Source organism: Peromyscus leucopus, chromosome 3 (genome assembly GCF_004664715.2).
Source record: "Peromyscus leucopus breed LL Stock chromosome 3, UCI_PerLeu_2.1, whole genome shotgun sequence".
In the NCBI taxonomy this organism is placed as follows: Eukaryota; Metazoa; Chordata; class Mammalia; order Rodentia; family Cricetidae; genus Peromyscus; species Peromyscus leucopus.
This window is the reverse complement of record NC_051065.1, coordinates 73462221-73750578: the sequence shown is the minus strand read 5'-3', so window position 1 is coordinate 73750578 and position 288358 is coordinate 73462221. Positions and strand designations below refer to the sequence as shown.

General features: G+C 48.3%; 4 protein-coding genes and 1 non-coding gene across 15 annotated transcripts in view; 3 read left to right on the top strand and 2 right to left on the bottom strand.

The window, feature by feature from the left end:
* Mindy4 (MINDY lysine 48 deubiquitinase 4) overlaps nt 1-90163 on the bottom strand; it is a 112401-nt gene extending 22238 nt beyond the window's left edge. The window contains exons 1-14 of one of the 3 annotated variants that reach the window (XM_037203775.1): nt 89941-90163; nt 86815-86934; nt 81789-82021; nt 78432-78678; nt 73346-73752; nt 39765-39820; nt 34636-34742; nt 31988-32104; nt 30988-31076; nt 22840-22941; nt 21354-21417; nt 20355-20420; nt 14473-14540; nt 1914-1977 (exon numbers count right to left, since the gene is read on the bottom strand). In XM_037203775.1, coding sequence (XP_037059670.1) covers nt 1914-1977; nt 14473-14540; nt 20355-20420; nt 21354-21417; nt 22840-22941; nt 30988-31076; nt 31988-32104; nt 34636-34742; nt 39765-39820; nt 73346-73752; nt 78432-78678; nt 81789-82021; nt 86815-86934; nt 89941-90003 — 1803 coding nt within the window. In that variant the 5' untranslated portion in view covers nt 90004-90163. Of the gene's footprint in view, nt 1-1913; nt 1978-14472; nt 14541-20354; nt 20421-21353; nt 21418-22839; nt 22942-30987; nt 31077-31987; nt 32105-34635; nt 34743-39764; nt 39821-73345; nt 73753-78431; nt 78679-81788; nt 82022-86814; nt 86935-87162; nt 87268-89940 lie in introns of those variants that run through there. The other 2 variants (XM_028864101.2, XM_028864102.2) reach the window with 2 other exon arrangements.
* Nucleotides 90164-122288: 32125 nt separating this feature from the next.
* Inmt (indolethylamine N-methyltransferase) lies at nt 122289-127831 on the top strand. The gene is made up of 3 exons (XM_028864105.2): nt 122289-122793; nt 124016-124223; nt 127187-127831. The coding sequence occupies exons 1-3, from the start codon at nt 122646-122648 to the stop codon at nt 127608-127610; spliced, it is 780 nt and encodes a 259-aa protein (XP_028719938.1). The 5' UTR covers nt 122289-122645; the 3' UTR covers nt 127611-127831.
* Nucleotides 127832-170302: 42471 nt separating this feature from the next.
* Nucleotides 170303-215090, top strand: Crhr2 (corticotropin releasing hormone receptor 2). Of its 9 annotated transcripts, XM_028864111.2 has the most exons (14): nt 170459-170539; nt 179230-179323; nt 185960-186085; nt 198436-198473; nt 198546-198631; nt 200766-200875; nt 201172-201289; nt 203456-203609; nt 204144-204204; nt 205192-205264; nt 211687-211772; nt 211969-212104; nt 212499-212540; nt 213636-215090. In XM_028864111.2, exons 8-14 carry the CDS (start codon nt 203516-203518, stop codon nt 213774-213776), a joined length of 633 nt encoding a protein of 210 aa, XP_028719944.1. In that variant the 5' UTR covers nt 170459-170539; nt 179230-179323; nt 185960-186085; nt 198436-198473; nt 198546-198631; nt 200766-200875; nt 201172-201289; nt 203456-203515; the 3' UTR covers nt 213777-215090. The 9 variants fall into 9 exon arrangements, with proteins under 9 accessions (XP_028719940.1, XP_028719939.1, XP_037059669.1 ...); XM_028864107.2 differs by lacking the exon at nt 198436-198473 and having other exon boundaries at nt 170303-170539; nt 200769-200875; XM_028864106.2 differs by lacking the exon at nt 198436-198473 and having other exon boundaries at nt 170303-170539.
* Nucleotides 215091-223997: 8907 nt separating this feature from the next.
* On the bottom strand, nt 223998-264826 carry Gars1 (glycyl-tRNA synthetase 1). Its single transcript, XM_028864112.2, has 17 exons — nt 264585-264826; nt 257559-257660; nt 255856-255958; nt 253996-254137; nt 252605-252693; nt 252070-252146; nt 248975-249120; nt 243809-243958; nt 241039-241201; nt 238266-238430; nt 236155-236262; nt 234621-234766; nt 231105-231190; nt 228887-228996; nt 226228-226321; nt 225507-225697; nt 223998-224278 (listed from the first exon to the last, which is right to left on the bottom strand). The coding sequence occupies exons 1-17, from the start codon at nt 264774-264776 to the stop codon at nt 224153-224155; spliced, it is 2190 nt and encodes a 729-aa protein (XP_028719945.1). The 5' UTR covers nt 264777-264826; the 3' UTR covers nt 223998-224152.
* A 17887-nt stretch (nt 264827-282713) lies between these two features.
* On the top strand, nt 282714-282796 carry Trnal-cag. Its single transcript has one exon. It is a non-coding gene; the product is annotated as a tRNA-Leu (tRNA).
* The last annotated feature ends 5562 nt before the right edge of the window (nt 282797-288358 follow it).

The following is a 288358-nucleotide window of genomic DNA, read 5'->3' as shown; positions in this document are numbered from 1 at the left end:
TCGCTCTGTGTCACCCTCCCTCAGCAGGGCTGGCATCGCCAGTGAGACAAGCAAGCTCACAGCTGTCTCCTAGCCCATAGGAAGGGCCATGCCACCCTGACCCAATCTATGATCTGCAGGGCAGAGTTGACAGAAGTATTTTCCCTTGAATTCTGAAATTGATGTTCCGGGTAGGGTACATAAACCTTCCATTGGTACTAACACCCCTGCCCCAGTGACAGTTAGGATTCTATTGATGGCCACCAAGGGGCCCCCATTGGAAGGCAACAGTGAAGGGCCTCATTGTGTCCCTGCAGCGGAAATGATAAAAGAATTCAGAGGAAATAACTGCTCTGGGATACTGTACCTCATGTCCAGAGGCTACCAAGAAAGGTGCAGGATTTTCTTTTTTTTTATTTTGTTTTTAAGCGGAAAGTTTTTCCATCTGGTTTGCAATAAGAATAAAGGCCCCTGCTCTTCCATCTGGGAAGTGTTCAAAACATTCCTCCCAGCAGGAAGTGTTCTTGAGAGAGCAGGAGGACCTCCTGCCCACATACCTCCTGCCCTTGGTGTAAAAAACCCAAAGTAGCAAAGCTTAGCCACCATCCAGTCCATCGCTACTCCAAGTGTGTGCCACAGACTTTCCTCCTGGGGGAGCTTTTAGAAACTCGGCACCCATGGAGATTACAAGACGCTGTAATCTCAGCCCTAAAGAGACTGAGACAGGAGGATCTGGAATTCAAGACCAGCCAGGGCTATAGAGCAAGACATAATCTCAAAACAACGAAAAGAAAATAATGAAGAAATTCCCTAGCCCCAGCCCAGCATGAGTCAGAACCTGCTTTTCAACATGACCCACAGGGACTGGTGTGCAAATCAAAGCTAAGCAGCCATGGACTGGGGCAAATGCCTCTTCCACATGGGAGGAAAGTGGAGTTCTGGAAGCTGGGAAGATGCCTCAGCTCCCTCCGTGAGTGTAGCAGAGAACAGGCTTGAATCCAGCCCGGGATGATGCTGGTCCAGCCTCCTCTGCTTCCTAGTTTGATTTCCCCTGCCTGGGCAGCTCCATTCTCCACCGCCACAAGAGGAGGCTCCCTTGGAGCAAAGAGGAAAAGCATCCAGGAGAGCAAGGCCACCAGGCAGCCAAAAGAGAGGACATTCTCCATGGCCTCTTTCCAGGGAGGGGCAGAAGTCATCCCCACACCCCTCTGTGGGTGTCTATTATACCACAGACCTCAAACTTGCCCTTGCAAAAAGGACCAAGGTAGCTTCCCAGGGTTAGGCACAGGTGAGTCAAAAATCCCAGAACAGCTAGTTAGTTCCTAGCTCATCAGAAGACTGTGAGTTCTGGAACCTGCATACAGAGAGGGTAACACATCAGTATGATCCACATGGCCATTCTCAGAGGCCTTGTGTGCTAAGGAAGGTGTGTATGGAAGATCCATGCACACTAGAGAGGACCTTGAACGGGTGTCTTTAGTGGCATTACCTAACAGGGAGTACAAATGACAAGAGAGGTCGTGGTCTCTCCTGTCGCTAACAGGGCTTTGTTCGAAAAGACGCAGAGGGAAGAGCGGTTGTGAAGGCAGTGCCCTCTGCAAGTGTAACCAGTGCATGCGGGACCCAGGTTTACCAGCCATGCTGGGGCATGTTCTGACGGCCAGGGCCCTGTGCAGTTCAGCACCTAAGTGGATCAGTGGTCCACCTCCTCTACATCCCCATGACTCCAAGAATACCAGTCAGCAGGTAGAAAGCATGCTACACGTGAAAAACAAACTGAGCTTTCCTCCCGGGTCTCCCAGACCGTGAAGCCCAGAAGAGGCGGACTCCTGAGAGCAGCATGGAGGCTGTTTGGTGATGAAGAACAGAGAACGAAACTCAAGGAGAGGACGGGCTACCTGGCTTCCCCTCTGTGGGCCCCATTGTCTCCTGACCTGTGTGCAGTATCCGTGAGCTCCAATCAGATGGCTGGTGGGGACATCGAAGTCCTGGCGGACACTAGGAAGCACAAAGGGAGAGGCGTTAGCATGGCTGTGCCTTACTGGGGCGCCAGGTGCTCTCTCTAGGCCTCGGCTACAGATCCGGGTTTGCTACGAACCTAAGGAACCTAAGCATCCTGCACTGTGACCCTGTGGAGGTGCTACCACAAACGGCCTCCATTTGGGCCGCACCTAAATGTGGTGAGCAAAATGTAACAGGCCCTTGGGCTGGGAATCCAATGCCCAAAATTCATACCACAATTACCACTCCTAATGGTGAGGATGGAATGTCTGCCACAGGCCTTAGGACCACTCCTGATGGTGAGGATGGAGTGTCTGCCACGGGCCTCAGGACCACTCCTGATGGTGAGGATGGAGTGTCTGCCACAGGCCTTAGGACCACTCCTAATGGTGAGGATGGAGTGTCTGCCACAGGCCTTAGGACCACTCCTGATGGTGAGGATGGAGTGTCTGCCACGGGCCTCAGGACCACTCCTGATGGTGAGGATGGAGTGTCTGCCACGGGCCTCAGGACCACTCCTGATGGTGAGGATGGAGTGTCTGCCACGGGCCTCAGGACCACTCCTGATGGTGAGGATGGAGTGTCTGCCACGGGCCTCAGGACCACTCCTGATGGTGAGGATGGAGTGTCTGCCACGGGCCTCAGGACCACTCCTGATGGTGAGGATGGAGTGTCTGCCACGGGCCTCAGGACCACTCCTGATGGTGAGTATGGAGTGTCTGCCACGGGCCTCAGGACCACTCCTGATGGTGAGGATGGAGTGTCTGCCATGGGCCTCAGGACCACTCCTGATGGTGAGGATGGAGTGTCTGCCACGGGCCTCAGGCAGCCAGTCTGTTCAACAGGAGGCGTTAGCTGGAATGAACTCTAATGACCTAGTGACTCTGCTGTGGTTCCAATGTGGTTTGAGCATGTCTCTCCAGGGATCGAGTGCTAAAATGTAACTCCCACTGTGAGGTAGCAAGGGGGTAAGAAGTTGTGTGCACACATGTGTGCTTGTGGAGACCACAGGCTGACATCAGATAGCCTCCTCTATAACTCTCCACCTTATTGTTTCTAGATTTAGTGTGTGTGTGTGTGTGTGTGTGTGTGTGTGTGTGTGTGTGTGTGTGTGTGCAGGTGTGTATACATGCACACACACACACATACATGTACAGGCATGCAATGCCACAGCAAATCAGAGGACTACTTTCAACCAACAAGAGTTCGTTTTTTTTCCTTCTTCCCTGGGGGCTCCGGGGATTGAACTCAGGTCACTCGGCATGGTGGCAAGCATGCTTTTCCACTGAGCCATCTTGACAGCGTATCTTTTTAAACATTTCCTTTGAGAATTTCACATGCTTAGACAATGAAATATGACATATAGCCCCCCTCTAGCCACACCCCCTGGTCCCCCAATCACACCCTCACCAACCTCATGCCTTTTTTGTTATTATGTGGCCTGGGACCGTTTGGCCAGCATACATGCTTCCCTTTGGGAATGCCACAGCGTGGCCACTGACTACAAGAGCAAAGAAGGACTTCCTACATCTGTTTTTATAGATGTGGAAAAACGCTCAGGCAGGTGGGCACTGGGGACAGGTAGAGTGAGAGCCTGATTTCTAGGCCTCCAGAGCTACACACAGACCTGGATACATACTGCCCAGGGCCTGGTGTGCTTCCTGCATTCATACCCCAAAAAGAGCACTGAGCTGGGGCTGAGGGTAGGAAGGGCTCTGTGATTAAACATTTGTTTTTCCTTTTAATGGAAGAGGAGAACCTGGTCTCAATAGATGCTTTAAATTCAAGATCCCCACACACTCAAAAACTCAAAACACACACTCCAATCCTCTGCTCTTCCAAGATAACCTCGGAAACTCAAACTCTACCATCCTTGCCAGGAAACTGTGTGTGTGTGTGTGTGTGTGTGTGTGTGTGTGTGTGTGTGTGTGTGTGTGTGTAGTTTCTAACGGAGGGTCAAATGGGGAAGGAGTTCTCAGGAGATGGGCCTCGGGTAGCATCACAGAAACACGTAAAGAACCGCAAAGACCCAGGGTACTCTGGGAAGGCCACCAGAAGCCGACCATCGTGCCTGGGAGAGAGCCAGCGAGGGATGACTCATGGCCAGCACAGTGCTGGGCCGGCGCTAGCTGAGGCAGAAGAATTGATGGAAACGTTCTCTGTGGCATATACAACATCTTCTGATGAGGAGAAAATAACCTCAAAGCAGCCCTGGGGGGACTGATAAGCATCGCTGGCCGCGGGCCACCTGTGGCTTTCAGAAGCAGTCCGATCTTCATAAGCTCTGGGCCGCGTGTTCACCCAGCGGGCTAGAAAGCCTGCGTCAGCTGGGAGAAAAGGGACCAGCAGAACGGACAATGGCAGGAAATGGTAATTGCATCCTTAGGTGCAAACACGATGGGAAATTCAGAAGCTGCTCGGATCTTAAAAGGGAGGGACATGTGTATTTCACATTAGGGCACTCGGGAGACGCCAAGGAGCAGCTTATGGCTTAGGAGATTTACAACTTTGGCAAATAGCAAAGCCCAGTCCTCCTCCCCTGGGGAGCTCTGACAGAGCGCACGTGTGAGGAGTCCTGGGGCAGAGGCCATCCTCCTCTGCTTGGGCTGTACAGGAGATCAGTTTACACAGAAGCCTGACCCAGCCCTAAGTTCTAGCTCCTGCCCACTCACTGTGGAATTGCTAGTCTTTCTTCCCTGGGCCTCAGCCTCCTGTTCTGGAGCAAAACGGTCTTGGTCTGAATTCTGTCTCTCCAAATCCACACATTGAACCCACCTGAAGACGAGCCTGCCTAAACAACCCCAGTTACTCAGGGGGCCGGGGCAGAGGGACTGAAGGTCCAATTAGCCTGGCGTGGGGATGCACACCTTTCATCCCAGCACTTGTAGAGGCGGGCAGATCTCTGAATTCGAGGCCAGAGTGGTCTGCAAAACTAGTTACAGGACAGCCAGGCATACACTGAGAAACCCAGTCTTGAAAAAAACAAACGGAGGAGGAGGAGGAAGAGGAGGAGGAGGAGGAGGAGAAATAATAAGAAAATCAAAGTCAGCCTGAGTTAGAGCAAAACTGTTTCAAATTTTAAAATGAGAAAAGAATTTGTTCAACAAATGTGAGGTTCTCAGTTCAATCCTCAGTATAGTGGGGGGGGAGGGCACGCGCGCGTGTGCGCAGGGATTCACTCTCAAACTCCAACCCACCCCAAGGCCCTCAGAATATGCATTTAGGGAAAGTGGGGGCCTTTAAATGGGTGCTGATATTAAAATGAAGCCAGCAGGGTGGGTCCTGATCCAGCCCAGCCTGCAGAGTTGTAGAAGAAGATTCTGTCCAAGTGCTCCTGGCCTTGTTAGCACCAGCCTCGGATACTAGGACAAATGACATCCAATGTCCTCGTAGGCTCAAAGCTCTCTTTCCATGAATCTGTGCAGAAGCCCACTTTACAGAAGCCGAGGGCAGAGCTTCCACGGTGAAGGCAGAGATGGGCTTGCTCCCTAATCTCACTAGGATACGGAGCCATAAACGCTAGGAGGCCAGGGTCCAGCTGACCATGCCACAGAAGCCGTCCTGGGTGTGCTCCAGTCCCTCCAGCAAACTGCGCTTTCCTGCACTGCAAAGCCAATAGGCACAGAGAGGGAAAGCCTGTGTGAACTTGACCATGGGAGGAGGGACTCAGTAACAGATGCTCTGCTCGCAACTCTTCAGCATCTGGGAGTAACGGGCCAGGACCAAGAGACCTGACCTGTGGGTGTCTGGGTCACTCTGTGATAAGAGGCAACGGAAAGCTCTTCTTGGGGGGGCAGCAAGGACCAAGCCCCTCAGACCTTCTTACCATCCGGAGGTCCCTGGGCCACCGTGCTGTGCCAAGGAATAGAACAAGAAAACCTCAGGCTGGGAGAGCCCTCAGGGCTTAGAAAATGCAGGCTCTGGGAGTGGCCTGGTTCAAGCTAGTGGTGTGTGCCACCCAAGATTCAAGCCAGTTAGCGCTGCTGCCGTGGAGCAAGCTGGCAACACAGGAGCTTCACACCTGCAGTTTCGGGTCCTTCCAAACGCATTCTTCTCTCAGAGCTTTCAGAGGTGAGGAGGGCAAGACCCTCATCTCTCACTGACAGGGAAGCTGAGGTCCCAAGAAAAGACTAGACTTTGTACTCGTGTGGTCACACCATGAGCAGGGCCAGTGTTCTCCGCGGCCTGGGACACAGCCAGACGTTAGCCTGATCAGGCAGCTCCAGGCAGGCCAAACCCCTGAAGCCCCACCCAGGTTCCACCGACCCTGGCTCCAGCCCACTTGTCCCTTCACCCAAAAGTCTCCCATGTGAACATGGCATTTGGCACAGAAACTTCTGAATAGAATGGAAAATAATGGGCTCGTGTAGCCTAGAGATGTGGCCCCATCTGTAGTCACAACCATTTACCTGAACAGGGTGGCTCTAATAAAGTGAGCAACACCCCCCCCCCACCCCAGCCTGAATCCACACTGACAGAATAAGAGACCAGGGAATGGTTAGTGTGCTCTGGGAACTTCTGGGATGGGAAGAAGGGTGTTTGGTCCCTGACTCTGATCTCTGAAACACTAAGCCTTGTGTGGACAGCAATCAGCCATTCCTTTTCCACCTGACCATTAGTACTTGGGCTCTGCAGAACTAGGTCCCCTGGGTGAGCACCTGTGACCCCTCTGATGGCTGCATTCCTTCTGCACCCCCAGCCTACTTCAAGGTGGCGAGTTTCTTGGTAGGAAGGGCAGCCGTGATATAACAGAGAACCTGGGCTCTAAGTTGGGGGTGCCTAGGTTCAAGCCCAAGTGCTGCCATTTAAAACTTGTCCCTTCTTGGGAGTCTGTTTCCCCAAAGGCTGTACGAGCATGGTGATGTCTCCTTCTATTATGGGTTACTGTGAGAACAGAGTGAGATAAACTATATAAAGCCTCTGGCATGTGGTAAATGTCACTTCCTTTTTCCTACGATCACAACAATTAAAAACAGGAAAACAATGACTGAGAGGTCATGATTCCTGAAACCTCAACCATTCATGTCACAGCCAAGAGCCGATGGTAAACCCAGGCCTCCAAGAGCTTGAAATATAGCCGAGGACATCTACAAAGGATTTGGAGAGACGGTTTTTTTCCAGGAAGGCCCAGAGAAAAGGGACAGTGGTCGGATACTTGGATGTCAAGCCTCTTCTTCCTCCTATTCTGTGTCCCCTGGGATAACAATAGTTACCCTACTGGGTTGTTACAAGGAGGAACCAGACCATGGACAAGCCTTGCATATTGCAAGAGAGCACCGTGCAGGAGGTCTAGGCCCTTCCCATTCCCAAGCAGTGAGAAGAAATAGAGAATACTTGGTGTAAGGAAGACTCCGAAGAGTGGAGAAAGGCCTTCCTGAAGGGAGAAAAAGAAAGCACAGGAACCCATGGCCTTCACTACTGCCCAGGGCATCCCCTAAGGAAACCATGGCCTTCACTACTGCCCAGAGTACTCCCTAAGGAACTCATGGCCTTCACTACTGCCCAGGGCATCCTCTAAGGAACTCATGGCCTTTGCTACTGCCCAGAGTACCTCCCAAGCTGCCTGTAGTTCACAACTCATGATCTCTCCCTGGCTTTGGTACCGTTCTCCCCAGGCAGACCCCAAGCAGCTGATTTTTCTACCTGACAAGCCTGAATTGCCAATCCTCAGAGCGGTGCAAAGTGTTCCCTCCTCCACAGAGAGAGCCCTCTTTAGCCCAGGGACAGAAATACCCCATCTCTCCTCTCCTTCCATCCCATCTCCAGGGCCCATACCCACTGTTCTCATATGACCACTTTGCCCCTCTAGGCAGGAAGGGCTTTTAGGACCATGTGATGTCCCGTTGGGTCCTCACTGCCCAGAACTGGGCTCCAGACCCTGTGGACGCATAGCAGGTACCTGAGGTGCCAACCCCATTGTGGGAGAAGCTGTGAGCAAGGGAAGCCCTGATAACACCGAGATTCTGGGTGGCAAGCACAGGAAGGGATAACTAAGCACCCCACCCTGGGTCCCGGTTGCCCTTCTAGAAGGTTGAGTGCATTACCCTCCTCTTCTCCTACTGAGGCCTGTCTTCTTCCTCTGGATACCGGAGCCCTCAATGGAAGAGGTAGGGAACTAAAACACACACACGGGCCTGGGGGCAGGAGGGCCTTCCATTCAGCTGTCAACCACACTGGACTTCGGACCAGAGTGGGCCCCTCTCATGCATGCCCAGGCCCAGAGCCCACTGGCAGAGTGACTGCCCGCAGCTAGCCCCAGTGGGCACTCCCCAGCGACAACTTGCCAACTCTGTAGCCTGGAGACCTAGCTCAGAGCCTAGCCGCTGAACTTGGAAGTACAGAAGGCCGTCAAGCTCCTGGGCTAGTGTGAGCCTATCTGAAACCTCGCGTTCCACTCACTCTAAGTCTTCAAGCACACCTGAGCAGCACTCGTCACCCTCCCGCACGGAAGAAGACCTGTGCACGGCCTATTGAACGTGGAGACACAAGACAAGTGACGCTGCCAGCCGTGCCACTGACTTATCCTTCACTTCCCAGTGATCCCTGAGAAGTGGGGCGGGTGGTCCCAGGCCTATGCTCTATTCCTGGGGTTGCCACAAGATCACAAAAACCCAAGGTAGCAGCAACGGCCCCCCTCCTTTTCTCCTCTACTTCTGGCTAAATTGCCTCCAGATTGCACATTCTGTGCCGGCTAGATCTAGGTCAGCTTGACCCAAACTGTAGTCATCTGAGAGGAGGGAACCTCAACTGAGAAAATGCCTCCATAAGATTGACCTGTGAGCCAGCCTGTGGAGCAGCGGTTCTCAACCTTCCGAAAGTTGTGACCCTGTAATATAGTTCCTTGTGTTGTGGTGACCCCCCACCATAAAATTATCTATGTTGCTTCTTTATAACTGTAGTTTTGCTACTGTTATGAATAATAATGTAAATATTTTTGGAGACAGAGGTTTGCCAAAGGGGTCTTGACCCACAGGTTGAGAACCAGTGCTGTAGAGCATTTTTCTTAATTAGTGATTGATGGGGAAGGGCCCAGCCCATCGTGGGTGGAGCCACCCCTGGGTTGGCAGTCCTGGGTTCTATAAGAAAGCAGGCTAAGCAAGCCCTGAGGAGCAAGCCAGTAAGCAGCACTCCTCCACGGTCTCTGCATCAGCTCCTGCCTCCAGGTTCCTGCCTTATTTGAGTTCCTGTCCTGGCTTCCTTCAGTGATAAACTATGATGTGGAAGTGTAAGCCAAAGAAACCCTTCTCTCCCCAACTTGCTTTTTGGTCATGGTGTTTCATCACAGCAATAGAAACCCTAACTAAGACTCATTCCTTAAGGGGAGAGGATGGAAGACCCTGGCCATGTACTTACAGGGCAGTAGAAAGGATGACCCAGCATAAGGGAGTCTGGGTGAGGCATCTGCTAAGACATGGGGATTCCCAGGACTTGGGTCTCCAGCAGTTTAGCTGGAAATGTTTGTTAGTGTCATCTCTTGTGAGAAGTACTATTGGAATTCACTGAGGGACTTTTCCCATCTGCCAGCTGCAGTATAGAGATCTTAATGGGTCCAGTACAAGGGCCCTTCCCCATCCTGGGCAGCCTTGCACATTATGGAGGAGCCCCAGGAAGGAGATGGCTGGAGATCTCTCCAACAACATGGAGCCTATAGTTGTCTATGGAGATGACAGCCCATCTGGTCTTGGTGGCTTTAGTTTCTCATTGTCCAGGGCTGAGAAAGCTTGGGAACTCTGAGGACACTGCCTGCCAAGCACTGTGCACACAATGTAGGTTCCCCACAAGAGCTTCTCCGCTCTTGGCATCACTGCACATGTCTCTGGTCTCCCAGCTCCCCTCTGGGGGTCTGCAATTGGCCAGTCTTGTGCTTGCCTTTATCTGTTTCTGAGAGGCCATCCCTAAACTGACCTTGGCTCTCCTAGTCTCCTATGTACCCCATGCCTCTACTTCCTGACCCAAGTCAAAGCATCCTACTTCACTCTGAAAGGTTCCCCAACCAACGGGGTGAACCTCTGGGCTGTGACTGTCTTCCTGGGGGCACACCAGGTTCCACACACTCTATGTCCAGTGCAGCCTGGGCTGGCCACACCATACGAGGCCTGGGAGCCTGACACCTAGCAGGGTACAAACTGCAGGAATCTGCTTTTTCTTGGACACACAGCTGGTATATAAGAGAGGGGTGAAGATACAGAGGGGACACCCAAGTCCCAAAGACAGCATTTGTTCCCAGGTGTCTTCCTCCTACACCCGGGCTTTTACAGGAATGAGTTAAGCTTTGGCTTCTGCTTCCTGTGGCTGGGACTGACCTTTTGCCACCTGCCTTCTAGCCAGCATTCATGGCTGACTTTCATTTCAGGGCTCTTTTCTCAAGGAAAGAAATGGTCCGGCTGCCACTGCTGTTTTTAATCTCAAGAGTTTCGAGAACAAGAGTCACACAGTGGGATGCCATGTGGCCAGGCCCTGGCCCCCAATGCCTGGCTGCGCTGCCCAACATTGTTTTTTGAACTTTCAAGATTGCCCTTCAGCTGCCAAAGATGCTGCCGTAATGAGTACTGATGGTCTACTGGACAGAAATTTCTGTTCAGGCTGCTGGCACAACCTCTTGCCACTGACCGGCACTGCCCCCACTGTGAGCCGGGCTGTGCTCCCCACAGCACCCTCCCTCTCCTCTCCCCACCCCCAGCCCCGGGTCACCCAGGCCTGACTTGGAGAGTCCCCTGACTTCAGGGCTCTGAGCATCCCGGGGAGTTGGCAAGAACTCCCTGGGGAAATCTCTAGCCACACAGCTTTATCATTAGCTGACTGGAAGCCTGTATGGAAGCCAGGCGAGCATGAGATGTAACATGGGCTTTACTGTATGTAACTGCAGATCTTAAGGAAGAATGTGAACAGCTTGGCATCATGAGGAGAAAAGAATAACCTACACGAGCTCAGCCTCCACTGGGGGAAGCGAGGCTCAGAGGCCTGCTTCTGCCTGCTCCTTGGAGCAGCTGGGCTGCGCATGCTGCTGGGTTTGCATCTGCCCACAGCTCCACTCTGGCTTAGAAATGACATGTGAGTGATACGGGCAACCTCTAGGCTGGAGAGAGAACCCTGCCAGGAAGGGGAGAGTGTGTGACCCTTCTGTCGCACACTCACATCACACATGTCATCATGCTATCCTCTGCACAATCTCAGAACAACAATATCCACCTCACTGCCCACCTGGCCCCCATCCTCCCCCCACACACAGTGTTTGGAAGGAACTAGGGAGGCCTTCCCAGCTCAGTACTCTCATGGCTACGCAGCGTTTGATATTAGAGACTCTCTGGGCTCCTAGAACCTGTTTCTAACTACCACCCAAAGTAGTAACAGACCATCCAGAACAGCATCAAAGGATTCTGCAAGCTGACTCGGAACCCAGAGCAGGAAGGCCCTCGGCTATAGTCTGCTCCCTACGTTTTTAAGCAGAGCTGGGATTTCTCCAAGGAAGAGGCATGCCAGATGTTGAGGAGGGGCAGACAGAAGACTTGCATTCCCCACCACCAGGCACCTGACTGCATCTGCTTTACTCCGTGAGCTTTGAAATGGTGTGTGTGTGTGTGTGTGTGTGTGTGTGTGTGTGTGTGTCTTTTTGTGTTTTTGAGAAACAAATGAGATTTAGTTTCATTTCAATGAAAGTTTAAACAGTACGATCTAGCTCCAGTCAGCTAATGATAAAGAACTGAAGACACACTGGCTAGCAAGGGCTGTGGGTAGCTGAGTCAGGGAGGATCCAAGTGCCCTTGATCTACAATGAAGCTGTCAAAGGTTTGCATTTGTGGTTTCCCCGGCGGGCCGCCTGGTGCCTGAGCTGGGTGACATCTCTACTTCTGTGTCCAGATGTTTCTATGTCCAGATGTCTATGAAGAAAGACCTTTGAGGACTGCTGACCCCTAAGGTAGTAGACAGGAAGTGGGTTCTCCCAGTTCTAGGGCCACTACCCAGCAGAGCCAATCAGCAGCAGAGCTGTCCCTCCAAAACTGGGGGCTGAGGGCTGTGAGGTCACTTCAACGTCACTCTCAGAATCTGGGCAGGATTGGGGCTGCATGGGCTGCTCTTGCCCTCACCGTGGCCCCATCTTTCCTCCAGATTTCACGAAACCCCTGGATCACAGGTGGGGCAGGCAAGGTTAGCTCTGCTGGGATGTTCCCACCTCAAGCAGCCTTCTGGGAGTCCATGCAGACGTCACCCAGGCTACACCGATCTGCCCTGGCTCTCGATGAAGCCTTCAGTCTACATGCCTCATCGTACTTGATCAGATCCGAAGTAATTGATGTCACCTCAAGTTTACTTCACACTGGACACCCCCGGCCAGTGACTGGTCTTCCCACCAGGCCCACCTCAGGCCCCGTGGTGCTCAGTCTTGGCAGGAAGCACATACTGGAGGCTAGCACTCAGCATGAACACAGCCCGTCTTTCATGCTCCCAGAGGGTTGCCCAAGGTGGGAGGATCCAAGCAGAGGTGATCTTGCCCTACCTGTGTTCCAGGGGCTTCCTGTAGAGGAAAACTGGGGCAAACCATGAGGGATAAGTAGCCCCGGAAGCTCCAGTTCTTAGTGGAAGAAACTCCAGCACAGAGGAGCAATCAGTCCAGACCCTAAATCTGTCTATCACCCAAAATTCACCTCTGTATACAGCAAACCAAAAAAGCTGGGTGGGGCGAGCCTGCTTGGTAGCCGGCTGCCAGCTTGCCTTGCTGTGTAGCCTGGGCAAACCATTCACCTCCTAAAGCCACAGTGACCACAGTGGACCCACCCAGTGGGGTGGGGTTGAGACTCCATGTGGTTCAGTATGACTGTCAAGGCAAAGAGTGGGACACACTGAAGCGGCAGATGCTGCAGATGCTGCAGATGCTGCAGATGCTGCAGATGCAGAAGCAGAACATGCTGGCTGTCATTATTCTCACTGTACATGGGTCTGTCCTCTAAAGAAAGGCGAGGAGAGAACACTGGGGTGAGACAAAGCCCAGCCCACAGCAGGTCCCTATTCAGCTCCTTGGGAAGGAAGAGGCCTGACCTAGACTAGCCTGCCTTGGGGACCCCAAGACACTGGCCTACAGGGCTCAAGAAAGGTGCCCAGAGGCCCTGGAGTCAGCTGGACCACACCTCTGTGTCCATGTTACATATGTGTAGATCCCTGTGCATGCCTATCTAGGAGTCAGTGTCTATGTGTCTGTGTGTACATCCGTGAGTGCGTGCGTGCGTGCGTGTGTGTGTGTGTGCGCGCGCGCGCGCGCGCGCGCGCTCACAAGCACACATGTATGCACATGCATGTGTTGCCAGAAATGTAACTGCTATCCCCACCCTGATGGATGCCCACAAGGGACACAGCCTGGATGGGGGCTGCTGACCTGCCTGGCCAGGTGGGATGGGTCAGTGAGAGGTGGCAGTCGCTCTCTGCTCGGCCAAATGGGAAGATCACTTGGATGCAGAGCCCTGAGTCCCTTCTGGAGGGAGAGGGCTACAGGCAGGAGCTTGCATGTGGCCAGGGTGCCTACTCACTTCAGACTGCTCCAGTGAGTGCAGCAGTCAGTGTGCCCATGGGCACCATAACCTGGACCCTGGGCCAGAAGCCCCTGCACAGATGGGAAGCTGAATGGAGAATTACCAGGCTTGGTCCCCAAGAGCAGAGCTCCCCTCAGTGAGGCTGAAAGCTCCCTAGGCCGCCCTCCCTCCATCCAGGGATTAACAAATCAAGCCTGGGAGAAGGTAGAAAGGCTTATGGTCTCCACGCACGTGAGCCCATACCAGGAATGAATCATATCATTATGGCAGGATTAGAAATAAAATGCCATTAGAAAGTGCTGTGCACACTCGGGTTTAATAAGGTCAGCAGCAGCAAGCAGCAGGAGGGCCAGTGCACGAGACTGCAAAGCCCCATGCCTCCCCCCACCCACAGCAGAGGCCCGGGGGACAGCACTAGGCCACCAGCCCAGCTGACACCAACAGGGGAACAAATGCTCTTTCTGCCAGGGCAACCCAGGCTCAACCCTTTCCCCAGACCTGCTAAGAGCCATTTCCCAAGTCCCCCTCACCAGGTACTCCTAACCAGACTCCCTCCCCCAGAGTTCCACACCCTAGACCTGCCTCTGCTTGGAAGGAATGGAGGATCGATCGATCGATCGATTGTACTGCACAGAAAATTCATGTGCTATTAATCCGCTGGGTTCCCTCGTGGCAATGCCCGGGTCTCTGCCTCCATTATCCACCCCTGCGCATGTGTCAGGGGAATCGTGCTGCGTGCTCAAGCCCACGGGCACTGCAGTTGCTTGGAAGCTCTTTGAGGGAGGGAGAGGCCTCCCCTGCTGTCCCTGGTACATATGGGAAGGACACAGAAGGTAGCCCCAGGAAGATGTGTATATAGATTGTGACTGCTCTTCTCCACCCCAGCCAGCTCTCCTTCCTGGCTGCTTCATCGACTGTGCTGTCCGGGGAGCAAGACCGACAATAAAGGGAGACAAAGGGAGATACTCACAGCTCCAGGGATCTGGACAGGATGGCAGACAAGGTGAGCAGGATGCAACCATAGGGTCCCACTTCGAACTGAGGGGGGAGGAAAGAGGAGCTGTCAAACACACACTGCCACCCCAAGCCAACTGTGCAGCCGTATCTAGGGGAAAGCCTGCCAGGGCCACGGCTTCATGGCCTCCAGCCCCGTCACAGAGGTTGGTGGGTAGCCATAGAGGATACATCCCATTCAGATCTTCCTAGCCAGGCCTTGTGAAGGACAGAGGAGCACAGAACTGAGCCCCCAAACCTGAGCAACACAAACACCATCATGGAGCCCATACATGACCTCAGAAGCACCAAAGCCCCAGAGCTAGCAGCAGTGACAGAACGTTCCATTCTGGGACCACTGTCACCTCTGACCCTGACCGAAGGGAGCTGAGTTCTGCTGTTATTGCCTCTACCAGAGAACGAGCTGCCCAGCCCCTGTGCAAGACCGTGGGGGTCTAAGAGGGTTCCGCTTGACACAACTCCTTATGCAGAAGACCTGGGTTACTCAGTCAGCAAGTAGACAGCAGCTGTGGAACAGGGCTGGAAGCTAGCAAGTTGCCCACTTTTGCTACAAAGCTGCCCTTTTAAAAGGGTTTTTTAAATATACAGTTTTGATTATCTGGTTATCTTGGGTTTGATTTGTCTGATACTAAAATGTTGCTGATGCCGCATCTGGCCTATTTTGCACCATAGTCTCCAGGCCACGGCTGCCTGGCTCTACCACTTGAGGCAGCCACGTGGCTGGAGAGGGGTTTCTGAACTTCCTGGTTCCTACCCACCTTGCTCCACTGTCAACTACAGGCAAAGGAGGCGTCTCTGCTTACAGCAAGTTGTAAAGCACTTAGAGCAGGTCCTGCCTGGCACCCACAGTAGCTATGGCACACTATGGTTTAGAGCAGGGCATGCCTGGCACCCACAGTAGCTATGGCACACTATGGTTTAGAGCAGGACATGCCTGGCACCCACAGTGGCTATGGCACACTATGGTTTAGAGCAGGTCCTGCCTGGCACTCACAGTGGCTATGGCACACTATGGTTTAGAACAGGTCCTGCCTGGCACCCACAGTGGCTATGGCACACTATGGTTTAGAGCAGGGCATGCCTGGCACCCACAATGGCTATGGCACACTATGGTACACTTCTAGCTCTGTACTACCTACCTGACTCATTAGCCCAGGGACCATAGCTGTGCTGGTTAGTTTTGTTCGTTGTTGTTATTACTGTTTTGTTTTAGTGTTTGGCAACTTGACACAAGCTACAGTCATCTGGTAAGAAAATGCTCAATTAGAAAATGCCTCCACCAGATTGCCTATACGTAGCAAGTCTGTAGGGCATTTTATTAACTGATGATTGATAATGTGTTGTTATTATTATTATTATTATTTCTTAAAAGCCTGTTCTTTTCTAATAAGAGACAGAAAGGGAGTGGATCCAGATGAGGGGGGAAGTGGGGAGGAACTGGGAGGAGTAGAGGGAGGGGAAACTGGAATTAGGATGCTATGTGAGAAAAGAATATTTTCAATAAGAGGGATAAAAGTAAAAATTAAAAATGTTTAAAAACAAAATAAAAAAGCAGGATGAGAAAGCCATGGGAGCAAGTCAGTACGAAGCATTCTACGGCCTGTGCCTCAATTCCTGCTCCGGGCTCCTGCCTTCAGATCCTTGCCTGATTCCCTCAGTGATAGAGTGTGACCTAAGAGTTGTAAACTGAAATAACCCGTTTCCTCCACAAATTGTATCAGTCACAGCATTTTATCAAAGCAATAGAAACCTAAGACAATGGTCTACTGAGATGGAGAATCAATAGCTCCCAGCTCCAAACCAGTAAGAAATTTGACTCCTCCCACTTGGGCATGACGAACTGTGTTTGAAGATGCAGTTATAATAGTACTCTTTGTATGTCAACAATAATTTTTGAACTTAAAGCTAAAAAGAGAAATGGCTATTTCAACATGAATGATGTAACTGAGAACATTTTCATTCCTTCCTTGGCTACCAAGAAACTCAGAATCAAATATGGTATTCCAGTTCGGAAACTATGATAGCTCAAAGCTCTAATAAAATTATCTTTCCTTCAAAGTACAGTCTTTGTTTTCACCCTGTAACTCAACTCGTCAGTTAACTGAGCATAAAAACATACTAATGGGTGAAGTTCCTGTACCAAGAGCATGTTCCCTCGATGCACAGCAGTGCACATCTGTGATCTCAGCCCTGGAAGGTGGAGGGTATTGCAAGCTCAGGCCCGTTGTGGGTTATAAATGACTGTACGGTCAACCCGGACTGTGCAGAGAGAACCCGTCTCAAAAGTAAACAATACACGAGGCTGGTCTCTACAAAAGGGGCTACCTAAGAAGCAGGTGGGCATGTGTCTGCTAGGTGCGGGTAACTCAGAAAGGAAAAGGAAAAGAAAAAAGAAAAAAACTTGGAAAGTGTGGAGAACGGTTCATTCAGAACAGGGTTACAAGCTCCTCTGAAAACACACGGGAAGGTGTCACACAAATCTGGGTGGAGAAGGAGTTTCAGAGCAGGCTTTCTGGAGGTGTGATGTCTAGCAGAAGTCCAGGAGACAGCAAGAAGAGAAGTGACCCCTGCTTCAGTCAAGGAAAGCGAGTGCAAAGGCCCAGAGGCTGGCCAGAGGGGACCAGAGAGCCTAGAAAACACCACCCATTTCATAAACATTCTCCACTCTGACTTTGGTAACAAACAAAATGAATGAATATCGCTCAACCTCATCTCAATCCCGTGACCTCAAACCAGACACTTGGTGCTGTGGCTTCTACAGTGAAAAACAAAGATGACTAAGACCCTGCCTTGCCGATTTCCTGGGTTATTTATGGTGCACATTCTCAAAGACAATTCCTGTGGATGGGACGGTTGCAAAGTCATGCTGCTGTCCCCACTCAGGTGACCTAAGCTCGGCAGGACTTGGATGGCAGATCCTGTGTGCAGCTTTGACACAACCTTGCAGTATCCTTAGGGAAGTCACCAAGCTCACCTCTGTCTCCCCTTCTGCTATGGCGTTACTCTTTGTCTAGGGGAAGCCTCAGATTTAGGATCTGTCTCCCTAGCCAAGCCTGAGGAGTATATCACCCTGTAGGGCTGCAGTATAGCTGAGGACAGGCCGTGCAAGCCACTGACGCTGAACTCACAATGCACAGTGAGAAGCTATTACTGTGAGTGTGGCATGGTCCCAGGCCTTAGGACTCCTCAGAGACTGCTTGCCTTGTTCCCCCAGCGGGTAGAGAACCCAGACCAACTTGGCCTTTTTGCCCTCTCAGGACACAACTGAATGGCGCCAATATTCCTTCTTGCTTTAAAAAAATATTTATTAAAATTATCTCATCAAATTCAAGCTGCCAAGACATGGGAGGCCTCGGGGCATCATGATGGCATGAAAGGCAACCTGGGCCGGAAACCATGGCTAAAGGTGGGAACAATGTCTGCTGCCACTTGGGAAGAAGGAACGGTTCTCTCAGCACAGCTCTGGCCCTGGAGAGACATGAGCCCACGGAGGTATTCCAATGGGCAGCTGGACAGAAGCCTCCCACACTGGCCTGGGGCCACCAGACACCTCTCAAGTGGTGCACAGCAATGAAAACAACATGGAGGCTGTTGATTTTGGGCCGTGGTGGCATGCATTCCCAAGCCTAGCACGAGGAGCTCTCTTAAGCACAGCCCATGAAAAATGGATTTGGTGTCCTCAGTGCTGAGGCAGCTCAACTGCTTCCAGAAAAAACAGAAATGAAGCTGTGGGGGAAAAGCACTGTTTCCAGAGGAATGGGGCCCAAGCATGGACTAGACAGGCTGCCCTGAGGAGCCACGGCCAGTAAAGAAACATGCCAAGAGCCCAAAGGTGGAACCGAGGGGCCTCAGCTGACAGCAGGCCCCTCTCTCTGAACTCCTTCCTGGTTTCTGTCATGCACAGGCTTCATGGAAACCCCAGGCTGAGGCACGAGAGCCCACTTGCAGGCGAGGATACATAGGCCCTAGTGCTGAGGGCCACCATCGCAGGGGCAGTGACCTGGCCAAAGAGCCTTTCATCGACTGCATTACGGCCCCTGGTTGGTCCTCGGTCACTTTCCTTCTCTGGCTAGAACAGCAACATGCTCCATCTGCCTAAGGGGACAACCTTCCATTGTCATCCCTTAGGCACACTGCTGTGCCCTCGGATACCTCCACTCACCAGGCAGCCCTGGTTCTGCTCAGAGCGCCTGCGCTTTGTGTAGAAAGCATTTTCCCACAGGTGCTCAAGGGTCTTCATGGACCCAGGAGCTATTCAACTGCTCCAGCTTCTCCAGCTTCCTCATCTCTAGATGAGGAAACAGGGCTTTCCCAAGGCCAAGGCCACACGTAACAGGAGGTCTCTTAGCCCTGTTCCAAGCTCTCTCATTGCTTTCAGGGCCATTGCCAGACGCCCTTTAGGGTTATTCTAAGAAAAAAAAAAATAGAGAGAACCAGGGATGGGGCAAGTGACAGACTGCTAGTTTAGGACCTTCCCTATATGCCAACCCCTCTGCCTAGACCCAGCTGGAAGCTGCCCTAACCGAGACAACTGTACAGGCCCCCAGCCCTCCTGGGCTGCCCCAGAATGGGAAGGGACAGCTCTAGGACGAAAGGTCTTCAGTGGGGCCAGTGCCCCTGGACCACGCCTGTCTTCAGTTATTCTTAGAGTGGGACTCTGTTTCCTTCCCAGGGAACATCTGGTGCCGTCAGGGTCAGGATGCTGCTGGGGCTGTGCCAAGACCCTCAGGACCTTCAGGGAAATGTGCTGAGAAAGGGCATCTAACAGGAGGAGCTTCAGGTTGAGTCCCACCTCCAGCCAATTCTCCCTGCTAGGCTCACCACTCAATGCCCCGCCCCCCCACCACCACCCCATCACCACCACCACCACCACCACCCCCACCTCACCACCACCACCACCACCACCACCATCCCCATCTCACCACCGCCGCCGCCGCCGCCGCCGCCGCCCCCTGCCCTGAGCCTTTCCTGACTCTCATGGAGCAGGACCATTTCAGAAAGGACTTCCTTCTTTATATATCTATGCCTATGCCACGAAGCTAGGGCTCCTACACAATTTGTGAGGCAGGCACAGCTGTTATCCAGGCATGACAGATGAAGTGACTGAGGTACAGAGAGCTTCAGGATGGTGCCCAAGTCTCCGAGCCACCCAGAGTCAAAAGCAAGATCCAAAGCCAGGCTGACTATGCCCATAAGTCAAGTCCTTTGCCCCTCGAATGTACGATCTGTCCTCCACACACTCGATAGTGCTTTATCCCACTGGGAATTACAAGACCCCTATGTTTCCCGTCCAACCTAGCCATAGCCATGAGCCAACCTGAGAACCAGCAGTGAAGTCCAGGTCTACTGGCACAAACCAGGCGCTGTGGGGTCCTGCATGGTTCAGCCCGCCTCCCCAGGTCACTGGCGAGGTCCTGTGCCAAGCAGGGTCCCCTGCAGCCTTCCCGCTGAGGAGGAAGATGCTTTCTTGTCACCTCCCAGCTTGTCCTAGAACCCTCTCTGCTGATTCAGAGTCTAGCCTTCCAGAGCAGCTGCTTACTTCAGCAGAGGGAAAGCCCTAGAAAGCCAAGCCTCAGCTGGGCTTCTACGCCCAGAGGCAGCCCAGTTGCCACAGCTCCCTGGGCCCCGTGACCACTACCAACCTGCAAGGATGTCACGGAAACTGTGTCTCCTACCCACAGTCGCGCTGCTCCAGCCCCCGTCAGCACTTTCTGCCCAGTCTCTCTGCCAACCCCGGGCTGGAGGTGACCAGAGCACTACTCTGCCTACCACCCTCTTCCATAAAGACATTCGGAAGCTTAGCAATGCTCACGCCCCCGAGGAAAGCGCTGCTCCTACCTGATGAATGCTCTGCTGGAGAAAAGTCACCAGGTCCTCAGAGCAGGTCAAACTATACAGGGAGAGCTGTGAAGAAACAGACGCAGGGTGAGCTACACATCCCCAGAAGCTGTGCCCAGTGCCGGGTCAGGCCCTGTAGCCCTGGCTTTACTACAAAAAATAAAGTGCTTTTTTCCACAGGGTCTTGTGAGTGATTCTGGACTGTTCAGCCACGCTGGGTGAGCTCGTGCAGGGTCCCCTGTACTCCCCTGTCATGGTACACAGGAATCCAGCTCCCCATCTTTCGAGGCTGGGACAATGAAGAGGAGGGGCAGGGAAAGAATCACTTCTCCTTGTCACCATGCTAGGCCAGGTCAAAACCCAACAGGCTGTTCTCAAGCAGGTCAGCAAAAAAACCCATGTCCACAACACATCTAATCTAGCAAGGCCCTGCATGAGGGTTCGGGGGTCACGTGTGCACATGGCTAAGTCACAGGAAACAAATCAGCTAAAATAAAAATAGTCAGTGACTGACGGGGTATAAAGTTCTGACTGCCTTCACTGTGTCTGCGTTCTCAGTGATATGTCTTTCCTACTTCTTCCCGGAGCCTTGCACTCAGGTTGGGCCTCTGACTGCTGCTCCATGCTTTCAATTACCCTCCCCCACTTCCTACATTCCAAAGCCTCTCCCCATCCATGAGAATCTTAGAAAAGACACTGGAGACACAGGGGGGCAGGAGGCCAGTGTAGCCAGGGGACACGGCACACAGGGACCTGAGGGCACACAGGGCACCCCACACCTGTGCACATGGAGGTGATAGGGAGACACTGGGCCTCCCAGCCAGTGAGCCAATCCCCAAAGCCACCCACCTCTCCCCCACCCCCAAAGGGCAGGATTCTGGGGGCCTGGGCTGCAGGGACGGCCAGCCAGCCCCAGCTGGGGGAGGATTTACTTATATGAAAGGAGATAGTCCCCAAACAAGGCCAAAGGTGGCACGATAGTTTTCCAGAAAGCCGTACTGTTTCTAAGACTCCATCTGCTTTGTATTTCCCTGTTGGACTGAAGTGTGGTGTTCCTGAAGCCCTAAAAAGGAAAAGAAGGTGCGTAAGTCCTCCACCAGATGAAAAGGCACGCCCTCCCGCCAGCAAGACCACATGGGCCACGAAATAAATGAGGACAGGAGAGACAGCTCCAGAGAGAAGAGCGCCAAGGGGTTCTCGTTTTTCCTGCCATGAACTCAGCCACGAGTCCAGGGCATGGAAAAAGCGAGTGGTGGGTGAGCTCGGAACAACCACGCCTATGTCTGGCAGGCAGAGACCTGACTCTCCCTTACAGTTGGCAAATACATCTGCCGAGGAAGGACAGCCGCCTTGCCGCTGTCTTCCCTCGGGGCCAGGATTCCAGCCATCCTCTTCGAAGCCTCCCCACCCACTGAGACAACCCCCAGCCACAACAGGGTGTGTAGCCCAGGGCAGTTCTGACTAAGAGAAGGATCTGGGTCGGGACCCACTTGTCAGCAGCTTCCATGTGGCCTGGGACACACCACCTTTCCTCTCTGGGCTTCTGTTCTATAAAGTCTTGACCCTCTGCCCTTAGAGCTGCCAAATAGACAGGAGCCAAGGTTAATAAGCTGCCTGGCATAAGGCAGGTAGCAGTAGCTGACGACCCTAACCACAACTGATGTGATAGATACTGCCCTAAGCACATCACATTTATTACCCACCATTATTATTTACAGTAATAAATGATTCATACTGGTAACATTATTAGATTTAATACATATCATTTATTTATGCTTATTCATTTAGTTCTCACAACCACTAAGTCACCATCATTATCACCCCCATTTTCTAGACAAGTCAACAAATGATAGGCGAGGTCAATTCCCAAGGTTACACATCCAACAAGCAACAGCTTGGAGAGTCTGCCCTAGAGAGCCCTCCTTCTTAAGCACTATGCGAAAGTAACCAAACTGGTCCCCAAACCACATCCTTCACCAAAGTTTAGCCACAGAGCTGGGCAAAGTGATGTTTCCACCCTGAGGGGCAAGGCTGAAGATCCAACAGACTACCTGAGGGACAGCAGGGCAGGATGGAGGTGCCGTCAAGGTAACAGAATCCAGGGCCTAGGTTGCAGCCTCTGCCACTCACCTCTCTACCTCATCCTCACTTGGAATGAGGTCCATGTGACACAGGCAGAGGTATGCCTTGGGGTCTTAGATGGTGGTACAGATTCATGATGTCACAGCTGAGTCAGCCTGTGGCCTCAGCATCAGGGAAACACTGAGGGGAACTGAGTGTCTGGGTTACAGGCTTTTTCCTGTGCTTCCTGGGTGGCAGGCAGGCAGGAGCACACTCTCCTTCATGAGTCTGAGGCTTGGACATCAGCAGAGCTCAGCTGCCCAGCACACAGACTCTCTGTCCTGGACTAGGACAGCCTTAGCCATCAGAGGGCCAGAACAAGTTGGGGGTTAAATGGGATACTACGATCCCCAGAACCACTTACAGAGCAACCACGGCTTGCTTTCTGCCTCCAGCTCGCCACAAGATGTCTGCCAGGGCCAGGGCAAGGCAGTGGGTCCTCTGGGAGTCTGAGGGCTGCAGCCTGCTGATGAGAAAGGGAACATGTTCAGGTTCATGAAAACACAAAGCAGAACAGGCGTGCCCTATCAGACACGTTTAGGTGGTCCCTCTGCACATGGCTCCTCTTTCCTTGCAGGCTAGGGATCCCTGGCTAAGCATCGGCGTCTGTAGGCTCTACAGATGAGGACCATAGGAGGAGCCTTGAGGGGAGCCCTTGAGGTTAGGGACAGGAATATTACCTACTGGAGCAAAGAAGACCTCAGAGGCTTGGCGGGGGCCTGGACATGAACTATTAGAGGATTTCTCATTCTGACGGGACCAAGAATATGCTGGCACTACTGCCACACTGCCCTGGCCTTGGCCAGTCCCAACAGCTAGGGGCGGATGAGACGACAAGTGTTCAGGAGCCAGCACCCTAAGTAGCTGACTGTGTAAATACAAGTTAAGGGTGAGGAAGTCAGACTCGGGGATGGCTGCCGGGGTGGGTGAGGAAGTCAGACTCGGGGATGGCTGCCGGGGTGGGTGAGGAGGCCAGACTCAGGGATGGCTGCCGGGGTGCCACCATGCTGCCAACTGAAACCGGTGTGTGACTGGCAGCAGCGGCCGTGTTGTGACGGGAGCTGCCACTCCCTCCTCAGACCCCCTGAGAAGCTGTGAGATTCATGGAAAGCAGAGGACAAAGTGGGCTGGCATAGATTCCCTAGATGAGAAGGGTGGCTAGGGTGGACCTCCGGGGCGTGGGGAAGGCACAGGAGAGGAAGGTCGGGGAGAGAGAGAGGGGGGCAGGACACGGAGCAGCAGCGCGTAGGCGCGGGGTAGTTTTAGGAAGCTCAGTCAGTCACCACATCTAAAGCCGTTGAGCCATCCTGCAATGAGAACGGTGACTAAGAGGTTCCTGGGACACAGCGAGAATAAGAGGGAGGAAGGCAGCGGCCAAATATAGCCGTTTCTTTCCACTTAGCATTTCCAGGCCTCCTCGTGCGATGCTCCTGGCTTCCCTCTGTGCTCTGTGGATCTCCCTACATTCTTGCAGAAGCTGGCTTAAATCTCTTCCTAACCAACAAGATGAAGACCTGCTGGGGGCAGGGCACAGGAATGCACACTGAAGAACTCCAGGTTTTCACTAACCAAAGAACGCCTGACCGCCACACCGAGATGCATGAGCGAGAGAGTGCTGGAATCCGCCCCTCCTGCCAGCGGAAGAGGAGAGAAACCAGGAGACCAGTAAACAGCTACCATGGTGGGACACAGAGCCATGTATCTACAGCCAGGCTGTTATTTAAAGTGAAAATCTACTTATTTTAAAATAAAAGATGACAAGACACGGTGGTGCCTCAGTTTCCCCATTTAGAAAGTGGCATCAACACTGAGCTCCCCTCAGGGTTGGGAGCATCCTGATGCATGGGGAGTTTTCAGTCTCTGGTTCCATCACTACTGTCACCACATGGGCCACATCCACAGACAGGGGTTGGGGGGGGGGGTCACCTGACACCTACTGACGACGTGGAGCTCCTGCACTTGCTAGGCTGTGGAGGCAACAAGATGAACAATGAGGCTCAGCCTGGAAGAAAAGAAGCCAGTGACCGCCTGATGCCTCCTCCAACTCAGGAAGCCTGCCATATTTCTCACAGGAAATGGGGACCATCTCATCGCCAAACCGGATGGCCTACGCTGTTAGGAGCACCGACCCAGGTCAGCACTCGCTAGGAAAATAACACTGAAAAAACATTTCTCTGGGTTTCAGCAGAGGCCATGCCAAGGACAAGGCAGCCTGGATGGCAGAGACGGGCAAACAACAGGCGAGAGGGTTGGCTGTTAATTCTTTGGATTCAGAAACTACAGACAGGCTTCACGGCTCTCCAAACGACGGCAATGGCTTACTCACTGCATGCCCGCATCTCATGCCCACCTTCTTCTGACGCGTGCTCCACTGAACGGGTACCGCCTTCCTCCCGCTGAGTTTCATTCTCTCCTCGACCACCTCCCGCCTCATAGTACACATGCACCAGCATGTTCGAGGTGGGACTTCTTCCCACAATGACCCCACCTCCACCCAGATTAAAACCCCCTCCGCGCAGGAGCTGTGTAAAAGCTTACCTGAACAGAAGCACACTGCCTGGTACACCCATGGCTGGGAAACCCAGAGTCTATGGATGGGGACCCCATCTGAATACTGCGCTTGAAGTGAAGGACTGAAACAAGCAATCCTGGCTTGGAAACCTTTCAGCGCAGTGACAGTCAAGATTTTCAGTCATGTACATTACTGTTTTATCTGCATTTATGTCTATGTGAGGGTGTCAGATCCCCTGGAACTGGAGTTACAGACAGTTGTGAGCTGTCACGTGGGTGTTGAGAATTGAACCTGGGCCCTCTGGAAGAGCAGCCAGTGCTCTTAACCACTGAGCCATCTCTCCAGCCCGTCATTTCAGATTTTTAAAAGCTAGCGCAGGAGTCCTTAGCAAGCGCCTGGCACTGATGATGAGCACTCTCTATGTATCACTTTATGAGCCTGTTAAAACAACCCCAGAGTTCAGAACTCTATCATCCTCTTGAAGGAGGAAGAACTACATCTTGAGGGTGAAGTGATTTATCCAAGTCACAGGGAGGAAAGGGAAGGAGAGTATGGGAAAGTCGAGCTAACCATGATGCCTTGCAGCCCATCTGTCAAGCATCTTGTGGCACACTCAAGACATCTTGTGCTCATGGTCCAGTGTCTCCCTGTTCTCACTGGCCTTGCCTGCAGCCTCTTGGACCTGGCCTGTTTCTAGAGTTTTCCCATTTGTGTCAGCTTCTAGTCAGCAGCTTCTACAGCTCCCACCTTATCCTGGCCTTCTCCATCTTTCTAAGGCATGGCTTCTTGAGACCTTGAGACCTCATTTTCTAGATAAGATAGTGGACCACAGAAAATGCAGTGACCAGCAGTCAAGAGGCCTGCGATCTATATCTGGCCCCCAGGCAGCAGGGAGCCCACACCCTCCTCAGTCCTGCTTTTCTGTCATTTAAGTTACCCAGAGTTGTCGGGGCTCTCTGGGACACACACACACACATACACACACACACACACACACACACACACACACACACACACACACACACACACACACCAAACATGCACTTATCCCAAAGGTGAAAACAAAGAGATGCGTCACCTGTAACTGCCTACACAGCCAGGTCTTGACCCTCACCAGTATCTAGACAATAGCTTCACTGGCAACCCCATAGTGATAGAGAAGGTCCTCCATTTCCTAGACATCAGATACGTATTTATCAACATTCCCACCAGGAATCTGGCCCCCAGCCAGGCTCTTACAGCAGAAGTTTCTTCAAGAGTCTAATTCCTCCAGAAGTGCAGGCTGAAGTGCCTAGGGAGGGCGGGGTGGGGAGCCTGTGTTTGCCCTAGTGTCTCAGAGAAAACAGGTGCTTTTACCTTAATTGTCTCAAGACAATTGTACCTGTCCCCAAAGATGTGCCCATGTGAACTAAGTCTATAGAAAGTTCTGGATAAAGCTGGAGAGTGTGTCCAGGCCATGGTTCCCTCATTTCTGCTCCTCTGAGGAAGAGCAGAAGGCTGGCTGGCTGGGGACCACAGGGACCAAGTATCTGGAGGTCCAAGGCAAGTGCTCCTGCTACGGTCTTCAAGTCCCATGATTTCAGAAAGGAGGTATGCTAAGAGGGCAACATCCCAGATCCCCTCTGCATTCCTGCCAGACTCTAAAGGGCTCTCCTGGGGCTTGTGGAGGGGATGAGCCAAGCTGCATAGCTCCTGTCCAGTGGAAAAACACCGCATCCTGCTGCCTGGCTTTGCAGGGCTAAGTGAGGCGAGGCAGCTGCCAGCCTGATGGGCTGAGTCGTAATGAGGCCAGACATCCATACAGAAAACACATGGCCTCGCCAAGCACCATTTATTTCTGCCTGGCTTCCCCGAAGGGGCCACCCACCCTCAGCCCTGCTCTCCTAGAGCCTTGTTCCTTTCTCAGGATCCTTCAGACCCGGTGTGCAAGAACCCAGCCCAGGAGCTGCTGCACGTGTGGAAGATCCTCGGGTTGGCGGAGCACCCTGAGAAGCATCACAGTCCCGAGGCCAAAGGAGGAGCTTATCCTTTTCCCCGCCCCAGACCTGCTCTTATTAAACTGGGCAGTTTCTAAAAAACGTAGAAATTTCAGAGTGAAAAGGGACCACTCAGGCCTCAAAGCCTCCGAGCATACACAGCCCAGGCGGGAACATGGATGGCTTTATCCACCAGTACTTGGCATGAAAGTCACTCAAACTGAAGATCTAAAACACACATAATTGCACTCACAACCCATCCCATCTGACTACAGAGTAGCTGTCTGTACTCTTCGGGGCAGAAGAGGTTCTGCTGAGAAGCCCGTTATACACAGAGAGCCTGAAGAGTACCGGAGCATCCATCAGCAGTTTCCAGCCCCAACAGCCTCATCCCTTCCTTCCGTCTCTGGTCCCCACTGCTTCTAGTGTGCAGCAACATGCCGTGACAGGCAAGATACCACAGGCCAATCTTGGCTCAGGAATGGTGCCAACTTAGACCCTGAGCTAGCATCTCTCCATCTGTGGGCCTCAGTTTCCCCATCTGTACTGTGATGGGCTGAGTTCAATGGACCTATTCACTTGCATGGTCCTGGAAGGTTTTTTAAAGGTTGTTTGCATTTTCTCAAGGACTGCAACTCGAGAGCGCACCCAGAGATGCGAGCCCTCGACCACCACTGTCACCCTGGTCCTGGCCAGCTCCTGTGCTCTCTGCCGCCTCACCCCCAGCACCCTGACTCCCTCCTCCCTCAGGACACACCACACCCGCTGGATAAGGATGCCTACTGTAGACTTCAACCTGCAGAACACTAGCAAGGCAGAGGCTCAAACTGCAAATGGAACACCCCCCACACACTCCTCCTGGCCCAGAAGAGTCCCCTGCTCAGTCCTTCTGACAGTGCTGGACTAAGCCCTGGGTCCCCAGTGCTTCTCCTCCCTGTCCCTGTCTGCCTAAGGTGGCAACACCACTCCTCTGATGGGAGACTGGGGAGTGCATCAGTGCCCTAACCTGGAGCCCTCTGGCCAGCAAGCGTTCATGCTAGTCAGCTCGGAGGGGGGCCTTAGGGACTCTTACAGATCACCCCTCCACCATTTCTCCCTAAGTTTCCTTGGACTTGAAAGGGAGCTGAGCCAAGTGCTCCTGCTTCCCTCTCACTGAGCATGAAGGAACACCCTGTGCACTTAGCCTGAGGACCACAGGGATGAGGGATGCAGAGGGATAATGAATGAGCAGCATCCAGAGCTACCAGGCCCAAAGAAAGGGAGCCTCATCATCTTCCACAGACAGATCCTACATCACATACTCACACAATACGAACCACACACAACAAAACTTATTCACACAATACAACCCTCACACAGCATAACCCACACATGCAACATCATCCACCCCACACAGAATGTAACCCACTGACCTAACACTACCCACATACAACCTCCTATAAACAGGACCCATTCAAATAACATAACCTACCCAAACACTCCAACACGACACAGCTTCCACACATAACACAGCCCCTATACAATCCAACCCTCACACCACATAACCCACATACAACACAACCTCCAATCACCCACAACACAGTCCCAAAGCACAATTCTCACACAACATAATTCACACACTACATACAACATACCTCACACACAAGATAAACCTCAGATACAACACAATCCCACATATAACACACCCTCTAAATAGAACACAGTTACCCCATAAAACAAAATTCACACACATACAATACAATCCCACAGATGATGCAACTGTTCTACATTACGTAACTCCCATGCAAATACAATCTCCACACAGCACAACCCTCCCAATGTAATACAACCCATACATAATACAACTCTCTCACACACAACACAGCTGCCCTCACAAAGTACAACCCACATGCAGCAATTCAAACATATAGCAAGTCCCACATACAACCCAACCTTCCCCCACACATGCCCCATACAGCACAATCCCCCAACATTAGAGCTCCCACACAGAACACAATCCTTATACATCACATAACCCCCAAAAGCAACTTCCTTCCCCTTCCTAGGTGTGCCCCCTCTGCCCCAGCACCCCGCATGACCCAGGTCCCACATACAAATACAGCAGGCTTGGCCTCTGGGTTTTGGTCCAGGTGAACTCACTTTCTTTCTCAGGTCAAGCACACAGGCGCTCTAAGCCAAGGCCACATTTCTCCCTGCTCCGCTCCCTAGCAGAGCCCTGGTACAGCTGCCCATGCAGTGGTGCACAGATTAGGCCTAGACAGCGCTTGACGGGTGCTAAACAATGTGAGGCCAGTGAAAGAGTATCACCTTCTACCACTTGGTAGGGTTTTCTTTTGACTCAGAATCACCTTAGGCTCCAACTTGAGGGGCCTCTGGCCTTCACAGCTCTGGCTCCCTTCCCCTGTGGGCTGTAAGAAACTATGACAGCTTGTATCCTGGGCGGTATCCCACTTCCAGAACGTCAACAAAGCCTTCCGACTACTGGGAAACCATCTAGGTAGGACTCCTCCAGAAGTCCAAAGCTAGGGATCTAAAGAGGCTCTGAGGGTGATTTGGGCTGACATGAGTCATGAGGCATCACTCCCAAGGGCCAGGGCCAAGGCTTACTCAAAGCTGCTGGTAGTCCTAAGAGTCCAGAGGCCCTCCTGGTTGCTTGGCCCAACCCCATCCCTCGCCACCTCAAGCAACCTCTGTTCTTCTCCATGCCCTAGGGCCTTTGCACATCTTGTTCTCTTTAGTGAAATACCACTCTGCCTGCCTCCCCTCCCTGTTTGTCTGGACAATTCATTCATTGCTCATACACTCATTCAACAAAAATCCTAAGGGCCTCTCCTGTGGACCGAGCAGCTCGGGGAAGTAAGTTCCTGTTCTCATGGGGCTTGTGTTCTTTGGGAAGAGGCAGATACAGACTCCTAACTGCACCGGTGAACAAGAGTATAGTGAGTGATGGCGTGACTGGAGGCAGGGCATGGGATTACCTTCCCTGGAGGTCAGGGAAGACCGTCCTTGACAGGGTCGTGAGAGGGGCCAGCAGACACCCCACTTGGGCACAAAGGGAAAGAATTGGAGGGTATAAGCTGAGAGGCAGGAAAATTTAGAGGAACTAAAGTATGACATGTATGTGTGATGGAGAATAAGGAGCTTCCTTCCTTCTGCAGACATCAGTAAGACGCAAATGTATCTGCAGGAAGCCTGCTCTCCCTCCCACCTTTGGTGGCCCGCATGACCCCGTCACCACCTGTCTGTTTGTCTGGCTCTCCTGCTCAATTCCAGCGGCCATGAGGGGAAGGGCATCACCACCACAGCTCTATGATTTACGGTCCAAGCTAAGAAGGGAAGTGGGCAAGGGTCCTGCTGAGGGTGGCAGGGACCCCAAACTCAGCAGGTACTGTCACATCAGGAGTGTCAAGTGCTTCTGGAGAGCAGAGACAGTGCTGGCCTCAGCAGAAATCAATGGCAAATCTCGAAGCTCTTGGTTGGCACCTCTGGTGGGAAGAGGGAGAGAAAGCACGGGCTTCCCTCACTGCACAGAGCTGTTCTAGGGGTGTTGACCACATGCGGGTGAGCAGGGGCGCCTAGGAACAAATACTCCATATGTAAAATGGAAAATACGAAGCCACAAAGGGGAGAAAGTCATGCACAGTGGAGATGGTTGGAATGCGCAGTTCTGGCTGTTGACAGAGAAGAGACGGGCAGGGAGGGAAGGAGGGAGCCTTGGACTTAGTCAGAGGGTCAGCAGGTACTTCTGGGTGCAGAAGGGGTCCGAGGAGGTGGGTAAAGTTGCAAAGCCATCTTCAGTCACTTGCTGTGTAGAACAAACCATGACTCACCCACCTTGCCTGCTCCTAGAAGCAGAAGTACCATGTCCGTGTAACCAGGTCAGCAGGACCCCCGCTAGCTAACTGTTTTTGCCCGTCTTGACCTCCAGGAGATGGGAACTATCAGGGAACACCCACACTTCCTTGCTTATTTATTCTGGACACTTGAAAGAAGCCTTAAGAAGGGAAGATGAGCACTGACTTACAGATTAGAGTTGGTTTTGCTATCTCCTTCAAACAGGAGTTTCTGCAGTACACAGCCTTGAACAGCCGCCAGAACCCCACAGGGACCACCCTGCAGAGAAAGACACATGTCACTACCAGTGAAAACGGCCCCATTCCACCCACCAGCCTCCAGCCCCAGTCACAGGGGATCTTCAGCAAGGTAATCTGCCTATATGTAGATTCCCAGGCTGCAAAGAAGAGGTCAGGTGTGAAGTTAGACACACCGCCACAGGTTTCCATCCCTCAGACAGCTCCCACCGTGTCCAAGGACTGTCAGAGCAATAGGTCAGGATACCCTGGAAAAGCTGTACTAAAAGAGGAGCTGAGCTTGGCCACATCACAGAGGGAGGCAGAATCTGGGAGTCTCAGGGCCCTCCCTCAGACAGCAGAGGCAGGGGAGGCTCCATGGCTGAGAAATGTGCCCAGTGGAGCTCTCCTGCAGCCCTCGGCCGCAGAGTGGGAACATCCTCGGTCCTTTCTTCAGACTATGCTGCTGAATATGTGCAGGGCAGGTACAAAGCGTCCCTCACCTAACTCTGGCTCTGTAACAACCACTGCACCTTCCCAACACCCGTTGTGCACACATGATGCCTTGGCATTTCCTGAAGCACGCCCCCTACCCTTGCTCTGGCTTCCATTTTCTGAAAGGGACCTTCTCCAGCTCTACCTGTGAAACCCCCAGCCTTTCCCAAGGTTTGGCCTTTCTCCAAACATGGCCAAGGCCACCTTCTGTTCTTTCACGTTGATATCCCGGTGTCAGAGGAAGTGAATTTGAGTAGAATGTCCCCAGCAAGGATCACAATGGCCCTTCTCACTCTAGTAACCATATCTTAACTGCCTGCACCAAGTGATAACCTAGGGATTGTAGGGTAGGCCAGATTATCCCCCTGATGCCCTCAGAGGTCACCATGTGATAGTGTTCCCACTTCATGTGGGACAACCCAGAAGGGTCCCTGGGGAGCCCAAGAGCAGCCAGCCTGCCTTGTTCTGTACAATGCCATATTTTAACGAGGCGGAGTCATTGAAGGAAAAGTTCTGAAGTTTCCATTCTTCACTGAAGCAGCAAAAGGTAGAGCCAAACAGAAGGGTCTTCAGCTCCTGGAAAGGAAAAGCATTCTGTGGGCTGTTTGTAAAATAAACAATAACAAGGCTTGCAGCACAGGCCCTGCAGGAGTTGGTCATGGGTTCTAGAAAGTGCATTTTCTCCCAGTGGTCTCTATTGTGCAAGCCCATTCTTCTCATACTTGAGGAAGATAAACCTGACCTTAAGGGCGTCCTTACCTCTGGAACATCTGTAAACCACACCAGCCCATGCTAACATGGGCCAAGATTTTCCTTACACAGACCTTGAAATGTAAAACGTTGGCCTCACCAGGGATCCTGGAGGGCCTCGGATCCTCCATCGGAAAGACTCTAAGTTTTCCAGCCTGACCTCACATTAAAATTATCTAGGGGCACTTAAAAATAATCCTGATGCGCAGGCCATGGGCCAGGTCAATTCAATCCACATTCCTGAGGATGAGAGGCCAGTATCCATAGGTTTGTTTGCTCTTTTAGTGTGCTAAGAATGAAAGCCATGGCTACCTGCCTTAGCCCCATTATCAGATTCTAAACTGCCCAAGTGATTCCACTTTGTAGCAAAGTTTCAGAGACACAATTCTGGCACAACGTTGGCAAACTATAGTCCATAAACTAAATCAGGCACCTATCCGGTTTTGTAAATAAAGTTTTATTAGCACACAACAGTGGGCATTGTTTGCATTTTGTCTATGGCTGCTTCTACAACAACACAGTAGCAGATATAAGTAGTTGCAACAGAGCCCTGAGCAAAATCAAAAGCATGTTCTCTAGCTCTCTGTAAGTAAAAAAAAAAAAAAAAAAAAAAAAAAAAAAAAAAAAAAAAGGCATTCCCTCTAAGATGCCACCTATAAGTCTATAAGTGACCTCCCTTTAAATCTTATGGAAAACCCCATCACCCAGAGGGCTTCCTGCCATCTCCCAAGGCCATGTCTCCATTCTTTAAGATCTCCACCATCTCTAGACTTAAGATAGTCAGTTTGTGGTTCATCTTCTAGTAACCCAAGTACTTCTGTCTGCTCTGCAATACCAATGCTTCATGTTCATGGGCCCTACCCTCTGCTACCCCATGATGGTGTATGGCTTTCCGTCACAGTTTTACAACCAAAGTGGGGTACTCTGAAGCCTCAAGAGGGCTCTAGGACCTGTAGGATGTTCTGCAGCCCCCACCCCCACCCCCAGCCTGCTCTCAAGGTCAGGCTCCTCCATGGACCTGGATCACTGTCCACTACAATCAATTCTTTCATTGCTTCCTTTAGTACAGGGAATCTCCATGACAAAGACATGTATCTGCATGTCATCATCAAATGTGGCTGACAGCACACTGGACAAATGAATTCATCCATCAGGGCTTGGTTCCCCTTCCATGCCAAGTGTAACCATGAGCATGCTTGGAAATGTACTTCCAACAGCCTGAAAACTACAGACTTGGGTCTTCTGGGGGGACCTTGTTGCCATCCTCTTAGCCAAAGAGTGACAGTTCCAGGACCCCGCAGTGTGTTTAACAACCCGGAAGCCTGAGTGAGCCCTGTCCTCTCCCATCTGCGAAACTCCTTCTCTGGGATTGGTTTCGGACAATTCTTGCTGGGCAGGCTCTGGGGGCCTCCCAGGGCTCGGCACCAAGCGGAAGTGCCTGTGCCAAGGACCACGGCCCTGTGGTTGTGACCACGTATGCATGGTCGGAGCATGGTGACCAGCTTTGGGCCCCTTCCATGTGTCTAGCCCTCCGTAGCTTCAAAAGCTGGAAGGGGAACAGAGAGGAACAAAAAAGGGAAAGGAAAACAAACCCTCTAGAAAAATCTTTTACATCAGGATCTATGTGCTTGTCACACAGTTAAGAGGGACAAGAAAGAAGCTGGCTGCATCTCTAGGAGCTTCTAGATTTTCCTCTGGAGCCTGGCTGAAAGGCTGGTGTGGGGCAGCAGGAACAACACTTCATCCTGCAGGAACCTCCAGACAAAGGGGGAGTGAGCCACCCTGGCAATTAAGGGCCCCGAGGAACACAGGGAACCTTTGCCAAGAAGGCCATAAGGCAGGGAACCTGTGTCCTGCTGTCATGGGTCCATCTAAAAAGCCACAGGTTCAAGGCTGGGTACGCTGATGAACTGCCAGCCCTCCCTGTCCTTCCAACTCTGTAGCTGCCCAGAGCCGGTCACACAGGACAACGACTTCATTACTGTCACACCACAGCACGTGAGGCAGCTCTGGGACATCAAAGAGCAGGGTCCCGCAGCATCTAGAAGAAGACACAGCCCTCCCTCCCACAGACCTTCCACAGTCCTGGGACTGTCACTCTCTGGCTAAGAGGATGGCCACAGGGTCTTCCCAGAAGACCCAAGTCTGTCTCGTGGAGGCAGGAGAGCAGTCAGGACTAAAACAGTCTTCCTGACCCTCGGTTCAGGCTTCTTATACATCACATCCCAGTTCCCACTTCAACAGTGTCCAGGAGATTATAATGAGAAAGAACCACTGAGCCAAAAACATCCAAGTTGTGCAGTTCGCGTCAGACGGTGTTTAACGTGGACTCCTTACACCTCGGCATCGACACCTACCTTCGCCAAGGAGAGGTCCATTGGCTTTGACACAGTTTGCAGCTTGAGCATCGATGGAGGTGGGGACAGGACAACATCTTCCTTTATCAGTTCATCCTCAACATCCTCTGGAAGAAAACATGGCCATGATGTGGTTCAGGGGAGATGGAACAGGAAGTCACTTACACAGCCACCACAGTGAGAACTCAGGAAAACCTGGAGAATGCCCCCAGCCTGAACAGCAGCCTCCACACCAGGCCCCAGGCCTCCCCCACCAGGAAAGAAGGCAAAGAGGGGCCCACTCCTGGCCACCACCCCTCCCTCGCTGCGCCACAGGTGGACAGAGTGAACCAGGGCCTTAGAACCGATAGCCAGTGAGCCAGGCCCAGCCAGGCCCAGCTCTGACCCATTCTTTACAAAAGGTGAGCAGGGGGCACACGTCTGTCGCCCCAAGGACCCACGAGAAGAGGCCAGCACAAAAGGAGTCACATTTCCGCAAAAACAAGAGTAGTCATCTTACTGTCCTCCGTGCTATTTATCGGGCATTTGAGTTGTGCTCCCCAACCCCAACTTGGCCTTTTGAAAGCTCAATTCCTACAGCCTCACTTACAACACAAACAAGAAGCGTAGGCAGTGATGTAGCTGTCCCAAGTTGGTCAGAGAGAAAATGGCAGAGACAGAACACAAACCAAGACGACTGGAAACCGCCTGGTACCCTGCCTCGCCCGGACCTCCAGCCAGAAGGGCCTCCGGAACATCTCTTAAGTCTATCCTCTCCCAGCTGTGATGACTGAGGGAGAGAGAGAATCCTGCCAGTCTTCAGCAGCACACGCCTGTGGCATCTCAGCTATCGAGACCCTCTGGGCCTCCCCCCTTCTGTGCGGCATACACTAGAATGCTCCGATAAAGGACCGCAAGAGAAGGTACCCCGAGGTAAGCATGCTGGCAAAGCTGGGCACATACTCCCCAGAGACCCTGCCAGGGTGGGCCTGGCATTGGGAGTGGGGGCGCAGAGGGGAATCTCAGGCCAGCTTCCCAATTGTATCTCCCTCGACAGCCTCCTTCCCCCATTGGGTAGAACCAGCCACCCCACAAGGGAAACTCACCCACTGGATAAGAAGATAAGACATGAAAACGGAGTGGGGGCCGTTAGGAGGGGGCAGAAGTGATGGCAAGGGGGGTGAGAACGACGAAAATTCATTCTGTACATGTATGAAACTGTCAAAGAATATTTTTTAAGGCTGAACTTTAAGTAAGAAGCTACATTTAAATGAGACCTTTCTTCGTTTGAATCTCTGGAAACGTTACCCTGTGACCACGGCCTTATAAAAATACCCAGAAATAGAAACCAGATGTTCCCAGCAACGTGAATGGATTTTAGAAACATGGTACTATGTAGAGAAAGGAAGAAATCAAATGAGATGGCAAATAAAGACACACGCATCCCAAGCAATGCCCAGACTCTGCGGGAACAGATGCAGCTCATGCCTAAGATAGGGAGGCTTGATGGGAAATAAGGACAGAGAGGAAGAAGGAGAACATGGCTGGCAGGCAGACTTCGTAAAGATACATGGTGAGAGCAGAGACCAGAAACATGTGGCTTATCTCACTGTGGGCACCAGAGGCCCCCGTCTACCCGGAAGAGCAACTCAAGTGATTGATTCTACCAGGCCTGAAGGGCTCCTTGCAATGCCTGGGGTCAGCCTGATTCCTGGGGGGTGAAAGGGACGGTGTTCAGGCTCATTTGGAGACCTCTGTTTGGTTTTGTGGGGGTGGAGGGGTCAGCAACATACTCTGCTCAGTCCCAGAAGTGAGTCTGGGATGGAGGCTGGGAGTCAGGGAGCAGGACTCATGACACATACGGGGTGGGGTGAGCAGCAGGGCAGGCAACCTCCCTTGGATTCCTCGGGGAGGAGCCGGCCCAGCACAGGGAGTTGATTCAGGACCACATAGCAGGCCTCAGGACCAGATGTGGCGAGACCGCCATGCAAGGGAAAAACAAAGCACTGAGGAATGACATGTTGGCCAGGACACCAAACTGTCGGCAAATGCCAGTGGTTTGAGAATGCTATTTTTAAGGCCGTCATCTGAATGCCTGATTGAACAGGAGCTAGGGGTTTGTTTTCCCATTTTATATACCCTTTGGAGGGAAAAGACATTGAGGGAGGAGGGGTATGTGGGTGGAGAGAGAGAGAAAAAGAATCACATTCCCCTTCAAGTGGGATCCAAAGAGAGCAAGAGACATGGTGCTGATGCTGAGTCCACAGGGAGATGGCCTTCGGGCTCTTTTCTATATGAACTACTCAGATAGCATCTCTATCAGTGAGCTGGTACTTCCTACTAACCCCAGGATATCCACTGGGAGGCCCCCATCACCAGACACTGACAGTTCTCCAAGACTTGGGTTTGATAAGGATGCCCTCCCCCTCCCCTAGTGTCCCAAGATGGAACCTCAGTCCTGTCCACCCACTGTGGCTTCAGTCTCTGGATTTTTCCCATCTTTCAAACATCTTATGTCTATACCTTCTCTCTCTACTGTCCAGGAAAGAGTGTTTTTCTATTTATTCAAAAGCACTTATTTGTTTATTTGTTTGCAGAACTGAGCATTGAACCCAGGGCCTCATCTGGCACTGCACCTTATTCCCAGCCTTCTCTGCTCTCTTTTTCACTTTTTATTTTGAGACAAGGTCTGACTAAGTCACCCTGACTTTGAACTCACTTTGTAACCCAAGCTGACCTCGAACTCATAGTAATCCTCTTGCCTTCAACTTCCAAATAACTGGAATTACAGGTCTGTATCACCGGGCCTGGTTTTATGGCATCCTCTATCAAATACCCATAGTTAATATACTAGAGACAGCATGAGACAGAGAGGCCCAGAACTGATGAAGGGACCATTCTGTTCTCCAAGAGATCCCAGCCGCCCAGAGAAAAAGACACAGTGCCCCAAACACAATGGTGAAATGTGCTGGAGGAGGAATCAGGGCAAAGGTTCAGGAACAAAGAGTAAGACAAGGAACTCTGCCATGAGAAGTCAGGGAAGCAGCCTGGTAAGGTGGCGTGTGAGGTCTTGAAACACTCTGAGACAGAAGAGCCTTATCACTCTGCTGTGACTCTCTCAAGAGCTCCTCACAAATCCCTTTCTGGGGATTTCTACATTGAAATCCATCCTATGCCAAGTCTACACAGCCCAGTGCACAGCCCTGATTGTCAGCAGCTCCTGGCGCCCAGTGATTTGGTCCAAACCTTAGCACAGCACTCAGAATCCTCTCTGCTAGCCTGCTCCAGCCCCTTCCTGACACCCACCTCCCTGTGGACCCCGCTCCTCTCCATAGCCTCTCTCACTTTCATCACTGCCTCTTCGTGAGCAGTTACTTCCATATATCCCTTGGGCAAGACCTGGCTCATCCTTTAAAGTCGAGCCTAAATGCCACCATTGTGGACCTTCCAGGGCCCATCACAGAACTTGTCTCCTGTATCTCTTGAAGCTCATGCATTTCTATGAAAGGACATTTCTCTCTCTCAGAGGCCATCCAGTTCTGCCCTCCAAGAATACAAGATAATCTCCACTCAGCAGCCTGCCTTCAGCAAAGCCTCACCTAGGTCTGCAGGGGGCTGCAAACGAAGGCTCCTAAACCAGACCAAAGGGAAACAGGAGAACATGGACCAGAATGCACTGCCTCTTTCCTGCAGCCCATATCCTTTGCTCCTCAACTCCCTCTGTTTCTCTCCCCTAACTCTGTTTTCATCCTTTACTTCCTTATCCTTGTCTGATTCATCCTCCAAGGCAGCAGAAGAGGGTCCCCTCCTTCCAGAAAGTACTTCAAATGGCCTCTAGGAACTGCCCAAAAGCTTCCCTTCCGAGGGGCGTTCCGAAGGCCGGGAACTGTGTCTAAACAGAGTCACTTTCATCTGAAAAGCTTCAAGAGCTGCACAACCCAGAGGCTCTGAGTGACGGAGCTTCTTGACTGCATCTTTTACTCTGCACAGCCATGGGCAGAAACCTGCCCTTCCTGGGCTGGGCCACATCATCCCCACCAGCGGTTCCTGGTGATTTCTGAGGCTCTGGTACCTCTGAAGTGTGTTACACACGGCATAAACAAGCCAGCCTCCATGATCAGAGCCCCGGCCTGTACTTTCAGCTAGATCAAAGCTCACTGTTGACTGCACGTCCAAGCCAGGAACTTCTAAGAGTACTCCTCTCCTCCTACAGCTTAAAAGGGAATGTTTGAAAGGGAGAAAGAGGCAAAGTGAGTGAATCGCTTCTATGTGCCAAGAAAGACCAGCAGGTAAAGGGCTGGCTTCCAGGAGAGCAGACTCAAGAGCACTCAAGCTCACTCTTTCATGGCCAACCCTGCCCTGTCATTGTCCACTCCAGAGTTCCTACCAGACTCTGTCTTCGAGGATTACAGACAGAAAGAAACTGCTTCAAAGCTAGAGTGGAAATAAAGGCTCCACTTTGATCTCAGAGTGCAGCGACAGAGATGCAGCCACTGTGTGAAAGGCATGGGGCTGAAGCGGAGCTCCTCACCCGTCCCTGTGCATTTTAGACCTCAATCACACCTATGAACCCTGTAAATGGACATGCCACCCCAGGCGGAGCCACCTCAGATTCTGGCCCGGAATTATCTTCCAGAAACATTCTAAATGGCCCCAAAGAGCTCCTGTGCCTGCAGCTGTGCAGTGCGGGCCCAGAGAGAAGCAACCGAGTCTCTGTGGGATGGTCTGGTTTGCTGTGGGGAAACAAGCTATTCGTTGGTTGGTTGGTTGGGTGGGTGGGTGGGTGGGTGGGTGGGTGGTTGGGTGGTTGGTTGAAGCTTGAAGCTTGAACATTGAAATCCATCCTATGCCAAGTCTACACAGCCCAATGCAGAGTCTTGCCACATGCCCCAGGCTGGCCTCCAACTTGGGATCCTCCTGCCTTAGCCTCCTGAGTGCTGGGGTTGCAAAGCATGTGTGACTACATCCACCTATATAACCAATCCCTCTTTTAAAGAATGAACCGTCCAGAGGAGAAAGGCAGGCAGTAGATGGAGACACTGAAGGAACAGAGCACCATGGCCCTGAGGTGGCTGGTGAGGAGTCTCCCACCAAGCCTGGAGGGAGCCCTGCCACTGCCTAGACACAGCAGAGGGATGAGCCTCACCTACCTAGCAACAGGGCATCTGGTTCATCACTGGCCTTTTCAGACATCAACTGATTTTCCCTGAAAAAGAAAAAAAAAAAAGAAAATGTCAGTGTGGAAGAGAATGCCAGAGGCACATAAACAGTACAGGTGACTGCAAGGACTACCTGGCCCTGATACCCAGAGAGTGCCTTGAGCAGGCTACATGCCAACGAAGCTCACTGGTCACTGGGATACACTGGGGACAGGCAAAGGGCAAGTCTTATCATCAATGTGTCTGCCCCATCACTCATGATTTCAAAGCTGAGTTTGCTTATTTATTTCTTCCCTCCCAGCTTCCCTGGAAATCCATATGCAGCTATTTAAAAGAGGCTTCTGGGATGTGCCACTGTATGTAAAGGACACTGGCCTTGTGGTTCTGATTTCTGATTTGTGTGAGTGTACGTGTGTGTGTGTGCACGTGTGCGTGTGCGTGTGCATGTGTGTGTGTGTGTATTCAAAGCCTCCACCCACGTAGTAAGCTCCACTTAGATTTGTTTCCCCCCATCATGCATCAATCTGAACTAAAGGAAATAGAACACATTGAGAGCAACACTCTTACATCATTCTCCAAAAACTCATTTACTATGTCGAAAATGACAGTTCTTTTGAACATGGCATTGAAATATATTTTCCTCCACCGTCTTTGCAGGCTAAGATATGACTGCAGGAACAATCATAGTCTCGCCACGGTGCCCTCCATTGAACTGGCTTCCTCCTAAAGATGTATGAAGGGTGTGAGTGAAGACAGTGTAGGACACACAGTTCTCAGACCCTGTGGGACTCTGAGTTTCTCTGCAGCTCCAAAACCTCCCTCCCAAGCAGACTGCTCTCCTCCTCCACACACCCCATGCCCATCCCATTCAGTGAAGCCACTGTATTTCATTCAAACCCAAAGAACCTCTGAGTCCGGTGCCACCAGGACCTGACAGGTGTTTGTGAGGACCATGGTGGAAGAATGCACTGGAAAGCTGGGGAGAGGAGTCTACAGAGGCAGAGCACCCCGGCAATACCATGAGGCAGAACTGAGCTGCACCACCATCCAAAGTCTCTTCCCACAGACTCTGCCCAGCTCATCTGCTCCACTGCAGGGGCTGAGGACCTGGGCACTGTGGTGAAGGGACAGGGAGCCCAGGAACTGGCAAGGAACATGAGGCCCAGGCACTGGCCAAAGATGGCTTCTATAGTCCTTGTGAAGCATTTCAGGTGGGGACAGCAAGGGCATCTCACAAGCACTCCAAGGCCACCAGGGCCTTCTTAAACCCACTTGGCTCTGCTCCTTCCTCTCTCATGGTATCTCAGCAGCCTCTTAGTGCCATCTTGACACCCAGAGTGGCTTGTCCACAGTCCCCACATCTTCCTATGACATGTGTGCAGAGGCCGGTCTGACATGAAAGGTCCCTGCTAACCCTCATCACCATCACCTACAGCAATTCCGTATTCACCAAAGTAACCACAGCATTAACAACAAATTCCCCCTGGTTCTTTGGATTATCCCAGGCACTAGACCATGTGTTTTGAAAACCTCCAAGGCTGTCTGTCTCTCAAAAGTGCCTTTTGAAGTAGTTATTTCCCTGAGTCTCAAGAGAGGTTCGGCAGTTTTCCGTGGTTTGGATCAAGCAAGTGGCAGCACAGGAATTTAACTGGAGTCACAACTCCAAAGTAAATGGCAGTAGCCATCTCACATAACTTCCTTCTAAAACAAGAAGCCGGCCTCTTAAAAGTGCTCTGCAAGGTTCTACGTGACCTGCCCACTTCTCCCCAGAGGCCTGCTGAGCCCCCACACTCCACCTGCCTTGCCCTGGACTGAGTATCTCGGGACAAGCCACTGGGCCTTCTCATACACTATGCCCTTTACACTGAATACCCTCTGGCAGATTCCTAGTGCCCTAAAGGCCAACTGCAGTGCCCCCCCCCACCGACAGCATGCCTTCACTCATTCATGCATTCACACCCCCAGCACAAATGAAGGGCTTCCTATTAGGCCTGTCTCCCAAGGGGGAAAAATGTATAAGATGGTGTAGCAGGCTAGCCCACCAAGATGTCCACATTCTAATCCCCAGGACCTGTAGCCCTTATCCCACAGTGAAAATGGGCATGTGAAGGATCTGAGATGGAGAATGATCCTGGGTCTCCAGGCAGAAACAGTGAGGTCACAAGCCAAAGGAGCCCTGACCCAGAAGAGCTGACAGAAGCTGAAACAGGGTTGGCACACTTTGCAGATGGGAGGCTGAGCCACAAGCAAAGGATAGGTGGGCCATGGAGGGTAGAAAGGCAAGGACACGGGTTCTCCCTCAGAGCCATGCCAACTCTTTGGCATTAGCCCAGTGAAACTGACTTCAGCCTTCAGAACCAGGAGCCATTAAATTCATGTTGTTTCCATGAAGTGGAAGCCTTAGTATGGCGTCCAGGAGGGAAAGAGGACTGGCAGTATCCTCTTGTCTCCCTGAGTCTCAGATGGACGCACAAGCCAGTGCTCCAGAGAGGAAGCTAAATGATGCAATAACCCTCACAGAAACCAGGTGACTTACACAAGGCCGTGCAATTTAGAACTGCCAACACCGGGCCCCAAACCCAGGCCCCTGGTTTCAAACACCTCACTCGGTTTACTCCTTTCATTGGCACACCCTGTCCCCGCCAGGGACCTCTATGGCATCCTAGGAATGGTGGGGCAGAGTCTCAAAGTTCCTGGTAGCTCATGAGAGGGTGGGACAGCATGTCCACTGAGCGGGGAACAGCAGGGCCTCCCCTGGTCATGGGACTTCCACCCAGAGGGCTATCCATCAGCTGCAGGAGGAGCTTTGTGCCCACGTCCCATAGATCTCCTCACCAAAGGGGACCTCGAGTGTGCTCACATGTGGAGAATGTGCTATTGTTCCTTTCATGTGGCCCTTTGTGGCTAAGCATTGCAGAGTTTAAAAGGGCAGTTTAAAAGTGTGTTCTCGCCTTTCAGTGAAAATGACTAGAAACAACAAAGACAAAAAGATAAATCAAGGCTTCAAAACGTTTTCTCCAAGTGCCACTGTGCAGACAACCCAGCAGCTGGAATCAAGGGCCAATGGCAGATAGGCATTTTGTCATACCTAGACGACCTCCACCCCATGTCTGTTCCTCATCACATTCCACAGAGGGAGTCAGGGCTATGTTCAGTACAGGACCAGGACTTAGTCCCCAAGGAACTGAATCCTTGTTTGGGTAGAAAGAGCCACTGAAACTTGCCCAGAGGGGTCCCATGGGAATCTTCCAAACAACCCAGGTTGCTGCCAAGATTATAATAAGATGCTCTCCCAAACTGACAGCAAGACTCCAGTGCTGAAGACACCGCCCACACAGCTCATTCACATGGAGAAGCTGAGCTGGTACCAACATAGAGCCTTTACCCTACATTCTAGTGTCTTTGGTATGGGAAGGTCCTCTGTAGACCACCAAAGGAAAAACATAAACACCAGCCCAGCCACAAACCCTCTGATCTACAATGCTGTCCTGCCTGCAAGATATGCTAGGGCAATGGTGGCACAAAGCTTGTGGGAGTCACCAACCAACATCTGATGTGACTTAAGGCCCATTCCACGAGACAGAACCCATACCCGACACTCTTGGGGTGATCAAGAACCAGAGACTAGATAGCCCAGGGACCTAGGGTAAAATGAAATTCTGCTGTTCTTTGATAATAACAGTAAGAAGTAGCAATAAAATGGCTCCTGATGACATTCTACTAGATTCATAGATCAGTGCCTTGCTCAGTCATCCTCAGAGAGGCTTCCTCCTGCAGCAGATGGAAACAAATACAGAGACCCACAGCCAGACACTATGCAGAGAGTGAGAGACCTTGGAACACTCATCCCTAATGGGATGTCACCATCAAATTCTTCCCCTCGGGGCTTAGGGAACGCTTCTGAAGAGGAGGCACAAAGAATGCAAGAGCCAGAGGGGACAGAGAGCACCAAGAAAACAAGACCTAAATCAACACGATCAACTCACATGAACTCACAGAGACTGAGGCAGCGTGCATAAGGCCTGCGTGAGTCTCTTAGGATATATTATGTGGGAAAAAAAAAAGTCTGTTTTCAATAAAAAGGAAAAAAGAATTATATTCAGTGTATATTTGGACAACTAGGTATTATGCCTAATTATGTTTCCTTCCCTCTACCCTCTACTCCTCCAAGTTCCTCCCTACTTTCCCTCCCATCGGGATCCACTCCCTTTCTGTCTCTCATTAGAAAACAAGCAAGCTTCTAAGGCCTAAGCAAATAATAGAAGTTGTTTTGTTTTGTTTTTAGTGCCACCGGGGGATCTGGGGCTTTATACCTGCCCTATCTAAATCCATACGACTGCAGGCAAGGTGCTTGCGCTTTAAGGAAACAAATTTCCTTGGGGGGGGGGGTGCTGAGTGTCTCTATTCACCATGTGGCAGTGAACAGACATGGGGCTATGAAGAACTGATGCATCCTGGTCTGAAAAAAATCTTTCCTGCCCTGGCATCCCAACACCTTCAGAAGCAGTTCATCAGTTCCTAGCACAATGCGGACAGACAGTGCCTCATTCTTCTATGTGGCCATTGACACTTGACCAGGTTAGTTATGCTTCAAGGAGAGGTGTCTCAGGAGAGCAAGGGCATCGATCCCTGACCCTTACCATCCTTAATGAAATACCACAACCCCGAGGCAGTGGAGTTCATTGGTCCCCATTCCCATGGCACAAGAATCTAAAATCTAAGAAATTAACATAAATTTTTCCCACATCAGTGATATCCCAGCACATCCAAAAGAGGTAATGTAAAAAAGGATTTTTTTCTAAGGCAAGGAGGGCAGGAAGCAATCTCTCAAACACTAAACTTCATGAGTGCATAGTGAAAGCCTACAGACACAAGCAGCATGCTCGGAGCCGAGACACCAGGGCAACCAAAGAAGCACTTTACACTGGAGAGTAGAGGGAGCGGCTCCTTAGAGGGACAGAAATCGTAAGAAAGAAGATACCACGGAAAAAGCAGCGAGCAGCTTTGAAGAAACCTATGCACACATGCAATACTGAAAAAGAGCCATGAGCCCGCTACGAGGGAACAGAACAGAGAGAACAGGATGGAAAAGTTCTCTATAGAACACTCAACAAATACGTGCAGGTGTATTGAAAAGAGAAAATCACCACTTTATAGCAATTTGGTTATGTACATAAGAAAATCATTACCAGATGCTAATACCACTGGATGAAAGACTTTTAAGAACAGGGTTATTTACATGGCCTGTAAGTGGATTGCTTATTAATACAAAAGGGAAAGTTATCTCCTTGGTAATAGAGTAATTGATACACATTGAAGTGTGCCCCAACTTAGTGTCACCCAAAATAAAAGAGTGACATTACATTAATGATGTGGGGTAAAGGGCAGGGTACATCTTAGTCACATCGTCTCTAAAATGAGAATGCTTAGCAGAACTACCCAGTATTGAAGCAAACCATCCAGAAAGGCTCCAAACCTGTTTGAGTTAATAGGGTAGGCATGTTAGTCAATGCAGTGAATAACACTTGAGGCAGACAGACTAAAGAAAGTAAAGCCTGAAAGAACAGTTTGGGGACATGTACGAAAATCTGATCAGGGTCTATGCAGATAAAAAGAGGTGCCTCCTTAGTTCAACAATTAGTAAATGGGACCTCATGAAACTAAAAAGTTTCTGTAAGGCAAAGGACACCATCATTTGGACAAAGCGTCAGTCTACAGAATAGGAAAAGATTTTTACCGACTCCACATCCAATGGAGGACTAATATCCAAAATATATAAAGAACTCAAGAAACTATATATCAAAAAAATAATACAGTTAGGGGTTGGGGATTTAGCTCAGTGGTAGAGCACTTGCCTAGCAAGTGCAAGGCCCTGGGTTCGGTCCTCAGCTCTGGAAAATAAAATAAAATAACAACAAAAAATCCAATTAAAAAATGGGGTACAGATATAAATAAAGACTTCTCAATAGAGGAAATTCGAATGGCAGAAAAACACTTAGAACTGTCTAGCCATCAGGGAAATACAAATCAAAACTACTTTGAGATTTCATCTCACACTTGTCAGAATGGCTAAGATCAATAACACAAGTGACAGCTCATGCTAGTAAGGATGTGGAGTAAGGGGAACACTCCTCCACTGCTGGTGGGAGAGCAAACTTGTACAGCCACTATGGAAATCAGTGTGGCAATTCCTCGGAAAGATGGGAATCAATCTACCTCAAGATCCAGCTATACCACTCTTGGACATGTCCCCAAAGAACACTCCATCCTACTACAAGGACACTTGGCTCAGGCGTGTTCACTGCTGCTCTATTCATAATATCCAGAAATTGGAAACAATCTAGATGTCCCTCAACAGAAGAATGGATAAAGAAAATGTATTATACAATGGAGTATTACTCAACTCTTTAAACAATGACATCATGCCAGACGGTGGTGGCACATGCCTTTAATCCCAGAACTCAGGAGGTAGAGCCAGGTGGATCTCTGTGAGTTCAAGGCCAGCCTGGTCTACAGAGCAAGATGCAGGACAGGCACCAAAACTACACAGAGAAACCCTGTCTCAAAATACCAAAAAAAAAAAAAAAAAAAAACATGAAATTTGCAGGCAAATGGATGGAACCAGAAAAAAAAAAATCATCCTGAGTGAGGTAACCCAGACCCAGAAAGATAAATATGATATGAGTTTGCTTATATATGGATATTAGTCATTAAATAATAAATCATATCATTATTTATTATTAGCCATTAAATAATAATAATAAATGATAACCAAGCTACAATCCATAGACCCAAAGAGGTTAGGCATAAAGGAAAGGGACTAGGAAGGACACATGGATCTTCCTGGGAGGGGGAAATAATAGGTTTTATGGGTGGACTGGAAAAGGGATGGAACTGAGATCAGGTGGGGAGGGGGAGGGGGCATGGGGTTGAGGGAAGGATTATGGGAAAAGACAGCTGTAATTGAGGGACCTTTGATGGGTGATATGGAAATCTAGTACAGTGGAAACTTCCTAAAATATATGAAGTAGATCCTAATGGAAGTCTCCAAATAATGAGGGAGAAGGAGTCCCAACTGGCCATCTCTTGTCACCAAACAAAGCTTCCAGGACTGAGACTGGGATACATCCAATTGAGTTGTTAGCCAAAGGGGTCCCATGGAAATTCCCACACAACCCAGGCTGTTGCCAAGACAATAGGTTGTTCTCCACTAACTGAGAGCAAGGCCCCATTGCTGAAGACAACACCCACACAACTCATTGAACTTGGAGAAGTCAAGCTGGTGCCTACAGAGAGCCTTCACCCCCATGTTCTAGTGTCTATGATATGGAAAGGTGCTCTGCAGGCCACCAAGGGAACACCAACCCAGACACAAAACCTTTGATGGACAATCTGTCCTGCCTGCAAACTATGCTAGGGCAATGGCGGCACAAACTTCGTGGGAGCAACCAACTGATGTGTGATTTGACAAGGCCCACTCCACAGATGGAACCCAACCCCGACACTGCTTGTGTGACCAAAAACCAGAGACTAGAGAGCCCAGTTCTCTAGGGGAGAAACAAATACTACTGGTCTAAAAAGATAAATAAATAAAACAACAATAAAATGACGCCTAATGATATTTTGCTATACTTATAGATCAGTGCCTTGTTCAGTCATCATCAGAGAAGCTTCCTCCTGCAGCAGATGGAAATAAATACAGAGACCCACAGCCGACATTGTGCAAAGGGTGAGAGACCTTGGAACACTCAGCCCTAAATGGGATGTCACCATCAAATCCCTCCCTTCAGAGCTCAGGGAAGCTCTGAAGAAGAGGAGGCAGAAACAGTGTAAGAGCCAGAGGGGATGGAGGACAGCAGGAGAACAAGGTCCTACAAGTCAACTGAGCAAAGCTCATATGAACTCACAGAGACTGAAGCAGCGTGTGCAGGGCTTGCACGGGCCTGCACCAGGTTCTCTTTGTATATACTATAGCTTTCAGTTTAGTAGTTTTATGGGACTCCTGAGTGTGTGAATGAGTGGGTCTCTGATTCTTGTGTCTTCTCTTGGGCTCTTTTCCTTCTGTTTGCCCTGTCCAAATTCAATATGATAATATGTTGTTGTTATATCTTACTATGTTTTATTTTGTTCTGTTTGGTTGCTATCTCTTAGAAGCCTGTTCTTTTTTAATGAGAGACAGAAAGGGAGTGGATCCGGATGGGATGGGAGGTGGGGAGGAACTGGGAGGAGTAGAGGGAAGGAAAACTGTAATCAGGATATATCGTATGAGAAAAGAATCTATTTTTAATAAAAGGGGAACAGAAAGAAAGAGGCGCCTCACTCTCCTACGTCCACCACTGAACACTTGGCCAGATTAGTTACAGGTTACAACAAAGGCTATAGATAATATTACTAGGTTTCTGTGACCTTCCCTGAGGGTGATAATGGCCCTGTGGCTGGGTAGAAAATGTTGCTGTCCTTAGGAAATTTGAGCTGAAATATCATGATACTGACTTTTATTCTCAGTAAAACAGTGCGTAAACAGAAACACATACGGACACATCAGTAAGAAGCACAGGACAGACAGATCCTGGCAACTGCTGGATTGAGGGGACAGGGACACAGGGGTTCATTTTCTTCAGCTTTACTGCAGGTTTGAGCTTTTTTATGGTAAGTGGGGAGAAACCTTGGTGAGTTTAAACAGCAGATGGGAAACGAGGAGGGGACATCAGGAGTTAGGGAAGGACAGTCCCCACTGGGACTCAGTCTGGACGAGAAGCTGCATGGAGGAGCAAGGAACAGACACGGAAGAGAAAATGCTGCAGTCCCAGGTACACTGAAGAGGAGCTTCTGAAGGAAAGAGAAGACAGAATGCAGGAAAGCACTGAAAAGAAAACCGCTAAGAACTTCCAGATACGAATCTTCACAGACATACAACAGCCTCAGTGAGACATGTAAACATAAATGCACATCCGGACACTTCATAACTGAGATGACCAGAATGCCACAGAGAACAAGAAAGCTCTAGGGAAAAGGTAGGATACCTAGAGACAACTCCAACAGAGGCTTCTCAAGAGCAGCAATGGAGGTGGAAGACACCTTCAGAGTGGACAGAAAAACAACCACCCGTTGGGAAATTTCCAGCTAAAATTAGCAAAGGTAAGCCGAAGACAGTCCTAGGCAAAGACTCTCAAGTTTATTCTCACAGACCTTCGCTGAGCAAATTACCGAAGGGCCAAACTTCAGGAAAAAGAGAAGAGAGCTATAAGAAACTGGAAAACATTGAAGTAAAACTAAATGATAATGGACAATAAAAGGCAATAAAAGTAGTATCAGCCACACCCACCGGGAACACTAAAAGCAAAGGGAAACGCAGCTGCAGACAAGAGACAGAGAAACAGTAGCAGAAAGCGATCGCCAGGCTCAATCTTCTCCTTCCTCAGGGGTAGATCAATCAGTCCTGAGCTGTCAAGCTGATCATGATAAAGATTTAAGAGTGGCTGCAGAGACTAGAAGAACAGGTTGTGTAATCTCCAAATCTAAGGAAACGTGCCATCAGAAAGCAGCTGGGCAGTTTCTTGCAGGTTTAGGCTGACCCTCTGACTCTGCAGTGGTAGTCCTAGGCACATGAGCCCAAAGAAGACAGGGATACCATGCACAGGAGTGGCCACACAGCATACTTACAGTAGCCCAAGGGCAGGAGCTCCCTAAATGCCCATCAGTAGGTAAGTAAAGATACAAGATACTATCGTGCTGCATAAAAGAACAGGATACTGAGCTAGCTACAATGCCAACGAGCCTCAAAGGAATCAGAGAGACACCGAAGGTCACATACCACACAGTCCCATTTGTGTGAAATACCACGCATTGCCCTGTGCCTGGAGCTAAGAGACAGGGGGACAGAGAGGAACTGCCAAAGGAATGAATAAGGAATCTTACTTGAAGGGAAGAAAATGTTTAGAACTGTAGAGTTGGTGGTTATATGACTGTACTAAATGTTTACAATAGTCAATTCAAAAAAACAAAAATAAAGAAAATGTAGGGAAATGAACGTACACAATATAACAAGACAAAGAAAAGCTATTACGTCAGTAACTAAGGAAAGCAAGCTGATTAAACTTGCAATGAAAACACAGACATTTGGGCTGAAGCGATGGCTAGAGGGTAAGAGCACTGGCTGCTCTTCCAGAGGGTTCAAATCCTAGCACCCACATGGTGGCTCACAACCCTCAAACATGCCCGTTCCAGGGGATGTCCAGCGCCCACTGCTGGCCTATGTGGGCACTGCATACATGTGCTACACATAATACTCATATTACTGCCCATACACATAAAATGAAAATAAATAAATCTTAAGACACTCAGACTGCATTTTTCTTGCTACTTGTGTGTTCTTTCAAGAGAAATGACATGATACAAAAGTTTAACAGCAAAACACAGGAAATATGCCACTTGTATACCAGCCATTCTAAAGTTCCAGAGACAAAAAATGTTATCAGAGGAAATAGATTTTGGAATTAAAACATTATTAGTGATAAACCTATTTATTACAGAATTAAAAAGTGAAAATGTAGCCACCATGAATCCCTCCTAACAGAAGTCCCAAAATATAGGATCAAGGCTTTGACAGAACAGAAAAAGAAAGTGTTCAACCTGTGAATCCAGTAGGAAATTTTAGCACACCTCTTTCAGCAAATAATACCTCAAATGGGAGGGAGCAACTAAGAAAAAGGAATACTTGAAAGTCAAAATAACATGCTTGATTTAACACAGCCAATTATTAAACAATATATATTCTTGGCAAGTCCTTAGGGCTTAATTTTAAAAGCTGAACACATGCAAGCTGAAAATCTCAAAATAGTCCAAGCTGTACTTCTGACTGCAAAGAATTTTTTTAATCCAATAATAAAGAATAGCTCCTCTACACTCCCCCCAAAGAATAATCCATGCATTAATAATTCTAAAGAAAAAATAGTAGAAAATAGAAACATTTCAAAGTGGTTAATACTAACAACTCAACTCTGGGGAGCAGGTAAGTGGTTAACAGCAAGAAGTGAGTGGCATGGGGAACCTGCTATTGTGAACAAGTGGACAGCAAAGAGCCAAGCCCCGAAGCAGCGGGGTCCCCAGAAGAGGCAGACCAGAGGAGGTAAGTACAGCTTAAAGGGAACAAAACGCCTGGTGTGGCAATCCCCAAGCTAGTTCTTTGGAGAGGCTAACAGAAACGCACCTTTGGAGTCCACACTATGCCAGCCCAGTTCATCAGAACTGACCAGGAGAAAGGATGGAGTAAATAACATTCAGAAGTCAAGGGGGTTAAAACTAAACCTTTTAAACAGAATGTCTTCAGTAAGAAGCAGATAAACAGGTTCAAACAAGGCATTTGAAAACTAACAAACTGGATCGTCTTCTAGAAAAATCCCCAAATTGGGCTGGTGAGACAGCTCGGCGTGTAAAGGACTTGCCATACAAGCCTGGTGACCAGAGCTCAGACCCCACAGAGAGCTGGAAAGAGAGAACTCAACCCACAAAGCTGACCTCTGAGCTTTGTGTGCACACACACACACACACACACACACACACACACACACACACACACACACACAATTTAAAAAGAAAAGTCACAAAATTGACTAAAGAATGAACAAAAAATCTGAAACTATAATCATAAAATTTTTTAAAAACTGCCACCAGGCAGGATGCCTCGTGCCCCTATCCCCAACAGGCACCCTCAGAGAGTGGAGGCCAGAGGGTCACTCAAGCCAGAATTCAAGAGCGGCCTGAGCAACATAGTGATGCCTGGATCTTGAAAATTAAATACCTGCTTAAAAATGTTTTAAAGTCATTTCTATTTTCCACCTTCACACACACACACACACACACACACACACACACACACACACACACACACACCAAGAGGTCTTGCTGATTTTGCCACCAAATTAACAGAACTCTGCCAGGTTCCACTCCAGTCTGACCCTGGGCCCCTCTTGGCCAGGAATGCAGAGCACCCCTGAAGCCCTGTGCGGGGAGGCAGATTTTTTTGCCTTCTTGTGCGTCACTTTTCTCATTGATAAAAATCTTCCCTCAAAGCAGGTTCTGCCAACTGAGTGACTGTGTCAAGTCCATACAGAGCACAGCCCCCCGCCCCCCCCCCACACACACACACAGCAGCTGCTGCGAGTTAGCTGAGGCGCGGGACGACACAAGGACAGCCTTGACTCCAAGAGACTCACACGTGGCCACGGAAGTGCAATCTAGGAAACAAACCCCTGGACAACAGCACTGGCCATGAGTCTGGGGAACGTTATGACCCCACAGGGATGCAAGAAATGAAGAGCAGAAAATTCAGTAATGTAATTCACACCAACACAAGAGAGATTTAAAATTACGAAATAACTCCAACCGATGCTGAAAGGCACTTGATAAGAACAGATACCCCCAGACAGTCCTAAAGACGACTCTGGGCAACTGGAGGGAGGGGCTGGCTTTCTGAACCCTGCGTTCACATCCACGGTACCAAGTGTCCCATTCAAGGTGCACTTGAGGCACGGAACAAGGGAATGGACCCTGACATCAAGAGCCAGAGAGGAATCTGGCCAAGCAGTCAAGGAGTGCACACACCAAAGAAGACTGACGTCACCGGCTGCATGCTAATTGAGTCATGCCGCCCCCATTTTACCTGAGGCACTCTAGGGATGCTAATCTGAGGCGTCTTTGAGGTACTCTAAAGATGCTAACATCTGGTGATGCTGGGCTTCAGCCCTTCAGGCACATCCTACCCCAGAGCCCTCAGAGGTGCCCTCTGAGCAGCTGGGTGCTATTTTCCTACATTTCCAGCAGAAACCTTGCACTTAAAGACTGCCCTGTAGAGAAGCCCCAGCCTCTGTGCATCCCATCCTCAGGCCAGCTGATAGGAAAGGCTTTCTTAAACCTCCGAGTGCTCCACAGTAGAGTTTCTGTTTCTTTTCACCTTGCTGTCCCCCATCCCTCTGGCTTCCTGTGTAGCCCCAGCTGAGGTCCCTAAGGGAAAGTGGAGGTGCAGTGCTGAAGTAAGAGGCAAGCGCAAGCGATGATGGGAAGCCACCTGTTGGAGTTCCTGCCAAGCTCGGGCAGGGAGAGGAGAGGAGGGAGTTACTGAGCGTCTCACCTCTGCTGGCCAGTGGGATGGATGGGAGGTGTCCAAGCCTATGGAGGGGCTTCTTCTGCCTCCCTCCACCACCAGAGCAGCAGACGTTTTTAAAATTAAGTCACAGGGAACACAAGTTCTCGGGAAGGACTGCAGGTTATCGAGAAGTCACTGTGTGCCCTAACCGTCACAATGTCTGGCCTTCACACTCTACTTGCCCGCTCCCCAAATGTCAGCCTTCAGAACAGAGAGAAAAATCCTTTGTCCTTCTTCTTCGATCCTTTCTCTTTTCTCTCACCATCTTTTTCCTTTCCTCTTGAGGATGTGGAAAACCTGACTATAATTGGCTGGTCTGATTATTTCCTGTAAGAAAGCGCTCTGCTTGGAACACTGTGAAAACAATCTGCCTTAACAATTCAACTCAAATAAATGATTTTCCTGCAAGTGGTGAAAATCCCTAATTGGGAATTGGGCCGCATACCCAGGTCTCTCTCATCCGGGTCCATGATGACGAAGGTTGGACAAAGATAGGCATCACCCGGTGATGACAGATTGGGGGTGGGGCACTGAAGGCCCTGCATCCTCCTGGAAAATCCATCGGCCCCCCGTATCTGGCTGGAGGGAACACACGTTGTACCCCGGCCTCCTGAACCATTGTTCTTGGGGGTGATAATTTCTCAGCTTAACTCTCTTTCCGTATGTGTCCCTCCTGAAATGCTTTGGCACACGCCCTTGACAAGAAGTATGCAGAGGCCGGGCAAGATCCAAGCTCACGTCCAACATTTCTCCTTCCTGTATATCTATTCCATGAGTCAAGTTGGATTCTGGAACATTCCAGGAACAAAGAAATTTACCCTAGTCTCACGTTCAGAGGGTTCCTTCAAGGGCACACAGCTTGCAAAACAAAACTGTACTATCTATGACCTTCCCTCAGTGTACTCCCATTCTTCCACTTTGGCTCAGGCCTTCAGCATACAGTTAGTATTGAGTGTTCCCACTGGGAGTGCTGGAGCTCTCACGGTTCACCTAGATGCAGCTCATTTGTCTGCAAAGTCAGAAAGCCATTCCAGACCTAGTCTAACCTAGACACCTTAGAGCAGTGGTTCTCAACCTTCCTAACGCTGCGACCCTTTAATACAGTTCCTCATGCTGTGGTGACCCCCAACCATAAAACAATTTTCACTGCTGCTTCATAACTGTAATTTTGCTACTACTATGAATTGTAATGTAACTATCTGATATATAGGATACCTGATAAGTGACCCCTATGAAAGGGCCATTCGACAGGCTGAGAACCACTGCCTTAGAGGAATTGAGTAGGGTGAGAGGGAGTACAGTGTTTTTCCCAAGACCCTGGGAGCAGGCAAGGCCAGGCACATAATCTTGGGCTGTAGACGCTCAGGTCCATTCATTTTCAAGTATCCCCTGCTGGAAGCTGGAGACCTTGCATGCATCTTCTTATTATTTAAGCCACACTTGGGCAGGTCGCCCTTCCTTCAGGGGATACCACTGGGCAAGGCTTTGTGGTCCTCATTCTCCTTACCCTTGCTCAGGGCTGAAGTTTCTAGGCGTGGCTGAGTTCAGCTCCACTAGGTAACTGATGCCGAGAGGCAGGAGTTCAATAAATAGTGAGAAGAGGCCGATGTGGTGGTGCACGCCTTCAATCCCAGCACACAGGAGAGAGATAGGCGGAGCTCTATGAGGTCACGGCCAGCCTAGTCTACATAGCGAGTTCCAGGATAGTCAGAGCTACATAGAGAGAGTCTGTCTCAAAAAAGAAAGAAAGGAAGGAAGGAAGGAAGGGAGGGAGGGAGGGAGGGAGGGGAAGAGAGAGAGAGAGAGAGAGAGAGAGAGAGAGAGAGAGAGAGAGAGAGAGAGAGAGAAAGAGAGAAAGAAAGAAAGAAAGAAAGAAAGAAAGAAAGAAAGAAAGAAAGAAAGAAAGAAAAAGAAAAATGTGTAGAGGAGAATCAGCATCTTCTTGAGGGAAAAGTGGTCACTATGGATTGCATCTCTGGACCATGGCCAAATTTATCAAAGCAACCAATCTTCTGCCTGAGACAGACAGTTCACAAAACACAATGATGCCAGTCCATGGTCCACTTTCACCATGGTCTGCCAATGCTCCTCTGTCCACTACCATGGGCTGCCAATTCAACCAAGCCCACTCAAGGTAAAAAACTGGAGGGGTCCAAGAATGCTGGAGAAGAGATGAGAAGCCTGGTCCATGCAGGAGCAGAGGTATTCCAGAGGTGATCAGGGCCCAGGCTACATCGCCAGCCAACACAACCACTGAGGTTACCTGTGACTAAGACTCCCCAACTCCTGGTCCACGCACCCCCCCTCCCCGAGGGGCATGAATATCCAATAGAAATGACCCAACAAAGCTTCCCAGCCAGGCCTGCCTCCCAGGATGGTATGAGAGCCTGATAGAAAGGATGTCTCCATAACCCTGGCCCTGCTACAAGGAGTCTAAGGTTCCAACAGGCTGCCTGGAAGGCATTGTATAAGTGGTGGGGTTTCCACAGTGGCTGGGAAGCTGTGTGGAGACGTTTGCCTAGCTGTGACTAGAAGCCACTTTGGGGCAGCAGTCCTACCCTTAATGTCGCAATAAAGGCCAACAAACATATCCAGGGAAGGAAGGGAGCCGTGCCAGAAAGGCCTGATTTCCCCTGGTCTCATCAATCATTCAATCGATTTAGCTCTGTTTGGTTAAGTATGCCAAAAAACAGTGTAAAACAACCATGACGTATTTTCATTTTGAACACACAGAACATCCTGGCTGGCCGTATCCCTTAAAGACCTGAGTGAGAGTGGCCGGTGAAACAGCGCTGTCTGGACCACAGCAAACAGAACAGCCGCTCGGAAAGGACAAGGGAGAAAGCAAAGCACTCCTGTGAAACGACACTTGTTTCTCCAGGTGGCCTCCAGATGATGTCCCCTGAACTGGGTCTGCTTTCCTGGGACAGTCTAGGTATTCTAAACGCCAGCTTGGCCTTTATGGTGGCCACTGTCTGCTTTCCCGGGCACCCGCAGAGCAGTCCTCCAGTTTAATCCTCACAAAGTCCTGTGCAGAGTACAGAGACTCTCAGCCTTGTTTTTACAAACGAGGACACTGAGGCTCAGACTTCAGCTGTCCCCCACAAATCCGTCCCTCGACCCATAGGTCCGTGGTGACACAGAGGAAAGGGGAAAGCCTATAGTAAAATGTTTCACAGAGTCTTGTCACTTGATAGGTGAACCCCTAACTTCAAAATGACCATTTATCTCAATTTCATCCAAAAATTTTAACAACTCCAAGAGGGTCTAGTTTATAATTAAGTGCACACAGCTCTAGGAACTCTTGTTTACAACGAGTTCTCAAAATGCATACATGCCATTTGTTATCTTTAGAAAATATGCAAAAGTGAGATTATTTTTATTCTTTCTCTTTAAAAATCCACCCCGCTAAGCCAAATGACCCAAGCTTGTAATCTCAACCTCTCGGTAGGCTGAGGCAAGAGGATCGCAAGTCCAAGGTATGCCAAGGCTACAGAATGAATACATCTGAATAAAGAAAAATAAAAGAGGGGCCAAGGAGATTTCTCAGTTGGTAAAGTGCTTGCCATACAACCATGAGGACATGAGTTCAATCCCCAGCAGCTAAGGACAAAGCTGGGCATGGAGCACACGCCTGTAATCTCAGAGCTAAAGAAGCAGACCAAAAGATTCTGGGGACTTGCTGGCTAGCCAGCCTCACCAAATCGACAAGCTCTAGGTCCAGCAAGAGACCCTGTCTCAAGAAATAGGGTAGAGAGCGAATAAAGAAGATATCCAGTGCTGACCTCTGGCTTCCATACATACATACTAGCACACATGTATACACAAACACACCGTGACATTTTCAAGTTGTCTTGAGAGACCACTTGGAAGCCCAGTGGTCAAGAGTCCACCCAGCAGGAATACAAGCATTTAGAAAGCTCAGTGATAGAGAACCCGCCCAGCATGTATAGAGCTGGGTTTAATAATCAGGAAAAAAAAAAAGTAAGAAAGAACTCTAGGGGCCACCCAGACAGACATGGGCAAGTCTTGGGCCCAGGAATTCTGAGTCTGTCTCTGAGACTGACCAGGGTCCAGGATTTGTTCGTGGTAGTGAGGATTGAAACTGTAACCTCAGGCATACTAGGCAAGAGCTTGGCCACAGGGCCACACCTTCAGGCCCTTCCCACTCCCACCCTTACCCCCTTTTTTGAGACAAGGTCTCACTACATTGTTCTGACTAATCGTGGACCTTGAATGTGTCTCTCAAGTAGCTGGAATTACAGGCCTTCCCCACAAGGCCTGACTCCAGTATCTTTTTAATTAATTTTTCCACTAATCCTTCAATCCCTGGAGTCACGACCCATTGTAGCAGGTGGATGACCAGCGGTCTCTCTGGGCACATAGGCCCTGGGAAGCCTCTCTCCTCCCCCAGTTTGGACAGGGAAAGGATACCAACAAAACTACCAAAACTAGCTCCTCCCGCTGCTCTCCCTTCCATCCCACACTGCCCGTTACGGGAAAAGAACCTCCAGGAAATTTTGACCTACTCTGACTGCACAAGGAACAAACTGTTTTCTGGATGTTTCTTAGAAGAAGAAGAGGGGAGATGCTGTCTCAAGTTCACTAACCTCGTAAGGCTGGGCATTACACTGCTTAACACATATAAACCAGAGAGAGCTGTGGAATTTTCATGAGTAAGTCAGCCCCAACTTAGAACCAGCTCAGCCGGGACTAAAATTAGATGTGTGTCCCTGAGCCAGCCAGGCTGCCTCCTGTGCCTCTCCTGGCAGCTATTTTCGCTAGAAATGAGGTGTGAATGTTCCTGAGCCCAAACCAAGGATCCCCTCCCTCTCTGCTCCTCCTGTCTCTAAGGAAAGTCCCCAGCTGTTGCCCGCAGGCAGCTCATGTGTGGGAAGCCGGGCAGGTGAGGTATTCACTGAGAACTCGGGACAGGGCTGAGAACTCGGCTGTTCAAGGTGGATCTGGGGAGTGGGCATCAGTGCTGAAACTTTCTCTGAGTCCCAAAGCTGGGAAGCGCACAACTGCCTCAAGAAGTCAGAACACGGGGATGTGAGATGTTAGCACAGGGCACGTTTCCCTTCCGGACCCTAAGCAGTCTACAATATTTCATGGGAGTTTGTAAGGGGACGGGGGACGTAAGCAACAGTCTCTTTTCACCTTAACCGGAAAATTTCTGCCAAAGCCTGGGGTGGTAGTGCATGCCTTTAACCTAGTACTTGGGAGGAAGGGGCAGGCTGATCTCATGATCTCAGTTCAAGGCCAGCCTGGTCTACATATGGTGGTGAGTTCCAGGGCAGCCAGAGCTACACTGTGGGACTGTCTAAAGCGCGCGCGCGCGCGCGCGCACACACACACACACACACACACACACACACAATATTAAGCAAAAGTAAAAACCTGTCATAGCAGAATGAAGCCCTTGCAACACTCTGGCCTTACTGGATTCTAAGGACTGAATCTAAGGAGACAGACCTGTATTTCCCAAACCCCCAAGTCCTTGCTTCGCTGGCCTCATCCCCTGCCATCATCCCCTCCCACAGCAGGCCACTGTCCAGAGGCACAGACTAGACTGCAGCCCCGGAATCATGTAGGCAAGAAATAGCCCCAATAACTCAGCCGGCAGGAAGAGCTTTGTTTGACCAATGGCATCTGGAGCTCTTTCCAGAATAAATATCAGTCTTTTTGAAGCAGCTAGGACCACGCCAAGCAGTCTGCTGTTGGAAATGTCACGTTGAACCTATGAGGTATGTCTAATCAAAGAGTCAGGGTTTTAAGAAAACATCCAGGGGGTCAGAAGTGGGTTCTGGGCCTTGCAGGATGGATGGGGGTGATGCGAAGGTGGGGGGGGAAGGGCAGAAGCCAGCTTCCCAGGACAACCCTGGGCAGGCTGCGGTCGGTGCCACTGGTGCAAGCTGCCAGCTCTGTGACAGCCACAGTTCCTAGGAGTCATCCCTGTGTGGCAAAGGGGTTGCTAGGCACCCGGTCATCAATCACGTCGGCATGTGCCCTCAATTTCTTGGCTAGCCCGTTTTATGCCATCACCTCATCCAGATCCCAACATTTAAGGATACACACTATGACCTCATTTTTTTTTTTTTTTGGTCTTTTCTCAGTGGTAAGAGATCTATCACATCTGCCACTCACTTTTCCCTACCTGTTCCATGTACTTTGAATTTGCCTTCACTGAAAAAAAAAAGTGACAGAATGCAACACATACCAGTGTAGCCTTCACTTATGATGACAAGTCACATTTGCTATGTTTTCTTTCGACATGTGCATGTAGATACATACACACATGCCACACCACAGCTAAGTACTTCAGCCTGCCTCTCCTAAAACAGCAACGCTCCCCCTGAGAGTTCTATGTGGCTTCATTTATATGATGACACTTCAGAGCCAGGATCCCTGTCTAAGCACTCTCAGACTCCCCCATTTAGGACCCGTTCCCTTTGGAGCCATTTCCTCTCAAAAGAAGAATAATAAAGCAGTTGTAATGTCTTTGCTGAATATTAAAGGAGCCGGCTGTGCTTCTGTTTTGATCTAAAATGGGGCATGTTCAACTTTTCTTCACTTAATTCGCTCCCAGAGCTTTTAAGGGTGGCTAATTGGTCACATCTAGGATGGAAAGTGACTTGAGACTTGTTGAGAAGCTTTGGTAAGGCACAGGGTGGCTTTGGGCTACAGTCTATGGTGTGGGTAGATTTCCTTAGCAGCTTTAGGGCTGGCTCCTGGACACCTATCACACGCCCTCCAGACAAGAGCTTCTATACTGCTTGGTGGAGGTGGGTGGGAAATACTGAACCTTGTCTCTAGACAAGGGGCAGAGTGCTTGACCTGGCTGCCATAGGTGACGCTCTTGGGGTACTCAGTGGCCTTCTCCCTTTTCACTGAAAGGAAATTTTATGTGGAGAGAGAGAATTTACATAAAGTGTCCCTGGGGCCATAGGGAGCCATACTGTCACTTATAGGAATGCTCCTGCTCCTAGAGTCTTTACACTTGCCTAAAGAAGCAGCAGAGGGGAGACAGGACCACAATCGTGTCGGCCCGGTAGGGGCAGCTCAACGTGTCCGCCCACAGTCCAGACCTAGGGAAGAACTGCCCGGAAGAAGTCAAGAGTCACACCCATACCAACCTCCAGAGCTTTCAGGGGGAGGGACCCCTTCCCCCTTGACCTTCATGACAGAGGGGGAAAAGCTTCACCACAAAGCAAGGCAACTGTCGTGAGTGACTGTCATCCAGCCGAGCAACCACCATCTTGGGGAGTTCATCTGTGCCCTCTTACAAAAGATCATCCCAGGTGGGCTTCTTGACTGCTTATACTCCCTCATGGAGGGGTGAAGGGGGTTTGAAGACCAGAACGGGGGTTCCATCTTTGCATCTACAGAGAAGCCCTCATCCCTGCTGGGTAAAGATTCCCAGATGCAGCTTTTTGGGGAGAAGAGCACCCACGCCCCTGTAAGCAGCCCTCGCCTATGTTCTATAAGGAAGCCCAAGGAGCTCACTGGTTCCCCAAAGTGAACTTTGGTGGAATCACGCCTCCACCTCCCACTGGGACCTTAGCAGGAAGGACAGACAGACACTGCCTGTGTCAACCCTTGGGAAGGAATTTTAGCAACGCCATTCATTCACAAACGCACCAGAGGAACTACTAACCTGACCCCTCAGGAGAGACTTGCCCAGAACAGAGAGACACAGGAATATAAGCTATCACCACCCTTGCCCACAGCCTTGCTCACCAGGACTCCGAACATTTCTCATTAGCCATCACAGTCCTGCATAATCTTGATGCCAACCTTACTTGTCATCCCATCTGTTTAGGAATACACCCATCTAAAAACGACCAACAGGGGTTGAAGATACAGTAAAGAACACTTGCAGAGGACCGTGTTCAGTTCCCAGTGCCTACAACTGTAACTGCAGTTTCAAGGGATCCAGAACCCTCTTCTGGACTCCGTGTGCATCAGGCACTCACATAGTGCACATACATATATGCAGGCAAAACACACACACACACACACACACACACACACACACACACACACACACAAAATAGAAATAAATAAATAATGTCTTCAAAAACAACAAAAAGTGTTTTGCCTAACCAAATGGAATGGGAAGATCGTTACTAAAGTAACTGTTAGGGAGCACATTTTTATGTGTGGTATTTTATTTCTTTGTAGCAACAGAACAATCCTACAAGAGTAAATATTATCTCACTTCAGATGAATAAACTCATCTACAAAGAAGTGGAAATACTGCCCAAGGTCACCCTGTTAGTTCGTGGCAGAGCTGTGATCTGTACCCAGATCTGTTCAACTCTAAATCCAAGGCTCTTTCTGCCTTGCTATGCTGAGAGCCACTGAGGATGGAGAGCTGGGTTTCAAGGTCCTGCAACACTATCAAGTGCAGCTTCCCAAGCGGCAGTCCAGTGCGCCACAAGTGGACTTTCCAAGGCTCTGCCAATTGAAAGCAAGTAGCTCACAAGCTCTGCTGAGCAGAATCGGCCCTTTCACTAGGGACTTAAAAGGCACTTTGGAAACTTGCAATGCCCGCTGGGGTCATCATGACAGACATCAGTTATCATCATGGAACATGGCAGAAAATGAATTGTGAGTACTGTCCCCCAGTAGACCCAACCCTAGCACACACCCAGACTCCTCCAGGCTCTGCGGATGATGTATTTCTGCTCTCTGCAGCTGGAACCCTGGCCTTGGTTTGCAAACATGCTCCCATCTTACCCAGCTTGAAAACAGTCCCCTACCCCTTAATTACCCACAACCTCCAACTGCCACCCATACCCTAGGCTTCTCTTCTTGTTGAAGGTCTTTTGAGCAGGACTCCTGGCTCTCTGGGTGTCCTTACCCCTGTTTATCAGCACCATGCAGCCCACTTTCTACCCCAGCCTTCTACCCAGAGCCCTCTCTCTGAAGCCACCGATGAGTCACTCCACTTATCCTGCTGCCAGATCAGCACCATCCCACCCTCCTCAAACTACCAGCCACTGCCTCCTGGGGATCATCTCTGCCTCACCAGAACTGGATCAGACTCCCCCGTCTCCCTTCTGTGCTGACCACTCCTTTCTCTTGCCCCATGCCAAGCATGTGGGTCTCCCGCTGCAAAATTCTGGCCTTAATGCTTTTTATCGGTCACTCTTGGCAATGTCCACCTTGCAAGCACTTCACCAGCCAGAGTCACGCCAGCACCACCCTAATGACCCTCTCTCCCCACGCCTCTTGGCAGACTTTGCACAGGATCTGTGTTCTGCTTGACTTGAAATATGGAAACAAAAGCTCCCCTGTAAGTGTCCAAAAACACCCTGATCCACACGGTCCTGTATCCTTGCAGCCCATCTTCCAGGCTCACAGCCTTCCTTGCATCCCACATCCTCAGACTTCTCCCTGGAAACTCAGCTCCTTGCCCCTCTGCCACTTTGTTCAGTACTGCACTGGACTAATTAAGCTTCCTATAGCATGGCTCTACCTGGTAAATGATCCAAGACTCCACCCACAAAGGATGAAGAGGTGGAAATGTCAATTACCCTGATTTGGTCAGTACATGTATGCATCAAAACATCACACTGCCGGGCGGTGTTGGTGCACGCCTTTAATCCCAGCACTTGGGAGGCAGAGGCAGGAGGATCTCTGTGAGTTTGAGGCCAGCCTGGGCTACAAAGTGAGTTCCAGGAAAGGCGCAAAGCTACACAGAGAAACCCTGTCTTGAAGAAAAAAAAAAAAAATCACACTGTAACCACACTATGCACAATTACTATGTACTAATCAAAAGGTGTTTAAAGTTTATGGGAACAGAAACACTATCTTTTTTTTGGGGGGGGGGGTGGTAATCAAGAGAGTCTCTCTGTGTAGCCCTGGCTGTCCTAGAACTTGCTCTGTACACCAGGCTGGCCTTGAACTCAAAGATCTGCATGCCTCTGCCTCCTGAGTGCTGGGATTAAAGGCATGCACCACCACTGCCCAGCCAGAAATGCTATCTTGATTCAGTCATTTCACAATACACACACACACACACACACACACACACACACACACACACACACACACACGTCAAATTACCACATTGTACTCCATGTATCTATATAACTAACAATCATTGATTTAAGAAACCACCAGACCACCCAAACTACTTGGGATTTATTTCTTTGTTGCCTAGAAAAGAAAGTCTGGCTTTCAACTCATCTGTCCACTCCACCAGTCCCCTCTCCTCCTGGTCCCACACACCCAGTGTCCCAGCTAAAACCACTGCCCCTATCTTCTGTTGATACCATCTCTTCAGCATGGAATCGCCCACTCTCTGGAAACCCTTGCAATATCAGCTCCTCAGAAAGCCTTCTTCCTTAGCCTGGCTTGGAGACAGTGAGAAAGGAAGACATGCTGACTAGTTCTATGTCAATTGGAGTCATTGGAGAGTGGAGAACTTATCTGAGAAAATGCCTCCATGAGATCAGGCTTTAGGCCAGCCTGTGGGGCATTTTCTTAATTAGTGACTGATGTGAGAGGGCCCAGCCTATTGTGGGTAGTTCCATCCCTGGGCTGAGGGTCCTGAGTTCTATAAGAAGGGAGGTTGCGCACGCCTTTAATCTCTGCACTCAGGAGGCACAGCCAGGCGGATCTCTGTGAGTTCAAGGCCAGCCTGGGCTACAGAGTGAGTTCCAGGAAAGGCACAAAGCTACACAGAGAAACACTGTCTTGAAAAAAAAAGAAGGGAGGCTGAGCAAGCCAGTAAGCAGCACCCCCTCTGTGGCCTCTGCATCAGCTCCTGCCTTCCAGGTTCCTGTCTGAATTCCTGCCCTGACTTCCTTTAGTGATGGACTATGATGTAGAAGTATAAGCCAATAAACCTTTTCCTCCCCAAGTTGTTTTTGGTCATGGTGTTTCCTCATAGCAATAGTAACCCTAAGACAGAGGCCCATGCAGGCTGCATATATAGATCCACACTGCTCGTCACTCTGCACCTCAATTTCCCCACCTGTAAAATGGATCCAATAGCCCTCCTAGTGTTGTTACCAGGATTAAATGAGGTGCTTCATCTAAAGCTCTTACAATGGGGCCTGTTAAATAATGAGTACGCAATAGTGTCACAGCTTCATTATCCTTGACACAGCCCAGACTCTCTGCTCAGCCTTCAGCTGTTCTTTCCACTTGTCTTTTGGAAGCCCCCCAGTCCTGTGGAACAGCTGTGAATGGGTGTCTCAGATCTTGAAGACAGGAACCCTCTTCAGCACACTCTCCTCCAACCACTGGAACAGCAAGAGACAGTGTGCAAATGCTTTGCCGAACTGAACGAAACTGACTACCAAGTATTTAGACTGAGATCAAAAATTGTTTACTCCACCAGGAAAGGGCTCCGCTGCTAAGGGACCTGTGGCTCTGAATCTGTCTTCAACAGGAAATGAAAGAAATCCCGCAGCTTTAGTAACTTCTTGTGGAATGAACAGAGAAAACAAAGTAGAATTTTCTGGAATGAGGTGCACACATGGAATCTGACTATACAGGAAGCTGTCCTGGCAGGCTATCACTTTGATTTGATGAACTCAGCTTCAAAGGCCATCTTTTCAAGGCGGGAGTGCCGTCCCTAAGAGGGTGGCACAGCAGAATTCTGCCACTCGGCTGCTATTTGGGGAAGTCAGCCAGGGAGTCGGTATGAAAGAACAGAATGGGACTGACTCAAGCTCTCTCCACCCCAGTTCCGGGGTTCTGGTAGCTGGGGACCTGTGGGAAGCTGGCTGGGAGACCACCCGACTGTAGTCTCAGAATCAGAAAAGGCACGGAGGAAAAGGAGCCCGGACAACCACCCCCGCTCTCCCACAAGCTTCTTCAGATTCTCTCTGAGCTCAAAGCTTCCTTCCATCAGACAGCAGCTACTTCATCTACAGGGGCCATCTTCCTGCCCGGCATACCAGGACTCAAGGCCACAACAGAGCCCGCAAGAGTCTACATGCAACCTGAGATGAGGACTCAGGACCCTGCTAATGTCCAGAGTTGGGCAAGAAGAGGAGATACACGAACAATTGCCTTCGGGGCACACTTTTTGGTCTTAAAAGAAATCTGCACCGTGGAAAGCCTCTTTCTCCTGAAGGATGCACAAGATCGATGACATGGGATCCTGACACTGCTGTACCGGGGGCTGCAGTGATGCCACCCCCTTCTTGGAGACAGAGTGGGGCCTGTGAAGTGCATCACAGCCACTTGGCCTTTGATTGCCAGTGCCTACTGTGGAGAGGCCAGCCCTGGGAGGAAAAAGAAACGGCGGTGGGCTAGGAGCAGAGTACACACACAAGGTCAGACGTGGCCCAGAATGAGACCTGGGGAGGTAGTGGACCACAGACCTCCAGAGCAGAATACGGAGGGGAACTGAGCTCCAACAGGCCACCTGGCTCTGTGGGCGGGACAGAAGGCAGGAGGACATCTGGGTGTGGTGTAGGTTTCAAAGGGCGGCCAAACTTGAGTCTCCAGAGTCTTACACACTGCCCAAACAATGCAGAGACGAGTTCAGATGGAAATTCAACCCACTGCTTGTCCTATGTGGTACACATGTTGTCAGACTCAGGATGCTCGGGCAAGGGGAACAATCAATAAACCGCAAACGCCACATCCTCCCCAAGTGTCCGCCAAGCCTCAGCTGGCACAAGTCCCTCCATCTCGGGATGTGGACCGGATCTGTGGGTCTGCAACCCCTGTTCCCGATCTGGGGGCTCCGGGGAGGGGCTGGGGGCGGGGAAGCTTGGAACTGAGAGAACAGTGGTGAGGGAGAGACAGAGTACTTAATGAGTGCTGCTAAATGTACACAAGTGGACAACCAGAAGTCCCAAAGATGGACAAGGTTGTGCTGCCACCTAGTGTCCATTCTGTAAAACCTGAAAGCTCTACGGAAGTCAGAGGAGCCAAGTCTCCTGAACCAACCACTGACCTGGACAAGGGCTGGGCAGAGGGGCTGAGGCATCTGAAGGAGCTGTTTCGACTCTGTGAAGGCCTCCAGTCAGCCTGGCCTGGGTCTGGGGACCAAACTCCCAGCCACTCCTTGCCTAGAGTGGCTGCTTCCTATGAAGCAGGTCCTCTGCACTGAGCAGACCTCTCTAGACCAGGCCCTCCTGCCCCGCCGCACCCCACCAGCTCCTCTTCACTGTCCCCTGCTCTCGGCCTCCTCGAAAGGGCTGCACTTGAGCATCCTCGGTGGGTTCTGGTCTACAGAAGGAGGCAGATGGTTCATCTTTCAGCACCTCTAGTGCCCGGCCCAGCTGGGGCACCAAAAAGGATTCAAGAGACTTGTCTAACGGGGAGAAGAGAATATGGCCACAGGGCCCGTGATGGGCTACCTGGATGTTCTTGGAAAGAAACCTCTGGTGCCTTGACAGGAGGGGCTAAGCTTGGACATGGCTCCTCCCAATGTCGCCTGCTGGAGTCTGCACTTTCCCTGAGAAAGAGCCCTGCTGGCCCGCTCTCACCAGGGCATCTATCCACGCCCAGGCTCTGCAGTGGTCACTGTATACATTAACACCCTGGGGGATCAGAGAGTCTGGGACTTGTAAGAACTGTTAGCCACAGTGCTCCCCCAAAATGCCTCCCTCAGGATACATCCACCCCATCTACTGTCCCCACCAGTCTCCAAGGACTCAGATTCTCTTTGGGAGAATCATTCTTTCTCAGATTCACCACGGAGGCTGCACACTGCCCAGCCCACCCTAGGACGGGCAGCCTATAGCCATGACTGACACAGATTCCAAAAGCTCATCCCTGGCTTCTTGTAAGTAGGACCAACCAAGGCAGAGTTCATGTTCCACATCTCTCTATGTGATCAGGCTAAGACTCCTCGTCCTTGCTGATCCATCCCCCCGCCCTGGTCACTTCCCACCTCACCCTGTCACAACAGCACCAGCACCTAAAGTAAGAACCCAACCACAGGACAACTCACGGCACATGCTAATGACTGGTCCCTGACCCTCAGGAAGCCCCCTGGAGGAAAGACGCAGGCTGACCTGGACATTTAGATGGTGGACAATATCCTGACCTAAACTGGCTTCATCCCATCTTCCTAGTTTCAGAAAAGACAACCCCTCCCTGGAGCTGAGGCTTGGGGCTTTCTTTCCCCCTCTTCTCTAACATAACATGTCTAATCCATGGGGAAATCCTCATCCCACTCCCATGGTTACCACGTTCACTGTCAACCACCCTGACTGAAGAAAGCCACCATTCACTCTCTTCTGGATTATAGCAAATACCTCCTAACTGGCCCCTTGCCTTCCATGCCAACAATCTTGAGTCTATTCTCAAGCCAGAAAACCCATCAAAACAGCCCAGACCACAGCACCCCTCAGCCCAGCCTGCAGGGACTCAGTGCGTCCTCAAGAAACGGAATTTTCAATGGCCTCCACAGCACTACAAGCAAGTCCCAGCTTCCGCTTCCTCCCATCTCCTGTCCACACTGGCTTCAATGCCGCCTGCCCTACAGGGCCTCATCTCCTCCTGTCTGCTCCCAGAGGTTTGCACAGACCTCCTTCCGGCATTCCCTGAGCCATCCCCTGGCTTCTCCTGGCTGTAGCTATTCCCTAACCCTCTTCCCTGTTTCTTTTTCTCAGAAACTGAGGATCTGAAATTAAGTCCACCTAAAATCCAGGGAAAGATCTCATAAAGAACAGGACAGAACAGGACAATATACCTGGATCACGGCAGCTGTGCTTGGGGAGGGGGTGACCACACACTCACAACACGTATGCAGCCTTAACTGCAAAGTGGAAATGCCCTAAGAGCCAAGAGCCACCTGCGCCTGGACAGGCTCTCCATTCACTGGGGTTATTTCCCAGCCCCATATGAAGGTCTTAAGTGTCCAAGGACCTTCTGACCCTGACAGTCCATTAAGCCAACAAGTTAAATGGGCTCTGAAGGAGCATCTATTACATCTATTACACTCTACCTCTCTAAATACCCGATCTCAAACCTTCAGGGAAAAATTCAACTAAATTAAACTCCTCTTCTGTGGAGACCTTAATACTCCCAGATTGCATTCAGAGAACATACCGACTTTTCTCCAGGTGAAATCCACTCATGTTGGTGACATTAACACGCTTCCTGAGCTCAGGAACCTGCCGTGGTCCCTAGGGATCAATGGCCGTAACCATTTGTTGCTTCCCTGCTCACACAAGGTGCAAATTTTCTTTTTTAAGAAAAAGGCCAACACAGGAAAATGCCAACTCCTGGAAGGTACAGACAGACAGACAGACTGAGGACAGAGGACAATCTTTAAAAACTGTAGTGAGGCCAAACAGAATTCTGAAATGCTACAAGAAAATGTTGCAAGTAATGACCCCTTCCTCTAAGAATGTTCCCACACTAACCCCAGGCCTGCTACACCAATGCCAGCCTATGCTGCAAGAACAAATTAAAGCTCTAAGTGGCTGCTGGTCACATGACCTCTGGTGCTGAGAGCAGCCTGGTTGTCCAGGAGGGCCCCATATCGTCACAGAATCCTTGCCTGGAGAAGACAGCCGCTGAGGAAAAAGCACAGAGGCGGCCACCTCCCACGGACTCAGCAAATGACTCAGCCAGCTTTAAAGATGGGGGAAGGGACCAGCAGCTAAGGACTGCCAGCAGCCACAGGAATGTGGAAAAGATAAGGAGACCCTTCCCCTCGGCCCCCAGAAGGCAACCAGTCCTGCCCACAGCTCAGCATTAGTGAGACTCGGCTTAGATCCCTGACCTCTGTGTGGTAAGATGCTGTGCTGTTACCACCTGGGATTTTGGCAATTCTTAAGCTTGCAATAGGAAATGAATGCAGGCCCACACTTGCCTACACCATCAGGCCATCCACACCCTACTCCTAACCAATGGTCTGTGTGAGTCTAGAAAGGTACCTGGTGCGTAGAAAACTCACTGCTCCCTCCTCATGGGCCTTCTCTTCTCCTCCATGCCTCCTTAGGGGAGGAGGAAGTGGGACTTGTCTAACAGCTAGACTTTGTATAAATGAAGGGACATACTACGCTCAACCCTTTCCTTCTGGGAGTGAGCGGTTCTTCCAAGGCTGGCCTCCACACCAGGTGACCACACCAGGAAACTTACCCTGCCTACAAAGAGCTAGAGGAGGCTATCTCCTTGGGATCACCACCACTCAAGCCTTCCTGATCTCTGCCTTTCACTTTAACAGTCACAAAGATGCTGTAGCTAGCTCTTGCTGCCAGTGGTTTTTGTTTTATAAATTTGTTGGGGGGGGGGGGAATATTATCTAATGGAAACCTCCTCCATTAAAAAAAAATCCAAAAATAATACGTGCCTCAATGGATTATTATGAAGAACAAATAAGAAAACGTGACGCATTTAAAATGGTACCCAGAAGAGAAGAGGGGGAAGGAAAGAGAGGAGGAGGAAGAGGGGGAAGAATGTACACACAGAAACGTACTGTTGATTGACTGATAGAAGTCAGCACTGTTAAATACACATTAAATACCCCTGACTGGTACTGGAGGACAGGGGTCCATGCAAACATTTTAACCCACCTCCTCTTCCTAGAAGATGAAGATCACACCAAGATTTAATAACTGATTGTGGTGGCGGATGTTAGAAAGGACACAGCTAGTGTGCCAACTCGGGTCATCAGATTCCAGAACCATACCGCCGAAGTGCTTAAGTGTAAACAGCAGGTACTCAGCAAATACCTGCTGATTCACACAGGAGCAGAATAACTGGAGAAAGGCTCTCTGGCCAGCAATATGTGTAAGCAAGGTGACTTTACAGCCAGAGGCACCAAAGCCCAGGGAGAAAGTGAGCAAGCCAGGGACAGTGGGTGAGGGCAACATGAAAACAGAGTGAGGACTGAAGACCTTGGGCCTCCCGCTCTACACATCAGAGCCACCCTCGAACACCACCACAGCCCGAGAAGGCCACTGACTGGCTCTTAGGCGTCTCCCTCTCTGGTACAAAGCTCCTCTGGCACTGGAGGAGAACACGAGAGGACACTGGATGAAACTAGAGTTTGGCTGACTGACTCGGCTTGAAAAGGATCTGACCGTCAGCAGCGTGCAGAGGCGCTGGACGACGGTGAGCCGCCATCCAAAGGCTGTGGAAAGGATTTGTCCTCGGGAACAGACTCAACACACTCATCCATGTGCTCAGCAGACTCTGCTCTGACACCCACTAGATGCGAAAATGTGGGCAAATAAACACCCCGGAGTGTGTTTCCTCGTCTGTGAGAGGGGGCTCATCCCCTCACAGACCTTTGATGATTACCCAGAATACTTAGAACAGTGCTTTCCACAACGTGGGTCCACATCAAAGGATTACTGACTTCTGCACGGACGCTGCTGTCGGCGGCAGTGATGGTTCCACTAAGCGGCCATTCATGGAGGATCCCTGCATACCAGGGACTGCCAGAAATGCAGGGGACACAGAGGTCCCCGCCTCTGTGAAAGACCATCTTCAGCAGAGGAGCCAGACAACAGACAAGTTAGAAAACCCAGGAAGCTCTGGTAACGATAAATGCTGTCAAAGAGAAAAGCATGGTCCAGCAGCCAGTCGAAGGGAAACGCTCAGCATGAACACGTGGCTAACAAGAGAGGGACAGCGTGAAATGATGGGGAACACGGCCTTACAGAAGGGGCCAGGCTGTCCCCTCCACAGGAACAAACGAACCCCGTGGAAAACGAAGACCTGAGAGCAGCTGTGAAGGAGAAGGACTGGCCCCAACGAGACACAGAGTTAGAACGGCAAGGGCACAGCAACCGGAAGTGTGGCTTCTGGGCAGAAGGAAGGCAGCAGACAGACAGGTAAGAGCACCGAAGGACAGAAGGACAGAGGGAAGAAGGGAGGGAGGGAGGAGAAGAGTGGAAGGACATTGGGAGGGAGGAAATCAGTTGGTGGGAGATCTAGAGAGCCCTGCCTGAACAAGACCTCAGTGAGGAGCAACGGTGGCGTCACAGGTCATTTCGGAAGAACAGATTACAGAGCAGACAGCTCAGAGAAAACCTTCTCTCTTTAAGACGAAAGTAAGAGGCTTTTTTTTTTTCACCCCAACAGGAAGGGACAAGTAAATACATAAAAAGGAAAGTGAAGCCCGTATGTAAACAGAAAAAAAGCACCAGGATACTGAAACATAAAATCAAGAAAGAATTAGTAAGCGTTTAAAATGAAAGGCTTAGACCAAACAAGATTATTACACAAAATTAAGGATTTTTATTCAAGAGAGGCACAATAAACAAAGTTGTTAGACAATAACAGAATTAGAGGAGGTATTTTGCAAAGTCTAAAAGCAACAAGAGACTAATATCCACTGAAAGGAAGTTAAATGGATCTTCCTTTGAATAAGATGCTGTGACGGCTCATCAGAAGAAGCAGCTTGCTGTCAAGACTGACCACCTGAATTCAACCCCCTGGACCCACGTGGTGGGAGGAGACGATGAACTCCGGAAAGTTCTTCTCGGACCTCCACACCTGCACTATGGCATTCTCTCTCAGTCAGGGCCAATGTGGTCATTCATACACAATGACCAGAGTCAGGTCAAATTACTAAAAATGCATGGAAATAGGACACAAGATAGAACTAAAATTCAATGGAAAACTAGACAACAGTCATGGGATGGGGACTTTAAAAACATGATGAAGCCTATGCTTGAAAATAAAGAGAATCTTAAAGAAACTGAAACCTATTTTTTAAGTGAATGAAAATTCTAAAATGTAAAAAATAAATAAGAAGTTACTTGATAAGTTTAATAGCACATTAGACATGACAAAAGAGAAGAAACATGAACCAAAAAATCTGTCAAAAGAAAATATCCAGATGGGGGCTGGGCTGATGGTGTGAGCTCCTACAGTCCCAGAACCCTGGGGAGCCAGGAGTTTTAAACTAGCCTGGGCAGTGAGACCTCACAGCAAAAAGGAAATAATCTCCAGATGGAAGTACAGAGAGAGAATGACAGGAAAAAAATAAGTAAAGATATTAAAAAGCCACACCACAAAACACGGTGAAAGACTATGTGTGTAAACAGAGTCTCAGATCCAAAAACCAGAATGAAATAGAGTGAAACAAAATCCGTATTTAAAGTGTTCACAGATGATGATTTTCCCAAACTGATGAAAAGCATCAACCCTCAGTTTCAGAAAGATTGATCTGCTCCCCAAAAAATCATCAATGAAAACCACACTTGGGTGCCGCATCCAAACTGCTGGAAGCCAAAGGAAGAAAAATGTCCTGAAAGGGACTGGAAGTGGGGGGAGCATCAGAAGTGCAAAGAAACCCTCACACTGTGGACTGACCCACCACCAGCCCGGAAGAAAACCTACAGAGACGGAAGGACCTGTGCAAAGAGACCACAGGAGAAGCAAGCTGAGACTCAAACATCAAAGATCCATGATGGTGAACTCGAAACAATCACAAATCAAACCAAAAGAAAGCAGAACAAACGGAATAATTCGAAGGGGCCCAAATTAATGAAAAAGCACACAAAAAGCCAAAGGGGTTCCTAGAAAATATGATAGACAAGGCGAATGGGGTGTGAGTGGACACACACACTCAAGTGCACAGGGGGTGATGGCAGATACTAATATTTTAATTACTACTAATTCATAATTTCAGGAGTGAAGCAGGGACATCACTACGGACCTTACAAACTTGAAAGTGAACAAACTATATTTTAACTGTGTGATCTGTACCAGTGATCTAAGTACAGATAAAAACTGTCAAAGTCCTTGAAAAACATAACTTGGCCAAACTGACAAAGAATAGAAATTTCTAACTGAAAGTATTTTGATTGAATATTTAACGTAAGACCCTTCCGAAGTCCTTCCCACTAATTCTACAGTGTCCTAAAGGAGACACAACATCAAACGTACACTTCGCTCTTCCAGAGAAGAGAAGGAGGCCAGCAGCCAATGAGGAAGCGGCAACAGGAAAATGCCACCAGCCGGCCTCCTCCATCAGTCTATGCACGAAAGTCCTAAATAAGTTAGTAGCAAATTAAATCCAGTCGTAGCACAGCCAAGAAGCTCGCTCATTCCAGGTGTAGGACTAGCTGAACATTCAAAAATCAATTACCTCAGAAACCCCCTGTGGCCTGTTATGAAAGACTGGAGGTAAAAATGGGGTCAAAGAAATAAAAGCAACACCCCCAAGAAGCTCTGGGGGCTGACTCATCATTGACTGCAGGGAACTCCTCTTAGCCACACCATCCAGGTGTGCTTGGGGGAACCTCAACTAAAGCCTTCTACAGCTCGGACAATGGGAAGGGCAGAGAAGGCCTCCCCCCAGAACGTCAGGAAGCATGACCTCCATTTTCTTCCTGGTTGACCATGATCCTCTGGCCTTGCAGGCTCGCAGTGAGGGCACAAGAAACCAAGAGAGCGCCATGAAAGTCATGAGGCTAGACCGTGTGCACCACCAGGTGGTGCTCGGTTTGGGAAAGCCTCCACCGTGGCTCTGCATGCTCACCTGAGAGATCGGGGCTGGCTGTCCTGCCGCTTGAAGGCTTTTTCCAGCTGCTCTTGGGTCACCCTGGAATTCCCACCAGGCAAGGACAGCTTCAAAGGTGCTGTGCTGGTTTCCGTGTGGCTGTACCCCAGTGGGCTGTCCTCTGAAACACTTCTTAGTCTGGGCCTGTCCCTGTGGGACAGCCCTTGGCTGCTGGAAGTGGCATTTGGCTTCTCCCTAGGCAATTCATTCAGCTGGCCCAGAGGGCTCCTGGAGACAGAGTCACTGAGGGAAGCAGGGACCTCCTGTGGACCCGGACAGGCTGGGGTGTGGACAAGAGGCTCGGACGGCTGCAGGCCTTCCTCAGGGGCCTGGAGCTTCCTGCTCAAGGCTGAGGACTGTCTCAGAGAGCGTCTGCGGAAAGAGTCCTGGAGGGGTAAGGAAAGAGACAGTGAACATCCTCGGCTAGGGGAGCTGGGAAAAATATGTTCTTTATTCTTTGTGACGTCCCTCCCCAGGAAGATCTGTCCCCACCCCAACTCCTTCCCTTATTTTTCTTTTATTGAAAATGACTTTTTTCATACAATATATTCTGATTACAGTTTCTCCTCACCCTCCTCCTCCCTGGTTCCTCCCAACTCGCTCTCATCCGGATCTACACCCTTTCTGTCTCTCCTTAGAAAACACAGGCACTAAGGAATAATAATAAAGTAAAATAAAAGGAAGAAACAAAACCAACAAATCAGAATAGAACAAAACAACCAAACAAACCAAGGAAGAAGCGCAACAAAGGCACAGAGATGCAGGGACACACACAGGCATCCCACAAAACACAAAGTAATATATATGAAAAGGATCTGTAAGGAAAACAAAGAAAGGGAGGGAGGGAGGGAGGGAGGGAGGGAGGGAGGGAGGGAGGGAGGGAGGGAGGGAGGGAGAGAAATAGAAAATGCCCTGACTTAACATGAAACAAAGAATTTGCAAAGATGCCATTGAGTGTGTTGTGTTGACCGTCTACTGCTGGGCATGGCACCTACCTTTAAGAGTGGTTTGTTTCCCAGGGAGACTCCCTTGGAGAAAATAAGTTTCATCATGGCTAAGTTTAGGAGATAGGGGCATGTATCCACTTCTCCTTTCAGCTCTAGGACCCCCTCTGGCATAGCCACACGCAGGCCCTGTGAGTGCTGCCTCGGTCTCTGTGAGTGCATATGGGCACCAGCCCGGCTGTGTTTAGAAGGCCTTGTTTCCTTGGTGTCCTCCATCCCCTCTGGCTTTTACACTCTAACTAACCACTGAGGCAGTGGATGGGGACTGCTACAGAGAAGCAAAATACACCTTGGTGGGGAAGCTTTTCCTTGGTTCAGACTGCAGAATCCCTAAGCATTTCCAGAAACAACTCGGAGGCCATTGGTAGGCCAGGCTGGAATAAGGAGAACTAATTTTGTAGTTTTCTGGCCTCATGGAAATGACTAGATACTATAAATCTGCTCCAAAGCTGTCCAGGGCATGGCTACATAGAAGGATGAAGACATTAGTCACCATTCCCAAGGAAACACATGTATAGCCTCTTACCTCATCCATGACTTACTAGTAAAAGTTGGTGAATACCCAGCAAGTCCTGAATCCTTTCTCTTGAACAACCAGCACACGTGGCCAAAATGCCAAAGACCTACCAGAAAACCTAGGAAATTCTACAGCAACCACCATTCAAGGTGTTCCACGGGATTCATATATCACAAGGGAAACCTCACTTGCCAGAACAATTACCAAACAAGTCTGCAGCGATGCCCTTACGAGAAGGTGGATCCATCACATCCTTCTCTCCTGCACACGCTGAAGGACTGAACCATCTCAACAGGAGCCACGGCCCTGGCTGTACCACTGGTTCTCAAAGTGCAGTCCGCTCAACTGTAGAGTCCGCTCACCAGACCCTTTGGGGAGTTCAAAACAAATCTTAAAGTAACTAGACACAGCTTGAGTGTGTCCCCCATGGTCCGTATGCTGTGAGCCTGGTTGAGATGTGTTAAGATGAAGGAAGCTGCAAACGGTAGGGCCCAGCCGAAGGTAACTGGGTCACACAGGCACCATCCTCTGACGGGATCAGTACTGATCTTATGGGACCAGACAAACTCCTACAAGAATGGCTTGTTGGAGAAGAACCTGCCACCTCCCCTCAGTCCCTTTTCATACACAGCCTGCCTCTCCCACATGCATCCTGCCATGATGGCACCTGTCGTGACATCAAGTGGACAAGAGACCAGAGTCTGAGCAGATAGGAAGGAGTCTTAAGTCTCTGAGCCTCCAAAACTATGACCTAAATGATCTGTTTATGTAATATCCATCCTCAGACACCTTGTTAGAGTGCCAGGCAACTGAGTGAAGCAGTACAAATAGGACTCAATTTGTCTTTTCACAGTGTGACTTCACGTGCATAGCAACTGTAGGAAAAACTGCTGGCTTTGTACATGGATCTAAACTTTAATGAACAGCTATACTGCTGATTTAGCTTAAGAACAAGCCCAACCGAAACTTTCATTATTAAGCATTCTTAACCCTATTCAGTCTAGAGTGCACAGCACACATCTTTTCAGTATCCCATGCAACCGAATGGGAGGTACTTACGCCCACTCGCCCAGTAAGGATAGTGGCTACGGCTTGTGTAACCATCTAACTGTGAGTGAAGTGAACTTGCTGTTATTGTCAAGGAGTGGCAGACAGACCATGGTGATTCAGACTTGGAATTTGGCAGGCATTTCTTGAAAATAAACTGAGCTTGTCACACCAAGGGAAACAAATGCTGTACTGTTTCCAGTGATAAATTACAAAGCTGCAGGGTAAAAATCAGACATTTCGGGAATCCTACATCAGCCATCGAGAGCTTGGGAGCTTGGAGGGACTTAAAATTCCTGCAATCTTTGGAGGTCACATCAATGAATGTGTTGTTTTTTAATTTTTCCATATAATAAAATGTATCCCCATTTAGAAGATCTGTATAACTCAGTAACCAATATATTTCAAATGACAGGTGCATCATGCATTAATCATACAGGCATAGAAGATTCGCCACGCATGAGAGGCCTATGGGAACTGATAAAGTACAAAGAGCACAATGATGTGGTTTAAGGTTCCACATTAAGGGATGGGGATGTAGCTCCGTTCGATAGTGTACTTGCTTAGCATACATGAAGCCCTGGGTTCGAGTCCAAATACCACATACACCAGATGTGGTGGCACACACTTATAATCCCAGCAATTGGGAGCTGGAAGCAGGAAGGTCAGAAGTTCAAGATCATCCTCAGCTAGACAGCAAGTCTGAGGCCAGCCTGGGCTACACGAGGCCAGAAGAAGGAGTCAGATCTCCTGGAGCTGGAGTTACAGGCAGTTATGAGCAACCCAAGATGGTGCTGGGAACTGAACTCAGGTCTTCTAGAAGAGCCAACAAGTATACTTAAGCACTGAGCTATCTCTCCAGACCCAAGTTTTAATTTCTAATATAACAAATATCAATGGATATCCCCCCATAAACAAAAGCTATAGGGATCCTCAGTGTTAAATGCACAGAGATCCTGAGACTAAAAGGTCTGAGAGCCACTGCTGAAGTCTAAACTCTCAATTAGATAGGCTCCCTTCTGCCGTGTCCCCAGCAGGGAGAGTGACATCTTGTCCCCACTGAGGTGGCTCTAAAGTACAATCCTCATACCAACTTCCAACCAGGGGTGTAGTAGTGTTCCCAGAGTCCTCAGGGGACTCAACACCACTCCACCCTGCAAAGGTCCATGAACAAACACCATGTGCCACACACAAATGTGACAGCCCTCAGGAGCCTCCGACTAAACCTAAGATGGCTAATAGAGTTCCTGTCATAATGCCAGCACATCACTCCACTGGTGGTGACCATTCATGGTACCCAGGGAGATCCAACAGAAAAACAAGGGCACTATGACTAGCTAGCAATGCCTGCCAGAGGAAGGCATTGTAAGATGGCACCAATGTCTGAAAGTCACATATTTGCCACCCTGGGACTAGGCCATTCTTCCTTCCACATTTGAAGAAATCTCTTACATTCTACCAATAAGAATTATCTTTTCAAGATTCAACACTTCCAAACACTAAGCTTTCTCCCAACTTCTCTCCAACCTAGCTAGCCACTTTCCTCTGGACAGGGTCCAGTTTATGGATTTCCTTCTTTGACAAGAGGCCTTGGGTGGGACACAGCACCAAGGTGTGGCATGGACCACACAGAGGGAAGCCGACTCTCACTCCTTCATCAATACACCAAGATGTGTGGCCATAAGAACAGAGAAATGCCAGAGGTGCTCAGGTGGTTTCAGATAGCCACCCAACATGAACCTCAGCCAAGAGAAATGAAAACCTTGATCAAAGGTGCCACGGGACTGGATGAGGCAGGGAGAGGATCCTGCCTCTTTGTCCTAACCCACAAGAGTTAAAAAATTAGTGCCAGCATCAACACACTCATCCAAGACACAGACACACAGCTACGTGACAGGAGAGGCAGCATTCCACAGACAACCAGTGTAGGTCTGCCCAGCCCCCTCACGTTACTAATACAGGGTGTGACGCTGCAATTTTCCATTTATTGTTTTGAAAACTTCTTCACACTGTCCTCTCATTCGGACCCTTCCACCTAATGAGACCATATCATGATCCCTCCTAAAAGGAAACCAGCAAGCAATGAGTGAAATTATTACAATTTGAAAGAAAAAAGAAAATGGAACAAAATAAACGATAGCTTTAGGACCAGGATTTCTACTCCCCTTTAACCACGATGGTGGTAAGCAACGATATTCTCTAGACTAAGGGAGTTATCCTACTCTAGAACTGCAAAGACAAAGCCAGGAATGTGTGTCTTCACTCGCAGTAAGAGGATGAAATCAGAGCACCCATTTTACTAACTCGGGTAGATAAACTAAGGGCAGGGAGGCAGGGAAGCCCACCGGGGATCCACAGGGTCACTGAAAGCGGAGCCAAAGAGAAAACAGACAGGCTTGCTTCCTGTCCCCACAGGCACGCCTTTCTCAGCCAGATGTGTCTGAAGCTCATCTCTCACTCCCCAGTCTACAGAAAACAGAAAGAGTGGTGGTCTCACCTGCGGGGAGCTGGCGACGGGCCCGGCCATCATGCCTCGGAAAATCAGGCCAGACTTTGGCCTGGTCCTCTCCACTGGCCTCTTCACATCTGTGCAAGGCTCTGATGAATGAAGATGCTCCACCTTCTCCCACGCAGGAACCACAGGGAGGCTGTCACCCAGGACCATGTGCGCAGGCTTACTTTTCTGTGGGCTTTTTTTGGATGACATGAAATTACCGAGCATATCCCCATCAAGATTGTCATGCCTGCAAAAACACAGTATTTCCATTAAAACAGAGCCTCCAGATGAATGATAATAATAAACCCCAAAGTCAGCCATGATTTATAAATATACAATTGGAAATGAGCCAAGGGTCTGTCAGGAGAGGTAAGGAACAGGAAGCACTTCTTCAGTATCAGGGCAAGTGCAGCAGTGTACAAGAAAAGTCAGAGATGATGATCCACAAGGGATCCTAAGTCCTAACAGCTGAAGGCTGAAGAGCATCTTGGTCCTTGCAGACTCAAACAATAAAGGATGGAACCTGCAGTGCATGCGGCCTTGCTGTACAGAGAACACACCTAGGACAACTTTGACATTTCCAGGTGTTCAGTAAAGCTGAAAACGTGTGTAGACATGCAGTTGTGTACGTGCAAGGCAGGAGGGGAGGGAACAGAAGCAAAAGAAAAAAGTGAGAAACAATAAAAAGGATCGAGAAGTGCTCTCTTTTGGTGGTGCCGCCTAGATGGTTGGCCATGTCTAGATGAAACGGAGTATCCACTTCCCAACCACTGGCTGTCAGAAACTCACTGAAGTAAATGAAGACAAACGCCATGCTTTCCATGAGAAGCACATGGCCACACACACACTGCTGCTAATGCCCTGGGTAAAGAATAGGAGTGTTACATCATCCCAATTAGTGGGAATGACAAACAAGGTTTTCCCATGAAGCAAGGTGCCTTGACCCAAGGCAGACTGCACCAACTGTTGAGAAAGGGCATTCTTGTTATAGACCAAGAACCGGAGAGAGGGAGCTTAAGTCTGTCCAGGAACACATGTTGATGCCAATCTGAGTGCTCTCAACTTGGCTATTGAAAAAGAAGAAGAGGAGGAGGAAGATGATGATGATGATTCCTAGACTGACTGACATATTCTACTGTGTCTCAGCAGTCAGGGCCCCTAAGAGCTAGCAGAATCCTAAAGCTTTTCAATCTCTTTAAAGAAGATGATGTCCTACAATATGGTGGGCATCACGCACAATAATAATGTTAAACAAAGTAAGAAGGCCGGGACCAAAGCACCTAAGATTCAGGACTCCACACGCAACACAGCTGCAGTTACTCCACGTGTCCTGCAACACAGATGCCAATGCATTGCTCTAAAGAAACAACACACTACGAAAAATGAGGAGGCGACAGAATATGCTAAACTTGTGGCCAAGAGCATGAAGAAAGCCAGAGATAAGGCTGGGACAGATCGCCAAGAGACGTAGGCTGGCCTCACTGAGCACTTCTACTTAAGTCTGAGTCCAGTCAAAAGTAAGTCTTTAAGAGTAAACAGACCTTGAATCTCAAAAGAAAAAAAAAAAAAAAAAAAAAAAAGCAAGAAGTGAGAAAGAACAGGACTGAGGTAAAGAGGAGCTTTGTCTGGGCTGCTCAGAGGCCTGCACTCCACTGATCCCAGATTTCTTCCCCTGGTCCCTGGTATATATGGTACTGATATCTACACTCTGTCACACCTCCCAGCAAGCCTTGGGTCACACATGAAAGCAGCAGTCGCTTGTGCCATTATCGGGGAATGTCAGGCAGAGGACAAGGCCAAGGAAGGCTGGGGTGATCTGGAGAGACCACCTGGAGAATTTCTGAAGCCTGAGCACACAGGTCTGGGAGGGAACTAGCTCAGGTGAACAGTGAGCACTGGGCTGGTAGAGACTTGCAAAGTTATCCTAAGGTACTTGGGGTTTCTCCTAAAAGCTACAGGGAGTGCCTCGTGACCTTCAAGGAAGGAGTGGCCTGTCCCAATGTGGACTGTGGAAGGCTTGCCCTGTCCAGGTCAGGGTGGAATCTGTGGATTTGTTGACCTCTGCATGGAGCCCAGGACAGCACTCATAAGAGTTACACAGGGAAAAAAGATGGACATATGAACAGAGGCCTTTGTCATCATGTCAGGAAGAGCAGCAGCTTTTAGCGTCACTGGGAACCAAGAGCTGAAAAGAAGGATGAGGAGGAGGAGGAGAAGGAAGGGGGAGGAGGAGGAGGAGGAGGAGGAGGAGGAGGAGGAGGAAGAGGAAGAGGAGGAGGAGAAGGAGAGGAGGAAAAGAGTCAAGGAAGTATAAAGGGTACCAAGGTGCATCAGGCTTGGGGAAATGGTAGGGTCAGGACCTGAAGGTTTCAACTACCTCATTGTTTGGTTTGATCTCAGAAATACTGACTTTCCCAAACAGGCAGCAAATGCCTTTGCAAAAGGGGCCACCTTATACCACCTCCTGATCTTTCATGTTTAAAGCCTCAGGTTACTTCTCTATAGCGGCCTCACGCTTTCTTGACTTGACGTTCATGCACTGAACTTTTCCAACCCTCAGGAAGAAATTCTTTTCTGCCAAGTGGAAGAAAAGACCCATTCCCCAGAAGCTATCCCCACTACTGGTGACTTCATACAGTATGTGACCGTGTGAGTCACACACACCATTGGAGAGCACGTGTGCCATAGGATAGCTGCAAACCGGTGGAACTACTCTCCAAATAATGGAGGCTCAGTTATGAATATCATGTACCTGTTTCAAAGAAAATCAAAGCAAGTCCCTGAACCTTAGGAATCATGGGATATAAAGTCAACCTTTTGAAACGTAAGTAAATACCATCATAAAAGGGTCCACTCTCCTGGCCTTTTGAAGAAAATAACATGGCTCTGTGAGAGAATTTGAAACATACAGTGTGGTAAACTCAACAGTGATACCCAAACACGTGCATGTCCAGATCCCTGAAACCCTAACTATGAGATCTGTGATGGTTAATTCTCATTGTCAACATGACTGGACTTACAATTGCCTAGGAGACTGGTGAGACACACCTCTGGGTGCACCTGTGAGAGCATTTCCAGCAAGGTTTAACTGAATAGGAGAAGACCCACCCTGATGTGAGCAGGACCATCCCATGGGCTGAGGAGAACAAAGGGGTCAACATGAATACACAGGCACCTAAGAACAGGCTGGGTGTTTCTGGGAAGGTAGTTTGTAAACATGACTGGCACTTAGACCCAGCTGACTTTAAAGAAGGCGGATATGGTTCTGTTTCCTGGCATCAACAAGTCACTGTGATTTGTTACAGCAGCAAAACAAGCTGCTAGGCAGGGTGAGGAGGAGGAGGAAGAGGCACATACCTGGCTTTGCCGGCTTCTGACCATGATATTCGTCTTCCTGTGTCTTCATCTGAAAGATCGTATATATTCACCAGTGTGGTCTCTGAACATCTTGACAGCAGTTTATTATTTTTCTTTGCAACTGGGAGTTCAGGGATTGGGGCTTCTTGACTTAAGTTGTCTGTGTTCCCAGAATGGTGCAGAAAGTATCTGGTTATGAGCTCAAGGTTTGTTTTTAGAGGCTTTTCCTTTGCCTATCATTGGGGAGGGAAAAAATATCATTAACTGAATATACAGAGTTAGGAGAAGAGTGGAAGGACAACCATCTCAATTCTTTGACATAAGTTTACCAGCTTTTCCGTCACACTACACACTTCCTTATTCTGTGTGCCAGGCACTGTACTGGGTAGGGATTTAGAGACAGAGACGACATCTCTACTCCAGAAAAACTAGCATCTTGTGCACTGTGATGTGAATCGAGGGCTGTCCAAAGCTAATCTCCTTTTGCATTCTTTCCCTATGGAATCAACTAGAAGAGACAGATCTTTTCATTTAAAAATACAGTTTTGATTTTGTATTACACTTCATTTATAGGGTGGGGGTGTGTGGCAATCAGAAGACCACTTAGAGTAGTCAGCTCTCTCCTTCCACCATCTCTCTGGCCTCTATGGAGCCAAGAAGCAGGTGAGGCCTGTGCAGACTATTTTAATGTGTGTTACCTTTGTTTATGTTGCATTTGTTTAACTCTGTGAAGCTGTGTTACTGCGCCTGTGTAAAATACCTAATGGCCTAATAAAGAACCGGCCAATAGCAAGGCGGGAGAAGGGATAGGTGAGGCTGGCAGACAAAGAGAATATATAGGAGAAATCTGGGAGGAGAGGGAGATCGAGAACATCCAGAGAAGGAAGAGGGCTCCGGGGCCAGCCACCCAGCTACACATCAAGCCATGAAGTAAGAATAAGATTCACAGGTGAGAGAACAGGGAAAGCCCAGAGGCAAAAGGGAGACGAGACAATTTAAGTTAAGAAAGTTGGCAAGAAAATAAGCCAAGCTAAGGCCAGGCTTTCATAATTAAGAATAAGCCTCCATGAATGATTTATTTAGGAGCTGGTTGGTGGGCCCCACAAAAGAGTAAAATACCAAAAACAACATTTTGGTGCCCAACATGGGACTAGAATTAAAAAAAAAAAAAAAACAAAAAAACAAAACAAAAAAAAAAAACAGCAGGCTTGAACATTTATTAGTGGGTGTTCTGGGATGTCCCCCACAGGCTCAGCTTGTGGCACTATTTGGAAGTCTGTGGGACCTTTAGGAGATGGGGACTGGCTGGCAGAAATAGATAATAAGGGGTAAGATTTTGAAGGTCATACCTGCCTCTGACTCCGGCCTCATGTTCTTTGTTTCTGGCCTACATCATGTTATAACCCACTCATATTCTAGCCACCCATCAGGATGGACCAAAATATCTAAAACCATGATCCCAGATAAACTTCCATCCTCTAAGTTGTTTCTGTTGGTATTTTGTCATAGCAAAGAAAAAGGTAAATAACATTTACCACTAGTGACTGCAGAACCTGAAGCAAGAGGTTAAAATGAAAAGAAAAAAGTCATCTGGGGCTGACTCAGGTCATACCCCAACGATTTAAAATAAAAATGTATGTAAAGAAACTCTTCAAGCAATAGTTTTTAGAATAAATGATATCAGTGTTTTCCAGTCTTGCCTGCATGCATATTTTCTTTAGAAGTTTTTGGATTTCTTTTTTTTTTTTTTTTTAAATACATGACCAACTGAGACTTACTAAACTCAAACAGCAAGAATTAGAGCTTTGATTTCTCGTGAACCCCCGCCCCCAAATAATCTGAACAGACACCTAGTTGTCCAAGCAGCGATCCACAGTCTGACTTAGGAATCTGGCCATGAATCAGTTCCACCCCAAGAACTGGGAGCTGGGAGCACTCGGTCCTGCTGAGCTGTGGCCAGACATGGGCTTTCATGAGGCGTATGCCAAGACAAGCAGCCAAGTGTCCGATGAAGGGCCTGGTGTGGAGCCCTCAGCACAGGCCACGTCCCTCCCCTCCTCCTCTCTGGCCAGGATCCATGCCCAGTGGACAACACTGAGTTCAACAGCCTTATCAGATAATTAAAGTCAGAAATAAAGTTTATTTACTTGGTTTTTATAAGACCAAAACATTTACTTTGTCTTGGTCTAAATTAAGATTCCAATGAAGCGAGTTGAAGAAAACAGGCAATTTATTTCAAAGGTTTTGCCTTTACTCTCAGTGAGGTGCCCTCGGGTCCTGGGCTGCCCACACTACACTTTTGTGAGTTTTTATAGCACTAAGTTCACAGTGAACACACAGCCTTGAAGTGAAGCTAATACCATTTCCCCAAGCCCCAGTCTTCTGTAGGTTTTCTCATCTATCACTTAACTGTCAGGAAAAACAAGGCAATGGGAGTATTCATACCGAGCTGCAGAGCTTCCCTGGGGTCAGGTGAGCTCTGGGCTCAGCAAACCTCAAAACTACTTGCAACAGATGACTTAGTATGTTTTTCTTTAAAATATAGGCTCCAATTCATTCTATCATGGCTAAAAACTACTGTTTATGTCAAATAATCAGGGATTTACCCAGGTCTGATGATACCTTAAGTTTTGAAGATAATAGCTACTTTAGAGAGACAATGGTGTGGTGGAAAAATAAAAATAACTTAAATAACAAGATACTCCTGCCGGGCGGTGGTGATGCAGGCCTTTAATCCCAGCACTTGGGAGGCAGAGCCAGGCAGATCTCTGGGAGTTTGAGGCCAGCCTGAGCTACCAAGTCAATTCCAGAAAAGGCGCAAACCTACACAGAGAAACCCTGTCTAGAAAAACCAAAAAAAAATTTTAAAAAAATTAAAAAAAAAAAAAAAAAAAAAGATACTCCTAAGAAATTAGGTGAACGTGTCAGGGGACCAGTATGGGTCTTTGGATTTCTGGGTAAAGGTCCTAGTCCCTGTGAAATATCTCCCTAACATGAACATCCCATGCCCTTACTTCCAAATTCAATAACTGAAGGGCACAGGCTGCTAGGTCAATGCATCCCTGACCCAGGACTGCACACATGCATGTATGGAGAACAAGAGGAGCTCATCCTGGCGTTGACCTCACTTGGTTGTCGGGGCTTAACCTCCTCAAAGGGATCACAAGGGCTCCTGCAGGCAGAGTTGCTATAAACTGAGGGCCAGTGGTTGGGGTCTGCACACCTGCCTGGAATACCACCTTGCACTTACACAGGGCAGCCTGACCCAACGTCGTCTTTGCCACACCCTAAACAGTGGGTTAGTTGTCAAGAGACCAGGAGATTTTTCTGCATATTCCAAATAGTCTTGTTTTCATTCCTACATACCCATTCGATCAGTTAGGATTTCATTTCATTTTATTTATTTTTATGTGTGGGAGGGGGTGATGTGTGTGTGTGTGTGTGTGTGTGTGTGTGTGTATGTGTGTGTATGTGTGTAGTACATACACGTAAGTGTGCAGGTGTGCACGGCAGTTCACAGGCATGTGGAAGTCAGAGGGGGATGTCAGGTGCCATCCTTTGTCATTGTCTGCCTTACTGCCTTGAGACAAGGTGTCTCACTGCACAGGAAGCTGGCTGGCCAGCAAATTCCTAGGATCTGCCTGTCTCTGCCCCTAGTGCTGGTGTAAGAGGAATGCACGGCTTTTTATGTGGTTGCTGGAGACTCAAACTCTGACCACCAAACCATCTCCCCACACCCAAGTCTTCTTTTGAAAATCAACCTCTAGCCCAATGCTGGGCCCGGTAGCACTTGTAATTCCAATACTCAGAAGACTGAAGCAGAATTGCCCAAGGTTTAAGGCTAGCCTGAGCTACGTAGAGAGTTTTGGCCCAGCCTTGGCTACAGAATAAGACTGTGCCTCAAGAAACAAAAAAAAGGAAAAAGGATCTCTACCCTCGTCCATAAATGACTGTCAGATGTCAAATAGCCACTTTGGGTCACAGCACTCCCCAGAGGGCAAATTCCCAACATACCAATGAGTTCAGAGCTTCCGTACTGTGCCCAGAGAAGCTGGCCCAGAAGGCCAAGGCAAGATGTCCTCACTTTACTCACCAAAGCATGGCTTCCCTTACATCTCACATGTGAGACTTCTGCATGAGACGTCACTTAATAGCCTTGCATTTTAAAGTATAACAAATGCAGAATTATATGACTCTTCATAACTATTCACTAGTTTCTCTCTAACTCTTATATCATGCCCAAGCATGAAGCAACATTTGCTGGAAAGGACTCTTTCTTCTAACAGAAAGAGAAATTAAGTCAGGATTATAGCTTTTTACATTCATGTATTGACTCTCCTAGACTCTCACTCATTTACTACACAGATACATATGGATTCTTCAATAAGTCACAAGACAATTCATCAAATATGGGGACACAATGTGAAAAAGACACACAGTCTCTGCCCATCGAGTAACTTCATGGGCACGAGGCAGGCAGACCCTACTGAAACAAAATGTTCTACTTCAAATACAGGGCACGGAAGAAAACTCCAGGACAGCATGACGGTAGCAGGTGGGATAGGGGTCTGGGACTAGGGGGCCTTCTATACCTCCAGAAAACATATTCCCTTGGCTTTCTCAACTCCCATATACCTGGGTGTGCTAAACCTAGCTTCCACCTCTGCCAACCTACATGTCACAAAAGATTTACAACCACAGAAGGGAAATATTATTTATATATATATATATATATATATATATATATATATATATATATATATATTGCATAATATATCCTTAAGCAGTCGTGCTAAAAATACCACTGTGTGTGGGGAAAGGGAAGCACAGAGAACAATGATCAAAGAACAGGCATGGCAGGCCCTGACTCAGTAAGACAAAGTGCCCTCAGACCCACCCGGGGACACTCCGGTCTGGTGGGGTGAACCTAGTTCACTCTGAGAGTTGTCATCTTGGCCAGTCCCCAAAACTCCTGCCGCAGCTGCCAGGCCCTGGGTGCAAGGACGCCGTCTCACAAGGTGCTCACCTTGTTCTCCCTGTAGAGAAACTCCAGATGGAGAACTTTGCGGAGATCATTTCTGCTGTTGATGCTGAGCTCACAGCGGGGGCGCTCCTGGTCCATGGTCACAGATGTCTTCTTCAAACCCTGAGGGGAGAAGTCTGAGTCACTGGTGGCCACTTGAAATGAAAACCTTCCTTTCTCTGACGCACGGTAAACAGAAAACTGCTGGGACTCATTAGGACTGGGCTCATCCTTGCAAGACCGCAGCAGGGGCCCAAGGCTGACTTCAGAATTCGTTCTCATGAAACCACTGGCCTTGATGGCTTGGCCAGTTTGGTTTGGGGTCAGCTGCGGCTGGGGTTGTGGACTCACTTTATAAATAACAATGAAATCCAGGTAACCAGCTTGCTGAGAGTCAGCTCCGGAGCTATGTGTCTGGCCTAGACGTGGGGCCATGAAAGACGAACCTTTCAAAATAAACGGAAGTTTAGAGGAAAAAAAAAAAAACACAGTCAAAAGGCCAACAATTGTTCTCTTAACTTTTCAGCAGAGGAAGCCAGGAGACATGTTTGAAGTCACATGATCCACATCAGTCTAGCCAGGAAGCCTGACTGGCACCCAGTCTCCTGCAGAGCACCTCATGAATGTCTGCCAAGTCACCAGCAAACCACTCACTACCCATCACCCACCCTAAACACACAGAGACCAAGGTCTAGTGACAGACAGTAAACTGGGAGAATCCTGCCCCCTGCCCTCAGGAGCTTGGCATCCTCATTGGAAATCAGCCACAAGAGCTACTTCCTCCCATCACAGGACACTATGACCACCCAATGCCTGCAGAAGATGTCTCAACCCCTTCCTGCAGGGCCAGGGATATCCTTTGCTCCTGATGGATCCCAGACTAGGTAGGCTTCAACTATTCCTTCAGTCTTTGTGCTCAAAACATTATAATGGCTCCAAATGCTGGAAAACAAAAACCTCACTCAGTGGTTGGGGAAAAGAAGGCTGGGTGAAGGAGGAGGCAGGCTCAGAAGCAGCCCCCAAATCAGAAGCAATAGGAAAAGTAATTACAACTGGACGTGGTGATGCGCAACTCGTAATTCCAAATACAGAAGTCAAAAGCAGGATACTCAAGAGTATGAATATAGCCTGAGCTACATAGAGAGTTTAAAGACAGCCTGGGCTACAGAGAGAGCTTGAAGAGAACCTGGGCAATATAAACATGACCCTGTCTCAAAACCACCCCAACCACCAACACCAAAAACACAAGCAATTGCCCTAGCCCATAGTTCTGGCTCTCTGTGATTTTATGAGTATCTTAGTTTGGATTTCTATTGCTGTGATGAAACACCAAGACCAAAGCAATTTGGAGGAAGGGGGTATTTGGCTTACACTTCCATTCACTGTTCATCATTGATAGAAGATGAGACAGGAACTCAAACTTGGAGGGCAAGAACATGGAGGCAGGAGTTTCCATGCAGACACCACGAAAGGATGCTGCTTACCGGTTTGTTCTGCACGGCTTGCTCAACTGCTTTCTTATAGAACCCAGGACCACCAGCCCAGGAATGGCCCTACCCATAATGGGCTGGGCCCTCCCTCATCAATCATTAATTAAGAAAATGCCCTATAGGCTTGCATACAGCCTGATCTCATAGAGGCATTTTCTTAACTGAGGTTCCCTCCTCTCAGATAACTTTAGCTTATGTCAAGTTGACATAAAACTATCCATCACATTTAGTAAATAAAGATACCTCTCTTATGCTTTTGATAAAACAAGGGGAGGAAGAGGAGGTCAGGCAGGTAGATGGTTTCTGAGGTGGTACCCAGTTGGGAGGTCAGCGTGTTGGCCCTGTCGAGGTGAGGCAAGCAGGTGTGACAGCTGTAATGGAAGTACCAATGAGCAAACAGTCAAGGTGAGCCCAGGACCAATCCTGATCAAATTCTGATCATGGGACCCGGGGTGTCAGGGAGGGCTCTGGATTGCACGCAAGAAATGAAGGCTTCTCTGACGCTTCCACATCTAGTGCCAGACTCAGCCACCAGCCTCTGAGCACATGTCACCGATGATCCAACTTTAACCCAAGACTCAGTAAGAGAAGGTCAAGGTAGACACAGCGAAGCCAGATGCATCATAATTTTTCAAAATAAACATAAATCATAAAAAAGCACACACACATTTGAAAACAGGCTCAATCAGAGCTGGGGAAGCAAGTATAAAGTTGATTAGCTATGTGCATGTTATACGTAAGTATCAGATATCATCACTAATCCTCACTATGCATTACACATGAGTGGAATTTCAAAGTTCCTGTTTATAGAAATGACGTAGTAATGTCGAATGTACATCGCAAACTAGTAACATATATCTAAACTTCCACTATCTGACCTCAAATCCTTCCCCTTTGTTCCGTGTGTGTGTGTGTGTGTGTGTGTGTGTGTGTGTGTGTGTGTGTGTATGTGTGTGTGTGTGTGTGTGTATGTGTGTTCCCATCTCAAATAAGTGACCCTTGGACCAGCTGAATATGACATCACATGGAAGCACAGATCCCTTAGAGCATAGCCCTCAGCCACTCCATGTAAAATACAAACCAATGCCCACCTCCTGGCCCCCATGAAGCACCCTCCTCTCCTAGACTCCATGGGGTGCCCAAGATGCTCCTAACTTACAAACATTTTGAAAACTCTTCTGGGATGAGACAATAAGAAAAATCACATAATTCTTCTACAAAAGTTCATGCAGGATCTGGAATTTCCACTTTTGATTAAAATGACCAAAAGAACTGACTGTCCAGAACTTTCCTTTGGGGAAGTTCTTTCCTAGAGACATGTCCTGTGCCCCAGGCTGGGAGAACATGCTCTGCCCTGGACACCTCTGCCAACCTGGCACCGCCGTGACCACTGGTGCCAGGGGAGGGCAGCAGACCAAGGGCCGGCCTGGCTCTGTGGAAGTACCCTCGGAAGGACTGGCTTCTGGGAAATGTAGTTTCCCTGTCTCAAGAAAGGGGCGCTCTTAGGGGGAATCTCTGAGGCTAACACAAGGGGTGGAATGCTCCCCCATCCCGGAAGGTGCAAAGATACTGACGGAAACCCCAGGCTGCCCCCCAACTTTAGAGCGGCCTCCTGGGCTTTGGAGTGTCCAGCCATTACCTTTCTGCTAAGAAACTCCCTGACCAGGGAGGCGGCCACCTCCTCCACGTACAGGCTGTCCATGCTGCTGGCGCTGACCCCGAGGCCACGCGGCCGCCTGCAGCCCCAGGCCGCCTAATCCGTTGGGCCCAGTAAAGCGGCGTTGCCCTGGCGACGGTGGCCTCGGCGCCAGGAAGAACTCCTCCCCTTCCTGGGGAACCAGCGTTCTAGGAGAGCGGGAGGGAAGAAGGGAGGAGCATCCTCCAAGCTGCTGGTCTTCGCAATTGAGGGCGGAGCATAGCCTGTGAGCTCTGAGAGCCGGACTGACTTCTCACCTCCTGTGGTGGATGTAAGTGCTCCAATCGGAAGGTTCCCTTTCTCCACACTTTACATGGGAAGCACGCCTACCCTGTGGTTCTTAAAGGTCTGAGCCGGCGGGAAAGCGTCGGCAACCATCCACCCTCAGGACTACAGTTGCCTCCCAGGTGCACTGACACAGACCTTAGTGGCCAGTCCTCTGTATAGCAAGGAGGCCAAGACTCCAATTCCTAGCATCTAGAAACTGGAAGGGATGAGAGACGGGAGAAGCCCAGGTCTTTGCCCGTCACTTTGGTATCACCTCAACCTTCTTCACGTCCGTACTTCCCTGATGTGTTGGTTTGGTGGGACCGCCATAATACAATGCCAGCATCTGTGGCTTCAATGGCAAAATTACTGTCCTGCAGTCTTGTAGCCTCCAAGTTTGTGATCAAGGTGTCCCCGGGGCTCTTCTTGCTTGAGGCCCCTCTCGTTGCCTCCATCTTCTTTCCATGTCTCTACAGAGCCTCCCTCTAAATGTGTCTGTGTGCTGGTCAACTCTTCTTAGAAGACACTGGTCCCAAAGAGTCAAATGTCCACTATAATGACCTTGTTTTTATCCACCCTTACTTTCAGATGAGTCACATTCTGGATACAAGGCATTAAGAATTAAAACTGTGAACTTTAGGGTCTCAACCCAGCACACAGCACCTATACTACTACTTTATATTATTTTCTTTAAACCAACATGCTTCTTATTTTTTCTTAAGAGTTCCCAGGCAGTAAGACCCACAAAAATCTTAAGCTTATATGAGTATTAAATTCTAATAAACATTAAAACATTTACAAAAGCAGAAAGGTATGTTTTTATCTAAGCTCGACACACGCACTGTAGTTGGGAGGCATCATGCTTCATCTCATGTCCTGATGACGTCACTGTATCAGGACAGTTCGAATTACAGTTTCCAGGTATCCTCACCTTCTAAGCCACCGAAGTTCTCTGCAAGGGTACTCTTGAGGCCTTGGGGCTGTGAGGCCTTGCACGCGGAGAGAGTGAGATGGTAGTAATGAACCTTACCAGGGAACCTCCTATTTCAGATGCAAAAACACACTAATAAACGTGTTATAATTTAAAAACACAAGGCAGACTTATTTACATATACAGGTAAGAGCTTGCATACCAAAAATGGTAATTGCTGTGGAATAATCCTCTTGCACACTGTAAAGATTTGTCACTCAAATTGGTTTAATAAAATGCCAGTAGCCAGGCAGGAAGTATAGGTGGGATAACCAAACTAAAGGATGATGGGAAGGAAAAGGGTAGAGTCAGGAGTCGCCAGCCAGACACAGAGGAAGCAAGATGAGAATGCTGTACTGAGAAAAGGTACCAAGCCACGTGGCTAAACATAGATAAAAATTATGGGTTAATTTAAGTGTAAGAGCTAGTTAGTAATAAGCCTGAGCTAATGACCAATCATTAATAAGTAATATTAAGCCTCTGAGTAATTATTCAGGAACTGGCAAGAGGGAGAGAACCGTCTGTTTACAGGTAATTGCTTGTCTTAGTTTTGTTTCCTGGTGCTGTGACAAAATACTGTGATCCACAGTTCCAGGTTATACCTCACCAAAGTCATAGCAGCAGGAACTTGAGGGAGTTGGCCATATCACATCCATAAACAAGAATAGAGTGTAATGAATATATTCGTGCCCAGCTAATCTCTGTCAGAACACAGTCAAAAGAATGACCTGTGGTGAACAATGCCTTGGGGAACTGTAAGAGAATCTCTAGGAAAAAAACACAGAGGGTCTTTGACCTCAGGTACACTTGGTTCCCTGGATTGTTCTTGGACATGATTCTACGCCTCCTGTGACAAACATTTACAATTAATTTATGATATGTTTATTCTTGTTGGATGTCAGCACAAAACTATAGAGCCCAATCTGATCAGTGGGCCCTGAATCTGGATCTGGCCTTCTGCCTAGCTTTCACGCTTTCTCAGATATAATTGATAGTACATGCCAGGCAATTGTATTTCAGCTGCTCTGCCCTAAGAAAATTCTAGGAAAGGACTTCTCTGTTAATATTTAGTGTGTACTTACTAACGTTTATTTACATGTTTTTCTGAACTCAAACAACCTTCATTGGTTTCTTTGTTACATTTGTGTATATAAAAGTACCCTGAAACTGAAGTAAGATTTTCTACAGCACTAGACTGTGGTCCAGCCCATTCTTTCAGGTCCTCAGATCCCAGGTCCAGCAGACATGATCTGCATAGGTCAGCTAAAAGGTTGACAAACCTCACTCCTTTTAAGATTTATTTATTTTTATTCTGTGTATGTGTAATGTTACTTGCATCCACGTATGGGTACCATGTACATTCGTGGTGCCCAGGGACTCAGAAGAGGATGTTGGGTCCTATGGTGATATTTTATTTGTACTGAAATGTGATTTTATTTGTATGTTAATAAATAAAGTTGCCTGGGGGTCAGAGCTAATAGCAAGCCATAGCAAGAGCCGGGTGGTGGTGGTGCACACCTTTAATCCAGATCACATGACAGACAGATCTCTATGTGTTCAAGGATACAGCCAGCATGGAGACACACGCCTTTAATCTCAATACCAACTATAGAAGACCTGGAGGTCTGTATAGACAGGCAGTGACGAGGAAGTCATGTGGTTGGGTTTATAACCAATGAGAAGGCAGAACAGAAAGTCAATAAAAAGACAGACACACAGGAAGTAGGTCTCTTGCTGAGGGGAAGGACGGCAGCGGCAGGAAGGGTAAGAAGGCAGTTTTAAGTCTCAGCTCTCAGCTACTGCTCTGACCTCTTGGGCTTTTAACTCTGCATTCGGCTCTGTGTTTCTTATTTAATAAGACTGTTCATCTACAGGGTCCCCTGGAGCTGGAGGTAACAGATGACTGGGGTCACTATGTAGGTGCTGGGCATTGAACCTGAATCCTCAGCAAGAGCAACAAGTATTCTACCACAGAGCAATCTCTCCAGCCCCACTCCTTCACTCTTACACAGTTCAAGATCTCCTGCCTACGGAATGGTACCACCCACAGTCTTCCCACCTCAATTACCATACTCAAAATTATCCCCCACAGCCAACCTAATCTAAATAATCCCAGAGACTTTCTCCCTAGGAAACTCTAGACTGTCAAGTTGACAACTAAAACCAACTGTCGCAGTGTTATGTAAAAAAAAAAAATCAAAAGATACTGGGTATGGTGGCACATGCCTTTGAATCCAGCACTCAGGAGGCAGAGACAGGTGGATTTCTGTGAGTTCCAGGACAGCCCAGGCTACCTAGCGATACTATTTCAAAAACCAAAGAAATAAAACTATTCCTCTGTGGAGGTCAAGATCAAGATCAAATTCCAGGTGTGATGGTTAATCTTGCTTGTCAACTTGACTGGATCTGTCTGGAATAAGCTGAAAAGGGCAAGCCACCGGGCACTCCTGTGAGAGATTTTCTTGGTATTATTTGAAGTGGGAAAACTTACCCTTAATGTGAGAAGCACCTTAAGTGGCAGCCCAGATACAAAAGAGATGGAAGAAGGAATCTTAGCTTTTCACCAGCTTGCTTCTTTTCTGGCCAGCAAGTTCCTCTATTCTGTGGCTGCTGCTACTGATTCCATTGCTGACATTAGAATCAGTTTCCTTCTGTTTTTTTGTTTTGTTTTGTTTTGGGTTTTTTTTTGGGGGGGGGGGTGTTGGTTTTGGTTTTTCCAGACAGAGTTTCTCTGCGTAGTTTTGGTGCCTGTCCTAGATCTCACTCTGCAGACCAGGCTAGTCTTGAACTCACAGAGATCCACCTGGCTCTGCCTCCCGAGTGCTGGGATTAAAGGCGTGTGCCGCCACCACCCAGCTAGAGTCAGTTTCTTTTGACTTCCAACATAGACTGAAGGCCAGCAGCTCTTCAGAATTCCTCCAGGCTATCGGCACTATATTGGGACAACTGCCACATCCAGCCTCACAAGACTGAGCAACTACTGAATTCTTGGCCTCCCCAGCACGAAATAGCCATTTTGGACTACCTAGACTACAGTGTATAAGCCCATCTAGTAAATCGCCTTTCAATATATATTCATTCTATTGGCTCTGTCCTGGAGAACCTTAACTAACTAATAAAGGGGCAAAGAAAAACACCGTGCATTTGTTCTTATTTATTCATTACTTATTCATTAATAAATACATATGGAGCCATGTCATATGCAGAGTATATGGTAATAATTTAACACTGTAAAATATGTCTTCATAGAGAAAAGAGAAATGGGGAAATGGCAGAGACAGACAAAAGGAAAAGAAAGTGAGCACATCAGATTTTTTAAGTCATAGACTTAAAGGAGAGAAAACACAGAAATATAAGAGGTCTTTGGGTAGGCAGAGGTTACACTTTTTTTAAAGTTCATCACAGGGTTGGAGAGTTACTTCGGTCAGTAAAGTGTTTAACATGCAGGAATGAGAACCTGGGTTTGATCCAGAGCACCACGTAGAAAGGAGACCAGCATGGTAGTGCACACTGGGAATCCTGGAGTGGGGAGATGGAGATAGGCAGATCTCTGGGGCTTGCTTACCAGGCAGCCTAGGCTAATCAGCAACCCCCAGATCCCTGTCACATAAAACAAGGTGAACAGTTCCTGAGGAACAACATCCAAGATTTGGCCTCCAGCCTCCATGCGTGCATGCGTGTTCACCAAGTAGGATCATACAATATTTCAGCCAAATCCTAAAGAAGAGAACACTTAAGTTCTGCAGAGACTTGGAGGAAGAGCACTCCAAGCAAAGAAACGCCAGTGCAAAAGGCCCTGAAATGGCCTGAATGCTTGGGAAACAGCAGAGGCCAGAGGGCAGAAAGAAAAGGAGGAAACGTGGTAGAATAGTCTGGGAAGAAACAATGATATAATAAAGAGTGACAGTGTGCCCCTCCCTTTGACTACCAGACTATTGAGACAATAGACTACAAGGAATTGGAATTTCCCCAGGAGTCTCATACTGGGCATGAAAAGGCTGGGGCCTTGGTGCCAGAGAGACAGAGAGCTTGTCTCCCTGGAAGAAATGGCACACAGTTCTGACAACTTGTTCGTCCACCTTTCAGGAGAGACATCAACAAGTGAATGCTGGGCAGAGCCAACCCTTGACCAGAACTGCTGAGCTATGCATATCTCTGACCCTCTATTTAAATCTGAATCTCATCTTGGGACACTGAAGATGATGGGCTCTCTCCTCACCCACGGGGAGTGTCACCGGACCTCATTATTTGCTCCTCTTCCAAATGTGGGCACACTGAACAAATCTGCTGCTTATTGAGGACAGATGATTGCGCCTAGTCTAGCCTCTAACAACCCTAAAACCCAAGAGCACAGCTGCATCGACCTGTGCCCATCAGCAGAATGTATGTTCTTAGTCAGAAGTGGGCACCCTTTGGAGAGTTAGGAGCAAAGGAGGGATGAGATCTAACTGGTTTTGACCGGGTTCTTTTGGCTCTGTTGTTCATGATGGACTATAGAGGAACAAGTCTGGAAGCAGGAAGACGAGGAAAGAGTTGTAACAGCCACCTGGGAAGGGTTTAGGGTGAGTATAGCAAGCGAAGGGAGAGAGAGGGAGAAAGAGCAAGGGAGGAAGAGAAAGATGGGGCAGGAGAGAGAGAGAAGGAGGGAGGGAGGGAGGGAGAGAGAGAGAGAGAGAGAGAGAGAGAGAGAGAGAGAGAGAGAATTTTTCTATAAAACATTCATATTCATACTCTGCAGTACTTCTGTCCAGGTGTGAGTCAATGGACTCCTGTGTTTGTTTGTATGTCTCTAGTCCAGGGATGGAGCCCCGCACTGTTCTGGCAGCAGGAAGCATCAGGTGTGATGCTTGGAACAAGGGTGTGAGGCCTGCACTACAGGGACAGGGGTTTTGTGAAAGCATTGTCTCCTTCACAATGCTGTAGGAGGGACACTAACTAACAGGACCCTTCCAGTTCAAGACTCGCAAGGACAGTGCAGATCTGGCTGTCTACCCCAGTGAGGGGGTTTTCAGAAGACAAGCAAGCACATTGTCCCCATCACCATGCCATGCCCAGAGCCAGGAGCGTGGATCTGATGAGGTCAACAAGCTGGCCCAGTTTAGTTAGCAGGACATTGTGAAAGTCTTCCTGAGGACTTGACTTTCAGAATTCCCCAGCCATTTAGTCCCTCCCTCCAGAGGTCAGTGGATCCTTCCAGGCAACCATCCAGGCAACATAAGAAATAGCTCATCCACACACTCCCTCATGGCCCTACCCTGGCAACCACATCCCAATCTCTGTCCCTGGGCTGTATCCCCATGGCCACCAACATGAGCCTTTGAGATCGTCACAAGCCCTATAAGCCCTAAGGGATGAGATATAGTCTTACACTCTACCCAGAGAAGCCCCCTTCCACATCCATAGGAGTCATGGGGACTAGTTGTCTGAGGGTCTGTGTGGGTCAGGATATAAAGACATGGAAGTTCATAGAGACACGAAGAGAAAGAGCCCCCTCTCCCAGGAATCTGAGAATCAGGGATCCCAACACAAATAATGCTTGATTAAGGCCTTTCTTTTTTCCAAGCTGTAAAAATCTACAATTTTCTAGTACTCTTACGAGATACCCCACTGACAATTTATGATGCCACCTAGGCTCGCTAGTACCTGCCTAGGTTCCTTGACACAGAACTAGCATTCTTCTTGAAGCACTATGCAGACCCTGCCTGTGCTGGCTGTTAGTAAATCTGGGGCCAGTCTGTTCTGAAACACCATCACTGAGCAGAGAACGTAGCTGTCTTTATATGACTTGTACCGAGTGCTCTCAACTGCTGCCTTCCACCCTGGGGACGTTCTCCTCTTTGGACTGAGATGACCTCCAGGGCCAAGTCCCAAACTGCCGAGAAGAAGGAGCGGTGAAACCAGCTCAGTTCACTTGGTTCTTGCTCGGGGTTAAATGTTAGTTTTTCTTCAAAATTTTGAGAAAGGGAGAGATGGACAGGGATACTTTGAAAGGATAAATCAGGTAGTAGATAAACTAGTGTGCAGAATCCTTACCCAGTAGTGGGGTAATACAAAAATATCTCAGTTCCCCAGAAAACATAGATGATAGAGGGTGGATCAAAACAAGGAGAGGAGCCAACATGGTGGCTGAGGAGAAAGCCAGCTGGTCAACACAATCAATCTCTCTGTCTCTCTCTGCCTCTCTCTCTGTCTGTCTGTCTCTGTCTCTCTCTGTCTCTCTCTCTCTCCTCTCTCATTTATTGTTATCTGGTGTGTGTGTGTGTGTGCATATGCACAAGTGTGACCGTGCTTGTCACGATCCATGTGTGGAGGGTTTCGGCAGCTGGTTCTCTCCTTTGCATCCCAAGGGTTTCACTCAGGCCGTTAGGCTTGGCAGTGTCCACGCTGCTGGCTCCTCTCTGTGTTTTCATCCTTCCTCTCTCACAAAAGGGGCTTGTGCTGGGACTAAGAGTCTACATGAGCCATAAAAACCTCTGGCGAGAATATGGTTGCTAGGATTACAGTATTTCTTTTTAATAATTAAATCTACTTCTTGACAATTTCATATATATAATTCATTCTGATTATACTCAACATCACTATCTCTTATCTCCCCCACCCCTCATTCTTGTCAAACTCGCTGGCTTCCTTGCAGGGCTTTCCTTCTGCTTTCTGGGGCCCTGTCATGTCTTCAAGACCGTATCACGTGGGAGACTGACATATTACCAAGCTCAGCTTGAGTTCTTTGTTTTGCAACCCAAAAGGGTGATGTCTTCAGCCATTGAGTCTTGCCATCCAGTTCTGGTGAGCAACCAAGCGCAATGTCGGTAGCCTGTGTTATTTTGGGGGTGGAGGAACTTTGTAACCAGCAGCTATTAGGGGAATACCACACACATGACACTCAGATTTTCATTTGATTACCTGTGACTTCTGGATTCAGCATTATTCATTCACGTAGAGTACTTCTGTTCAAATTCTTTTCAAAAGTGTTTTCTTGGTTAACTTAAAGAATATTAGACTTCTGTACGGCTTCTTCATGCATCTTTAATTTTGATCAGACAACCCCTCTCATCCTTCCTCTCTCCCGTACCCAACCCCTTCCTCCATTTAGACCTTGCCACTCCCAGTAATCTCCCTTCTTCTATCATTTCACATCTGTTCTGTCATCATCCTCTTCAAATCAGGCCTCCTCCCCCAACTACATGGCCCCTTTCTAATTTCCTGGTCTCTATGGACACTCCAAGTTAAACACACAGATGTAAAAATTCAAAGCTTTGATCTACAAATTAGAGAGAACGTGCAGTGTCTGTCTCCTTGGCCTGGGTTTAACTCATTTACTGTAATGTTTTCCATTTCCATCCATTTTCCTGTAAATTCCATGATTTCCTTTTGCTTTACAGCTGAGTAAAAATCCATTTTGTATATGCGCCACATTTTCATTGGCCATTCACCGGTGGATGGACATCTAAGTTGGTCCCATTTCCTTTCTATCATGCAGTGAACATGGATGTAAGAGTATTTCTGTGGTGTGATATGGAGTCCTCTGGGCAAATCCAGAGTGGAATATCCAGATCATGTCGTATATCTAACTTTTAGGTTTTTAAGAACACTCCATGGTGATTTCCAAAGAGGCTGCGCCTTGGTACCAACAGTGGATGAGGGTTCCTTTTCCTCACATCTTCTCCAGCTTTTGTTATTATTTGTTTTCTTCATGATAAAGACTGGATGATGGTGAGGTTGAGTCAAAGCAGTTTTAATCTGCATTCCTCTAATGGTTAAAGACATTGAACTTTTTTTTTTTATTTATTATGTGTACAGTGTTCTGCCTGCATGTTTGCCTGCAGGCCAGAAGAGGGCGCCGGATCACATTTTAGATGGTTGTGAGCCAGCATGTAGTTGCTGGGAATTGAACTCAGAACTTCTGGAAGAGCAACCCAGTGCCTTTAACCTGCAAGCCATCTCTCCAATCCGTACATTTTTTTTTCTTGATGTTTGTTTGCTATTTGTATTTCTCCTCTTGGGAATTCTATTCAGTTCTGTAGCTCATGTTTTCACTGAGATGTTCATTTTCTCAGTGTTTTAGTCTTTGTGCTTCTGTGTCTGTCTGTCATACACATGAGGATGTTCTCCCATTCTGTGGCTGCCTCTACAATCCACTGCTTCCTGTGCTGTACAGAGCTTTATAGTCTCATGAGGTCCCATTTGATGACTTATTCCCCCAGTGACTGGACTTCTGCTCAGAAAGTCCCTATTTGTGCCTACATCTTAAAGTGGACTCCCTACTTTTACCTCTGGCAACTTCAGAGTTTTAAGGCCTTTGATCATACCATGGTCATTTGAAGTTGGTTTTTGTACAAGGTGAGAGAGAGGAATCTAGTTTCATTCATCTACAAGTAGATATCCAGTTTTACCAGCATTAATTTTTGAAGATGCTATCATCTCTCCAATGTGAATTTTTGGCAACTTTGTCAAAATTCAGGTGGTAGTAGTTGTGTGGATTTACAGCTACATCCTCTAGTCTATTTCATTGATCTATGTGCCTGGGATTTGGCCAATAAAATAATGTTCTTATTACTATGGCTCCATAGCATAACTTGAGATCAGGTGTGGTGACACCTCTAACTCCATTCTTATTGCTTGGGATTGTCTTCACTAAACATGGTCTTTAGTGCTTCCATGTTGTCATTTGTTTTTTCTCTTTTGGGGGGCCCACCACCTAGCTCCCAAATAAATCACACACAGAGACTTGTTCTTAATTATGATTGCCCAACCTTAGCTTGGCTTGTTTTTTTGCCAGCTTTCCTTAACTGAAATTTATCCCATCTACCTTTGCCTCTGGGTGTTTCCCATTCTCTTCTGTAAATCTTACTCTTACTCCATGGCTTGCTGTGTACCTCGGTGGCTGGGCCCTGATGTCTTCCTTCTTCTCTAGCTCTTTCTCTCTCCTCCCAGATTTCTCCTTCTATATATTCTCTCTGCCTGCCAGCCCCACCTATTTCTCTCTCCTTCTTCGCTATTGGCCATTCAGCTCTTTATTAGACCATCAGGTGTTTTAGACAGTCACAGTAACGTATCTTCACAGAGTTAAACAAATGCAACATAAATAAAAGTAATATACCTTAAAATAATATTCTATAACACTTCCATGTGAACCTTAAAGATTATTTTTTCTGTCTGTGGAGAATGGTCCTGGTATTTTTATTAAGATTGCAATGGATTTATAGATTGCTTCTGGTAGAGTGAGCACATTCACAGTCTTCATTCTTCCAAGCCATGAGCAGGACAGGGTATTCCCATCTTCTCGTGTCTTCTTCAATTTCTTTCTTCAAAGTTCTAAAGTTTTCTTTCTTTCTTTCTTTCTTTCTTTCTTTCTTTCTTTATTTATTTATTTATTTATTTATTTATTTGTTTTTGTTTTGTTTTGTTTTGTTTCTGGGTTTTGGTGGGTTTTTTGTTTTTCGTTTTGTTTTGTTTTGTTTTTTGGTTTGGTTGTTTGGTTGTTTGGTTCGTTTTGTTTTGGTAGTGGCATTTTGTTTCTTTGGTTAAGTTTATTCCAAGCTATTTTTGTGACTATTATAAATGGGATTGATTCCCTGGTGTCTTTCTCAGTCTATTGGTGGCAGACTACAGGTTTTCATTGCTGGTATTGTGTCTTGTCATTTAACCAGAAGTGTTCATCAGCCTTAAGAGTTTTCTGGTGGAGTCCTTAAAAATCTCTTATATATTAAGACTTCTTTTCCTATAATACCCCTTTTATTTCCTTCTCTTGTTTTATTGCCGTGGTAGTTGGAATGTAACTGGCCCCCCGTAATCTCATAGGGAGTGGCACTATTAGAAGGTGTGGCTTTGCTGGAGTGGGTGTGGCCTTCTGGAGGAAGTGTGTGACTGTGGGGATGGGCTTTGAGGTTTCCTATGCTCAGGATACGGCCCAGAGTCTTAGTTGACTTCCTGTTGCCCACAAGATGTAGGGCTCTCAGCTATGTCTGCCTGCACACCACCATGCTCCCCACCATTATGATAATGGACTAAACCTCTGAAACTGTAATTGAGCCACCCCAATTAAATGTTTTCTTTATAGGAGTTGCCATGGTCATGGTGTCTCTTCACAGCAATAGAAACCTACCTAAGGCAGTGGTGTTGGTTTGAAAGGTTGTGATACCTTCAGGAGGTGGAAACTTGTAGAAAAAAAAGTGGGTCATTGTGAGCCTTGGGGTTTTATAGCCTGGTCCCCTCTCTGCCACTTGACAGCAAACACAATGTTCCAGCTGTCTCGTGCCCCTGCACTGTGCCTTCCCTACTATGATGAACTACATTCCTTCTTAAACCGTGAGCCGGAATAGACCCTTCCTCACTTCAGTTGCTTCTTGTCATGTGTTTGGTCCCAAGCAATGAGAAAAGTAATACAACAGGATTGAGTGAAGCGAGTCACCAGTTGCTAGAAGTTGACTTCAGGGAAGTTATAGAAGCAGTGCCAAAGAATGGTCATCAAGATGGTTGTATTTCCTGCTTTGGTTCACTATCTGATTCAGCAGATAGATGTCCCAGGTTGACCACACAATACTTTTCTTCTCAGTTAAGACTCAAAGGGAAACAATGTGAAGGTGAGAGAAAAGGCATATTTTATTAATATATCCATATCACGTTTTATCCACTCCCTACCAGTTGTCCCTTTTATTTATCCCAAGCTGCTGTATCGATTTTTGCATTTCCTAAGTGGCCCCTAACATAGGACGTGTCCTAAAGAGACGTCCACTTTTTCCAACTTTACATCTTGTGCCTCTTGCTCCTCCCAGGACCCAGCTCTCTGACCTCTTAGTCTCATGGTCTGGACAAATCTATGTGCCTTGTCCAGTGGTTCTACTGTGGCCATATTTCCCCCAGGGTGGACAAAATTCTTAAGATCCACATATCAAGCTGATGTTCATGGAGGTCTCTCCTTCCATCTCCTAAAATCTCCTAAAGGTTGTGATCTGTTCAAGCTTCAAGGAAGTGCCTGAGGATTATCATAGGATTTGTTTCCTTCCAGCTTTCCTTGCTGGAGCCATTTGTACAGACAATAGCAATGGGAACAGGCACAGATCCATACTCTGGTTGAAGGGTCATCACTTCACAAACTACCAATGCCTCTAGAAGGCAAAGGCTAGACCTCTGGGACCAGAGTTGAAGAAGACAGCCTAAGAGCCCTGGTCTTTTCTCAAGGCCTGGTTATACGGTCGAGCATTAAGTTTAAAAGTAATAGTGAAAGGACCAAGCAGACGCCATAACAGGCTGCTCAGTCTTCTCTCAACCATAAATTCAGTACATTCAGAAGTTACACACCCTCACCCAATCATATGACACAAAGGCTTGTACCACCCTGCTTGTTATTTTTCCCTTTAAAAAACCCGCATTCCGAGAGCTCAGGGCCATCCTTCTTCACACACTGCGTTGGAGTGCTGGAATACAGACCAAGCCTGGGCTTATAATCAATAAACCCCTGTGTGTTTTGCGTCAGATATCAGCTCTGTGGTGGTCTTGCTCGGGGGGGGGGGTCTCCAGACATGGGCACAACAATAGACATGCTGAATAAGAGAAACTTATTGAGGAAATATCCAAAAGCACTGCTTGTGCTAAAATGGCTCTTATTGGCCATATCTGTTCATCAAAGTCAATCAGGAGAGTGGTGAATCATTAGCCCACTGAAAAAACAGGAGTCTCTGAGTTCATATTTATACAAGATAATAAATGAAAGGGAAGGAACATTTGAAGGTCAGCCAGTAAGTGTTGAAAGGATGATATAACTGGTGAATCAACATTTGGCAACCATAATAATAATCATTCACTTGAATAGGAATAATCAATAAGTGCTAAAACTAGTAGATACGTAATGTCTACAGATCAGAGATATTTCTGTGTAAGATACCTCCGAACTACAAAGTGGAAAATATTTAACTCATGTTGGAGAAAGTCGACAGCATAAAGTTAGTCAGCACATTAAGCAGATGATTGACTCAACCATTGCCAATGTTTTAGTTTCTCTTGCACTTGCTGCGGGCTGCAAGTATATCAAATAGAGATTCAGCCATATATGATAAAGCTATACCTAGAAGGCTCAAGGAATTCTTCTAGAGGAAAGTCAAATATCAAGGAATATTCGATGTTATTTGGCTTTTAATATATCGGCTGTTTCCTACTATCAGTTTCTTGTGTGCCCATAACTCCTGGGCCATAACAGTAAACAGTATAAGCTTCTCAGACCTGCTATTGATCTGAACTAGGTAACACTCCCTATGAGTTGGGAGAAGAGGGCTGATGTGGGATGTTTGCGATGACTGTGTCTACAATGTGTTCCCTTTCTCAGGAAGGAGGCTGGGGGTGTCACCTATTAAGAGTACACAGCCGGGCGGTGGTGGCACATGCCTTTAATCCCAGCACTCAGCAGGCAGAGCCAGGTGGATCTCTATGAATTCGAGGCCAGCCTGGTCTACAGACCAAGATCCAGGATAGGCACCAAAACTACACAGAGAAACCCTGTCTTGGAAGAAGAAGAAGAAGAAGAAGAAGAAGAAGAAGAAGAAGAAGAAGAAGAAGAAGAAGAAGAAGAAGAAGAAGAAGAAGAAGAAGAAGAAGAAAGCTGCTACCACCTGTGAAGCCTGCCATGGTCCTGAGCTCTAGTCCCTCCTCCCTTTGCTGACCAGGTCCTACCAAGGTTCACTTAGAGCAACAGAATCTATCCCTGCAGAGTCCCTGCACAGTTCTCTTGCTTCTCCTGTACTGGCTGGTCCTTGAGCTTCCTCTCTGTTGAGGATGCAGAAGGTCCCAGGACCACATCCCACCACCATGCTAACACATCTTACCTGAAACTCTCTGACCCTAGAGCTAGGATAGTGGCAGCTTAGACTCCTTGGCCTTGTTTCCTCTGGAGATCAACTGGTCCTGTTAGGTTTCTGTAGATGTAACCAACTGTCTTTATTAAATAAGAAACACAGAACCAATGCAAAGAAGAAAGCCAAGAGGTCAGAGCTAAGAGCTAAAACCTTACCTACCCTTCCTCCTGCAGTGGTCCTACCTCTCTGAAAGAGAGCTGCTTCCTGTGTTAAAATCTTTATAAAGACTTTTGGTTCTGCCTTCTCATTGGTTGTAAACCCAACCACATGACCACCTCGTCACTGCCTGTCTGTACAGACCTCCAGGTCTTCTATGGTTGGTATTGAGATTAAAGGCATGTGTCTCCAATGCTGGCTGTATCCTTGACCACACAGAGATCTACCCAGTTCTGCCTACCAAGTTCTTGGATTAAAGGCATGTGCCACGAACGCCCAGCTCTGCTATGGCTTGCTATTAGCTCTGACCCCCAGGCAACTTTATTTATTAACATACAAATAAAATCACATTTCAGTACAAATAAAATATCACCATATTTCCCCTTTTCTATTTTAATAAAAAGATAAAAGGAAAAAGCTTATAACTAACATAAGAAAAACTATATACAAAAGTACAATTACTATATACAATATAAACAAGTAATAAATACCTAAACAATGTCTAGTCCATTTGTATTTGACAAATTCAGAGAAAATAATTCCATTATCTATCCTATTTTGATAAGTCCAAAATGTACCTAATTCACTTTCTATCCTAACTAGTCTTCAACTATAACTAACTAATGTTCAACTATAACAAACTAATCTTCAACTCCCTCAGAGACCCAAGAAGGAGATAATATTACCTAACAAAAATAAAAACAGGAAGTGCATGCAAGCAACTTCCAAAAATTTTGTGAGTTGACAGAAACAGCCAGCTGCCTGGACAGACACCTGAGGTTTCTCCACAAGGTTGGGGCATCATCTTCAGCCTATAGGCTTAGCGTATCTGACAGACTCATTTGTAAAGTAGAATGTACACAAGGTCAACAGTTCAACGTCACATTGGGTGAGAGCAGTCCATGTACCAGAAACACCTGAATTCCACTATTGTCATGTCATGATTCAGGATTTTAAATTCTGGAAATTGTTGATGGTTTTTTAATTCAGTTGTCCATTCTTCTTGGCTGTGTATATATGGCTTCATCTCATCATCCCGTTCTTCTCCACATCCCTCTATTAAATGCCAGTCTACTATTGAGAGGCGTGAGCTTAGTTACTCTTCAAGAATAACTGTTTCAGCTGTTGTTCCATTGCACATCAGAAGCCGTCGGCCCACTGCCTGTTCAGCTGCCTTCAAAGAAAAGGGTACTGTACCTTTTCTGGATTGCGAAGGCCACTTCAGAGATGGTGCCATATTGTCCTGGCCTCCGAAGATGCCTTTTGATAAAGCCATAACCACACTTGTTTTGGCAAGAATTAGTAGTCCTTTGTTTCCTGTCCTCTCTGTCCTGTTTGTCAGCAGTTGATTCGAGGATACTTTGTTGTCCAGTGGCTAACTTTTGCCACAATGAAAGTTAACTCCATATGCAGTTTCTTCAATGCCCATATTTTCTCTGAAGTAGATTGGTACTGCCAGGAGCCGACATGTCTCATAGCCATAAAAAAAGGAAAATTTTCTAAGTTATTAAAACATTTTAAATGCCATATTCTGTAGATCTCTGAAGGGCTTGAAGATGACCTGTCTATCTAAAATATATCTGCTCAATTTTTAAAACACATCTACTATGACTACAAGTTCTATTGTAATGCCTAACTACTAACTTTCATTTCTTTATATCCTAATAGTTGGTAATAATAACATTCAAGGATCAGAAAATTGCATTACATTGTTAAATGAACGGTATAAGTACAATTAGAAATATACATATAGCATTTTCTAACAATATCAATTTCAATATATATAATTTGTATACAATATAAAACAATACAATCCAATGTAAAGTATTTAAAACTAGTAATTGTCTTTTTCTTTTCTTTTCTTTTTTTCTTTTTTTTTAAAAAACAAGAACCTTAAATCTAATCTTCTTGGCTTAGCCTTTTTCCTAACCCTTGAAAACAACTTGTAACCAACCCCCCTAAACAATGAAAATTATCCCAGACCCAAAACCCATTAAAAAGACCAAAAAACCACCTGCCCCACACTTTTTCTTTGGGAATGTGGGTGTCGTATTCTTAAAATTGCTTCCTGCTGGGTATAGGCAAAGTTATCTTTATCCTGAAAGAAAATTTTTAGGTTAATTGTCAAATTCTAGGAAAGGTAACTATATCCTTCATTATCCAGTCTGTGTATAATGCCAAAGTTCAGGGTTTATCTCAAGTCCTTATTCAAGTAGTCTTTGAGACTGGATCATCTCAGCTAGCCCTTTCAAAATTGCTCTGAGCACTTTTTAGTTCAAAGCTGATCTGTAGATGATGTTTGTCAGCTTAGTGATATTATTATTGTCCACGTGGAATTGTTGTTTTTGTGGGGGCCCATCTTCTTCCTGGAGACTTCAATTGATGTTAGGCCTGGCCGTGATTTCTTGCAGAAAACTGATAAGAGACTCGAACACAAAGACATATATATGCAGCTAATTGAAGCCTTTTTTCTAGAATTAGTTAGTACTCTATATGACCATTCATATCTTAACAAAGTTCAATATATATATATATTAATCTTGTAAATTTTGATATAAAATTTATACTTTAAGAAAAGTTTAAAGGAGGTGGGAATGGAGGGTGGGCTGGGGGTAAGGGGAGGGTGTGGGAGGGGGGAGAATAGGGGAACCCATGGCTGATATGTAGAACTGAATGGTATTGTAAAATAAAAAATATATATCACAAAAAAAAAAAAGAAAAGTTTAAAGAATCAGAATAGAATCAAAGAGTTGAGATTAGTAATAGAGTAGTCCCTTAATTAATTTGGCTTTTCTCCTGTCCCATAGCAGAAGATGGCTCTTTTCTTCTGGCATGATACAGGGAGTTTGCATTTTCCTTTCAACAACATGTTTGAGTTTAAAGAAGGACAGAGCCATTCTCCAAATCCAAAGTCAGCTTTAAATTTTAATTGAACTGGGACTATTACAAGACCAATAGTGTTAGATCTTTAGAGAAGAGCAGAAACAAACATTTAGAAAGACATAAAATTTTTTAGATGATATACCCATACGCTATTTCACTCTGTTTCCTGGGATAGGTGATTTGTCCCTTTTCTTCATTTGTCTCATTTGTCCAATGTTCTTCAGATTCCTTAACCTTCATTCTCCTAAAAGACAAAAACAAAAACTTTTCCCCAAGACTAATTTTGGGGATGTTCCTTTTTGGCAAGTTATTATCTGATTAAATGAAAAGGGCATGTGTTACTGGTATAAGTTAGTTTAAATTGGATGTTCATGCTGGTTGATGAACTATCACCTCCTCTAATTAAGATGTCTCTCTTGTTCAAATTGAACCTTTATCAATTTTGATGGTACCCACAGCCTATCTTCTCCTGTAGAAACAAAAGCAAAACCTCATCCCCAACTTAACACATATCCTGGCTTCCATTCTGAGGTCAGCACATCCTTAAAGTATATAGGCTGATTTAATTCTGTAGTTTTTTTCTATTATCCAATGTCTCTCTGCAGCTGTTGTTCCTTTCTCATTGGCATTGAAAAAATTCAAAGTTAATAGAGCATTGTACAGTCTATTTCTGGGGGGGTTTGTTACCCCTTTCTGTTTATTTAGCATATCCTTTAGAGTTCTGTTTGATCTTTCTATAACTGCTTGACCTGTAGGAGTATGTGGTATGCCTGTAATATGCTTTATATTGTAATAAGCAAAAAACTGTTTCATTTTAACAGAGACATATGCTGGAGCATTGTGAGTTTTAATTTGTGCAGGTATGCCCATGGTGGCCATAACTTCTAGCAAATGAGTGATTACAGAATCAGCTTTTTCAGAACTCAAAGCAGTTGTCCATTGAAATCCTGAATAAGTATCAATGGTATGGTATACATATTTCAGTTTTCCAAATTCTGCAAAGTCAAACACATCAATCTGCCAGATTTCATTTTTCTGAGTACCCTTTGGGTTACATCCTACTGGTAATGGTGTTTGATTGTAGAAGGAACAAGCAGGACATTTCTTTACTATTTCTTTGCCTTGTTGCCAGGTTATAGAAAAATGCTTTTTTAAACCTTTACTATTGACATGATGTTTTTTATGAAATTCTAAGGCCTCCAACACATTTCCTATCAATAATTTATCAATCTCATCATTACCTTGCCCTAGAGGGCCTGGCAGACCAGTATGGGATCGAATGTGAGTTATATATAAAGGATGACTCATTTTCCTGATTGTATCTTGTAATTGAATAAATAGTGACAGTAATTCTGAAGCATGAGAGATAAATGCTGCAGTCTCAATATGTAATACTACTCTTTCAGCATACTGAGAGTCAGTTACTATGTTGAGAGGTTCTGAAAAATCCATTGATACCAACAGAATAGCATACAATTCTGATTTTTGAACTGAATTATAGGGACTTTGAACCACTTTACTTAAATTTTCTGATTTGTAACTTGCCTTTCCTTGTTTGTTGGCATCTGTATAAAATGTACCTAACTCCAGATATGGGTTTTTCCTGTACAATTCGAGGCAAGATCCAATCAGCTCTCTTTATAAGATCAATTATATCGCTTTTGGGATATTTGCTGTTAATTTCTCCCAAAAAATTACTGCAAGCTCTTTGCCAAGGTTCACTTTCTGTCCATAATTTTTCAATGTCCTCCTTAGTTAAAGGTACGACAATTTCTGCTGGGTCTATTCCTGCTAATTGATGGAAGTCTCAATTTTCCTTTCCAAATCAAGTCAGAGATTTTTTTTCCACATAAGTTTTCAATTTTTTTATTTTGTTTATTTGGTAACAATATCCATTCCAATATAATATCTCCCCTCTGCATTAGTATTCCTATAGGAGAATGCCTAGAAGGTAAAATAACCAAAGTGCAATCCAGCTTTGGATCAATACGATCCACATGCCCTTCATGTACTTTCTCTTCTACCAAAGCCAATTCTTTCTCAGCTTCAGGTGATAATTCTCCTGAACTATTTAAGTCCTTGTCACCTTCTAAGGTTTTGAATAAATTATTCAGTTCATCATTTTTTACCCCAACAACAGTTCATAGATGAGAAATGTCTCCTAATAATCTTTGAAAGTCATTAAGAGTCTGTAGTCTATCTCTCCTAATTTGCACCTTTTTGGGTCTAATTTTTTGTAGCTCTATTTTATATCCTAAATAATTAATATAATCTCTTCTTTGTATCTTTTCAGGAGCAATTTGTAATCCCCAGCAAGGCAAAATTTTCTTTACTTCTTCAAACATTCTTTCTAAAGTATCTGCATTTGAGTCAGCTAGTAAAATATCATCCATATAATGATAAATTATAGATTTAGGAAATGTTTTACGTATCACTTCCAATGGTGTTGTACAAAATATTGGCACAGAGTTGGACTATTCAACATTCCCTGTGGGAGGGCCCTCCATTGAAATCTTTTAACCGGTTGAGAATTATTATGAGTAGGTACTGTGAAATCAAATCTTTCTCTGTCTTTTTCTTGTAAGGGTATTGAAAAGAAACAGTCTTTTAAATCAATAACTATGAGAGGCCATTCTTTTGGTAACAGAGTAGGCAAAAGAATTCCAGATTGTAGAGAGCCCATTGGCTGAATTATTTTGTTAATTGCTCTAAGGTCTGTTACCATTCTCCATGTACCAGATTTCTTTTTAATAACAAATACAGGAGAATTCTAAGGGCTGGTTGATTCTTCAATATGCTGAGCATTTAACTGTTCTTCTACCAGCTCTTCTAAAGCCTGGACTTTCTCTGTTGTTAAAGGCCATTGCTGAACCCATACAGGCTTGTCTTTTAACCATTTTAAAGGTAGAGCTGTTGGTATCTTTGGAAGATCATCAGTTGTTGTGCCCTGTTCTTGTATAATATGGATGCCTGGCGACCACTCATTAGAATAATATCTTCTAATATTTCTCTCAGAAACATGTGCTAGTTTATGATTTGTTTCTGAGATTGGAGGGATGTTAATCTGAGTATTCCATTGTTGTAACAAGTCTTGACCCCACAGGTTTATAGCTATGTTAGCCACATATGGTTTTAATTTTCCTCTCTGTCCTTCTGGACCCATACATTCGAGCCATCTTGCACTCTGTTTCACTTGAGATAATGTCCCACTTCCTAACAGTTGAACATTTACCTCCTGAAGAGGCCAAGTTGGATGCCAAAATTCTGGTGCAATTATGGTAACATCTGCACCTGTGTCTACCAGACCAGACAACAAAACACCATTTATTTTTATCATTAATTTTGGTCTTTGTTCATTAATAGAAGTTTGCCAAAAAAATTCCTTTATGTTTTTTCCTGAATTTTCTATTCTCTCTGTTTTATCATCCCGACCAGCATGATTTATTCCAATAGGCATTTGGTTATTTAATTGCTCTGAGTAGGGGTTTCCTCTACGACTGCAGGAAAGGTTTGAACTGGATTTGCTATGGGGGCCTGCATGAGGCCCCTCTTGGAGTTTCCCGAAGACTGAGGCAAAGGATTACCTTGCCTATCCCTTGTTGATCTACATTAGTTGATCCAGTGTTTTCCCTTACCACAACTTCTGCATACTCGAGAAGGAAGGGGCATTCTGTTGCCATTGTTCCTTGAAGAAACATTGTTTCTAGGAATGACCTGTTTACAGTCCCTTTTCAAATGTCCTTGCTTTCCACATCCAAAACATCTAACATTCCTCAAACCTTTTGAAATTGCTTCTCATACCCACATATCATCATGCTCATGAGCCTCAACATTAACCGTGTCTCTAATCCAATCTCCCAAAGGTGCAGATCTTGCCTTTAATGGCCTAATTATTCTTTTGCATGCTGCATTTGCATTCTCAAAGGCCAAAGATTCAATTATTATCTGACTAGCTTCTGAATCCGGGACCATTCTCTTTACTGCTGAAGCCAGTCTTTGTAAAAAATCTGTGAAAGATTCTTTTGGGCCTTGTATAACCTTTGTAAATGACTCAGTTTTTTTTTCCTAGTTCCTCAACTCTGTCCCATGCATTCAAGGCTGCCGTTCGACATACAATTTGGGTTTGGACATCGTATAAACATTGTGTTTGTACTGAAGCATGTTGGCCTTCTCCAATAAGCTGATCCTGGAAGACTTGTATTCCTTTATCCCTCCATTGTTTTTTATGTTTTTAGCTTCATCCTTGAACCAAGTTAGAAATTAAGCCTCTGGCTGGGTTCCAGAACAGTTTGTGCCAACTTCTGCCAGTCCTGTGGTACAATCCTATTATATGTTGACCAAGAGTTTAACATTTGCTTTACATATGGGGGATGCATGCCATAAGATACTATTGCCTCCTTAGACCTTTTTAAATCCAACATTTCAATTGGAGCCCAAATATTTTATGTAGTCATTTGATCAGGCAACTGCTGTATGGTTACAGGATAAATTAAGGGTGACTGTGTGAAAACAGGCTTTCTTTCTGTAAACTTATGATACAAACTTGAAACAACTTCACTGTTAATTTCTTCTGTCTGAATTTGGATTTCTCTATAATTAATTTTTACAGGTTTAACAAGTTTTTCTAAAATTGTTATCCTGGCACTTAAATTGACTATCTTTTTAAATAGTAAAATGAGGATAAGCATAGTAATAAACTGCATAATTCAATCAACTCATATAGTTGTTCCATTGTCAGACTGCCTAAAATTTCAAACAAAGCCCAATTTTCTTCCAATGTACACATAAAACCCATTTTTTTAAATAAGGAAAAAAAATTCTCTTTTAAATAGTTTCCTTTAAAATATCTGATATGTTAAGTGACTTACCAAGTCTGCGTAGAACAGTAGAAATCCGAGGGAATTTCAAAACAGCCACCTAGTGTCTGAGGTGTGAATCCAGAGAGAGAGAGAGAGAGAGAGAGAGAGAGAACACAAGAAAGCTTAGCCACAAGTTCTGTCTAAAAGCTTAAATCCAGCCACGTGTTCCCTCTTGAGCCAAGTCAAGCCTTGGCTCTGGTTTCCTTAAGCTCTGACCATGTGCGTTGGCTTTACAGGCAGGGGCCCTGTTCGACAGGGCAGGCCTGAGTTGTTTGTAGCACTGGCTTTAAGCAAGTAGCTCCAGCTGCAGCTAACCGCTTGGGGCTACAGTCAGTCCAGTCTGAGGCCAAGCCAACCTGGGCCCGGGCTAGGGAGCCTCCTGCCCAGGCGGAAAACCAGACCTGCCGCCAAGCCATGTCAAGCAGTTTTTAATGGATTCTTGTCACATTGGGCACCAAATGTAGATGTAACCAACCGTCTTATTAAATAGGAAACACAGAACCAATGTAAAGAAGAAAGCCAAGAGATCAGAGCTAAGAGCCTTACCCGTCTGCTGCAGCTAGCCTCTTCAGCCAAGAGAGACCTACTTCCTGAGTTTTTGTCTTTAGATAGACTTTCTGTTCTGCCTTTTCATTGGTTGTAAACCCAACCACATGACCACCTCGTCACTGCCTGTCTGTACAGACCTCCAGATCTTCTATGGTTGGTATTGAGATTAAAGGCATGTGTCTCCAATGCTGGCTGTATCCTTGACCACACAGAGATCTACTTATCTCTGCCTACCAAGTGTTGGGATTAAAGGCATGCGCCACAAACGCCCAGCTCTGCTATGGCTTGCTATTAGCTCTGACCCCCACACAACTTTATTTATTAACATACAAATAAAATCACATTTCAGTACAAATAAAACATCACCATAGGTTTCAGACTGGGACAAACTGCTGAGGTGTCTATTTACATAGCAAAGTGAACCTGACCACCAGGTTCTCCCTGCACCCCTCAGCCCCTACCTGTTACAGGGCCTCCCAGGCTAGTGTACCCCAACCCCTACCCTGAACTCTCCAGCCCAGGGGGCTGGGTTGCCCTTCCCTATATAATCCAACCATTTTGGACATTTGGGCCTCCTGGCTGCTGTACTTGATTCTTGCATCCCCCTCTCCCCACAGCTCAGTCTGGACTTGTTCACTCCAGACACTCTCAGATGTCCCTGTCTCTGCCTCTGGCTATGCTCTCCCACATATCTACAATAAACCTTCTCTTCCATCATACCTAGGAACAGTCATTTCTCCTTCTTTTCTTTTTAATTTCTTTTTTTTTTCCATTCATTTGGTCCCAGAACTTAGATTCAACTCTTGTTTAGAAAAATAGATATTTTAAAAAAGCAACCATGTGGCTGTACTCTGTCTTGGCAGATAACCTCATCAAGATGTAAGCAAACACATGACTGGCAGCCATCTTTACTAAGGTGTAGATGTAACCAACCTTCTTATTAAATAAGAAACACAGAACCAATGCAAAGAAGAAAGCCAAGAGGTCAGAGCTAAGAGCTAAAACTTTACCCTTCCTCCTGCAGTGGTCCTACCTCTCTGAAAGAGAGCTGCTTCCTGTGTTAAAGTCTTAAAGACTTTTGGTTCTGCCTTCTCATTGGTTGTAAACCCAACCACATGACCACCTCGTCACTGCCTGTCTGTACAGACCTCCAGGTCTTCTATGGTTGGTATTGAGATTAAAGGCATATATCTCCAATGCTGGCTGTATCCCTGAACACACAGAGATCTACCTAGCTCTGCCTACCAAGTGCTGAGATTAAAGGCGTGCACCACCACTGCCCAGCTTTCCTATGGCTTGCTAATAGCTCTGACCCCCAGGCAACTTTATTTATTAACATACAAATAACATTTTAGTACAAAATAAAATATCACCATATTTCCCCTTTTCTATTTTAATAAAAAGATAAAAGGAAAAAGCTTATAACTAACATAAGAAAAACTATATACAAAAGTACAATAACTATATACAATATATACAAGTAATAAATACCTAAACAATGTCTAGTCCATTTGTATTTGACAAATTCAGAGAAAATAATTCCATTATCTATCCTATTTTGGTAAAATGTATCTAATTCACTTTCTATCCTAATTAATCTTCAACTATAACTAACTAATCTTCAACTCCCTCAGAGACCCAAGAAGGAAATAATATTACCTAATAAAAATAAAAACAGGAAGTACATGCAAGCAACTTTCAAAAAATTGTGAGTTGACAGAAACAGCCAGCTGCCTAGACAGTCATCTGAGGTTTCTCCGCAGTGTTGGGGCATCATCTTCACTAAGGTTTTAAGGTTTAGGGCACATGCCATGTGCTTTCACCATCTTAAGATGACCATATGGTATAAAGCAACAATTATAAAATGCTGTGGGACAATGCTCTTGTACGCTGTAAAGAGTTGTCACTCAATTTGGTTTAATAAAATGTTGATTGGCCAGGAGCCAGGTAGGAAGTATAGGCAAGGTGACCAGACTAGGAGAATTCTGGGAAGAGGAAGGGCAGAGCCAGGAGTCAACCAGCCAGATGCAGAGGAATTAAGATGAGAATGCCTTAGTGAGAAAAGGTAACAAGCCACGTGGCTAAACATAGATAAGAATTATGGGTTAATTTAAGTGTAAGAGCTAGCTAGTAATAAGCCTGAGCCACCAGCTGAGCATTTTTAATTAATATAAGCCTCTTTGTGGTTACTTGGAACTGGTGGGGTGGGCGGAAAGGAAATGTCCAACTAGAACAAAACTTCTCTGTGCTTCTGAACCCTCTATTTATCATTGTATCTCCCTCTATTTATCATTTTAGACTAAGGAAACAAGTCTCAAATATTTTGGATTGGTATAGATGATGATAAAAATTTGTTATATTTGCTACAACATACTATATATATCATATGTATAATTCAACTCTGGTTTAGAATCTACTATATATGACGATAAGATTTTAAGCTTATAAAAATCTACTCAGATTAACAAAAGCTGGGAACTTTTGATGCAAATTTAAGATGGGAACTACTTATGTTTGCTAACTGTTCAATACCAGAACACCAGGCTTCTAAAAGAATTTAGATAAGTAACAATATATGTTTGATAAATAAAGTAATCTAGGTTTAGAAATTCCTAGGATGTCGGAGTCCAGCTCTAACTTGTCGAAGGGTTCTTGGGGAGAGGAGAGAGGAATAAGAATGTATTAGATAGAAATATAGACACAGATGGAGAGAAAGACAGAGACACAGGATAGTTTCAGGAGGGCCCTAGGTCAATACTGGACCACCGCATCCTTTATTCTAATGGGCCTTTTAAACACTGCCAAGGGGAGAGGCAAAAGACCTCCCCCTTGCAAGATCAAAGCACAATGTACAGCCAAGTGTAGACACTTCAAAACACCTGGTAACCAGGTTCGTGGCCAAATCATCCCATTATGCAGTACTGCTGGGTAAAGCAAGCTCATGTTCTCTGATCTTGAATAAGGTCTTATTAGGGAGCCCCTGTGGTCCCCCACACTAGGGTCTACTCAGGTTCACACTAATATTTGTCTAGCTTCTTCATCTTTGCTCACTTTGACATGTTAAGTAGGCACTTCAGCTGTTTGTCCCAGTTTGAAACCTAACAGTACCTTCAGGAGCAACTGATGCCATGCTCCAGGTGCAGTTCTCTGTGGGTGACCTCCAAAGGTGCTGAAGCTTAATGCCCCATCTGCATGTGCTCTAAGGCCCCCAAACCACTCTCCTGGCCCTCAAGTATAATGTCCCCTTCTGGTCTCCTGCTGGTCACTGGGGTTTAATAGTTCTTTGCAGACCAGGCAGTAGGCCAAGATTAGAGTTGAGACCTAGGGACAGAGCTGGATGGCTGAGCCAGCAATACTATGCAGGCCACTGGATGGCCAGATCTCACCATACCATCTCCAAGAATGACTACTATAGAGATCTACCATAAACACCAACCACAGTCAAAGGAGCCTGACTTCCTGGCCACTGGCTTGCCCCAGACCCTGGCTAAGTCAACCCTGGACTTCAGTATCCTTCCCTTTAAAATGAGAGTGAGCTGTAAAAATCTCCCACAGTCAGAAAAAAATTGGCCTCCTTTAGCCAGGAAATGGCTCTGACTTGGCCACACATAGGGCAGAAATGCATCAGCCGTGTTAAGGTTCAGGCCTGCTGCCCTTGACGTGGGAAGGACAAGAATGTTTTGCTTGACTCTACATAAACAAACAGTTCTGACTCTGTAAAGTCCAACAGCCTGGGGCCTCCACAAAGGCAGGGTCACCCAGCAGTCACTCCTCCAGCTTCCAAGGAGCAGGACCAGGACTTCCCAGCAGGCAGGAAACTGTTATGCTCATGTTTCATAATTCTAGGGGAGTATTAATAAAAAAATTATGCTAGCTAATTCTATGTCAGCTTGACACAAGCTTAAGTCATTTGAGCGAAGAGAACCTCAATTGAAAAAAAAATACATAAGATCAGTCTTTAGATCCACAGATCCAGAGAGACTAAGAGAGTTCAAGGGTAGACACATGAATCTCCCTGGGAAGGGGAAATAGATTAGATTTCAAGGGTGGGCTGGGGGCAGGTGGGGATGGAAACAGGAGGGAGCAGGTGGGGAGGGGCGGGATGGAGGGAGAGAGATTACTAGAATGGGGGGGTGGCATTTAGGAGGTGATATGGAAACCTAGTGCAATGGAAACTACCTGGAATCTACAAGGATGTCCCTATCAAAGACTCCTAGTAATGGGGGATAAGGAGCCTGAATCGGCCATCTTCTGTAACCAGACAAGGCTTCTAGTGGTGGGACTGGCACATCAACCCAGCCACAAAACCTTCGACCTACAATTTAGTCTGCCTGCAAGATGTGCTGGGGTAATGGTGGTGCAGAATTTGGGGGAGTGGCCGACCAATGGCTGGTCCAACTTGAGGCTCAAGCCATGAGAGGGAGCCCATGCCTGGGACACTTCCTGGATGGCCAGGAACCAGAGGCTGGAGAGCCCTCAGACCTAGGATAGAAGCAAACATGACTGGCAATAAATAAATAAATAAATCTGCTATGCTCGTAGACCGGAGCCTAGCTCAATCATCATCATCAGAGAGGTTTCATCCAACAACTAATGGGAGCAGAAGCAGAGACCCAGAACCAAACATGAGGTGGAGCTAGGGGAACCCAGAGGAAGAGCCAGAGGGCTCAAGGACAACACAAGAACATGCCCATAGACTCAACTGAGCAGTGCTCATAGGGGCTCACAGAGACTGATGCAGCAATCATAGAGTCTGCATGGGTCTGACCTAAGTCCTTTGCATATATCTTTTCTTTAAAAAAAATTATTTATTTATTATGTATATAGTGTTCTGCCTGCATGTATGCCTGCAGGCCAGAAGAGGGCACCAGATCTCATTACAGATGGTTGTGAGGCACCATATGGTTGCTGGGAATTGAACTCAGGACCTCTGGAAGAACAGCCAGTGCTCTTAACCTCTGAGTCATCTCTCCAGCCACCACCATCACCCCACACACACACACACACACACACACACACATATCTTATGACTGTGTAGCTTGGTGTTCTTGTGGAACTCTTGACAGTGGAAGTGGGGGCTGTCTCTGACTCTTTTGCATGCACTTGGGACCCTTTTCCTCCTACTGGATTGCCTAGTCCAGCCTTGATATGAGGGTTTGTACCCAGTCTTATTGTACCTTGTTAGGCGTGCTCAGTTGATATCTCTAGGAAGTCTGCTCTTCTCTGAAGGGAAACAGAGGAGGAATACATATGGGGTAAGAGGGGAAGTGGTGGGTAAATACATACATACATGCATAAATACAATCAGGCTGTAGGTAAGCCTATGGGGCATTTTCTTAATTAGTGATTGTTGGGGGAGGCCCAGCCCATTGTGGCTAGCACCACTCCTGGACAGGTGGTCAAGCGACCATGAAGAGCAAGCCAGTAAGCAGCACTCCTCCATGGCTTCTGTATCAGTGCCTGCCTCCAGGTTCCTGCTCTGTTTGAGTTCCTGCTCTGCTGATAAATTGTGATGTGGAATCATAAGCAAAATAAACCCTTTCCTCCCCACATTGCTTTTAGTCATGGTGTTTCATCACAGTGCTAGAAACCCTAAGACTCAGATAGTACCAACCAGGGGCATTGACTGAAGTGTTGTGGTGTCTGTATTAGTCAGGGCTCTCTGGATGAATGAAGCGGAGAAGTGTATGTAGGAAGAGATTTGTTTTTAAGCTCTTAACTCCAAATATTCAGTGTGGAGCTGGCTAGGCAAGAGGCCATGTGCTGCAGAACTCTTCCTGCTTGGGGAAGGTGGTCTCCCATCCTATGCGTGCCTTCATCTGAAATTAGAAAAGTTTCCTGCTTCACCTAAAATCTGCCAATAAAAATTTAATCTCATCCAAAACACCATGGCCCAGCCAAGTTGACACATAAAATAAACATCCTGAAAATCAGGGCTAGTATCAAAGGGCCATTATCACCCTAGACTCGCATGGCTATATGGTGAGGTCTTGCAAAGCCAGCCTCGGAGGGCCAGAGGCCTGATGCTAGCCCTCCCTGGCCAGCCTGATGCTAGCTACCCAGCACCTCATCCCACTTGCATTTGCAGAACTGATGGATGTGACTACACTATCCAGAGCTTACACGATGGAAGGGACACCTTGGGGTCTGTGTTCATCCTCCCCAGAACAATCTACTCTACTTCCGCTCTTTCAGCCAGTCCACTGGCCCTCCAGAGGCCTCCCCACTAGCTTCCACCTGTCTCTCCACCACCTTTGCCCTCTTGGTCTCTATGGATACACTGATTCCAATCCAGCCAGGGGTCCTCACAGAAGCAGGGAAATCTGCTCAGGGTTGAGTCTCTTATGGAAATATTCTAAGAGTAGTGTTTTTTCCTCATCAGAACCACTGACATAACACTGCAGAATGGCCAGTAACCCTGACCTCTACCCCAAGATGCCAGTAGCCCCAGGTCCCCACCTGGGATAAACAAAAATGTCTCCAGACATTGCCAGTGGGTCCCTGATAGGCCAAACTGCTGCCTTCTGAGAATAGTCCCAAGGTTTCCATTACTACTGGGACAATTTCTGTCCCTTCTAAGAACATGGACATCATTTTAAACTTTTGTTTTGTTTTTTTGTTTTGTTTTGTTTGTGGGGTTTTTGTTTTGTTTTTGTTGTTGTTGTTTGTTTGTTTGTTTTTGGTTTGGTTTTTTTGAGACAGGGGAGCCCTGACTGACCTGGAAATTGCTCTGTAGACCAGGCTGGCCTCAAATTCATAGAGCTCTGCCTGTTTCTGCCTCCTGAGTGCTGGGATTAAAGGCATGCACTGCCACTGCCCCACAATGCAAATGGGCAAATTTCAAGCTACCTGTGCAGATATGGGGCCACCTGAAAATTCTAGGGAACTAGATAATCTCAGTGTCACATCATGTAGGAAAACACAATCCTCCACTGTGCTCCTGGGGCCAGCATTCCCGGCCTTCCCGCTCGGGACTGTGAAGAGAGAATCCCACCCAGGAGAGGGGACCTATGGGGAAATCCTGCCTTGCTAGCAAGCCCCACTTTGTGCCAAATCCCAAAATTCGTGTTCAACATCTTCTCACATACCACCAACACTGAACAGTTTCCCCAGCCCTAGCTGGAAGGGAGTCAGCCCAAAGAAAAAGGGAAAACTAATCTTTCTCATATTTTACCAGAGGGAAATTAAGCAGACACTTAGCCTAAAAATTTCAAAGTCAAATAGAAAATAACATGGCAAGTCTTTGACTAAATTATTTGTACTAAAAGTTTTCAAGTCTTGACTCAGCAATCACATGTGTAAAAAGCCAATCAAAAGCCAGACCAAAATCACAGATTCCATTCATCCCAGTAGCTGTTAGGATTTCGATTGTAGGACACCAGGGAACACAACTAACATATTCAGGTGGCCATCCCAGGCACACGTGGGGACAGGGAGGAAGGAAGGGATCTTTGCACAAGCACTCAGGTGCAAGTGTCAGATGTGAGAAACCCTACACAGATGTCACACCTTCAGTGTCCCCACTCACGTTAACACACTAGGATTTAGCTTCCCCGGATCTCAGCTTCAGTCCTTCTTAAATAAATTGAGTAGGCGACTAATTGTAGATTTTACAACTGGATGGGCAGCTGTGCAGCACCATTCTCTCGGAGAAGAAACACCAGAGACCAGGCTCTGTGAATTCCAGGAGAGTGGGGGGGGAGTGTGCTCCCCACAGTGAAAAGGGCAAGAATGGCAATGAAAGGTGGGCTCCAGTTCATCTTTGTGAGATGTTTTCCCAAGCTCTAGACAGCCTGAGAGAAAATGATCATCTTTCATTCTGGGTAGCAGGTCTCTTTCATCTGGCTTCAAGGATGGCGTCTAAGGGTGTGCTTGGAGATCCAGGGGTAGGGTTATATTACTGGGCCCCCAAGTGATTCCCTGAGCTCATAAGGCAGTGTGTGAGCAAATACATGAACCACACAGCTAAGGGCAGAGAGCATGAGGGAGGCCTCAGGGGGATGAACAGGGCGAGGCTCATCATTGGTCTGTGTTCCCGCTTTGGGCATAGAGCCTTGAACATGAATCTGGAGCCTCTGCTGCTGTCAGAGCAGCCTTGGACATCACACTACCCCCTTCCTTGTTGTTGAGGGGGCATCTATCTACCTTACAGGTTGTTGTGAAGATGACAGCAGACTCCTGTCACATAGTAGGAGACCAGTGTCACGAACTTTGCCTGTGCTGTGACACCCACATGCCATGCTTGCCCTCTGGCAATCCGCTCTGAAGTTTGCTGCCCAGAAGCTCTCACCCTTGGATGACTTTTGGAAAGAGAGAGAGCAAGCTTGTTTTGTTTTCATCTTGTGATCTTTGCAGAGTCCTCTGCAGTGGTGCGTGTTAGGGGAGTTCCTGCAGAATTCTGCAGCTGGTTTGATTCCTGGCATTGATCTGCCTTTTATAACTGCTACTACCTTTTGTGTCCAGTACCTTCTGTTGGAAGTATGTAAGTCTTATCTGAGAGTTTCCTAAGGGTTCAAAGCTTATGCAGAGCTTGGTTGCAGGAGAACTGGCAAACCAAGATGTCTCTGAACTGAGAATTTGTCTTGGCATTGTCTCTTTGGGGAGCTTAGATAAGAGGTACACAGAAACTGACTTGCTAAAGGTATGAAACATACAACAATAAAAAAGCCCTTTGCTAAGCTCCAAAGTCAGTTTGCCAAAGGCTGACACCATCCCCTACCCCCCACCCCACCCCACAGCTGGAAAGGCTAAAAAAAAAAATCATCCTTAGACTGCCTCTGTGTCTTCCTTGCATGGCGTGAACCCACACCCGATACAACAGATGCAAGGGTATATGCATCCTCTCTGTCAATTTTCCCTTTCCCTTTGTGGTAGCAGCTGTGCTGGTTAGTTTTTGCCAGCCTAACACAAACTAGTCACCTGGGGAAATGGGAATCTCAAGTGAGGAATGGCCTCCATCAAACTGGTCTGTGCAGTGTTTTCTTGGTTAATGATTGATAGGGGAGAGCCCTGGGCACTGTGGGTAGTGCCACCCCTCGGCCAGTAGTCCTGGGTTGCATAAGAAAGCAGGCTGAGCAAGCCGGTAAACAGGGGTCCTTCAAGGTCTTCCTCTGCTCCTGCTTAAGTTCCTGTCCTGACTTCCATCGATGATGGGCTGAGCAGGAAGTGTAAGTCAAATAAACCCTTTCCTCCCCAAGTTGTTTTTGGTCAAGGCATATACCATAGCCCTAGAAAGCATACTGGGGTGGCATCTTTCAAAACAACTAGACCAGACCACACCAGATCTATGCAAGCTAATGCTCCTGGGGGGGGGGGGGCAACACGCACATGTGCACAGCTGTGTGTGTGGATATGTGGAGCTCTACACAGCGCAATGATACCTTCTTGCGTATGTTAACACTTTTTCAATTGTTTGTCTAAACAGAGGCCTTGGCCAACACAGGCCTGATGATTGAGGGAAGTGCAGTCAAAGTTTACTCCTGAGCTAATAAAAGAGAAGCCATTAAACCAAGTGAGAAAACAAGATTAAAACCACCGAAGAATCATTAACTCAGTTAAAGACAAGCTGTTTACAAAGGCAAATTCACTGAGTGCAGGGGAGAAGTTCTGACAATCTCGGATCCTACTTCCCCATCCCAAGGAGCAATTCTGCTCCGATTCTTGTATTGTCTGCAGTAGCAGCGATGAAGCCCAGGGGGTTGAATGTGCTGACCAGGGGCCAGGCCCTGAGTCTCCACCCTCTACTCTCAACCCCAAGAGTGAAGCATCGCTGAGCAGCCCCTGGTCTCTCTGGTCTCTGTCTCTTTCTCTTTGTTCCTCTGTAATTCTCTGCCTCTCCCAATCTGAGCAGTACCACCTCCAAAGACACCACCCCGGGGGAACCAGGCATGAGTGCTTCCTCAGGACAGGACTCGGGGCACCCTAGCATTCTCATGCTTCATCACAAAAATCAAATCCAGCCAGGAATCTGACGCCAGCTCTCTGATGTCATCGGCAGGGACCCTAGCTCCACCCTGAGAAGGGAGGTCTACTCAAAGAGATTTTAAAAGGTGTAGTGGGGAGGAAGGAGCACTCTGCAGGGGTAAGAGGAGTACAGAGAGCCCTGACAGGCTGAGCAGAATGGAGGACAAGGTATACAAGGACTATGAAAAAGAATTCAGTCCCCGAGACTACCTGGACACCTTCTACAACTTCAACTCAGGCCCCGTGGCAGAGCGGGAAATCGTGAAGTTCAGCCTGCAGAACCTTTACCAGACCTTCTCTGTGGGTGAGTGGCTGAGGTCCCCCTGGGGAGGGGCTGGAGCGGTGCCAACGTGAAGAGCTCACTCTGTACGTACAGATGCTGCAGAGCTGACCGGTCTGGCGGCCCACAGGACCCACAGATGGCGACGCATGTGGGTCCCGTGGAGCCACGCCTCGAGAGCTTGCAGCCACAGTCAGCCTCGGTTGCTTCCCTTGTAAAATTCGAGGGGCACACCCAGATGTGTGGAGCTCGCAGGTCGCTGCTGCTGGGAGAAGTGACAGGGTGGGCATGAGGACCAAAGCTGCTCTACCCTCCTCCTCTGCCACAGGCCTTCCAGAGAGTTCTCCGGACTTTCTGGGACCTTGAATCTCTCTGAAAAGCTGATGAAAACTCTTACACACACAAGCATACATGCATACAAGCATCCACAATTTCTGCCCCCCCAAAAACATCTAAGTGGGGGCACTAAGGCTCGGCATTGTGGGCAGGGAAAGAAAGACAGCCAATAGGAGCACCAGCAAGAATAAAGCATGATAGTTCAGAGGGCCGAGCACCAGTGGGAAGAGTGTGTTCTGTGTGACCCTGGAGATTGCATAACCTCCCCACCTCCCCCTGCAAAAAAACCTTCTTAACCAGACATTCAGTGCCAAGGAAGGGGTATCAAGGAGCTCCCTCAGAATACAGAAGAAGGGAAGCTCGGAGCTCCTAGGTAAGGCCGGAGCAGAGTTCAGGCGCTGGTTCTTGGCAGGGGCATAGTAGGTGTAAAAGGAGACTGCAGGAGGGAGGGGGAGGGCTTGGAGGCCACACCCTGGGGCTACCCTTGCACCCTAGGGCTAGCCTTACACATGGCTCCCTTTTCAGCATACCTGAAGGGCTCTGAAGAACTGGCCGGCTTCCTTCCCAACCTTCACCCCAGACCCTGTCACTCCAACCGTATGCCGATTCCTAAATTCCACTGTTCTTAGCGATAAGCCAGTGTCAACCGATGACAGATCAATCCTAAATTTATCCAGAAGGCCAGACATGCCTCTCAGGCCTCCACTAGGGCCCCGGGGGCAACAGGGAGGATTTTGAGAATGTCAGCCGCACCCCTAGCCTTGCTCTCCAATCCTGTCAACTCACAGCCCAGAAAGGCAGGAGGCTACTGGCCTCCTCAGCTGGCACCTCCTCCGAGGCTTGGAGTTCTCCACGCACTCAGCAGGATGTGGCGTCAGGGTGCCCAGACCTGCCCATGCTATCTCCACAGGAGGTTTAAAGGGCGACGTCCTGATTGACGTCGGCTCGGGCCCCACCATCTACCAGCTGCTCGCAGCCTGCGAGGCCTTCCGGGAGATCATCGTCTCTGACTACACGCCGCAGAACCTGCAGGAGCTGCAGAAATGGCTGAAGAAGGAGCCAGGGGCCTATGACTGGTCCTCCATAGTGCAGCATGCGTGTGAGCTGGAGGGGGACAGGTAACCGCCCCCCGTGTCTTCCACTCACCTCATCCTTCTCAGACAAGGCCCCCGTGGTGCTCAGGACAGCGCAGGGACCTGCTACCCACCTCTCTTTCCTCCTGGTCTGCCTGCACCTCATGAACGTATAACCCCTGGGTCAGTCCAACCTCCAGTCCCAATGCTGCCCCCAAGCTGTCTGGCCCTGCTCCCCCTTTCTCCGTACCTGTTCAAACCAGCTGTGACACCAGCTCCTACGTCACGTCCTCCAGGAAATCCCGCTGACTGTCCCAGCTCACACCACTCCCACTTTGCTCTGGAGACTGGCTCAGGGTCTCCTCTGGTGTAGGGGGACACACTTATCATGGAAAGACATGCTATGAGGTACATCCTCACACGTAGCACTGTGACAAAGCCCCAGAGATCAATACCAGTGGCCTTCTGCAGGTCCTATGTCCACTTTGGTTCATAGAGGGCATAAACCCCAACTGGAGCTGCAAGGGTCAGTGATTCTGATTATCCTGCAGCTTGGGAAACTGAGGCACTGGCTTGGAGAGGGTCCTCTAGCCCTCCTCAGAGCAAGGTAAAAACAGGTCAGTATTTCTGCCCTGATCTGGGAGCAGAGGACTGACCCTGTCACAATCCAGGACAGCCTTTGGTGGTCACGGCTAGAGGGACCTTGGAGTTGTCCCACCTGGGTGTCACTCACTATGAGTCAAGAGCACACACAGGCAGGAGGAGGGAGCCCCACAGCCCCTGTTACAGGAGGAAGACAGCCACCATCATGCTAGACTGAGACAGGTCATGTGAGAGGAGACGAGAGGGGAGGCTTCAGCAGGGACAGGAGAGCAATGGTCTGGGCTAGAGGCGGCCTCGCCCAGGAGCTGGGGCTCCTGTAGTTGAGGTGAGGGAACAAGGGCCACATCCCAGGAAGACCATGCAAGTGACACGGGCAGTATGGCAAAGGCTGACGACCCACGTATGAAGAGGACACGGTCGGGCATCGGGGAGGGCCACCAACGCCACACATTGGCACCCTCGAGGCTGTGGTAAGAGTGACATGATGACACATTGTGTGTGTGTGTGTGTGTGTGTGTGTATGTGTGTGTAAATGTGTGTATGTGTGTTTGCATATGTGTGGATGCAGCATGAACGTGTGTGTATGTGAAAGTGTGTATGTCTATGTGTGTGAGTGTATGTGTATATGTTAATGTGCATACGTATATATATGTGTGGAGTGTGTGTGTACATGTGTGCATGTATGTATGTACAATGTGTGTGTATAGGTATACATGTATGTGTGTACGTGTGTGTGCACACACACATGTGCGAATGGGGCATGAATTCCACAGTGGATGTGTGGAGGTCAGAAGGCAACCTGTGGGAGTTGGTTCTCTCTCCTCAATGTGCGGGCCAGGTCCTATGGGTTCTGAGGTTTGGCAGTAAGCTCCTTTAGCAACTGAGACACCCCACCAGTTCAGGACCTGAATCTTTGAAAGAACTATTCCGTACACCAAGCTGAGGAGAGTGTCAAACCCAGTCAGAGCAGCAGGTGGCAGTGTTACCCCTAGCAGTGACAATAAGTAGAGGGGGGGGACGTGGAGGATGCTGGAGCCTGTAGCAACTCTGCCGGGCTGGTTAGCCATGACTAGTAGTTTAGATGTGAAGAGGAGCCAAGGGTGACCCCAAGGTTCATGGCCACAGACGCAGGAAGGAGGTAGAGGGGAGCATTTAGACAGCAGGTGCATCTGGGGCGCTGTGGCTGGAGCTGCCTCGGTGGCGCGGCCACGGCCACAGGGTATGACTTGGAACTCCAAGGTTACTGCAAGGCTGGGCTAGGAACCCAATCAGGGGTGGGATAGGATCACTGGATGGCCAGAGAGGAGGCTTGTGGTTGGGTTGTGCTTTTGTTTTTGTTGTTTTTGTTTTGTTTTGTTTAACCCTTTTGTTCTTTGAGGGGCCAGCTCTCAAGAGGCTGAGACAGGAGTCTCGTGGGTTTAAAGCTAGCCTGAGCTATAGACTGAGTTCTAGACAAGTCTGGGCTACACAGAGAGACCCTGTTTCCAAAAAAGAGCAAGGGTTTTTTGGGGGGGGAGGGGGGTTGTTTTGTTTTGTTTTTTTAGCTTAAAAAAATAATAAAGACAATGGGGAGACAACTAAGTCATACAGTGCTGACCTTGCCTGAAGATCTTAGTTCAATTCCCAGAACCCACGTCTTGTGTTTTTTGTTTGTTTGTTTCATTTTGTTTTGTTTTGAGGTGGTGGCCTGTGCTTATGATCTTAGCACTAAGCAGGCTAAAATAGGAGATCCACAGGGCTTGTTGGGCAGCCAGGCTAGGTTACTTTTCCAATGAGATGATACTTTGGGTCAACAAAAGAAGAAAAAGGAGACAGCCCCCGAGGGATGACACCTGAGGTTGTACTCTGGCTTCCACACACATCCACAAACATTGGCATGCACATTTTCACACACATATGCACCTACACTCATAAGGACAAACAAGATAATAATAATGAAATATACCAAAGAGATTGAATGAGTGTAGAGAAGGAAGGGAGATGGGCGGTGGTGGTGCACACCTTTAATCCCAGCACTCGGGAGGCTGAGGCAGGTGGATCTCTGTGAGTTCGATGCCAGCCTGGTCTACAGAGCGAGTCCCAGGACAGGCTCCAAAGCTACACAGAGAAACCCTGTCTTTAAAAAAAAAAATTAAAGGAAGGAAGGGATAGTGGAAGAAGAAGATGAACGCAAACACCAAATCCAATATCGCTGGTGGCTGTGAGCAGCTTTGTGCCTCAGTTTCCATCTGTGTAGCACGTTGCTGGTCAGGTTAAATAGTGGGATGGTTGTGGGGCCAGAGAAAATCGCAACAACCACAATAACTATTTTTCATAATTACGAGCTTTTATCATTTATGATACTGGTCCATCTCAATCATGTTGTCAGCTTCAGTCACCACAGCACCTCTCTGATCCTCCAACAGAAGCAAGTGGCAGGAGAAGGAGGCCAAGCTCCGAAAGACCGTCACTCATGTACTCAAGTGTGATGTGACCAAGACACCCCCACTGGGGTCAGCTCAAGTGCCGCTGGCTGACTGTGTGCTGACCTTTCTGGCCATGGAGTGCGCCTGTCTTGACGTGGATACCTACCGGGCAGCCCTGCGCAGACTGGCTGACCTGCTGAAGCCAGGGGGCCACCTGGTCACCATGGTTACTCTGGGTTTCCAGAGCTATCTGGTAGGCCCCAAGAAGTTCCCTGGCGTTTACCTGGAGAGGGAGACGGTCGAGAAGGCTGTTCAAGATGCAGGTTGCCAGGTGCTGAAATGCAACTGCACCCCCCTCAAATACTCGAAGGCCTTATGTGAGGGTCTCTGCTTTGTAGTGGCCCGCAAGAGCCCCAGTGCCTGAGGCCACTGGCAGAGAAGAGCCTTCCCCGGGGAAGTTAGAGCCAGCGTTCATACAGCCTTGCTCCATGCCTTCCTAACACTGGTCACGCCGCTTCTGTCTATTACCTGGTCACAAGGTCACAAGGAGAAAACCCAAGGTTCTCTATTTTCAGCCCCAACATCCTTTCCCCTTGTTCCTTTTCTTCTAAGTAAAGCTCATTAAAATAAAGTGATTTCTCTGGATTCTGTCTTGGGACAGCCTTTCCCAACAACAGATGGGAATTTGGCTGCCAGACATTTATCTGGGAGCGGATGCTGCGAACGCAAATGCAGGCATGGGAGGAAGAGCCGGGGGGGGGGTAGGAGGAAGGCAGGGGTGGGGAGAGGCAGAGGGTGGGATAAGAAGCACCAAGCCCATTCTACTGAGGCAACTGGAGCCAGGGCCAGTGTGGGGCCCGCAGGCGGCATTAGCTACTAAGGGAGTTGGCCATGCCGCCTTGCCTGAAATGTTGGCCCACAGGGAGAAAGTTCTAGCCTGGCAATCACATGAGGCCCTCCATAGCCAGACTGCTATTCTGTGGCCTGCAGCTATGACATGGGGGTCTTTGGACCAACCAGCCTCTGTCACAGTTTGGGTTTCTATTGTTGTGATCAAATACCATAACCAAAAGCAACTTGGGTAGGACAGGTCTGTTTAGTGGACATTTTCAGGTAATCATCTACCACAGAGAGAAGTCAGCAAGAACACAGCAGGACAGAAGCCTAGAGGTGGAATGGAAGCAAAAGCTGTGGAGGCGTGATGCTTACTAGATTTCTCAGCCTGCTTTCTTATATCATCCGGTACCACCTTCCCTGGAGTGGTACCATCCATAGTGCTCTGGGCCCTTCCACATCAGTCATTAATTAATAAAATGATCTACTTGCTTGTCCATGGGCCAAGCTGGTTGGAGGGATTTCTCAATCGAGGTTTCCTCTTCTTAAATGACTCTAGCTTGTGTCCAATTGACACACACACACACAAAAAAAAAAACCTAACCAGAATGATTCCCCCTTGACAACCTGACACACAAACACATTACTATTAAACCATAACCTGTTCTTTCTTATTCATCCCCAAGATCTCATATTAATATTAATATAACAGTATAAAACATTCCAAGTTTTAAAAAGTCCCACATTCTTTAAACATTCAGCTACCTTAAAAGTTCAATTTCTTTAAAATATCCAAAGTCTCTAAACTGTGGCATCCTGTAAAATAAAACGAAGTTAAATGCTTTTCTACGCAAAGAGGGAAGAACCAGGGCACAGTTACATTCTGAGCAAAGTAAAACCAAAATTTAACAGTATAAAAAGCTCAGTGCTTGATGTACGGGACCTACTCACGACCCTCTGGATTCCAAAGGGCCTTGGCAAAAGTACTTCTCTAGTCCTGCCATCTGCAGCACATGCACCTTGTTGAAGGTGGAAGTTTCCTTTTCCCAGTACCCGCTTCCAAATTACCACACAGAGGCTAATATTAATTATAAGTACTCAGCCAATAGCTCAGGCTTGTTACTAACTAGCTCTTACATATTAAGTTAACCCATGTTCCTTATTTATGCTCTGCCACATGGTGGTACCTTTACTAACGTGGCACATTCATCTCCTGCTTCCTATGCATTTGGCTGGTAACTCCACCCTTCTCCATCCCATCATCCTTAATTTGGTCACCCTACCTATACTTCCTGCCTGGCTACTGGCCAATCAGTGTTTTATTAGACCAATTTGAATGACAAATCTTTATAGTGTACAAGAAGATTATTCCACAGCACCTTGTCTCTCGGATTCAGGCTGGCTCCATTCCACAGCTCCTACTGTCCTTAGTGGTTATCCCACATACTAGCATCTCTAAAATACTGGGTTCTCTAATGAAGATGGGCTATACCATCCTTAATAGCCTCTCCTGGGCTCTCTTTGGAGACTCTAGCCCTGCCACATGGTGCCAAACCTCAGCTTCTCTCCATGACATCTTCAATTCTAGGACTTCGACTTCAACTGAGTCTTCATATTTATCAATGGCCTCTACTAGCTTGTCATGGTGCCAAGCCTCAGGTTCACTCCATGACCCCTTCATGCCTTCAAACCCAATAACACCTGAGTGGCTCCTACATAGTATCAAGTTCAGCTACCAGCACGAGATGCAGCCTCAACCCCCTCTGGACCACAGCTTCTATGTGCTAACCCTAGGGAAATATTTCCGGAAGGTTTTATCTCAATGATGCTTGTCTCCTCCTAACCCCTGATAACTCCTCAGCTCCAGAGAGCAAGTGTTGATTGCACCAGCAAAGCAAAGTTTTCCCTTTAGTCATTCTGGTCTGCTGTTAACCACAGCCAATGCTTCAGCCCTGGCTGACTGGCACTGCAGTTCTGAATCCAAACCATCACATCAAAGCAAAAGTAGATCTTGGCTTCCCTCTGAATGTCACAAGCCAGGCCTTCATCATCTGCACTGCTCTCAACATTCTTATCTTCCAAGGTCCTAGAGAACAACAGCCCACAGAGCTAACACCCCCCCCCCCCCCCCCAGAGCTCCGAGCGCTCGATGGTCTTCCAACCCAAAGTTCAAATGAGACCACAATCCTCCCTGAAACACATGGTCAGGTTTGTTACAGTACCCCGTGCCTAGTACCAATTTCTGCCGAAGTAAGGCAGAAACCTGGAGGCAGGAAGTGAGCAGAAGCCATGGAGGAACATTGTTTACTGGCTCGCTCAGCCTGCTTTCCTATATCATCCTGTACCACCTTCATACGAGTGGCACCGCCCACAGTGAGCTGGACTCTTCCACATAAACCATTAGTCAAGAAAATGCCCTGTAGGCTTGCCCATGGGCCAATCTGGTAAAGGCATTTTCTCAGTTAAAGTTCCCTCTTTTCAAATGACTCTAGTTGACTCTAGTTTGAGTCAAGTTGACAACAACAACAAATTAATTAATTAAAAACATAGCCAGGACAACCTTCTTCTGAATGGCCTTATTACACAGTGCTTTTCTTTCTCCGCTCCTGAGCACTCAACAGAAAGAGCAAGTGATGAGAAAAGCCAGGCCAACAGCCACAGCCCGGGGAAGAGCAGCCTTCCCTGCTCTTAAAACCAGTGTTTTCCTAAATGTTTCCATTGTGTTTGTGAGGTGACCCTGAGCCTTAAGTCAGAGGGCAGTAATAAGGGAGTCCTCCCTCCAGGGTCAAGGGAGTCCTCCCACCAGGGTCAAGGGAGTCCTCCCACCAGGGTCAAGGACAAACCTAGTTTCATCCCTGGCCCTGCTTTAGAGCTACAGCAATGTGAGGCAGCAATGATTCCATATGGCCACTAGAGGGCAGGGCAGGGCAGAGCATCAGCAGAACTCGGGTGTTCTTAGAGATGTTTGTTCAGGCAACTTTTTGACATCCTGGGGTTTGTTTGTTTGTTTGTTTTTCCTGTCCTCTTAGCAAAAACAAAACAAAACAAAAACCCCCTTCTACAGGCAAGGTCTCTGAAAGCATGACTTCCTGTCTGTGTGGTCCCAGATTCTGCATCTCCACGGTGCCTGGAGGAGGTGGGAGAGGAAGCTGAGGGTGGAGTATCTTGAGGTGGGCAACACCGAGTAGGAGGTTTGGGGCCCTTCTCAGCGTCTTCACTTGTCACTGACAGCCTTCCGGTAGCCACGGGCCTCTTTGAGAGTGCACACAGCATGTAAGATATGGAGCTAGGCCCCTCTTCCGCATCCAGTCTGCTGGAAACAGAAGGGAAGAGGAAGCGTTCTGGAATCACAAAGTTCAATCCAGGCAGCAGAGTCTGGAAGTCCAGTGGACAGGTTTGCTAACACGGAGCAAACTGGTACGTTTTGGAGAGTACAGATGCCCATGGTTCACTGAATTCTCCAGATATAACCTTTGGAGAACAGACCAGCAAGAAATCTGCTCTCAGAGTCTTCTGGGGACAGCAGGAGTGAGGAAGAGGATGGGGTAGTCCCTTCTCAGGTGGTGCTGGCAGCTCCAGGTAAGGAGCTGAACTCTGTTTGCTCTCAGGGTGTCTTAGTTTGCTTTCTATTGTTGCGATAAGGCACCGTGACCAAAAGCAACTTGGGGAGGAAAGGATTTATTTCAGCTTACAGTTTATAGTCCATCATGAAGGGAAGTCAGGGCAGGAACTCAATGCAGGAACCTGGAAGGCAGAACTGAAGCAGAGGCCATGGAGGAGAGCTGCTTACTGGCTTGTTCCCCATGGCTTACTCAGCCTGCTTTCTTGTACCACTCAGGACCACCTACCCAGGGATGGTACCATGCAGAGTGGGCAGAGCCCTCCCACATCCATCAGGAGTCAACAAAATGCGCTATAGGTTTACTTACAGGTCAGTCTGATAGGGACATTTTCTCAGTTGAGGTTCCTTCTTCTCAAGCGACTCTAGCTTTTGTCAAGTTGACAAACACTAACCAGCACACAGGGACCAAGCTCCTACTTAGCGGGGAAGTGCGGGCTCCCAGGAGCTCAGATCTCATGTGCCCTGCAGAGTTTGAGCAAAGGGGGAAAGGTGCACCCAGAATCCTTCCCTGGGTGGCTGTTAAGGCCAAACCACCTGCCGGCAGCTTTCTCATCAGCAGCCACCCCCTGACCAAGCTCAAGTTTCTTAAGGGACACGAGGCCCTAAGCTAAGAATCATTTCCGGGTAGGTCAGCGAGGGATAGGTACAAGGAAGGACAGTACCAAATGAAACCTTCAGGAGTCAGGCTGCCTAGGGAGGCTGGGGAAGGTTGTGTCTGAAGGAGGACCCCCCAACACACAACATGCATGCACACACACACACCATGCACACACACACACACACACACACACCATACACACACACACACACCATGCACACACCACACACACACACACACACACACACACACACACACACACGCACACACACCATACACACACCAAACACACACACACACACACACACCATGCACACACCACACACACACACCATGCACACACCACACACACACACACACACCATGCACACACACACCACACACACCATGCACACACACCATGCACACACACACACACACACACACACGCACACACCATGTACACACCACACACACACACACATACCATGCACACACACACACACACCATACACACACACCATGCACACACACACCATGCACACACACACACACACACACACACACACATTACCATGAGGTATGCAGTCAGAAGATGAGCCACTTCCTGTCTGGATGGAGATGGGGCCTCCTCCTGCAGTCCAGCACTGAGCGGGCCCAACAGATCACTTCTGGGCCTTTCTGAGATCGAAAGTCTAGGATCCCTGTGTTGGGACAAGGGGTGTAGTGGTGTAGTGATGGGCTGCCCCCAGAAAGAGGAAAAGGAACCCACCCGCTGCAGGAATCTAGGGGAGTCCTAATGGCTGGTGGGAGCCGGGATCAAGTGCCATCGGCAAAGCGGGGCGTTGAAGGCCTAGAAAGGGACCGGCAGCCCCTGTCTGGAGACTGTGGTCAAAGGCAGGAGGTGGGGTAGGACCACTGTACACCGACCCCTGAGCTTCCAGGGCTGTCAGCGGAGACTGGGCACGGTGCAGAGGGACTAGAGAATCCGAGTTGGATGAAGTGGAGACTACCCTGCTAGGTGGGACCCTCGTGTCTCTTAGAGGGTGAGTAGGCAAGAGCCAGAAGCCAAGGAAGGTAAGGCACCTTCTGCCGGACACCCTAATGGGGCCGGTGGGGTCCGAGCCTGGGTCGGCCGATAACAGGTATGTGCTATGCCCAGGACTGGTGCGGGCTTCCTCGGTGAACACCACCTGGAAAAACCTGTGGCGGCCCCTGCTGCAATGATCAGCTCACGGGGATGCATCAGCTGCAAACAGAGCCATCTCCTCCTGTAATTAAGTGGGAACTCTATTCTCCCCGCTCTTGTTAGACTGGCAGCTGACTTCCCCGTGTGTTGGAAAGAAAGCCGTGCCTTCTAATTTGCAGTAACTTTGGGATCCGAGAGAGGTGTGCGCGGCGGGTTCCGCGGGCAGCACAGCAGTGCTCAGGCTCACCCGGAGGACCTGCTGTGTCTGCTTAGACGTCAGAAGGCTCGGCTTTCCCTCAAAACCGCAGCTCAGTCAAGCAACAAGGGCAGAGAAAGCACTTCTGGAGAATGTGAGAGAGCCCAGCCCTCTAACACTGAACCCCACACAGACCCATGGAAGGGAGGGCAGGCGTGCTGGGACTCCAGATGTCTTTGGGAGGAAGGAATTACAGACAGAGCCCTATACTCAGCTGTTCCAGGAGCACGCAGGAAAAGCAGAGTCCAGCACGGGTGTAGGGAGGGTTGGCCAGCAGTTCAAGAACCCGGACTTCCTCAGCTGAGAAGTTCTGAGGTGGATCTACACGCCAGCTTGGATGTGCCGTAAAGAAAGACGTTACACAGTTTCCTTCTCCCATTCCAAGCTGTTGGCTCAAGCGGCTCTTCTGTGCCCAAGGGTGTGTCGTGACTTTCATTTCAAGGCTCTGGGTGAGGAAGAACAGCTGCAGGCATCTGGGGCACAGACCACAACCTGGAAATAATGCAAAAAGTGGGAAGGCCAGGAATCCAGGGCTTGGTCTCCCAAGCTCTATCAAGGAAAGAAAATATGCAGGCATCTAGAAAAGAAAGAATCTGGGCTTCGTGGGAAACAAGCCACGGGAGGGGGCAGGATGCCACCTCCTTTATGACGTGTTTTTCCTGTGCTTCCTGATGGCTTCATTTTGCTTCTCCTGACTCCTTCTGGAGCTGGGTCTTGGCTTCTTTACTTGACTCTGAAGCTCCCTGTTTTCTGTCACTGTGTAGACTCGCTGTACATTTTAAACAGTCTCATGCATATTTTATATTCTGATATAAAATCTAGACACCAAATATGGTTTAGTTGCATTTCTGCTGCTATGGTAAACATCCCAAACAAAAGTAACTTGGTGAAAAACAGGCTTCATGTGACCTGTGCATCCTGATCACAGTCATTGATGAAAGTCAGAACAGGGATTCAGGTGGGAGCAGAGGCAGGAACTTGGAGGAAAGCTGCTTTCAGGCTCATGTTCATCTACCCTTCTTCTACCAACCAGGTCAACCTGCCTAGGGATGGGGCTGCCCATGGTGGACTGCCCTCCACCCCCAACATCAATCAACAATCAAGACAATGTTCCACAATACACTCACTGACCAATCTCACGGAGGCAATTCTTCAAATGAGGTTTCCTTTTCTGAGGAACTCCAGTTTGTATTGTTAAGAAAAACTAACTAGCATAGCATATGAGCAAAGACATATGATATTTTGTCTTTCTGAGACTGGTATAATTCACTTAATATCATTATGTCCAGTTGCACTATTTTTTTACAAACAACCATACTAAATTCTCTGTATCCATCCCTCTCATGTTGATAGACTTCCTCTTTCAAGGGACGGGTTTGCAAAAGAGAAGCCATGAGGGCCCTTTGTGAGCTCACCACCTCTCCCCAAAGCCACGCACTCCAGAAAACAAGCATGGGGCAGGGATTAGCTGCTTGAAGGCTTGTGCATGGCCTCTATGAATGTAGACGTCATCACTGTGCGAGGTTGTACTCCCCACAGTCAAATACAGGACCTGGCACATACTAGGTCTGCAGTAAATAATTGCAGAGTATTTGAAATAACTCTCTGTACTAGTCGGGGTCCTCTAGGGGAAAAGAACCGACAGAATGATTATAGATGTCTTAGTGACTATTCCACTGTTGCAAAGATTCACTATGACCAAGGCAACACTTACAAAAGAAAGCATTGAATGGGGGCCTTGCCTACAGTTTCAAAGGGTAGTCGATGACCATCATGGCAGGGAGCATGACTGCACACATGGCACTGGAACAGTGGCTGACAACTTTCCATCCTGATCCAAAGGCAGCAGGCAAAAAGAGAAACACCAGGCCTGGCATGTGCCTTTGGGACCTCGAAGTCCACCCACCCTCAGTGACGCACTTCCTCCAATAAGACCACACCCACTCCAACAAAGACAGATCTCCCAATCCTTCTAAGCCTTTCAAACTGTTCTACTACCTGGTCACCAAGCATTCAAATATATGAGCCTATGGGGGCCAATCTCTTTCAAACCACCACATATATGTATATATGAGAATTTTTTTTATTTATTTTCGTTTTGTGAGACAGGGTTTTTCTGTGTAGTCCGGGAACTCCCTCTATAGACCAGGCTGGCCTTGAACTCAGAGATCTACCTGCTTCTGCCTCCCAAGTTCTGGGTTTAAAGGCATGCGCCACCATGCCGGGCTGAGGATTTATTAGAGTGGCTTACAGACTGTGATCTGGTTAGTCCAATGATAACCAGCCCTCTCCCAGTGGAAAGACTAAGAATGCAATAGTTGTTAGTGATCACGAGGGTGGATGGCTTAACTAGTCTTCAGCCTACATTGGAATCCTAAAGATGAAGGTTCTAATATCAGTAAAGGAATCCCTCAGCGGGAGGCTGGATAACCGTCCCAGTAAGAGTAAGCAGGCAAAAAAGCAAATGTTCCCTTCTCCCATGTTCTTGATGTGAGCTACCACCAGAAGGGGTGGGCCGGATTTAGGATGAGTCTTCCCACCTCGAAAGATCCAATAAAGAAAACACCTCACCACCATGCCCAGTTGCCTGGGTTTCAGTTGATTCCAGGTGTAGTAAAACTGACAACCAAGATTAGCTATCACACCCTCATTCTGCACATGTAGAAACTGCATCTCAGAGAAGTTAAAGCCTGCCTTGGGCCACATGGTAAACAAGGGGTAGCCTGGATTTCCATCCTATCTGTGTCTGGCTGACAAGTGAGATAGATAGATAGATAGATAGATAGATGGATGGATGGATGGATGGATGGATGGATGGATGGATGGATAGATAGATAGATAGATAGATAGATAGATAGATAGATAGATAGATAGATAGATAGTGGACTTAGGTGTCCCGTGTGTTCTGTGCCCAGGGCAGAGAGGCCAACAAGGTGGATTCCAGGATCCACACATCTTCATCAACAGAGGGACTCGCTGACAGGAACTTTGGTTCTGCCTCATGAAAATCAGCACAGATCCTCAAGTCCATGTCTTCAGGGGTGAGCAGAGGAGAGCTCCCCCGAGAGCAGGGGTGTATATGGCACAGGCTTCTTCTGGGAAGTGTATGGCCTGACCCAGGGCTCTTGGTAGGGCAGATGGTTTCATTCCTGGGCCTGTCAGAGATCAACAGTAGGAATCAACCAACAGCATGGAAGTGATCTTTCTGAAGATTGTCCTGTGTGTTTGCAGCATGGAGAACTTGCCACAGAATGGCCTTGACTGCCCCAGGAATGAAGCCCTGTGCTGGACTGCACACTTCCTGGAAAAAGTCTGTCTTGTATAAACCCCAGCCCCAGGGGAGCTCTTCTCTGTTCACCGCAAGAGATGCAGACTTGAGGCTCCATGCTGGTTTCCATTAGGCAGAGCCAAAGTTCGTGTCAGTCTGTCCTTCTGCTAATGAAGACATACAGATCCACCTTGCTGACTTCTCTGTCCTGGACACAGAGCACATGGGTCACCTACTCATGCCCCTGTAGGAACTCTCTCACCCCTCTTGCCAGGATGGTGGGTTGGTACTGTAGCTTCAGGAATGTTCCACACATCATCCACCTAAGACCCCTGCTCTCTTAGCTGCCCCTCAGCCCAGGCTCCCCACCTCTTTTCCTGATGCTGGTCCCCACCAGCCCTCTAACCTATCTCTCTCCTGTCCACAATGGAGCCCAACCAGAGCTTTCCAAAAAATTCACAGTGCTTGCTCCATGAAGAGTGAATGGTGAGTCACAAAACAAATGTTATCTATAGAAGACCTACTGTTTGCAGGCATTGAACATCAGGAGCAAAACAGGTAGAACTCCTATGTTGGAAGAAACAGACAAAAACAAACAAACAAACAAATAACAACAACAACAAACAAACAAAGAAATCATCGAAAGGTCCTAAGTTGGAAACAATAAGGCAGAGGGTAGAATGAGGGATGTGGGGGATGTGGGAAACATTCATGGAGTGGCCCCTAGAACAGGCAAGGGAGCTGGGGGTCGGGGAGGGGGACATCTTCAGCCTAGTCTCAGGAGCTCTGGGCACTGGGTACAAACACACATCCTGCCTCGAAGCCATCTGTCACACGGCATCCGCTAGGGTGGCCTGGTCCCCAAGCTGGTACCAGTTCCACCTTAAGGATGGTTTTCTCCAGGAGGAAAGATAAGCTCCTCTTATCCTTTAATTGGAGGAGAGCCAGGCCAGGCGAAGACTGTTTGAAGTGAAGTGGCTTATTGTACCGCACACAAAACCAGAAGAAGCAAAAATAGAGCAGGAGAAATAGATGGAAATACCAGCAAAAACAGGCTGAGAACAGAGCACTGCCAAGGAAATGAACAGTTTGTGCCCACAGAGGAGGCCGACAAACTGGCCCACAAGACCACCCTTCAAGGTGACACTCATGTGGGTCTGAGTGCTGCCACAGTGCCAGGGAAGAAGACAAAGGATTTCGCTGGGGCAGGACCTCAGGTCACAGTGTTTTTGTTTGTAGTCACAGAAAGCATTATCTGAGCTCTTGGATGTCCATATTGGAGGAAAGGCCCAGGTACCAACGATGTCATTTACATATTGATGCTCAGTTGTCAATGTGGCTGTCAGCCAGTTGTCAGGGTGACGATCAGCCAGCCATTTGGCTCAGTTAGAGCATTTCTTAGAAGCTCAAGATGGAGTCGGTGCTGTCAAAGCATGATCTCATTAATCATAATTAGAATACCAATTTCCTCCGAGTCACAAGAACCACACCACAGCAAAGGACATAGCTCTAGGCCTCCACGGCCTGTGTCGGTCACCTGCTGGCTGTGGACTGTCCAGACCTGGAACAAGAAGGCAGAGGACTCTCCTACCGAAGCAGCTCTCCTTCCAGAAGAGCAATGTACAGGAGTAGAAGGCTGAGGGTGTAGGGAGTGCTCTGTATGGTTGGAGAGTGTCTCTATGAAGTGACTTTTGAAGAAGGAGAGGGAAAAGTGAGCCAAGGAAGTATTTTTGGGAGAATGGACAGTGCAAAGGCCCTGAGGTAAAATAGCGTCTGGCCAATAAGTGCCTGGGGTCAGAATGAAGGAGGGGAAGGACAGCAGGGTGTGTTCGTGCACAGCTCTGTGTGTCTGCAAGGCCCACCATCTTACTCCGGGGAACATGGAGCCAATGGAGACATTTACCTGGAGGGATGACATGGTCGTGATATCCAGTTGATGGGGGGGAGGGGGCGTGTGTGTGACTAGAAAGCTGTTCCCCCGGGGGCACTGTTCCTCGGTGGGTAACAGGCTATCAGGCCTTTTCACCCCCTCTAACCACCCACCCAAGGCCTGCAGGCAGAGGGGCCTACCAGCTCTTTCCTCTGAGGCAAGAGGAGCAAGTGAGGAGAGGAGAAGAGTGGGAAGGAGCCACTGGGCTCAGCCTGGGCCTTGGGTGTTTTAGCGGGCATGTGACGGTGTTGGAATCTGGGCACCCACTGGAAAGGCAGAACCATCCTGTTCCCAGCCTCAGCTCAAAGGGCTTTAGGAATAATACCCCGAATAATTAAAAAGAGACTTGCTTTCCCACCTCCGGCCTCCGGAGAGGGATATTCATCAGCACATAAATTAAAACCAAATCTAACAATTTATATGACTCAAGCTACAAGCTGCGGGAGCTGCCAGAACCTGGCAGGGCAAACTGTGGAAGCTGTGGTTATGCTAATGTGGCACAGCCCTGCCTTGGCATCCTCTGGGTACTGAGGCTCCCTGCCCCTCTCAGAGGCCAGCTTCAGCTTATCCATGCAGTGGAGGCAGATGAGATTAGCCAAGAAGTAGGCCCCAGCCCTCATCCATGGCTGAGACAGCTGCAGGGAGGGTACTGCCTACGAGGACACCTCTCTGTCTCTCAAGCCTTTCTGACCTGCTGATTTGCCTCCCAGAGCCTCAGTTTACCATCTGGGAAATTGGAAAATGTCTTTGGCAGATTCGCATTGCAACAAAATGTACTGGCATTGAACGAGTTGCTACGACAAGGCTTCAAAGGGAAGGAAAAAAATGGCTATGCAAATTCAAGGTAGAGCTGTATTATACAACCTAAAAATATCCACGGATTCCAGCCGAGCCCTGCTTCCAGGCAGCCAGGAAAACTGTAATCAAAGACTCACAGTGACTGTCCTTTGGTGATATTTTTCTTAGGAGCCCTTTTGGTAAGTCCATGCGAGGCTTTGGATGGCAAGTCCTCTGCTCCAGGCCTACCCATGAGCAGTACACCACCACCACCACCTTATGTGTAAGAGGAGCCAGGGGATATCTGGGGGCCTAGAAGGGCATGTGTAGCATCCTGGTCTCACCTGCCTACTCTCTGGAGAGTAAGGATTCGTGATGCCACGGGTTGCACCTTGATAACAATTCTAAATGCCCTAGAGTGTCCTGGCGCAGGTCCAAAAAGATGCAGTCAAAATTCTGTGTGTGTGTGTGTGTGTGTGTGTGTGTGTGTGTGTGTGTGTGTGTATGTGTATGTGTGTGTGTGTGTTGTCCCAAGGCAAGGACACAGCCAACACAAAGGCTCCAGGGTTTCTGGGACAGAACAGAGGCCAGTCAGCCCTCTCCACCTCCAGAGGCTGTGACCTCCCAACCCAGTAGCTGAAGCCAACCACTTATTACACTAGATTCATGGTGACAGTGAGGGCCCAGGCAAGCAAGGCCACTAGGATCCCCATGACAAAATAGACTGGCATTGGTTCCAGCCTACTGAGACAGGATGCTACAGAGGTATGTTTATCCCCTGCTTGTGCGCTTGCAGAGACAGACATTTCTAGAATCTCATGTCCCCAGGGATCTGGGGCCTGATCAGATAGAGTTAACCTCAGCTACCTGTCTGGGGAAGGATGATCAGTCTTGTTAGCAGATAAGGGTAGGCTGGAGCAGTCACAGCTGTCAATCATGATGCACTACACCGAGTACCAAGCACTTCATTTTGTCTGCTAACTCCCTTGAGTTAGGAAAGATGCCAGTTACCTTGACAGCATGGAACAGCAAAGAAACATTGGTGGGATTCAGAGATTTGCTGAAGGCTGCGGAGTTGATGAGAGAGGGCCCTGGCCCCATCATCAGGTCAGAACTGAGCTTCTGGGTAGAGAGTCCTTGGAACAAACCAAACTGGGTGGCTTAATACCACAGAAGGTCGACTGGGCAGACTAGAGAGTCAAAGCATCTGCAGGGCCTTGCTCCATCCTGCCTCCTGTGGCCCCAACAGCTTGTGTGGGCTCTTTGGCTGGATCTGGGATCCAAATTAGTATAAAGGCTTAGTAGCCACAGAAAAGAAGGATAGTGTAATAAATTTGACCTGTACATGGGGCTTCTCACCCTATGAGTGTACTCTAAAATGTGATGGCTCATATGTGTTACTCACATGGACTAGAAAGAGAACAGCAAATGTGGGAAGGAATGGCAGGAAGGGTGGCCATCTGTTCTCAGATCAGGGGTCCTGGAGATGTTTCTGAGGCGTGGTGAGAGTTGTAAGAGCTGATGAAGGGCAAGCCCCGTATCAGAGTCTGTCATTGGGGTTTGTGGTGGTCATGTTTCCCAGGCTCTGGTGATCAAGGCTGCTTTGGCATTAGTATGTAAAGGCAATCTCCCCTGAAGAATCATATGGCTTGTTGCATATGGGAAAGATAGACTGGTGGCCATTTCTGGAGATCCACATGGAAGTGATTTCAGCTGGCAATCACTTTCAGTCTATTTTGAAATGATACTTCCCTATGTCCTACCAGCTTGCAGACATCATGACCTTCCCTCATGTTTCTGTCATATTCTGTCTCTTACATCACCCACCCGAATAATGCAAGAATATCCATGCCTCACATCACAAAGACCCCACTGCCAAACAAGGCCAGGCCTCTGGGGGTCCAGGGAAAGAGGGAGTGTCTGATTTCATCACAGATCATGGACATGTTCCAGAATTCAGAACACTGTGTGATCCATAGCTAGATGCATTTATTTTTTGCAGTCCTGGGATTAAACTTAGGATGTCTTCCATGGTGGGCAAGTGTTTGGCCACCGAGTATACCGCCAGCCAACAAATACATCTTGGATAGATGAATGAGTACACAAGTATGGAGTAGATCCAGCATTGGCCAGCAACCCCAAAATCCTCTTGTGGGAGCCTCCTCCATTTCCTAAAGTCCTTGACCTCAAGAGTGCATTGGCCTTATAATATCCTTGCCCATTCCAGCCACAAGGAAGTACCAGACTGCTCCAAATGTTGGTGCTTTCTCCAGAGTAATGCTCAGGGCTGTGAAAAAGCATTGGTCATGAGAGATTAGAGAATGCTACGTAACAACAGCCTTGATTAAAACGGCGTGACCATGCAATACAATCTTACAATCAATGCAAATACAGTCTTGGATCCCATCACAGACAAGAAAAAAGCTGGGGCTGGAGAGATGGCTCCGAGGTTAAGAGCCCTGCTTGCCCTTCTAAAGGTCCTGAGTTCAATTCCCAGCAACCACATGGAGGCTCACAGCCATCTGTAATGAGATCTAGCGCCCTCTTCTGGCCTGTAGGGATACATGCAGGCAGAATACTGTATACATAATAAATAAATAATTCTAAAAAAAAAAAAAAAGCTGACAAAAAAAAAAAAAAAACCTCTTGGGAGCACTGGCGAAATTTGAATATGGGACACACAGCTGAGCCAATGGTAAGGTCAATGTTGCAATTTCAGCTACTGGCTTCAGCTGCTCCACCACAAAGAGCCCTGCCAGGCCTTGTAACACTGGCCTTGCAACTCCAGCCCTCCACAAGCAGAGGCAGGAGTATGGAGAGTTCAAGACCAGCCTGGACTACATAGCAACACCTGTCTGAGAAAGGCACACACCTGCACACCCACATTTTAGAAACTATTTCAACCCCTAAAGTATTCAAGGTATAAAATATATGATACATACGTGTATGGGAGTGTGAGATACACAGAGAGAATGAACAATACTCTAAATATGGCCAAATGATAATTGATTAACATTTTCCTACAGCTTTTCTACAACTTGAAATTCTTTTTAAATGATAATAAACTTAAATAGGCTTCATGGGCATAAGTAACAAAACTCAAAACAGAGAAAAGAGGTTGGGGTGTGTAGTTCAGTGGTAGAGCACTTGCCTTGCCTGTGGCAAGGTCCTAGGTTCAGTCCTCGGCACTACAGTGAAACAAACAAAAATGGGAGGAATGAGCCTCAGATATTCCAAGGCAACCATTGTCGCCTGGCTCTTGAGAGTCCTTAGTATCCTTTTGCTTTTTCTTCTCCTGTTGCCCAAAGTCTCCCTCAATCTACCACCGAGGAGATAAACTGTCACACACAGCAGCAGGGACAGGGCAGAGGGGAGTGTTGAGATTGGTCAGAACCCAAATGACATGACAGACACCTCGTACCCCAGAGCCAGCTTCCTGGAGCTCACCTGGCCTGAGGTGAGGACACAGGAATAAACCTCTAGCCGGCATAGGTGAGCAGTGCTCAGGTGGACCCAGGGCTCAGCTTCCTCTAGGAAGGGAGGAGGTAGTGGATGTGGACTCCTCACCAGGACTGGTTTCTCTGTACTGGCCTCAGTTCCCATCCAGAGTCACACAAACAAAGTGACAAGGAAAGTATGGTTCCCCACACAAAGGACAGGACAAGAGCTCTTCATTGAATACAAATGGCCACCTCCTTTCTAAGCTTTCGGGGAGGCTGAGCAACCATTCCCGAGATGCCACCTATAGGCAGCAAAACAACACAGCTCATCTGCCCTGTGAGCATGCTCCACGGCCAGGAACCTCAGAGCCCACTAACAGCCACCAAGCTAAGGGACAGCAGAGTCACTGAGGCCCAGAGAGGTTGCAGGGCTGGACAGAGGAGAGCTGCAGTGGGATGCGAGGCTGCTCTCTGGCTTCTGTTGCCATGTGCTTGAAATGGAAAGGACCACCCAAACCAGCCGGGTCCCCTGCTCAGTATAGTTGGGTATACAGGCCTCCATGAATACTGAGCACTTGGAGGAATGGATTGCTGAGAGATGAGAAAGAGGGAGTGAAGAGTGGGTGGCTGGGTAGGTGGATGTGTAGGAAGATGATGGGAGATGCATTGATAAGTAGATGGGGGGATATGTGGGTAGATGGATGGTGATGTTTAGATTCGTGATTGGTGGGATGTGTGGATGGTTGGGTAGGTCGATATGTGAAAGATGAGTAGAAGGGAAAAAGGAAGGTTGATGGGTGGGTAGTGATAGACAGGTGAAAGGTGGATGGATAGGTGGGCGTATGGATAAATACTTAGATAAATGATGAAGTTAGCCTATGCTGTACAATGTCATATCTTGGACTAAATGGAACAGAATCATAGCTGAGAAGATTCTATTTATTCATTAATTCAAGATAGTGTAAGAGGTGGCCCAGAATACAGTCTTAGGATTCAGGCTGCCTGGATTCAAATTCCTAGTCTATTATTATCGATTACTTTCCTGCTGCTGTGATGAAACACCATGACTGAAGAAAACCTTGTGAAGAAAGGCTTTATTTTGTCCCAGAGGAACGGGGTCCAGCATGGCTGGGGAGGCGTGGTAGCAGGAACATGAAGTCAGCCTTCAGTCAGGAAGCAGAGAGAAAAAAGGAGAGAGAACAGGAAGCAGAGCAAGGCTATGAACCCTCAAACCCCGCCACCCCACCCCACCCCACCCCCGCCATCCCACCCCCAGTGATGCACATCCTCTTTTAAGTCTCCATCTCCTAAAGGCTCTGTAAGTTCCCTCGACAGCACTACCGACTGGGGACCAAGTGTTCACATACCTGAGTGTTTACATTTTTCATTCAAACCACCGCAATGACTTTATAGCTGTGTGACCTTGTAAAAGTTACTAAACCTCTCTGTGTCTGAATCCCCTCACGAGGATAATGTGCCAAGTCAAGAGGTGGCTATAGGATTATAAATGCTTGACACAGTGCTTAGTAATCACAAAGATCTAAAATTACTAGAAATTAGCTTCATTTCATGGTTGCTTACCACACAGTTTTCTTTGTTAACGATAGTAATTTAACAGCCGGGAGGTGGTGGCGCATGCCTTTGATCCCAGCACTCAGGAGGCAGAGCCAGGAGGATCTCTGTGAGTTTGAGGCCAGCCTGGGCTACAAAGTGAGATCCAGGACAGGCACAAAAATACACAGAGAAACCCTGTCTCAAAAAACCAAAAAAGAAAAGAAAAAAAAGAGAAAAGAAAAAGAAACCATGTCTCAGCATAAAAGCCAATGCTCTTACAATAGCCCTCAAGGCCTCATTTCTTTCCTCCCCTCCCCTCCCCTCCCCTCCCCTCCTCTCCCCTCCCCTCTTCTCTCCTCCCCTCTCCTCTCCTCTCCCCTCTTTTCTCCTCTCTTTTCTCTCCTCTTCTCATCTCTTCTCTCTCTCCTCCTCCTTTGCTTCCCCCCACCCCGTCCTCTCTCTCTGCCTAAATATGTCATACATAGTTCTGCTCTAGCCCCTTGGGACCCACTCCCTGGAAGGCTTCTCCCCAGAGAACCCCATTTTCACACCTCACCTCACCTTCTACAGATCTTTGCTTGAATGTTTCCTTCAAGGAAAGGTCTTCTCTGAAATCACACCATCCTGTATGTGATAGTTAGCTTTCATTGTCAAACTGACACAATCTTTAATCACCTGGGAAAACAGTCTTAATCAGGTCTACAATGAGTTTACACATAGGCAGGCATATCTGTGGAGGATTGTCTTAAGTTAATTCATGTGGGAAGATCCAGCCCACTGTGGGCAGCACCATTCCCTTGGCAAGGGGTCCTGAACTGTATAAGAGTTGTGTAAGAACTGTATAAGAAGTTGAGGTAGGCACAAACAAGCAAGCAAATGAGCACGTATGAATTCATTTCTCTCTACTCTTGGCTTTGGAAGGGATGTGATTAGCTGCTTCAAGCTCCTGACACTGACTTCCCCATGGCAATGGCATGGAATTAAAAAATAAAATCAACCCTCTCTCCTCTAAGTTGCGTTTTTGGTCAGGTCATTTTATCACAGCAACAGGAATTAATCTGGAACACTGCTCCCTCCTCATACTCTAATCTCCCTGCCTAGCATCCTTTCACCCCGCAGCAACTCGCCTTTACGTGACTCACCGTGTGCTCAACTTACTCATCTCGTTTATTGCCTACCTCCCACAGCAAAGGCTCCGTGTAGGACAGCAGTGGGCTTCAAGGCTTCTGCTGCCTGTGCTACAGCAGCCTCTGTGCAGAGCAGACTCTCCACAAGGAGTTGCTGGATGAATAGATGGTGCACCATATGATCTGCTGGACCTCGCTGCCCGGCTCCACAATTCCAGTGATGACAGTTTGGAGGAGACAGACATCTAACCAGAGGAAGAACCTGTCCTCAGGCCTGGCCTCTAAAATGGTGTCATGGAAACATAAGCCCTACAGAATGAGGATATTCTTAGGTATAACTGAGTGAAGAGGACATTCAAGGCTGTAGCTGACGTCATCCAAGGCCCTTCTAGAAGAGAAAGGTCTGAGACCTGTACAGCAAGGGGTCCAATGGGAAGGCAGCCCAGGGTGTAACTATCCAGGCCATGCAGCATATTCCAGTCCATATAACAGGCCTCGTCTGAGCCACAGCAAGGCAGATATCCCACACCTTGGAGGCACAGAAGCAAGTGTCCCTGCCTACTTGGATCCATATCAGGCTTCAAAAAAAATCCACTTTCCCACCCTGTGCTGAGACTAGAGCTCAGCTCCAAGGCAGAAAGTCAACTGGCGTCACTGAAGCCCTTGGCTGTAGCTGAATTATCTTCCTAGGTGGGACCACAGCTATGCAGGTGGGATGACACTGCTTCTCCCAGAAGACACTGTTTCTCTAGGAGGGGGTGTCTACAGAACTGCACTGGACAGAAGCCGAAGCCTGGCAGAGCCCCCAGGGAAGCCGAGAGAGAAAGCTGGCTCTGGAGTCAGATGGGGCACCCGAGCTCAGGACTGAGCTCTCTTCCTGTGCAAGGCTATTGGGCAGCACCTTCAACATCTCTGAGCCTCTTTTCTCCCATAGAGGAACAACTGGTCCAGGCCAGGGCCCATCTAGGGTTTAAATTTAGATTCAGAAAAACTTAGGATGGTTGAGAACTTGATAACTAAGGTGCTTCTCTGGGACAATCTCACTGTGTTCTTGGAAAAGCAATCCGTGCCACCAGAAGCCAGCAGAACTCTAAGAGAGATAGGGCCTATTGGGGGGGGGTATTCCAGGTTTTTGGAGCATTCTGGGGCCCAGGGCTCACTCTCTCTCTCTCTCTCCCTCTCTCTCTCTCTCTCTCTCTCTCTCTCTCTCTCTCTCTCTCTCCCTCCCTCCCTCCCTCCCTCCCTCCCTTCCTCCTTCTCTCCCTCTCTCTCTCTTTCTTCTCCCCTCTTCTCTTCCCCTTCCCTTCCTCCAACTCTCTCCCCAGCATGGAGTGAGTGGTTTTACTCTCCCAGGTGTTCCTGCTGAGAAGGAGGAAACCTGGGAAGACCAAGAAAGGCCAGTGAGATTCAAATTCCCATTCTAGGTCTTTCCATGGTTGCATTTCCTGGCCTACAGATATCTAAGACACCCATATGCTTAAAATGCAGTCTCCTTTTGTTCCAATGGTTGTGGAGAGGTTTTCACAGTATTAGTCTGTGGCTCCAGCCCTCATAGGTTTTTGCAAAGATGCTTTCCAACTCCTTCTCCCAAGAAATGGAATCCATTTTCTCCTCTACTGGTCTTGGTCTAGCTCAACCAAAGAAATGAGGCATTGTGGAATTTCTGGGATATCCAAGTCCGGGCATTAAGAAGACCTAATACAGCTGGGCAGTGGTGGCACATGCCTGTAATCCCGGCACTTGGGAGGCAGAGCCAGGAGGATCTCTGTGAGTTTGAGGCCAGCCTGGTCTACAGATCGAGATCCAGGACAGGCACCAAAACTACACATAGAAACCCTGTCTCAAAAAACAAACAAACACAAGACCTGATACACTTCCACTATGTGTCTTGAGGGAGCTAGCTGCCAAGTAAAAAGAGTCCTTTTCCTGAGACTTTCATGCTCTGAGGAAGCCTGAGCTGAGTCATATGGAGAAGCCACTAGAGAGGTTCTCATCCAGGCCGCAGCTTTTCCAACCATCCCAGCCCATTCCCTAAACATGTAAAATAAACACTCTTTCCTGACTATCTCAGGCCTGGAAGACAACTTACAGAGCTGTCCATTAGCAGCTGGACTGTCCCCACTGAATTATCCCTAAACTGCAGACACACCAATGAATAGGAAACTGTTACTGTGTTCACCATTATGTTTTGGGTGACTGGTTAGGCAGCAGCAGATAACTGAAACAAACTGAAGCCAAAATGAGTGACGATTCTCTCTATGCACACCCTCTGGGTTCTATGATAGTGAAGGAAACGCATTATGTGAGAGGCCCAATATAGTCTCTCTTACTGGGTATTTGACTCTGTATTATTCCATGCATTATAAATAACCCCACTGACTGCACCCCAGCTGTACCCACAAACTAGCTCAGTGACGGAACTTCATGGAACAATCTGCACAAGGACATGTTCCTCTTCTCCCCTCATCAATACTTTTACCAGGCACCTAACTTACCCAATGAACATTTATCCACAAATGGCTAGTAGCCATGAAAATATACTCCATCTCCTAAGTAATCAGGGAAATGCAAATTAGAGTGAGACTCGGATTCCCTGTCCTGCTTATCTGATGAGAAGGTGAAGACAAATATCAACTGCTGTAGACAAGGGTAGGGTGTACTGGGGTCTTGGAGACCAGAGAGCAAGCAATTCAAAAGGAAGACTAGCAGCATCTATGAAAATGCAAAAAGTATGTATCCTTCAAAAAGGCATGTGCAAAAATATCCTCTGCAGCATCCCTGTAACAGTGAAGCACAGGAAGTCTTCTACAACTAACCCAAGAAGAGCAATCAAGCCAGGCATGGTTGCACATGCCTTAATCCCCTTTCTTTGGAGGCTGAGCTTGGAGATCTCAAGTTTAAGATCAGTATGAACTACATAGACTGCTCAAGGGCAGCCTGGGCTACACAGCAAGAGCCTGTCTTAGTAAATAAATTGATAAATAAATAGCACATAACTACCTGAATAGGCAGCACATCCCTGCCCTGCTGTGCAGGACAGCTGAGAGAATAATCACGGATGAGTAAACAGATGACGCACATAACAGAGCATCGCTGTGCTGACACAGAGAGACCACTAAGATGTGTTGCTAAGTGAAAAGAGCACTTTCACAGTGTGATATTTACTTAACTCCACCAAAGAGAAAATACAAAAATTAAGATGAAAATGCAAATTTAATGGTGGTTTTTAAAAAAAAAAAAAACCTCAGGAGACTGATAAAAAGTGTTCTCACTGGGGGGAGTGTTCTCTGATAGGCCAGGGGTGTTTGGAGAACAAAGGAAAACACTTGTTTATTTTGACTTCTTAGTAATAAAAACGTATGTGTGCATTTCTTGTGTTGTTAAAAATAATGTTTAGGGCTGGAGAGATGGCTCAGCAGTTAAGAGCACTGACTGTTCTTCCAGAGGTCCTGAGTTCAATTCACAGCACCCACATGGCAGCTCATAACTTCCTGTAACTATGGTTCCAGGGGATCCCACATTCTCATGCAGACATGGATGTGGATAAAACACCAATGCAACATAAAATAAGAATAAAGTAAAAAAAAATAATTTTTAAAAAAGCATGGTGAGCTTCTAAGTGGGTGAGGACAGAGGGATACAGAGTCCAGGCTGAGGGAACACAGGAACAGTGCAAGAGTGGGCCCATCTGTCAGGGCTGGAGTCCTCAGAGGAGCAGTGTGGAAGAGCGGTCCTCCCTCCCAAGGTCCGGGGAACGTGATTGCCTGAAGAGGAAAAGCCAGCCAAGCATAAGCTGGGTGTCCAGCTGCTAGGGGGCTGCATCAGAAGCTTCCGGCCCCAACAGGAATAAGGCCGAGGAACTTCAGAGGGCTTTCTGGCCTGGCTGGCTTCTCCAAGCTTTATTTGTTGGAGTTGATGCATTTTCCTGTTTGCTATGCCTGAGAGGCTAGGCAGCCAGGACACAGGATATCAGAGATGTAGGGCTTGGTGAGTGTCCATTGCTGAAGTCTCAGACACACACACACACACACACACACACACACACACACACTCCACTCTCCCTGCCACACAAAAAGATATCCTATCCATCTCATTGCCCCTCACTGACTATTCTGTGATTCTATGTCTTCAGGACAAACATCTATTCTTTTCCCCACCCATCCATCCACCATATTCACCCAACGACAACTTAGGCTCACTGCACGTCTCTGCCTCAGCCATCAGCCCTGCTTTGGAAGCCCAAGTCACTGTAGCTAGAAGGCTCTGAAAAGGCTCATCCAGTTTAAGCTTTGCCCATTTGTAGGCAGAGTTTTCCTGTCCCAAAGTCGCTCTTAAATAAACACACGGAGGCTTAATATGAATTATAATGCTTGGCCAATAGCTCAAGCTTATTACTAACTAGTTCTTACATTTTAAGCTAACCTGTATTCCTTATTTATGCTCTGCCATGTGGCGGTACCTTTATTAGCATGACATATTCATCTCCTGCTCCCTCTGCATCTTGCTTCTTGGGCAGCTCGCTAGCATCTCTCTCCCTCAACTCTGCCCTTCTTCATCTGAGTCCTCAGTTTGATTGTCCCACCTAACATTGTTCTGCCTTGCTATAGGCCAAACGGCTTTATTATTAACCAATGAGAGTAATACATATTCACAGCATACAGAAGGCTCATCCCACAGCACCCATCGCATAGAAAAGAGCAGAGATGTGACCTATTCTGTAGTTTCACTAGGAGGCAGACCCAGAGGTGAGATGTGGAAGATGCTGGTAGCCCCTCCCCCACGCAGGCCTGTTCTCCTTCATTTGCACCTTCTTGTCATCATTGTGCTCCCAGCTCAACTAATAATGGAAAAATGAATGGATGAGCAGTAAGGAAAAACTTTTAGAGGCTTTTGTGGATTTCTCATCACAGAGAAAGAAGGAAGGGAGCAGCTGTCCTCTCTAGGGATGAAAGAGAAGAGTTTCTCTGGTGGAAGCTCAGTTGTTGGAGAGGGAGGGAGGATGCGGAGGGCAAAGAGTTTGGACAGTTGGAGGGTTGTCTATGCTGCTAGATGGTCACTGGATTGGTGATCAGGCCAGGCCTGCAACGCTAGGAGAGGAAACAGGATTTAAGAACCTTGGTCTCGGGCAATAGTTCCCAAACTTGAGCACTCATCCGATGACATTAGGGGCGTTTAAAGTGCCCCTCCATCCGAGAGTCTCTGACCAGAGAATTTGAAGTGGACCAAAGTGTGTACATGCTGTTAGTCCCCAGGCTGTCAGGACCTGGGAACGTGGAAGCCACTCAGTATCCTGGGCTACTGATACACAAATCTTAACAGAGGGGACCTAGCAGCCAAGCATCTCAAAACTCATCCAGAGTGAAGGACCAGTTTTGGTGTTTACTTTTTAGGATTCTCCTTCTTTCTTTGCTTGTTTGTTTTTTACAGGACTGGGGATTAAACTCACAGCCTCACACATGGCAGGCAAATGCTTTACCACTGGGCCTGATCCACGGTTAGTCTCTGTTGTTTATCAACTGTCAGTGTTTCAGAGACATAAAGAAAGATTTCTAGGGGAAAAAATGAAACAATGTGTAGATCTACACAGTATAGGTTGCATTCCTCAGGCTCACTTTCAGCTTCTTTACTTTCAACTCTGTACATTCACAGAGAAGTAACCATAAGTGTGTGTGCCAGCCACGACCTCAGACTTCTCTGAGTAACCCCAGGATAGCCCCTCTCCTTTACCTTCAGGTCTATCACAAGGCAGAAAAGGACAACCAGTGTTTACCCTCTGTCCCCCACCCCCCGACCCCCAGCGAGTCATCTCTCTCCCTCCCTATCCACAGCTCTCAGATCTGGATGGACGTTAGACCCTGCCCTTGATCTATGTAGTCTGTCTCAACAAGGGCCAGAGTTGGAGGGTTTTCTGAAACGCGTTTAAAGCAGTGCTCCTAGGGGAGGGGGGCTGTTATTGGAGGCACTGCTTCCTTGTAGTCAGATCCCTGGCTGGAAAGTCAACAGTGCTGGGTCTCGTTTTAGATCTACATCTATCTAATTAGCCAAGAGGCAAATATTTCTCTGGCAGCCACTTTCCCTCTCTGGGAAGAGGGCAGAAAGGCTCTCTCATTCCCATGGTGTCGTCATTGCTATTCTGAAGATCTGGAACTGTATAAGACCTGGGACTCCAGCACCCATGGGTGTTTCGGGAGCCATAGTGAGAACTTCAGGCCCAGGTTAAGCAGACACAGCTCAGAGGCCCTGTTAGTATATGGACGGCTGTTCTCCCTCTCTTACAATGCACCATGACACCTCTGAGGCAGCTTGCTAACTTGAGTTGGAACTGCCTTTTCCCAGAAGCAGTTGTGGAGTCCATGACCTTCAGACCCAGGCCTGGGTCACACAGCCTTGCAGAAAGAATTCAATCTGAAGCAGCAGAGCAACCTCCCAGTCCTACAGACCTAAGTCCGGTGTCAGTAGGTGCTCACATTAGCAAGATGGTTCAACAGAAAAGTACTCACTGCCAAGCCTGACCAGGGTCCAAGTTCTATCCCCGGGCCCCTCGTGTTGGGAGGAGAAAACTGACTCCCAGAAGTTGCCCTCTGATTTCCACAGGGCACACTGGTACTTTGCCAAGTGTTGACAGGCTTTCATTACTGTACAAACATCCAAGAAAGACCAAGGTCATTTCTAGCTCAGACTATCAGGAGCAGCTTGCCGATGAGACCTCCTCTATCCCACGTATTTCCTCTCACCTTCTCACTGATAGCCTGCCATAGCAGCAGTAGACTTAAAAGCTATTGCTGGGCCAGGCATTGATCTGACCACCGAGCCTGAATCACCATGTAAAATCCTCAGGGCCAGCCAACCAAGTAGATACAGCCCCTCTCGAGCTGTGTCTGCTTGCTCTGAAGCTTCACAATGATTCAAAAGCTACACACATGTAATCGACACCATGCTTTGACTTTCGAGGGAGTCTCTTTCCTGGCCTAGCTGCCTTGGGATGCTGGGCAGTAGCAGGAACTTCGATTGCTGGCCATCCCCACAGTCACAGGAGAAAATGGCCACGCTGCAGCTCATGTTGCTAAGCTAGGTCTCCTGGATTAGGCATATTCATGCATTTTGACTTGCAACAGTTTTATCGGGACATGATCATGTGGGGAACTGAAAAGCATCAGTTTTGTGATAGGTGATACTACCAAGCCTGCTTTACATGGGGAATTGTGAGCCAGAGAACTGAAGTCACCCACTTGAGGCTGAGGTCAAAAGCAGACAGAATGCTCACAGGCAATTTGGCTCCAGTCAGCTTCTATTGAGACCTACTATGTGCATGTGACAAAAATCACCACACAGAAACAATATTTGGGAACATGTGTGATGGTATTTATACTATGTTCAAAAACCAATTTCCACCTTTTCCCTAGGAGCCAGCGAGGTGGGGGTGGCGGCAACACAGGACTATTTGAATCTCCTTTGTCAATATTCTTTATACCTGCCAAAGAGAACATTCTGCTATCTTACAAGGAGATGCTGCTCTCAACACAATACCTCCTATTATCGCTGAATCAATGGCTCCAGGCTTGGGGCAAGAGCATTGTGTCTTTTTTAAAGAAAGAAAAGGCTAGATCCTTTGAGGTCCGTAAGCATGCTGATTGGGTTTTCATTACAGTCTCGCACAGTACCAGGCTGATGTGGACTTGGGGGAAAGAGAGACAAAGCTGTTGTGTGAGGGATGATCCTCCCGCCACAGCCTGTCTTCAGTGAGAGCAGCCGGTGGCGTGGGGGTGGGGTCAGCAGGGGTGCTGGTCAGGGGAGGGCTAAGTGCTCTCACTTCATAGCAAGCCCTGGGAAGCAAGATTGTGTTTTTAAGGGCTCCAAAGCATGGTGTCCCTGACCAGATCTGGGCCCAGAACGTCTGGGGATCAACTCCTAGGGCCACCACACAGGGGCTCTGTGACCTTGGGTCCATTGCCTAACCTCTCTGTGCTTCGTTCCCTGGGTTCTGTGAGGAAAACAGACGCTCACACAGTGCAGTCATCCTCCAATACTGAGGAAGATTGAATCCAGGACCTCCATGGATACCAAATTCCATGGCAGCTCAGGTGCTTCATATAAACTGCCGTAGTATTTACATAATATTTACCAGTACATTCTGCTGTATACCTCAAATCATCCTTGGATTATTTATAAAGTATGCTCTGCATGTTCTGTAAATAGTTGATACACTGTTCTGTGGAGGATGATAACAAGAATAGTAGTCTGTGCACATTCAGGACCTATGCGGTTTTTTTTTATTTTTGTGGTGCTGAGGATTGAACTTGGGGTTCCCTTTGTGCATATTACTGATCTGAGGCTGGTTGAGCCCATGGATGCAGGACCCACAGACTCAGGTGAGTTCACGACTCCAGGGACTGACATCATGCCCGGCAAGGGCCAAGGCTTGTTTACACTAGCCACCACTACTCCAACTTCAGATAACTCACAAAGCCTGATGTTCAGAAATGCAGAAGTCATGAAGCAGTGTGGGATTTCACTCCCCCACTAAACATACCACTTTCTAAAAATAGTGTTGTGGTGGCCTTCTGGGACACAAAGCAGCAGGATGACGCTCCCTTCTCTTATCCAATCACACCCATCCTTCAGATCCCCTGGGATCCATGGCTGCCTCGGAACTTCCATGGCCTAGCCCAGCTGTTCTCTGATGACAGGGGAGCCAGCCTGTCCCGGAACAGGGTCTGGCCCTTCTTGCTTCTCCTCCTATCCCAGTGTCCTCCTACACGACCTCATCTTCCTCTGAGCTGAACTGGGGTGCATGTGGCCACAGCTCAGCTCTAGAGCAGCTCCCAGGCTTGGCCTCCAGCTTTTGTGGGGCCTTCTCTGATACCCGCCAGGGCTCGGCAGAAGCACAGCATGGGTGGACAGGATTCCTGCTCCTGATCCGCCCTCTCGAATTCCTTCTCCCATCTGGCACCAGGGCTTGTGAGAAGCTAGGTACTCCCTGCTCTAAGTTCAGAATTAACAACACATTGGCCTCACTTTCCCTGGAAAGGGTGAGGAACCACTAAGCCTCGGGCTCTGAGGCCTGGAGGCCTCTCCCTGATAGTCATCATTAAATGTCTGGCCAAGTCCTTCTCACCCGGGGGGCTGAGGAAAAAAAAACAGACCAAGCCATAGCGATCTCTCCCTCTAAAGGCCTTTTAAAACATCTTTAAACAGAATACTCTATATTAAAATGTGTAATATATCTCATTAAAGTTTTAGACAAAAAAAAAAAAAAAAGCCCTCAAAAACACAATGAGAAAAGTCATTGATAGTGTTAGCTGTTTCTCTCATCATTATGACCAAGTAACCAACATGAAATTTAAACAAGAGTTATTTGGGTCCATGTCTTTCAGGGGTAGAGCACCATGGGTGGGGATGGCCCAGTCTGTGGTGGGAGGAGCTGGCAGGGGAAGTAGTTCACATCCCAGCAGATCAAGAAGCAGAATGCTTGGGCAGGAAACAGACACTTAGCCAGAAGCAGAGAGTTCAGGCTAGAAGTGAGGCTGGAAGCTGGGCCAGAAGTGGGGCTAGGCTATATTCCTCCAAGTTCCGTCAACTCACCGCTGCCTGTCATACTTCCCACCCCAGAGGTTCTATAACGTCTCAAAATAAAATCACCAGCCAGGGACCAAGTGCTCCAACACTGGAACCCGTAAGGGCACCTCAGAACCTAACAGGAGGTTACCACAGTCCGGAGTTAGTCAAATACAACAATGTGGTTCTATTCTGCTTGGAGAAACACATTAGACCCATGAGCTTCAGCTACACTCACAGAGAGGAACAGTCATCCATCCCCACCTCCAGCTAGTAACACTAACTGTGGGGCCTGCGCTTTGTAATTCAGAAACACAGGTCTATGACAGGCATAGGACCAGATCGTGAGAACCATTATGTATCAACCGGGCAAGGCTGTGGTGTCCTGTGGTTTGTCCGAATACCCTATGAGATGCTGCAGTGAAGGGATTGTCTGGATGTGACTTAGCATCTGAGTCGCTTTTAGTAAAGCTGATTACCCTCTCTAATGTGGGTGGACTTCATGTAGTCAGTTAAAGGGTTAAGAGCAAGGACTGAGGTTTTCACAAAGAAGAAAGAACTGGGTCTCAAGACTTCCACATGGAGGCCCCCCGCCTGTTCATCAGCTCTCCCGAACATCATCCCACCTGTGTATTAGCCCCCTTAATCACGAGCTCTCCTGTTCATCAGCCCACCTCTGCATCATCAGGGCCCGTGTTATCAGCTCTACCCACACATTAGACTTCCTGGCCTGTCTGGCCTGTTCTGCAAATTGCAGACTCATGATTGCAACCACAATTCCTGAATTCTGCCCTGACTGATGGAGTGCAGACTTGCCACATTCTACAACAGCATGAGCTAATCTTTTGAAACATCTATCTATTTATTTATCTATCATCTATCTACTTACTTACCTACCTACCTATCTCTATCTTTCTGTCTATCTATCTATCTATCTATCTATCTATCTACCTATCTATCCATCTCACTGGTTGTGTTTCTCTGGATAACTCCAAGTCTGTGAAAAGCAAAATGTCAGGGCTGCTCTGAGACCCTTTGATGGAGTTACAGCAGGCCAGAGATCCAAAGACGTGAAGGAATGGCCACCGTGGCTCTGATCATTTGGGGGCACTCTTTTCTACTGCAATCGACGTCTCACCAAACACACCCATTGCAGAGCCCTCTGTGGCCGACACAGTGGACAACGTGCTGGCCCCAGATAGTCTCGCTCCCCCAGCCAGAGCCTGTGCCTGACCGAGGCAAGGTCCTAGACAGCAGAGCCAAGAACAGCCTGTGAGGAGAAACGGAGCACTGAGCCCACAGGAAGAGGACAGTCTCGTGGCTGAGAGCAAGAGCGGCTGTACCCTGTTTGCAGCTAAGGAGCTGTGGCGGGGCGGGGTCCACGTGTCAGCTTACGTAAGCCACGGAGAAGAGCTATGCGTGGGATCTAGAAGCTGGAACCCTGCTCAGGGGTGACCATGAGAACACGAACTTCCTGGGATGTGTGATGGCTTGACCGTCCCCTGGGAGGCAGGAGAGCATGCGCAAAGCAACTTGAGTCAAATTCCGAGGGACAGCGGCCACCACACTCACGCTAAGAGATACAAATGGGAGAAGCTCTGAGAAAGAAGTTTCACAAAGCAAGTCCCCTTGCATGAGCCACCTCCTGGAAGGCAGGGTGTAGTGTAGGCACGGTGCTCTGCTCAGGCCGTGCTTTGAGCTCTGGTCTCTTCCTTGCCCCCTGGCTTACGTCTAGCCTTCGGTATCGTTGATGCCTTTGCCTGTCCTGGGAAGGGGTGTTAGCTCCACCCTCATGACCTCCCTGTCCCCTAAATGTGCTTTGCAGGACTGTGTCTTATTTCGGAAGTTCTAAGGGTTAGGAGAAGAGGAGCGCCGAGTGGAAGGAAGGGCATGCACTCTTTAGGGGCAGGTGGCCCAGGTCAAGGAGATGAAGGACAGCCTCCACCAGCCAGTGGACCGTGGTAACGCTCCGTGTATCTAAGGGGCCATCAGCCCTCAGCCAGAACATGGCCAAGTGGCAACCAGAGGGACACTGGGAAGTGAGGCCTTGAGAACCCCAAATTCCTCAGCCTCTTCCAGGACCCAAGATATTACAAGACAGACACTGGACAGATGAGATACCTGAGGCCCTGTGGGTGGAGCTGCTTTCCAAGGGCTCCCAGGGAATAAACTGCTTGAAGGACTGGAATCCTTCATTCCTGTCCCTGTGCTAGGCCGAGAAGAGTAGGCAGAGGACAAACCTCCCAAGCTGCTGGCCTCATGGCCCCACCCCCTCCTTAGTCTTGCTGGCTACCAGGACAGCACACTGATGTGGCATGCTAGCTCTTATAGTCTCAACACCAGACTGGGCAGTCTGTGATGATTACAGACATTTCTTGGCTCTGGTAACTGGGAAGTTCAAGGTTGAAGGACTTCCTCCTGTCTTCATGTGCAGAGGGCATTGCATGGGAGAAAGTGGGGGCGCTTATAAGCTCAGATCTCTCTTCTCATAAAGCCTCGGTCCCAACACGGAGGCCCATCCTCACGACCTCATCTAACGCTAATGACCTCCCAAAGGCTGCCCTCCAAATACCATCAACACACAGATGTGGGGATTACCTTAGCTAGGATTTCTATTGCTGGGATAAAACACTATGACCAAATGCACTTGGGGAAGGAAAGGGTTTATTTCATCTTACACCTTGTAATTCCATCATCCAGAGAAGTCAAGGCAGGAACCTGGAGGCAGGAACTGGTCCAGAGGCCTTGAGGAATGCTACTTACAGGCTCGTTCCTCATGGTCCTCATGGTTTCCTTGGTCTGCTTTCAAACAGCACCCAGCCCCACCTGCCCAGGGGTGGCACCATGCACAGGAGCTGACCCCTCCCCCATCCATCACCAATCCAGAAAATGCCCTACAGACTTGCCTACAGGCCAATCCTAGGAAGGTATTTTTCTTAATTAAGATTCCTTCTTCCCCGATGACCCTCGCTTGTGTCAAGCTGACATGAAAACTAGCCAGCATAATTAAGTTCCCAGTGCATGAGCTTTGGGTACACCGTCAAAGCACTGCATGGTGATGGGCTTGGATTTCTCTGACTCCCTCCTCTGTCCTCGCACAGTCCGAGGAGAGCGCAGCTTTCTCAACACAGTCCACTCCATTAGAAAAGGCAGCCCCCTGCCCGGCCAGTCTGATCCCACCTGCCTATAACCTTTAGCCAACATCTTTCAGAAATGCCTTCAAGCCTCTGGGCCTGGCATTTGCCCAATAAAGACCAAACCGAGTTTCCACCAGCCACACGGGACTCTCACTTCTACTGACCTGATGTCTCAAGTTCCTGTCCTCTAGGGACCCCAAGTCCAAGGTCAAGTAAGTCACCCCACAGCAGAGACAGCCTGGCCCCCAGATCATAAGAGGCTATGTCTGGGCTCCTCTCAATGCAGGTGAGTGGACTGAATGGCTGTGGAGGCCCCTTCCAGCTCAGGTCCTCTGGGGTGTTGCATCTTGTCTTAGTTAGGGTTTCTATTACTGTGAAGAGACACCATGACCATGGTAACTCTTATAAAGGAAAACATTTAATTGAGGCTGGCTCACAGTTCAGAGGTTGAGTCCCTTATCGTCATGGAGAGAAACATGGCGGCATGCAGGCAGCCATGGTGCTGGAGAAGTAGCTGAGAGTCCTACATCTTGATCCGCAGGCAGCAGGAGTGACAGTGACAGTGACAGTCGGCCTTGGTTGAGCATCTGAGACCTCAAGGCCCACCCACATTGACGCACTTCCTCCAACAAGGCCACACCTCCTAATAGTGCCACTCCCTGTGGGCCAAGCATTCAAAGACACGAGTCTATGGGGGCCTTTCCTATTCACCCACTTCACCCATATTTTGGATTGAATGTGTGCCCCACCCCACACACAAGTCTACTTGTAGAAGTCCTAGTTGCCAAGGCAATGGAGTTGTAGGTGGATCCTTCAGAAGGTAAGGAGACCATATAGATGGCATCCTCACAAGAGGATCGATGCCTTTAACTCTACAGCTTGTCTGCTTGTGAGGACACAAGGGGATCACTCAGTCTACAAACCAGAAGGTAGGTCCAGACCCAGGATCTAGAACCTTCATCTTGACCTCCTTAGCTCTAAAACTGAGAACTAAACATCTGGGGTTTAAACTCAGTGGCATTTCGATGCCACTGAGGCAGCTGCCCCCACCCACTCTCCGTCTACCTCCCCCAGCCCCCAATGCAGGGGAGAACCCTCTCAGGCAAACCAGTGGCAGGTCGTGGTCTGTCTTTTGTTTGTTTGTTTTTTTAGACAGGGTTTCTCTCTATAGACCAGGCCAGGTTGCCCTCAAACTCACTGAGATCCGCCTAGCTCTCCCTCCTGAGTGCTGGGATTAAAGGTGTGTGCCACCCAGCTCTGGCCTGTCCTCTTGACCTCGGTGACCCATTCTTCCATCACAGCATCCCTCTGACTGCCCTCTCTCACCTTTAAGGAGCCAGCTCCATGCAGCCTCTTCCGCCCACCTTCCTGATCCACTGTCGGTCTGGTGATGACCCTCACTCCATCTTGTGACCTTGGTCTCATAACTTCCCCCCCCACACACACCAAGCTGCAACAGTCGGTGTCTTCTTGCCCTCCCTGCACCCTGCACTTCAGAGCTACTCAGTAAATAAACTAGTATTGCATGCCAATGGTGACTGTCTTCCACTGTCCCAGCTCCTGCAGTCCTGAGAAGGGGAGAGCAGAGGCCTGCTGTGTGATGGGCTCCTGTAGTTCCTCTGTCCCTCACTAGTTCATGCTTCTTGCCTTGTGACCCCCACGCATTCAGTCACTCCTCCAACACTTGCTAAGGACTTGCCCTGTTCTAGGCACCCATGGCCATATTTTGCATTGAAGTCTTGAGTGTAGTAGTTTCTATTGGCTGTGAAAAGAAAAAAGTGACAGCCCCGCAGCATATATGGACGTTGTCAGTCAAGAAGGGGCCACATACCATTGTATCCCTTGGTAGCATTGCATCCAACTTGGTAGACTCTGTGGGGGTTGCACCACAATAAGGTCACCTTGTCAAGGCATTTCTGAGTGCTCCCGTTGTAAAGTAATGCGTAGCCATAAATAACCGGATTCCTTCACGTTTCTTAGCAGCAGTATCCACACAAGCTCCATCTGGCTCCTCCCAGTATCCCCTATGAGGCATATCCCTTTCTTACTTTATAGATGAAGGGACTGGAGTAGAAAAGGTGGACGGAACAAGCTGCATCACACTCCACAGCAACCAGCAGAGCAGGGGCAGAAGCAGGTCCCACAGAGAGGCTCCTGGAGGCCCTCAACAGGTCACCTCCTCCCAGGAGCCAGCAGCAACCCGTCCTGCACTGCCCTTGGGATCCCGTCCACGGGCTTCTGCCAAGGCCAGCTTTTGGGCCCTGCTCCTAGGAGGAGCTTCCACATGGGACAAGGGAACAACTGTGAAACCGCAGGCACGACAGCTGGAGTCAGGCTGGAGTCAGTGCCACTCCAGGACCGGAGTCCAGACGAGTCCAGAGAACAGAACCCCTGCAGCTGTTCCCGGGCATGCAGGCCAAGGCTTCTTTCTTTGTGAGCAGGGGGAAAAACCTCTGCCAAGGCTAAATCTATTGCTGTTAATCAAAGACGGTGACTAGTTTATCTTTAAAGACAGATGTCGGTGGAATTGCACCAACGGCTCGTGTTCAGGCCCAGTGTTCCTGAACCAGGATCTGAGAAGAGGGAGGATAATATTCCGTGGAAACTTTGGAGAAAAATAAAAAATAAAAATGAGCAAAATCAGTACCCATTTTCTCATCAATGCTATAGAATTATAGCTGAAATTTCACAGCAAAACAGCCTGCGTCTGAGGTTAAATCTGCGCAACTCCAATTCACATAACAGCTCCGCACAGCTGTGCATGCCTCCTGGCGGCAGGTGGGGGCACGGTGAGGAGGACTCCCTCCGTGTGACTCAGGTTCCTCCCCTGCTGTGATGCCTGGTCCTAGAGAAGAGCTGCTCTAGTGTGGTGTCTGAGGGGCAGTCGGAGCTTCTGGCTATCATGGGCCCTGCCTCTCCGGAGGCTCATTGTTGAGTGGAGAGGACCATCTGATGTCTTGCCTGAGCTGCCAACCAGCCCACTCAGCCTCTTTCACTTCAAGCTCTATCCTCAACCCAAGACCATCCTGCTGCCCAGGTAGGTGTCCTGAGCGAGCACTGACCGCCCCGTGCTCCAAGACATGTGCAACCCAAAGTCCTGAACCCCCAATTTTCAAAGTCACCTTTTCCTTTCATAGTCACACACATGCTTAACAGAAAGCCCACGCTCTCCTAAAAGTGCTGGTTCCAAGGCTTGGGGACAGTGTATTGTAACATCTTTCTGGAAGCCTTTTACGCTGGATTCTCCAAGCATTCCTCTGCATTTCTCAGAACTCCCTGGGAGATGAGCACCCAAAACATACACGAAATTACCCTAGCGACAGGGAAAATTTGATGGAAAGCTCCTTCACTGGAGGAGAGGAGGCAGGACTGGCTTCTGGTCCAAATGAAACCAGAGGCTTGAAAGCCACAGCCACATGGTCCTCTCACTGTCTCCTCCATTCCCTTATATGTGGGGGTTCATACTGTAGACTTGACTTAGCAACACGGCCACTGATTCCGTGTGTGTGTGGCGGGGGAATGGACTCTCCTCCCAAGGCAGGACCTGATCAGGTGCATTCCGATTAGCTATTCATTTCCTTATTGTAGATGGTAGAGTAAGGCCATCTTTTTTTTTTTTTTTTTTTTGGTTTTTCGAGACAGGGTTTCTCTGTGTAGCTTTGCGCCTTTCCTGGAGCTCACTTGGTAGCCCAGGCTGGCCTCGAACTCACAGAGATCCACCTGGCTCTGCCTCCCGAGTGCTGGGATTAAAGGCGTGCGCCACCAACGCCCGGCGAGTAAGGCCATCTTATTGATCCCCGCCCAGTCAGTGCACTGAGAGGACCACAGCAAGCCACCTGCCAGACAGATGACATGGCTGGAGAAGAATATGCAGTCCCAAGAAGAAGCACAGGTTCTTGGGAGGTGGGACACCCTTAGAATTCACGATGGCCATGGTCCTCCAAAAACCAGCGGCATATCAGATACGTGGTGTGTCTGTGGTGGTGTTAAATATCACGGGGGAGGAGTTAAGATGCAAGTAAGTATCTAAGCCAGGCACGCTGTCGAACCGGACAGCTCTGGGGAGGCTAAGGTAGAGGGACTGCAATATTGAGGCCAACCTGGGTTGCTTACACAGAAAGGGCCAGTCTCAAGAAGGAGGAGGAGGAGGAGGGGGAGGAGGAGGAGGAGGAGGAGGGGTATAGGAGGGAGAGGAGAAGGAGGGAGGAGATTAAGAGGAAAAGAAAAACCTGAAAATGTCCTGTCTCCATCCACTCTCTATTGCTGTAACAGAAACCCTGATATGGGTAATTGATAAAGGATGGAAGTTTGTTTTGATCACAGTCCCACCATCTGGGAAGCTCTGGAGCCTAGCAGTGGCATCTGGTGAGAACTTCCTGCTGCACTGTTACATGAATGACAGAGGGTATTCCATGATGCACTTCAGCAAGAGGGCCAGACAGCTCACTGTAATAACAAAGTCATTTCTGACAAGGAAACCCATCCATGAATCCACACATGGGTTAGCCCATGCCTTTCTGACCCAATCACTTCCCAGTCTCCCAGACCATCGTCTTCAATAACAAGTTCCACACAGGAAGTTGGAATGCAGGTATAGTTAAACCACAACAGCTCTTTATAAGATAATCATGAAGCCCGGCAGTGGTGGCGCATGCCTTTAATCCCAGCACTTGGGAGGCAGAGGCAGGCAGATCTCTGTGAGTTCGAGGCCAGCCTGGTCTACAGAGTGAGTTCCAGGACAGCCAGGACTGTTACATACAGAAACCCTGTCTCAAACAACAACAACAAGAAAGAATAACCACGAGGAAAGAGTTGTGGTGGAGTACTCCCAGGAAGGTACCATTCTGGGACAACAATGTTGAGTCCAGCTTCCTACCTCCTGCCTCTGCTGACCTCTCCCAACTCTGTATCCTCCAGGATGAACACAGTGTAGTGCCTCTTCCTGGTTCCCCAAGTCCTTTCAATGTGAGCTAGTGAGTATCAGGGAGTCTTTGAAACAATGAGGGTCAGTGACAATCACTGCTCACATGCACTGACCATGGGTTTCTCTCTATAATCCCTCTTTGCTCCTTATATGTGACTTCAGTTCTGTCCCCTATTCTAATACTTTCCCTCTAGAGCACAGACGCCAACCTTCCACCCCTCCTCCCTCTGTCTAGTCCTTTCTGTTGCTTTGCTTTATGAAGAAAGTTGAGAAAAGGTGGCGAAGACTAGTCAGGGGAAACTAGGAGGCACACGGTGGTTGGTTTGCTATTGCTATAACTTGCTTCTTTTTAGCATATTCAACCCAGAAGGTTGAATTCAGATATCTCTGCTCTCTGACCACACAGATTCTCCAGGACAAGCCATAAGCATCCCTGTACAATGATATGCAATGGAAGTACCCCAAGAAAGGCAGCTCAGAGAGGGGTGACTGTTCACAATTCCCTCAAAGAAATTAAATATCTAGGAAGAACCCTAACTAAGGAAGTGAAGGACCTCTACAGAGAAAACTTTAAACCCCTGAAGAGAGAGGCTTCCTCTTGCAGCAGATAGGAACAAATACAGAGACCCACAGCCATACATGACACAGAGAGAGAGAGACCTCAGAACACACAGCTCTAAAGGAGATATCTCCATCAAATCCCTTCCCTCACAGTTTAGAGAATCCCACAGAAGAGGGGGCAGAAGGAGTGGGGAGACAGAGGGGACAAAGGACACCAAGAAAACCAGGCTCTCTAAAACAATTGAGCTGAGCTCATGTGAACTCACAGAGACTGAAGCAGCAGCAATCACAGCCTACACGGGTCTGCGCCAGGTCCTCTGCACATACACTGCAGCTTTCAGTTTCATATTTTTATGACACCCCTGAATGTGAGAACAAGTGGGTCTCTGACTCTTGTGCTTTCTCCAGGGGTTCTTTCATTTTTCTTTTGGTTTGTCTTGTCCAACTTCAGGTTTTGTTTCATTTTATTATATTTTATTTTGTTAAAAATAAAATATTTTTAAAAATAAAAATAAGTAAAACTCTGAAGAAAGAGTATAGAAAGACACTAGAGAATGGAAAGACATTCCATACTCAATAATTAGTAGAATTAACATTGTGAAAATGACTATTTTACCAAAATCTATTTATAGACTCAATGTAATCCCAATCAGAACCTCCATCTCATTCTTCAGAGAAATAGGGGGGAAAGCTATCCTAAAATTCATAGGAAACCACAAAAGGCCCCCAAATAGTAAATTAAAAAAAGTCCTGTGCAAAAAGGTCAATGCTGGAAGGATTACCATTCCAGATCTTAAGAAGTATTATAGAGCCATAGTAATAAAAAACAGTATGGCATAAACACAAACACAGACACATAGACCAATGGAACATAATTAAAGACCCAAACACGAGTACATGTAACTTCTGCTTTTAATATTTGACAAAGATGTCAGAAGCATATGCTGGAGAAAAGAATGCATCTTCAACAAATAGTGCTGGGAAACTGCATGTCTACAAGCCAAAGAATGAAATTAGACCTATGTCTATCACCCTGCACAAAAACTAACTCCAGCTGGATTGAAGACCTAAACCCAAAACACTGAAATGGCTGGGAGAAAACACAGGCAGTGCCCTCCAGGATACAGGTGTAGGAGAAGGCTTTCTGAATAGGACTCCATTTCCCAAGAATGAAGGACATAAGTGGACAAAAATTCATAAAATTAAAAGGTTTCTGCATCACTAAAGAAACAATCAACCAGGTAAAGGGGAAGCCCACAGGACAGGCTCTTATCGTTGCCACCCATGCAACTGACAGGATTAATAATCAGAATCTACAAAGAACTCAAGAAACAGAGTAGAAAAAAAAAAACAAATGACCTACTCAAAAATTGGGCCTGAGACCTAAATACACAGATAGTTCTCAGAGGAGGAGAAGGGAAGGGAGGAGGAGGAGGACAAAGAGAAGGAGGAGGAGGAGGAGGAGGAGGAGGAGGAGGAGGAGGAGGAGGAGGAGGAGAAACTGGCTAGGAAATAGTTTAGAACATATTCATCATCCTAAGCAATTAGAGAAATAAAAATCAAAGCAACTTTGAGATTTCATCTCACCCCAGTCAGAATGATAAAGATCAACAAAACAACTCACAACAAATGCTGGAGAGGATGTGGGGTAAGGGGGAGCTCCCCATTCACTGCTGGTGGGATTGCAAGCCGGGAAAGCCACTATGGAAATCAGTGTAGAAAATTCTCAAAAAGTTAAAAGCTGTACCACTCCTTAGCATATGCTCCAAGGACTCAGCACCCTTCTCCACAGACACTTGCTCAGTCATGTTCATTGCTGTTCTATTCACAATGGCTGGGAAATGGAGCTTTGTTTTCGTAGCGTAGTGGCTTTCCCGTTCGCCTCACTATAGGAAGTGGAAGCAACAGAAGTGTCCTTCAACCAATGAGTTGATAATGAAAATGTGGCACATACACACTACAGGATATTATTTCACTGAAAAGAAAAATTAAATCATATCCCTTACAGATAAACGGAAGGAATGAGAAAGGATCCTACTGAGATAACCTAGACCCATAAACACAAATGTTGCATGTTCTATTTCATGTAAGGGTCCTAGCTTTAAATTTTCAGGTGTTAGTACATATCCTAGAGTAACTGCAGAAACCAGGAAAATAAAAAAAGATCATTGCTGGCATGGGGGTGGGGGGGATAGAAAGAAGAATAGCAGGGTAGAAGTAACCCACCTGATGGAGGAAATGGGAAAGATGGGTGAACTCTAATTAGAGAGAGGGAGGGAGATTAATACAGAAGGATAAAGGAGAGTAGAATAATAGTAAGGATAGCTGAAAAAGCCATAAGGAGTCAACTATCTACTTAAAAATACCTGTTAATACTCATTAAGTCACTTTATAAATACATATACAGAGTTTAAAATAAATTTTCCCATCTGAGCTGGCAATGCTTCTTCTAGAGCCAATGACCATGTCACAAAACTCTAACACCAGGCATGAGAAGCCCTCTACTGATGTTGGTCAGGGTTGTGCAAGAGACTCCCCAAACATTACAGGCTATTATTGTCCTTGGTTGCCCTTCAGAGGTGGAAGGTGTGCCCCTATTGCTGAAGACACCATCACTTCAGACACAGGGCCCAGAGGCCCCTGAGCTAGAAGTGACTGAAAAGCCTCCTCCCCGAGCACTAGATTTCATGGAACAAGAAGGTGCTGTGCAAGTTTCCAGAAGCAACCAATGGTCCTACTCAACTGTGACACCTGTGAACCACATCAACAACAAGCATGGCACAATAATCCTAAGGGTGCAGTGGTGGTACACATACCTGGGTGATAACCAGCATCTCTCTAATTAGGTCTGCTCAACAAGAGGAAAACCATGCCTAGTACTGGAAATACAGCCAACTGCCCAGGGCTAGTGGAGTCATGGATCTTGACAGCCACCACTTTACTTAACCAACATAATCCCTAACTACATTCTAAATATTTGTCCTTATACCCAAAGATAAGTGTAGCCTTCATCCCTCATCAAGGAAACTTCTCTTTGCAACAGACAGAAACTTAGTGAGTTAGTTTTGTGTGTCAACTTGACACAAGCTAGTCTTCAGGTTTGAAGGAGCCTCAGCTGAGGAAATGCCTCCATGAGATCCAGCTGTAAAGCATTTTCTCAATTAGTGATCAATGGGGTAGGACCCAGCCCATGGAGGGTGGTGTCATCCCTGGGCTGGTGGTCCTGGGTTCTATTAGAAAGCAGGCTGAGCAAGCCATGGTAAGCAAGCTAGTAAGCAGCAGCCCTCCATGGCCTCTGCATCAGTTTCTGCCTCTAGGTTTCAGCCCTGCTTGAGTTACTGTTATGACTTCCTCCAATGATGGACTATGATCTGGAAGTGGAAGCCAAATAAACCCTTTCCTCCCCAACTTGCTTTTTGGTCTTGGTGTTTGACTGCAGCAATAGAAACCCTGACTAAGACAGAGACCATTACAGAAAACCACAACCAATCAAAATGCAGAAGAGTTTTGGAGCCCAGTCCCAAAAAAATACATCTACAAGTCAACACCTACACCCAAGGCTCAGGGAACATTGTGGGCTAGAGAGCCGAAAGACTGTAAGAGCCAGAGGATCAGGGAGTTTGCTCTGAGACTGTGTCTCCTATTAATGTTGTAAGTTACACCCACAAAGTCTCACCAACCTGACTGCCTAAACCAGAGCTGAACAGGGACAACCAACAAAAGACATACTAAAGTGGATGAGGGACAGACCAAGAGGCTTCAACCCTACACAAAGAACTGCAGGCAACTAAGGATTGCTGAGAGCAGGAGATACCAATCGGCTGTGCCACACCCAATGGTCAGCCCTGAAGACATATACATAAAAATAACATCATACAGACTGAGCAGGTTGTACTTACCTATTTAAGACTATATATGTATACACATATATGTATGTAACAACCGTTAATGGAAAAGAGGCCATGATTTTGAAAGAGATCAAGATGAGGAATGTGGTAGAGTTTGGAGGGGAAAGGGAAAAGGAGAAATGATGTAATTGTACTATAACTTTTAAAAAAATAAAAGAAGCAATAAAAAAAGAGAGGGGTGATGCAGGACAGCCAATAGAAAGATCTTAGGCGAAGCTCCAGCCTGGTCCCTTGGGGAGCTCTTGAGAGTCGATAATTCCTCCAGGCAAAGGTCTCTTACCAATGATGCTAGGGCTGCCCTGGAGGCTGGAAGAAGACACACTTCTGGATACTTGGGGACTCTAACTGGTTTAAAAAAAAAAAAAAAAAAAAAGGAAATCTAGTCGAGACTGGGTGTGGACATGTATTTGGAAACTCAGGAAAGCCAAGACAGCAACACTGCTAAGGACTGAATGTATATGTGCCACCCCCACCCCCCATCCTCATGGATTTATCCTACTCCATGTCTCTGAGAGGTTTTCGGGTTAGATGAAATTGTGAGGATGTGGCCCCAAGAGAGCACTCTTTCTCTTATGAGAAGAGAAGACACAAGAAGGCAGCCCTTTACAAGTCAAGAAGACACTCATTGGGACTGACAACAATGGCATCCACAGCTCAGATTCCCCAGGCCTCGGAGCCATGAAAGCCCATCTGCTGATGAGCCACCCAGCCTGTGGCCTTGTGCTATAGAAGCCACGTGACCAAGGCAAAGCTACCACAAAGGGATGTGTGCTGAGTGTCACAACACCAGCCTGCCTCCCACTCTGGGCCACACCACCCTACCCCAGCTAAACTCTGGCCATACTCTAGCATCCTGCCCTGGCCCAACTCCTGCCTACGGCTCATCCTGATTCCTCCAAATGACTGGAGGTCTCCCCTTTTCCATTGTCCTAAGTCCATCAAAGTGTTCCTGTAACGCCTGTCCCAGGAAGTCCCGAATGCACACCATGAACTGCCTGCCCAGAGCTCCTGCAATCCCATCCCTCTCTCTCCCTTATTTTTCTGCCCCACCCTTTGGCTAAGCCCTTCTCTCTTCCCTTTTCCTTCCTTCCCCTCCCCTTCTCTTTCCCTTCCCTTCCCTTACCCTAGAGGTTGTGATGTTTGTCCTGAGGACACCTTCTTCGATCTGGGCACTCACTGTGAGGTAGGTCCCAGGCATGTTCCACAAAGTGGGCTCAACAAAACTACACACTCTCCTGCTGGCCCAGTCAACTCTCAGAGCCTACCACCCCAGGTCGTGTTGAGCCCTTACTTCCTACAAGAGCCCTCTCTGATCAAGGCCATTTACCTGAGTCCAGTAAAGCCACTTCCTGCCCGGGGTTAGGGAAGGAAGTTGCCTCTGTACCCCTGTCATCTCCAAAATGAACAAGAAATCTGGTCCATTCTTCCTCAGTTTTTCCCAAGAAGATTCCCTTGCACCAACCATGGGGTCAAGTTTTTCAGCAAAAGAGAGGGAAGGGGGAAGAGGAAGCGGGAAGGGAAGGCCACACTCATCCAGGCAGGGAAATCGGAGAAGAGTCCCAACAGGTGAGCAGGTGAGCGGTGACAGTTCCCACTGAGTCCCTGAGATTTCAGGGAAGGAGCAGGGGAGAAATCTGCCCAGAGAGATGGAGCAGAGGTCCTGCAGGAACAGACTGGGCAGAAAGACCAAAGGACAGACACATGGAGTGTCGGAGTGTCTTGAACCAGGCTGAGTTCTCCACAGTCTCTACTGGATGGCTGGGAAAAAGCCTGTGCCTACCTCTTAATCACATTCCTGGAATGCCTTCCCCTCAGAGTCTGAGGACAACCACTGCTTAAGCTTTAACCCATGCACAAAAGACCTACTTGCCAGGAACATTGCCTGTGCTTCCCAGATCTGCACCTGTCACCAATGAGAGCAGGGATGCTCAGCTCTACCTGGTTCTAGGACTCTGGATCCCTATGCCAATCTCTGAGGTCCAAATCCCCGGGAGCTCTCCTCCCCAACTTGCTCTCACTGCTTCGGGTGTTTTTATTTTCAGCATTTTTGTTTTGATATAAGTTCAAGTGTACAGAAAAATTGTACTGTGATTGGATTATACGCTCGTCCTCTTGTCCAGCCCTTCCCTGTATATGCTACACCAACATACTGACCTCCATGCTCCTGTAGGCTTATGGACCAGTTTGAAGCTTCCTGGGTAATTGGGACCTCTCAAGCCAGTGGGGATTGCTGGTCTAGATGGCCTCAGGAAGCCCCCGTGAATCCGTGGGACCACCCTGCCTCTCTATTCCTGGCTCTTGGCTCTGAGAAGCTTCAGCCCTGGCGATGCTGGTGGGAAGACCATGCACATTAAGCCCTGCTCTGGGAACTGGAGTTTGTCCCCAGGCCGCCTGCAGAAGTTGCTGCCCAGAGCCAGCTATAAATAACTTGGAGGCGGCTGGCTGTGGGGTGGTGTCACCGCTACCCTGGGGGAGGCGGGTGAAGAATGCCCTGGTGCCCAGGACTTTACCTTGGCCCCGTAGGTCGGGCAAGGCAAGACAGGCCTGGGGGAGGGACCAGGCAGACCTCCTTCGGGAAGCAGCCTCTTCTGGTCCCCATCCCCTAGCGGCCGTATCGGGAGTCCCATGGGGGCTCCAGGCTGTCTTCCCAGTGCACAGCTCCTCCGCCTGCTTTGCCTGCTCCCACTGCTCCAGGTAAGTGGCTGAGTGGCTGTGCTGGGGGCATCAGAACGGGAGCTCCCAGCTCTGTGACAGAGGGCAAGAAGGGAGTCTCGGGATTTGGTGGCTGGGTAGCACTGGGGATCTGTGTCTCTGAAAATGAGAGAGACAGAGTCTCATACCCAGAGGGGTCAGGAAAAGGAACAAGGAGAGTGACATCAGTTAGGACAGGAGAGGAAGTCCTGTGTGCAGGAGCATGGGGCTCTGAGGTGACAGCATGGAGTGTAGAACCAGTCCCTTCCTGGTTACCGTTCTCTCTCTGCTGCCCAGCCTCCCCTCCCCCACAGCCCCTTCCACCCATTCTGATGATCCCCAGATCTCTTCTCCACTCTTCCTCCAGCAAATCACCAGAGAGCCAACCCCACTCACTGCCGCCTACCCTCACCTCCGCTAACCCCCCCCCCCCAGTACCAAATGAGCCACGGGCAAGAGGGCCAGGAGAAAACCTGCTGTCTGAGGAGCTGGTGTGAAGGATGGGGGGCAGCTAAGAAGAAAGAGCTGAGGAAATGGGGTGGCTCCCAGAAACAGGTGCAGAAGCAAGACATCCATCTCCAACTGTCGTCTCCTTTTACATATGGGGAAACTGAGGCTCAGAGAGCAAGGTGACCTTCCTGAGGCCACCCTTCTCATGAAAAACTATATTCAAGTGACCCCACGAGACAGAGCCAAGCTAGAAGTCCTGTATGCCCTGGAGTAGCTTCAGGGACAGCGTCTTGGACCTCAGTATCCCCAGGTGTGCCAGGACTGATACATTAGACCATCATTCCACGGACGCCTAGGGTCAGCTATCTGAGGCTGTATGGCTTTTACCACCCTGGGCAGGCTCCTCAAACTTACCCAGCCCGAGTTTCCTCATCAGGAAAGTGAAGACGCTTCCTCAGTAGGGTTCTCCTAAAGAATAACTAAGAAGATACAAGTCAAGTGCCTGTGTGGAGAAAATTCTAGGTGTGGGTGTCAGGTGTGAGGACATCAGGGCCCTGTCCTCCCTGAGGCCTGGCCAGGGCCAAGAGGTGGGTACCAGACAGAAGTATGGGCCATGATGTTCAACATCTCTCAGGACCAGCCCACATCTTCCCCCACCTTTGCTGAGGTCCCCAGACTGAGACAGAAATTAGTTCCTTGCCACAGTTACTCAGCACACCAGCAGATGGAGCATAAATACACCCTGGTCTTTCTGACCCCAAACCCCTTCCTTGCCCCAGGCCTTCTCGGTAATAGGATTGATTTCTGGGTCCTTGGCCAACTATTCTGAGATTTCAGCCCCCAGGGAAATGCGAACTTGAGAGCGAGGCAGCAGTGTGGGGGGGAAAGCAGCAGGAAGAATGTAGCTCGAAGCTCTCTCACTGATCCAATCTGGACTTAACACGTACCCACAGACCAAGGCTGCAGCTGTGGAAGCCCACCCCGGGCTTCTGTCCTGGTGTGCGCACAGCCAGAAAGGGCCCTGGCAGGGAGAACAGCAAAGAAGTAGTGTGTATTTATAACCTTTGTAAATTGGGTCTGCAGAACGAGAGAAAAGGTGTGAGAGACCCTGGCAGGAAGTAGAGAGGTCTGGTGAGAGGAGGCGGAGGCCGATCAGCAGCCTGGGGTGGCTATGAAAGGAGGGCTGGGCGGGGGGGGGCTGTCAGGAGCCAGACCTAGGGGCTTTGCCTGCGGAAGAGATCTACATCCCAGGTGCACAGGGAGACCTCTAAACAGAAGTGGGATGGGTCTGGTTTACGGGAGAGGGGTCAACATAGAGAAGGGAGAATATCCCTCTCCCTCTCCATTCTTCCAGAGCCTGGAGGATATAGCCAGTCTTGAACTAGGCCTTCCAACTTACCCTCGAGGGCCTCTGAGGGCCTCTGGGGACCTCAGAGAAATGGTGCTTGACAGGTCCTGTGCTGGTCCGCAGGTCCAGGCAGGTTCAGGCAGGGCAAGCATACTAGATGAAGTGTTCCAAAATCCCAAACTTTTAAAGTAAATTTTATACTTGGGATTTCAAATTTGGGGATTATGGATGTTCAACCAGTGAAGTCCATATATTCCAAACTCTGGGAAATTTCCGAAGTCTGAGACATTTGAAGTCCCAAGCACGTCACATGAAGACACCCTAGATGCCATATCTCCCATCTAACCTCTGCCAAGGCCCAGGAGTCCAGCCCCTCTCAGCCAGCTCCAGCCCCTCACCTTGGGACAGGGATGGTTTCCCTTGAGCCCCTTACCCCAGGTGCTGGTTTTTGTCCAGAGAAGGCCCAGCAAAGGAAGGAGACACAGAGATGGCAGGCTGTGTCCAAACAGCCATAGGAAACTGGACCTTATAACCCACTCCATCCTCTCCCGAAGCGGAGTTCATACCCACGCTTCTGCATCTCCCCCTACACTACCCCTTGCCAAGAACAGCATACCCAAGGCCATTTCCCAGAAGCTCTGTCATGTAATGACTTTCCACCAAAAATTCAACTCCCTTCTGAGTGTTTTCTAACCTAATCAGCTAATTTAGTCTCTTTGGTTTGGCCATTTTGCCGGTGTTTAAGTAATTTTTTTTTTTCCCTGAAGTCATTTGTCTGTGGGCGCTGCCTCCTGAGTTCTGCAGAACTCGGCGGGCCTGAATTGGTGGCTGTAGATTGACAGCAGGACTCAGCAGCCTCTGCATGTCCTTCGTCTGGTCGGAAACAGTGCATCTGGCGTGACTATCCAAAATGCTAACTTCTGAAGATGGCATCTTAGATCTACAGGGGTGGGGAGGATGGCCTGCCCCACATCCGGACTTGGCTGGGTTTTCTGTGCAGCGGGCCTGTCCAGAACTCGTGGGGCTCCAGCTAGGTGCCCTGTGCTTCCCCTGCTTGAAGTTCCAAGACAACACAGGGAACCCAGACCTAAGACCCTCCTATCTCCATCTGTCAGTTGAGGGGGGGAGGTCAGGGCTCAGGGTCAGTGCCCTGGTGAAGGGCAGGGTCAGAATCCTAAACATGCAGTTGACCCTGTTGCCTTAACAAAACCTTAATTTTAGCGTCAAGCTATTTTTATGACATTCGGACAGACGCCACAGGTCAGAAGGTGACTAGGAGGCCAAGTGGACCCTAGATGAGTTGATAGATAAGGAGAGTGCTCTTAAACCAAGTGACCTGCCCTAAGGCCTCCTGCTGGCCAGCTCCCTCCACACAGCAGCAAGGAACTCCTCCCTTCTACCCCCACCGCTTCTGGAGCCCAGGTGAGAAAGAGGGATGGAATGGAAGAAGTAACTTTACCAGCTCTCAGGGAGAAGAGCAGAGGGAGGAGGCCAGAGTCCCTCCCAGGGCCTGGCAGGTGATTCGGGACTTGAAAGGAGACACCAAGACATCTTAGGAAGAGGGACTCACCGAGGGGCCCACTGGCAAAAACGCAGGGGTGAGAAGACCACCAGAGACCGCCCTTGAGGTCCCACACCCTGTGAGTTACATTTGAGCATTGAGAGTCTCTCATTAAGGTTGTTGACCCCAATGCTCTAGAAAGCGGTGGCCTCTCCATAGACTGTCTAGTCCCACATTCATCTGCAGGAAGCATAGTTCCGTTACTGCCTCCCCTGAATCCCAATGGGACCCAGACTCATCCTTCTCTTCTGGTCCCTTCCCGTTCTCCTCCTCCCTCTTCCTCCTCTTTCTCTTCCTCTTTGTCCTCCCCCACTCCTCACTTTTCTCTCTCACTCATTCCCTACCCTGTCTTCTCCCCTTCTTCCTACTCTCCCCTCCCTCCCCTCCTTCCTCCCCACTCTGCCCTCCTCCTCCTTCCCTGTCCCCTCCCCTCCCCTTCCTCCTTTTCCTCTCCTCTTCCTGACTGCCTCGCTGAGCACAGTTCAATGGACTCACTGAATGAGCCAGATGATGGGAGGAACTCTCCCTCCCTGGTTCCTTCCCTGACCTTGGACAGCAGCGAGAAGAGCCAGGGAGGGGCTGATTCCCGGTTGCAGGCCCAAGACTCGAGGTCCATAAATCTGCCAGGCTTAGGCAGAGGCCTAAATTTAGAGGGAACGTGTCACCAGACCCAGGAGGAGGAGGAGGTCCAGCCAGACCCCCTGGCTCCTGTGCGGTGGCCTCTGGAGCACAAGCTCTGCTTGGATAGGGCCCAGGTAGTGGAAGAACAGCTGGAGGCTTGGCTCTGGGCTCCTGCCTTCTTTCCTGCCAGGGCCTCTGCTGTCTTCCTCAATGAGGGCACATCCTGGAGACAGGAAATGGGCCCCGCAGCTTAACCTCTGAGGAAACATCAAAGCAAAGGCAACCTGAGAAACAGCAAAAGCTCAGAGCTCAAGCTCCCAGAACTGGGCGTGGCATTGACCCTAACTAGCGCAGGTAAGAGACCTCATCCATCCATCCATCCATCCATCCATCCATCCATCCATCCAGTCACTCAGTCAATCAGCAAACATTTGTTGAGCACTTGCTATGTACCAGGCAGCCACGATTAGGAACTTTGGGTATAGATGTGGACCCTGACCTGCAGTGGGACTCCTGTGGTAGACGTGAGGGTGAAGGTAGCTCTCTGGTCCCAGGCTAACCAAGAGTAGTGTAGAAGTCAAAGCTGGCCGGTCGGAATGGCCAAAGAAAGCAAAGGCTGTTCTCTGCACACCAAGCAGGTAGGTCCCTGGCTCCCTGGAGTCCCCCTGGGCCGCAGCAATCTCATTCTTCTCTGACACTGCCTCTGTGGAGGTGGCACAGCATCTTCCCTGAGGGCTTAGCTGGCCCTCTCAGATAACAGTTGCATGTATCCAGGCTCTCAGGCTTCAGAGAGCCCGCGGGCAACCCGGGCCCTGTAACCAGTCTTTGAGTCCCCTGCTGGACAAGGCCTCGGGAAAACATCTGTTCCAGATGCTGATTGACCAGCATGGGGGCTTCAGACTTCAGGAGCTCCATGTCACAGTGGACCAGGGGTCAAGGCCAAAAGAGGCTCTATTCCATATCCCAATATCACAATGCAAATTTCTCACCTCCCCACTTGGCACTCTGACCTGAGCAGGCTGCACCTGCCTCCTGTCCACTCAGCTCTCTGTGAGGTCTCCCTCCCTTCCACTCTGCTCTTATGTAGCCAGCGAGGGTCTTCTTACTTGAGGGGCAACCGAGTGCCACATTTGGGCTCACAACCTATTGGCCTCTGTCCATCTCGAGTTATATCCTTCTATAGGACCCCTCTTCCTGTGAGTAATAAGACTAGGTGCACATAGCTCATCAGGTGGTCTGGGCTGGGATCTTGCCCTGGGCTCTTACCTGCTGTGTGGTCTTGGCTTCTGTGAAGTGCAGTTATTCACAGCTCCTTTAGAAGCTGTGACAAGGAGCAAATGAGCTGTCTCCTGGGCTGCGTTTAGAGCTGAGGCCAGCACACAGCAAGGACTACGCAGAAAAGTGTCTATCTCCCACTGCCTCCCGCTCCCTCAGCAGCCCCCGCCAAAAAAACAAGTTCTGCTGGCCTGTGTCCTCCTCTCATCCCCCAACAGCATCCCTAACCAGGTTCTGCTGGGCTATGTCCTCCCATCCCCCAACAGCATCCCTAACCAAGTTCTGCTGGTCTATGTCCTCTCATCCCCCAACAGCATCCCTAACCAGGTTCTGCTGGTCTATGTCCTCCCATGCTCCAACAGCATCCCTAACCAGGTTCTGCTGGCTGCCTTGAGCCTTTGTTCATTTGCTTCATGGAGTCATTCATTTTCTTACTCTTCATCTGGATACTTCCCCACTCATCTCCCCTTTCCCCTTTGGATTCAGTTTTCAGTCCAGGCTTCCCAGAGCCTCAGATGTCTTGACAATCATTCACTATGCACTACTAAGGCTCAGCCTGGTGAAGGAGGTGGAGGGCATGTCTTCAGGAGCTTGTCCATTGAAGAGATGAGAAGACTAAGGCCCAGAGAGGCTTGGTAGCTTTGTCAAGTCCACACAGTATAGCAGCAATATCCCCTAGAAGACTGAATGTGGGGATGTCTGAAGCTCCATTCATACTACCCACTATGCTACCCTTTCCCTATTCATTGACAATCTCAACTGCCACCAGGGATTCTGCTCAAAATAGGCACCTGCAGGATGTGCTATGGGCTTGAACTGAGTCAAATGTAATCAAGCAGACCCTGAAAGAGAGAGAGAGAGAGAGAGAGAGAGAGAGAGAGAGAGAGAGAGCATTCTTGGCTATGCCAGCTTTTGGACCCACAGAAGGAGAAGTTAGGAGAGACAGAGCCAAGGTGTGGGAAGATTTCAAAGCTCACTCTGGCTAGCTCTTCTTCTTGCCCAAGGTGGAGCAATGTGCACCTACACTGAGCACAGTGCCCCTGTGCCCACCCTCAACAATGCGTTTTGCTCAGCGAGAGACCTGGCACAGTCTGAGACCAGACATCTGAGACAAGGTTAAGCCCACATCACCTGAGTCCTGAGAACATCGCCCTCACACCTGTGGGCTCAGAGCAGGTGGCAGGAGGAGACACCTGGGCCCACAGATGCTGTGGTGGGGTCTCTGAGAAATGGAGATGGCATCTGAGAGCCTGGCTAGACAGGGTACAAGCCTCTAGACTTCAATTCCCTCCAGGAAGATCTAGATAAACGCTAGCATGTGCACGCACGCACATACACACACACACACACACACACACACACACACACACACACACACACACAAGAAAAAAAAAGGAAGGAAGGAAGAAAGGAAGGAAGGAAGAAAGGAAGAAGGAAGGAAGGAGGCAAGTGCAGAGGGGTGACAGCGGGGCCTTACCCCCCTCCCTTGTCTACTCTGATACTTCCTGCTCATTCCCCCTTAGGACTCAGCTCTAAGTCCTGGCATCCCACAGCCTCGACTGCCCATGACAAGACAAGACAGGCATTCATCATGTAGTACTGCAGGCTGAGCCCAGAGAGGAAGGCAGAGGCCATGAAGACAAGAAGAGACTAAGTAGCAGAGGGTGTGACCTGAAATCTCCCCTAGCCACCTGGTGGGGGGTCCTTCTGCTGAGCAAGCAGCATCTTCCTGATGCCCATGAAGCTGGGGTAAAGGAGTTGCCAGCAGCCAGCAGAGCCTGTGCACAGAATCCCCGGCCCCTTATGGAGGCACAAGGCAAGAGCTTAAGATTGACAGCTCAGAATTCCCCCTTAGAACACACGCGCGCGTGTACACACACACACACACACACACACACATACACACCACACACACACACCACACACACACACACACACACCCTCACCTCTGCCCCAGATTTCTCTGGGCACCCAGGGCTATCAGCGAGGTTCCAGTAAGCTATGTGGGCACAAGCTTGCCATCTGAGTGGTGGGATTACTAACCAGCAGCTCCAAGCCAGCATGGGGAGACCAAATGCTCAGCCTTCAGCCCCAGTCCAGGAAGTTGACTAAATGTGATGTCTGGGGGCTTCAGCCTGTGTTTACATCCTGGGGCAAACATGTGCCCAGCTGTCCAGAAAAGAAACCCTGACAAACAAGAGAAAGACAGCTGCTTGCTAAGGGAACAATGCCTTCTGCAGCCGCAGAATCAAAAGTGACAACAGGGCTGGGAGGAACCCAAAAGCACACGTGTGCATACACAGACACACACACGCACAGACACACACACAGACACAGACACACACACACACACACACACAGACACACACACACACACACACAGAGACACACAGAGACACACACACACACACACACACACACACACACACCCACACACACACGCACCGGCATGCTAGTTGCAGAGTAAGAGGAGTGTGGTCTTGGGAGGAGCTGGAGGCCAGGGTTAGGATTTTAGAGTGCTTTGCTCTAATCCAGCCTGATGCCATTTTTTTTCCTACTTCTGCCTTTGCTCATGCTGTGCTCTCCACTTAGGCAGGGACTCTTATCAGGTGAGCAAACTCCTATTCACATTTCAAAACCCACTTCCTCACGATCTCTTCCATGCTGCTACCCTAGCTTCCCTCAGTAAAGCTGGTCACTAATCTGTCATTCTCACCAGAAAATGCTCTCATCCAGAGCAGACATGCTCCCGTCTGCTTTCTCCACGGTGCCCAGCAATCACTCTGAACACTTTCCTGGAAGATGGGATCCAAGATGGCTTTGTCTTCTGGGTTGGATTTCCACTGTCACGTCTGTTCCCTGATGGGCGTCTGAGGGGGCACTGTAGTCCTTCCTCTTACCTGCTCTTCCTTTCACTAGCATCCAACTCCTCCTCTTGCAGGAAGCCCTCCAGGACCTGCTTGGTTGTCTCTCCCAAGTATTAACCTAAGGCCCTTTATGTCTCTCCCATCTATTTGGGGCAGAAAAGCTAAACTGCAGCCTGCCTTTCCCACCTCTGTTCTCTCCATAAGCGTAGGATATGTTCACCTTGGCTGAGACACCTAAAGTCATCATCACAGGGCCTAACAAAGCAGAAGGTCATCTGGAAGTATTTTCTGGGGGCTTTGGTGATAGAGAGCAGGGCACTAGCCTTGGTGCATTTCATCCAGTGGGGAAGGGACCAGCTTTGGTGCTGAGGGAAGGAGTCGACTCCTGCCTCAAAGGTGTGTCCCTTCCTTGATCACAACCTTTGTGGGGCACCAGGGGAGGCAGGAGCACTGCTTTCCAAGGGGGCTTGAGCACCTCCCTGTTCAGCTGTCCCTCTCAGGGGTGGGAGCAGATGTATGCTGTCCACGGCCAGCCAGACCTGGACCGGAACCCTCACCTCTGCTCTCCTAGGTGGCCAGACCAGGCCAGGTGCCCCAGGACCAGCCCCTGTGGGCCCTTTTGGAGCTGCACTGCCACAGGACCACGGCGCTCATCAATCTTTCAGGTACGCACGCTTTCCAACCCCCACCCCGTCCTGCAGTAGTCCTGGGAGCTGAGGGGAGCCCTGGAGCTTGAGCAAGAAAGCTCAGGTAGCACAGAGAGCCCGGCTTGGTGTCTTCCTCGCGGTCTTTGCCTAGTATCCTTCCCCATTTGAGACCCGGGCTCTTTATCAATGACAAGATTTGGGCTAGACGGCCTCTTCTTGCTCACTGTCCCTGCAGGAGCACCTGAAAAATGTGGCTAGAGTGGTGTGTTCGGGAGCCCAAGGAGAGGATGACCCTTCTGCTTTCAAACTCAGTCCAAAGGCAAGACCAGCAGAAGGTGTAAAAACATCTCTGGTTGCCGTGGCTACAGGCTTCACCCTAGTATGGCCCTGTGAAACAGCAGCCAGGCTCTGGGGTCTGACCCTCTTGAGGCTTCCTGAAGCTGATTCACACTGTCAGGGGAAGTGCCGAAGAATGCTGAGTGGAGGGCTCTAGGGGGGTATCTCCAGGGCCCCACCCCCTCTCCTGGCTTCCAAGGGCTGGTCCACAGAAACAGCAGGGAAAGAGGGATGGCTAACCTAGGCAGTGGTGGCGCATGCCTTTAATCCCAGCACTCAGGAGGCAGAGGCAGGCAGATCTCTGTTGTGGATATCGTTCTATATAAATAAAACACTGATGGCCAGTGACCAGACAGGAAGTATAGGCGGGACAAGGAGAGAGGAGAATTGGGGAAACAGGAAGAAGGGGGGAGAGACACTGCAGCCACCGCCAGGACAAGCAGCATGTAAAGACGCCGGTAAGGCACCAGCCACGTGGCAAGGTATAGATTTATAGAAATGGGTTAATTTAAGATATAAGAACAGTTAGCAAGATGCCTCCCACGGCCATACAGTTTATAAGTAATATAAGCGTCTGAGTGATTATTTTATATGTGGATTGTGGGACTGCGGGGCTTGGTGGAACCTGGAGAGAAGCCCTCCAGCAACAGATCTCTGTGAGTTCAAGGCCAGTCTGGTCTACAGAGTGAGTTCCAGGACAGCGAGGGCTGGGTAGGTGAGGGTGCTTTGTGGCTCAGAGCCTCTGTCGGGGCTCAAGAGGACAAGAGTGCTAGCCAGCCCTGGACATCCAAACACAACGTGAAGCAGGCAGCAAAGAGTTAAATCCTATCACCTACATCTCTACTGTGGGGCTGTTCAGAACTCAGCTCTCAGAGGCACAGGCCATTCTTGTCCCAGCTCCTCCATCCAGCAGCTGTGGGGCATTGGGCAAGTCACCTGTCTATATGAGTTCCCTGGACTGCTGTGACAGAGCACTGTACGGGGTGGTTTGGTGGATTCTAACCCATTTTCTCCCTGTTCTGGAGTCTGGAAGGGCATGGCCAAGTGGTGGCATGGGTTGGTTATTCCAAGGCCTCTCTCTCTCTCTCTCTCTCTCTCTCTCTCTCTCTCTCTCTCTCTCTGGCTTGCAGACTTTTCCTGTCCTCACAAAGTCTTCCCTCTGAGAGACTCTGTCCCACCTCCTCTTCCTAGAAGGTCACTCATCATATTGAGCTGGGTCAACCGGCTGAATTGCATTCATATTATTTGAATCACCTCTTTAAAGACCCCAGACCCAATTAAGGCCACATTCCGAGGTCCTGGGACTTCAGATTTCAGCACATGAATTTGGAGGGGCCCCACTCAGTCTAGGCCTCTGTTTCTTCACCAATTAGAAATGAGGTTTAAGTCTATGTGAGAGGCGCACTTTGGCAGTGGGGACAGACAGCATGGGCCATGTCTAGCAGACATAGACAGGACCAGAGGTTCCTTACTTCAGAAGTGCCACCTCTTCTTGCGCTTTGCCATCTGAGGCAACACTGCTATTCAAAGACACCCTGGCCTCTCCCTGCTCCCCTCGGCCACCTCGATGTTTGAAAAGGTAGCACGGATGGCCCACCTCCAGCCTGAGCTCAGAGACAAGGCTCTCCTCTTTGACACCAGCCCCCCCCTCCCCTGCTTAATTTTTAAGGCCTCCATCAGCTGACAAAAAGGCACCCATACTATTTATACAAAATTTGGTGGAGGACCTTTTTGAATCATAAGAACTCATGATCTCACAGCCCAATGATTTTGACGGTGTTTTGTGTTCCTTAGGAGTTCATCGTCCACAGAGCCTCATGTTGTTTTTTGGGATGTGGGGGTTTTCTCATTTTGTTTTCCTTTTTCACCAGAAATGAGCTGTGATTGTGTCCATAGCTCTCTAACCTGTCTTTCTCTAATGACTGAGAGTGAATGCTTCCCCGTGTCATTAAATATTCATCCCGCACGTTGCTGGTGACGCTGCCTAGCAGCCACTGTTGGGGACACATCATCCCTCATTAGCCACGGCCCTGGGGTGGACATGTGAACCGTTCGGATGTCTGCCGGGCTGCAGAGATTGCTTCTCTAACCCCCACATGTGAGTGCTTTCTTATCTTGTCCCCACTAGTTAGGAGAATGTACAATGTCTAGAAAGTGTGAAACTAAGCAAAACCTCACTCACAATTGTTCAGAGAATCTCACATGCAAAAAACTGAAAAAAAAAAAAAAATACGAGCCAGGGAGTGACAAATGTAATGTTCAAGAGAATGCTCCCTCTGGGAAGGCAGGCATGGATAAATGCGGGAATGACTGGTAATATCTGTTCCAGATTGGGCAGCCCACTCATTACGGTTTCTGCTATACACAAGCCTCCATAAAAGAAGAGACCATAAAATAGAGTTAGGCCATGTGTGGGCTGATAATGACAAGAGACCATGAATCAAAGACTATGACCAATTGGGCTGTACACCCCCGTGGTCCAAATAAATGAAAAAAAAATACACACAGTCAGGAGAGCAATTATGACTTCCAGCAAGCTTTTAATGGAATATTTCTATTTTATTCATCACACATGCATCTACATATTATTTGAAAAATGCTAGGGCATTATTGGGAGGCATATTATTTATTCTATTCATAGATAATAGAAGGGTCCAAAGGCATCCAAGAAATCTTTGGGGTAACTTTCCTGTCCAAGGCATGCACACACACACACACACACACACACACACACACACACACACACTCATGTGTGCACAGAGAGGCATACTAGTGTTAGTCAAGGGGGCACAAAGTCTGGCCAAAGAGACAGAACCCTGGGTTTTTCCCAGCCCCAAGGCCAAAGAACTTGTTTTTTCCCATGCAATGGCTACCGTCTCTGGAACATTCTGATGGGTGCTGGGGACTCTGGGGAAACCATGGAGTCTCCGGTGGTTGGTAGAGCTTTGGTGGGACCTACATGAGCCCCTACAAATAGAAGTATCAGGAAAGCATCCTGAGCAGTAGGGCAGGAGAGGTAAGACCACAGCTGAAAGCTTGAAGGAAGAGGAGAGAGGCTGGACTGGACTGCAGAGCTGAAGAGCATTCTAAATGGTGGGCACAGCAGGGCAGAGGCACAGAGATCTCATGAAAGTAGGGTCTTCCAAAGGGCATCTCAGCCAGCAACAGGGTGGAGCAGGGGATGATCACAAGTATCCTCTTTACAAAGCCAAAGACACAGACTTCACCTTGGAGACTACGAGGAGCCAGTCATGGAAGTAAAATGATATATCATAACTAGAAAGGTCCTTTTCATCTGCCTTGTGGAGGAAATGGGAGTCCAGTGGAGCTGATCCAGAGATTAGTACAGCCTGACAGAATGGGACAGGGAATTGGCTTTTCCTTCTCTGGGCCTCCTACTGCCCAATCATACACTGAATATGTGTGGTGGGGGTGATCACTATGGGCCTTTCCTGGTCCTACAGCTTGGATCTACCAGGACACTGTATCACCTCTTCTCTCCTTAGGCAGGCTTATGGGAGGGGTGGCCTGGAGCACCCCTCCATGTCATAGGTTAAGAGAGATGCCCCACACCTCACTCTAACTTCCAGAAGACCTTATTGCTTGTCCTTAGCTATCCCTGAATAGACTCCCTGTCTGCACAGTCTCATGGAGGACAGCCCCTCAGAGAAGCAATGGTTGTACCTGCAAACCTTGTTGTCCACTTGGCATTTTCGTGGTGGTGGGGGTGTACATGAGAGCGTGTGTGATTTTGTCCTAGTGTACTGTCTCTGACGGTAGAGTGCCTCTGTGGTGCTCTGTGGTCCCATTTGACAGCATGTATGGAGCTGTGCAGCAGATGTGGCTAAGCTGACTTGGCACTGTTCATCACCACCATAGCTGGTATCAGTGGTGGTCTCATGCCTCACCCCAGGCCGCTCATGACAACAAAGCGCTCTCTGGCACCGGACACACTTCCCCGAACCGACTCTCCAACGTCTCTGGCCCCACCAGCCTAGGACACACAGACTTTCCAAATTTTGTCCCCTCGTGCCTATCTTGGGTCTGTGATAGGACTGGCTGGCAGCCCTAGGACCCTGTGTCCACCCATTCGCCAGCATTAATGTGTGAATGCCGGTCTCCCTGCCAGTGGCAGGTTCTGGAGAGATTCCAGGGCTCTGCCTGGTCTCACTGCTGTGAAGTCCATTGGTTTCCTTATGTTACATCCTGAATGATGGAAAGTTGTGCCTGTAAACAGGAGATTATGAAGAAATGATACCTGGGATCCTAGAGATCTTAGCTGTTGACGCATTTAGGGTGCACAGTAGCTTTTGGCCCTGACACTGAGCTGGTCACTTTCTGGAGGAAACTCTGTTAAGCAACGCAGGTCACCTAGGCCGATTCCTATTCTGCAGAATTCTCCATGTAAAGCAGCATGTCGCTGGTGCCCACCACCTCCTTACAATGGTAGGTGTCTTCTGAGCTCTGATGATAAACAAAGTTACCCTTGTCTGTGCTGTGATGCTGTGTAACGGGCCATCCTTCGCTAGTGAAGGAGACTGCATCCCTGTGAGGACCATCCCAGCCAGTCATGCTCTGGCCTAAGGCTCTGCTGGGAGTTGGGCCAGGGCCCTAACTGTCCATTCAGGAGGCAGAGGATAGATCTCTCTGGTAGCACTGCCGGTCTCCCTGCCAGGGGCAGGTCCTGGAGCGATTCCAGGGCTCTGCCTGGTCTCACTGCTCACTCACTCTCTCACGCACTCACTCGCTCTGCTTAGGAGTGACAGGAACATGAATACGGAGGCTAGGAAGAGTGTAGAGAGACACTGGCCTGTTCTCTGTCTCTCTCCACCTGCAGCGCTGGCCTCTTCAGGGGCACTTTGCCCTTCACCAGCGCCTGGTTTCCAAGGGAGGGCTGGGGGGGGGGGCGCGGGAATGGTTCTAGAGCCTCTAAAACCACAGATTCTGTGGGCTGTGGAGGATGCTAGAGAACATGCCACTGATGGAGAAAACTCTTGCCTGGAGCAACCTGGTGGAGAGGAGAGACAAAGCAGAAACTACACTGAGAGCAAAACACACCTATGCTAACCTAGGCCTGCTTCACAGGCATGTAGAGACCCACCCACTTCACAGGCCTGAGCACTCCGAGGCAATTGGGTCCAACTAATGCCCAAGCAAACAGTGCTTGGTAGCCCAGCAGATTCTCTACAGGGGTGACCACTCCCCCACACCTACTGGTGAGGAAGACTGACTTTTTCTCCCCTCCTCAGAGGGCCCTGCATAATCCAGAAGGAAAAGAGACATGTTTTCACCTCTCACTTACTCTATCTGGTGCCCAGGACACTAAGACCTTCAAGTCTTCCAGATGATTTTAATTAATTCCTTCCTAGATATCCCCATCTCGCCGCTGGTGGCAAATCTGTCAGGGTGGAACCTGATGTTGTTCCTGGTTCCTAGCTCTGGCTGAGTGCTGCCTACTACTCCATCCATATTCTCCACCTCTGTTAGACCCTCTCTGGTGACCTCTCTGCTACCCTCCCGGGCCCCTTCAATCCATTTCCTTCCCTAGGGCGCAAATCTGCTCCAGGACTGGCCAGTCGCCCCTACCCAGCTCTAATGTTCTCCTTCAGGAGAAGAAATTTCTGGTCAAGAGCTGCCCAACTTTGGTTGGCTACGGGTATAGGATGTAGTCGTGGATTTCCTGCAGGCCCCGGGCCTGCGACCCTCGACCTTCAGATGAGCTATTCGGCCACCCCAGATAGCCGGCCCCGCCAGTATTCTCACGACTTGTCGGGTTGAAAGCGCATCGGGGGCTGCGTGCCCGACGGGGCAGGAGACAGAGCCCCGCCCCCGACGCCGCCATTGGCGGTGGTGTAGCGGGCCGCCCCGCAGCTTCTTGAGCCTCGCCGATCGTCTTGGCCAAGGTCCTGGCTCCGCGGCTGAGCGCGATCGGTTGCGGCGCCCCGGAGCTGCCCGCTTGGTCCGGGGTGGGCGGGCAGGGACCTGGACGCTGCGCTCTCTGGCCGCTCCCCGTCGCGCCCGCTCCCTCGCAGCCACGCGGGGCGCGCACTCCCACTCCCTCCGCGCGCGGCTCCGGGGCGCAATGGACGCCGCGCTGCTCCACAGCCTGCTGGAGGCCAACTGCAGCCTGTCGCTGGCCGAAGAGCTGCTCCTGGACGGCTGGGGGGTGCCCCCGGACCCCGAGGGTAGGCAGGAGGCGAGCGGACTAGCCACATGTGGGTTCGCTCTCCCGCGCTCTCCTAGAGCGGGTCTGAGCAGCACCCCGCGCCGTTCCCGGGCCATCCCTCTGAGCTCTGCTGCGCTCCCTCCTGTCACTAGGTCTCTACTCCTACTGCAACACGACCTTGGACCAGATCGGGACTTGCTGGCCCCAGAGCACGCCCGGAGCCCTGGTGGAGAGACCGTGCCCCGAGTACTTCAATGGCATCAAGTACAACACGACCCGTGAGTACCCCTCGCTTGCCGGCTTTCCAAAAAGGCGGTTCAGGAAGAGGGGAGGTCTCTCGACCCTGAATCGGACACCTACCGAGGGCCTTCATACCGCTATAGCAATTACTCCGGGGACTCTGTAAATGTGGGGGCTCGCCTTCTGTGCCTAACCCTATGACGCTTCTAACCCCGGTTAGGCGGTGCTTTGCCCAGAGTTCTTGTGCTACACGTTTGGAAAGAGCCAAGCAAGGGAGTAGGAAATACTTCTCCTTGGCCGCAAGTGTCCCTTGCACTATTTGCTCAGGTGCCTGAAGTTCACCCGTTCGGGCTTCTGCTGAACAGAGAGCATTGTATGAACAGATACAATGCTCTCCCATCTCTAAGGCGACGCAGCATATAGAGGTTAAGGCCCCAATCCTGTACGCACGCACGTTGTGACTAAGGTAATCAGACCCTAGCGCTGGAGAGGAGAGATCAGAAGGAGGTAGGGAACTGAGGTGAGCGCGTGTGTTAGCGAACATACTGAGCCTACACTCAGGGTCTCGCTCACCGGGCTTTTAAAAGTCTGGAGCTCTGGGCAGCATTACCTCTAGGCAACCTCAGGTTAACAGTGGTTTTGAATCAGGACCACACCCCCCACCTCCCCGGGAAGAACAGCCTGCGGCTTCCTTCCTGCTGACAAGCTCCATGAAGGCTACCGACTATAGGAAGAGGGCAGCAGAGAGTGTTGAGGTGGGGGCGGGGGGCATTCAATCTGGGGTGGTGGTGGTTGTGTGCATGCACAAATGATCTGATAGGAGCTGATACTGAGCTCTGTGAGGGCATAGGTAGCCATGGCTGGCCCACCCGGACACCTTCACCTGTCCGGCCCTACATGTTAACAGGGCACCGCGGAGACTCTGCAGCTAGCTGTTTGTCTACAGCCTTTACATCCTAGCAGAGCTGTGTCTGATGGTAACACATACGCATGCGTGTCCCAGCTGTCTGAGGGCAAGGAGGCCTTCACCTTCCAGGTGCTTAAGACGAGGAAGGTGCCTGCTCTGGGGCCAGGCCATGCTCCCTGGGAGCCAGGGGCAGCCTGCTCTGAGAAAGCTAGGACCAGATGCTCCTAAGAAGAGAGAAGTCAGTGGAGACAGGGGAAGCCCTGAGGAAGGTTTCCCTACCACCTGAGAAATGCCTCCTAAGCATAGTTCAAACAGATCTCATTGGGAGGTAGTGAGGATCCTGACCCAGGAGGTATGCAAGAAAAGGAGTGACTTCCAGCTCCTTCCCAGGAGTAACGAACACAATTGTATTTTTAGGATGTGACCTCCATGAGTTGGGCAGTGGAGACCAGGCGCCTAATTCAGAGGGCTGAGACTAAGTGCCATGCAGGGCCAAGCGGGGGGGACTAAGCCTGAGGAAGCTCTGCTTCAGCTCTTACCCCGACCCCGTTACCCCCACCCACCTGGAACCCCACCTGCCTGGGGCAGTGCCTGACTCTTCCCTCCGGAGCACAGCCCAGCCCGGCGTTACATAACCGATTTGCTGAACACCTACTATGTTTCAGCTGCAGCAACTGTACTGTATCGAGGCTGCCCCTCCCAACTGTAGACAGATGAATACAGAGCGGCAACTGCCCTCTTCAGAAATTGCAAGGGGATTGTGGGAAGAAGGAGGGGCAGGGACATCATACACCAGACCCCTCTTATCAAATCAAATGAGAAGCTGAAAAAGGGCCAGTATACCACTGAGGTTGGTAAACGTGGTGGCAATTAGTCCTTGGTGTCTAATGAACAATTTTCTCCATTGGACCAAAGTTCCATCTGCACCTTAGCTCCCTCCTGGGGAACACTTGAGCTGGGGGGTAGGGTGTTGGCTTAGAGAGATACCTGGAGCTGGGAGCGTGCAGTCACCCTGCCTGGAAGAGGCCTCTGACAGCCGGGGAACTACCTGATTGATGGTCCTCCTACCTCCGGCCAGCCTGCACACAGCTTCCTCCTGCTGGCCTTTCCAGCAGGACCCTTTAGAAAGGACCTGGGAGAAAACCGTTCAGTGAAAAGCCTGAGGGGAGAGTGCCCTAATCTCATCAAGTCACAGCCACCCTTTCCCCTCCCCAAAGCCAGGCTCCTGCGAGGGCAGAAACTGCTTGAGGCCAGGAAACGCCCTGTGGGGATGACAGTGTCTGCTGACATCTCTGTGGTCTGTTAACTCAGCTGAGCACAGAGGACCTGCCACAGAACCTCCAAGTGCTAATCGCTGCCAGGTGCCAGACTCTCCAGGAGAACCTAGTACCCACAATCCCACTCCTGCCCATCCCCTCCCTCCCCGGAAGACCCAGATGTTTTCAGGCCCAGGTTGCAGAGCCCAGAGGTGGAGCACAGCTAGCTAGCTCGTGCGCACCAGGCCAGGCAGGAAGCCACCACCCTCAGGCAACCTCAGGGCAACACCGTCTTCAGGAGTGACAGACAGTTAGTTCACTTTGCAAGGAGGATCTGAGAAGACTCAAGCCTCCAGATGGGGTGTGCTTAGTGCCTTGGAACTATGGAGTGTTGTAGAACATAGTAAGTAAAAAACTAAGACCAGAGAGGGACATGGAGGAGTGAGATGCACAGCACTGCCAGGGGCTTTATTGGAGGTATAGGGTGGAGCCTGGGCAAGGTTGTGAGTATAGAGGAGCTAAGCTGAGGTCCTCTTGGTCTCGGGCGGGGAGAGGAGGGTAAGAACACTGCAGCAGCCCTCTGGTGGAGAAGATGCTTTGGGAGTTGAGGAGGGTTCCCATAAAAGTGGCCTGGGTGACTGGAATTGACAAGAGAGAGAAGAGATGACAAGGGACGAGGAATTGCAGGAAAGAAATGTCTGGGCACAGTGGGGCATGTGCTGGCTCTGAGACATGGAGGGGATCTCTGAGCAGAGGCATCCAAGAAGCCGCTGACTGGGGAGCAACCGCCCAGGAGAGCACCAGGGAGGGCACCAGGGTGGAGCTGTTGGAACAGGTGTCCGAGAGCACATCAGAGCTGTGACTGGTCCTGTGCAGAGACTGTCACCAGATGTCACAGTCCACAGTGGCCAAAAGAAGGGAAGGCAAGGTCCCAAAGGAAGGGACCCCGGCAGAACCACCTTAGTGCCTGCGTATCTCCTCTAACACCCTGAGCCCTGGTGTGTCTACACCGGTGCCCAATTAACTTACCATGCCCAGAGATGGAGACTTGGGGTTATCCTCATGTTACACATGGGGAAACAGAGGCTTGAAGACCTGAAATAACTTACCTCCTAATGAAACAAGGATCCTAAACCCAGGCAGCTAGATTTTGGGGCCCCAGACAGGAACATAGGACAGAGCTGACCCAATGAGAAGACCCCTGCTTTCCCTGGGTGGCCGATGCCATCATCCCTGACCACCAGCTGCGCAATGCCACGCTGCTCAGATAGAGCTCCTTGCAGTGATCTCTGGAGGGAGGGGCGCTCATCTCTACTTTGTGAGTCGGCCGTCTGATGGGTAGGGAGCATGGTGATTCCTGCTCACACGCTCAAGTTCTGACTGCCAGGGCTCCTCATGCTCCAGTGGGAGGTGGGCCCTGTCTCCCCTAGGTTTCCCCAGCTTAGGTTCAAATGCTGGGCAGCTAAAACTAATCTTAAAATGTCCATGCATAGCATAACCTACAGTGAGCCCCCCATCCTTCCTGGGTCTCAGTCTCCCACCTGTAAGGAGAAAGGAATGGGTTTTTAGCAGCAGCTTGTTGGGGAAACAGGGCACTTAAATTCCACTTTACCTCCCCATTCACACAGACTTCTCTGGGCACACATCTCCAAGTATTCCCCCCTCCTCTCTCTTCCCCTTTCCCTCTCTCCCTTCCTCCCCTGCTCCTCTTCATTTCTTCCTTCTTCTATCGCTCTGTCTTCATTCCAACTCTCTCCATCTCTCCATACTTCTTCTCTAACCCTGATCTCCCCGCGTTCATAGATCAGCGTGCATTACCTCTTCCTGCTCTCCCAGTCCTGGCCCCTCCTTTCGTCTGTGCCATGGTCCCATGGCTACATATGAGGGTCCCCTGGCTCCCCAGGATGTACCCCCATCTTCCTCTTTCAGGAGCACTGGTCTCTACCTTGTCTTCCTTGTCCATGTCAAGAGGAAACAATGGGGCCCATATGTACTGAGGCGTCCTTGGGCAGGAAGAAGGGATATCTACCTTAACTACCTCTGGAGGAGACTGAAGCCTCACTTCCCAGAACCCCATTCTAAAACAGAAACACAACCTAAGGAGCCCCTAGACAGAGAACCTCCCACCAGGTCTGTGTCCTTGGGCAGAAATTCCCTCTCCAGTGCTATGGGAGAGGGGTGTCAAAAAGGTTGCGAAGCCCTTGGCCTCCGGAGCCCTGGACTGCTTATAGACCAAACTTGGACAAGTCAACAGCCAGAGATTGGGATAAGGGGCAGGCACCGGGCTACACCTGGGAGGCTTCCTGGAGGGCTGCAACAGCAATCATTTGACACTTGTTGAGGCTGCAAGTCTGAGGGTCCCAGACAGACCACAGCCTATGGCCACAGATTCAGAAATGGGACTGCCTCCATCTCCAGGGAGACATGGTCATACCTTTTCATTTTCCAGAGGCAGGAAGTCCTCTGTGTGTGAGGACTGTTTCCCTGCTGAGAGAGAGGGGGGGCAGGACACCGTTCCCCCATCACAGAAGGTGGCTACTGAGGGTGGAGGGGAGAGAGAGCAGGTAGGGAGGCTCTCTGGCCACCGGTACCTAGAACTAACTATCCACCTGCCTCCAGCCACCCTCCCCTGTCACTTCAGGTAGAAAAAGACCAGCCATGCTCTAACGTCCATCTGCCTGTGTGGAAGGAGCTGGGGACAGAGAAGTCTCTCTTTCCAAACTCCACTCCCTCCCCCGCCCCTGGGTGGAGCAGCCCCAAAACACGTTATTGAATCTTTGCTTCATACCAGGCTGTGTTGCCCTCCCCTCCCCTGCAAGAATCCAAGAAATCGGCTCCCCAAAGACGTTTAAGACTTCATCCCACTATCCAAGGGCTCTTGTCCCAAAGAGTAAGGCAGCAGATGTTGCCAGAGAACATAGTATTGGTTCCTAGGTGAAACAGTGCAGTCACAGCTGCCAGAGGATGGAAGGGTGGAGAGTAAGGGGAGAAGGCTTCCTGGAGTTTCACTGGAGCTGAAAGGAGGAGAGAGGGTAGGTGAGCAGGAAAGAGGAGGACCATGGAGGCGCTGAAGGCCTTCATTCTGCAAGACCCAAAGATGCTGACTGATTGTCCATCGCCTCATGGTGAGGTACCAAGAATTCTGGAGGGATGCTGCTTGATTTTCAGGATGTGCCAGCTGAATCTTGGTCCAAGGCCACCAGGACCTGTCCTGTTGTCCTGATCTCTCTTCTGCACCATGCCCTGTCCTCTCTCTGACGACCACCAGCAACCATGGAAGAAGTCTGGAGTCCTGGAGTCCTGACACCTGCCCTCCAGCACCCCCAAAGGGCCTGTGCTTAGCTGCGCACAAATTCAGTCACTTGAGCCCTGCTGACCACCTCTAGCCATGCTTCACAGTCAGAAAGGAAGTTACTTCTGCAGTACCCGCGGAGGCAGGAGGATGCAAAGAGCCTGTCGAGATGTGGGAGGTAGCCTCAGTGCAGGGCTGGGGTTCCCTGGTGACTGGCCACCTCCTGATTTGCGTCTTAGCTCTCTTTCCTTTTTCCATTTTATGAATTTTGCAATTTCGTTATTATGTGTGCAACTGTGTGCGTGATGTGGGAGGTGGGGGCCCACGCCACAGCATACGTGTGGCAGTCAGGGGACAACTTGACTGAGCCAGTTCTTTATGTGGATTCCAGAAATGGCGAGTCAGGCTGCCAAGCTGTCTGGGTGAGTGTCTCTTCCATCTGGGCTATCTTCCTGACCCAGTATGTTTTCATTAGCTTACACTACTAATGATTTGGTTTTGTTTTGTTGAGAATACGAATAATTAAGTTTTGCTGTTTTTCTTCCTTCTTCTCCCTGTCTACTCTCCTGCCCCAGGAACTCCTTCCCAGCTTCATGGCACATTTATCATTCCTTTGCCACCAGACTCACACACCTTTCTCCACATTTCTTGCTCCCCTCTCCTTATCTCCCACGTCACTTTATGGTCTACACCCACTCTCATACTCTCTTATTTACATACACGCTAACAATAAAATTAGGATCAAATATGACATTTTTGTTTTTCTGAGTCTGGGTTACCTCATTTACTATAATACTTCCCAGGTCCATCCATTTTTCATAATTTCATCTTTTCTTTACAGCTGAGTCAAATTCCACTGAATTTTTACCACGTTTTCATTATCTATTCATCTGCTGATGGACATCGAAGCTGGTTTCATTTCCCTGCCCGTTATTGATACTAAATTACCTTAGTTTTCTTCTCTGTGTGAAGAGAAAATACTGACTTCGTGGGGCCATGTCAAAGGGGGGAGGGGACAGTGCTTGGGGATCCCTGGGGACTCTAGGGAACAGTCACCGAGGGACAAGAGGAGAGGGGAGCAGGCAGCGATCTGGGACCTGGAAGGAGGAGCATCCCTGTTCTTGGGCATGACAGGGACATCCCACACCACAGAGGTTGTCATTCTAGGGTGGTATAGTCTCTGCAATGTCTTGGAAGTAGTCTGTCCATCCCACCTGAGAATATCTGGGGTCCAAAGACTGCTAGAAGGAGGCAGGCCTTTCAGCCTTCAGAAGGCTGCTCTGCTTTGGGGGGCGGGTTGGAGCAGCCATTACTTTGCAAAAGCATTGGGCTGAGAGCCAGGCCTAATTCTTCTCATAATGGCTACTTGTCTTCCTCTGGCAATGGCATCTCCTTCTTTGGACCTCCATTTCTGTGCTTTCGGAGGGTCCCTTTTCCTCTACAGTCCTTGGTTCCCAAACAGCCTGTACCTCAAGGTCCCCAGCTCACCTCCTTTTTCAGGCCCTTCACAGGCTAGCATTATGACAGACCAACGTCATGGAAACAGGCCCACTGAGCATTGCATGGGATGGCTGGAATGAGGAGCACTGAGGAGCAGAGGCTGGGGCACCAGGTGAGGTTCTCTTAAAGGTTCCTCTCCCAAGGAAGGAGTGACGACCACAGTGGTGTGGATCCCACTCACTCCTGCCCCCCTTCATGGACCTAGTGTGACCACCGTTAAAGTGCACAGTGTCTCCGTGACTCAGTTTCCCCATTGTGCCCTGTAAGTACAGGCTGCTGTCCTCACTCTGTCCACTCAGAGATGGCAGGACATAATGAGTGAAAAGCCCCGTGGAACTAGGAAGCCTGAGACCCAGTGTAGACAGTCAAAATCCAGAGCGCAGTGCCCACACAGCATAGTAGCAGTGCGGTGGCCATTCTCTGGCCCTAGGTGTCCTAGGCCCTTTCCCGCCCAGTATCCAGTTTGGACAATAGCAGATGACCAGCCTTGGGAATTCAGCCCAACAAGCTTTCTAGGTCAGGCTGGGCCTGGGCAAGTGTGGATATCACCAACCACCCAATCTCTGGTTACCTGCTTCCCAAGGACTGTGATAAGACCAAGGAGATGTGCAAGGTGACCCTAGATCCAGCCCGTCCTAACTGTCCTGTACAGAACCACTCTTATGGCGGTCCACCTCATTTGGGGGACTCGGGGAATTCTCTGTTGGCGACATGACTGTGTCTCAACCACCCAGCTCTGGCTACGCCTCCCCAGCGGTCTCTTCAGCACTTAGTCATGGCATACCTTGTTGCCTAGGCCAGGCAGTGGAGGCCAGGCAGTGGGAGAGGTTGGATAAACTTTCTTCTCACCAAGCAAGAAAAATGAGTCCGTCAAGGCCCAATAGTTCAGTAAAGAGATAGCTTAATCTGGGCATTTGGACTTCAGGCAATGGGGAGATTGAAGTAGGCTATGTGGTCCCTAAGGTATTTCTTCAATCAGTGTGGTCACCAGGAGTCCCAAAACCCCCCAGAGATGGCACAGTTGGCTGCAGGGAACTTAGGTGCAATGGGAAAGGCTCCTTTCTTCCGGGGGGGGGAGGGGAAACTGGCCCTATGGCAACTCAGGAGGATGTGTTCCCCAAGGAAGGCCCACACTGTTGGGTGACCACAGACATGTCACTTCCCTTCCCTTGTTGGTCACAACCAGACAAAATGAGGGAGAAGTTTCCTCCCCCTCTTACATTCTCAAGGAAGTACCCACTGACTAGATTTCTAATGCGCCCTCCTCAGAGCAAAAAAAAAAAAAAGACTGTCTGGCAAGTAAAGGATGCTGCTGCCACAGGGCTTTCGGGGACCGATGCCCCACAGGACAGGGGCTTGGACTTGGGTGGCTGAAGTTTCAGCAGTGGGGTTGGCCTGTCATTGGATGTTTGAAAGATGTGATTGCCTTCTTCGTGTGTGTTGCCATGAAGGGTGGTAGGGCCCCCCGACATCTAAGACTGTCAACCCTCCTCTTGGCTTGCCCTGAATCTCTGTCACCCTTTGAGTTCCCCAGTAACCGAGGCTACAACGGTCTGGGTCCATCCCTGTGTATTCAGCTCTGTTCAGCACTTAAGACGCGGTCAGATGAGAGGGAAATGTAGGCCTTGCCTTCGGGGATCTCAGCCTTGAGATGAAGGTTCTCACTCCAGGCAGCCTGTGGGCGGGGTGGGAGCAAAGGGTCTTTTTAAACAGGAGTCATCGAAAGAACAATCCCAGCCCCGCATGTACCAGGCAGAGATGAATAGCTGGATCCTTGGGGCAGCAGCGTCTGTGGAAGCTGCTGGAGGAACTGGGTTGACTCTGGACCTTTGCAGGCAGGAGCTCTCCAAGGTCTTCCCACCTCCAGAGATGGCTTGGAGCGTTGGTTTTGCTGTCCGTGGTGCTGAATGGGCCACGCCTGTGCCCTGGCTTCTGTAAATGTCTCTTCTAGCCTCTCCCTCTCTGCTGCCATCACCTGCCCTCCTTATAATTCCTTCCAAATAGCCAATGACAGCATCTCCACCTGCACCACAACCTCACTCACTCTTTCTCCGGTGCCCAACCTGCCTCTTGAATTATTTCGCCACGCTTCTTTACATGGTCCTATCTCATCAGTGAGGATATGAGAGATGGAGGTGGTCATATAGGGAGCATTTGGTATTAGGCATTCTTGGAACTGTCAGAATGGCTTTATGGTTGGCATTTAGCAAGTTAGAAAGGCTCGCTGATTAGATAAGCCACCTACCTAAGATGTCAATGGTTTCAGTGGGAACCAATGGGGCAAACTGAGACAAAAGGGAGAAGACTTGGCCATGGTCACCTAGCCACCAAAAACAAAGTTAGAGATAGATGATAGGCTCTCATCTCCCAGTCAGGCTTCTGAACCACCGTGGGTGAGTCTCTGAACAAGGAACTGTTAGCAAAGCATTGGCACCTGAAATGGGAAGAGCCTGTTGCTTCAACCATCCAGTGCCACTCTGGGCATCCATACCCTAATGCCTCTGGAAGGACACACGGCACACCATTGACATCGATCCTCAGCAGGTGCACCTGTGTTGCTGTGGTAACGGGTACCCACCTCACTGCATCCAGCCCCACAGTTCTGGCCTGGAATCTGCCCTTAGACTGTATGTGCCCATCCTCCTGTGGTTTAGGGGGAGGGAGGAGCAGGGCTTTTCTACTCTCTTGTCTGAGGCTGTGCCTGAGGGCTTTGTGCCCTCATTAGCTGTAGCAGACAGTTCCCTCAAAGAGCAGGCACATCTGTCTTCCAGTCTTCTGGTACCCAGTGTTGATAGCCAGAAACTCATCCCCAGATAGCATCGGTCCCCCGGAGGGAAGCCCTTTCCACTCCCACATACAACATCTCAGATAATGATTTTCGAGGTTTAGCAAATCTAAGTCAGTTCAGTGCTGTCCACATGTACTCAGCCTTGCTCCTGAGGGGCACAAAGTGGCCCCAATAAGAACTCTGCCTACTTGTCTGTCACCAGGGAGCTAAGTTCAGTAGCAAAGGGAAGGACCAGATTCAAAGAGACAGAGCCCACACTGAATCATGGCAAATGCTCTAAAATAGATTTTTGTTTTCCAAACTACAGATTGTGTGACAATAGGGGACGGTGAAATTGATTTTGTGGGTCACGACTAGCATTTGTATATGAAGCAAATAGATACATTAGAACAGAGTAGAATGCAAAACGTTATAGCTGTGGTCAAACTAAATTTTACTTTGTGAAACTGGATCCAAGCACTCATGTGCACGTGTGTGTGTGTGTGTGTGTGTGTGTGTGTGTGTGTGTGTGTATTCAATAATACAAAAATGTATGTGTTAATGGAGCCTGAGGGCAATAAAAGGTGAAGTGCTATGTTCCAAGAAGTGAGACTCTCTGGAAGAGGTACTTAGAGGGAGAAGAATGATGGATTCAGGTATAGAGTGCTGGACAGGCCCTGTGGAGGAGCTGGCACTGGGCCAGTGTGAGGATAAGCAGGAGTTCGTTGGAGAGCAGAGAACAGAAGAGCCTGGAGCTGGAGCAGCATGTGCTCCAGCTCTGAACATGTGCTAGATCCACTAAAAAAAAAAATGTCAGCTGTGTATGGGATGCTAGGCAGACATCGTGTCCAGGGGGTGGAGAAATCTTAATATTATGCCAAGAAAGTTGAACTTCATTCTTGAGAGTAATAAAGAGATACTTATTGATGATTCTTAAGCAGGCGTGACATTTAATCAGTGGCCTGTACCACCTTTCTTACCAACAGTGACGGAGGTGTTCCCACAACATGCCAGGTAAGAGATATCACTGGCTAAAGGAGCAGCAGGACCTTGGGAGTCTGGGTCTTTCTACAGAGTGCATAAAGATTTCTTTTTATTTTACGTGTATGAGTGTTTTTGCCTACACGTATGTCTGTTCACCCTGTATGTTGTTAGTGTCAGAGGTCAGAACCAGACATTGGATCCCCTGGACCTGGAGTTAGGGGTGATTGTGCACTGCTATAGGGGTACTAGGAGCTGAACCCCGCCCTTAATCACTGAGCCATCTCTCATCCCTTTCTGACTGGGACTGAGTGCCGGAGAGGTGCCGGGGTCTCTCGTTGAGGGTCACAATCATTGTGAGACAGCCCAGGCTGACTCAGGATCCTGACAGAGATGGGCCTCGGGCTGATGGTCCCAGAGGCCAAGTTTTTCTAAACTCTGAATTTGAAAACTCTGTTGGCTTGGAGCCCCGGATTAAAGAATAATTAAGATAATAGAATCTCGCCCCATTGTTCTCTGCTCCTCGGCAATGCTCTTTAATAATCCCATCTCTCGGAGCTCACTGTCAGCTCAGTGGAAGTGAGTTTCTAAGTAACTTAATATTTTTTTTTCAGAACTCACTGCTTCCACAAACAATCTAAAGTTCCCCTTCCAGCCCCATGACTCTGTGCTCCGAGCTATTTATTTTAATTAGCTTTATATTGTATATCTAACATGAGCCAAAAAAGAAAACCCACGAACAGCTGCCCATTAGCCAGTAAGCAGAGCCCTGGAACAAATCAGCCTCAAACAATGGATTCTTCGGGATTGTAATCAAAGGGGAGGTGAGCTCCCTGCTAACCGTGTGCTGCAGAGCAGAGACTGGGGAAGGGCTTTGAGGGGACCCAGGAAGGAGGCACCCTCCTGCCTGGAGAGGGTAGGCTATGGAGAGAGCTGCTTCGGATCTAGACTTCCCAGGTCAGAGCTCGGGTTGAACGCTGGGTCTGAACATATTTGCCTCATGCCTTGATGAAGCCCAAGCTTCTGCTCACTGGATGCTACTGCTCCAAAATGTCCCGTTGGACACCACGTTCAGCTTTGATGTAAATACTGGTTCTCTGAACATATACAACACACAATGGCCCACAAAGTGGTCACAGGTCCAGGGCAGGAGCACAGGCCTGCATCCCCAAACTTCGGGGTTACCACAGCCTGGTGACCTAGAAGTCATGAACACAAAACCCAGAGTCAACCCTTGCCATCTTGGTATTCTTGCCTCTCCCTGCCTCAGTTTCCCCCTCTCCAGATAAAGGATCAGAACAAAGACTGAACGGCAAGTGGACCTTGTCCATTAGACTCAGCTAGGAGAGTCCCTGGGCAGGCAAGCACGTACCGTGTAAGTGGCAGCTATTGTTGAAATGCTATTGGAGAAGAGGATGGGCACACATGGGAAGTGATGGAGGCAGGGACGGAAATTGTTTGTTGTGCTAAAAGCAGCCAATCTTCAGCCGCAACCCAGGACTCACAATTGGGTTCAGTTTTGTAGCAGAGGAATAAAATGAAAGAAGGTGCGCAAAGTGCTGGTCAAAGAGTGTGTCTGAAATGGGTTTTAGCATGCCTCCCAGCCAGTGTGTAAGATAAAGCCCTTTGTGCAATTTTCCTATAAATGACTCATATAAGCGTTCAGATATGCATTGTGTTTTCAGGTCCAGGGGAACTAAGGAGTGTGGATCTCATCCTGCAGGTACCAGGGAGCCAGGGAGGGTATTTGAGGGGGGAGAGTGACCTGACTCTCAGTGGTTGGCATCTTCTCTAGGGAATGCCTACCGAGAATGCTTGGAGAATGGAACATGGGCCTCCAGGATCAACTACTCACACTGTGAACCCATTTTGGATGACCAGGTGAGTGACCCTGTTTTCGCCCACCCGGGTCCTCATAGAGTGTTAGGACTCAGGCTGAGCACAAAGGATTTTATGGGCAACAGAACCAGTCTTTGTGTTACCCAGATCCTCTTTTCTGTGTCTCCTGTCCTGCCTGCAGTCCCCCTTCAAGAGAGCTTGGGTTTGTGGCATGAAACTTGGGAAGGGTACAGTCATGTAGCGGGTGCTCCCTGCAGCTAGCAGGTTCTGTGAGCACATTCTTTCCTCTACCACTGAGCCTCACTCTCCCCACCTGGCATTTGCTTCTGCCGTTCCATGGAGAAGCAAGTACAGCCTCTTCAGGACCATCAGGGCAGGAAGCTGGGCCTGCCTGGGCCTTGCCACCCAGTACTGGTTCTTGCTCTGGAAATGGATTCAGTGCTGACAAATATCTGGCCTCCCTTGCCTTTGGGTGCAGTACCGAGATTCAACCCAGGGACTCATACGTGCTAGGCAAATGCCCTTCCTCTGAGGTCCCCCTCCAATAAGCTGTGCTTCACTTCTGACCCAAAATGATATGTCCCAGTTCCATCCCCTCCCCTCGTTCACCCAAGGAAGTCCTCAGTTGGTCTGGAGCTCTTCCTCAGATAAAGTTCCAGTGCAGAGGCTGGAACATTGGCCTCTTCTGAGAAGTGGTGCCACAGAATGTGAGCCCAGGCATTCCACAGGGAGGCCTCAGGGAAGCAGGAAGAGAGCCAGACAACCTGGATAGGAAGAACCCTCTGTTCTTCCTCTATGTTCTTACAGCCCCTCAGGTGATGGTGCAAGGTAGACTGACTTGTATTCCATTTGAGTGTTATTCCTAAGTATTCTACAATGTGTATCTTCACTGCTCTGCTCAGAGACCAATCCAAACCTACCCCTCCGGGTCTCCCATAGGTCACTGCCTCTAAGGTACGAGGGAAGATTGGTCCCTTAGTATAGATGTCATAGCTAAGGGCCATCTCATCCTGAGTTGCTCTGCCAGCTGGGGTCTGAGGAGAGACTAAACCCAGATGTGTCACTGCAGAGGCTCAAAGTTTAAATCTGTATCTGTAGCTCCAGGGTATCTCAGAAGAGACCGTGTCTGATGGGCAGTGGGGGCGCATGCCTTTAATCTCAGCACTCAGGAGACAGAGGCGGGTGGATCTCTGTGAGTTCGAGGCCAGCCTGGTCTACAAAAGAGTTCCAGGATAGCCAGAGCTGCTACACAGAGAAGCCTTGTCTTGAAAAACAAAAACACAAACAAAAAGAATAGATCATGTCCATGTCCAAAAGTGCCCTTAAAAGTTCATGTTGGGAGGCCTGATTACAGTTTGAGTGAGTGAGTGAGTGAGTGATGTAGCTGGAGTTTTCCTGCCTTGCCCACAGTCAGGACAAATCTTTGTCACCCGCCAGTCCCACAGTCGCTCAGACCCAACCAAGTAAACACAGAGACTTATATTGCTTACAAACTGTATGGCCGTGGCAGGCTTCTTGCTAACTGTTCTTTTATCTTAAGTTAACCATTTCCATAAATCTATACCTTGCCACATGGCTGGTGGCTTACCGGCGTCTTCACATGCTGCTAGTCATGGCGGCGGCTGCAGTGTCTCTCTGCCTCAGCCTTCTGCTTCCCACAATTCTCCTCTCTCCTTGTCCCACCTACTTCCTGCCTGGCCACTGGCCAATCAGTGTTTTATTTATTGACCAATCAGAGCAATTTGACATACAGACCGTCCCACAGCAGAGTGTGTGTGTGTGTGTGTGTGTGTGTGTGTGTGTGTGTGTGTGTTGCTGAGGATTGAACCCAGGACTGCACATGATAGATAAGCTCTCTACCACTGATCCTCAGCTCCAGCCTTCTATTTTTTTCTTTACTTTTTCTTTTTTTTTTTTTTTTTTAGACATTAAGTTGTCCAGAGAGGTCCTCCTAACTTAGCCTCTCGAGTAGCTAGACTACAGGTCTGCACCTCCAGGCTTTAGCCATTTATAATAATAGAGCCACCAGGCCAACAGAGGAAAGATCTAGAAGCCAAGATTGGTGGGGATACTTAGAGCCTCTTTTGTCCCAAGGTTAGGACAGAAATGGCTGGAATAGCAGCCCTACTCCCACATAGCCGTACTTCTGTCTTCCCATGCCTGTCTGTCTGTCCAGCAGAAGAATTATGACCTGCATTACCGAATCGCCCTCATTGTCAACTACCTGGGCCACTGTGTTTCTGTGGTGGCCCTGGTGGCCGCTTTCCTGCTCTTCCTGGTCCTGCGGTGAGTCCACCTCCACCCTGCTTTCTCCTCATCTTTGTCTCTCCCAGATGTTGACTCCTCCACTCTGGGGCCCAGGGAAGAGTGGACAGAGATGGGTTAAGCCGGGTGCTGGAGCATGACTACCATCCTAGCCTAGCCTGAAGGGTGCAGAGCAGGCTGTGACCGCCAGGGGGATCTTGGGCTCTGGTCAGCTCCACTTCACCCCAGACCGTGTCTTTCCTAGTGGGTCCTTCCCCCGCTGACCCCCAGCCCCCGCCCCAGCCGACCCTGGCTGACCCTGACCTGGGCCTCCACAGGAGCATTCGCTGCCTGCGGAACGTGATCCACTGGAACCTCGTCACCACCTTCATCCTGAGGAACATCACGTGGTTCCTGCTGCAGCTCATCGACCACGAAGTGCACGAGGGGAACGAGGTCACTGCTGGGAGCCTCAGACTTGGGGCTGCCTGTCTCATTGCCTGACACTTGATAGTCGGTCTCGTGTAGTGACCCGCCCTGGGCCAGGCCTTGAGGGTTGCTCCCAGCTAAAACCACCACCATTCCCTGCCCTCACCCATCTTGTAAGTCCAGGTACCTTAGAGGAAAAGGAGTCGGCAGTAACTTCTTCCAGGGGTTTTATTGCTTAATCTTAGCATAGGACTGGAGAGATTAATTCCCTTCCCATGGACATGGAAACTCAGAGAGGTGAAGGTTACATGTTGGTGTGGTGTCTCCACACCAACACCCAGTCTCTGGAACATCTCAAAGTTCTCAGTACATTTTCTTTGGCTGACCTGGCCCCTGAACCCCCCCCCCCTCTCTCTCTCTCTCTCTCTCTCACACACACACACACACACACACACACACACACACACACACACACGCACACACAGTCACTCTAGTTTGATCCTTAACTCCAGGCCCAGTGTTGGCTGGTACAAATAGGACAGCACTTTACCTGCAGAAAGGGCAGCTTTACAGTTTGAGGTTCATAGCCACCCACCCACCAACACTCTCTAGAACGAAAGAGACAGCAGCTCCGTGGACCCAGAATTAGGGCTGGGACTGTAGGGCATGGGGCAGCAGGCAGCTCAGTCTAGGAGCAGTACCCAGGAACCACATGAGTAGGCCATGCAAGGAGGGAGTAGGCTGCCCAGGGCTCCCCTCACCCAGCTGGCTGTCCGCCCCACATTCTCTGCCTGCTGACTTTGACTGTAAGAGAGTCCTGGGAGGAAGCCACACAGGAATGGAAGGCCATGGCTTGGACCCTGGCTCAGAGGGGCCCACTGTGTGAGTCTGGGCCAGTGCCTGTCCTCCCTACATCCCATGCAGTATGCTCGGGAGGGTCTCCTCACTCAGAGGCACAGGGACAGACCCTGGTCTACTGACAGGCCACACGCTAGCAGCCCTGACCACAGCTCCCATTCCTGTCTCGGTGCCTGCCTTTCCTCTCACCACCAGGCAAGGTGGCTACCCCGAGGCTTAGAGAAGAGCCCAGATTTGTAGAAGCCTCCAAACTAGCAAGACCGTTCCCCCTAACCCCCATGAGACAACATGATCCCCTCCAATACCTCAGCGGCCATGACCCCACACGGCTCCTTATGGCTTCTTTCCCTCACATTGTTTTCATTTTTCGTTTGTTTGTTTATTTGTTTTGGTTCTTCGAGACAGGATTTCTTTGTGTAGCCCTGGCTGTCCTGGAACTCACTCTGTAGACCAAGCTAGCCGAAAACTCAGAGAGATCCACCTGCCTCTGCCTCCCAAGTGCCAGGATTAAGGTGTGCTCCACCACCGCCCAGCATTTCATTCTTTTAAAGTGAAAGCTCAAAGTCTATCCCTAATCGGAACCCAGTCTGACTAGCTATGTAGACGAAGGGACCCGAACACTGAAAACAGGGCTGGTCAGACCCAGCTCTGGTTGCAGAAAGCCGTCCAGCCTCCCTTTCTGGACTGAAAAAAGAAATCACACATGGTGATGTAGGCCTGTAATCTCAGCTACTTGGGAAACTGAGAAAGAGTTTGATACGTTCGAAGCTTACCTGGGTCACATAGTGAGTTCACAGCCAGCCTGGGCAATTTAATGAGACACTGTTACAAGTGTTTTTCAGATGTCTTAAAAGGCTAAGACTAGCCGGGCGGTGGTGGCGCATGCCTTTAATCCCAGCACTCGGGAGGCAGAGCCAGGTGGATCTCTGTGAGTTCGAGGCCAGCCTGGGCTACCAAGTGAGTTCCAGAAAAGGCACCAAAACTACATAGAGAAACCCTGTCTCGAAAAACCAAAAAAAAAAAAAAAAAAAAAAAGGCTAAGACTGTAGCTCAGAGTGCTTGCCCAGCAGGTGGGGGAGCGTGGGTGCTGTCCCCTATAGCACAGAAGCAAAAAAAGAGACGGAGGAGGTAGGGGAGGAGAAGGAAGTGGGGGGGGGGCTGGGAGAAATGCTGCTGCCCAGAAGTGAGGGTGGGCGGCCGAGCTCCCCCACTGAGAGCTGGTGTTATTTGGAACCCTGTCTCTGAGCCCCGAAGCGGGAGGTGCTCCCTGTGGGACCTGCTCTCCTGGCCCCCCCCCCCCCCCGCAGCCTCTCACCACCCCACCCCCACACGCAGGTCTGGTGTCGCTGCATCACCACGATCTTCAACTACTTCGTGGTCACCAACTTCTTCTGGATGTTTGTGGAGGGCTGCTACCTGCACACGGCCATCGTCATGACGTACTCCACGGAGCACCTACGCAAGTGGCTCTTCCTCTTCACTGGATGGTGTGAGGGTCCCCGGGTGGGCGGGAGGGCCTCCTGGGAAAGGGGCACTGCTGGTAAAACACCCCCCTTGGTCTTGAGGCTAAGGACTGGAGCCCAGCCTGCCTCGCTACCCCCATGCAGCCCCTGTCGTCGCCCTATGCCGTCTTGGCCAATGCCCCCAGGACAGCTCTGCCCGCCACCCATGCGCCATCTCGGGATGCATCTGCTTCCTCCCTTCTGCCCGCCCCCCCCAAGCCCTCCAAAGGTCATTCCAGGAAGCCTTCCTCCTACCCAAGGTGGCCAGACCAAAGGTCCTTGTGTCTGACTTCAAAAGATAAAGGAGTTGGCTCCACTTGTCCACCACAGCATCCTCTCTGCTTGGAAAGGATGGCTGAGAGCTGGGGCAGGGGCGGAGACAGGCACCATAGTGTCGCAGATGGCCTGTGGTTGGAAGACCGAACACACAGTCCCAGCCCCCTTGTGACCTCCTGCCTTGATACAAGCAAGGGGGTCTTTCCTCATCTGTCCATCCTGTGCAGCAATATCTCTCCTTTCAGGCATCCCCTGCCCCATTATTGTCGCCTGGGCGGTTGGCAAACTCTACTATGAGAACGAACAGTAAGTGGGACAGATGTTGGGCGGGGGGCGGGGGTGGGGAGGTGAGTTAAGATAGGTCAGCCTTGGCTCTGGCCCAGCCCTGAGTCGGGTAGAATCGCAACCCTTACCCGAGCAGACCACGCTTTTGTAAGTCCTCAGGCAGAAAGAAATAGGTCCATCCCCATGAGTCCTCACACACCAGGCTCACACAGTGTATCTGTGGAATTCAATTCAGCCTTCCTTCAGACTGGGATACAGGACCACAGCCCAGATGATCGCAGCTCCCCATGGGGTCCCTGGGGTACTGGACCACAGCCCAGATGACAGAAGCTCCCCATGGGATCACAGGGGCAAGAGGTGACAAGTGGAATTTAGGATGTGGAACAAGCATAGGATCACCTTTGAGGACCTTAGCTTTGGGGAAGTCTCAGGAAGACGAAAGCTGCTCGGGAAGCAGAGGCCCTCGGTAGCTGATAAGCTTTCTCTCAAAGGGGCTGTTCAAACAGAAAACAGAAATTTGGGGTGTTCTGAGATGGCTGTCTGAGACTGGCCTGCAGCGGGTGACCTCCGAACTTCCATACTTGCTGGTAGGGTCAGGAACGTAGCCCGGCCTTTCTCCTGGGTCCCAAAGCATTCCCCGCAGTCAGTGAACAACAGAGTGGCATGGGACAGCTAGGCTCTAGACCAGTGAAGGGGAGCCCAGCTCTTCCGAGGTTCCTGTACCTGCTGAATTCCGAGTCCTGGGACCCCACAACCTGCAACAGAGTAGCGGACAGTGGGGGGACCCCAGGCAAGCCCTGAGGCTGGCCACAGGAGGCCAGCCCCACCAGATACAACCAAGGACAGGGCAGAACCTTGCAAGGGCAGTGCATGGAACTATCTACCCCGAACTGCCCTGGAGGCTGGGCTCAGGAAGGGTTGCATCACCCCAGAGGGTCCTAGTTCTGAGTTGAGAATGGCCCTCTCGGCACAGCCCAGGAGGCCGCCTCAGCTGCCCTGTCTTTGCAGGTGCTGGTTTGGGAAGGAACCTGGTGACTTGGTGGACTACATCTACCAGGGCCCCATCATCCTGGTGCTCTTGGTACGTCCTCTGGGGGTTAAGGGGCTGGGGCACTAGGAGGCACAGCAGGAGATCCACCCAGGCAGAGACACTGACGAAGGCCTGGCCTGGGCAGCACCCTGTACTGCTCCTGTGCCCTGCCCAAGGCACCCAGCTTCCATCGTCACTGGTTCTCCTTTGGGCTCTGCCTGGGGCCACCTGCCCATGGCTCCAGACTCTCTTTGGTATTTTCTCTGTGTGGAGACATGGTCTGACTGGTTGGTTCTATCTTTCGGGGTCCTGTGCTCTTTGCCAGGTACAGTGCTGAGATGGGAAGGTAGGCAAGCAGTCGGTACAAGCAAAAGGTGTGCCAGCTTCTGTTCGGCACAGAACTGAGCTCCTCTGCCCCCAGGAACACCCTCTAGGGCCCCGCCCACCGCCCTCAGGCTGGCAGTAGATTCCAGAATGCAACATAATGAGCAATTGTTCCTAGGCCAGCTCCCCGCCCTTTGCCAAGTGTATTCGCATCTAAGATATAATTGCCACCACATCTTTAATCCACAACAAGCTTTAATTAAGATAGAGTTTAAGTAGGGGCTGCATTCTGAAGGAAAAAAAATCCCATTATATATCATACATTAAAAAATATACAAAAAAAAAAACCCATAAGAAATTGACATTTCTATAAGATTTATTTCAGGCTTCTGTGTGTACTAGCTCTCTTAAAGGGCCATGGAGCCTTCTGGAAAACTCAGAGGATGCCATCCTCTTGCACACAGCAGGTGCCTAGCAGGGCCTACCTTTGTCTATCACGGCGACAAGTACCATTTACATCTTCCATTTCCTGACTCTCTCCTTCCTGTGATTGTTGGAGTCACTGGACCCCTATCTTTGGAGTGTCCTTGATGGACATCAGCTAAAGATGGCTAGAAAGGTTTTCCACCCACCTTCAGGGCTCCACTCACTTGAGAGGCAGAAGCTGGTCTTTGTCAGCAGTGAGGGAAGGATTGTCCTTGGCCAGGCAGCTGCAGTGACTCACTCTTCAGTGTGAATGAAAACCTCCCAGCCAGCTGCCAGGAGCTCATGTGGAGAGATGGGGCTTTTGATAAACCTGGGACCCAGCCAAGAAGGCTGGCCTGGATGGGAACCAAAAGCTTGGGAATAGCTCCTGCCTGACGCTGTTGTTCAGGTAGTGAGGAAACCATGAAGGAGTGAGGAGAGGTGTTTGGAGGCCAGCTCCCTACTGCCTGAGTATGCCCTCTTCTCCTGCTGTATACACACACACACACACACACACACACACTCACACACTCACACACACTCACACACACACACTCATGCACACACACACACACGCACACGCACACGCACACGCACGCACACCCTTCCTGTGGAGCCGGTTAGTTATATTAGCAGAGGCTTCCAGGACGTGAGCTGAGCCCTTCTCCAGGTTCTGTTCCCAGCACTTTCCATCCTCACACTTCTGCTACATAGAGAGAGGATGCTCCCCATTGCAGAGATGAGCTCAAGGTCTCAAGCACAGCTCATGGAGCTGAGACCCAGGGACCAGCCTCCCTGCTTCACCACCCTGCCCGCCTGGCCTTTCTGCCTCTCCCATTCTCTAGCGGCTCGCCATCATTCATTGCTGGATTCTGTGAATAGAATCCGGTGGTGGAGTCTGTGAGAAGCCTGGCCACAGCCCAGTGGTTGTTGTGGGAAAAGGATGTTCATTCTTTACAACTGACACCAGGGTCTTTTCACCATGATGGCCACCCTGCACCAATCTTCAAGGCCAAGGAAGCAGAATCTGTGGTTAGTGATTTGCTGCCCTAGGTCACAAAAATGCAGGGAATTTGAAGCTGGAGACCCACTCTTGGAGCCAAGAGTTCCCTGGAGATGGTCCTAGGACCTGCAGTAGGCGAAAGGGGCAGAAGCAAGGTCAGGGTTATCTCCAAGACAAACAGCCTTGGTCTCAACCTGGCTCCTCGGAAGAGCTGTGGGAACCAAGGTCTTAGCCATGTCCCTTTGAAGGTGGGGAGGCTGTCCCCGCTATCTGTCCTGGAGGTTGCCTCAGGACTATTAACTCTCCGCATCTTCATTCTACCTTTTCTTGTGCTGAACGATCCCTGTGACAGCGGAGAAAGTCCCAGACTGAGTGCTGTCCCCTCAAGTGATCTTGGGCTCAAAGGACACAGGATAGACATCTAAAGCATGTGATGCTTCAGGTCTGACTGGCTGGTGCTGGGCTTTGTAGCACATGGGTGGTGGCTCCTTACTCTACATGCCTCCCCAAAGTACCTTCAGCATCCCTACAACATCCCTACAGTCCTTGGCCATACCTGTTTCTTGTGCAGCTAGATGCCCGAGGCCCCAGTCTGCTCCAGCAACATGCACAACATCCAGGGGCTTGGCTATGCACATCTGGAGTCCTGAGTATGATGTCAGGTGTGCACAGCTGCTGGGAGGGGAAGTGAGCTCTCGGAGCTTCCTCCCTCTGCTAGTCAGTTCCGTGCATGTAGTAATTCATCTGGTGAGGAGTAATCTCCCAGGGGCTGTAGCTGCTAACCAAGTCCATCTTGCGTGGTTCCCCAGGCTGCATAGATCCATGTAGAGCAGACAGGTGTGGTCCCCAAGTAGGTGTGGTGCAGAGAGCTGCAAGATAAGTGAGAGCCAAAAGGAGGAGGCAAGTACAAAGGCTGGAGAGGCCTGCTCAGAGCCAGGAGAAGGCAGGGTAGAGATGTCCCTTAGGCCTGAGGTGACGATCTTAAAGATGACAGGAGGTGCCGGGCGGTGGTGGCACACGCATTTAATCCCAGTGCTTGGGAGGCAGAGGCAGGTGGATCTCTGTGAGATCGAGGCCAGCCTGGGCTACAGAGTCAGTTCCAGGATAGGCTCCAAAAGCTACACAGAGAAATCCTGTCTCAAAAAAAAAACAAACAAACAAACAAAAAGATGACAGGAGGCAAGTCTAAAGCCCACAGAGAGATGAAGCAAGTCACCTGTTTTGTTATCTGGTCTTCTCCCCTACCCACCCACCGCCCTTCATCCCCTGCCTCCCTCTCAGCCTGTGCCTACAGTGAGAATGTGGCAACAACAGGGCTCCTGTGAGCAACAACATGACCTACCAAGTACTTCCCCCTCCAGCAGGCTTGGGAGCCTTACGTACTGGGGTACAGAAGCAGCGAGCTGGCGTTGGACTTTCCCTGCCTTGGATTATGGAGGCAGGCAGGACTGTGCCATGTGCCCTGTGGGGTAGGCAGTGGCTGCAGCCTCTGGTTTGTAGTGTGATGCTGAGGGAACTCATCCCTCTCAGTCCCATGCTCTCCCTCTATAATGCATAGGTACAGCATATATCTAGAGGACCAGATGTGTGCCGGTGCGCTGGACTCTTTCTTAGCAGGTCCTGGAGTACCCAAAGCCTCCCTGGGACAGACTTCCAATGAGGAGGGGAGCCAAGCTGCTGGGGGTAGTCAGTTGCTGTCTGCCCATGTCTCCTTAATCCCCGCAGCAGCAGCATATGCAGGGGCTAGGAGAACGGGGCTTCTGAAGCCAGTGCAGCTGTCTACGGCTTGACAGATCAGTCTATTGTACCTGGGCATCTCTAAAGCATGGTTGGCTGGTGGGGCCTGCCTGCTAAAGAGGCTGCAGCTTGAGGAATAGCTGTGTAGCATTTGGGACTGCACCCAGAATGGTGTGAACACTACAGCTTCATTGTTGAGCTCTAGGCACGCATAGGCCTCCCCGGGCCTGGCCTGTCAAAGTGTGTGGAGACTAAAATGCTGACATTGTGGGAATCAAGGCAAGATCTTCTCGCATGGTGGCTGCCTTGATACCTACCGCCGCTTTCCAGGCTCAGTCCCTCTCCAGGCCTGGCACCCACTCCACTGAGCCTCCTGAGGAGAAGCAGATGGAATGCAAGTGTCCGTGGCACTGCACCACCAATGGTAGGGGTGTGGGAAGACAAGACTTCTTAGGAGAAAGCTTCTTCAGGGAGCTAGCCTCACCTGTACCCCTCCAGCACGCTCAAAATCCAGCCATGTGGGCCACCTTAAGAACATTCCAGGCCGGGTGGGAGTGCCCTGCAAGGGAGATGCTGAGGGAAACGGGATTTTCCTATGTGAGCTTTCAGGTGCTTCTCCCTCGTGGAGCTTGTCTTGACTCCCACAAGCACCATTACACTGCACCGTCAGGGGCTGGCTCCTCCACCCAAGACGCCTCTCTCCTGGTCTGGTCTCTGCCAGGAAGCTTCCCGCTTTCACATTGTCACCGGTTGGTTCTCAGGTTATTTCAGTGCCATTTCTCCAGGGCTTCTGAGCGAGTCCCTAAGAAAAAGGCAGTCCCTCCCCATCTGCAACTGGTACATAGATCTCCGTGAGCAGGTGCTGTGTCTGCTTGTCCACATACCCTCTCACTGGTGCCCAGCACAGAGGCTGGCATGGTAAGGTGATTGGTTGGGTGCAAGAATGGTTAAATACCACCAAGAGCCAGGTTGGACAAAGTCTGGGTACAGCGGCCCGTTGAGGAGCTGTATGCCTTGCTTTAGTGTGCGGGGTAGAGTTTAAGGTGGAGTACTGAAGAGTTCAGTGTGGGCTGGAATGACCAGGGGACTCCCTGGAGAGAGAGGAAGGTGTCTGGAGTGAGGCTGATGTAGACACCGTGAAGGAGGAGGCTGAGAAACAAGTTCAGAAGGAAAGAGTAGCTTCCTGGGGGTACAACCCCAGGTGGTAGCCTGTTAGTCAAAGCAAAGGGCCGCTTCTCTATGCACTCCCTATTAACCACCTTTAGTGCCCTGCTCACCCCAGAGAACAGGGGCCTGTAGCCAAGGGGTACTCAGTGACCACTGGGTGCGTGGGAGGGTGGGTGGGTGGATGGATGGATGGATGGATGGATGGATGGATGGATGGATGGATGGGCAAAAACAATGAGTGGACAATGGAATGAAGCACTTTTTGGTAGGAGGATGGATGATAGATGGACGAATGTTTGGTAGGTTAATGGATAGATGAAATACTGGACAGACCATTGAATGAACTAACTAGTGAATTAGACAATATTTAATGCAAGAAAATGATATAGAAATTTGAATATCTTTTTTATTCCAACAGTCTCTACTCTCAGAGAAGTCAGAAAGAATTGGAAAAAGATCAAGGACTTTGTGTTACCTTAGGCTAGGTGAGCCTTTAGAGAGACAGGTGGCAGGCTATGGGCAGCCTCCTGGAAGGCTTCCCCTCCAGCCACCACGCGACTGTATACTAGATAAGCGTGTGAGAGAGCTGTGAGCTGCAGAGAGGTGAGAGTCTGAGTCCTCCTGTCCCTCTACGTTCCAGCTTGGGAGATAGTCAGGGGCTACGCGGCTGATCCATGCCAGTGTCCCTTACCGCCTGCCTAGAATCTATAGTATAGGAGGATTAGAAGGGCTGGCTCAGTCTGTAGAAGCAATGGATTTTTATGGACAGAGACTGGAGCAGGGGGCATGTGTGTGTCTCCACACATATGGGCCGGCAGACCTCCCTGGGCTAGTTACGAGTCTCCTAGCCTGTGAACACTTTCTGAGGAAAGAGTCGCAACAGGCTCGTACACACGCCCGTTCCTGTTTGCTTGCACTTGGCAGTACGTGAGGAGAAATGCAAGTACACAGTGTTCCCAGATAGACACACACGCATGGTCGCACAGGACCCACTCTGAGACAAGCACATATGGATAAGCATACAGGGCAACCCACACAGAGCACGGCCACAGGGACCAGGTGACCCATTTACTGACCCTGGAGATCCCCTCAGAGACCAAGAGACTCTGGGGACCCACAGAGAGCCCCGCAGCATGAAGCTGACTCAGGAGCCGGCAGACCCATGGCAGTGAGAGGTGGGAGCATCTTTGATGTTAAGGGAAAGCACAAATGAAGATAAATTAGTCCTTTCCCAGAACTGCCGGGCAGCCCATTCATCTTCCTTGCCTGTGGGCGTCTGAAGGCCTAGGAGCGCCTAGGGGGTGGTAGAGATTAGCCACTCCATCTGGACTGTGTCCCTCTCCCCCCAGGGCTAAGCTGAAAGGACCTTTGACCAACCTAGAGCTGGTGACAGTTTGAAGGCCTCTGAGATCTTCCATCAGTAAATAGGGACCCTGTGACCGAGAGAAGACAGATGGATCCAAGATCTGGGGTGTGGTTCTGTGTGGCCTTGGAGCAGGGCATCAGTTGGGGCTCTCAGAAGTGACCCCAGGGGAGTGCTGACATCTCCCACCCACTGCTTTTACAAGCTGTCTGAGCTACGATGGAGATCAGGACCTGGAGTCAATGGATGCCTCCTGGTTAGGGAAGAGCAGAAGTTGGTAGGGGAGGGGGTCCAAAGCAGGTGCTGGGTGCTGGAGCCTGTGACCGGAAGGCAGGTGTCAGGGATTCGGGGAGGAGGTCTGCTTCTCAGCCACCCCCGACAGACCTTCCGTGGCCCCTCTCTGCTTTCTTCCAGATCAACTTTATATTTCTGTTCAACATCGTCCGGATCCTGATGACAAAATTACGAGCATCCACCACGTCTGAGACAATCCAGTACAGGTATGGGAACGCCCGGATGCCTGGCCTGGCAGGCAGGGGAGAAGCAAGATGGCCTGCCCCCTCACCAGAGCCCTCGGAGTCCTCACCCCTAGAGCTTGCTTGAGAAGCCAAGCAGGGCAGCCCATCTTCCCACCTGAGCGAGTCCTGCCTGTCGGTGAACTCCAGTTTGTCATTGGCCTCTCGCTTCCCCATCCAGGAAGGCGGTAAAGGCCACGCTGGTCCTCCTCCCCCTGCTGGGCATCACCTACATGCTCTTCTTCATCAATCCTGGAGAGGACGACCTGTCCCAGATTGTGTTCATCTATTTCAACTCTTTCCTGCAGTCCTTCCAGGTAGGCACCCCAGCGGAGTAGTGCACTTCCCAGGTCTGGAGGCTCACACTGGGCCTGCGTGCTAGCATCAGTTATACGAGCACTGAAACCCAAGGGCTGGCCCACTCAGAACCCCACAGGGCCCCAGATGCTGACCAGGCTGCCCTGGTCATGTCACCCCCACCCCAGGGTTCAGCTGTGTTAGCCCTTCTGAAAGCATCTTAGGGCAAGCTCAGGAAGTTGAGGCCAGAGGCCACAGCCACTCGGAGCAGACCCTGTTGGACTGCATCCGTTGTCTGGGCCCAGGACTTCTGAGGTCCCACCCAGCTCTGAGCCCTAGGTCCTGGGTCCTCCCGCACCTCCAGCTGGAATGACCCCTCAGCAGATGTCTGACTCCTCCTTCCTTCCTTTCCAGGGTTTCTTTGTGTCTGTTTTCTATTGCTTCTTCAATGGAGAGGTAGGAGACGGGCCTTTCGGGTTGTCTAGGGGCTCAGGCCTCTTACATGGCACTCCCGGGTGATCTGGTCAAGCTGCCCAGCCCTTCAGAAGAGTTTCAGCACTGGCTCTGCTCAGCTCCGTGTGATGGGAGAGGGGCTGAGGAACCAACCACTCAGCTTTAGGCAAATAGAACTTCTCCGCAGAACCAGTGTAGATCAACTGCACAGGCCAGGCATAACATGTCAGCGCCCAGTGCATGCTCTCTGAGCCAGGGAGCAAGGTGCCTGTGGAAGCAGGGCCTGTGGAAGCCAGAAGGAGGGCATGCCAGAAGGAAGCTTCTAGGAAATGCCATTCAAGCAGTTCTTTACAAACTCAGCAGAAAAGAAACGGCCAGGGGCTGGTGGGGAGGCTCAGCGAATAAGAGCATTTGCCTGCCAAACCTGATGACCTGAGTTCAACCCCTGAAACTCACAGAGTGGAAGAAGAGAATCGATGCTTGAATGAAAGCTGACCTCCACACACATGCCATGCGCTCACTGGACACACACGCACGCACACGCACGCATGTACACACGCGCGCGCGCACACACACACACACACACACACACACACACACACACACACACACACGAAGCTGATGTCTTCCATTACAATACAAACAGAAGAGGCTCTATCAGGTGTAGAGAACGAGCCAGGAGCTGCCCCTTAGACAATGGTAGGGAAGGCAGAACTGCTGAGGGGGTAAGGAGAGGCCCTTCCTGTGAGGAGGAAACTAGGCCTGATGCCTGCTCCAGAAGGGGCTGAGCTGAGCTGGGGGGCTGACTTACAAAGCCAGAGATGCCTAATTCATGGTGGCAGGGACATCCACAGGAAATTGGAACCTTGAGGGAGCCAATGGCCTCTCCTGGAGGAGAGGGAAGATGGATCTCTGAAAGATGCTGCAGGGCAGGCAACGGGGCTTAGGGGAGGACCTCCGTTGGGAACCTCATCAGCCCCTTGGAGTGAGGGTGGCAGGCTGAGGGCCATCCCAGACTCCTTAATGGCTCTTGGGGTGGAGCTGGGGGACTGGCAGAGGCCTGGGCCAGCAGGTGACTGAGCCTCTCCCTCCCTGCAGGTGCGCTCAGCCCTGAGGAAGCGGTGGCACCGTTGGCAGGACCATCACTCCCTCCGAGTGCCTGTGGCCCGGGCCATGTCCATCCCCACATCACCCACCAGGATCAGCTTCCACAGCATCAAGCAGACAGCCGCGGTGTGACCCTCCGCGTCCTCCATCACTACACCACTGAGGCAGCTTCCCCATCCTCCACAGCCTTCCCCTGGGTCCTCCTTGCTACACTGACCCTTGGGGTCCAGGAAAAGGAGGGGAGAGATCGACTCTCCAGCCTGGAAGGAAAGGAACGCTATGGGAGGGGCCTCTGAAGGACCAGGGCCCAGTGCAGCCACAAGTCTGCAAGCAAGAGGGAGCAGAGGGATGCTGCAGACCCCTCAAAAAGAGAGGCTCTCACATCCTCAAGGCTTTGCGCACCCAGCCTCTTGCAGATCCTCACTGTAGCACCATTTGCATATGAAGAAATGGAGGTGCAGAGCAGGCAAGGGTCTGGCCAAGTCACTTGTCCCACTCACAGCACCCACGGTTGGCTCTGCTCCTTGCTTCCTGGCTCCGTACTTAGGGGTGCCCTCTGTAGGTGGAGGAGATAAGAATTTACTTACCTGGCTTCATCCCAGGGACTGTCTAGCAGAGAAGCCTCCCTCCTCGGTACCAGCCCCTCACAAAACTACCCCTCCATCCTTTCTCAGTCCTCCCCCCCCCCCGTGTCTCCAGGAGAATGCCGTCTTGTCTTCCAGTCTGCGGCCCCTCCTGGGAGACCCCCATTCAGCCTGGGCTCGTCGGCCTGGGGACCTGGAGATGCCATAGGCAAATGACACAGAGAGACAGTCACACTCTCAGGCCAATCAGATACACAGGGCCAGACAGAAGGGGAACAGCACCGGGGGGGGGGGGGGGTGGTGGTGGTGGAAGGCTCGCCCAAATCAGAGCATTTCTCCTCTGACTGCTTCAGCCTCTGCTGCAGAAACGGCTCCTGTGACGTCAGGCAGGTGTCTGTGGGGGGTGGGGGTGGGGGGTGGCAAGCTTCAAGTCAAGCAACTAGACATCGGAGAGATGATGTGGGCCAACGATGAGGACAGAGTGTCTGGAGGGCATAGCCATGCTCCTCTCCTTAGAGACGACGGCCTGGGCCCCAGCAGGCATTCCTCTGGCCTGTGGTGGGTTTGGAGTCTTCAGGTTCAGAGGGCCTGAATCATCCTTGTCATCCCTGAGGATGACATCTGCCCCATCCCCAATGCAGAGCCTGCCTGTGCCAGGGACTAAGATTCTGGAACTGGGATGGGGGGGGGGGCAAGGCCCCTCAGGCTCCACAAACAAGAAGAAACAGCTTGGATTTGGGCTCCACCTCCATTCCCCTGTCTCCCTCCCCTCAGCAGAAGAGGAGAGAGAAGCCAGCAGACTACAGTCTTGAAAAGGGCCCCTTGTCTAGCTACGGCACAAAAATAAACTTTGAAAAAAATATTCCGTTTTATACATATTTAGTTTGGCATTTAATACATTTTAAAGCGTGGAAAGATGGGTTTTCTGACATTTGGTAAATATTTGAATTCTAGATGCAACCTGTCACAGCTCTCTTAGAACACAGCAAACGACACCTAGATATTGCATGATTCCAGGGCCACTGTGACCTGTCTGCAAACACTCTGTCAGCAGGCGGCTTCTGTCGCCCCTTCCTTCCTAGGCCCCGCCTTCACCCCACTGCCCCTAAGGGGTTTTATTCCTAGAGGCCCCTTTGACCTCCTTATCGGACTTCTCTGCCTGGCTCTTAGGAATCCTGTTGAGAGTCTTCTAGATTGGGCTATCACAGCTCTCTTACTTTTCTGCATTTGTTGGACAGGGCCTCACTGTTTAGCTCAGGCTGGACTCAAACTTGCTCAGGCTCACCTTGAACTTACGATCCTGCCTCAGTGTTCTGAATGCTAGGATCATAGACACATGCTCAAAACGATTTTTAAATATAAGCAACTCATTGAAGCCACATTAGAGATTGAAGGGTCTTTTTTACACTTATTTCCTTGAGGGGAGCACGCGTGTACCACAGCTGTGTTGTAGAGTTAGAGGAAATCTCTTGGAAATCAGCTCTCTCTCTCTACCATGTGGGGCCTTGGGATCAAACTCAGGTCGGCGGGCTTTGGCGCGAGCATCTTTACCTGCCGAGCCACCTCGCTAGCCCTAGATATTGACACTTACAATTTTTATAACTAATTGTTAAACCCCAAATGGAAATTATATTGAAACCATACCTTAAATCAATGAACAGAAATTTAATAGTTCAGGAATCCTTGGATGCATTTTTTACAGCAAAAATGTGTCAGGATTCAGAATCAATTTCTTTCCTCTCCCTCCCCCACCCCCAGCCCCACTCCCTCCTCCCCCCCCACTTTTTTTACAGCTGTATAAACAAGAAGCTGTAGGCATACCTACCACTCACTTCCTTAGACTGCTTCTGAGATGTATGTACCGAATTGCATGGCAATCTATAACCAAAAATGCTCTATCAGCTGCCTCTTAAGCCCTCTTTGTATCTGGCCAAAAAGAACGAGCTGAAGATGATTCTGCAGCAGGCTTTGCGGCCCCAGTCAGCATGTGTTCGGTGTCCGCTCCCTGTCCCATGTATCAGATAGTGTTGGTGGGGGCTGGTGAAGGGGAATCTCACCCTTGATGATGCCCTGGAGAGTGGTGTGGGCAAGGCTTTGGCTCTGCTTCTCTTCTTATTGAGGAGGTAGGTGGTAGGAGTGCCTAGGCTTGGCTTTCTCAAGGAACAGAAGTCAGGCATGCAAAATCTCCCTGCCTAGTCAGAGGAGAGGTAATGGCTGAATGGATGAGCATTGTAGATGCTCTTGTAGAGCAAAGAGGTATAAATGGCTTGGCCCAAGAGGTCATTTGAAGAGCTGTTGAGACTAGAAGAGACAGCTGGACTTATCAGAGATGATGCCACAGAGCCTCATCAGTACCACCCATCAGTGCTCCTCAGATGCCCTCCTCCTCAGTACCACCCATCAGTGCTCCTCAGATGCCCTCCTCCTCAGTACCACCCATCAGTGCTCCTCAGATGCCCTCCTCCTCAGTACCACCCATCAGTGCTCCTCAGATGCCCTCCCCCCTCAGTACCACCCATCAGTGCTCCTCAGATGCCCTCCCCCCTCAGTACCACTTATTATTTTTCCTGTATGAGTTACCTGGAGGGTTCAGCGTTCTGTGGTCCATGCTGGGTGGGGACAGTACTACCCATGCCAGCACCATGAGAAAGCATCAAGTTACAGACCTTTTGGGTAGAGATTCCACCCCAGCCCTGCATCGTTCTGCTCCCTGGACTCCTGGTTATGGCCCTGGCTGAGTGGTGCCCTTGAAGTGCCACCAGACATCAGGCCATCCATCTGGGTCCCCACTAGTTAACCTCACTCAGCTTCCTATCCCTACAGCCCAGCCAGTCCTCATTAGTGTCTTGCAGTTCCTCGCTGAGCGGCCTTTCTGGAAAGAGGTCTCATTATCAGACTCTGTCAGAACAACTTCCAACACCCAGACCCTGCAGGGCCCCGAGCTCTCGTTTAACCCTTTCTCCAGCTCTGTAAAGCTGGGGAAGATGAGCACACAGGAAATCTCTCACCCTAACCAATGCTCCTATTTGCAGTAAGACTGCAGACCGAGCTGCAGCCTGTTTCCAAGCCCAGGGGTCCCTTCATAAAGTGGGGCCAGAAAGTGCAGGCTGGGGTAAGAGCTGGTAAACTGTAAATGTGGCTTCGAGAAAGGCAGGTGATGAACATCTGTGGGGCGGAAGTCGGAGATGAAGACATTTCCCAGGATGCTTTGCTGAGAGTTCATGGCAGAAAAGCTACTGAAGGCCTGAAGCCTCTAGAGCTGCAGGGTCCTGTGGAGGGTGGCTGTCAAACCATGGAGAAATTGGACTCTGGTGGAGCTAAGACAGTACGAAAAGTGACCTAACATTCACTTGTCCAGAGGTGGGGATACAGGCCTCTCAGGTGTGGAGTGTTTCAAGGTTCAGCAGGAACTAGAAGCCAGTAAGCGGCCCTCTGACAGCTGTGGGCTCTGTGCCTGAGCTAACAGGCTGGGAGGTCATACCAAGTCCTTCTTTCCACTGTGTGCATGCGTGCGTGCGTGCGTGCGTGCGTGCGTGCGTGCGTGCGTGCGTGCGTGTGTGTGTGTGTGTGTGTGTGTGTGTATGCATGCATGAGTGCTTGGATGCTATAGAAAACCAAGGTGAGACCTGTCTCTCTGGAAACCTCTAAGGGAAGGCAGCTGTGGTAGGAGGGGAAGAGGCCTGTTTAACATGCACATCTATTTACTCACTGGTATGACTGGGTATGGTTTCTAGGCTCTGCCCACAAGGTCACCCCTTATTCTGGTGTGGGGCTCAGCATTACTTAAAGATGCTAATTATCAGGAGCGATGGGACGATCTCTCCACCTCTTGGTGGCTGATCCCTCCAGGTTTCCTGGGGGCGTTTCTTAGGAAATGTAAAGCTCTTCACACAGGGCTGGATCACATGCTCCTCGCAGAACAGAACCACCAGTAGCCTCTGCCTCTAGCTGGCAAAAGCCTGACCAACAGCCCCTTTCTGAGAACCTTATGCAGGTGTCGGCCAGACATGAGCATCTAGGTGCTCCTGCGACAGAAGCCACTGCCAGGCTAGGTATCTCTGGCCCTGTGCTGTCCCCTAGAACTCTCTAACCACTCACTGAACGTTCAGTCCCTTCCCATTTGCTCTGTTCAAGGCTGGGCTAGCTCACAGGCGTCCAGTGCCAGCAGGAGAGAACAAGGGCCCAAGAAAGCAATCAGCATTGGCAAAGGGAAAAATCTATTCCTCCTTTCCATTCCTGTTCTGACCTCCTATCAGAGCCAAGGGGCAATCCCCAACATGGCATCCCCTCTTTTCCATTTCACAGGAATGACAGAAACGAGGGTCTTGGGGGGTATTTCTGTCACATCCTAGAAAATCTTCAACAGAAGGCTGGGGTGTAGCTCAATAGTAGAGTGCTTTGCCTAACAGCTAAGGCCCCAGGCTTCATCCCCAACACCACTAAATAGTGTAACCCCTTCCTGAGGATGTAGTGGCTCACGTCTGTAATCTCAACACTCTGGAGGAAGAGGCAGGTGGATATCAAGTTCAAGGCTAGCCTAGGCTACATAATGAGTTCAAGGCCAGCCTGGGCTACATAGCAAGTTCGAGGCCAGCCTAGCTACACATCAAGTTCAAGGCCGCAGTCACATAGTAAGACCTTGTCCCCATCATCATCAGCATCTCCTCTGAGGACTCCAGCCTGCTGGAACGTGACTTCCCGATGGTGGAGGATGCAGTCTGCTCTTCACCAGCTCCTAAAGATGGAACCAGACATGGTTTACACTTGTGTTCTGGTGCAGTTAGTGCCTTTCCTTCTTGCATGTGTCCCGGTTTGGACAGTAAATGACAAGATCACCCCACTTGACTCCAAAGCGTCTTCGCACTGGAGAGAAGGATCACAAATGTGGCTGGAAGAAGTGAATGGTGAAAGTCAGGTCTACAGAAAACCCTGAGGTTTGGGAAGAGACTGGAATAAAAGGGATCTTCCCCGGCAGAGTCCCGAGTTCCATCTCAGTATCTGCTGGTTAAATACATAGGTTAGCATAGGCAGAGACAAGCTAATGATGCTCCATCTGGAATAAAATTGCCCTTCACCACTGCTGGGAAGACGGCACGGTAATAAACTGTGCTCTTAACTAGCTTTGCAGGGAACCAAGCAAGGCTCCCTCTGGGTCCTCGAGGCTCAGCCTCCCATCCACACCTCAGCATCATGGATCCTCACAGAGGATCCTTTGCCCAGGAAGGCAGAACAATTCAAACTCGTCACTGCTTATAAAAGGCTATGTAGGGAACTAAAGACAGATCATAGCAATTTGGTTCCAGACCTCCAACATCCAGCTCGCCACAACCACTAAGGCTAATCCATCAATCAGTCCTGTGGAATCTTTAACACGGGTGTGGCATCTTGGCTTTTTTTTTTTTTTTTTTTTTTGGATGGTGGGGGTGGGGGTGGGGGTTTCAAGTCAACTGTTAAATTCCTTGTTCCTGGCCACAAGAACGTGAACATTTCTGGAAACACCCACAAATCCCCAATTATCTGCCAGTATCAATTGCACCAGGTGGCCCTACTTTTCCAGGTTAGAGAGAGCACACCTCAGGGGCCACACTCACATTGTATTGTAGCCATTTTCCCAAGCGGGCAGGACCACATCTGTGCGGGCAGGACCACATCTGGTCCAGATGCGAGTACCAGTCCTGGTAATAGATAACCCGCCTCTTCTGGGGTCCCCAGACCTCAATCTTCCACTGTCCACATGGGACTTCTTTTCTCAGAGTACACAGTTTAGAGGTTCTTACATTTCTGCCTTAATTTTGTGGTAATTTTGAAAAACGGCTTGCAAGACACATCATTTACTTGATGTCAACTGAAAGATGGTTTACAGTTCATAATATGAGCTGAAGTTTCTCCAGCGAGGGTTTTGTGAAGGATTGAGATTTCATTTCCCTAAAAACTAGTCTCCACTAAATTTGATAATCTATCTAGTGGCTTCCGGCCTTCTGCTGGGTGGAAAACTGAATTCTAACCAAAGTTGAGGTGTGTGATAGGCAAGGGGTAGTCAATTCAAAGCAAACCAAATTTAACATCCAACTTACTGTGCATTGCTTCTTTTGATTGCTTTGGGCCTTTGGGCGAGTTCAGAACCCCAGCAGTGATGACAGAAAAAGGGTGTGGGGTGCTGGGGCAGCAGGAAAGGGCCAGTGGGCGAGCGGTGGTGGGTTAGGGATAAAGTACACAGTGTCCCGTTCCCCCCCCCCTTCCCCAGGGACATGAAAAGCCACTGAGTTTAAGGGCAGAAAGGGACCACTTTAGCTACTGGGTATGACACAAACCATTAAGTGACAAGAAGTTCAGACAAGTCTTCCCCAAAAGAGCACCAATGCACATGTGTGCTGGTGGTGAGACAGAGCGGTGTCTGAGGAGGTGGTGAGAGGAAGCCTAGTTCTCCATCTGGGGTGCAGGTGGGCCCATGGTCTGGGGTGCAGGTGGGCCCATGGTCTGGGGTGCAGGTGGGCCAATGGTCTGGGGTGCAGGTGGGCCCATGGTCTGGGGGGCAGGTGGGCCCATGGTCTGGGGTGCAGGTGGGCCCATGGTCTGGGGTGCAGGTGGGCCCATGGTCTTCTTGAGGCATGAGAGTCATCACGGAGGATGGGTCACTGAACACATGAACTAGCAAACTTGCTTCGGAATGGCAGCCCCTAAATGTTAAGTTTAGGTTCAAATTTCTTTATTTTTAATGCTTGTCAGTGAAGGTCTACCCCTGCCCTGCCACAATTTCATTCTACTTAATCTCACTATCAATTAATGCACTTTGATGCAGAGCAGAGTTTTAATGAGCCAAAAACTGTTTTAATTAGCCTAAATTGTTTTAGTTAGCATAACTGTTTTAGAGCTAACTGTCAGTGATTTGAGTTTAAAGATCTAATAAATGCAAAAGAAGATTTATCCTGGCTCCCTTCAGTGCCAAGTCCGGTGTTGAGAGCTGGGCTCCTCTTCCTGGCCTGAGACAGAGGCATCAGACTTAAGGGAGGCTGCTATGCTGGAGGCTGGAAGAGGGATGTAGCTGCTTTGGGCACAGATCTCTCCTCATGGAAGTTTAGTCTCAAAGCACCTTGTTGGGAGCCCTATCTTTCCAAAGCCAAGTTCCCTGGGGCAACAGTAATGTCCCCAAACACTGACTCTCAAAACCCACCCTAGAGAAACTTCCTAGTGGGGAGAGGTAGGGCTCAGAAGGGAGTATTTTTCAAGTTGAAGGTGTTCCAACACTCAGCCAGGGTTGAGAACTCCAAACGAAGGCAATGCAGTTAAAAAGATGTGTTCTTCAACATGCCCACCTGGGGAAGGGGTTTGTAGGCAGGAGGGTGGGGCTGCAGGCTGCTTCTCTCAAGCAAACCCTGGTAAAGCTCTGAAATCAGCATCCTAATTTCCAGAGAAGACATTAGTTCCATCCACATGGTTTTAACGTGATTACTACTTAGAGGCAGCCCAATAACCAAGACTTATTGGATAGGCAACAGGAGGTGAATTTTGAGGCAGAGCACGATTACTCATTCATTTACTGAATCTTCAATTCAATTTCATGTCCATGTTGGCCAAATGTCACAAACACCTGCTTGAAACATAGATTTTCTACAATGAGGGTACAAGCTGTGTGGGAAGCAATGCCTTCAAAACCAATGCACCCTAGCCTCACCCATTACACCCATGACCAGGGAAACCTGGTTATAATGGGCTCATCCCAGGCAGCTACTAATACAGCAAAGGTAACTGGGACTTTTCTCCCAGGCATCGGATCCTCTCAGACAGACACTGTATGGAGCTTCACTCGCTGAGATTACATTGGCCAATAAGACTGTAAGTAAAGGTCCAGAATGAATGCTTGAGTGACCTTGTTCTCAAGAACTGGGAACACCATCTCATGACATTAGTGTTAAGATCTGTCTGTTCTTGAGAACAAGGGAATCCGTGGCTGATATGTAGAACTGAATGGTATTGTAAAATAAAATAAAAAGAAAAAAAGAGAATGGTATTGTAAAATAAAATAAAAGGAAAAAAAAATATGTCTGTTCTTCTGACTTGGTGTCGAGTCCATTTCTGGAATGCCCCTCTATCCTCAATGCTTTGCTACTATGGTTTTCAGATGTTAATGTGTCATGACTACTGCAGAAGACAAAACTCCATGTCATACTTGGCCAAGTGTCCTGAAGTCCAACCTAAGCTGTAAAGAACCTGGCGTTCTTTACGTTTCATGGAAGCAATTAGCCTGAGGCACCTCATCACAGTTTGGGAGGACTTCTGAGCTAGGCTAATTTAACTACATTTAGCTCACCACTTGAGACACAGGTTTGAAACATTTTTCTTTGAATCTAAAAAGCCAGGGCATCAAGCCAGAAATACGTGGGCTTTAAACCATCACTGAGCATGAGCACAAATGTGTGTGCAAAGGCCTGTTCCTTTAGAATACAGCTCTTTGCACACTTGTGCTTAAATCCAGTCCTCACTGGGGAAATCTATCCTCTTGGAGAAGGCATGTCTTCTCTGGGGAGGATGGCACACCGACACCTAGAGGCAGAGCTGAGGAAGGGCGGGCTTGCAGATCACGTGCAGACTGTAACTCATTTACAGTCCAGCAGAGAAGACAGCTTTAGCTGGAATCCCTTTATGGTGCACAGTAGGCCAATCCTACGATGTGGTTCATGTATCTTCCTGTATGAATGAGCTCATCAGTCTGTGCTGTCTTGCTATGATGAAATCTGCTGAAAAGAGAAGTACTTGGGAAGAAGGAAGGAGGATGCGGGAGTATAAGAATGTCAGGGGAACGCGATCCCTGGAGATCGAGTAGTCCATTTAAAGGATGGCTCATTCTTGTGTCATAACAAGGGCTAGGAAGCACCAGAGAGAAGTCACATCACCCTGGTGTAAGGATTTCTTCCCAACAAGGTCTGTTCGTAACTTCAGGGTTGGGGCCTGGGGCTGGGGCTGGGACTGGGGTATAGCTCAGTGCGTCCTAACACACAAGCACAAGCTCCAGTCCCAACTCTGAAAACTAAAGTAATCCCCACTAATCCAGATGGCATCACAGCAGGGATGGTGAGGGAACACTGGGGACTCTCTGGAGACCAACAGTCCTAGACCTGCGTGGGCAAGAGCTGGGCAGCCAGACAAGGCCTCAACTCGACAAATTCCCACTTCCTTGAATTTCTTTGTTCCTTAGGTAAGTGCACAGCATCTCAGTGTTCTACACAAAAATGTACTAGCACAAAGGCTTTTAAAGACAAAGCCCAAACGACAAATCCATGCTCAAGACACTGGGAACTGCTGAGCCGGGCAGCCCCAGCCTCAAGAAACCAGTGACTTCCCGGACTCCCAAGGAAGCCAGGAATTAAGGCTGTAGATGGAAACCTACCCCAGCACGGCCTTCTCCATCCACACAGCCTTTCCTAGAAGCCACCAGCCTGCCTGGAGATGGCTGTCTCTTTGGCACAGAGCATCACTTGCTCATCTGCAGATAGTAGATTAGTGCCTGCTGGGAGCTGAGGGGGCAATGGAGGCTGAAGACAAATGGGAATGAGAATTCCTTCGGATATAAACGTTCTAAAGTTGAACTGTGGCTGTTTAACTCTCTAAGTACACTGAATTGTACACTTACAGTAATTTGCAGTATATAAGTTATACCCTAATAAAAAGTAATTTTTAAAGACGTACCATGTTAAACACAAGCACATTTAGCCAAATAAATGTATGAGAGAAATGTCTTTGCTAAAAAAAAGGAAACACAACAAATGGATTATAAATTTGTTCAGAATTCCTTCCACTTTAATTGTGAGGGTAAAATCAGGCAGCCACTGAGGAAAAATACAGTCCCTGGAAGCAATCACAATTCTCTGTGTAGTGGACATGATGAGTTATTCATTAGCACAAGTCGTCACGAGTTGCCAGCTGTTCTCATTCCTCTACTGTCTCCTTTTTGCCAGTCTCTTGCCCTTCAAAGAGGGGATACCTGGCCTCCACATCAGCCCAAGTGATGCTGCCATTGGCCAGATCACGGACCACACCAGGCAGTTCAGAGACCTGAGAGGGAAAAATGAGAGCAAGCATTAGCCATCTTGACATCTGTGAATAGAGTACTCGCCCTGAATCCAGGACCCTTGTACACAGCACGGAGCACGAACACTGTCTACACGATGACGAAGACCCTTCCCAAGCTGTGTGTGTTTTTTAACTATGCTCATCCCTTCCTAGGCTGGGTCTTTGTTTTCAAGTCCCCGCACAGTTCAGCATTGCCACAAAGCTTCCCGTCCCGCTCTGCACCTCTGTGTTGTGTGTTATGATTAACTCCTGCAGTTAATCAAGTCTACCAGGTACAGCAGAGCCAGCGGCTGCCCAGCGGATGCAGGTGTTGGTGGCCACCAGCAGTGGTTTACAAAGTTGGGCCTGGAAAACCAGCCTCTGTAGGGCCTGTTAAAACCTTTCTGCCACCTTCCCTCTCCTGCTGACTGATGGGTGGGCAGGTGTGGGGTCTGCACCCCGCAGCTCTAACAGCTTGCCAGGAGATGATGGTGTTGAGGCTGCTCTGAGGCTCACACTTGGAGAACCACAGGCACTGGGAAGTCAGTTCAGAGCAGCCAGGACTGGTGTGTAAGGACAAGTCAGAAACCTGTGACTCATGAAGTGGACTGTGAATTCTTGGATAAAAGCAGTTTTTTATTTCTATTTTCCTTATTATAACTATATCAAGATGAATCCTAACAGGTACTCTGAATAAATATCTGTTCAAAGTTAAACTTAGCCAGGCAATTATCAACTACAGTGCCCTCTTCCTGCAGCACTCAGCCTACCCTTCTGTGCTGATCCCACCTCACTTTCCCTTCTCGTTAATAAAAATCACAGAATATTCTATCTCTATGGACTAACACAAAGTTTACACACATTTTTATGTTTCTATAGAAATAAAATGATAAAAATGTCTAAGTTCCCAAAGCTTGCCAATAAAACTATGGCAACAGCCTCATGGGATGACATTTCTCTTGCCCAATAAACAATCAACCATAAAAACAAACTGCCGGAGACAGAGCCCAGAGCAATCCAAGCGTCTATACAATATTAGAGAAGTGCTAATGGGTATTTTCATAATTAAACCAAACAGTTTTGGGAATCCGGGCTTTGTCTGATACAAACCAATCATTAATATCACAAAGTAAAAAGGACCAGGAATATAAATACATCAAAGTCTAATTCAAGCCAGTAGGAAGCTGTGCACATGTCTAAGACGAAACATGTCAAAGAAAAGGCCAGTCACCTCTGCCCTTATCTGTCGCATGGAGTCTCGGTCCCTCAGCGTTGCGGTGTGGGGGGTCTTGTTCACCGTATCAAAGTCAATGGTGATGCCGAAAGCCACGCCAATCTCATCCGTCCTCGCATAGCGCCTTCCAATGGACCCGGAGGAGTCATCTACTTTATGAGACACGCCATTCCTGGTCAGAGCTTCCGCTATCCAGAATAAAGTGAGGTAAGAGTGAAAGACCGCAGTAAGTCAGTGTCAGCTAAGTACAGACTGAGATGCTCAGGAAACAGAGGACCCCGAGACAAGAGAGCAGCTGGTCTCCCTTGCTGGAGCCCAGACAGCCACTGCTATCTACACCTGACAGAGCTATACGGGAAGGAGGCCCGGACGGGTGCTGAGGTAAGAGCAGCCACCTTGTCTGCACAGCCCTGAGCTGCTCACACAGGCTTCTCTTCCCAACTCAGAAGGGGGCTAGCACTCCTGGGATCCTTTCCAGTGCTGTAGACTCTGGCTGTAGATCCAGGAGGGTGCCTCATTCAATAAGAGCAGCCAGGAATCCTTAAATCTGGCTCCTGACTCCCCCAATGCTAAGATAGCTGAGCAAGTATAAGAGCAGAGGCTGAAATCACATTTATTCATACTCAATCTCCGCTTTTACTGAAACAGACAATACATTCTGTAAAACTGAGTCTGTTGACATTGCTCCCATGGAGATTACCCGATTGGATTTGCTTACATAATTCCTTGACAAATGGCATGAACTCTTGGTTTTGGCTCAGTGGAAGGACAGAACATTTGAATGGAGCAACCACAGCAGGGAAACTGAAGAACTAGATGGTTTAAAAAGAAAGAAATTCAAATATTAGTTTATAAGTAATTGTTAACGTCCCAAAGCACACATAGATGTACTCAGTAGGTAACTCAGACCACTTGACTATCAAAATACCAGACACGGGATATGCTAATCAGTGTGACAGAAGGAACAGCAGAGAACCAGGGTGAGAGCTTCCTCTGAGCTTGGCCCAGCTCGATGATTCTCTGAACTGTCTCCACTTCTAAGAGTGGATTTCCACCTCCCCTCTGCTGAGCTCACAGATACTAAAACTCCACGGTGTGAAAGCATTCTGAACACTGCTGTGTATGTATGGCGGTCAATTTACATAAAAGAAAGCCTCACCTTTCTGAGGACCACCTGATGCCCCTCCCAGAGAATTACGTAACACATGGCAGTGCCCAAACCCCAACCCATCAGTTCTTCAGAGAAGAATCCACAGGCCTTGGAGACCAAGTGCAACTGAAAACTTGAATGAACTCAAACAGCAATACTGTACCAAAGAAACTGAACAAAAAAATAAAAGATGTCCTATCAGGCTACCCTCCTACACTATGCACGAACGAGTAACTCAAAGTCAAAGGGAGCAGATGTTCTGTAACAGGCCAACCAGCTGGCCATTTGGGGCTGGAATGACTGAAGGCAGTTCTTAAATAGCACTTGTACAAAAGGTTCATTTGAAGGCAAGAACATGCAACTCGAGAGTGGATCTGTCCCATTAAACCGCTGAATGAGAGTCCAGGCTAGCTCCTAGTCCCAGCTTAATTATCCCTTGAGGGCAGGCAATGACAAATATCCCACTATAAGGGATTCTTGTACTCCAGCAACACCGAGGCCTACATCCCAGGATATTCAAAAGCCAACTCCCTCCTCCATCTTGTGATGATTCTATTTCACATGAGAAGGAACTTGCCTTTACAAAAAATATTTTTTTTTTTAATTTCACTGGAAATGTTTTCATACCAAATTTGTAGGCAAATGGATTAAGTAAGTGGGTGCTAATAATTCAGAAACATTTTTGGCTTCCCACAGCCTAATCAAATTTCTCTTCATGAAGGGACTCTATGTAATTCATAACAGTGTGACTAATTTATTCTTGTTTAGCCTTTATGAAATGTCTATTAAAGCTCTAGTTATATCAATACTGTTCAATTCAAAGAAACAGCCAAAAGACTTTTTTTCTTAAAAACTAAAAACCTTTCTATTAGAAAAGCAAGCAGGAAAAACATGAAGCAAAATCAACATCTGAAAGAACACCTTTAGTTCTGTACACCACCACTCCCTGACATGGGCTGTCTACACGGGTTCTATTGCCTGGGCCAGGCTCTCCATCTACCAAGGGAGGACAGCGGCTCCCTCACGTCGGGAGTGAAGACACAACTTTAGCGGAGACAAAAAGGGCAATTGCTGCTGCTGCTGTTGTTTTTGGTTGTTGTTGTCATGTTTTTCAAGACAAGGTTTCTCTGTGTAGCCCAGGCTGTCCTGGAACTCACTTTTTAAACCAGGCTGGCCCAGAACTCACAGAGATCTACCTGCCTCTGCCTCCCGAGTGCTGGGATTAAAGGTGTTCTCCACCACCGCCCGGCCAAAAAGGCAATTGTATTAGCTACATAGTACAACAGTGTGTCAGGCCTTCTAGAAGGCACCAAGAATTCACCTGTTCATCCTTCAAGGCTCAGTGCTTGGCAAAGAGCCGAGGGTTGACATTCAGTGGTACAAATATACTTGGCTTTGGACTGTAGGTAATGAGACTGTTTCTTCAATCGATAAGATACAGGCAGAACCTCTTTCTTTTCTAGCTAGCTTTTTGACCATTCTCCTGGGAAGAGATGTTCTGCTGATGTTACAGGAATATACTTCCAAGACAGCGAGATGACAAACAAAAAGGCTCACAATGTCAAGGAGACAGAGTGGAAGGCATGGAGCCAAGACGCAGGGTCATCAAATGAAGAGAAAATTTGAGGGGATGGATGAGGCTTTTATAAACTCCAAGTTCCTCAACGCTTGAATGCTGGGAAAGCTCCACCCCTGATGCTACCCACTCTACTCTAGATGCTGTCAGGTGAACACTGGAATTATGGGGTGTGTGTGTGTGTGTGTGTGTGTGTGTGTGTGTGTGTGTGTGTGTGCATGCATGCGTTGGGGGAGTTATTAAAGGGAAACAAAACCCAACACTGCACAAATGCCTGGGTCTCAGCTCTAAACTATCAGTTTGCTCGACTAGAACCTAGGGGTTTACACCTTATCTTACAAGTATGCCAGACAATCCAGGCAGCTTGGCTGGGTACTGAGAGCGCACAAACAATTTTGTTGTCTGGCCAAATTCCCATCTTTCTGAACTTTCTAAAAACAAAGGGCCAAACCAGAAAGGACCACGTCAGGCACCAATGCGACACAGTTCCCCAAATAAGCCATCTCGGTGCAGAGACCACCAGTTAGCTACGACAATGGCTTCCAGAGTAACCTCACGTGCTAAGGCTCAGATAAGACACAAGAGTGCCCTGCTTGAGTGTGCACGTCACCAGGAAACAACAGCTAAGAGCTCATTCCAGGGGCAGCTCACCGTTCTCTGCTCATCTCCTTCTCGGACATGGAATGTATGTTCCAGTATGGTATACATGATCCTGCCCAGGCCAAAGGAGGGCTCAATTACACTCGGAACAACTTCTTCCACTGCAAAAGAGGTGACAACTTAGTGATATTCTCTCCAGAACCGGGTGATGCAACTCAGAGCCCTGAACTAATTAATCCATGTCACTAACGTTATCTCTACCCTAGATGGACTCTGATCTCTGAAGAGGATGAGGAATACACTGTAAGATCTATGTGCTAATAAACACACACACACACACACACACACACACACACACACACACACACACACGATCCCTTTGAAGAGAAAGTTAGAATCAAAGAATGTTAACCCAATTTAAGACTTTATTCACATATCATAAACACAAAGCTTGGGTTCCAGGAGCAGTCCTTCTAACTAGTAAGCGATGAACACAGCAGCAGCTACACTCACTCTCTACCACCCATTTTGCCTTTCTAGGGAGCTAAGAGACCTGGAGCTTGTATTAAGACTTTGTGAAACCAACTACTGGGGACTAGAGAGATGGCTCCCAACTGTCTGTAGCTCCAGTTCCAGGGACTCTGAAGCCTGGCATACATGTGTTACCCGGACATACATGTAGGCAAAATACCCATACACATAAAAAACAAACAAACAAACAAAAAAAATCAAAAAAATCAAATCCCTTAAGCCAGACCTGGTAATGCAAGCTCATAATCAGGAGGCTGAGAAGGGAAGATTGCTAGTTCAAGAACTGTCGGGGCCAAAGCAACTTTAAGGCTAGCCCTGGACAACTAAGTAAAGCCCTTCTCAATACAAGAGATGATTACAAGGGCTGAAGATACAGCACAATGGCAGACACTTGACTAGCAAGTGAGAGGTCCTTGGCTCAGTCCTCAATACTGCAAGAAACATGGAGAATGAAAAAATACCAACCCCAACGGCTAACAAAATTAACAAAGAACAATTCCTACATGCAACAACTATGATCTGTATTTGACTTTCTGGCTTGTTACCAGGTGAGAACACTTTCAGAGCCAAGTCAGTACCATTGTGTTCAAGGCTCTGGGGTCAGGAAACACTGAAGGTAGAATCTGCTCAGGGCCCAGCATCCCATCAAACACGTTCCACGGGGCCCTGGAGCTCTTCTATAGGCCACACTCGGGAAATGTAACTTACTCCACGGAGAAGCATCATCATCTACTCCAGGCCTCGGGGAGTTCCTGCTCTATGGGGCATGAGATAACCAGGACCAACGACTCCCTGGTCTAGAGAGAGGCTGTTTTTTATCTGTGATAAAGGAGGCACTGTTGTCATGTGCTTGCAATGGAAGTGCTTTCCCTTCCTGTACAATGTGTTGCACTCATCCTATCAAAAGATGCATCATGCTGGCCGAGTGCCCTCCTGCCAGAGACCGTCAGCACCACCCGAATAATAAACTGTACTAACAGAGTCACACACCATGGCTCAGTATAGCACCTGCCTACCTAGCATGGACAAAGCCCCAGGTTCAATCTTTAGTACCACAGGGGAAAGAAAGAATGCATTTTAGGAATATAACCAAGGAACTTTTCCTGTCCGTCCTTTGTAGCATCTGAGTAATGGCAAAGTGTAGGCTCTGAAGCAGCTGTCAGGACACAACGGCCGTCCTATTCACCCCTGTGCTGGACATGAGGCCAGGTCTACCTGTCCACTGGCCATAGCTTTTCAAGTATCTACAAGAGTTTCTAAGAGCTTCATTTCAGATCCAAGTCACCTTCACATGTGCTCCAAAATACACACTGCCTAATCCACCGAATCTGCCTGACAAAAACAGATCATTATCCTTAGCTTTATAAAAGACATTAAAAGCAAAAGAACTATCGTAAAGCTTTTTTACCCTGCCCCGAAAAAACCCCAGCAATGTAGATTAGGGGAAAGAAAGCCCTTTTACTCAAGAAACAAAGAGACTTCTCCTAAAAGCAGTAATGTTTTCAGTCAGATTTCACCCTATGTACCTTGGGCCATAGAAAAAACAAGCACTTTCATTGTTCAGTACGGAGACAAGCCTCTTTAAAGAGAAAGACACCCAAGTAAAGGCTTTTCCATATCCATTAAGTGGCCTTTCTCTTCAAAACTTACATAAAATAGTTAAACCTTTCTTTCTTTTTTTTAAATTCAGGATTCATGACTGTTATTTGCTTGTTTCTTTATTGTTCTCATAAATTACCGTGTAGTGTTTTCTGGAATCTCTTCACACCGACCATGTCTTTCGTTAACTGAAATGTTTTCCCTTCAGTTTCAATAGTGAATTCCCTACAAACAGAGAAAAAAAAGGACAAAACTCAGTACACAGCAGTTAAAACAAGCCCCCCTTCTCCAGGATGCTGAACCAGCCCTCATTTGAAGGGCTACCACAGTTTGGTCTTTGCTCCAGATGACAACTCAAGTCAAAGTCACCTCATAAGGACCACCAAATTATTACCCAAACAATGGAACTAACCATATCCTGGAGAAGATGTCGAAAGTGTGGCTCGCTTTATAAGTCTACAAGTGATTTAACGGCAAATTCCTCTGATCTTGAAGTAAAAATTAAATATAATAACTTAAAAAAAAAAGGTGTTTTAGAGTAGCCAGATTTGTTTGATATGGCTCTGCAGGGAAAATGGCCACTGTTCTTCACACTATCCCAGCAAACATAAACACAAACGAGCTCATCACCACGCAAAAATAAAATAAAGATGACTTTAAACAAGTTCCCCGACTGTTTGCTCTGTGAGTATAAATCACTGCCCCCAAGGCTGCCATAAGTTCGCATCCTGAGATCAGTTACAGGTTACCAGGGCCACTCCACAGGGCCCTACATTCCAGCTATTTTCTCACTTCACTGTGAAGGGCAGTTTGCATTTCTCTGGCCTGATGGCAACCCAGAACTAGGAAAGAGCCCTCCTGTGGTTGTCCTGACGCTGTATGGGGTCCTTGTTACCATTACCAAAATGCAGGGCTCTTCCTGTCATAATCTTCTGCCTCATCTGGATGGTCTCCACTGACCTCCTGTAGTAACTATTGGTTTGAAGTGTGTGTGTGCACAGTGTCATGTACTCTGTGAGTAGTCTAAATGCAGAGTAGGAAACACGTGTAGAACAGTTAGAATTAGCAAGAAGATAGCCACTGCTGGAGAGGAAGCCCAGCAAATGGTCCTGCAGAGTCCACGACTGCTAACAAATGCAAACATACACACCATCGTGGCCTCAAGTTCCCAAGTCCCTCTCTGTGCCCTCACTCGAAATGACAATTAATCCACTTTCCATTACAGGAAGTGTCTTTCCCAGGCTTCTATGTGACTAGTCTATGATGAGACTGGAAGGCAACCCTTCAGTACGAGAAGTCATGAACTAGGTCAGGTCTCTCGTGTACTGTTTTTTCATTTTGTTTCATTTGAGTCTTTTTGTTGTTGTTCTTGTGTCAACCCACTCCCCTGAAAACGGTGGAGAGCGATACACAAAGGGAGAGGCGGTGGAGGAACAGTGTTCTAACGCACTGTAGACTGCTCTACAAATGGCAAATTCAGTTATTAACAGTGTGCCTTCTCATTCCTAATGCGGTCCTCTGCTGCTCAGTCTACCAGTTACAGCAGACATCTACTGTAACTAAGTCGCCTGGCTTCTCTTCAGTTTTGTGGTTTATATGTTATTTTAAGTTCTAGGTTTCAGTTGTGTACACATCTAGAAATGACATGACCCCTTGGGTTACATGTTCATCATTATAAAGTGTGCTTTTCTGACCTTTTAATTTCCACTGTCTGGAGTTTGCTTTGACACTAACATAACCACTCCAACTTTTGGCTAATATTTATATTAAAAACTTGATCCTTTTACTTTTAAACCCACTGAAGTAAGTTTGGTGTAAACTGCAGTTAATCAAGTCTGGAACTTTTGGAGCAGATTGACTGACGATCATTAATTATTTTATTTCACTGGCATTTAGTACAAATCTGCCATCTTACAAGTTTTTTTTTTTTATCTGTTCCAACTGTTCCTTGTCCCCTTTTACCAATTTTCTAGAGGTTTTTTTTTCATCAGGTTTTATCACTCCATCAATTTTTACAGTAGTGTATTCCCAGTCATTTGTTCTTACTTTGGCATGCATTTTATTTCCATACATAAATTCCATAACACTGTCGCTTTTGCTTTAAATAGTTTGTTCTCTTTTTGTATGTGCAGGATTGTCCGTGTGGCACATGTGAAGGTCAGTGGTTGTGTGGGATGTCTTCCTTGAGCCCCTGAAATCTGCCACACAGTACTGAGGTTCAGATGCATTGCACAAAGTGTAGCTTTTATGTGGGGGTTGGGGTGGGAACTCGTGTCCTCAGGCCCACATAGGAAGCACTGGATCCCCCGAGCCATCTCCCCAGTGCTCAGTCCACCGTCTTTCTACAGCACTTACAGCATGATTTATACTCACTCCCGAGTTCTCACTGTTAAAGCTCCTGCACCGTTAGGAAAGATCTGCACTCCGACACTTCCTGGAGCGTTGCCCCGTCGGACAGTACTGCTGAGTCTGGCACATCTGTACCTTTGGCTCTAGACACCTAAAGACCCTAACCCAGTGTTCTGGCTCCTATCATTCTGACAAGAACTCTAGATCATTCCTATCTTTTTTGGCTGTTATATAATGACTTTCTCCCCTCCTGGCCGCTGTAAAGGTTTTTCTCATTATTCCCAGTTTTCAGCCATTTGAGTCTTATGTGTGTGCCATCATGTGATTTTCTGTCTTCAACCTGCCTGAGTCAAGCTCTTAAATCTGAAACTGTTTCTTGCAACCGTATCATCAGATGTTTGCTCCACACACTGTGACTATCAGGCACGTGTTTGTCTGGCATTGTCCCACGGCATCCCCGGCCTCTTACTTTTGATGCTCTATGGATAGTTTCTCAAGTTGTGACCTTAAATTCAATGATCTCTCCTCTGCACTGTTTAATTCACTACTGCCCCATGCAGCATCGAGGCAGCAAGTCGAGGGGACAACTGGTATTTGTGTTTACACTTCCACTTCTCACGGTGGTTCATGTTCCCGTTTATAGTCTTTATTAAAGGCTATGTTTGTGAATGTTCGCCATATGCGGGCCGGTGCTCACGGAGGTCAGAAGAGGCCTGGAGCTGGACACACTCTTCGCTGTTGAGCCGTCTCCCCGGCCCTTCCTTTATATTCCATAAGAACATGAACACATATGTAACCACCTTACTATGTTTGTGCATTTACTAGTCATGTTCCGTTATTTCTAGGTCTTTTAATTAATTTCCCTCATCAGGAGTCATATGATGCTGCTTTTACCGATGTTCGATAACTTTTTATTACTGTAGATGCTGTACTGTTTGGTGCTGGATTTTGTTGTATTCCTTTAAAGACTCACCACTGTTGCTTTTATATTTATGATGACAGAGTACTCCACGCCTCCAGAAAAAAGTTAGATTAGCTTCTAATCTAACTCAGGAGTTCCTCCATGAAAATCACTAGAAAAGAACCTCCTCCTGCCTGTTCTTCTGAGATGCTGGGGATTGAAGCCGGCACAGTGATCATAAAGATAATAAAAAGATATTTCTAGGATATAATGCTGAAATTCTAGCAAAGAGAGTTACTTAAGCACAAGTAAGTCATGGACAGCATTCACCTTAAAACCCTTCTAGAAACACTCATCTTGGCCCTGCTCAGCCTGCAGTGGCCCCGGGGAGAAGCAGCAGCTCACCCTTTCTCGTTCAGCAGCTGCTCCATCTCGGTAATGTAGCACTCGTCACAGGCGCCAAGGTACTCCATCACCAGCTTTGCGTCCTTCTTGTAGGCCTTGCCCACTGCTCCCTTATTGGGCTCAAACTGCACAACGTTGACTGTTTTGTATGCAACAGTCAAGGAATCGCAACACAGCCCTGCTTTAGGATTTGGAAAACAATCTCACCACTCAATCACAGTGTAAAACACCATTAGTCCTGTCAGCAGCAGCAGCCCAGACCCTGCTATTCCTCTTTCAAGCACAAGATGAACTAGGTACAGCCTTACTGGAGTAGGAGCTGGGAGATGATTCTGTTGGTAAAATTCACACAAGCATGAGGATCTGAGCTCAGGCACCCAGCACCCACACAAAAACCGAGCGTGCCCGTTCGTGCCCACAATTCTAGCATTCAGGAAGCAGAGACAGGAGGACTCCTTGGGGCTGCTGTTCAGCCAGTCTTGGTGAGATCAGTGAACTCCGTTTTCAGTGAGAGACTGTCTCAGAAAAGAAGACAGAAGCAATAGAGGGAGACACTCAATGTGGACAGCTGGGTCCCACATGCATATGTCTTCATGCACCCACACACACATGAACATTCACACATAAACCACATACAAACGAAGAATAAATAAATGCCATTAACAAAGAGTTTTAAGGTTACAGTGAAATAAAGGAGGTATTATCTAATCCACAATATATCTCAATCCACAGCACAGAAACTTCTGGCAATGTCTTTGGCCAATGAGGTTGCTCAGCAGGGAAAAGTGCTTGGTTCAAAGATGATAGCCTGAATTAACTCCCTGGACCCACAGGACAAAAGGACGGGAGTGACTCCTGGAAGTGTCCTGACCTCCACACATGTGCTGTATCAAAAGCACAAACAAGTCATAAGTCAATGTAATTTTCTTAAAAATCTGGTTTTGTCACTAGTCAACCCTAATAATCAGCTCACAATTTCAGAGCCAGATAAAGAAGCAAACTCAGCGGGCATGGTGGCACACGTGTTTAATCCCGGCACTCAGGAGGCAGAGGGAGGTGGATCTCTGTGAGTTCCAGACCAGCCTGATCTATATAGACTGAGTTCCAGGCCAGCCAGGGCTGCTATACAGAGAAACCCTGTTTAGAAAAACCAAAGAAGGGGCAACTTCCCATTCTGCTAATTTACAGAGCCAATGAGCTAAATGATCTTAAAATGGCTCTCCAGTTTTAACAGAACAACATTCACCAGGTATCATATATGAAGGTGAGGTGCAGAGAAAGGTATGTTGGAGACATCTGAGAAAAAGGAGCACCCAGAAAGACATTCTGGGTACACGTCTAAATGTGTGTGTCTTTCAGGGTCTAATGCTGTGCATGTTAGTGAGACCCTCCGTAGGGACTAGGAAAGGAGCAATGAGGGGTACCAACCATCAAGTTTCAACAATTCCAAAGCTCTCTGTTTATCCACAAGACAAGGGACAAGCTGGGGCTCACACACCTCTAGCCTTAAGTTTGGAGTGGCCAGAAAGGATATGGGTTCTTTCAGAGGTTTCTCAGCTACTAGTGGGACTTTGGTGACTCGAGCATGACAGGACAGGTCGTAGCAGGAACGATCAGCACATCCAACGATCTCAATCCAGCCCTAGGAAGACAGAACCAATGAATTCATTTCCTGCTCACAATGGCTTTGTTCATGAAAGCATGCAGACAATAACTTCCAAATATTCAGGGACAGTTCAGTTAGAGAATCTCCAATTGAATTTTGTAAATTATTAAAAAAAGAACATTTTCATACAAGAGGGAGTTAACACTCCTATAAAGTACATAGAGGAATTAACACTGTATACTCAGTAGCCTTATTTTCCAGGCTGACACACAATGCCATATTTCAACTCTGCAGCAAATGAATAATCTACAAATTGATTATGGAAATTAAACAGGAGTCTGACCAAAACCTATAGGCTTGGCTCAGATTTATAGCCAGGACTGAAAACAAATGTGGTAGAAATTATTCCTCCCACTGGATGAAGTGCAATTAAAAAGCTAACTTTAGTTTAGTTTAGGCTGGGCATGAATGTAAGCACCAGACTCAGTTCACTTAACTGAGCTAAAGGCACCTCACACACGTGGATAAAGGATCAGTCACTGAGGACCAGAAGTGTCACACTCCATTTCTTTTTAATACCCAAGATACGAAATTAAAAAAAAAAAAGTTTTCAAATAACATATGTTGGAGTGATTTGCCTGTAGCACCCCTAAAGTCCTACACTGACACCCTAACTTCCTCTGTGACGGCACAGGGAAGAGGTGCCTTCAGGAAGTTATTAGGTCAGGAGGGTAGAGTTATATGGGTTGAGTGCCCTTCACTGGAGAACTCAGTGGACAGCTTTCTTGCCCTCTTCCCACAGGTGAGCAGAAAAGAAGATGGGCCAAGACGGCAATTGTTAACCCAGTAAAGCATAAACTAAGACACCTTTACAGATGTACCATGTGGGTAAGAACAAGAAAGTCTGTAAAAGCTAATCTTAGCTACTGCTGAGGGCAGTAGACAGACATGCACGCATGCAAGCATGCTTCCCCCTCTACCTAAAAAGTATTGGAAATTCCAGCCATTGGTGGCTGCTTAGAATAAAGAAGGTAATGAAAAAACTCATAAACTCAGAAATTTAAAAATGAAACAAAAAAAGGCATTCAGGCTTTTAGGCTGGGTGGGGAGGCAGAGGCCAGGTGAGCCTTGGGAGATGAGCTGGAGGCCAGCCTGATCTACAAGGAGTTCCAGGGACAACCAGAGATACAGAGAAATCCTACCTTGAAAGACCAAAAAAAAAAAGGGGGGGGGGCACTGAAAGCATGTAATTTGAATAATATGACATTCACTACTTAATACGTCCATAAGTGTTACTTGTGCTCTTAAATATACATCTGGATGGCTATTCTTCATGAATATAATAATTACCATACTTAAAAACTAAACTAAAAAGTAGAATTACTCTTAGTAATATAAAGCTGGAAATGCAGCTTTGGGAAATAGGTTACCCTGTTCAAAATAGAAGAGTGTAACTATGACTTCTCTCTCTCTCTCTCTCTCTCTCTCTCTCTCTCTCTCTCTCTCTCTCTCTCTCTCTCTCTCTCTTTCTCTCTCTCTCTTCCCCACCCCCATCTCCTCCATCCCTCCCTCCCTTTTACATCTGTCTATAACAAAAACACATGAAAAGAAAGCATCCGTCTTTAAAGGGGAGGGCTAAGCAGCCTGGATCCACTCAGGAGGCCAAGCCAGGAAGATCAAATCCCAGGCGGAATGTCTTTAAAGGTACTCCCTTCTCTCTGTTAATCTGAAGCTTTTGCTTTTATTTAGCCCTAACATCTAACGTCCATAGCAGAAGTCAGTCTCCATGCTAGGACCCCATGCTTGGATCCCTGACCTCAAACGTCAAGGACATCACTTGGAGTAAGACAGTTTGGACTCTAACCCAGCTGAACTCCCTCCTAAAGACGGGGAGAATCTGCATCGCAGGGGCTTTAAGACACACGGGGCAGCCCCTCTTTACAGGAGCACAAGTCAAGTGTTGTCTAGTTAGTCTCTCTGGTCCACTCTGGCACGAAGAACAGTAAGCATCAGTAGAAACCTCACTGCAGTCTACTTACATAGGACGTTTTAGACTCAGCATCCCAGCAGTCACACGCATAATGTGCCATCTCATTCTCCATGTGCTGCCGGAAGCGGAGTTTCTCAGGAGATATTCCAACCTTCGTGAGGTAGAGGTAGATGCGGCCAATGAAATAGCCTAATACTGAGTTGTTAATCACCCCCTGAACAAAGAAGAGTGCAGCAGGGAAAATACACATCAGTGTCTTTGAAGACCAAGGAACGATCTGTACAATTTCATAGTCTACTGAAAAAAAGGACACACAGAGTAAACTTTCCTCCTGCTTTCAGAATGAAATGAGATCCTGGTTATTTTAAAAGTGGTAACATCAAGTTAACAAGTTAATAATGAAGTTGTCAAAATATGGTTAACATGCTGGGCATAGAGGTGTACACCCTTAATCCCAACACTTGGGAGGCAGAGGCAGGCAGATCTCTGTGGGTCCCAGGCTAGAGCGCTCTACAGAGTGAGTTCCAGGACAGCCAAAGCTAAATAGTAAGACTCTGTCTCAAAAAACAAAACAACAAAAACAAAAACAAAAATGCCTAATGTCCATGGACTCAACTGCTGCAGCACACTGTCAGCCCTACACCATATACTTCCTAAATCCAGTTTAAAATGACCCAGATTTATATTAACTAAAGAGATAGATTGAATTTTTTTGTTTTCCAAGACAGGCAGTCCTGGAACTCACTCTGTAGACAAGGCTGGCCTCGAACTCACAGAGATCCGCCTGCCTCTGCCTCCTGAGTGCTGGGATTAAGGCATGTGCCACCACTACCTGACCTTGATTTTTTTTGCTTTTTTTTAATGTATTCTTACCCACTGAAATTCCTCTGCTCCATATAGTACGGATCATTTTTTAACTTTAGTACCAGATCTTAGAAATGGTCTAGCCTCACCTCCCACCACTGAAAGGTGGTCCACTGGTTAATTTCGTCAACTTGACACACACCTAGAGATCCCTAAGAAGAAGGAATCTCAACTGAAGAACTGCTTCCATCGGACTGGCCAGTGGGCATTTTCTTGACTGTTGTAAAAGGCATGTAAGTCCTTGTGCTCAGAGAAGCAATAAGGAAACTAGGAACACACAGGGTTGTCTCTTTAAAGGGAGATGGATAACCTATTTTCTGCCCCAAGGCTGGGGATAGACTTGGTTAATAGCCTGGTGACCTTGATCTTCCCCAAGACCCTTGAGTTTCTTTGTCTCAGTCAATCCACAGCACTATCCTGCCCCAGACCCTTATCTTGACCCTGTTTACTCAGGTAATCTTTATGGAAGATGTTGCTTGTATTTTAAAGAGTTGGAAATAGTCGTGTCTTAAGCTTTGTTGTTCGTATGGGATTGAATTAAATAACACCAGGAAACTTTTTTCCAAATTGTGGTGTGCTTAAATATGCCTAAAATAAACCACTCAGGGTCAGATTCTCAAAGTTTGAACCAACACCAGCTACTGAATCATGCTAAACCGAACTACCCTCTTAGCTCTCAAAGATAGTTCCTCTGCTGGCCAAGGTGGGTGCAGAGACCCCTGCAGATTGCTAATAAAGGAGGGTCCAGCCTACTAGGAGTGAAACCATCCCTGGAGAGGGGTGCCTGAGCTGTGTAAGAATGGGGGCTTAGCAAGCCAGGAGAAGCAAGCCAGTAAGGAGCATTTCTCCACTGGTTTCGTGTCAAGCTCCTAACTTGGCTTCTCTCTAAATAAACCCTTTCCTCCCAAGTTGCTTTTGGTTATGATATTTAACACAGCAGATCATTTCCACAAAATGGGCGGTACCTCTTCTTGTATATGTCTGGGACCAGATGGCTCAGTGCTCTTCCAGACAAGTCAATCACTACTGGGAAGCAGCTAATGAGGCTAAGTTTCCACTCACTCACTTCTCTAGGCAGATATTTAAAGAAACCCACCAGCATACAGGCCTATAACCCCATGCTCTTGGCAACACAAAGAGGCTTGAATCCAGAGTGTTTGATTTTCCTGAGTAAAATTCTGTCTCTCTCAAGTGGTGCAGATTGTTAAAGTAGGATCAGTTAGATACAGTACACAGTCCAAACCAAGATCTATTTTCTAAGTCCTCTGCTCGACAAGAATTTTATTTTAAATGTATGTGTGTATGCAGAGGACAACTTGCAGGAATTGGTTCTCTCCTTCCACCACGTGGGTCCCAGGAATCGAACTCAAGTCCCCAGACTCAGCAGCAGGTGCTCTACTTGCTGAACCACCTCCCTGGCCCATCTGCTAACATTTTCCTGTTTTTTAAAATTTTAATTTCACATACATTGGTGTTTTGCCTACATGTATATCTGTATGAGGGTGTCAGATTCCCTAGAACTGGAGTTAGAGACAGCTGTGATAAGCCATGTGGGCGCTGGGAACTGAACCCGGGTCCTCTGGATAGCAGCCTCTGAGCCATCTCTGCAACCCCTAAACATTTTTCTTAACTCAGCCTCACGGCTCAGAACTGGGTGTATCTACATAAAGCAGACACTACATGGGGACTGGAGCTGTAGCTCAGAGCTAGGTCACTTGTTCAGCATGCGAGGACCTAGGTTTGCTCACCAGTACCACAGACAAAACTGTCAGGGGCTGAGGATGCAGTTCATGCACTTGCCAAGCCTGCATATGCCTTTGGGCTTGACCCACAATGCTGCAAAATAAACAAAAACACCGCTAAAGTCAAATATTTCCTCACCCAGTACACAACCAAGTTGCTAAGCACTGCCATCCAAAACTGGGCATAATCTACATCAGTTTCCTCCAGAGTCTCACCTGCTCGACAGCGTCTCCCAGGCGCATCTTCCGAGCAGACTGTCCGCTGACCTGGGCTTTCGCCGAGTACAGATAAAGGGAGAGGTCGGCCACACTCGGGAACTTGGGATGGTCTTTCTCAGTGGGGTCTACAAAGTGCTCAATCTCTGCCATTGTGAATTCCCTGGAAGAGAAAAGAAAGAAATCTGCAGGCTTAGTTATAAAACTCAGTCAACAACAGCTCCTACTTCCAGCTGCTCATTCCTCCACAGATAAAGGGCCCAAACTCCAGGAATTTCTTGTGACCAAGCAGAACGCTGGCTTTCTAAGGAAATTACCCGAAGACTTTAAGATTAAGTTTCTATAGGTGGTTGTTTCGTAAAAAAAAAAAAAAAAAAAAAAAAAAAAAAAAGTCAGTAACTGGCCTGGGCTACAACTTCATGGTAGAGTTCATACTTACTATGCTCAAGGCCTTAGGTCCACTCCATAGTATCAAAATAACAACAATAAAAATAATAATAACTTCAGCAACAACCTGCTTTCAAATATTAACTCCTTCTATGTAGCTATACCCAAGAGTATCAGTTATAAGATTTTTGTTTGTTTTGATTTTTTTTGAGCAGGGTTACTCTGTGTAGTTCTGGAACTCACTCTAGAGACCAGGCTGACCTCGAATTCAGAGAAATCCGCCTGCTTCTGCCTCCCAAGTGATGGGATTAAAGGAATGTGCCATCACTAGCTGGCAATAAAAATATTTTTTAAAAGTGGATTAATACAGCCTTTAAAATAGGAAGACAAGCAAAGGCCACATACAAGAGAAATGAGATGCTGAACAGCGACACCCACATAAAATGATTCTGCTTAAAGCATCAGGTCTTTGCACAAATATATACTAAAGAAGCCACAGACATTTACTTTCTAAAGAATGGGAAATTAGAAGTGAACTGAAATGGTTCTCCGGGTTTTAAAGCAGTTTGATTGACTATGTTTTATGGCTCCAAACAAGTAAATGACTGATAATGGCACCAAACAGATGGTCTCGTTAGAGTAAGAGCTTCTAAATAAAGTGTTATTCCAGGCAAAGGACACTGGGCATGAACTGAACAAGCCACTATCAAGCTCAGCACATAATGATGAAATAAATATGCACACGGCAACGGTTTTCCAAAGAGATTTCTCTGAATTGCAATTTAGTAGCTATTACAGGGGAAGGGAGAGTGTTTTAAGTTAATTTTATGAGTCAAAAAATCTTTTTTAAAAAATGGACACAATCTCACTGGTGTACTCTCATGATTATCTCAGATGTTCTAGAAGCAACACAAAATTGCACAGATTGGCCCTAAACATAGGAAATGTACTGCCAAGAGCTCTGGGTTTTCAATTTTACTCGTTAATGGCACATTTTATTTGGTCCCACAGCACTAAGTCTTAATTATCTTTCAACAACTATAAAATGTGTCTGTGCACATGAAGACTTGAGGTGAACGTGGTGCTGTGTCCTTGCATAACTTATACCAGGGTGGACAGGAAATGAACTTCTACAGTGCAGGGAAGATGGATTAAGGATCCTACCCAGAATCCCCCAAAATGGTGCTGCCAAAGTCTTTCCATCTGTTCTGTACGAAACTGCATGCCAACTATAGTTAATAATGTAATAATAATATCATCTCAGCAGCCTCTGAAGGGTTAAGATTCTTACCACCAGAGTAAGAATTGAAAGGCAACGATGTAAAAGGACAGATGAGTTATGAGCTTGCCTGTGGCAATCATTCCACAATGTATGTATCAATAACCTTGAAAACTATGATCTCTAGTTACAGTTAGAATGGAGAAGAAATGGGGGCCGGAGAAGTGGCTCAGTGGTTAAGAGCACTGACTGCTCTTCTAGAGGTCCTGAGTTCAATCCCAGCAACCACATGGTGGCTCACAACCATCTGTAATGAGATCTGGCGCCCTCTTCTGGCCTGCAGATATACATGCAGACAGAATACTGTATACATAATAAATAAATCTTTTTAAAAAAAAAAAAAAAAGAGAGAGAGAGAAGAAATGGTGGAATTCTGGGTCAGAAGACCGTTTTGGAGCCCAAGAAAGCTAACTACAGCTACACAGCCTACTTGTGTATGGACTATATTACTCAGAATGATGACGTCAGGAAGAAATATGGAAATCACAGACTTATATCACAGTAGGCTTCGAGAGAAAGAGAGACTAGCCAGTGCCAGGATGCCTCTTAAACATGCCTGGACACATCAGACGGCGCAGGCTATTAGACAAGCAGGTGTCTGAACTCATCAGTGTTGGCTTATCAACTGCCCTATGTCATAAAGCCCCTACATACCCAGAGGCTGCAGCCAGGACACACCCTCCCAGCAACGCCACCTACCCTGGACACTACCCATTCTTTGTAACACTAACATACACACACACAGACACACACACAGACACACACACACACAGACACACACACACACACACACACACACACACACACACACACTGACTGACCCCATAATAGACACCAATGACAGAAAGGCATTGGTTTCAACATCAAGATCTCTATATCCCCAGAACAGGTTATAAGCAAAGGAAAAGGTAACTTCAGAGCAAGCAGAAGCCATAAGCTATTATCCAGGCTCCTTCCTTTCCCTTATAATTCATGTCCTCAATCAAAACTGCCACCCTCACCAGAGATTACATTTGGGGGGGGGGGAACAGAAATAAATCCAAGATCAAGATTAAAGCACAAGTATGTCAGTTTACACCTCCAACCCAATGGCAACAGTAATACCTGACTCGGATCAGTCCAGACCGAGGCGAGATCTCATTTCTAAAGGAGTTTCCGATCTGGGCAGCAGCAAAAGGCAATTTCCCTTGGTTGAATTCCAAAAGTCGCTTGAAATTCAGGAAAATTCCCTGTGCAGTTTCTGGTCTCAGATATCTATAAAGTTAAATAAGTCAGGCTGTTACAAGTAAATTGTGTCTTTCAATAAAACAAAGTCTGTTACAAGTCAAGTATCACATATATCCTTTCACAGCAAAGTTATGCTTAAGGCCTAAATTAGAAGGAAGGGATTAAATTAAAAGGAAGGGATCCTATCCTGTCTTAAGCAGCAAACACTCCCACAGAACCATGGGCATAGACTAAGAACTTGGGATGGCCACAATGCCATCAGAACTGTCCTTATTTACTTACTCCAATGGCAAAACACCCACCTGAGTATCATTATGGTGGTTTGTGAATGGCCCCCAAAGGCACTAAGTTTGAACACTTGGTCTGTCAAGTTGGTGGAACTATTTGGGAAGGATTAGGAGGCATGCCCTTGTTGGAGAAGCTGTGTCACTGGGGGTGGACTTTGAGGTTTCAAAAGACTCATGCCATTCGCAGAGTGCTCTGTCTCCAGCTTGTGGTTGGAGATGGGAGCTCTCAGCTGTTCCTGCCACCACACCTTCATGTCACCATCACAGATTGTAACACAAATTCTAATTGGTCTTAATGATAAAAACAGAGTCAGGGTAAATGCTGAAAGATCAGAGAGACAAAGGAGCAAGCTACAGCCACTTTTTACCTCACCAACGCCTCAGCTTGAAAAGGGGCGAGCTCCTGTCTTCGCCTGCCTTATATTCCTCTCTCTGCCCAACCATATCACTTCCTGTTTCCTCCTCCCTAGCTCTGGGATTAAAGGTGTGTGCCACCCACCACTGCCTGGCCTCTATAGTTAACTAGTTGTTAGCTCTGCACTCTGATCTCCAGGCAGGTTTTATTTGCTAGAGTACAAACAAACTATCACCACAGTGGATTCTAATCCTCTAAAATCTTAAGCTCAGTTATACACTCTCTTTTATACGCTGCCTCCTTTGCCCTACTCTCTCCCGCCTATTTTAATCCTATTCTCTTTTTCCCTTTATCTCTCCGTAACACTACACTCTATTTCCCCTTCCCTCTGTGATTACTCAGATTGTAGTACAATTATTAAAACCTTAAATGCTAATATCCATATATAAGGGGAAAACATGTAGTATTTGTCTTTTTGAGTCTGGGTTGCCTCACTCAGGATGATTTTTTTCTAATTTCATCCATTATCCATTTACCTACAAATTTTTCTTTTCTTTTCTTCATAACAGCTGTTTAACATTCCACTATGTAAATGTGCTAGGTCTGTGATTTATCTGGAGTTAAGATTTGTACAGGGTGATAAATATGGATCTATTTGCATTCTTCTACATACAGCCATCCAGTCTGACCAGCACCATTTACTGAAGATGCCATCTTGTGTCCAGAGTGTACTTTTGGTTTTTTTTTTTTTTTTTTTTGTCAAAAATCAGGTGTCTACAGATGTGTGGACTTGTGTCTGGGTCATTAATTGGATTCCACTGACCAACATATCTGGTTTTTTTTGTTTGTTTGTTTTTTGTTTTTTGGTTTTTTCGAGACAGGGTTTCTCTGTGTAGCTTTGCGCCTTTCCTAGAACTCGCTTTGGAGACCAGGCTGGCCTCGAACTCACAGAGATCCACCTGGCTCTGCCTCCCAAGTGCTGGGATTAAAGGCGTGCGCCACCACCACCTGGCTCATATCTGTTTTTAATGCCAACAGAATACTGGTTTTGCTACTATGGCTCTGTAGTACAACTTGAAATCTGGGATGGTGACACTTTCAACAGTGCTTTTATTATTCAGTATTGTTTTAGCTATTTTAGGTTTTTTTGTTTTTGTTTTGTTTTTTTTTTTTTGGTTCATGTTTCCATAGAAGCTGAAGATCATTTTTCTCAATTTCTATGAATTGTGTTAGAATTCTGATGGGGATTGCATTGAACTTGTACAGTGCTTCTGGTAGGATGGCCATTTTCACAATATTAATCCTGATCCATGAACGTGGGAGATCTTTCCATCTGCTGGTGTCCTCTATTGCTGTCCTCAGTGTCTTCTTAATGTTTTTATTGTACAAGTCTTCCACTCACTTGGTTACTTATTCCAAGATGTTGGGTTTTGAGGCTACCGTGAAAGGTGCTATTTCCTGGATAATTTTCTCAGTGTTTTCTATTTGTATATAGAAAGGCTACTGATTTCTATGTGTCAACTTTATAGCCTGTTATTTTGCTGGATGGAAGTGTAGAAATTTCCTGGTGAAGTCATTAGGATCTTTTAGGGACAATAACACTAAAGGCCTTTTGAAAAAGCATATGGAAACCTACTACTGTAGAAGCTTCCTTTTAAAAAATGTATATATAATCAACATTTAATGAGAGAGACAATGCCCCAACTAGATGTCTTATGCTACCAGTGTCTAGATGGGTTATATTTGGTTGAGTAACTGACCAAAGGGTCCCACGAATCTCCCCAAATATCACAAGCTATTTCAAGGCTATTGGTTGTTCTCCACAACCTGACAATAAGGTCCTTTTGCTAAAGACACAACTTATGTCATCAAACATGGAGAAACTGAGCTGGTGCCCAACTAGAAGCTTCACTCCTACTAACTAGCATTCACGGTAGCGGAAGGTACTCTGCGTGGTACCGGAGAAGAATGGCAATGATCCATATTACACAAATACAAACACTGCAACCCGCAACGGCAATCCGCCTGCAGGACACACTAGTCCAATAGTAGCACACATGTTCAGGATAACCAACCACCTTGTTTCTTTAAGTCAGATCACAGCCCACTTCAGGAGATGAAACCATACTGGGCCCTGCTAAAGTGCCCAAGAACCTGAGACTACAGAGGAAACAGGCCTAGGGGAAACCTAATACTATGATTATACTAGAGGAAGGTCAAAATAAAACCACTGATCATTACTCCTAATGACATATTGGTTTGCCCACACATCAGGGCATTCAACCCTCCTTAGAGAAGCTTCTTTCAGAGGATGGAAATTAACACAGGATCCACAACTGGACCATGTGCAGAGTGAGAGACTCTGGAGCACTCAGTCCTAACTGGGATGGTTTCATCACACCCCTCCCCCTCAAAGCTCACAGATTTGTGTGGAAGAGAAGATAGAAAGATTAAGAAAATCTTTTTAGTTTAAAAAAAATGGTTGCCTTTCTCATGGTCTCTTATTACAACAACAGAAAAGTAACTAATACAACCAATAAGGCCTCTCTGGAACAATCATTTAGATGGAGGCAGATGCCAAATTTAGTTCCTTCTGAAATAAGACCCATGTCTAAGCATACTGGCTTGAAAGCTAGCCTACAAAACAAGGGATCTGATTTCATTGTGGCGTCTTCATACACAAATGCTACTTCACTGTTTCTGTTTATCCCTTCTCCCTCTGCTCTTCCCCATCCCCCTTCCTCACCCCACTCTCGACGGTTCCCTCACCAGCTCCACTCCTTCCTTCCGCCTCTACTTTCTTATCACGTGGACGCCATTACTCCTTTTATTTTCCTGCCTCCAGCTCCCTATGATCTTTCCCTCCCGCATGGCTAAGTGCACCTCTCCTCTTTCTTTCCTTCCTTCCTTCCTTCCTTCCTGGTTTATTTATTTTATGTATATGAATGTTTTTCCTGCATGTATGTGCACCACATACATGAAGCGCCTTCAGAGACAGAAGAAGGCATCTGGTCTGCTGGAACTGGAATTACAGATAGTTGTGAGCTGCCTGGGTGCTGGGAACTGAACCCAGGTCCTCTGCAAGCACAGCCAGCGCTCAGTCATTAGCCAAGTCGGGTCATTTTCTCCCATCTTTGTATTCTATGCATTGAATTCTCAACCAGGTATTTTTGTATTTCTCTATCTTAAAGATAAAGTCCCGCGAATACAGCTGTCCTAGGTATTTCTACTTTTTACTAACATACTTAATTGTGTTTCCTTTCATTTATTTCTTTAAGTGGCCTGTATCCTAGTTAGTTTCTCTTGCTGTGATAAAACAGGATGACCAAAGTAATTTAGGGAGGAAAGGGTTTATTTCCCTTATACTTTCATAGCACTGTTCATCACTGAAGGAAGTCAGGACAGGAACTCAAACAGGGAAGGAACCTGGAGGCAGGAGCTGATGATGCAGAGGCCATGGAGGAGTGCTGCTTACTGGCTTGCTCATTATGGCTTGCTCATCCTGCTTTCTTATAGAACCCAAGACAACTAGCCCAGGGGATGGCACCACCCACAGTGGGCTGGGCCCTCCTCCACCAGTCACTAATAAAGAAAATGTCGTATAGCCACATCTTATTGAGGCATTTTCTCAGTTGAGGCTCCCTCTTTGCAGAGACCTCTAGCTTGTGCCAAGGTGACATAAACAAGCCAGCATAGCCTGAAGGCGGCTCACTGGGAAGTACGCTGGCTGACACAACTATGAATCTGCGTTCAGTCATTGGTGGAGAGAGTTAACCCCTACAATCCCAGTGCTGTGGCACATGTGCCCCTATTCCCAGAATAAACTAATAAACACACAAAGAAAAAAGAAAGACTGACTGATTAAAAGAACTATTTTCTTAAATCACCCGGAATGAAGAGTGAGTCAGAAGGTCTGTGCCATGTTAGGGCTCTGTAGGGTCCCCAGCTTTGCTTCATGTAGAAAAGCTACCTTTCAAGAATGTGGGCTAGACATTCTCCAGCATGGTGGGCCAGTCAGTAGATCTACTTAGATGTAGTTAAAGTGAAATAAATGTTGAAATTCAATCCTCAGACGCACTGGCTTCTCTCCAAGTGAGAAAAAGCCATACATGACTAGTGGCTATAAGGGACAGTATGGTGCAGGGTCCATAAACTGCACTGGACAGACTTCATCATTTCTAAAGTATTTACATACAATAACATAAAAAGCAATCATCTCTCTCTGGCCATCCTGTCCTATGCAGCTCTTACTGGAAGGTATGATGATCATGGGCTTCTGTACTTATTTAATAACAAACGCAAACCCACTATGAAAGGGCAGCCTTTCTCCTTGGCACTGAGTTTTGCCTTTTATTACAGGTAAGTGTGTTAGATAAGCAGATAAATAAAAACAATACATACCCAGGCATATTTCCTCCAGGCCCGATGAAGGTCTTGAACATTAAATTAAAAGGTACTGGAGGAGACAGGTCATTGCCAGTAGTGGGAGACTTTACATTATAGTTTACAAAAAGATCCCCAAGTTCTTGTTGTCCGTAGTTATCAAGCTGAAGGACACACAAAGAAAACAATTAGTGTGGAAACTAGAGAACAAGGTGCAAGGTCAAGTGCTTGCTAGACACCGCTGCGTCCCATCTCGCTCCAGCCAGACTAACGCAGAAGTCCCCAGCCCAATCATATGACCAGGAAACATCCCCACTAATGAGGACAAGGCCTGCTTGGGGAAAATGGCTGACTCCGGGTCTGAGACCTGAAACGAACAAAATGGGCCTGCAATTATCTTGTCACACCAAAGAGCAAGGAAGCGATCGATCAGAATACTGAGCTGTATGGGGGACTCACTGATGCTCCTGACAGCTCAGCCGGGCAATTCCACCCTCAGGAAGCCTAATGGTTCAGTTACGGAAAAGCATCAAAGCTTAGCTTCTTTTTCTTTGTTGTTTTAAGACAGGGTTTCTTTTGGTGGCTGTCCTGGATCTCACTCTGTAGACCAGGCTGGCCTCGAACTCACAAAGATCCACCTGGCTCTGTCTCCTGAGTTCTGGGATTAAAGGTGTGTACCACAACCACCCGGCTCTAAAATGTGTAGCCCATGCTGGTCTCAAACTCGTGATCCTCCTGCCTCCGCCTCCTTCTGCAAATCCTACCAGCGTACGTCACCACAACCAGCTGCTTAACTTCTAAATAAGAACAGAGAAAGGCAGGAGACCAACGAGACAGACAGATGGGAACTCACTGTTTCCATTTGGGCTTTATGAAAACGACGGTTTGTGCACTTTTGGATGGATGTAAGGACTCAACAAATAGGTTAAAAAACAGGATGGAGGCATGAATCAAACACGAATTCTCAATTTTCTTTATAATTGGTAAGGGAAGTTCCCCTATTTTCTTTAATCAAAAGCACCAGCAGAGGACAAGATCATTTTGAAACCCTCGTCATCCAATGGGCCTGGGCCCCGGTCACCAGTGAGTGCCCCACAAAGATGACCACAGAACTTCAGAAATGCACTTACTAAATGCCCAAACTAATGATAATACAAACAGAGATGAACACAGTCAGGACAAGGTGAACAGTGACTACATTTCTGATATTACATGTATTCATATTTCACAAAGTGAGAAAACTAACTTCAAGGAATTATAAGGGATTTTTCACCTTTCAAGTATATTTTCTAATTATATATATACACTTTTTTACTTTTCTGCAATAAAAAAGTTTTAAAACTGATTTTGCTACATGCAGAGATAGGTCGGCAAAGACTGAGGGGCGAGCAAGGGAAGTAAGTTTGCTGTTGAGGCCACACACATACACACACACACACACACACACACACACACACACACACACACACGGACGGGGACAAGGGAAGCAAGTTTCAACTGCTGAGTCCGCAGAAGGGAAAGAGCTCCTCCCACCGGAGGTCAATCTGCACTTCCGAGGACTCTCACCATTCCCGTGGCAGGAGACTCACTGGCACGAGGCGCAGCATCACCGCGATGTGCTCCACACCAGGTGGGCTTCCAGTGAACCACAGAGGCCATTTCTGAGAACTACATCAGCTCCTACCTCTCACTCTTCCCTGAGTATTTTATAGATAACAACAGCAACAAAACTCACTGTTCTCGCTATGAAAAGGCTAGTGCTCAAACTGAATCACAGCTCACCAGATCAGCCACACTCAGTTCTCAAAGCTGACTTCACTTGGAAATGAAATCAACAGGTAAGATCAAGACACGCTCCATGGCCTGCACATGGCAATATCCTTAGTAATTCTGCATGGGAAATAAGATGGGGGGGGGGTGGTACACGCCTTTAATCCCAGAGGCAGGCAGATCTCTGTCAGTTCAAGGCTAGCCTGGTCTACATACTGAGTTCCAGGACAGCCAGGGCTACAGAGTGAGAGACCCTGTCTCAAAATAAAATAAACCAGGGACAATGAGAGGCATCTTTCATTTCCTTTAAACACACGTTAAGCTGTTGAAAGAGGAAGGAAATAAAATAAATGACACGCGAGGACTGAGGACACAGGCAGAGTTCTGTCTCCAGCACTGGAAAGAACAAGCAGCTCTGATGGCATTCTAATGAAACACTGACATTAGAGCCACCGCTCCAGACAAGTTACACGTCACAGGGACTGAAATAAACTACGGATGAGTCAACACGAGATTAACGAAGTTTTTAACTTAAATAAAGAAGAAAATCTCACATCTAAGATTGGAAGGCGAAGCTAATTATCACAGAGAAAAATCTGCATGCTTGAAAGAAAAACAGGGTAAGGGTAGCAAAGAATCGAGCAATTTCCATGAAAGAAAGGCAAAATGTTAAACTGGACACAGTGGCTTGTACCCATAATCCCAGAACTTGGAAAGCTGATGAGGAATCACAAATTCAAAACAACTAAACAAAGCACCCAAAGGAGGGTGGGTGGGGTGGTTCAGTGTGCTGTGGTACTTGCCACAAGCCTGGAGGCCCCAGTTCACCCCCGGCGGGGATCTACACGGTGAAAGGAGAAGCGACTTGACTCTCTACAGCTGCCCTCTGGCCTCCACACCTGAGCCAGCACGTGCTAACCCTTCCCTCACAAGATGAAGAAATAAACAAAGGAAACCAACGAACAAATGTTTCAGAGTTCTCTACTCAGTTTCAGGTAGATCAATGGAATGAAACGGGTTTTAGAGCTAGACATGATGGCTCAATGCTTGTAATCCCAACAACTGAGAGGCTGAGGCAGGAGGATCACTTCAAGCTGGAGGCCAGCTTGGACTACACAGTGAGATCTATGCTGACTGAAAGACAAAGGAAAGAAAAAAGGAAAAGTTAAAAACACGACTGTCTGTCGTTAGGCAGAGAAGAAAACTGAAGGTGTGCTACATGGGACTTCCTGACTGAACAAGGTGTAAGACCAATTTAAAGAGTACTTTGTGGAACTGCTGACAGACTCGGAAGACACCGGGAGCGCACACACGGGGTGTTCTGATGTCCCCAAACATCTTACCTGGGCCAAGACACTTTCCATCTCTGCTTTCTTCTCAGCAGAACACTTCTTATCAGACATCAATTTCTGTAAATGAGCTACAAGAACAGCATTGCTAAGCATCAGTTCCCGTCAATTAAAAAAAAAAAAAAAAAAAAAAAAAAAAAAGAGCACATTTCGAGTTCCAATGCTGGGCAATTAAAAACGAATCTGAAGTTAGTGTTCTTATTTCTATTAATCCATAGACAGTTTTGTAGGGGTGGTCTCATGTCTCCAGTTTTCTCTTGTGCTGATGAAACCCAGGGCCTTAAACACGCTAAGCAATCTATTACTGAGCTACAGCCCCAGCCCATAACAATGTCTTGATCACTTGCAGATTAGAAAAATTATTATCTGAATATAATTAATCTGTTGGGGACTACATAACATAAAGAACTTGATCTGTATGTTTAACCTGAGTATTTTATAATTATATCCAATATTTTAAAAAAAATGAGAAACAAAAGGGATCAACCTCTGTTTTGAGCAAGCGCAGGAAAGAGACGCAGACCCATACCTTTCAGCAGGTGGTCAGCTCGGAAACACTCTCCGTTCTTCACGTCCTTCACCATGAAGTCAGCAAATTTGTCTACGTGGCCAGAGGTCCTAAATCAGTAAACACCAACCTGTCACTCTCATTCAAAGGAATATAGGATATCATCTTAGAAGAGGAGCCCTATAATACGTCTACCCAGAGTCTAGAGCCATGTATGTCCAAGATGGAAACTCCATATCTAGAGTAACCATGCATCCATGACAGACAGACATGGGTCCTGAGAAAACTCTCTCATCCCCTCTGCAAAAAGAGATTAGCTAGATTGTATACGTTTACAAACTGTTTAAGGCTGTATGACATTTCAGGATAATTCATGCTCTATTATTACTATATATTATTATTCATTATTAGTAGCCATCTAAGCAAAGGCCAAAGTCATCAGGAATTTGATGAGCCAAGAATCCAGCCAGCACAGCTCAGCACAGATCCTGACCTATACTGACATTACTATTGTCTTTACAGTTACTGGTAGTGGGACAAATAGCTCACTGAGTTCATCCAGATCTTACAGGCCTCTCAAACAGGGATGCCTCTCATCTCAGTTGGCTGTGATTATTAAGAGCTCCTTGAAAAGGCTAATAATAAAAACTGCCATCTTACCAGACAACCTTAAACGTTAATAAAGATGAGACACAAATTGGAAAGAATTCCTCTTGCATGGTTAGAAACCCTACCTTACTTTCAATAATCTTAAACACTCACCTTTGCATTGAAACTTTAATACATAAAGCATAGGTGAGAATACCCGTTACACTAACAATTCATGCCACGGAAACACTCACGGGTATATCCAAAAGTGTGCCTATCTGAAGTCAGAAACACTTGAAATACCTATGGTATGTCACTAACTAAATCATGTTACATTCATAAAACAGAACACTATGCTGTCATCAAAAAAATGTTTTTTAAAATTAAAATTATTCATTCGCTGTACACAGCCAGGTGGGTCCATGTATGTGGCTGTATGTAGGAGTCAATTCCCCCTCCATACCATGTAGTGCTTAGGAATTAAACTAAGGTTGTCAAGTTTTAGCAGCAAGCACTTTTACCTGCTGAACCATCTCAATAGTTCAAAAAATGCTTACGACAGATTGAACTCCGTAAGTAAATGCTCACCTACACTGCATGAAGAAATGCAGTGTGTTGGCCATGTTCAAAAAAACCAGGAACATATAGAAGAATGGAAGGACAAACAGCAATTTTAAGGTGGCTATCTGGGAGCAGCAGGTATGTTTTTCACTGATTTTCTAAATGAGCAGACAGTTTTTATAATAAAAAAAATTATTATTATTATTTTATAAGCAAAAACTGTTAACTTTTAAAGGACTTCTCCCATCAAAGCAGAACCTCACTTTAAAACTGGTTCAGGGGTGAGCATGGTGCAGTCAATTTCCAGGATCTGCTCCTCCTGGATAAAGTGTTGCCTCCAGGTCTGGATGATGTTGTTCTTCAAAGCACATCCCACTGGCCCGAAGTCGTACAAACCACTGACACCTGTGAGGAAGGAGAAGTTAACGCGGGCTCTTCCTGGTACTCTCACCCATATGCTGCCCAGAGCGCAAGACCTCTGCACCACAGACCCCTACCTACAGCTGGCTGACAGAGGGCACCCTAAACGCTCTCTCCACTCTCTCTGTGTCATAATTTCATGGAGGGTTAGCCCCAAGTTACACTAACCGAAGCCACAGATACAGGGGCAGGGTGAAAAGCAGACTGCAGTATGTGTAGAGAACAAGAGACACTGGCAGAGAACAATGATCTAAGGGTCAGCACCGCATTCTCTTTTTTATTATAGGTACTTGGGCTGGTATTTAAACCCCAGGAGGTAAAACATTCAAAGATGTGCTTAGCCAAACCCAGGTAAGTTTCAGTGACAGAGTACCATAAGCTGATTACCACCAAGGATCGCTGTTGGACACAGGGAGCTAGCTCTACATTTAATTGGTGGGCCCTCATACAGCACCCAGAAAAATGTGTGTCATCTTCTTGCCGAAGAACACTTTCCCTGGCTGAGGACTGTGTATGACTGAGGGTCCTGTGAGGAAGGGCAGCCAGGCCATGAGCACCACAATAGTGCAGGTCTTAGGAAGAATGCCCCAATGTATAGAGCCACAGGCACAGCAAACGCCTAATGTCTGAGCCCAGCAACCCCTACATGCTAAGGAGTCAAAAAAGGCTTTAAGAAGTCACAGGATGGAGTGAGAGACCTTGGAACACTCAGCCTTTTCAGAATGCTGCCATCAAATCGCTCCCCTCAGGGCTCAGGGAACCCTGTGGAGGAGGAGGAGGCACAAAGAGTCTAAGAACCAGAAGAGATAAAGGACATCAGGAGAACAAGGCCTTCTACACACAACAGGACTGACACACACATGAACTCACAGAGGCTGAGGCAGCATGCACTGGGCCTGCACAGGTCTGCACCAGATGGGATCCTAGAGCTGAAAGGAGAAGTGGACGCATGTCCCTATCCCTAACCCGAAAGCTATCTCCAACTGATAACACTTGCAAATGAAAATTTAGTTTGCTCCAAGGGAGTCTCACTGGGGAAACCAGCTACTCTTAAGGGCAGGCTGCATGTCCAGTGGTAGGTGGCTAACAGACAACTAACTCAACACAATCATTGGAGGCTTCTTGTCTCATGATGTCATGCCAGGGCTTTTTCTTTCTTCCTTTTTTAAAATTTAATTTCTCTTTTTATTATATATATTTATATATATAATAACACTACAGGTCCTTTGGGCATACATTATGCCTTCCAGTTTTGTAGTTTTATGGGATTCCAGAGTGTCAATGAGTGGGTCCCTGCTCCTCTGTTTCTCGTGCCTTTTCCTGGGCTCTTTTCCTTCTGTTTGTTTCATTCTATTCCAATTGATTTGCTTTGTTTTATCTCACTACATTTGATTTTATTAGTAACCCTCAGGTGCCTGTTTTTTCCCAAGGAGAGACAGAAAGGAGTGGATCTTGAAGGGAAGGGAGGTCAGGAGGACTGGCAGGAGCCGAGGGAAGGAAAAACCGTAATCAGGATATATTATACGGGGGTAGGGGTTACTCAGAGTGGACACTATGCCAAACGTCAACTCCTGCACAACGGAACAGCAAAGTATGTGCCTTCTCTCTATGGGATCTGATACGATTTATCAGTTAGCAAACCAAGCTTGACTAAGCATAGTAAAGCTACCAACACCACCACTGCTCCTTCATCCACCCCTTACCTCCATAAATAGCAAAAGCTTGATCGTAGAAAAACCTCCTCTTCAAAGTATCCTCCATTTTTGCTCTATCTACGATGTCATCTTTGGGCTGCAGCGCCAGCTCCTAGAAGAGAGTAACCAAGACGAGTGGGCCAGGACAGGAAGTGGGATCTGAGCCTACACGTCTGAACTTAGCTCATTCCTTAGCAGGAGCCAATATAAAATGCCAAAAGGAGAAAATCTGGAGAGCTGAAGAGGAGCCTCCGTCCCTACAGACACTGTGAGTGACAGGAAAGAAGCTGCTATGGTTTGGATCTTACTGTCCCCCTGTAGAGCTCACTGAAGGCTTGCTCTCCGGCTGACAGTGCAGCTGGAAGATGTGGAAGTATCAGAAGGGTTCTAGGAGAAGGAAGTTAGGTGCTGGAGGCAAGCCTTTGAGGGAACCTCTTCTCTCTCTGCTGTGAGGCGAGTGTTCCTCCCCATGCCATCTGCACCACAGGCCTAAAAAAGCAACCAGGCCCAATGGGGACTGCAACCTCTGACCCCTTGAGAGGTCACACAAGCCTCTCTTCCCTGGATCCCTCCCAGGTGTCACTCACTGCGATGCAAAGCTGAATCATACAGACACTCATACTCGTACAGAAAAGATTATGATTACTTTAAAGACCACAGAGACTAAGCTAGGAGTCAGGCGTGTGGCCCATTCCCATGATCCTGGTATTGAGTGCTGAGGCAGAAGAAGGAGGCGTTTAAGGCCAGCCTGGCTACAGTAAGGCTTGGTCTCAAGAAAACAAAAGGCCTATTAAGCTTCCTCAGATGCAGATGCTGTGAAGCAATTTAAGCAATATCTGAGTTTTTAATGTATTCCTAGTAAGACAACCACTCGAAAACTTCAGACTCAAGGCTCAGGAGACGGCCCAGCTGCTCAGGACCTGCTGACTAACACAGGGGCCTAAATCAGACCCCAACACCATACAGAAACATGGTGTGGTGGCACGTATCTGTAACCCCAGCGCTGGGAGATGGAGACAGGGGATCCCAGGGGCTCACGGGCTGGCTAGGCTTGCCAAATTGATGAACTCCAGGTTCAACAAGACCCTTGTCTCAAAAAATAAAAGGGACAGCAATAGAGGAAGACACCTGACATAGACCTCTGGCCCCTACATGCACAGACAGACAGACACAAAGACAGATACACAATCCTCCCCTACCCCAAAACAAAACAACCTCCCACACACTACTGTAGTGATAACTTTATGATTTAAAAAGGTCTAAAGTCAGATATAAGATGGATTATAATAAAACCATTAACTCTAACTTTAGGAGAATTCTTACAGAGGAATACATGTCTTCTGGAAAATTCGTGTAGCTTATTAAATCTAGGATTTGAAGGAGAGTCAGAGTGTGGGTGGGTTCAGGTAGCTGGGAAGCTTTAGAGAAAATGTTAACATTGTAAGCTGCACTTTGTTCTTGAAATACTGGGGCTCGAACCCAGGGCCTATTGTTAGGCAAGTTCTCTATCACTGAGCTGCACAGCCTTGAGTTGTTCTCTGAAAGCACAAGAAGTCACAGGCAGAGGAGGAGGAAGAGGCATGCTGACTAAAAACAGATGGTCAAATGGCACTGGTTCAGGAAGCTTTCGAGATCTTTCCCACCCAGAGATTAACCAAAGAAGAACAAGCCCACACCTACTAATGTTTCTATCTTAGCACCCTGAGATTTACCTTTGCTTCCAGAACCCTCTTCCGGGCCTTGAGCTCAGCTACTGCTCGGTCCACATCCACCTGTGGGGCTTTATCTTCTTTCAACTTGCGCACGAGGTCTCCCTGGCCAACACACAAGCTACATTCAAGATTGGCTTCAGAAATCGGGGACCCTAGGAATCTATTTTTAAACATGCATTTTAAAAGCATTTGTACACAAATAACAACTTTATCTGTTTATTCTACAGAAGGTTCGTATGAACAGCTGAAGGCCTGTGTCCTCAGCAAACACAGTCCAGAAGCCTCTGAATGACTGCATTCACATGGTGTGTTTGTGGGGAGAGAAGAACAGCAGAGATCGTACGGAAATGAATTACTGACACCAAACGTTCAGACGGGTTCCCAGCAGAGCAGACACAGGCAGCTAACGAGAGTCTAATTAGTGACCTCGGAGACACTAAAGAAACTGCCTGAAATGCTCAGAAAAACAGGGTTCAACCCCTCAGGCTGGTAAAGAGACAGAGGCTAACACATTCAACTAGAAGGTAGGAAAAAAAGGAGGGGAAAACATCAAGGGGCAAAATTTGGGAAGACATCGACTATGGAACATCTGTAACTGTGCGAAGACACTAATGATCAGATCAGGAAGCACAGGAAAATCCAAACACACACACAAAACCCACACCCGAGCAAGCCACGGTGAAACAGGCTGGGGTATAAAGACTCAGCTAAGTGTGAAACCTGGAGCAAGCCGACAATCTCGCTGCATGGTTATCCCCAGCTCTCATGCTGCTCCAGGGCAGCAAGGATTTCAACAGCACCACCAGAGGGCATGCCAAAGGACTGACGGCCACTGCCAGGTACCTCAGCCTGGCGGTGGCCGTGGGTGCTGCAAGCTCAATGTTTTCTCCATCTGCCATCTCTCAGGAAGCGTCCAGCTGTGCTTCCTTAGCTCCAACACCTGGTCAACTTCAAGTCATCCCGTCTAACCTCTCCACCGTAGACTACATTGTTCCAGATGGCCAGCTTGTCCCATCTCGAATCATCCAACACTAACATGAAACCGGTCCCCCAAATAACCTGAACTCACGCCATTTCTCATCCTTAAGCTTTACTTTATAAACTCAAACCATCCTTAGCTTGGTAGTTGTCTCTACCCTGTGTTCAGTGTCCATCTTCCTACCCATTGTGTTTGGCCAAGCTTAACAGCAGCCTGCCACGTTTCCAAAGACTCCAACCTGGCTGCCCCAAAGCTGTCCCAGTAGAAGCTGCTGCTTCTGCCATATCCACAAGGGCTGAGATGGCAGCCATGTTTTCTTCCCTCCTAAGATCCTGGGCCATGGAGGGCTCCTGAGCACATTCTCTTCTGGCTCTCTAAGTCCTCACTCCCGCTTCATTCCTGACAGCCTCTTCCAGAAACAATGTTCTCTAGAACACCCCAGGCAGAAAGTGAAAGCCAAACAAAACCCAACAACACTGGAACCTGAGGCCAGCTGTTTCCATCCCTTCAGAAGCATTTTCCCACAGCCCCAGCGCATGTTCCAGGAATGAGCACACTAAAATGGGATACAAAGGTGATACCTTGTTTTGTGGGCAATTTTTAGAAAGTGGTATTCGCTGGTTGAGAAAAAGCTGTGCATTATTTGAAAAACCAAAGTATTAATGGCAATGCTGCTGTTATCTACGCAAACAACACGGTATGCCTTTCCAGGGCACACGGACACACACCAACACGGTATGCCTTTCCAGGGCACACGGACACACAACACAGTATGCCTTTCCAGGGCACACGTACAACAAGGGAAGCATGGTAAATCTGGGCAGTGGCTTAAGCATCTGCTCACTTCATCACCGCTCCCAAGAGACGCACTAGGAGACTACAGGGAAATGGGTAGAAGAGTTTAAAATGCAACCCCCAAGTCTCTTTTGGTCTTTTAAGGTGCAGGTATTCAGTGGCCAGTCTACTTGCTGATTGGTTTCCTCCAGCACCCACCCACACTTGGGGGCTTCTGTGTGTGCAGTGAGTGGACCTGGCCTGAGATGCATCAAGGACTCCACTGGAAGCCCTGTTCCTGAGTGGAAGCTTACAACAGACACACACACAAAAGCTGAGTGTGACACGGGAATGGTTAACACAGAGCATCACCCCAAGGGATCACATCCTCAGTGACCCTTCTGGGATACACCCATGTCACACTCAGCAGAAAACAAGGAACTGTTTCCTCACCTTCAGAAAGTGCTGGTTTTACACACGTGGCTGGCTAGTAGAGCCTTGACAGGGTCAAGGAGCCCATCTTAGATTTCCAAATGTTTTATACTACTGAGAAAACTTCATCAACTTTTCATTTGCCCTTTGCAGATTAAGCAAGAAATTTAAGTCACTCTTGGCTCAGAAAAACCAAAAAAGACACAAGGCTCCTCACATCCTCACACTGTCTCCAAGAATCGGGTTTCTGTGTCCCTCATTCATGACAGGGACAGACCCAAGAAGGAAATTTGAAAGTCTTTTCTGTCACCTTCTTGAATTTGGAAGATATGAATTTTCATACATAGGTTCAAAAGGCCAACAAACTAACAGTCTAAGAAAACAAGTACACTGCCGGCCAACAGTGGCTTGAGAACCAGTGTTCCAACGGTGTGCAATTCAGAAAGATGCATTTACTAAGTCCATACTGCGTGCTGGGGGCAGGAGGTACAGCACTTTACATGAACTCATTTTCATGTTCAACTTTTCCCTGCACTAAATGAAGACACTTGACTACTGAAGGTTAAATAATCACTTGCCTAGAGCCACCAGCTAAGACAGCAAAGTCACAATCCCAACTTTGGAGATGTCGCTTTAGAGCCTGCATTCCCAATGACAAGGTTAAATTGCCACCACTGTGTTTAATCCTCAAACAAAACACACACACACACACACACACACACACACACACACACACACACACACACACAGGCATGGGTATAAAAAAGCCCACACAGGAACTCTTCAAAGCTTCTCCTATACTGATAATTATTAAGTTCCTCCTCCTCGGCCTTAAAAAAAAAATTATCCTACTATAGTTAATCTGTTAGAGCTTCAAGCCACACTCACATCCTCAAATCCAGAGAGTGAAACCAAAACCTCATTAAATGGCTCCACCACCTCTAGATCAGGTCTGCCACTTCCAAAGATATAACCCCCAAATTTTTGTTAAGACAGAGCCAAGAAGCTTTTTGTTTGTTTTTCAGACAGGATTTCTTGGTGTAGCCCAGGCTATCCTGGAACTTGCTCTGTAGACAAGGCTGGCCTCAAACTCAAGAGATCAGGCTACCTCTGCCTCCTGAGTGCTGGGATTAAAGGCGTGCGCCACCAAGCCTAGCTTTTCGTTTCTGGTTTCTTGGAGGGGGGGGGGCTTGTTGTTTTTTAATGAGAAAAGCAATCTTGGTAACAAGGAACAGGTAAACTGTGATGTGCGACGCTGTATCCTTTGGAGTACTAAGCAAGGGTAGTGGTGGAGGTCAAGGCAGAGACAGTGGACAGAGAGAATGGGAAAAGGAGACCATGAAGACAGCAAGAAGCCTGTTGGCGGCTTTTCCAGGACTGTTGGAGACAGCAGTCCAAACCCAAGACAGAACTTCTAAAAGCTTGTGGACTCAGGGCCCCCTTGGGTACCCTCAGGAGTGGGATCCTGGGGTTACCTGCTCCCCTCTCCAGCACATGCCTCCACACCAGGCTTGTTTCATGGATGCTGAAGGTGGAACTCAAATGCTCATGACTCCTAGGCAAGCACTTTACTGACTATGACTAAGCCATTTCTCCATCCTAGGGCTCCTCCTGAACCAGCAAAAATCACCAAGAATAACAGCTTTTCTGTGAGTTATTTCTCCTCAGCCAGTTCCTGACTTAAGGTGACTTAACTTACAAATTTTCTTTTACTTATTTATGTCCATTAGTGTTTTGCACGAATGTATCTGTGTGGCAGTGTCAGATCTTGGACTGCCATGTGGGTGCTGGGAATTGAACCTGGGTCCTCTTGAAGAGCTGTCAGTGCTCTTAACCACTAAGCCATCTCTCCAGCCCCCAAATTTCCAACTCACTAGAGAGTGTACTTTGAATTTTGAGCTTCTACTGTTTCCTAGGCCAGAGATATATAGGATCTCTTGTGATACTGGGCAGCAGCAGTGAGCCATAGCTCCCAAGTAGCCAACCAATCAGAGGGGTAAACAAGACACTCCACGACGGCCTGGTTGCTAAGCTAGATGTTCTTAGGTAAATCAGGTGTTATCAGGCAGTTTCCACTTACACTATTCTCAGTATACAAAGAGTCTGCCAGGACACAACCCCACTGTGGACAGGGCAACACTTGTATTACAAAATAAAATGGAAATTTTAAAAAGTTAACTAAAAATTTAAAAAAGTATTTAAAATGAAAAAAAAAACTTGATTTAACATGAACATCACTCTGAAAATAGAGCTATTTTCAAAAGTAAAAAAATAATAGTTTTATAATGATTTTGCTAATCTCTTAAATTCTAATTTATCAAAGACAGATTATCATATATGCTGCTATTGAGAAACACTTTTGGGGTAAAGTCTATTAAGGAAATCATACATAATTGGAAAAGAGGGAATTCTGAAGGTCTTTTTCAGGTTACTGTAGAAATTCCTCTTTGACCAAAACTCTGACAGGCAGTAGTTTCTTGGAAGTGATTTCAAAAGGCCCAGTGAGAGAGAAGGCTCCGCCAGGAAGGGCATGCTGACAAGCTTAAAACCCGAGTGTGATCCCTGGGGACCCACAATGGAAGGACAGAACTTATCGCTGCAAGACTTCCATACACAATAACAAACATTCAAAAAGAAAAATGGTATCCTTGAGATTGTCCTGATCTCCAAACAAGCATGTGGCATGCATGTGTACACACATACACTAAGTAAGTAAGAACGTAAAAGATTAATTTTTCAGGTGATTTCAAAGGGCTAGACAGCTCTGGTGGTATGCATGTCTAGCATGCAGACAGACACCTGGAGTCCAATCCCCAGCATCTCTCTGTAACACAGAAGGGCAATCCCGGCACTAGGGAGGTGGAAGCTGCAAGTTCAAGGTCATCCTCCTCTACATGGTGAGTTTGAGGCCAGCTAGGGATACATAAAGCCTTGTCTCTGAGAAAAGAATCTGAGTTTGAGGCCCTATCTCAAAAGAGAACAGAAAGTTATTTCTAACTCATAAACGGCAGCACTGTTTGGTTACATAAAGCCAAGAACGTCTCTTAGGACTCTGAAGCGATCTTTACCAGGGCCTGTTTTCATCAGTGTCCTGATCATGTGGAGCCCTCACTTAGCATACAGTACCAAGACTCTGTGTTTGCTAACATCACTACTTATCCCATGAAAAAGTTCTCAAAGCATCATGAAGTTGTCAAGCTCAGCTTTCATAGAAACCAGTTTTCTAAAATTTTAGTTTTGTAAAGGCTTGAATTTTATTTGGGGACACAAGTACTACACGTAATGCCCTCCAAAGTACATGCCGCTATCAAGAACAATCCTTTAATACCTCCCAAAGAGCCACGCCGGAAAGTCTTCAATTGCACAGGGTTCCCAATGGAAATCGGTGAAATGGACAGACTGTATTCCACATTTCCATACATGTCCAAGAAGAAAAAAGTTTAACTAGGTGATCTTTAAACTCTTTCCAATGACACTGGGCTCAGTATGACTCAAATTTCCAGACAGTTAATCAACATATATTACTTCTGGAAAATCAGAAAAAGAATACAAACTAACAAATAAATTAGCTCAACTATTCAGAAAATATCCTAAAGTACAAAAACAAACAAACAAAAACAAAAAACACCCAATCAAACAAACAAACAAGCAAAGCCAACATAACCAATTCAACACAGGACAGAAACGTCACACACAAAAGCCCTCATGATCAAAGCGTCCTGAAGTTAACTAGACCCAGTCTTACTACAGATGGATATTATGTACTGCAGTTCCAGGCTAACGTGGCAGAGGGAGGGGTTTCGAGTGTGAGGCTTTTTTCCCCCAAAATTAGATGTATTCTTTCTAAAGAAGGAGATTTTAAGTTATAGCAAAAACAAAGGAACCACACCTAATTTTATGTGGAGTTGGAAGGTGGATATCCGGAAGGAGACTGAATGTACAAAACATACAATTAAAAAAAAAAAAGCCCATAGTGAAATTCAAAATGAAAGCCTATTAACTGAGTCAGGCTCAAACCAGAGCAAAGTGACAGAATTTCCTGAAGCTGTAGCAGCTTCGGCTCCAATGAATTATTTCCGAAACAGGATTCCTCCGTCCTTAGCTAGAGGAACGATTGCATCAGGCGCCAGCTCAGGAGCGACCAGACTGGTGTTTACGGCTAGTAGGTCACGGATGCCAGGGCCCTACTGAAAGCTCTGGCTCTCGCTGGGTGTGAGTATCATCCGAAATGCTTTCCTCCTTTCCCCCTCTCAAGTCTGATCTCCACTCAGTGCTACAGGGAAAAAAAGAAGTCTGCATTCAATCCCCAGGTCCTCAAGCTAAGAAACCTCCCTTCCCTTCTGCAAAATCACATTTCCAGGTGTTCCGCCCTAAGGATGGATGATGACTTCACCGAGTGGCTCAGTCGGTCCATTTACAATTTCCAGCTCGACGGCTGGCTCCAGACACCCTCTTCAGAAGCCAGAAAAGCTGACAGGAGCGAGGGATCCTGAATTCGCATCAGTCTTGGGGAGTGGGGTAGGTAGTTCGACACCTCCCCACAGCCACGTTTCGACCCTATCTTCGGAGCCGATCCTGAGGCTAGCACCGAAGGAAGGACGGTGAAAAGAAGGGATCGCTTCCCAAAGCATCCCCAAGACTAAGGAGAGGAGCATCGGCTCGCGGCTGACCCGGCAACGAGTCAAGAAGACCCAGGCCACCGGGGTGCGCGGGCGGCGGAGCCTGCGGCCGGACCCGGGGTATGCAGCGAGGGCACGAGGCCCGAGGATCGCGGGTGCGTGGCCGGGGGGAGGACCGTCCGGAGGGGGCGCCGGGCGCGGACGCGGGCAGGGGACCGGTACCTGCTGGCGCACGGCTAGCCGCAGTGGGGCCAGCAGCTCCTCGGCGCTGTCCATGCTGCTCCGGGAGGCGGCGGGCTGCGCGGGGACGCTGAGGAGCCGCTGCGAGGCGGGCGCGGCGACGACTCGGGCCGGCGAGGGTAGCAGCAGCGCGGCGCGGGTGGCTCTGAGCAGCGTGGGCAGCCGACAGGGCATGAGCACGCCGCCTAGGCGGTGCGCGGGGCGGCTACGGAAGCGGCGCGCGGCCCGCCCGGTGCATGATGAAATCTTGCAGGCAGGCCGCAGGCGCGCGCAGCCGCACTTTCCGCCAGGCGCGCGCAGCCGCCGCCGCCGCCGCGTCGGCAGCCGCAGATTCGGCACAGCACCCGGAAGGGCAGCTACTGGCTCAGGGACGGGAGAAGGAGGACACCGCCCGCAAAGGCACAGAAGAATAGGCAGGGCGTCTGAGAATGCGGACCTAGCTAGATGCCCGAGCATCTTCAGATCCTAGGCCCAGAAGACGCTCGAGTCGTCCAAGTGGAACACACACTTCTGTTTGTTCGCTGCTTAGAAGACTACATAAAGTCACATCAAATAGAGACCTGGAGTTAATAAGCAAGGCACAGTGGTGCACAGCTATAATCCCAGCACTTGGAAGCTGAGGCAAGAGGATCTAGACCAGCGTAAGATACATAGTGAGCCCCCCGCCCCCACACCCTACCCCGTCTCTAAGAAAGAAAAAAAGAAAGAAGAAGAAAAAAAAAAAAAACGTTGCTCAAGCTCCAATGTTCCTCAGAATATTACTAAGAACTGGGGTTGCTGTTCTTCTCAGGGCATGCCAGTTAACTTGAAAGACATGGTATGAAAGCAAGGAAAGGTGACTACATGGCAAACCAGCTCATCGAGAAGCCAAGGGAACTCTTGCCTCAAAAGTTTTTGCAGAAAAGCTTAGTGGGTATTACATAGGTAGGTGATGGATGCTCCCAAACTTGTGGGCACCTCACAGCCAGCAAACCAGATGATGATGGGCCAAATGAAGTACATCTTCTCCCTATGATCCAATCAGGAGATACTACCTTCCAGTTTTACAAATGTCAAGAAAAAACGTCATTATCCTTGGGCTATTCTTACCATTGATTAGTTAGATTTTACACAAGGGACCATCTAGAGGGTAGTGAAGCTGGCCCGAGGCCCTCTTTCAGATAGCCAAACCCCTTGCAATGAGAGACCACTTCTCAACTCCCAAAAGTAGTTGATGCTGGTTTTTAAGATGAGGAACCAGGCACAAAGCAGTTCCTAACTTGCCCAGTTACCACCAAGACAAGAGGAGGAGGCTTGTGAGACCCGGGGAAGCTCTTCAGTTGCTTTCAGCACCAAATTTAGGGATCATGTGCATTTCATTAGCTTTACTAAAGATAATGTCTGGGACACCATGGCAATCCTTGTGTTATCAGAAACTTGAAAGTTTAAACCACTGGTCCTTTCCTGGGTCCTGCATGGGTGTCCCAGGGTGACCTTTCAAGGTCTAAGGGCTTAAAATTTCACCCTCAGAACGTGCTAATGTCACAGTGTTTTAAACATATACCCTCTGAAGAGCTATGACAAAGACTACTGTTCCTTAATTCTCACCTTAATCCTCACCTTTCCTACTGCAGACCACCACGTGTCTGCTATAAAGGGTCCAGGAGGCAGGTCCGAGTTTGTTCTCATCTCCACACACTTGGCAGCCTTGTGTATACTTTTTTCTTCTTATTATTTTGCAAAAATGGTGCTTTCAGTGGCTGGCCTGGCATGCAACTGACATGATGGACCTGCTTTGAGCAAGCCAGGAGCAAGTCCAGACAGACGTTTACCTATTGTCCAACACTTCCCCGTGTAGGGAACCTGTGAGCTAATCCAAGCACTGACTGGACCACTTGTCCCATGGACTTGACCCTTCGCTGCCAACCTGCAGATTTCACTTAGCATTTGAGAATGCTTTCTGGGCTTGGGAGACATTTGATGTAAATAGCCAGGTTCCCCATTTCTTCTTCTCCCTGGTTTGGCATTTGTTGTGAGGGTTTTAGTACCAGGCACACAGTAGTGGTTTGGCCTCCACCTCAAGGATCTTGGAATACTGTTGCTTGGAAGTTTGGCATTTAGCCAGCCCTAGTTAAAATGCAAACGTCTGAGATTAACACCTAGACTCACTTGAGACTGAAATAAAGACATATGAGCAGCAAAAGAGGCTTTTACGCACCAACCTCTTTTAGCAACTTGCTTCATCAGAAAAATTTAGTCCACAATCTACATAAGATTTGAACATGAAAAGTTTACTCATATGAACAGGTAACTTTCACCTGTTCTATTCTGTCATAAAATAATTTGGATTCATCTGGGTTTTTATAAGCCGGTAAATTGATATTGTTATATGGTTCTGTCTCATGGATTTGTTGATAAAATAACAAACTATTTTATTTAAATTGCTGCATCCTTCTCTTCAGGGAGCAGCCACCACCGCTCCCTGGAGACGTTGACTGGGAGTCTGTTCTCACAGCTGCAGCAGAGGTCTGTCCCCACTCAGGGAACCATGACAGGACTTGGCGACTCAAATGGGCAGATGTAGTCTTCCCCTCACACCCCCTGTTTGTCTCACCTCGTGAAGACACCCCCTCAGCCTCCTGTAGAACTGCGCCGAGGGCCCAGCTGCTCTCCTCACCAACACCTGGGAAGAAATGGAAATGTAGTGCAAAAGAACAAGCGGGACTCCAGTGGACACTTGCTGGAGCCTCTGTGTTGCCTTCAGTAGAATCTGTCAACTACGACAAAGTGTGTGAATTAATTAGAGAAAAGTATTATGTCTCTCTTCAGACAAAATCAAGGGACTAGGGGCCGGCTAGATGGCTCAGTGGATAAAGTGATTGCTGGGCAAGCACGAGGGCGTGAGTTCAGATCCCCAGCTCCCGTGTAAAAGCCAGACCCATAACATGCATCGTGTCCCAGCACTGGGTGTATGGAGACAGGCAGATTCTTGCTGGCCTGCCAATCTAGCTAAAACAGTGAGTCCCAGGTCAGATGAGAGGTTCTATCTCAAAAAGTCAGTTGGAGAGTGACAGAGGAAACCCCAACATTGAGCTCTGGCTTCCACACGCACAGGCCTGTACACCCTCCCACCCCCCTATCCCCTACCACATGCGCACACATGGATCCATCACAAACAAAGAAGAGGAAAGTAAATGAAGAAATAGCTATGAGAGGTTGAGGTCCATCACAGCGTTCAGGTCAGAGACAAGACAAGCCCTGCATGGTGAAGACTGCCTGAAACACACCTTCCTGTCCACGGTCTCGCCCTTCCTCCTCTCCCTCCTTACAAATGGCTCTGTTTTCCTCAATCCTAAGCTAGAGCTTTGAGGAACAGCCTCTCTGTAACTGAGAAGTCCAGTTCCACCGTCAGCCAGTGAACCCAAAGGCTTGAGGAAGAGAATGCCAGGAGAGGAAAGGGCTCTGTGGGCAGCGGGCAGCAGGTGGAAGGAGGGGGGCTGCCAGCCAGATTCCACCTCACCAGGGCCACAGATGCAAAAGCCTGGGTGGCGTCCCTGGGGAGTCTAATTGCAGATAGATCCACGTAGACTGGGATGACCATTCTTGTGGTAATCAAGTCTCTTGATGTAGTTTTGATGCTGTCCACGTGTGTTCCTGTAAGCCTAAAGAACGATGACTGGTTGGGCTGTGTCAGGCTATCGCTGGGGCAGTCTGGCGACTCCACTACATCACACCCTGTAGCCATGTGTGGTGTTGGTGGCGTGCATGTAGGACACAGGAGAAGGGAGGAGGTGTAGAGATAACTGGACTTACAAAAGACCTGTCTACACATAGTTTTCTGGGAGTTTGGGATAGGCAGGGAGGGATCCCTCACAGTCTTGGGGACAGTTGTCCTCAGAGGGGGGACTGACTGCTGGTCCTGGTTAAAACACTCACCTGGGTCAGAGGCTCCCAACTTTTTTCTGTCTCCACTAGGAGTTAAGTGGCCGGAACCTTTGTGCTCCCTCCTTCCCTGGTCTGTCCTGCAGGCTAAGGTGTGTGGTGCCTTCTCGGGCACCCAGACCTGGGTTCCTAAGCCTGCCACATTGAAGAATCCTAAGGGATGCTACCCAGATCCTGATGTGGAAGAGGCAGTATTCCATTTCTAGCCCCAGACTCTCCTCCAACTATCTTGAAACCTTAAATAATATCCTTCTCCTCTCTAGCCTCAGTCTTGCCGTGTGAACAGCGAGAGGACCAGGACCTGCTTGCCTCCTGGACTCTTCCTACTCTAACTGAAGATCTGTTAACTTGTGGAAAGTAGATTTCACTTTGTCCAGTAGAGGGGAGCAGTTCCCTGTGAACCAGCACCTAGGTGGTGCCAGGGCTAGGAAAGTGGGGTGCCAGCTCTACAGAGGCCTTAGTGCAGACAACTTGCTGAGGAGCTGTCGCTTGAGAGGATGCCGGGAAGCCTGGCAAGCCCCTTCTCCACTCTTGGGGCAACCTACACACGCTGCTCCTCTTCTGCAGGGAAAGGTGAGTCCATCATCCGAGAGTCACGATGCCATGTATGGCTTTGCCATTTTGGTGGGGGAAGTGGTAATGTATTTAAGCCACAAAAGCAAAACAGGTAAAGGAGAAGCCTGCCAAAGTGGGATGCGCACACAGGGTTTATTCCCAATCCTCCCCCAGGCCGTTCCTTTAAAATGTCTCATCCCAGTTCCCTTAGAAAGTCCTCCATGGTGTTTGCCTCCTGGTCACCTCACACAAACAAATTCTAGGTCATGGTGGTGGACTAGGACTGGGCATGACATACCTGGTTGACACTCCAACCGCAGGTGAGAAGGCAGAGCCTTCGCTGCCCTGACAGAGCTCTCCCGCAGAGCTCACACCATAAGGTACCTCACTGCCTCAGAAAGAGGCTACCCAGTCAGAAGCATCCTCAGAGGATAGTGCAGGAGGGGGACACAGTGGTGGACTGTTTGGCCACCATAAACACAGATAAGGGGCCATACGTAGTGATGATAAGTGGCCTGCTTGAGAAAACAGAAGTCTCCACCTACCATATTTCATGTTTAAATTTGATCGTGTGATGTCCGCAGCCACAAAGCTCACCCGTGACTTCCTACATCCAGGTCCAAGTCCATCCTCCCAGTGGCCTACGGCCAGCCTCCTGTCTAGCCAGTCCCCCTCATACTCAGTGATGCAGCCCCCAGCCACACCCTCCACACCTGGCCTGTACCTCATATTGGTGAGGCTACTAGGGAAACACGAGACATTGGGGCAGCTCAGAAGACACAGCGGGGCATGGGGGTAAATCAGGGGGTTCAGAGTTGGGGAGATTCTGGCAGACAGGCTCTAGAAGGTCTGGACCAAAACAGCAGAGCTGTGTACTCCCGAGGAGGTCTGGACCAAAACAGCAGAGCCGTGTACTCCCGCAGAACTGTGGTCACGAGTCAGAGGTGTGAGGACCAGAGGTCGAGAGCACGTGCTGTTGCATCCATAGAAGAGGAAGGTGGTGTGAAGGTCAGATGGGTGTGGGGACCAAAGGATGCAGAGCTAAGTTCTTTGAGCTTCTCTGGCTCTTCCCCCTAAGCTGACAAGTCTCTGTCTCCATGTGCACCTTCTAGGTGAGGAGACCAAGATGACACAGCAGGACACACCACCTGGGGCCCACCCACCCTCCTCAGGAGCGCTCCCCACAGACTACTGCCCGCGTGTCTCCCTGCCAAGCTGGGTCCTATGGTGTGACAGTTACGCTTTATCTGTCAGTTTGACTGGGCCACCGTGCTAGCCAGTGTTCATCGCTATAACAAAACACCTGGGAGAAACAAATGAGGCAGGATTCGTTTTGATTTCATCTCAGGGGTCATAGTTGGTGGCTGGCTCACTCTTTCTGGGCCTGTTGGGCAGCAGAATTTAACAACTGCTGTTTACCTCACGCAGCCAGGGAGCAGAGAGAGAAGGAGCTATAGGAGGTATAGTGGGGTCCCATCCTGCCAGCCCACCTTATAGATGCCTGACCCTCTAATCTCCACAACCACAGGCATCCGGACATGTTCCCATATGCATACACACACATAAATATTCACACATCCTGTTACTCCTGTTTCCCTGGAAAACCTGGGAACGTGATTCAGCTGTGCACAGTGTTGTGCATTTAGGGAAGGGATAAAGGCTATTTGGTAAGTGCTATGGTTTGACTGTGAGATGTTTGAACATGTGGTCCCCAGCAGATGGAGCTGTTATTGGGGAAGGGGGGGGCATGTTTAGGAGGTAAGGCATCGCTGGAGGAAATTGCTCACTTGGAGGTAAATCTTAGGGAGCGGTTATAGTCCATTCTACCCCTTCCTCCCTCTCTCCTCTCCTCCCCATGCCCGGTCTCCTTTCTCCCTCCCTCTCTCCTTCCTGACTATTAATGTTACTTAACTAGCTGCCTCGTGATCTCAAATATGCTGGAGGACTGAGCCACCTCCTGCCATGTCTTTCCAATCATCCTGGACTGTGCCCCCAAACTGTGAGCCATAATAAATCCTTCCTCCTTAAGTTACTTCTTGCCAAGCAGTTAGTCACAGTGAGCAGAAACGTCATGAGCACAGTAGGCCCCCCACAGTTTCGTCTTGTACAACCAGCAGCACATCAGGGCAGCACAGCCCCATCAGGCCCCACCGCCCTGTAAGGAATAGCCACTCCTCCCATCATGCTTTGCAGGGCCAAGCCTCCCGCATCCTGGGACACTGGCCCCTTGTGTCCATTGTCCTGTGAAAATGTGCCATCCCTGGCTGTTGTGGGTGGAGAGATGGAGGCGCTGAGTCAGTGTCTGGTCATCTTTCGTCCTTTTCGCCTGTGTCCTTAGGGCGATAACATATGGACAGTGTAAAATATGGGACCTGTTCTTCTAAGTCATTTTCCAGGAAGAAAGCACTGTTGCTTCCAACATTGCTGCTGCTTCAGAATGACATACAAAAGTCTTGCGTTGTGCATCATGCATAAACGATTCAATTATTTTGTGATTTCTGTAGTGATGTTTAGGAGCTGTGCTCTGTCCATTCTAGAGGTTTCTGTTCCGGCTAACCCAAACAAGCCAGGCTAGAGTCAACATTGACACGAGCTGCTTTAATGGGGACATTGAACTTATCCTCTGTTGTCATCATCATAGTAGTCGAGCAGGATGAGGGTGGAGTGGATGCAGATAAGGGCGGAGTGGATGCAGTGGATGCAGATAAGGGCGAGTGGATGCAGGCGGACTCAGAGACAGGAGTCTTTGCAGACTGCCGGCAAAGTGCTAATTGCTAGATGGAGTGAGGGCCTCACCCCAACTTGGCCTTAGCTTCCTTGGAAGGGTCTGGTTGGTTTTTTTGAGATAGTGTTTCACTATGTATCCTACTGAGGGATCAGGACTTAAAAGATCCCTTAGAGAAAGGGAGGAGCCACAATAGATAATAGAGAAGGCAAACTTCTGGCCTCTTTCTCATACTACTGACCAGAGACAGAGGCCTAAATGCCTTTTCTCCCAGGGTGCCTGACCAGTTCGACAAGTTCAAGGCTAACCCAGGACATGTTTACCCCAAAGTCATGGATCTATCAGTCTCACTGTCTTTAAACTGACCAACCGTAAATGAGAGTAGAAATACCCTTAAAAATCCCAGCCCTTGGGGCTGGAGAGATGGCTCAGTGGTTAGGAGCAATGGCCATGTGGGTGCTGGGATTGAACCAGGGTTCTCTGGAAGAGGAGAGAACCCTGGTTCAATCCCAGCACCCACATGGCAACTCATGACTGTCTGGAACTCCCAGATCTGACACCCTCATACAGGCATATATGCAGGCAAAACACATAAAATAAAAAGCACATAAAATAAAAATAAATCAATTATTTTTAAAAAAAATCCCAGCCCTCAAGTAGAGTCATGGCTTCTACTCTGTGGAGGGTCTTTCTCTCCATGAACCCTACTGTGAGTGTTTCCTCACCTCCTAATCAAAGCCTTTCTTCTCTGGTTGGCTTCTGTTTGCTGTGTCCAAGATTCTATGGTGCTCCCTGTCATGCTTGAGGTTCTCCTGCCTTTCAATCCTTTTGGTGACAGAGAAAATGAACCTGACTAAGACCCACAGATGATAATACCAAATTGATCTTGAACTCACTCTAAAAGCTAGGCCAACCTCTAGCTTCTGCTTCCTAAATCCTGATATTGTAGGCATGTGTCCTCACACCTGATTCGGGAAATATATTGTTTAGTAAGAAATGGTAAGCAATCTTGCTGACTCTCTGGGGTGGGGGATGTGGTGTCATCAAAGCCGTTCACTTATAAGCACAACCTGAGAAACAGCCCAGGCAAGTAGTAAACGAGGCCTTGCACTTAGTCATCTGCATCCGGGAGGTCAGGGCCGGAGGTGGACTGCCTCTCACAAATACCCGCCACAAGGTACTTGGCCAAATTTAACTTTCCTTTGGCTGCTCTGACTCATCGGACTCGCAGAGGTGGGGAGCAAATCTGCTCACTTTGATTCCTACATCATTTAAACCCGAGGCAGGGCTGGAACATGGCTGAGCAGCAAAGCATGAGCTGAGCATGCACAGGGTTTGAGGCATGGGTCTGGCCAGCCTTGGCTGCTTAGCTGGAGCGCTCTGTGGATGGCTAATGCCTCATAGGTACTGAGTGTCTTAGTTCATGTGTTTGCTGCTCTAATAAACCACCCCAGACTGGGGCACTGGTAAGGAGTGGAGACATTTCTTACCTCTCCGGACACTGCAATGTCCGAGTTTGAGGGCCAGCACTGGGATGGGGGCCTCTGACTGCATTACTCCTGGTGAGACCACATGGGAAGAGGCGTGCATATGTGTGAGAGAGTCGCTTCGTTAGGAAGGCCACTCCCAAATAATTAAACCAGTCCCACAACAGTGGCATCCATCCATCCATCCATTCATCCATCCATCCATCCATCCATCCATCCATCCATCCATCCACAAACATGCACCCTTCTTGATGACCTCACAGTGAAGGTGGCCATGCCACTGGCTTCACTGCTCCATTTTAACCTTCTCTGCCTCTATTTTTGTCAGTTTTTCTTCCTGGTAGTTCCCTTCTGCAGTTGACCTTGGATTTCTGGAACGACAGGCCTGAGTGACAAACATCTTTAGGACAAGGGACTGAAGAGCCTCCGAGCAACAGTGAGTCTCACAGGACAGGTTACCACACCTGTAAATGAGGCCCACAGTGGTGAGGAAGCATGTGGAACAAGAGTAGTCAGATCATGGGACCCAGATTACTTCCCTTAAGTGATGGCAGGAGAGTGACTTCCCAGAATCCCTTGCAGAACAAAAGTGGGATGGACCAGCCAGACCCCTGGCCTGGTAAAGATACCGGCTATGCCTGCCTGTCCTAGGTAGGGTTTTTATTGCAGTGATAAAACACCATGGCCAATCGAAACTTAGGGAGGAAAAGGTTTATTTTGTTTACAATTCCCTATCACAGTAAGTCATCCAGGGAAATCAGGGCAAGAATCTGAAGGCAGGAACTGAAGCAGAGGCCGTGGAGGATTGCTGCTTACTGACTTGCTCTTCATGGCTTGCTCAGCCTGCTTTCTTATACAATCCAGGACTACCACCTCAGGGGTAGCACCACCCACAATGAGCTGGGCCCTTCCCCATCAATCATTAATTAAGAAGATGCTCCACAGGCTTGCCCATAGCTTGATCTTATGGGGGCATTTTCTCAATTGAGGTTCCTTCCTCTCAGATGACTCTAGCTTGTGTCAAGTTGACATAAAACTAGCAGGACAATACCTAAGTCCCTCTCTTCCCTTGCTAATCCCTGGATGACAGACTTGATCTCCTTTTTCTGTTCTCCCCAATGTGCCCTCATTCATTAAATCTCCATTCTCTGCCTTTCCCCACGGCTTGTCCATTGGGACACCCAGAGTCAGGACTCTTGCGTTATTAGACCAGTAGCAGCAATGACAATTCAGTATGAGTCTTGGACAGCCAAATCATAGCCTTGCCTGTGTGAGTGAGAGGTGTATAATTTGATTTCCATTTATGTCTTCATCTATAGCCTAAATGACGGGGGGAGGGGCACAGTTGTGGGGTGCCTGGGGATAGCAAGGGGTATGTATACCAAGTGTAGATTCCAAGTTTGAGTAGTCTGGGCAGAGGGGTTACAGGCAGTAGCAGACAAAACCCTATCCCACTACAACATGGCTGAGAGGACCCCGCCTCTAACTCCTGTTCGGGCTCAGGCACTTGGAAGCAGACGTGAAGGGGGCATAGCCTGGCCCTGCCACCATATCACTAAAATCTCGGGTGTCAGGGATGGAAACCCACCCTGACCAAACGCATACGAGCTGCCTGTTTTTCTTCCTCCTTGTCCCTTCCACACATCCTGAAACACTCAGCAGTCACAGGGCAATCCTTCTACCCTTGCCCATGGGCTCTAGGCCCCAGCATGGCCTAGACACTTTGACAACCTAGTTAGGAGTCTAGATGATTGGGCAAATTGAGCCATGAAGAATTTAGGGTATATTACAGGATTGAGGGAAGAACTAGTTGGGTTCTGGGAAGTCAGAGCACTTCAGGGACTCTACCTCAGGGGCTTGGCTGCAATCATTTTTGGATTCCCATTCAGATTCAAATTCACTGAAAAGAAAGAGTTCTCCTGGGGATACATAGTACTAGGATGCTTGCCTGTACCCATGAATCCCCCGGCACGGTAAAATAATAAATAGTAACAGTAATAATCTGGGGAAAGAATCAAATTGTATCAGTTGTTCAGGGCTGATGCCATCTATTGTGGTTTTGGTTTTGTGGAAGAAACACCATGTATATCATGCTCAGCCTGTCCTCCCTGGAGAAGGCCTAGACGGCTTCATCAATGAAGTGATGACCACAAGAACCGATCAATAGCCCAGGATGATCATAGTAAGCCTCAGGGAAGAGATGGAGGGCTCAGGAGGCAGTGCACTGTGGATCACAGAGCTCAGGAGTCTCAGGCGAGAAACTCCTAAGACCCAAAGCAAAGCATGAGGCTTCTGTGAAGTGTTAGACGTTTGCTCATATCACCCCTGAAACTCTCACTCAAGGCTCACGGAGAACTAACATTTGATCACTTCACGGTGCATTTCAATTTCCTTTTGTCATAGCTTTGTGCAATCTAAAGATTTGAACTCAAGAATGTACCGTCACTCTTCCTCTCAGGAGTTCTGGGCACTCTGGCACACAGGACTTTCTGAAACCTGCCCAAAACCAGCCAGGAGGGGTCCAGCAGAGAGATGGTTCAGTTAACTCATTGACAAGATCACTACTTAGAGGTAGGTGAGGAAAGAGAAAACTTAGAGGGAATACTCAGATCTGAAATTGAAGCAGCTACCTTCGTGGGTCTCTTTTGGAAATGAATACTAACTACCTACTACATATAAAGTGACGTGTTTAATGATAAAGATCCCAAATAGATAGGCTACAGCTCTGCCCTGGATGCTCCCTGGATGAGGGTGAAAGCATTTTGATATTTAGGGGAATTGTCAAGACTTAAGGTCAACAAGCTATTGTTATATGTCACGACTTCTTTGTGGTTATTAAACGATGCTTAGTGGCTATCGGGTGTGGCTCTGTGCCAGAACACTTGACTAACACCCACGAGGCTCGGTCTCCAACGTTACAAAACAAAAACGATGCATGCTGGAGAGAATTGGGGAGATTAAGAAATGTAAAAATCGTTTCTTATTCTGTCACTAGAAATAACCACTGTTAATATTTTCTCTGCCTATATGGTTGTAATAACAAGCATTTAAATGTAAGGTTTATTCTTGGCCAGAGAACAGGAGAAGCCTGGAGACCAAGAGAGCTTTACATCAGCTGCTTCCTAAGAACTAACATTGGCTTTACACACCCGTGCGACAGGGTCTGTGGTACAATCATCTCATCATCACACCCCACGCACACCCCATGCAGGGGGTGCCATGGCAGCCCCGGCTTTACAGAGAAAAGCGAAATGCAGTGAGGCTGATCGGCCAGTCTCATAACCAGTGAGTGGCACTGATCAGACTCACCCAGAACTTCCTGTTCTCAGATTCTGAGCCAGGCCAAGACTGTAGCCAACAGAGGCTCTGCCACTAAAAGGACGAATGTAAGATCCACATGGTGCCAGAGCTGGGGTTTCATTTTTTCGGGAGACTGTGGAATACTACAGACAAAAAAGAGCTGAAAGAGCTGATGCTCAAAAACAAAACAAACTAAAACAAGAAGCAGCAACAATCTGCATGAAACTTTGGTCTCTGCCAGCTCTCTAGTAGTGATGTAAAGGGAAGAAACACATGCTGGGAGAGGAAAGAACGCCAGCGCCTCTTAGTACAGTACTGCCCCCTGGTGGAAATAATGGTGTATAACAAGGTTCAGCAAGGTTAGCTCCTAGGGATGTTACTAGGCTGGGGAAGAAATGAAAGGAAAAGAAAGTGGGAAGGCTTAGAGAAACTCCTATCATTCTCCTGTATGGCTTATTTGGGCAGCGCTAGGTGTTGAATGTAGGGCCTCTGGCATGCTATGAAAACTCTCTACCATTGAGCCACACTCCATACCTAATATATTCTCCCCTTTTGTTGAGATCATCATTGTTTGATTTTTGAGAGAGAGTCTTGCTCTGTAGCTCAGGCTGGCCTGGAGCTCACGATCCTCTCACTTTACCAAACCCAGACCCTCCCACAGTCTTTTGTTACAATGACTTTACCTCTGACTTCCCATCCTACAGTGCTTTAGATGAGGACTAACTATCATTCGGCCGTTTTTAGGACTTACAGGACAGCATCTAAAAATCTACTCGTCTATGACTGCTAGAAGACAGAACCGTGGTCGCCTACAGTAGGGGAGGGGGATGGGAGAGGAGGGGCTGGAAGGGGCATGGAAGAGCTTGGTGGGTTTGGAAAATGTCCTAATTGTGATACCTCAGTAAAACCCCCCACTCTATCCCCTACAGACAAAGAGAAGCTTAAACCAGGATTCCTAAGTGTAGATAAGAACTTAGACCCCTTTTCCCCGGGTGGCTGTATCTGCTACAGGGACTTTGGAAAACACAGTCAGGATATTCTTCCAAAAGACTAAAAAGGGAGGCGGGTTAACATAAATTATATGGTCTGTGCCTTTAAGAACTAGCCTCACAAAGAAAGGGGAGCGCTCCTTCCAACCTCCCTGCTGTGAGTGAGAGATTTGGAAGAGCCTCCCTGGAGGCTTGTAAACTTAGAAAACACCTTACTTTTGCATTCTGTACCTAAAGTCTCCAGTGGTGGCTTTGGGGATGTGATCTAGGCACAACAAGACCCTCACTCTATTGTCTCAAAAAGGGGGCCTTAGACAAAGATATCTCAATATAGATAGACCCAGGCCAGTTTCAAGTCCCCAGAAATGATGGCGCCAGCCCCAGGAACAAAAGAACAGAGTCAGGATGTCTGATGGTAACCAATTAACCACAAGATGCCCCTCTCCAGAGATAACATGACCAGACCCTGGAGAGGAGTTGTAAAACTCCTGACAGGGCAAACAGATAAGCTAGAATAAGATAAAGTCCAGGCCCGGGAAAAACTGGACCAATCAAGGATGGACCCGTACTAACCCCCTCCCCTCTAAGAAATTTTATGGGTTTTGCCTATAAAAACTAACTTCCCCAAGAAAGAGTAACTCTTCTCTGCCTCACTTGAGATGGCTTGAGTTGAGTTCCCTGTCATGACTTGTAAGAGATAAACCTTGCTTTTGCATTCTGGTATGCTCGTCCTTGGTGGTCTCTCTGGGGGTTACGATCTGGGCACAACACTAATCTTCTTTGGAATGGTGGCTACACAGGTGTACCCATACATATAAATGTACTCATTGCAAACTTAAGTTTTGTGCACTTGATCTATTATTCACAACAAAAACAAAAGTAACACATGTTGTCTATCAGGCTAACACGGAGCAACTGCCTAGCACTCTGCAAATGTCAAACATCATTTGTCCAGTGTTTTCTTTCAGCTGATGCTGACCTACCCCAAGTCTTCTGTCCATCCAAGCCACACAGGGCTCTTGCAAGTGGAGAGGGGTATTGTCAGCTGTCTCAAGCCTGCTGAGACCTGAGCAGAGGCTAGCCCTGTGCCCTCTGCTGAAATGTGGCCTGCTGATTTGAGGCCATGGAGAAAAGCAGAGTATTAACTAGGAGGCGCTCAGGAGGGTTGCCGCCTGAGAATTCCAGGGAGGGCGTGGTGGGAGTGGCTTGCAGCCAACACAGCTTGCTGATTGGGTCTTGCCTAACACAACCCTTCTTCACAGAGGCACTAGTCTCAAGAGCCAGCAGGTGGCAGCAACTCACGTGTGCCTTCACCCCACAGCTGAAGAACCCGGCATATGCACCAAGAGGACTATTACTCAGTCATAAAAGGGGAGGGAATATTCCAAGTGAGAACATATGCCAAGTGAGACAAACGACATACAAAAAGACAATTATCACAGGATTCCATTTATAATGATGTGCTGGCTAGTTTCATGTCAATTTGACACAGTTAGTCATCTGAGGGTAAGGAACCTCAACTGAGAAAATGCCTCCCTAAGATCAGGCTGGTGGGGGTTCTCCTGTCAGCTGTGCCTCAGTTTCCAGACTGTTCCAGCATTTTTAGGGTCCACACATCTGTGTGTGTTTACCTAGCTTAGCACTTGCTCATTTCATTCCTTGAGTTTCTTAAATCAAAAAATATTAATTATCAAATAAATGTCTCTCCAGAACTTTGGAAAACTTCAGCCACTGTTTAAAGAGTTTGCTCATCCCATTTTGTCTTTTGATGACTTGCTTAGGCCTTGAACTCACTATGCAGTCCCAGGCAGACCTTGAATTTACATTCCTTCTGCTTTGAGCTCCTAAGTAGCTGGGAATTACAGATGTGTGCCACCACATCTGGCATGAGAAGTGTTTTTAAACCTAGGGTGAATGCTATTGAGGTATCTAATTTAATATGTGTTTAAATATGTACATACAGAGGCATATGAATTAATTTTTGAAAGTCTGTGAATGAGAGCTCAGAAAAAGGATGATCTTTGAACATCTTTCTTTGTTATTTTTCTGGGGGAGACTGGGCACATATCTGTTCACCTCAGCAGGTATCAAGAGATCAGAGAACCATGTTTATTGAGGTTACTTACAGGAACATGGTACAGGATTACAAATAAAAAGCATGGGTGACTCAGGAGTCCATGATGCCCATTGCAAAGTTTCTAAGGATGCTACAGTCTGGGCATCCCATCCCACTAAAGACTTAGTTTAGTAAAAAAAAAAAAAAAAACTGTTAGATGCATTCCGCTCTGGAATCAGAAAACCGTTGACATTTATGAATGCAGAATGACATTTGGTATAAATGGTTTCCACCCAGGACTTTCAGATGAAGAATCCTGCTTTGAGCTTACATTTCATCATTTGCCACCTTCCTTCATCCCTTCTAAACTCTCTTTTGTATGGGTCAAAGCATTACATTATGAACAAACAGCCATGGTCCTTTTTGCCCATTTTCTTTCCTAAAAACTCTTTGCACTCCACAATCCACCTATCTCAAGCAATTAAAGTGGCTGCAATTTTTCCAGCTAATGGATTTGACTGATATGACCTTGTAATACATTTGTTTTTGTTTCTTTATTTACTAAGACAGCATCTTACTAAATCGCCCTGGCTGGCTGGAACTTTGCTCTGTGGACCAAGCTGCCTTTGAACTCACAGATACCTAGCTGATTGCCTCCAGACTGATGCTATTAAAGGCATTCAGCACCACAGTTGGTCACCTTTGTCTGTCTTAATTGAACTGTAGCCCACAACCATACTAGTCCTGAAAGTTACAAAAGCCTCAAAAGAATTCTGGGAATGCCAGGGATAAAAGAGACATTAGACTCTTCCTCCAGCTGAGTCTAGGCTAATTAGGACGCTGAATGCCAAATGAGTCCAGGTGTCTTTAAAATTGTATTTGTGACATCTCAGACTGTGAAAACTCCTCCACAGTCTGATGTCCTGCTGCTGAAATGTTACTTAGGGCTTTATTTCACGTCAGTATCCATGGATAATAACTGCATCAAAAACACTGAGTCAGGAAGGTTGAGCATGCCCGAATCCCAGCTGTCCTCAGGATAAAGGGAATCTGAGCTCAGGTCTGCATGTTGGTGTGGCCAACACTTTCCCAACTGAGCCACCTCCCCAGGACCCAAACAAACATCTTATTGCTCCTGCATTGGGGTTTGCACCTTGTAACTGTTTTGCTTATTTAGTGACTATGGTGATTTGAATAAGAATGGCCCCTGTAGGCTCTTCTATTTGAACACCTGGCCTTCAGTTGATGGAACAGTTTAGGGATGGATTAGGAGGTGTGGCCTTGTTGGAGGAGGTATGTCAGCTAGGGGGTGGGGTGGGCTTTGACTTTCAAAAGTCCATCCCAGGCTGTCTTGCTGTCTCTCTGCCTTCAAATTGCCAGGATGATGTAAGCTCTCAGCTACTGCTCCAATGCCATGCCTGCCTGCCTGCTGCCATGCTCCCTGTCATGATGATCATGGACTCACCCTCTGAAACTGCAAGCTAGCCGCCAATTAAATACTTCCTTTTATACGTTGCTTTGGTCAGGGTGTCTCTTCACAGGAAGAGACAGTAACTAAGCCAGTAGCAATCTCTGTATGATGGATATCCTTCGTATGTTAGTGCCAGCTGTGCTTTAAACTAAACCGTCTCTGAAACACTCCTTCCAAAGGGGATGCCATGGAAGATGGGGCAATGTGGGGAGACTCATTAGAAGGGGATTAATATGTGGGCCACACAGAATTGTGATACAGGTAAGCAAGGAAAGATGAAGGCTGGAGCAGAGAGGAAGACTGTGGAAGGTCCATGACCCAGGGGCACACAAGACGGAAAAGGGGGTCATCACAATTCTGTCCATACTACCATCTGAGGATAGCTGAGAGAGGAAGCACCAAAGGAGACTAAGCAGAGTTACTAGAACCTTCCTCAGGGATTGTCTTAGTTAAGGTTACTGACATTGTGATAAACATCATGACCAAAAGCAAGCTGGGGAGGAAAAGGTTTATTTGACTTATCAGTGTCCATATCACTGTCCATCACTGAAGGAAGTCAGGACAGGAACTCACACAGGGCAGGAACCTGGGGGCAGGAGCTGATGCAGAGGCCATGGAGGAGTGCTGCTTACTGGCTTGCTCTACACGGCTTGCTCAGCCTGCTTTCTTGTAGAATCCAGGGTTACCAACCCAGGGATGGCACCATCTACAATGGCCTGGGTGCTGTGGGATGTCTTTTCTGTATGCTGTGGATATGTGTTACTCCCATTGGCTAATAAATAAAGCTGCATTGGCCTAAGGCAGGGCAGGATGGAGCCAGGCTAGAAAATCCAAGAGAGATAGGAAAGAAGAAAGGAGAATGGGGGCAGACACTGTGAACCACTGCCAGGAGAAGCAAGATGTGAGAGTACCAGTAAGCCATGAAGCCGCATGGCAATGCATAGATTAATAGAAACAGGCTGAGCTATGTTGTAAGAGCTGGCTATCGAGAAGCCTGAGCCATTAGGCCATACAGTTTGCAAGTAATATAAGCCTCTGTGAGCTTACTTGGGTCCAAGAGGCTATGGGATGGGGGGCACACAGGAAAACTTCCGACTACACCTAGGCCCTCCCCCATCAATCACTAATTAAGAAAATGCCTTACAGCTGGATTTTATGGGAGGCATTTTCTCAATTGAGGCTTGCTCCTCTCTGATGACTCTAGCCTGTGTCAAGGCCACATAAGACTATCCAGCACAGGGATGTCATGGCATGAGACATGCTCCATGAAAGCTCCGTGAAAATAACTGAGCTGTGACAAAATGCAACAAGGAACAAGCAATGTTATTTTATCAAATTTCAAGTGTCATTGGTTGGCTTGAAAACACCCCCATTTCAGAAACCATAAAAACGTAGTCTAACTTGGAATTGATGGAACACAGCAGAATGTGGTCTGACAAGGAAGCAGTGAACGTAGGAGTCTGGAAGTTATGGAGCCTTAAAGAAGGGCCTTACTCCATCTTGGTAGGCAGGTATGCGCAGGACTCGGGCTGTGAGTTGCCACAGTAAGAGGTGCAGAAGGAGGCGTGATGTGTAGACTACCTTGGCAAGAAATGTAGGGAGGACATGTCAGGATGGCCGAGCGGTCTAAGGCGCTGCGTTCAGGTCGCAGTCTCCCCTGGAGGCGTGGGTTCGAATCCCACTTCTGACAATATCTCTGCCGGGCGGTGGTGGCGCACGCCTTTAATCCCAGCACTCGGGAGGCAGAGCCAGGCGGATCTCTGTGAGTTCGAGGCCAGCCTGGGCTACCAAGTGAGTCCCAGGAAAGGCGCAAAGCTACACAGAGAAACCCTGTCTCGAAAAACCAAAAAAAAAAAAAAAAAAAAAGAAATGTAGGGAGTGGAAAGTGTGATGGAGCTTGTGATGAGGCTGAGAAGAAACAGACGGAGAAGCTAATGGGAGAAGTTGGGGGGCGGGTTAGAGGTGGAAGGTATGTATGAGGCAGTGTAGGGTAAATTACTACAGAGGCGTGGCTACCGAGTAGGGCTGGGTTTGTTCCTTAGGGCTTTTCTGGTTTTTGTTTTGTGTTGTGTTGTGTTGTGTTGTGTTGTGTTGTTTGAGACAGTCTCACTGTGTAGCCCAGGTTGAACCCAGACTCACTATGTGGCTCAGGCTGCTCTTGAACTGATGGTCCTCCTGCCGTAACCTCCCAAATGCTGGGAAGACAGATGCGTGCTACATGCCCAGCTAGGACTGAGTTTAAGGAACTTTTGTTATTTATGTGACACTGAACATCTCCAGTTTCTGAGCCCTATCTGCCTTGCCCCGCCATACAGAGTTGCTGTAGAGTTGAGATTACCCCCATGAAATATATGGTAGGAAGACATGGTGAATGGCTAATGAACTGACCCACTATTGAGAAAATAAGAGAGTGTCATTGATGAGCCAAGTCCATGAGGGAAGGATGGATTCAGGCTATCCCTGAAAAGGAAAGGTGGTCGCTCTGAGGTAAATCTAAAAGATGTTGACAAATTCTTTGTTGCACTTTTATTTCAGAGATAGACTCTAATTCCTTTCCTTCTAAGGGCAGGTGGCATTTAGTCACTCCCTTTATTTAATAGAATTTGGAGGAAGTTTCCATATGCAACTTCAGAGTGAGCTACAAAAGACATTGCAGCTTATCCATGCTATTCTCTTAACTCACTAGGCTCAGCAAAGTACACACACACACACACACACACACACACACACACACAAGAGAACATCCAAGCCCAGGTAATGAGGGCCTCTTGCCAGCAGCCCTGTGAGTGTGCTCGCCACCTTGGAAAAGAACCTCCAAATGATAGTGGCCCAAAGACACCTTGTCTGTTATCCTATGAAAGGCGCTGAGCCAGAGTTGCCTGGTAAATGACTTCCAAATTGCCATTTCTGTGGAGTTATGAGGTCATTAATGATCTTTGTAAAAGATTTATTATTATTATTATTATTATTATTATTATTATTATTATTATTATGGTTTTTCGAGACAGGGTTTCTCTGTGTAGCTTTGCGCCTTTCCTGGAGCTCACTTGGTAGCCCAGGCTGGCCTCGAACTCACAGAGATCCGCCAGGCTCTGCCTCCCGAGTGCTGGGATTAAAGGCGTGCGCCACCACCGCCCGGCCAAGATTTATTATTATTATTATTATTATTATTATTATTATTATTATTATTATTTGTATGTGTGTGTTGGTGTGTACCCATGTAAGCCAGAAGATGGCACTGGATCCTCTGGAGCTGTAAGTTACAGGTGGGTATTGTTATGCCCAGATTGTGACCCCCCCAAAGAGACCACCGAAGACCTTGGATGTCCAGAATGCAACAGCAAGGTTTATTCTGCAGATACAAGTCTAGACAGGGGACTCATTCCTATACCCAATACAGTGAGGCAGGGAGGAGTCCCTCTTTCTTTGTGTGGCTGGCTATTTAAAGGCAAAAACCACAAGCCCTTCAGGGTGTTAGGGGAGTTTGCACGGGTGCAACTCGGATTGGTTTATTTTTTATCTCTGTTCTCTTTTAATTGGGTGAGGGTATGTAACCTTTGAATTTACTGGTTGGTGGTTACAATTATCACTTTGGGGGCTATCCAGCACAAGTCCCAGGCTTTGTCCTTGAGCCACCATGGGGGCTGGCTGGCCTAGCACGTCATGCACATAACTCTAAGTTGGTGAGGGGCCCCAGACAGTAAACATCTGGCTGAACTTTTAGCAGTCAGAGTATGTGCAGAAAGGGAGCTACTGCTTGCTCAGTCTCAGGAAATTGAAATTGAGGCCTGATCTCTGAGACAAGACTGAACAGCCTGTTATGGCATCTGCTTGGTCCTTTCAGGTATGACATGCACAAGTCAGGTGTTGGGAATTGAACTCCAGACCTTTGGAAGAGCAGAAAGCACTCTTAACCACTGTGCCGTCTCTCCAGCCACCCCCCCCCCCAAATGCGTAGTCTTGTAAGCTGTTCAGTTGGAAATGAATTTGTTATACAGCAGTAGATAGCGAACACACCTTCTTTCCTGGTGTGTAAGGACATCAGTAAAGGCAGGCATGATATGGGGGGGACAGAAGGGGAAATGCCCAATGGTGTCTGTTTTCTCTGTAAAATTAAATGTGCGGTTTGTCGCCTGCCGACAATGAGGTGGTGTGGTTAGGCAGACAAGGGATGGGAATAGCTGTGCAGAATGGGACTGGGAAAGGGACTGGGCAGGGAACGCAGTCAAGACCGAAGGCGTCTTGGTATTCACTGTCCTTGGTGGCAAATCCAGCCTCAGGTCTTAACGTCTGTTAATGAAGCTAGATCAGAAGCTGTGGCATGAGATTAGGTCCTACATAGAAGACTCCGAGACACAACTGTCTGAGGCAACCCAGGGGCCCCCTGGGGAGCAAACTGCTGACATCAAGTTCGGGCAGATGATGGCCCTGGTGCCCCTGAGAAAAGTGCTCCCCACTATCAAAAGTGATTTGCGGCAGCCGGAGCATCGCAGTTGGACAGATCATCACAGGAGAGACATCAGCAAGTGTGTGTCGGCTGTCTTCCTCAGCAAGCATTCTGCAGTAAGGGGAGGCGCTGTCCCCAACACCACACCCACAGGCTCTTAGCGACAGAGCCCTGGGAGTCACCCTGACTCGGCCATCTGTCTTCTGACTTCTCAGACTGGAACAGAGCTCAGAAACACACCTAGAAGGAACCAGGCCAGGCTGTCATCTCCCAGTGTTCCTTTAAAGATGCCGCACCGCCAGCTCCTCTGCTCCCCACTGGCTTTCTAGAAACTGCGTGGCTGTGTTGCCCTGCAGAATGCCAGCTCCTCACTTCTTCCTAGCTTGACTTTTCGGTGCTGACTCTTGTGTTTGTAAATCAGGGAACTGAAACTGCCCTGCAGAACGGTGCCTTTTCCACCACACACAATAGAGCCTATTCATCCATCGAGCTTTTCACTCACTAGGCTATTTGATTACTTGGCAACCAGCTACTGGATGCCTGCTCAGTAATAACGCCGCCTGTTTCCAAGGCCTGGACTAGAAGGTGAGGACCGATGTAGGAAGCGCTCCGCTCTGGGAGTAGCCTGGAGAAGCACTCAGCACATGTGTATTGAACTGTGTGTACTGAATGGATGATAGTTTTCTTCTCTCGGGCATTCTGATGCAACAGAAGAAAGCGTGTAATTGAAAACTTTAAATTCTTTAATACAGGAGTAAAGAAATGGATCGGGAATAGTACAGTATACAGAGGATCTCATCAACTAGAAGTTAAGGGTGGTTTGAGACAGGAGGTAATATTTGTTTATCTTGAAGAGCAAATAAGCGTTTTCTAGATAAGAAAAGTAAATTTCTTTGTAGGTGTTCCAAAATCTCTCCCTCTTTCTCTCCCCTCACCCCTTTCTCTCTCTCTCTCTCTCTCACACACACACACACACACACACACACACACACACACACACACACACACACACACACATCCTATTTTTTCTTCTTTTCTCATTTTTGAGAAAGGATCTTACTATGTGGCCCAGGTAGCGCAGGCGGGCCTGGGGCTCCTGATCCTCCTGCCTTTGCCTCCCTGGAGCAGAATTCGAAGTGGGAGCTCTCACGCCCAGCTCCATAGACCTTCTTTTGTTACTTTGTTTCAGGCATTGTTCCCTCTAGAGCCTGGACTCCTGAGATTCCTACAATGCTAACAAGCTGGATTTAGCCACTCTTCTCAATACATAAAGACACAGGTAATGGTGAAAAGTAGAGGAAGGAGATTGGTTTAGTGTGGCCAGTGACTCCGGGTGGCGCAGACTGATTGTCGGTTTGATAGACTCTAGGATTGCCTAGATCTGCCCCTGGGCTTGAAAGATGTTACTGAAATTAGATTAGCCTTCCTTGGTAAGTCTGTGAAGTTTATCCAGACTAGGATAGCTGAGGTGGGAAGACCATTCTGACTGCCACGGATGAAAAGGAGAGAGGAAGCCGAGCATCAGCATCCACTGCTCTCTGTTTCTTGACTGTGGATGCAATGTGATGGGAGCTGAGCATCAGCATCCATTGCTCTCTGCTTCCTGACTGTGGATGGATTGTGACCTCCATCTCCTGCCACCATGCCTTCCCACCACGATGGACGTACCCTCTGATCATGAAACAAAATAGACCTTTTGTCCTTTTTTGTGAGGGACAAAAGGGCATTTTATTACAGAAAGGACTGATACACCCTAGGTCTGTCTATCTTTGGGGTCCTGACATGAAGTTTAAGTTGCATATCAGACAAGAGGTATGTTGTCCGATATTCAAACAGCCCTGATCAAGGAGTGGTTCCACCCATCGCTGTCTCCACTCCACGTCTTCCCTGGAAGGTGGACTGACCAGCTGTCAGACGGTGTGACAGCTCTTCCTGGCAGGCTCCGGGCTTTCCTCTCCTAGCATGGGAGTTCAGGAGAAACTCCAGTTCGGCTGGGAGCACTGTTCCAACAGCCCAGTAGCATGAGAGGACACAGTTCCCCTCCTTAGATGTCTTCCTTCCTGCCGGGGCAGTCACAGCTTCAGACTCTCCAGCTGGCTTGTAGAAGAACTCCTCAATATTCTGTTGGATTTGAAGTCTTTGAGTTTGCTTTTGTTATAACAGGTTAGTGAAATTGGATGCAAAACAACTCAATAAAGGAGATTATGTTTATAGGATTGATAAAATTCAAGAAAAAAAATATATATTCTAAGTTTCTTCCTGACTCTGTCATTTTATAACCAGGTGAAAGACAGTCTTCCTTCATAGGAACAATCTCTTCAGGGCTGGGGATATAGCTCAGTGGTAACTCACCTGCTGCAATATGTGAGGCTCAGGGTTCCTTCCACACTCAGCACCACGGTTTTTTTTTTAAGTGTCTTTGCTACTTTACCTTTAAACCTTTCACCCCACTCTTAGTTAAGAAACTGCATCCTGCACCCTGTTCCACACCAGACCAGTGGTCTCAGTTCTTAGCTCACTTTGGAATGGTTCAGGGGACCATCTGACACTCTACACATGAATCCAAAATGGCAGAAGGACTAGGACTTGTAACAGCAAAGAGCAATAATCTAATTTGTCACTATCAATTCACTAGTGATTAAGTACGCTGAGAAAATTCTTAACTGCTTGACAGCACAGAAAATTACCTTACACAAGGGAGCCGAGCTTGCTAAGCCAACAAGCGCTTGTGATTGGAATTCAGAAGGAACTTTTATTTGCAGCAGGAAGGGAGGATCAATATCGACATTCACTGAAATGTTTTAA

Bases quoted from the DNA above. Each gene is read 5' to 3' on its own strand.
- Gars1 (XM_028864112.2), bottom strand. From the start codon at position 264,776: ATGCCCTGTCGGCTGCCCACGCTGCTCAGAGCCACCCGCGCCGCGCTG. The intron at 252,694-253,995 runs GTGAGGTTCTGC...TTACTGATTTAG, and splicing joins ACCCCTGAACCAGTTTTAAA to GACCTCTGGCCACGTAGACA. The intron at 234,767-236,154 runs ATATCCTTTCTG...ACTGTTGCATAC, and splicing joins AGAAACCTCTGAAAGAACCC to AAAACAGTCAACGTTGTGCA.
- Inmt (XM_028864105.2), top strand. From the start codon at position 122,646: ATGGAGGACAAGGTATACAAGGACTATGAAAAAGAATTCAGTCCCCGA. The intron at 122,794-124,015 runs GTGAGTGGCTGA...CTATCTCCACAG, and splicing joins TTACCAGACCTTCTCTGTGG to GAGGTTTAAAGGGCGACGTC. The intron at 124,224-127,186 runs GTAACCGCCCCC...ATCCTCCAACAG, and splicing joins TGTGAGCTGGAGGGGGACAG to AAGCAAGTGGCAGGAGAAGG.
- Crhr2 (XM_028864106.2), top strand. From the start codon at position 170,471: ATGGGGGCTCCAGGCTGTCTTCCCAGTGCACAGCTCCTCCGCCTGCTT. The intron at 198,632-200,765 runs GTGAGTGACCCT...CTGTCTGTCCAG, and splicing joins AACCCATTTTGGATGACCAG to CAGAAGAATTATGACCTGCA. The intron at 201,290-203,455 runs GTCACTGCTGGG...CCCCACACGCAG, and splicing joins AAGTGCACGAGGGGAACGAG to GTCTGGTGTCGCTGCATCAC.